General features: G+C 44.7%; 10 protein-coding genes and 5 long non-coding RNA genes across 20 annotated transcripts in view; 8 read left to right on the top strand and 7 right to left on the bottom strand.

Annotated features, from left to right (window-relative positions):
- Positions 1 to 16189, top strand: part of GPI (glucose-6-phosphate isomerase) — a 21603-nt gene extending 5414 nt beyond the window's left edge. The window contains exons 4-18 of the mRNA XM_021536705.3: positions 2076 to 2195; positions 3938 to 4021; positions 4107 to 4253; positions 5968 to 6039; positions 7058 to 7102; positions 7811 to 7864; positions 8781 to 8841; positions 10324 to 10367; positions 10592 to 10744; positions 11045 to 11174; positions 11549 to 11625; positions 12897 to 13025; positions 13452 to 13527; positions 13610 to 13676; positions 15117 to 16189. Of these exons, the coding sequence (XP_021392380.1) occupies positions 2076 to 2195; positions 3938 to 4021; positions 4107 to 4253; positions 5968 to 6039; positions 7058 to 7102; positions 7811 to 7864; positions 8781 to 8841; positions 10324 to 10367; positions 10592 to 10744; positions 11045 to 11174; positions 11549 to 11625; positions 12897 to 13025; positions 13452 to 13527; positions 13610 to 13676; positions 15117 to 15240 (1383 nt within the window). The 3' untranslated portion in view covers positions 15241 to 16189. The remainder of the gene's footprint in view (positions 1 to 2075; positions 2196 to 3937; positions 4022 to 4106; positions 4254 to 5967; positions 6040 to 7057; positions 7103 to 7810; positions 7865 to 8780; positions 8842 to 10323; positions 10368 to 10591; positions 10745 to 11044; positions 11175 to 11548; positions 11626 to 12896; positions 13026 to 13451; positions 13528 to 13609; positions 13677 to 15116) is intronic.
- A 7-nt stretch (positions 16190 to 16196) lies between these two features.
- On the top strand, positions 16197 to 19633 carry LOC146766370 (uncharacterized). Its single transcript, XR_014957808.1, has 2 exons — positions 16197 to 18551; positions 19106 to 19633. It is a non-coding gene; the product is annotated as an uncharacterized LOC146766370 (long non-coding RNA).
- Positions 19634 to 41759: 22126 nt separating this feature from the next.
- LOC146766369 (uncharacterized) lies at positions 41760 to 79538 on the top strand. Of its 5 annotated transcripts, none has more exons than XR_014957804.1 (5): positions 41760 to 58427; positions 61208 to 61382; positions 65741 to 65923; positions 69014 to 75860; positions 77364 to 79538. It is a non-coding gene; the product is annotated as an uncharacterized LOC146766369 (long non-coding RNA). The 5 variants fall into 5 exon arrangements; XR_014957806.1 differs by having other exon boundaries at positions 41760 to 61382; positions 77364 to 77508; positions 79149 to 79538; XR_014957803.1 differs by having other exon boundaries at positions 41761 to 61382; positions 69014 to 75190; positions 75790 to 75860.
- WTIP (WT1 interacting protein) lies at positions 69770 to 155261 on the bottom strand. Its single transcript, XM_021536706.4, has 8 exons — positions 153429 to 155261; positions 124961 to 125062; positions 94612 to 94679; positions 82041 to 82103; positions 79533 to 79663; positions 78414 to 78465; positions 76660 to 76728; positions 69770 to 73870 (listed from the first exon to the last, which is right to left on the bottom strand). The coding sequence occupies exons 1-8, from the start codon at positions 154876 to 154878 to the stop codon at positions 73718 to 73720; spliced, it is 2088 nt and encodes a 695-aa protein (XP_021392381.3). The 5' UTR covers positions 154879 to 155261; the 3' UTR covers positions 69770 to 73717.
- A 393-nt stretch (positions 155262 to 155654) lies between these two features.
- Positions 155655 to 162018, top strand: LOC146766368 (uncharacterized). The gene is made up of 2 exons (XR_014957807.1): positions 155655 to 158949; positions 159995 to 162018. It is a non-coding gene; the product is annotated as an uncharacterized LOC146766368 (long non-coding RNA).
- A 1535-nt stretch (positions 162019 to 163553) lies between these two features.
- Positions 163554 to 180816, bottom strand: UBA2 (ubiquitin like modifier activating enzyme 2). Of its 2 annotated transcripts, XM_021536707.4 has the most exons (17): positions 180648 to 180816; positions 177134 to 177217; positions 176794 to 176864; positions 175611 to 175675; positions 175124 to 175224; positions 174857 to 174978; positions 174126 to 174193; positions 171752 to 171873; positions 170883 to 170982; positions 170190 to 170350; positions 169184 to 169277; positions 168980 to 169092; positions 168375 to 168530; positions 167705 to 167801; positions 167036 to 167141; positions 166125 to 166261; positions 163554 to 164868 (listed from the first exon to the last, which is right to left on the bottom strand). In XM_021536707.4, exons 1-17 carry the CDS (start codon positions 180789 to 180791, stop codon positions 164585 to 164587), a joined length of 2025 nt encoding a protein of 674 aa, XP_021392382.1. In that variant the 5' UTR covers positions 180792 to 180816; the 3' UTR covers positions 163554 to 164584. The 2 variants fall into 2 exon arrangements, with proteins under 2 accessions (XP_021392382.1, XP_085445548.1); XM_085589422.1 differs by lacking the exon at positions 176794 to 176864.
- A 1337-nt stretch (positions 180817 to 182153) lies between these two features.
- On the bottom strand, positions 182154 to 187751 carry PDCD2L (programmed cell death 2 like). The gene is made up of 7 exons (XM_085589420.1): positions 187640 to 187751; positions 187387 to 187550; positions 187203 to 187272; positions 185801 to 186186; positions 184691 to 184804; positions 182802 to 182950; positions 182154 to 182310 (listed from the first exon to the last, which is right to left on the bottom strand). The coding sequence occupies exons 1-7, from the start codon at positions 187748 to 187750 to the stop codon at positions 182180 to 182182; spliced, it is 1125 nt and encodes a 374-aa protein (XP_085445546.1). The 5' UTR covers position 187751; the 3' UTR covers positions 182154 to 182179.
- A 1170-nt stretch (positions 187752 to 188921) lies between these two features.
- LOC144247052 (fatty acyl-CoA hydrolase precursor, medium chain-like) lies at positions 188922 to 205517 on the bottom strand. Its single transcript, XM_077786257.2, has 14 exons — positions 205263 to 205517; positions 203242 to 203434; positions 202453 to 202597; positions 201872 to 202005; positions 201384 to 201537; positions 200584 to 200685; positions 199680 to 199784; positions 199498 to 199551; positions 198866 to 199006; positions 198697 to 198783; positions 190995 to 191142; positions 190676 to 190807; positions 190281 to 190353; positions 188922 to 189860 (listed from the first exon to the last, which is right to left on the bottom strand). Exons 1-14 carry the CDS (start codon positions 205333 to 205335, stop codon positions 189686 to 189688), a joined length of 1716 nt encoding a protein of 571 aa, XP_077642383.2. The 5' UTR covers positions 205336 to 205517; the 3' UTR covers positions 188922 to 189685.
- Positions 205518 to 210526: 5009 nt separating this feature from the next.
- Positions 210527 to 221135, bottom strand: LOC110473813 (fatty acyl-CoA hydrolase precursor, medium chain). Its single transcript, XM_077786256.2, has 14 exons — positions 220967 to 221135; positions 219326 to 219518; positions 216978 to 217122; positions 216357 to 216490; positions 215869 to 216022; positions 214876 to 214977; positions 213973 to 214077; positions 213791 to 213844; positions 213175 to 213315; positions 213006 to 213092; positions 211888 to 212035; positions 211569 to 211700; positions 211174 to 211246; positions 210527 to 210753 (listed from the first exon to the last, which is right to left on the bottom strand). Exons 1-14 carry the CDS (start codon positions 221037 to 221039, stop codon positions 210579 to 210581), a joined length of 1716 nt encoding a protein of 571 aa, XP_077642382.2. The 5' UTR covers positions 221040 to 221135; the 3' UTR covers positions 210527 to 210578.
- Positions 221136 to 226229: 5094 nt separating this feature from the next.
- Positions 226230 to 236465, bottom strand: LOC146766366 (fatty acyl-CoA hydrolase precursor, medium chain-like). Its single transcript, XM_085589418.1, has 14 exons — positions 236297 to 236465; positions 234567 to 234759; positions 232685 to 232829; positions 232064 to 232197; positions 231576 to 231729; positions 230584 to 230685; positions 229671 to 229775; positions 229489 to 229542; positions 228873 to 229013; positions 228704 to 228790; positions 227586 to 227733; positions 227266 to 227397; positions 226877 to 226949; positions 226230 to 226456 (listed from the first exon to the last, which is right to left on the bottom strand). Exons 1-14 carry the CDS (start codon positions 236367 to 236369, stop codon positions 226282 to 226284), a joined length of 1716 nt encoding a protein of 571 aa, XP_085445544.1. The 5' UTR covers positions 236370 to 236465; the 3' UTR covers positions 226230 to 226281.
- Positions 228000 to 231731, top strand: LOC146766367 (uncharacterized). Its single transcript, XR_014957801.1, has 2 exons — positions 228000 to 228133; positions 231508 to 231731. It is a non-coding gene; the product is annotated as an uncharacterized LOC146766367 (long non-coding RNA).
- On the top strand, positions 232091 to 242075 carry LOC146766365 (uncharacterized). The gene is made up of 3 exons (XR_014957800.1): positions 232091 to 232231; positions 232553 to 232628; positions 241960 to 242075. It is a non-coding gene; the product is annotated as an uncharacterized LOC146766365 (long non-coding RNA).
- On the bottom strand, positions 241566 to 251454 carry CES2 (carboxylesterase 2). Its single transcript, XM_021548757.3, has 13 exons — positions 251118 to 251454; positions 250387 to 250591; positions 249926 to 250064; positions 249528 to 249661; positions 248927 to 249080; positions 248569 to 248670; positions 247531 to 247629; positions 246912 to 247052; positions 245633 to 245713; positions 244668 to 244815; positions 243900 to 244049; positions 242176 to 242248; positions 241566 to 242029 (listed from the first exon to the last, which is right to left on the bottom strand). Exons 1-13 carry the CDS (start codon positions 251194 to 251196, stop codon positions 241840 to 241842), a joined length of 1695 nt encoding a protein of 564 aa, XP_021404432.3. The 5' UTR covers positions 251197 to 251454; the 3' UTR covers positions 241566 to 241839.
- A 1242-nt stretch (positions 251455 to 252696) lies between these two features.
- Positions 252697 to 255016, top strand: CIAO2B (cytosolic iron-sulfur assembly component 2B). Its single transcript, XM_085589421.1, has 5 exons — positions 252697 to 252859; positions 252938 to 253017; positions 253709 to 253834; positions 254292 to 254337; positions 254797 to 255016. Exons 1-5 carry the CDS (start codon positions 252727 to 252729, stop codon positions 254892 to 254894), a joined length of 483 nt encoding a protein of 160 aa, XP_085445547.1. The 5' UTR covers positions 252697 to 252726; the 3' UTR covers positions 254895 to 255016.
- A 15637-nt stretch (positions 255017 to 270653) lies between these two features.
- RRAD (RRAD, Ras related glycolysis inhibitor and calcium channel regulator) lies at positions 270654 to 274903 on the top strand. Its single transcript, XM_021548756.3, has 5 exons — positions 270654 to 270841; positions 271188 to 271525; positions 271657 to 271730; positions 272309 to 272513; positions 274033 to 274903. The coding sequence occupies exons 2-5, from the start codon at positions 271192 to 271194 to the stop codon at positions 274308 to 274310; spliced, it is 891 nt and encodes a 296-aa protein (XP_021404431.1). The 5' UTR covers positions 270654 to 270841; positions 271188 to 271191; the 3' UTR covers positions 274311 to 274903.
- Positions 274904 to 284365: the final 9462 nt, after the last annotated feature.

Genomic DNA, 284365 nt, shown 5'->3' with positions numbered 1-284365 from the left:
TAGAGTGGGTTTAATTAGTCTGCGTTAAAAATTAAGGCTACTTAGTATGTTTGAAGAAAATTCAGAGAAACTAGTATTTCCTTTCACTTGGCTATTGACTGATTTAGCTATTGCACAAGCTGTTTGCTTAAACTAACTAAGCAGTTGGACATTGTATTGTTTGTAAATGATTCATGTTTATGAAAAGGCATAGACAGAAACAAATAGTTTCCCTGGAGAAGTGGTTCCTGTTCCTTCTGTATTAATGCCTTCAATTCACAGATGTTGCTACTGGGAAATTAAAGCAGGGAAAGAGCGTGAGGAGTCTTTAAATTTTTCTGGAGGGTTGCTTTGTCTGATACTGCTTTTCACTAGCCTCATGTAACACAAATTATTACAGGGTTAGCCCATCTCTGACTGTATATTATGGTGTTGTTGTTCATTGTGTGTTGAGAGCAGGTGTAGCAATTGAAGTCTCAGAAGGGTGCAGTTTTCACAGAAAGCATCTAAACACAATATCAAACTCTGATGTGTTGCATTTCTGCTGCTAGCTCACTCTTCCTACTGTCTTGATACCACTTCATGTATCTTGCAAGTCTTTGCCTAATTTTTCTCTTTGTATAGAATGTAAAATCAGGTTGGTTTGGCGCTGGATAGGGAGCATCTGGACAATGTGAAATTTGCAGATGTTAAGCAGGATGCTGTCAAACAGCATGAATAAACCTAAAGCAGTAAGACATGGGGGAGCTTCTTGATGGCAGGAACTGACTTGTCCACTACTCTTGAGCTGCTATAGCACATTCTTTGGATATTTGTCTGAAGTGTTGTAGATTTGTCTGTATTTGATGCTGTGGGCATTGGCTGCATGGTGTGTGCTTATGTGGATAGTGCACCCATGTGTGTCACTGCCAGGTGTTTGTCCCAGACGAGTTAAAACTTGGAGCTTGATATGGTGCAAAGAGCATTACATGGTAACTCATCTGACCACTCATCATGGGGACAGTCTTTATAGCCTGCATGGTGTTTAGAGAATACTTCTGCTTAACCACAGAGATCAGGTCAGCTATGCCTCCTCTTGATTAGACAAAGCATCCTTCAAGCCTGATAGCGAGCAGTACTTACCAAATACCATTCGATGGCTGAGTGCTGCAAAAAAATTCTCTGTTAACCCCAGATTTGAGTGGGTATACTTTAATTAGCAAGTGGAAGAAGCTTTTTGTATTCCAAGTCAGTAACCACAAACTCAATGATTTTTGAATTAGCTTTTGGTGTTTAAATCGTAACTTGGCAGTTCATATTGTTTGTGTTGTCTTTGTCTCACAGTGCCTCTCATTGTGGAACAATGAGGTAGAGCAGACTAATTTTTTAATTTGTTCATTAGTATTGACTAATTCCATCATTCTGGATTAAAACTGTTAAGCTCTTAAACAGCCGAACCACAGGGCAGATTTTGGTTGTTTGACTTATGTGCAGCTGTGGGGAAGTAACATAAATTGTGTGTGCCAAGAGATTTTTTTCTTATAGCACAACTACTATGTATATCTGGTGTGCAAGTGTTCAGGCAGCATTTAATTGTGGACAGTGGATAGAGGGATGTGGCTATTGTATCCTTTGTTGTCAAATGTTTAAATTATTTCTCTTCTTAAATTGAGTATTCAGGATAATTGAGAAGATGTCTGAGACAATAACTTCAGCTGCTTGTTCGAATTGATATTTTTTTTTTTTAGTATTGTCATCAATAAGAAACAATTTCATTCTTGGATACCTAAAGCATGCCAAAATAAAGATCATTGGGTCATGAATATTGTTGAATTCTGAACCTCAATCTCTAAATGCTTTTAAAGGGATTCTGAACCTTTTTCCCAAGTAAACTATTAGTTTGCATGTTGTGCTGTTCTAAGCCCCCTCCACTGAGTGGGTGAAGTGAGAGGGTGATTGAGGTGTATGCACACACACTGAAAATCCTGCTCTACTGATCCCAGTTAATCTAAAGGATTTCTAAATCTTGATGACTGTACTGCCTTCTGGATGAGGATCTGAGGCCCTGGGGTGTAACTTGGAAAGAGCCTCATCTTGATTTTTTCCCTTTGTTTCAGAACCGAGCTGTGCTTCACATTGCTCTGAGAAATCGCTCCAATGTGCCAATCCTTGTGGATGGGAAGGATGTTGTTCCAGAAGTAAACAAAGTGTTGGACAAAATGAAGCACTTCTGTCAGGTATAGTACCACCACAGCTTATTTTTATGTATTTGTTTTATACCCAGCCAGGTTCTTAGATGCAGATTGTGAAATGTTGATTGTAGATTGGTTCACGTGAATTGTGTCCTTGTTTGAGGTTTACAATAATTCTGGCTTAAGGATAGTGTTGGAGCTGGTTTTATTGATTTGCTTTTCTCTCCCTATTTCCAGTTTTTCTTTAATGGGCTGCATGGATTTTGTTCTTTCAGCAGTAGTCTGTGTACTTTGGAAGTCTTGTAAATCATTAAGTACCATTCAAATATTATTGCTTGCTAATTTTTCAACTAATTGGCTGCACCAGGTAGAAACTGCTTCTTAACATTTGTGTAAAATCAGGAGAGAAGTAGAAGTTCTCAACTCAATTGCAATTTGATTATGCTCTACTTGCATAGTTTCTTAAGGACCTTCTGGTTTTAGGTCAAATTACTTTGATTCTATTCTGTTTGCAGAATACCCACCTGGGTAGTTTTAATGCATTTTAAACAAGGCTGTGAGGACCTGGACCTACTTGGTTTCTGTTGTCTTAACTAGGTGGTAGTGTCCTGTTTCACTGCCAACTTGTACTTCTAACCTATACAGAATGAGCTTGCATTCTGTTCTGTTCTTAATGATAAATGCTAAAATCACAATAGCTGACACCAGTTGGTGTGAATTTGGTACTTTCTTCATATGCTGTGAAAATTTAATTGCTGTGGACTTTCTGTGGTGTGTGGCACTGTAGAATTTCTATCTGATTGAGGTTTTGGTAGTGCAAAAGAAGAATTTTCACTGGTGCCATAGTCTTGTTCGCTCTATGGTTTCAATTATCAGAACCTGTGACTATCACTTCAATGCAGATGTATCTGCTCTGCAAAATAAAAAATCATGTTAAGCAGTTTCTTTGAAAATATTAACAAAGATGCTGTTTTCAGTTGTCTTAGCAGATGGGATTTTAAGACTGGCAATATCATCTATGGGGTATAGGAATACTATTACTAAAAATGGATTTTCTGTTTAGAAAAATGAAAAGTTTAGATATTTGTAGCAAAGGAGAACAAGTATCAGCATAACTAAGTGCTATGTAGAAAAATTGCTTTAGAATTGGGGAATGTACTTAGAAGTATGCATGATACCAGCAAGATTGCTTTTGTGATTGGAACAGATTGAATGTATAGGTGGTAGATGATAAACAAAATTCAATGTAGAGTTTTAGTTAATGATTGTAATTTTGTTTTGGAGTTTTCAGTGATGCTTAAAGAACAGGAACAGAGCAGGAACTTGCACCATGTGCTGTTAAGGTGCAGCCCAGAAATAAATCCTAATGCAAAGCATACTTGCAAGAGAAAAGCTTTTAGAATGTTTGGTTTGCCAATAAATCTCTTATATCTGTGGCTTTATTAATACTGTCTTCCAGTTTAGTTTGTGAAACTCTAACTAAAGGCACTTGAAGAACAACTTCAGGTTCAAGTATTTGGAGTTTTAACTTCATTAAGTGTTCGATGTTGCAGTGTGTTTTTTACTTCTGTCGTAGACATAATCAAGTGTCTGGCTAAGAAGGTAGCTCTGAGTGTAGGCCTTAAGGTCCAGAGGGTTGAAAGCTGTCTTTGGCAGCTTTTTACAACAATACCTGAAAACAAAGCCTGTTTCCTAGTCCTGGGTTAGCATCAGTAGCTTTAGTGCAAGTATAAAATGGTAATTGTGTCTTCTGTTTTGTTGTTTGTATTTTTTTTTTTTTGCCACAGAGGGTCCGTAGTGGTGAATGGAAAGGCTACACTGGAAAGGCAATCACTGATGTGGTCAATATTGGGATTGGTGGCTCTGACTTGGTAAGCCCCTGGCTTCTACACACCCTGCCCATCTTGGTGTACATGCTTACAGTGAGGATAAAATCTAATTATGGCTTCTATCCAGGGCCCTCTGATGGTAACCGAAGCCCTGAAACCGTATTCCAAGGGAGGCCCTCGTGTCTGGTTTGTATCCAACATTGATGGTACTCATATAGCCAAAACCCTGGCTGAACTCAAACCAGACACTACTCTCTTCATCATTGCATCAAAGGTATGTCTGATACAAGCACTGCCTTGGCTTGCTCCTCCGATAAAGAGTTCAGTCAGAAGAGAGGGCTGTCCACAGAATATCTAGATCAGGGACTTCCAGTGTGGATTATTTCCAAACAGTCCTGTTGTGATCCTTTCTAAACTTGCAATACAAGGTTGTGTTGCTGCTGAAGTACTTGGGGATCTCTAAGTCAAATGCTGAGCATTACTTAACCTAAATAAGATACATGAACAATTTCATGTTGTCTGGGGTTTATTTCTCAGTCAATGCAAGTTTTAGCTTTATTCACAAAAGTTTGTTTTCCTTTACTTCTCTGTAGATGGAATGTAGGATCTGATGTAGTTATTTCTTTGAAATTCTGGATATTATTTCATTCCTAAAGTACTTTCGATCCTTTAAGTACAGTGTACTTGTTAAATGTTCTTGTTTTTTGCATTAATTAATTGCATTAATTGCATTTAAGAATCTCCATTTTACAGGGTAGTCACAATACCTTTACCTAAATAACTTAAATGCTGAGTTCCTTGAGCACTATAAATGCTAAGCTGATTTGCTTAAAGAGGTAAAGATAGTTTGCTGGTACTTCAGACTACAGACTGAACAGCTGCCTTTAAGTCTTGCCTTGCTAAGAGCTTACTCTGTAAGCAATAATTGCCAGCAGCCCTCTCCCTCTGAGGAATGCTTCTGTCTGAGCAGAGGAAAGAGGTGGAGACAATCTTCATAGTTACATAACTTGGGTTGCCTTTGTAAAGCACAGTAGAACCTTTCTGCTGTTGGAGACAATCTTCAACAAATGAACGTGTGTGCAGTGCTGGCTGTGCTCTGCATGGTGCTCATTATCTTATCTTGGCACTGCTGCAGCTGAGCAACAGCTTATGGGGCAATAAGGAAACTGCACAAAGTAATACTAATGGTCACTTGGAATAATTGAGTCCAGGGATCACGGTTCAAAGGCTTAGAAAACTGCCAAATTGAAAAAGTAACACTTGAGTTTGTTTGCCAGACTGTAGTTAGTTAATTGGATATATTTGGAAGAGGATGAATGGCATTTTTTATTTCTATAACAGGCTTATGTTTCATAATGGAGTATTTCTGGAGATGGATGAGAGTAGGATGAATCTAGTGTTCACCCTTAAAGCTAAATTTTAATGGCTGAGTAAATTGGAATGGTTGTGGATACTTGCAAAACTGCATGACTGAACTTCTGTGCACACTTCATAAAGCAGCAAAATGTTTTCATCTAATCAGCAAAAGAAAAATTATGACAAGAGTATTGGTAGAAATGAGTGCTCTTCCATGAAAAAGTATGAATTAAAGAACAACAGGATAGTACAGCTGGGTTATCCTGTTTAGATGTTCAATTAGTTTGTTTTTAGTTGAACAGTAAAACTTTAATTTTTTAGTAAAAGACTAAAGTAGAAGACTTTAGTCTCAAGGTTTTGCCAGTTTGGGGAATGGGAAGGCAGGAGATGGGGAATAATTATTCTAATTTCAGATACATACTAGTTTAAAACTAGATGGGTAAATCTAGTAATATTAGTGTTTACTGGATTCATAAGATTGCCTTTTTTCTGTAATCTGGCAGCAGCTGTGTATTATGAACATCTAGAATCCCTCTGCTCTGATTATCTGAACATGTGATGCTTTAGTAATCTGAAGTTGTTTCCATGTTAAGAACATTGTTTTACTTATTTGCTTGTTTTCCACTGTGCAGACTTTTACCACACAGGAAACCATCACCAATGCAGAAACAGCCAAAGAGTGGTTCCTGCGTGCTGCTAATGATGTAAGTCTGAGATGTGTAGCTTAAGTAACAGAATGCAGCAGTTTTTGTTGTGCAATTTCTTCCTGGTCATTCTGGGTGCTTTGGAGCAGAGCCAGTAATACCCCAAACATAAGCTTAGCGAACGATGTACTTAGATCATTTCAGTACTTTGGTAATGACAGACTGATTGGACAAAACAAAGTGATAACCCGTTAGTTTTTCATTATAAATGCTTCTCATTAATTGTTCCTCCAAATCTTGCCTGTTAAGTAATAGAGTGTAGTGTTTGCCTTAGAGCTAGCCAATAATTTGGTAAAACTACTAGTGATGAAAAAACAAGATTAGAGTGTGTGTGGCACTACCTTTTAAATTATCGCCAAATCTTTAAAAACCAGAAATGAAGCTGTAGTTGGAACAATACACTAACATTTTTATGGCAGATGGCTATGCTATGAATAGAAACCTTGTATTTGGCTCATTCTCTCCTATTTTGAACTCTTAAAGGAAAAAAGCAGATACTGCATGTTCAGGTAATTAAGATGGTCTGTAACTTGTTCCAGTCAGGGTAGCTGTACTTAGTTTGAAAGCTGGGCTTTGAAATTCCTCTGTACATTACTGTTCAGCCAACTCATCTTTATCAGAACACCTTCTGAAAGACTGAAGTCTGACTCTGGAGCTTGATATTTATCAGTAATTCCAGTTGTCTTGGTTTTTTGCCCTGGCTGGAAGGGCGGTGGGTGTACATCGAGCTCTGTCTGCTCCAGAGCCATGGTGGTGGTGTCCAGGCCAGTAACACACTGAGGGAGAGGCTGTGCCCTCTCTGCAGGGAATGTGGCCAGAGGGCTTGATGGGAATATCATCAGTGTTCTCTTTGGGTAGGCTGCCAAATCCCACACTGAATGTGAATAAGATTATTTCAAATTAATAATAACTGATGATAGTTAACAGTGTTTTGTTTGAATGGTAGCAGATCAGCTTTATAACTAGAAATGAAAATAGTTAACATTCTAGATCTAACTGTGTGTTTATTTTTATTAAGCCTTCAGCTGTGGCCAAGCATTTTGTTGCCTTGTCTACCAATGCTGTAAGTATAGTCAATCTAGTTAATTTTTCCTATGTACCTTACCTTAAAATCTAGCAAGGAAGCCTATCCTTTAAGATGCTTGAATACCAAATTTTAGCATTCCTCTTGAACGAAAGCCTTTTTTTCCTACTCAGAGTGACTTAAACACTTCTAGAGTATTGAGCTATACTAAGACTGGACTTTGATTATAGATGTGTGCTTCTTCTGCTAGAGCTTTAACTTTGAAATCAAGAGCTCTTGTGCTTGAAATGACTTGTTATTAATGAGTGTTATCTCTAATTGCCTAAGTTGTGTGTTAATGCAGTTGCATAAGCAAATGTTATTCTGAACTCCAGGTAAGAGCTTAAATGGAGCAGGCAATTTGAAAAATGCTTATGATGAGCACATGTGATGTGGTGCTTCATGCAAAAGTATGAAGTAGAGAGACTAGCAGTAACTAGAAGAACCCTGCAGTCATTGACAGAGTGTTAGGGATTGACATTATGGTTCTGGTAAATGTAAACTGAATGTCAGTCCACCTTTAACTATATTGATAGTTACTTCTGGAAATGAAAATGCAATTTTTGTGATGGATGCTATGCATTTTAAAAATAGATGTAGTTGTAGGATTGTTTGTTTAATTGATATCAAACTTGTATTTGCTTGCTTGATGTAAAGCTTTTTATGACTGTTGGTTTTACTGATGGTGTTTTTTCATGCTTATTTTAGCCTAAAGTTAAAGACTTTGGAATTGACCCAGAGAACATGTTTGAGTTTTGGGATGTAAGTAAATGTGTGACATTGTGGTAGATGTCAACTGCTAGCTTTTTCTGAAGCAAGTAAGAGGATTCCAACTAGATGTCTTGAAACTGCAAAAGCAATTTCTAAAGCAGCAACTCCTAAATTATAGGAGTTGTACTCACTGCACTGGAATAACTGAAAACCCCTAACTAAAGGCAAATTGAGAACTCCTGCCCATTCTGTTAAAATCTTCCAGTCAAAGGTCTGAAGAGGAGTCTTCCATTTTCTTGTCCGTCTAATCAGCTGTTGAGTAACAGGAGATAGTCTTGGCTTATTGCTCTATGCAAGTAGTTATTATAAGCTGTGACATTTGCCTGTTGGTGTCTATAGTATATAACCTAGGCCTGGTAAAGGTCAGACATCAGAAATGGGAGCCTGATTGGAGATTTTGTAGCAGATGCATATTTTAAGTATACTGCCCTTAATCTTGGTCCTTATATTTAATTAGAAACAGGTTGATATTTCTCATTGACTAATTGCCTGACAAATGAGCTGCTGTTCAGAAGTTATTTGGAATGTTACCTTTCCTAAGTGTCAGAATTTTGCTGAAGCAGGCTTTCCCTGTAGAGAAGTGATATTATGAAAGCAGCTATACAAGCTACAAATTCAGGATTTGGAAGTTAACTGGAATCAAGCTATTTACTTAACAGATGTTATAAAAATTGGACAAGTAGGATAACTTCAGACTCTCCAAAAAGGTTTTCATTACGGTGCACTTTAAAGTGCAGGTTCCCTTGACTATGCCAAATATACATTTTTACAAATATACATCTTGCTGGTGAACTATCACCAGAAAGAGTATCGATTTTGCTGGGAACAGTTTAAACACATGCTGTTCTCTAATAGTTTGAATGTAAAAGCCTTGTACTTCTCTATCTCGACCATCTCTTGTTTGCAGTGGGTTGGTGGTCGCTACTCCCTGTGGTCTGCCATTGGTCTCTCCATTGCCCTGCATATTGGTAGGTATTCCTGTGATGTCACCATGCCAAGAATTGCTCTGTTTTCTTCAAGAATGTTAACTATGGAGTCCACTATTAACAATAGTGGATTGTGAATCAGATTTGGGGCAAATACTATTTATCTGCCTACTCTGAGTGGTTGGATGTGGGTGCTAAAAACTATCTGGGATGTAATGGAAATGCTGGCATTTCAGTACTGCAAATACAGTTTTGGAAATTACCCCATACTTGGGGACAAATAATCAAATTGCATTGCTTTAGTCATGTAGCTGAAAGTTCCTGATTTATGTAAAGCTGTTTCAGTGTTGAAAATCAGACCTTGCATATAACATTGTTAAACTTGAAGTAGGGTATTTAGTATCTGTAAGTATACACACGCTGACACCAAAGTTCTGTTTCTGGCTCTGCGTATGAGCTCTGTTTAGCATTGTTAACTGTCTATCTGCTGTTAATTCCTATTGTTCCCAGTACTTTATCTAGGCTATAGGGCCTGATTACATTTTTTCCCTCATCACTGCTTTCATATGTTTAAAGTCTGAAACTATCATGTCATTTATTTTTCTAGGCAAAAGCTAGAATTCCCTTAGACTGGGGTTAGAAGAATAGCATTGGGTTTAGTGTTTTTTGGAATTATGAATAGGTGTTTTCATGTGTAGAAAAACCTATTGTAAGAGCAAAATAAACAAGTCAGGCATTTATTCCTTCATCTGCAATAAACTGTTCATTGCTGCTGTTAGACAGATTTGGTGCTGACTGCTGAGATGCCAGCCTAACTCCACTTCTTCCTCTTAGGCCCCTCAATTCCCACAGCTGGCCATAGGTAGAACTGCTGCTTTGAGTCCAAACACTTTGCCTCCCAGTTGCTATGTATGAATCAGGATTTCTACTTTTTCAAGAAAGACTAGCCTTAGTGAAGCTCTTCATTTGGGAAAGTGAATGGAGGTTTAAATACCCTAACTACAAAGCAAATAAAGCTCAGGTGAATTAAGAGAGAAAAGGGAGGGGAGGGGGTAGCCTTTTTCTTTGAGAATATCTTATTAGATTTGTTTCTCATTACACCAGTGCAGAAATCCCTCCTGTGCTAGCCTTGCCCTATTTTTTTGTAGATGTTTCCCACTAGCTGTGATTAAATGTTCAAACTTGCTAGAAACTTTGTGGCCTCAAAAGTAAGTTCTGTATTAAAGGCCTCTGTTTTCCTTCTAGCTGCCATTCTGCCCAAATGGGGATTTTAGGCAAAAGTTTTTGACTTGCTTACATTTCATGAAGTTGGACTTGCTCTGAAGTCTGGGCTTTAAGCATAAGTGAATGTCTGGCTTATGGGATGCATAATACAGGAGAAGTCTAAATGCAGCTTTAAACTTGATTAGTAGTTGGGAACCTTGCTGCATACAAGGACTCAAAACTGTTTCACAGTTGTCTCTATAAGAAAAATCAGGTTGGATTTGCAATAGTAAATACAAACTGACTTCTTTCCATTGTTAGGTTTTGACAACTTTGAGAGTCTGCTTGCAGGAGCCCACTGGATGGTGAGTTGGGATGCCCTTTTCAGATTTGTTGCTCTTTAAGAGTGGTTAGTAAGGAAATGGAAGGCAGGTTGATTTCTAAAGTTCAGTTCCCCACATCCTCCTCAATGATGTTAAAATGACAGTTTGTAGGAAGCTCACACTGGGTGAATAATAAAAACAATGCAGGAGTTGGGAGGGATAGCAGTTGCTTTGTCAGAAGTGTAACTTTCCTTTCTGTCATGCAGGACAATCACTTCCACACTGCCCCCCTGGAGAAGAACGTGCCCGTTCTGCTGGCCATGCTGGGGGTGTGGTACATCAACTGCTACGGCTGTGAGACCCACGCCCTGCTGCCCTATGACCAGTACATGCACCGCTTCGCTGCCTACTTCCAGCAGGTAGGGCTCGGTGCAGCACGGCTTCCAGCCAAGTGCAGATAAGATTCTGCCCTGGTTCAGCATCCTGGATGCACGTGTGAGATAAAACTGCAGTCACTTAATGCATGTTGTCAATTGCCTCAAGAGACTAGTGCCAAGATTGATATCAGCTTATTTCATCACATCTGTTATCTTGATATCCATAAATTAATCAGCTGTATCCCCTATGCTTAGAAAAATTTCTAAAAACAAGCACTATTTATTGTAGTTGAAGCATATATGGAAACTGATTCTGAGTCATCCTGCCCTTGCCTTTTTTAGGGTGATATGGAGTCTAATGGCAAATACATTACCAAGAAAGGTTCTCGTGTGGACTACAGCACTGGCCCTATTGTGTGGGGAGAGCCTGGCACCAATGGGCAGCATGCTTTCTACCAGCTCATTCACCAAGGTAAACAAACCTGGTTAAATACCTTGTTCTGGATTAAGGTCTGAATGGCTACAGAGCTGCAGGAGTCTGCAGAGTTTGCACCTGTATAGAGGTCGGACTCCTATCTAACCTAGCATCACGGTGCTATGGGGTTTTAAATTAGTAGCTTATGAAGGCTAGAAGATGCAGGTTTTAGCTACAATATTAACTACAATAAGGAGGTCAAACAAAGCTGAAACTACCAAGCTGTATTGTTAGTTCCCCTTGTTCTAAATAATAATGCTCTCCTATAAGGCTTGTAGACTGAATTTGCCAGCAATTCTAAAAATGGGGTGAGAAGTGAAAGTTTTCTAAGACTTACCTGATGCAGAGTTATTTACCTGGGTTTTTTAAAGGAACTCGCATGATTCCCTGTGACTTCTTGATCCCTGTGCAGACCCAGCACCCCATCAGAAATGGCTTACATCACAAGGTAAGCTCTTTGTCAAGGCACCATATTTCATGTGGCTCAAGGCACTGAAGCTTACTTGGTATTGTAGTATGTGACATTTCTAAGTGCTCCTTTGAAACTATACACAAAAGTTCTGTCAACATTCACAACAGATTAAAAAATATCTGGATTATAATTGCAAGTTATGTGTAATGCAGTAGTATGTTCATTCTTGAAGCAGTTGCAGTGACAGCTCTTGAGGCAGCTGGTGGTGTTTCCTGTGGGCCTACTGAAACTAGAAAGAGTTGAGCAATTAAGTATTTAAAATTCCTTGAAGAATTTTAAGGACTATAATTCTTGGAGAGTAGGAAGAAACAAATTCTCAGACCTGATATGGCACCATCTCTGAGGGAGGCTTTCAATAATTGAATTCTAGAACAAAATTTGGTGAATGTAATGCTATGGCTGGGGTGATGACCTTCTACACAGGTGTTTATAACCTGTTTTTAGTTAATCATATGATTTTCAATGAACTAAGATTTTTCTTAACTTCCAGGAGTGGAAACATGTTCAGGTTACCTATTTACTGCATACTTCACTAAAAGTATCTTTAGTCACTGAATTTCACTCTTGTCATGATTTCAGATTACAAGTGCTATTTAAATTGTGTAATAGTAATCTCTTGTCAAGTAAGACCAAATACAGGTGAAAATTTAAAGTATGACTTCACAAAAGAGGGCGAAAAAAGGTTTCATTTGACTGTAAAAAACTTACTATGTCTTCAGGTAGGACAAAATCACAGATAAATTTGCAGGCTAACATTAGATAGGGAGCAATAAGTTAGAACCTTGCACTGCATTGATAGGGATTGGTATATGGTAAACTGTGGGGATTGTCCTGCATACAGATCAGCAAATATATCTTAGCTGGTTACCTCTGACTAATCTTTGCACCTAGCTTTCCATGAGATGGTGTAGAATGAGATAAAATCATTGATTATACTGGGTGAAAGGGCTGTGTGAAGTCCTGGCTCCTCTGGTGCCATTGCAAGCAGCCAGCTTCAGCAGGAGCAGGATTCTGCAGAACTGTCCTGTTTGTCTTTGCATACATGTACTTTAGTACATGCAGTAATAGTAACTACATCCCCTGGCACTCTCAGGTAAGAGGCAATAGCTAAAACTGATACAGATTTTACTGCCACAGTGCTAAAACTGACTTTTAGGACTAGACTAGGTCTTGGTATGGGTTCAAGCACCAGGTACCAGTATTCTAGCTATGCAAAATGATAACTTGTGTTTATTTCTGTGTGCTAGATCCTTTTGGCCAACTTCCTTGCTCAGACTGAGGCCTTGATGAAAGGGAAGACTGCTGATGAGGCTCGCAAGGAGCTGCAGGCAGCCGGGCTGAGTGGAGAGGCTCTGGAGAAGCTCCTTCCCCACAAGGTGCCCGGGGGCTGCTGTGGCTGTGAGGGCTGTGCTGGGGGCGGCAGGGCAGCTGGATGGGCTGGCACCATGGGACCTTGGCAGGGCACTTGGAACAGGCTGCGAGCAGCACTTGGGCTCTGAAGCCTTGGAGGCATTCCAGGAAGCATGGGCTATCTCAGCACTGCCCTGGGCTAGTGACTTTTGGGTTACTCCTCATAGCCCGCAGTAGCCAGCAATGGTGCTTGGAGACACATTTCCACTGTGTTTGTAAAAAAACATAGGAATGGTATGATTTTGTGGTTGAAGGCCTTTAAAGCTTTCTGGACTTAGTATTTGCTTCTAATACAAATAGTCCAGTGTGGACAATAAGGAAGATAAAACCTGGAAGTTTCTGATGTGTGTTTTACAACATACTAGGTGATAAAATAACTCTTGTTTTGAAAGGTCTTTGAGGGAAATCGACCGACCAATTCCATCATGTTTACAAAACTCAACCCCTTCACCCTGGGAGCCATCATTGGTGAGTAAATACATTTCTCATCTATGAATTCTACTGAAGACTTTGTGATCAAGATTATTGATAAATCTCTTTCTGCTTATAGCCATGTATGAGCACAAGATATTTGTTCAAGGAGTTGTCTGGGACATTAACAGTTATGACCAGTGGGGGTAAGTTTCTTAGTTTGTTTCTTGTATACTTCTTGACAGATTCTTGAATCTATCATGAGTTGGAAAAAAGACAATCAAAAGGGTTTTATGCTTGGAGCGCATGGTTATGGGATAGTTATAAATGAAAACAGATTTTCTGGGGATAGGTTACCATGCTATAATGCATAATGATTTGTAGATAACAATTTTGGCTAAGGACCTCTGTTGAATGTAGAAAAACACTGTGAATGTAAAAAAGATGCAGTAGTGAGGAAAACACTCAAGCAGGCTGAACACATGGTCTGAGAATTAGGAAGGAAAATGTTTTACCTATAGCATGGAAAAAATAATTATTTTACCTCTAGATTAGTAGGTAGTTTGAGTGGTATCTGATGAGCAAAAGGTTGATTACCTTAATTTTCCTGTGCTGGAGAGACAACATTCCTGGCAGAAGTCTGTGTATGCAGAAGCCTTTGGTTTCATGCAGTCTGCATCTGTGACTTAGGGCTGTGTGGAGCTCCATGTGTGCAACAGCAGCTTGGAGGAGTCTGTTGCTGTGTCACTTAAAAATTTAGTCAGGAGCTAATCAGGTTCCTTCATCTGTAGCAATATGACCTGTGAACATACTGTATGTTGGCTTAGGTAGAGGGATTGGGAAATTCAGATGCAGCCTGCCTATGCCATAGGGGTTGTTCGGAAGAGCACACTTGCTCTGCAGGTGTAGAATATCAGTTTACACTAAGCTGCCTTTGTCTTTGTATGCATTCTTTGGTGCTGTGCTACCACAGCATGTTCTATAACCAAATACTGCAGCAGAACCTGAAAATGGGAGACTGTCTAGTACAAGCTGGTGCCTGCTATAAACTCTGAAATCAGGAGTGCAGTAGGAGTAAGTACAGCTTTTACTGCCACACATGAAATTCCAGAATGGCATCCAAAACTGGAATGTGGGGATGCTGTAGAACCAGCCTTGTTTCTTGCAACTGTTGGAATATCCTTGGTTCTTAGACAGTGGGCTGAAACTCGTGGGTGGGTGCTGGAGGTGCTTCCAGGCTGTAGCTCAGCTGGTCATTTTTGGGTGACACAGATCAGTGTTCTGAGCTTTGTGTTCAACAGTGAACAGGAGCCAGCTGAGTGCATTCTGCACTGGGGCAGACTGCTTTACACTAGTGAATACCGAGGTGAAAAGACTCTGCTTGACTTTGAAAACAAACTGTTCACTTAGAGATCCTGTAATCTGAGCTGTCTGTTCAGCTAAGGAGCAATGAGAACTCTACTTTTTCATGAATGGCACTGAATTGAATACTTCAGTGGTAATTCTGAGGGGTGAAACATCATAGTGTTCAGTGGGAAGTGGCTTTTTAGTGGCTTCTATTTTTAATATCAATGGCTTATAGAAATACTGTAAGTTGTTAGTACTAATATTGCTTTTTCTTTCTTTTCCTGCTTTTATAAATGCAGAGTTGAGCTTGGAAAACAACTTGCCAAGAAAATTGAGCCTGAACTGGAGTCAGATGCTCCAGTGACATCTCATGATAGTTCAACAAATGGGCTCATCAATTTCATCAAAAAACACAGAGCGTGAAATGAAATACTTAGAGGACATCGACAATCTCACCACCAAGTACCCAAATCTGTTGTAGATGTGCTTTTTTTTTTTAGCCACTTTTAACAAAATAGCACTTTACAGATGTAGCTCTCTTCACTTGTTGCAGTTAATCTTGTTGTGTCAAGTGTTAAAAATGAAACTAGTTTTGTGAAACCCTGAGATTGTATAGTTGCTTTCTATTTCTGTGGCTGTTAATCTGTAAAGTGCAGCTGATATATTCCTCAGTTCTTATCCCTCAACTTCCTTAAAGATGGTCACCTACTGGTACTAGAAAATAAAAGGTATGGTGGATGAGTAAAACTTCTTCACTCAATTTTTGAAATGCAGCCCTAGTTACATTTGCCTCACTCACTGTGTAAGGTCCTCTGAAGGCAAGTAAGCAGACTTCTGTCTTTTTGGACTGGTTCTACTGTAAGCTGGAAACTAGAATGTGTTTAAAGAATCAGACCTACAGCTGTAGGTTGTTCGGTTACATTTCATCCCTTTTGAGCAAAATACAGACTTTTTGTTTTCCCCAGCGCTACTGTGAAAATGCAAGTTTACTGATGTTAGATTTCCTGTTTTGTGTAAGCTTCATGGACAGCTATCCAAAAAGGAAGAAAGTTCCTGAAAAGACAGTGACATCTTAACTTTTCCAAACAGTTTTCCAGAGTTTGTGAAGCAAAAGCTTGGGATCACTTGGAGAAGAAATGTTTTTGGTGTTCTCCAGGGGCAATTTCTCACTGTTTTAATCAGCATCACTGTCTGACAACAAAATGAAAGAAATAGAGAAACCTGTTGTCAATAAGTTGTTTATCCTCTTTTCTTCTCTACCACTGTTAACCTCCTTTGCTAGCAAACTGGCATGCTCTGGCTATTGTTCTGTAACACCTTTAATAAAGGTAAGACACAAGCATTAAAAGGAAACGTTGGTTCTCGTACCCCAGTGCTGAGTACACTGTGTGAGCTTGGGACCCCTTGGTGCCCATCTTGCCCACCGGCAGGGCTGCGTGCTGCGGGCTGAGCCTCCCCGCTGCGGCACCTCCGTGGTGCTTCACCCTGCCGCCAGGGCCGAGGCTGGGACCGATGGAGCCGTGTTTCCATCTGAAGCATGGTCGTGGAGAGAGAACCCGCTAGAGGGAAGCAGGCTGTTGTCAGCGGTTCTTCACGCTGCGCCGTGCCGTGCTCGGGTGGGCGCCCCGCGCTCCCCTCTCCCATCCCGCGCTCCGTGAGGGCTGGCCGCGCGCGGGGCTGCGGGCAAACGCCGCAGGAACGCCGGACAGAGGCTTTAAAAAGAGCCGGTTTTCCCTGCGCTGCCTGGGGAGGCCACAAATAGTCTGCAAGGGAGGGTCTGTGGCTGCGTCTTGAAAAACTAGTTGGTATAAAACCCACATATGGTTCAGGAGCCTGCTGGCAGTGACAGGAGCTTTTTGTGGCCTTTGGGTCTTTGCTGTTCCCTCAGAGGGACTCTGCACTGCTTTCTGACCTGTGCCCTGACACATGTCCCTGACACGCAGCCGCCTTGTGACTCGGTTTCCTGGTTTAAATCCTGCCATTTAATACCAAGCCACTGCATTTCTGAAAGAACAGAAGAGATTTCTGCACGAATTGTGCACTGGTAATGAGAAATTCCAACACATTCAAGTATATCTGGGAAACTGTAACAAGCATGGCTGAGGTCTGATAAAACTGTGTTGTCACAGACAAGCGAGAATGAAAGGTAACGATGTACCCGAAATAAGCAGAAGGTTGTCATGCCTCTAAAATGGCACACTGTCCCTAATCCTCAATGCTTTTACCTACATTACTTACAAAACCTGCTCCTCATGAAAGCCTGTGAGGAAATACTGTGTGCAGATGCTTCAGTCAGCGTAAGTTAAGTTGATGTTATAGTTTATGCTTGCAATGCTTATTTGACTATCTAATCATAATAGCATCTCAATGTCAAAATTCATCTATGTATTTTAGGAGTTCTTGAGAAAGTAATTACTGTATTCATGGGAAAAATCTAATACTTAATGAAAATTGTGCTCAATTCATATTGTATTCCCACTGGACATATACTTAAACCCACACAATCTATATTAACAGAGGCATATGTTTGTATAGCAGTTGATATAAAAAGATTATCTCAAAAAAGCTATGCCTGTGAAGGCCTCTTCAAGTCCTGTTTAAAGAGGATTTGGCAGGAATAATCAATGAGTGATCCCTTTTGCCCAAGTCAGATCAGTGATCTGATCTGCTGGGACTGTTCTAATTTCCAAACTATCTGCTATATGTGGAGTTCCTGCAGACATCATGAGCTTAGGCTGAAACCTTAAAGGAGGATAAGATAAATAAAATTCCAAATTTTATTTATCTTATATATACTGTTCCCAAACTGTACCAAGAATTTCAGTTGAACCTATTGCTGTTATGGAGGAATAAAAAGCATTTACAGATCTGCAGTGATAGTGTTGCAGTGCTCAGGTCATTAGTCTGTATGGAAGAGAAGATACCTTGCCTCATTTGTTCTTTATCTTTACCTGTTTCAGGTATAATATTTATGTTTAGATGCTCTTGAAATTATTCTGCTTTGGCAATTCCAGCTGTTATTTTTTTGTTTGGTTTCCAGAGAGAAAAGCAACTTGGATTATTAATGAAAATTCAGCAGAGCTTGCTTTTGGCTTCTAGCTCAGTCAAACTTTAATGCTAGTAACTGAATTGCTCTACCCTCTCTGAAAGAAAACTTCAAGTTTTTGTTAGTTTTGTGGCATAGGGACTGTAAAAATAAATCAGATGAAAAGTAGTCCTAAAGCTAAAGGTTTCCAGAGGCCTGGTAATGTCCAGTTAATTTTTTATGTCTTTGTTTTTTTTGTGTTCCTTCTTAGATGGTTTTTTCTGAGAGAAGAAAATTAGAAAATCCTGATGTTCTGTTAAAACAAGATTTTCCAAACCTGCTGCATGTACTTGAAATTTCAAAAAGTATACTTACAAAATAACCTGTATTCAAGTTGTTATAGTCAGACCCTGGTTTTTACTTGATGGTGATTTCACAAGTAGACACACTTCCAGGATTTCTTGAAACTATTTTTTGAGATTTATGTGGTCTTTCCTCTAAGGAAATACTTTGAGCCCAGACCTGTGGACCAATAAGTGCTATGTGGAAAGGGCACTCGTGGCTGTCAGTGCTGAACGGGGCTGTCCCTGGCTAGGGGGAATGGCTAACCCTCGCTGAAGCTGGAAGCTGGCTGCATGCAGGATGCAGCTGAGGGAAGAGCTGCATGCCCAGGAGTTGGCCTGCGACCCTGCATCTGGAACACTCCCAAGTGCGTGGTAATTCCTAGAAAGGCCGAGCTCTGCCTTTTGTCAGTAGCAACAGCCACAAGAGACAAGATCCGCTAGAAAGATCTCTCACACAGGATGAAAGCAGAGTGTGTTGTTTGTTGTTCTGAGTACTAGTGAACTGTGAAAAATGTTAAATCTGAAGTAGCAGGTTTTTGTTGAATATTTGTGTGTGCTTTGGACTTACAAAAAACACCAGTTTTGCCATTCTAAGTCAGTAAAGTGGGTGACCAATGAGTCTGACAAGTTCAGACCTTGACTGACTTTTCATAAAATTGTCAATTTACAGTTATGTTTATGTGGAAACTGCTGGATTAACTGAAGGGCTTTGCTGTGCTTGCAGAGCTGCTCATTTTAGAACTGCTTCTCCAGGCTTTTCAAGACATGCAAAACCTTTTTTTTATCTATCTTGACAAATCTATTCAGTTTTGTTATGGTCTTGATACTTTATCTAATAGGGCTTTTTTGGGTTGATTTTTTTGTTTGTTTTTGTTTGGTTTGTTTTTCTTCTTTCTTTATTTTCCAAAATCCATTATAGGCATCAACACAACAACAAAAGAGCAGTTGGCATAGCTCTGTGGCTGGGTAGTCTGTGCTTTAGCACCAATGTTTCCTGAGCTACTTAAGAAAATCAGTATTCCAAGAACCAGTACAGGGCATCAGGACAGAACAAGAGGGGCCAACACTTTACTCCCTTGCAACAGGACATGAAGAAATGGCCTCCAATTTACCAGGAAGAATTTCTTCATGGAAAGAATTATCAAGTATTGGAACAGAGTGCCCAGAGAAGTTATGAAATCACTGTCCCTGGAAGTGTTCAAAAAACACGTAGATGTACATGGACGTGGTGTAGTGGTGGACCTGGCAGTGGTAGGTTAATAGTTTGGCTTGATGATCTTAAAGGTCTTTTCTAATCTTAATGATTCTCTGATCATCTAGAGCCTCACTGGAGTTCTCAATAAATAATTATCAGTGTTGATCTTCAATGGACTTTTAAACATGAGTTACTTAATTTTGAGCTGAGCGAGTGTGCTGGTTTTGCAATAAATTGACTTTTGATGAAGTGGGAAAAAACCAACCATGGAAGTGATAATAGTCTGTTGCCTAAGTCATGTTCAGTTCTCGGCTCATACACCTGCCACGTGTAATCAGAGTGGATTTTAGGATGACAAGGAAGTGAAATTAAAATGAGTACAGGGACTTTGCCCACTCTAACCTTAGAGCTATGAGCATGGTCTAAGGACTACTGGCCAAGGTCCATATGTTCAGCTTGGATTAGATCCTGCTTTTACATTTCCACTGGATTGAGATTTTACTGGGGAGACTTACTTAGAATTCATACCTGGGATTTCATGGACCTGTGAAAATGCCTCATTGACGTCAGTAGACAGTGGTCTGTGCCTTGGATTATTAACTGCAGTCATGAGGAGTTTGGGGTGACCTGGATTATGTGGCAAAGCTATTTTGGGCTATATCAACCTGGTTACAGATCTACCTCCCTACAGCATAAGAGTTAAAAGCAGGAATCTGCAGTAAGAGACAAATGCACATCAAAGAACTTATAGCATAATCTATAGGGTCTTTCTATTCTGGCCTCATAACTCCTCAGAGGTAAGCAGTATTCAATAATAAAAAGCACCAACTTTTTTTCAGATGTGTGCTTTTGGAGGTAAATTAAAGTTGTAGAAGGTGAATGATGCTATAACTGATGTAAAAGAGATCCTCTAGTAGTGCTCTTCCTTGCTGAAAGCATTTTGCTGTTAAATAAATTTAAGATGGAACAAAAATAATATGGTGGTGTCCTTATTTCTTTTATTAAGAAAAAAGCATACATAGATAATTAAAATAGACATATGGGTTTTACATATATAAAAATACATTAAATGTCTTTTCCCTTTTAAAGCCTCAGATCTTCCTTCTGGGAGACACTGACATTCCCTTCATATTGGGTGGATTTACTGTGAGGAAAGCTGGAGAAAACTTAAAAGTGTCCGGTTTTATTTAAAACCTTGGTGGTCTTTAACGGCTGCCCCACAGTTCCAGCCTGGTACAAACTTAAACAGAGCTCTTTGTTGCTCTTGAATGTGACATAATCCTTTCATCTGGCATGCTGAATGAAGTATGCACATGGCTTTTTTGCTACCCCTGCTGGGCTGCCTTGTTACACCTTCAGAGCAAACTACCCCCAGTAAAAAAGCTTGGGCTCTGTCATCCACCCTAATGCCAATAAACAACAGATAACTCTGGCATCTTTTGGCTTTAAAATGCTGCCCCTCATTAAACTTGTGTGTTGAGGAAGGAAGCGGCTCCCCACATCATTGTTTCTTGTAGATACAGAGTACATTTTTTTGTTGTTTGCATGTTTGCTAATTTGAAGCTCTTTGAAGAATCCTACAGGGAGATCAAAGACAAAAGATTAGAACGTTTTTAATAAAGTGAAGAAGGATCAGGTTAGATCAAAGGGACAAGCTGACAGGAAATAAGTAGGTGCCGTTGTTGGCTGACACTTGCATGCTGTAGGGTGATTTCTGTGTTAATGTGAGGTCAGAAGGAGGATTGCTTTACATCTTATTGTCTCCAGACTTTGCTGACTGGGTGTGTCTTTGTACTTCACTTTAATCTCAAAAATTAAAACCCATAAAGTCACAGTTTGGCTCAGCCACATGATTTTTCTAGTTATTTAACTTTGATTTTGAAATAAAAATAAAATTTGGAATGCACCAGCAGGGTATGGAGGTAATTAATTGGTCTGCAAGGGCATTCAGCTACAGGAATATTCGTTATCAGAGGCACTGGGCCTCAATCACCCCCACTGTCATTCTGCTGACTTTAAGGGAATTAAGTCTTCCCCCACTGTTGCAAGAGGAAATGTATTTTCTTTACATACACACCAAAGCCTTGCATGCTCATAGGTTGTACTGCTGTAGATAAACCAGTAATAAATTAATATAGGCCCTTCAGTTTATGATGCAGTTGCATTAGTACAGAGCTGCCAATTGGGCAGAGTTTATTTCTCTGAGAGATTGAAGTTGCAGCATTAATTGGAATGGGCTCACTGGCCTCCTCATGAACTTCTGTGTTTAGGCTATGGTGGATGCAGGGTTGGCTTTGGCAGCCTGGTATCTGTACATCAGAAGTAAGGTGCCTCACAGAATACCATTTCTTTTAATAGTAAGTCACCTTTCTTCCTGATGTAGCTAGGAGCTGATTTGAGGACAAGCAGATTTCTTTACTATGTGATCCATGGGTGATTCTGTAGTTCCACAAAGCTTGATCTCCCCATGTCTCTGCACAGGTGAAGAAAATAAGTGCTCAAGAGGTTTCTGTGTCTTTGTGGTCATGAAACCTCCTCTGAAAGGATGTTTCCAGGCAAAGCTGCAGTACTGGGGCCACCAAAGCGATCTGTTGTTCCACAAAGGCTGGAAGCACTGGTTTTCTGTCCCGCTCAACTACATGTGCAGTTGCTCCTGCAGCTCTGAGGGTTCTGCTGCCCCAGTGCAGAGGGCAACACCTGTGGTTAGGTACCCTGTTGGGCATGGTGCAAGCAATAACTGCCTGTTTCCAGTCCAGTCATGTTAAATCAAATTAACAGGGTTTGGTATGGCCTTAACAGAAAGAGCTGTGCTCAGCCCCTTGTTTAGGGACTATGAGACAGATAATAATCATACTTGATTAGAGAAATGTATTTTTATTGTATTCTGTTATTTTTGTCTTGCAGTTGTTTATGTAAATTGAGAATCATTTACTAAAAAAAAGGAAAGTATTCTGTAAAAAAAGTTACCCAAACTTTTTGGAGAAAAGTAAAACCAATGGGAAAATATATCTGTTCACAAACTGAAGAACGTTTGTGAATCTCAAAGGGATGTAAGAAAGAGCACTGGGGTTGACTGATGTACACCAGTTGGAAAAAGGGTTCCTTTGCTCTGCCTGTGCTGTGACTGAGCAGAGCTGTTCTCTCCTGGGGCACAGGGCTCGAAGCCAGAACTCCACATGCTGCTTCACACACTCCTCACTGAGGGATGCAGTGGGGAGCGATGGAAAGCCACGCGTGAGACTTTGGAAGTGCTGCTGTTCTGGATCCAGTCAGGATCACTTCACAGTGCAGTCTGTGAAGATTCAGTTTCAGGACACACAATGACCCTGGGGGTGCAGTGCCATTAAGCCAACAGTAGAGAATGACATGGGAAGGAAATCACATGGTTTGCTGTTGTCTCATTTGTTTGTGTTCCATGGAGTTTACTGTGCTGCCCGGCTCTTAGCTTTTGTGTTCGGTAGAATCTAATTAACATTGTTTTTAAGTCCAAAATGTGTAGCATTCAGACAGAAAAAAGGCTCCTCAAATAGCCCAAGTTCTTCTGTGTGCCCCTTGTAACAGCCATGTCCATCTACCTCTGCACTCTCTGCACCTGACCTCTCACCTTAGTCCCTGGTGAGTCTCTTGCTAGACTTGGCTTTGGTGGGAAATATGCCCTGATATGCTTCTTTAAGCTTTTGGATTTAGAAGTGGCAGTTCATTCTTTTTTGAGATTTATCTGTCCAGTTAAAACACTGGAATTTTGCCTAATTTTAGGCACTGCATGAAGCACTTCTTTTGCAATAAAATACAGTCATAGGAAAAAGACTGATTGCAAAAAGGAGTAGTACTTGAGTAGCAGAAAGCTAGGGATCTTTGGACTCTCAGTAGTGGACAGAAATGTCTAAATCCCACTGAAGTTGTGAGGGATTCTAATGAATCCATCTGAACATAGGCTTCTGGATTATAGAAGTGCAAGAAAAATAGGCTGTCTCCAAATAAGAATAATCTGGAGTTGTAAATTGATTCTGTTAAATTTGTGCAATCTTAATATGTACAACACCATAAACCTACAGGCATTGCAGGAGACTGATAGGATTGGCATGTAGCAGAAATTCAAGGTACTCAAAGCAGTCTAACAGTATGAAAGGAAATGGAAGAAAAAGAGAGTCTCTTTTAATAGACTTTGGAGAATGAAAATTAACAATCCAAGAAGAGGTGCAAAGCAGGGAATAAGGATGTTAGCAAAGTGTTATGGCAACAGAAAATTCAGTGATGAAATGCAGAATTCCCCGAGGGAATCATAAATCAGCTTTAGTCTACAAAGTATGTTGGTTCCTAAATCAGCAGGAGTCTGGTACCTAAATAGCTTTGCTGTCCAGTCCCAGATGCTTTACTTTGGACTTTTGTCTTCACTTTAGGTTTTGTGTGGTTTTAAATTTAACAAGGCACTCATTCCTTTTGAACCAAAGCATGTTAATAGTGTCCTTAATATATTTATAAAGCAAGGACTCTTGAAGGGTAGCTTGGTTTCTTTCAGAGTTCAGAAATGCTAAGTGTTTTAATAAAGTAGAAAGCACTAAGAAAAGGTTGAAAAATGACAGGGAATGTCAAGCTGAGGGTGAATTATTTTGGAAGATTTGATTTATCCCATACTTGAATATTTAATGTGTCTTTTTGTGGTTCCTTGGATGTGTGGCTGCAGTGGCAGGTACTCAGAACAAATAAGTATTATCCAGACACAAGCACGGCAGTTAACTCGTTGCTGAATACATGAGCCAAGGGCGATGTGAGGTTCTCCCGTGTGGATGCCGGAGAGCAGCCCGTGTCCACTAGGTGGTAATGCTGGGTGCGGAATGGGCTCCCTCCTGCTCCGGGCCTGCCGCGCTCCCTGCTGCTGCAGGGGAATTTCCAACAGCAATTTAATGCGACCTCGGATGCGAGAATCTACTGCCTTTTCAAACAAAGTAGGGCTTGGAGCTGGAGCTGGTGGCAGTGCCCCAAAGCGTTGTATAGGTGTGCCTCATGCAGTGGTACACAGCTGTAATTTCTCTAGGCAAGTTTTGGGATGGTTTCTAACGTCATTGACCATTAACTCTACAATAGCTGTGTTCAGCACCTGTTATCTTTATTTTAAAAGTCTTCCTCACAGTAAAGTATAGTCATTGGTCTAAATAATACACAGAACTGAAGGAACAGCTGGATGACAAAGTGCTGTCACTGCTGTCAGTGTGAAGAAAAATTTACTTGAAGTGATTTGTGCGGGGGAAAACAACACTGAGAGATGTTTAAAATTAACTCAGTACATAAATCTGTATGCTGAAGCCTTTGTTTAATAGTAGATCTTGGTGTCCTGGACTTCCACAATGTCAGGTTAGAAATTAACCCAAACTGAAAAGAGAATCTGGGGAAGGAAGAGTGTGATTATTTGATCTAGAATTTGGAGAAAATTATTTAAGGAAAATTTCCTTGGGTCTCTTGACTGTAGAAATCAGCTACATTTCTATTTTTTTTTCCTGAAGACAGAGTTACCAGAAGCAAAATACTTTGTGGATCCAACATGAGGCCTTTCAAGATTAACAGCATAATTACTCCTTCTTGCAAAGTCTAGGGATGCCTACTGGAAAACTCCTGCTTCAGTCTTGAAATAGCACAGAGCAGTTTCATCTTACATTTCACTGGTAAGTCTGTGAAACAAGCCTGTGTGTAGTAGGACCATAGATAGAGATGGGCTCTGCCACAGTTCTGCTGTGAAGGTCTGTCTCTGGAGGGGCTGCAAACTTACACTGGAGTAAGAAAGCAAAAATTCTGGGATGTTTTTAACAGAATTTCAGACAATTCTGAAAAAGGTGTTTGAGAATATCACCCTAGAAAAATTCTAATTCTGAACTCTGTATAAATCTTTAAAAATGCAAAAGAAAATGGAGCTTTCAGCTGACAAGTGTTAAGGTTCAGTACTGTATTCCAGGACTTGTGGTCCGGGCTTTGCTCTGGCAGTTCTCTGTGTTGTGTGAGACGGACAGAGGATGAGGAAGACATTGGGCACATTTACTGGAAGCGGGGAGGCAGCCTCCAGCCCCGATGGCGGGGAGGTGTGGGTGGCCTTGCGGCAGAGCCCGGAGTTTGTGGGCAGGGCTGCCGGAGAAGGGCCTGGCTGCCGGGGCTGCCGCGGACGGGCAGCGGGGCTGAGCCCCGGGCGCTGCCACGGGCTCGCTCTGCCGGGCAGCCCGAGCAGCCCCTCCGCACACCGCACCGGGGCTGTGAGAGCTCTGGAAGGCTGACACGCTGCCAGGGCATGAGCAAAATTGCAAGCCAGAGGTGGAGAGAACCACTGTGCCATTGCATTTTGGGGGAATTGGCTGTACTTTATTTTTTCCTCTGCAGTCTGAGCTCAGTCTGGAGTCAAGCTGTGAGATTGCTGCTTTCATCATCATGCCTTTTCTTTCTCAAGCAGGTGTTTATCTCCCTTCAAGTGTCGATATAGTTCAAAGTACACTTAAACCCCAGTATTAACTCTAGACTCAAAACAGACAGTAATGTCCCTGGTATAAATGAAAGCTTACAAGAACAATAGATGTTACTGCTTTAATGCTGCCAATAGAGATTACTCATATCCTTTTTGAAGCAAATTTTGTATTTCTGCAGTCCACTTTGTTTTCCCAATTAGATTTCTTGTCAGGCTGTGCCGTGTAACAATCTAATTTTGCTAAGCCGGTCATTGTAGAAAGAAACCAACATGGACAACACAGAAACTTGGTTTTCATGTTCTCGATCCTGCAATCTCACCCCTAGAGATAGCACTTTCTTTTGGTATAGAGCCCGCTAATTTAAATGCATTTCTTTGTGCACATAATTACTTGATTGAGCAAATCAGTGCCCTGGTCAAGAACTGTACTTGCCAGCATTCACTTGGAGTAGGAAATATGTCTGTCAGACTCTGTTAGGTCTACAACATACCTTGCTCTGCCCAACTGTATTTTGACTCTAAGCAAAATATAGTTCAACACTCTGTGGGAGATTTTTTTCCTTTAAAAAAAAAATCCAGATACATGCTTTTTTTTTTTTTTTTTTTTTTTTTTTACTTATCTGTATTTAAGTTTTTTACTACCTTTGTATTTGATGTAATTGTCATTTGCTGTTTTAATACCTTATTTTGTGTGACTGGAGAAAAAACTATTTCCTTAGCAATTCAGAATTTTATTTTGGCACTATTAAGCTTCTCCCTCAAAAGTAAAATATTAACATTAGGTGGAATGAGGCACATCACCTAGTATGTTAATTATGGAGACATACGAGCATTAATTTTATTAAAGATCTTGAGACTGATCCAGGATTATAGAAGACAAATCGTATTTTTTGCTTACATTTTGTTATTTAAAAATGTGTAATGTGGATGGGATTTGAAAAATAGGTACAACAGTCTCAATTTTGTAAAGAATATGTACCCTCCTTGTATACAACTGTGACAAAATCTAGGATTTATCTCTAGGATAAGCTTGCTGAAATATTTGACTCGTTCTCTCCAGAAAATGTTAATTGAAACCTTAATCTTTTCAACTTGGAAAAAATGATTGGTGTTTTCATACTTTTAAAAAAATCAGCAAGACAATTCTTACCTAAAGCTGTGTTTTTAAGACTTTGGATCTATTATTTGTTACTGGTAACAGAAAAGACATAGAAGAATATTCAAAACACAGTAAAGCCCCAAAGTTATAGTGAAGGTATTTGCTTGGAAAGACTGGAAATATTGAAGCAAGTAGTGCATATCCTACAAATGAGCAGGCATTTCTCTTCATTGTACACCTGCATTATTATTGGCATTAAATCCTCTGGGATCAACAGGCCAAAAATCCTTCTGAGGAGATGTGCAGGGCACAAAGCTGACTTTGGCCTCTGCCATTGGGAAACTCTGCCTGCCCTGGCCTGTGCCAGTGCTGCTGATGCAGGGGGCACACCGAGGACGTGCTCGTGTCTCTGAGGTGTCCCTGACTTGCTGTCCTACAGCTGATGGCCCAGGCTGGCCATGGTTCTATATAGGAGTCACTTTCTGCCACACAGTGAGAATGAAGAAGCACAAATTTGGAGAAATGTTAGGGGTTTAGGAGATATTTTCTCAGCACGCTCATTTTTTTTGCTTTTCCTAAGTTTTGGCTGTTATTGATTAGAGAGTCTGTGGTCACTGAGGAGCAGAAACTCCAAAACCAGCAGCAACCTGTGGCAGGTCTCACCTGGAAGAAAGGAGCCGTTCCAAAGGATGGTGTCTCATCCCAAGTAGTTGCTTGCAAGCTCCGTTTTGGGATTTTTGAGGGATGACAGAGAACTTCTTTAAGACTACAGGTGTTATAACCTCTGGCTTCTGAGGGAAAACCACTGCCCTTTACTGGGAAGTCCTGGGCCGTATTTGCCTGTCTTGACAGGATATAATAATACCAACACTTACACTTTTTACATTGAAAGGTAGAGCACTCTCTGTGTTTACTGTGGAACAAAGGATTTGTTACTTTTTTCCACCCCTAATTAATTGATAGATAAATCATATATCCTCTTGTACTCCGTATTTCCTGTCCTTTGTAAAATGTTGCCTTTGTAGGTACATGTAATGTTTGTCCTGCCTGCAGAAGACAGATGAGAGAGGAGAGAAGTGACCATGAGACACAGAATGCTTTAGACAGTTGCTCTGTATAGTTGCATTAATATGAAGGGAGAGATCATCTTGGCACGTGCTGATTTGTTTTTAAATAGTAGTAGATGTTTCTTAAAAGGAAATGGGCATGTGATGTTCAATTGGAACTGGACTAAAGCAAACACATGCTTTGTCCTTTGACAAGCTTCCAGATCATTAAGATAAATTACCCAGCTCCCTGTATGGTTAGATGGTTATAGATCCAACCTCATTAGTTTAAAGCTGGCTTGGGTATCTGTACAACATGGCTGTTACTTCTGTGCTGCTGTGCAGACTTACTCTAAATTCTTCATCTGAAGTCCATTAAAGTCAAAGCAGCTCTTTCTGTTGGTTGAATAAGATTTGCATCAGGCTGAAAACATGTCAAAAGTGCAGTTCAGAAAATAGAGAGCCTGGCAACATGGTCTAGGCCTGGCATGTTTATGGGGATGCAGAGCTGTGGGGAGGGGGCCAGGAATGCAGGCACAGGATGGCATGGAAGGGGGACAGCAGGCTCAGGGGCCAGTCAAGGGGTCTTGTGTGTAATGGAAAAGCACAGCAAGGGGATGGGGAGAAGTTAGAGTACCAGAGAGATGAGGGAAGACTTCTGAGTTTTGCCAGTGATGGGAGGAGGCTTGGATTTTGTCTGGTGATATCCAGAGCAGCACCTGGTGGAAAAGGGCTCAGCCAGCACCTCTGGGAGCAGTGGGTGAGCAAAGGCAGGGCTGGTAGCTGCCATGGATGGCACAGAGGGGCAGCCAAGGGAGGGAGCAGCTTGGGAGAGCAGGCAGCACAACCAATCTAGTGGTAAATATTCAAGTCTTCTTTTCCCACTGCATGAAGTGATTTGCTGCAGCCGACACTCTCTTTAAAGAAATCCATCCTGACAGCAGTGGGGGAGCAGCAGGTGAGCCCCAGGGCTGGAACAGACAGTTGCTCCTCAGACTGGTGGAGACATGACCACGCTAAGGAGTGATACTCTTCTGAAAAAAAAAAAAAAAAACTGAAAAAGCATAGCATGCATATTTTAGGGCAGGATGGAATGTTTGCTCAATTAACTAGTCAAAACAGGATTTCTTTGTGTTCCTCACAGCACTGCAAAGGGAACTCCCTTCATGAGAATTAAGTTCTTTGCCTGTATCTTTATTACCCAACATGTACCGTCTTCAGGAGTTTCATGATTGTTAGCTGATCACACTCCCTGTTGTGGATTAAAAAAGCTGTTTTGTCCTGACCTGACTGAATACAGAATCAATAGGGTCAAAATTAGACAGCTTGCTCAAAACCTGAAGGATTTACAATCACAGTGAATGTCACAATACTATTCTGCTCCTGTAAGCAAGACCATAAGATCAGCAGAAAGCATTTTCATCAAGCCTTGACCGCTGCCACCATGTGCTTGGGGATTTTTTTTAATTCCAGAATTTTTTTAATTCTAGAATTTTTAAAAATTTAGAACACCCACTTCACACTCATCTACCAACTGCAGGTTGCAAAACACACCCTGTAACAAACTTCAAACTGTTAATCTTGTATAAAAGATCAAAAGCAGTGAACTGCTATGTCCCAGTAAAAGAGGCCTGGAGTGAGAGTTTCATTCTGGTCATAGGTTCTTACATTAACATGAAACTTGTTAAGTGACATTCCCAGATTAACTGGAAAGCAAACTATGCACTACAGTATACAAGAAGACAAAACAATTATTGTCCTGTCCCTTAACAATATGATCAAATGTAAAAGTTTTCCCTAACCCCGTGCATCAAAGGTGCATAATACCATAAAGATCATGAATATCCTCACTCTATAAAATGTCTGGGGCTTCAGGGAAAAGGTATCAATTTTCCCTCTTCCACCACAAGTCCTAAAAAGTTGTATATAAAAGGGAGAAATATATGCAATTTCCTAGCTTATTTTGGACAACAGGAATACAGCACAGATATGGCACAAAACCCACAATCTCCTTAACATTAAAAGACCACATTTAAATCAGACAAGACTAAACTAAGCAGAACTATCTCCCTCAGCCTCACACCTGCTCTCCTGTACTGGGACTTGACATTGCCTCATAACTCTGAATCTTCTATCTTTTTTTTTTAGCTCCTGCTTGAATTAAGTTTATCAGAAACATGGGATTTTTTTCAAGGTTTATACCAACAGAATATGCAGCAGGAATATGTCATCTCTACTTTAGCCAGGGTTCTTATTTTGTGACCTGAGGATTGGGTCATTTTGGCCATAGTGTTTCATGGGGTGCTGCTTCCCCTGCAAACCACCCCAGCAAGGAGGGAGTTGTGTCCTGCAGTTTTCAGGCCAAAGGCATGGACTTACATCTGACTCCTTACAGTGCACACAGCCACTCTATCAAGCAACTGGTTTGTCATTGAGCCCTGATCTTATTACTATTTGCCATTCTCAAATGGATGTGTCATCTGTGGATTTAATATCCAAACAGTTTGAATTTTTTTCCAGTTTATAGGTAATGATGCTAAAAAGGCTACTGTCAAGAACCATACCTGTGTGATGCCCTTAAAAATCCAGCTAATTAATGAGTCTCCATTGACCATTGTGTTTGTGGAGCCATTGCTGAAATGGTTAAAAGGACTGAAAAAGCCAAGTTGGTTGCGGTGGTAGTTGCTGCTGCAGCTGCACCATTACTACTTCCTGCTTATTCCCAGCTGTGTTACCAACTGTTTCTTTTTGAGGTACGTTCTACCCTCATTCAAGCTGTATGATGAGAGGGAGACCTATTCTGTGTGAGGCTGACTCATCTTGATGGCCTCTCAACTGGGCTAAGGCCGAGAGAACCAGTTTAGTGCGTGTGCTGTACCTGCCCTGGCCCTGTGAGACACAGCCACCTCGGCTTGGTGCTGGGACAGCTTGGATCAGCTCTTTCACTGCTGATTCCTGAGCACTGGTGAGGGACCTCCGTTGTCCTTTGGCTTGGGATCTTCTCAGGGTCCATAACAGGCCTGGGCAGTGTTTTCCCCAGCCGGGTGGCTCAGCCTGTGTTGTCAGTGAATATCAGCACATGGCTGGACATGAACCTCCTCAGTGTCCAGGGAAGAGCTGAGGAGTGATGATTGCACAGCGATTTGCATCTGCTTGTTGATCCCCTTAAATGCACAAGAGACTTCAAGAGAATAAACACTGCTTTCCTCCAGAGAGGTGTGTGCCACAAAGTGCAGCTCTAGGCTGCATAACTGAGGCGACTTACTCTGAACAGTTCACTGACTTCTGTAGAGAAGAGCAGCATCAGGTACATGGTCAAGGCTGGGAAGCCCTAGAGACCTTGGCTTTTAGGGGCTGTGGTCTCACCAGACTGAGTTATTTCTCTCCTGCAGCCTTAAAATGATTAAATGATAAATAATTTAATTCCTTTATACTGAGTTTTGTCCTTGTGTTTCCATATGCTGAAAGTAGACATAAAAAAACTGATGGAATATTGCCATATCTAAAACTGGATATATTAATTTCTCTGTTAGCCATCTATTGTAGGCTGTACTATTCAGAGCTGATGTTTCAACCTCATTCCTGCTGTCCTATAAGGAGCAGGGTACCTAGGACACAGGAGACTGACCTAGAATGGGTGCTGAGGCTGAAGGCTGAGCTCTAATTTACATACATGCTACAGTCCTCAGATCTGTGGCTGTAAACATTTTTATATATGGTTATTTGTAGTTCTGCCACATCTCTAAAACATCTTAAGCAACTGCTGATCAGAGCCAAGGCCAGTTTGTAACCATATGAAACTGTGAGTCTGAGTGGTGGCTGCTGCCCAACGAGGTGGCAGCATTGTTGCTGCAGTTGCTGTACATTGGTAAAGAAACGGAAACTTTTTTGGTGTCATTTTTTTCTGCAAAACCCAGAAAGTACAGAGCAGTTCAGTGACTGGCTTGAGATGGGCAGACCCCCTTTCTTGTCTTGATTTTTTGGTGGTGGGGTTTTTTCCCAATAATGCAGCTTTTCACTTTACATTGAGGAAGACATGGGCTGCATTTGCTAAGAGTAGTTGAATAAAATGTAGCGTAAAGTATGATAATAACTGATAAGCAGACTAGCAGACAAATATTGTTGGTCCTTCTTTCTACTAAACATGTCACAATGAAAACAGAAATGTAACCTGGGACAGGCTTCTTTCATTTAAAAGTGAGTGAAATCCCTAAAGGCCATTAGCTATAACATGGGAAATATGTAAGCCTAATACACCTGTTCTTTAATCTACAAAAATGCCATTCTAATAGTACTACCTTGAAGACATAAAGTAACCCCTTATTATGGTTTTTTGTTGGGTTCCTTTCCAATTTTTAGATATAATTTCACTAAGGGAATCAGTAACTCAAAGCTGGATACTTCACAGTTCCTCTATATAAAAGTATTTCTTTGTTTTGGTAGAACCCTTTGTACTAACCTTGAGTTTGAAGATTTTTTTTTTCACTTGTTTTAATATATTTTAGGTTTTTTTCTGGTTTGCATTCCTTCTGATGCTGCCCTGACTACCTTTACAAACATCTGAACAGTTACTCTGTTTTCAGATACAAAGAACAATAGCACCTCAAGCACAGTGAAAATACCAAATATTGATCTGTCCCTTGAATGCCAGAAAAGCTCAGCAGGAGGCATACAAAATATTTCAGAAAAATGATAGCTTATCACCTGCAGACCTGGAGATTGCTGTCTATTATTACAAAGACTTGCTGGGGGGCTCGAGTGACCTCGAGCCTTCAGCTATTTGTGTCTCTTTCAAGGCAAAGAGAAAAAATCTCAACCCTCTCCACAATGTTTGCATTCACCTCATTTCCTGTGTCTTTCACCTAAGTTATGGAGGTGCCCTGAAACACATCAGCCACAGTGATGCAGCACTATCAAAATTTCTCAACCGTGGTGAGATCTCGTGCATGAACTGCTTTCAGAGTGAAGATCTGGCTGCCTTGTTTACACCCTTGCAATATCCCTATCACTTAATCAAGTGGGGTGGTTTTTTGGAGATGTGACTCTTGCTATATATATGTTTAAAATCAAGCTGCACCTTAATGCTAATTGCACTGTGTGCTCTGATGTGGTGATTATTTCCCTGTTAAAAACGTGCTTGTGTTAACCTGGGGATACCAGAAATGTTAATGCTGCTTTTCCAGTCAAATTTATCCCTGTGGGGGCAGTGGGGTTTTCTGTTTGTTCCTCCTGGCCTGTTGGGTGGCAGTGGCCAAACACTGCTTCTGAGAGGCACTCACGAGCCATCACAGGTTGCTCCGGGAGCTAGAAGAGTCACTGTAATCTCCAGAGTCATCCATTTTGGAGAAACAGAGACTATGTCTAGTTTGGCCTTCACTTTTTCTTTTGGACAGATCCTGTGTAATCCTAGCAGCCCATTTCCCCAGTTCTTGGTGTTCCCTTGGTGTTTCCCAGAGGGACAGTGGGTTCTGGGCTACTGGTCTTTCATCAGAGAATGGACAGTGTGATGTTTGAGTGAACAATTGTTGGTGAACCACTAAGGAGAATTTGAACCCTAAGCTTGTGGTGGAAAGTGGAAGAAAAAGTGATTTGTGAACAGTGAACCTGCTGTAGGATGAACTGTGCTTGAGAGCACCCACTCCACACAGCCCCTTAGGACCGTGCTGCAGGACTCCAGTCAGAGGTTCAGTGTCCCTGTGTGCTGTGGGAACAGGTGGAACAGCATGGAGATGGCAGTACCACCCTTTGGTGTCACACAGCTTTTCTGCCTGCCTTCATTCTTCTTTTATTGTGGTCATGAGATAGTAGTGATAGTGTCCTTTATAGTGTCCTAACTCTGGGTGATAACTGTTGTGACAACTCCACAGACATTGAATTCAGCTAGAAGAGCTAACCAAAGTTTTGTATGGATACACAGTGATGTGCAGTTGGTGTGTGTGCCTGATTAGGAGATGCAGTAGGAGCTGCTACCTTCCATTTATAGCTGTAAATTAAAGTGTGTCTGTCTCTGATTCCACTCATGGGAGAGGTGCTGACACTCTTAGGTCTTCCTTATTTTCTGGAAAGAAAGAGGGTCAAAGGCAGTATTTGGGATGGGGTACATTCAGCTCTTGGCTTGGTAGGGAAGCATGCCTGGTGAGTGGAGGGAGAAACAAGAGCTGAGCATAGTTGAATTGTGTTTCCTTATGTGAAACCTTGTGTTGGTACTTTTAACCTTGTGAAGGTTAAAAGTACCAACACAGAAGGGAGGTTTGACTGAGTAAAATGATTAATCCCGTGTATGGCATAAATCCATATAAAATTACTACTTTTTAAAAATTTCAGTTAAAATATTGGGGTATTGGGTCTGTTATCTGTAGTAAATCTGTAGTAAATCTCCTGCAATCTAGTTGGTTTTTTATGCTCTACTGCCAGGTATGCTCTAACTACTTTCACAGTCAAGGTGGTACCTCTGTTCTCTTGCCTTAAGCACAAAATCAGGTACCTTGTGGTTCTTTTAAAATGTCACATCAGTTACTGTCACAACACGGGCTTCTTCATGTCCTTTTGGTTTAGCTTGCTCAGTCATTTCAGCACCCTCATTGTGTACACCTGTAATGTTCTCAGGACTTTGCTAACATTTCACTCAAATTGTTAGTCTGAATTAGCCACCCATGTCAAACATGGGGTCATATGCACCCCTAGTGCAACCCACAAATAATCAATGGAACACTAAAGCTGAGTTTATTCCATTATGGTCAGAGTCCCTCACTGAGAAAAGATTTTTTGAAAACTGTGGAGATAAAACCCAAACAAACCAATTCTGGGGGCTTCAGAATTCTTTTTCTCTCTCTCTCTTTTTGTGATCCAAAACCTATATGTTCTCCTATGGTTACTAACACCTGAGATAAGTCAATTCAACTCTTTTTATATCTTATAGCCTGTTTTCCTCTCCCATATAAAAATGGTCAGTCCTTGCAGAAATTGTTGTGAGAATTAAAATTTAGGTTTTTTCCTTATGTTTTTCAACAGAGGGAGCTCTAAAGAAGCTTATCTTTCCACTGAAAGAGTAAACAGACTGCATCTTCAAAAATGCTTGAGGAAACAGCAACTCCAACCTGCATGCCTTTCATGATCATGTTTCAAGGCCAGCCTTGAATTCTCTAACAAGGGAGCGTTTTCATTGATTGCTGTATGGAGGCTGGTCTGTAGCTTTTTCTTGCTTGATGAGAGTCACTCTGGAGGACTCATCTTACAGATCTTCTCCTCTGGGGACCTCGGGGCACTGCTCCTGCTGCCCCGGGGAGCGAGGTGGTCCTTGTTAAAGAGATTTCCAGCGAGCAGGGAATTCACGCTGGCTGCCTTCCCAGGGGTGAGTGCTGGACTCGCAGCTCTAATGGAAAGGTGAATTCACACACACTAGTTGGAAATCACACCCTGGGAGGCTGGCAGGGCCCAGGGGACCTGTCCCAGTGCCCTTGGTGATGGTGATGCTCAGGTGCTCTGTGTGCAAGAGCAGACCCATGGGGTGGTTATGGAGCCAGCTGGAATGTGGGGTCACTGCCAGTGGGGCTTTGAATGCCTCATGCAGCCATGTGCTCTCCTGAGCACAAAACACACACCAAAGGGCCTTCAGACTTTAAAGATAAAAATGAGCCAGGCTAGTACTGAGTGAATAAGTGTCTGTGTAGAGACTGGGGCTGGTTTTATCAAAGCCATCTGTTGACAATATATACTTAATATCTGGCAGGGACCTACGGAGTTTTTAAGCTGTATTTGTATATACAGTACCTGGAAACACAAGGCCAAATTCTTCCAAAAATCATTTTGATTTACACTTTTGGGAGGAAAAAGGCACACCATTGTAAAAAACAGGGTTTTTACTGTTACAATGCAGATATACATTTGGCTATGTTATTAATGCATTCGCAAAGGGTTCCTTTTACCAAACATACAGCAAAATAAATCTGAGAAAAATGACAAAAGCCATCCAGCCTTGCTGCATCTTCAACTTTTAGCAGTAGCAGGGTGTAGTTTATGGACTCGTATAACTTTGTTCTCATAAGATCATCTTTGCTCTTGTCCTTGAACCAAAGCTTTTTATTAACAATCACATATTCATTGTCTTTCAGAGATTGTTGTACTAAAATGAAATTACTCTGTTTCTAAAAAATGAAAACCTAAAACACCACTGCTCCTTCCCCAGCTGAAAAATACTCTTTAAAGTATAACAAGTTGCAGCAATCTGTGCATTCTGCTGACATACTAGAAATTATGTTCATACCAGAAATCTTTCTCAGTAGTAAAATGGCAAAGACTAAATACTAAATTTTTGTTCTTGTAAGTCTTCATCTCTGGGTTAGTGTGATGCTTATTTTCTGGTTTTCTTTAGTCAGTCATCTTGTGACATGTCTAACATAGATGGTAGATGTTTGTCAGCTGGGAGGTGACCGTATATCAACAGAAAGGATTTCAGATGTGACCAGTTTAGCCTTCTGGTTTTGCTCTGTACAATTCTGTAGCATTTTAAAATACAGTCTGCTTTGTATATTGAATCATATGATTAAGGAATGCAATCTCCTATACTATTCCACTGAATTGGAGTTCTCCCCCCCTCAATGGTGACTGTAGAAGGTTTTCTTGTTCTCTTCAAGTCAGGCCCTATGCAAGCAAAGGTCAGGCTGCAGACATAACTGTACGAACAAAAACACTTGCTAGTAGAGGTTGTTTTGCTTGTAAACTGATACAAGGTAGGTTGGTTTAAAGGCAGACAAACAGTATTTTTTTACTCAGGGTAGACTGCATGTATTCTTAGATGTTTTGTTCACCGTACATGCAAACTGCAGGAATAAGGCTTCTTTTGGAAGGAGGTATTTCATGAGTTCCTGCTTCGAAGTTTCAGGAGTGTGTGTACTTGTGCAGCAGCAGCTCTGGAGCTTTGCTGAACCTGACCCCTCACCGGGCGGAAACGGCAGGCAGGCTCTCTGTGATCCTTATCTGGCTGCCTGTAATTATGAAAGCTTAGTGTGAGAGAAAACTTGTATCACCAGTGCTGGAACTCTGTGGAAATTGTCTTAAGTAATTCAATACATTTTGTCCTTAAAATCTTGGTGGGCTCTGTAGTTCTCATGCACAATCAAACCCCCCCACATTGCTACTGAAAGAGAGCCTCTAGTTAAACAACATAAAATGTGCATTCCAAGTGGGGCAATGTCTGTGACCAGCATGAACAGTTCAGAAAAGAGCAAGTCCTGGCCCAGAAAGCTTCATCCAGGCAGGAGGAGGAAATGTCAATGAGAGAAGTGGGTTCAGGGCAGAAGGGGCAGCACAGTCTTTCGTGCCACTCTCATCCTCTGCACTGCTTGCAGGAAAACTCTAACTGCAAAATGTACTGATGGGGGAACTTACAAGAGACCCCAGTTTGTCCTGAGGAAAGGCTGCACCAGGAGAGGTTTTTTGACTGCCAGATAGTAAGTTGTTGACTGTGGACATGACATCCACTCCACATTTTTAATTCAGTCCTTTATTGTGCTCAACTGAGTTTCAGTTTAATAATACAGAACTGTTAAGGAAAGAACAGCAGTACAAAACCTTTAAAGAGGGAATAATTTGAAATAGGTCTAGAGATGTCAGTCTGATTATGAAAACTGGTCACTGTTGTGAAGCAGTGTACTCCTTATACAGTCATTTGTATAATTTATAGTAACTGTGCAGTTCCCACAGCACTCTTTCAGACAATATTTTTAAAAACACATAATAATAAATTCCACTTAGCAAGAAATCTCTTCTTTTAACTTTTAAAACTATTTCTTTTCAAGACCACAACAATGTAGAGCTTTACAGAAATGTCAGGTTTGAGCAAAGTCCATGTTCTTTGAACAAAAAAAATCATTCAATACTAGAAAGTAGAAGAAGGCAAAAATATCTTCCAAGTAGCATGTTTCAAATTTCAATTTGTTGCCAAAGGCAAATGGAGATATGAGGCTGGTGCCTGTGCCCTGGTTCTGGCTGGTTTGCATCACCTGAGAGCTGCCTTGCTCTCTCACAGCTGTGTTCAGCCAGTTCCAGCCTGGAGGAGACACCTCCCTCTGCCGAGTTGGCCTGACCCAGGAATAAACCCTGGCTTGTTCTCCACATTGCTTTCCTTCTAGAAGATGTTTGAGAGTATGGTTATGCTATTTATAAAAATCAAGCATGTAACCAGCAGCTTTCTCAGATACTGACATGTATTTGTGGAGCACAGGCCCTTGTAAATGGCAATTATACAGGAGAATTAAACTGAACTTTCACTAGTGTAAAAAAATGTAGGTTTTTGGGGTTGGGTTTTTTTGTTGTTTGTTTGCTTGGGTTTTTTTTTAAGTGAGGCTGATAGTAAGACTGTGTCTTTCCTATTTAAATATTAATGCTGTCTTTATTTTTTTTTAAATGCTAGTAGCTAATCCTATTTATATTTTCCCATTATGCTCCTGAACACTTGAATATCAGTGGGCCAAACTCTTTCACGTTCATATTTGTTGCACCAGTCACATTGCTTTGAAAAAATCAGCCAGTTGGTATGTAATACAAATGCAAAAGCTAGCCTGCTTAAAAATTGGAGAAGCAGAGTTCATTTGAGGAGCACAGTTGAGGTGATGATGGGAACAGAAGAGAAGGATGGGAGGGCTGTGGGACTCTGGGCTCCAGGAGGTACATTTCAGGTGTTGAGCGTGGCAGGGTCAGCAGCTTCTTCTTTTCCCATCCCTTGGCTGGGATCAAGGCCAGATCTGATATGGGGCAGCTGTGTAACTGTGGCTCAGGCTGGTGTGAAAAAAACTGTGAGAAGGATTCTTGGGGCCTCTCTCCCTTTAGGAGTCTCACTTAATCTCAGCTCCTTGCCTGAGCTAGACTATGTGTGTGTCTGTACCTGGCTGTGTGCCTGGCTGACCCTGACCTTGGCTTGGCTTCCTGGCCTGATCTTGGCCCTGCCTCAGCACTGCAGACTTGTCTGGTGAGTGCAGGACTGTGGCTGACCCCAGGTAATTCCACTGGACCTGCTCTGCCTGCTCAGAGGCTGTGGGACTGTGCTGCTCGTTTGGGAGCTCCCTGCCTTTTTTGCTTTGCCCCTGCCCCCCCTATTGCCTCCCTGGCCAGAGGCCTTGCTGCTCCCAGGTATGTGTTGAGGATTTTTGTACCCCACTTTGTCGAGAAAAAATTGCTGTCCAGTTGGTCTGAGTGTCTGCAAGAATTAATGTGTTTGGGAGCATGGACTTCTAGAAACATGCGAGTGGAATTATTCTGATGTGGTATTGATTTGGTCATGAAAGAAATAAATTGTACTGATCTGTGTTCACAAATGGTGCTTTTTGTCAGAAGGGTAAGTAGTGTGTGTTTTGGTGATGTTAAAAAATAAAAAACAAGGCACCTAATTATTAGTTACACTGTAAATTCTAGAGACAAGAGGCTTGATCTGTCTTACTATCTAAGAGAAGGAAACTATATCAGATACTACAATTTTTGTCAATTTAGGGGGTTGAAAATTCAGAGCTGAAAAGGGACATGGTAAATATTTCTACTGTGGGTTTCCTAGCTGAGAAATTTTACACCTCTTAGGTTGCTTTCTATGATGCCCAGAGCTGAGCTGGTGTTGCCTGTACCCATGGGAGGCCCGAACCAGGTTCATATGTGCAAAGTAACTAATTTTAAGAAGAAAATATTAAGATGGTAATGAGAATTTTGTGTATGTTCAGAAAGAATTTGTTAAATCTTGGGGAATAACATTTTGCTTCCTGCCCCCTAAAATAAAACTCATGACCGGATAGCAGGTAATTAATTCTTTCATAAGAAGGAATTCTGCAATGAAAGGGTACTTTGATGGTAAAAACCCTCACACTTTGGGACAAAGCTCTTTCTCTGGCTCACTGCTTGTGGTAGCTTTATTGGCAGAGTAGGGCAGAGGAAGAACAAATTCCCTGCTGCGTGCCAGGCTGAAGCCTGGCAGAGCTGCTCTGTGCTGCCCTTCCTGGAGGGCTGCCCAGAGGGACAGGGGCAGAGTTCTCCTCCTCCACAGTCTGGGGCAGGGTCCCAGCTCCCACCTCATTTACCAGTTGAGCCTTTCTTGAGGCAAATGCTGCTCCTGCTCTGAGTTTGCCATTCCCCCTTCCCAGCTGGCCCAGAGCCACTCTTGCCCACCTGCCCTCCCCTGTTGGAGACCCTTTCTCCAAGACTGCTCCAGTGCTCTGTGATGACTCCTCTGCTCTCTCCCTGCAGCTCTGAGGGTTTGGGTCTGGGATTAAACTAGGGAGGACTTTGAGAACCTCTCAGGTGCTGCTGTGCCACACCACTGGTTGTGGCCACAGGGCCAGCCTGGGTGCAGCCTCACCCTGCAGCAACTAGGCCTTTCCTGAGGAACCCTTCTTCTTCTGGGGATGGGAAGCAGCCATCATAAAGGGACAGCTACAGGAGCTAAGGAAGTAGCTACAGTATGCATAACAATGAAAAATAATGGATCGACTGTATTGGTTGCTCTTAATTTTCAGCTTTGACAGGTCACTATTAAAGGACCAGACATGTTTTAGAAATGGTGGGTGTAAACATTACTTCATCTCTTTGCTATGAATACTTGGTGGAGCTCTGCTCCCTCTTCTTTTTATTTTTTCTTCTTCCTTAAGAAAAGAGGAATGTTTTCTCTTTGTGAATAGGTATAAAGTATTAGCTTGTGCCAAGATGCCTGGTATTTGGCCTCCTCACATGCTTGCAGGACATGGGCTGCATGTAAATCAGGACAAGTGTAGAGGGTTGGGACAATGGATATTGGGGAGTAATTGAAAGATTAAAAAGAAACCTCAGACATTGCAGGGAGGGAAAAATTATGCCAAAAGTAAAAGGAAGGAATAAGGGTAAAACTTTGGAGAACATTCCTTTTTTTGAGGGACAAACCTAGTCATGCAGCTTTTCTTTGTTTCTTGACGTTTATGTACTTCTAGTATAACAGGAGTATTGCAATAGAGTTTCTTGGCAAGAACTAGGTTAAAATAAAAATCTACAGTGCTACTGTACCCTTGTTCAATTCTGTGCAGGCAGAATGACAATGGAGAGAAAAAGGTAATGACACCCAAAATGTTTTCTGTTCTTCTCTATGAATCTCCTCTTATCTGTGCAAATTATTGTTTGAAACCCAGAGAACTATTTTCTAAATAGTTCAGACTTGAGGTCAGTTTGCAGCTTCACATTAAGCATCAAAAATGAACAAAATCTTTATTTTCTTGCAGCTTACTTCAGCAAACAGGGGTTCCTGTTTGCCTACTGCCCTGTGATGCACTGGTTCCATGAGCTGCAGCAGTGCTGGTTCCGTGAGCTGCAGCAGTGCTTGTTCTGTGAGCTGCAGCAGTGCTGGTTCTGTGAGCTGCAGCAGTGCTGGTTCAGTGAGCTGCAGCAGTGCTGGTTCTGTGAGCTGCAGCAGTGCTGGTTCAGTGAGCTGCAGCAGTGCTGGTTCTGTGAGCGGGCTGCAGCAGTGCTGGTTCTGTGAGCTGCAGCAGTGCTGGTTCAGTGAGCTGCAGCAGTGCTGGTTCTGTGAGCTGCAGCAGTGCTGGTTCAGTGAGCTGCAGCAGTGCTGGTTCTGTGAGCGGGCTGCAGCAGTGCTGGTTCTGTGAGCTGCAGCAGTGCTAGTTCACTGAGCTGCAGCAGTGCTGGTTCCGTGAGCTGCAGCAGTGCTGGTTCCGTGAGCTGCAGCAGTGCTGGTTCTGTGAGCTGCAGCAGTGCTGGTTCCGTGAGCTGCAGCAGTGCTAGTTCACTGAGCTGCAGCAGTGCTGGTTCCGTGAGCTGCAGCAGTGCTGGTTCTGTGAGCTGCAGCAGTGCTGGTTCCGTGAGCTGCAGCAGTGCTGGTTCTGTGAGCTGCAGCAGTGCTGCCTGCCAGGGCAGCGGGAGCTGGGCCATTCTCCTCTCCTGGGCCAGGACCAGGAGGCAGGAGCAGGTCAGGAGCAGGTCAGGAGCAGGCCCCTCCCTCACTGCTGCGGAGCAGAGTAGTTCAGGTTTTGCTCTGGAGTAACTTCTATCTACAAGGGTGCTGGGTTGCTCTCCACTGATGTTAAGAGACCTTTGTCCACCTCTGACACTACAAATGTACTTTGAAATAAATTTAGGTGGTTTATAATTTCCTAAATAGAAACACCTTTTCAGAATCGTGAATTCTGTAATAATTTCTTAATAGAATTCCTCCCCCCACCCCTCACGAATGAGCATTAGTGAAACTTTGCAGAAGAATAAATAATCTTCAGGAGAATATAACTTCAGAAACACAAATTATTGTTTGGAATACCTCAATCTAAAAGATCTCTCCCTGTTATTGAACACCCTATTACTTCTTAGAAGGAATGCATTAAAATGTCATATCAGGTTCTGTCACAACTCAATAAAATTCACTGCTGTTTAAAATAAAAATTAGTACTAATATAAATAAATAAATATATTCCCAAGTTTATCTGAACAAGACAATGTTTGCATTTTATTTTGCATAAAAATTCTTGTACTTCTAAAACTGCAGGAGTTTTTTCCAGAGTAACTGCATGCCTACCTTGGAACCTGAAAGAAATAATTATTTATTTAAACTACTGTAATGTAATAGGTGTAGTTCTGTACGACTCACACTATTGCATTAGGTTTTTTCTGTAACACAGAAATCCCAAATTTTCATCCAAAACATTGGTAGGAACCTGGAAAATAATTTTTTTTCATTTCATACAGAAAACAACCATCAAGATTTTATTTACAAAAGAGAAACTAGAGTTTTGTGTAGCTACATTAATAAAGTACAATAAAAACATTTTAAAAAGAAAATCCTGCCTCATATGTAGGCTTAGAGAGGACTCTGGGAAGAACTTATAATCTTACAATACTTGAAGGGGACTTACAAGAAAGATGGAAACAGACATTTAGGAGGATCTGTAGTGAGTGGACATGGAGTAATTGTTTTAAACTAAAATAGGGTCACTCCAGCCTAGCTACAGGGCACAAATGTTTCATGGGGAAGGTGCTGAAACAGCAGAACAGGTTGCCTGGGGACAGGGTGGATGCCCCATCCCTGGAACCATTTAAGGTCAAGCTGGACAGGGCTCTGAAATGCCTGAACTTATTGAAGATGTTCCTGCTCATTGAAGGAGGTTTGGACTTGATGGCCTTTAATGGTCCCTTCCAAACCATTCACTGATTCTAATAATAATTTTTGCAATTTCGGATGAGTTTCCCAAAAGATCTACACCCTTATTTTGTTTTTCATATATGACTATTTGGTTGAAGAAGGAATCAGCCTTTTGGGGATAGAAAATGAGGGCTGGCTGGTGTCCAGGTGTCACTGAGATATTTTACTTATTTTAAAAACTCAGTCACTAATGGGATGCAGACCAGGACACACATTCATGCTCATGAAGATTTATGAGGCTGCTTCTGTTCCCCTCTTATTTCATTAACCCTGCTGGGGGCCAGTCACACGGGTGAGTCAGGTGAGACAGGGGCTGAGCATTTGGGCAATATCCATTCCTCCCAAGGGTAGGAAGGTGGATGAGGAGAGGAACAAGGCATTTTCAGGAAGTGTTTCACTAGCATGGTCCAGTTCAGAGCAGCTGCCTGAGCCTCACATGTACTGACACATTGGCTGCCCACCCTGCGCAGGAAAGCACCACCAGATTGACATCTGTTGGTGGGAATGTCCTAGAAATATTTTTTTCAGAGGTCTGCTACTCTGACAGAGATCTATGATTTTTCAGGAGATGACTCAGAAGAGCCCAGCTTGGTTTTGGAGGGCTGACACAGCGTCAGGAAGCGGAGTCACGGCTCGCTGCCTGGATGGAATTCTTTGAAGATATTGCTTCTCAGGAGATGTGAGGGACAAACTATAAAGACACAACCTGATCTTGCCAAAGTGTGTCTGAAAATGGTGTTGTGCTTGATCTGTGTGTCGAGTCTATGCCCTTTGTAAATGCCTCTTTTGAAGCGGTCTGTGTAACCCTGCATTTACAGAGTACAGCCACCATCAGTTTGTGAGCATCTGATGAAATCAGATGAAATCTCACAACAATTACTTAAATGGTGAGCCAAGAGCAAGTTTTTTTTCAGATTAATAGTGACAAATACTGCCAGGAAACTTGGCCTGATAGCAGAGTAGCAGAGTAAATAGTAAATAGTCATTTGAAAACTTCACACAGTAGAAATAATTTAAATTCCTTTTCATATTTATATCAACAGTGAAGGAATTCAAGGACAAGAATGAGAGATAAAAATACTGTTTGGAAGAATGGGTGGCCCATTGCATATCTGAGCAAACAGATCAGCTTCAGGTTGTTTTCAGGTTGAACTGGAACTGGAGAAGGCTGTAACCTTCCTCCTCCATGGAATCTGTCAGCAACTGCTACATGGGGCTTCACATTCTGCAAATCCAAAGGGGGTCAGGCCCCAGGGGCAGCACCAGCCATGTGTGCTGTCCTCGTTAGAGTCAGGCAGACCTGAGTGATTTTATCTGGGATCTTGAGGTGATTATTTTCATATCAAGTTCCAGCCTTACTGTCACTGAACGCTGAAGGACAACCCACTGAGTCCAGGAGGAGGCAATATCCCACCTCTGATCCCAGAAGACTTGGTTCTGATTTCTCAGCTTCCAGATTCTCAGAGAATCTGGACCAAGTGGCAGTGCCTGGTGCACAGTAGGTCCTTTGCTGTTTACCAGGAAAAGAGGAAATGGGAGCCCCAGTAGTCCTTTATGCCAATTCTGGGATCTTTGTGAATATGGTATTTACTGTCAAGATCATGCAGTTTTAGTTAGATGGCAAATCTGGGGAACAGCAGCATGGAGAACAGCCTGTGGCATTAAGATGTCCTTGTGTCTGTGAAGGAATGAGCTACAGGGAGCCACCTGAGGGTTCAGGACCTCGGGAGCTCTAGAGGAAGCAATGGAGACTGCTGGCAGATGAACAAACCAAAATATGTGTTTTCTCCAGAAAAATGTGGAAACCTCTAGGATATGATAATGGGAAAGGGGAAAGAGTTAAATTAATGAAACTTGCCTTATCAACACATGTCAGAAGAAAGAAAAAAATGGTGGAGAAAACGAGGATAGGGATCTAAATTTCAGGTTTTTACCTGCTAATTCCATTTACACAGACCAGATAACTCCTTTACAACTGTGAGTTTGATAAGGTCTAACACAGGTGTTTTGTTGGGGCTTTTTTTTAGATTTCCATGGCATTAATAAGGTTTTCCCTAAGGAAATCATGCCAGAGACAGGATTTTTGACATTACATTATCAGTCCCCTTATAACATCTGAATTTTGGGCCCACTTCTAACCAAATTTGGTTGCTCTTAAAAATTATATGAAAATAGCTGCGGAGAAGGGAGAAAGAACTTTAACTTTTTCTGAAGAAAAAACTGTATTCATTAGAGAATCCTCTGAGGACTTCAATTTGAAACATAAAATCTATGAGAAATAGTATTTTATTTTGCTGCTCAAATAAGTATTTGTCTTAACATCTTAACAAGATCTTTTAAAAGTTATATTTGAAGAGAGCTCTCTTTCCTCTCATTTTGAGGCTATTAATCCCTTGTGCTGCAAATGTTTATGTGCAAGACTAGTCTTGGCAGATCATTAGGCTTTAAAGCTATTCCCCATTAAGCCCGTGTATAAATACTTGCAATATCAGGTCTTCGCTAAAACTAAATAAATGCTAGAAAGAGGTTTTTACTGTGGCTGGAATGAAATTTCTTCAGTGATGGTGCACCATGCCCTACAAGTTTTGGGGATTTTAATGAAAGGAAAAATGGTAATGTTCAGTCTGCTCACCATACAGAGGTCTGAAGGTATATGCTTTGTAAGGAGGCTTGCTGACCCTCTGCTTCAGCATAATATAGCTGGGAAAAACAAACTCTGGATAAATTAGATAAAGAAATTTGATTTTATGAATTATGGTGGTAGAAAAAATGCCTGCAAAGTGCAATTCTGTTTACATAGTTTAAAAAAATTGATAAATGTTCTATGGCTATTTACACAAGGGAATGGAAACTGAATCAAATGTTTAAAAAACCCCAAAAACAACATAGTTTCTCTTGATTATTTAGAAAATATGAAAAAATACCACACTGATGTCAGACTGGTACTGTTTTTCAAGATTTAAAATTAGCATTGAACAGTCTGTTCTGGGAGCCCATGGTTTTGGTACATTTTTTTTCCACCGCAGTCAGCCTGGATTGACTCGTGCTGCTCTCTGTGCTTCGAGTACTGTGGCTGCTCAGTCAGGAATGCAAAACTACAATGAACAATAAGGAGGAGGAATTATTAGGATTGTTTACAAATTTCGATTTGCATGAGGGAGTGGAGATGTTGACAGTTATACTTTGAGAATCAAGCTACCGCAGCTGGATAAACATGTACTGGATATCTCAAGGCCTTGCTTTCTCCCACTCCTATGGCAGAGAATGAACCAAATGCAAGCCCAAGCTAATCTGAAAAATAATAGAATAGCTTTCAACAAAAACTATTTATCTATGAGGTCAAAAAACCTCAGCCTAGTTACACTCCTAGAGAGGCTCAACTTGACAACATGGTCATACTATCTCAGGGGCTGGGAGCTGTAGTGTTACAGACCACCCAGAATTACTGCTCCCACAAGGCAATGATAATGGTGCTATGATTTCACTTCCTACAGACCTGATCTAACACTTAATAGCTTGGGTAGCCATGGGGAACCTGCTGCATTTCTGTGTTTCATGGATCACTTTTCCTGGGTACCTTTTAGGCACTGATAAAACTGTGTTTATAGATTGGAAAAGTAAAGAAGGGTTGTAAAAAAATAAATGAATAAGCAAATTGGTATTGGCGTGCAGAGCTTCAGCAAAGGTAGCTGTGATAAATGGACACATTTTACCTTCTTAGTCTTCGGTGTGTTTGACACACCAGAATTCTGTCAAATTCTTTACAGAAGTAGAATAGCTGATGGTTTTTATAGTTAAAATGTAACAGTGTATTCTCTGGAATGAAAATGTGAATGAAGCCCAAATGCAAAGGGCTCTCAGTTTTCTGAATCTGTAGACAAACTTCCTTGGGCCTTTGGATGCATCAGCAATGTAAGTATGAGTGCAGGAAATAAGCACTTGTGAAAGCTGTTCTGACCTTACATTGAGAAAAGTTTGTAGAAAAAAATTCCCATAAATCTATTCCAACTGCTGAATGATCTTAGAGCAGATTAACCATTCCCTATGTAGCTCTGTTTGAAAGAAAACAGCAAAACAAACTCAAACACAACCCCCAAACAAACTTGAGAATGTGTTTGTGGAGGTTAGGTTTCTATTCTTGCTTCCTCTGAAGTCAAAAGAAATTCTGCCATAGGTTTGAATGGGAGAAAATTTGGCTTAAGAAAGGAGCAGTTTTCATGGGAAAATATTTGTACACATGGAGATCTGTTTGTGTAAGTGCTGATTTACATATTCAAGTGCCCGTTTGCATAAAGTTTATTTGGGTCCAGCTGTTCATAACCACTGCAAGGTGCATGTAAGGCTCCATTTCTCTCTGACTATTTGAAAAAGTCTGTTACCATCCAGCTGGAGCTGCAAAGTAACATGATTTCTTTTGTCTTTTTCTTTTTGCCTTCTGAGCTGTCTCACATCCCAAATCTAGTAAGATAGCTATGAATTATGGGAACTATCACATTGATTTCCAGGTAAATCTTTCATATCTACAAATAGCTTTTTGTAATAGTCATGCAGGCATGAGTAATGTCACCTAGTAGGCTGAGATGAATCTTTTTATATCATGTTCCACTCTGGGTAATTAATAGCACATACTTTATCAACATGCTTTCTCTTTTTGTGGATTCTTGTGTTGGGTTTTGGGTATTTAGATGGTTATGGTTGATGTTTGTGGTTTTTTTAGTGCATTAGGATGTAGTGACTCACATCTGTATGTTTGTGGTGGGTTTTGAGAGAGTGTTTTGTTTGTTTCATTGGACACATTTTCAATTCTGAATACTGAAGTCACGTCTAGCACCAAATGGGAATGGTGCCATCATTGTCTTCCCAAGAAGCTCCCAGATTTGTGACTGTAATTCTACTTTCTGAATTGTAATTTAGCATGAGCACAAACACTGCCATAAATATCAGATTGAACTGAATTCCCAGTGGGTCCCCCATGGCCACACCTGGTGTTGGGATCCCCAGTGTGTGAGCACTTCCTTTAAAATCTGCTTTCCAGTGATGATTAGCTCTGCTGTTGGGGAATGTGCACATGGAGGAGGAAGAGGAGGAAGGAGCTGCTCTGATGTTTCCCTCCCAGCTCCTTCAAGTGACTTTGATGCCAAGTAGTCTCAGAATTCAAAGCCCTTCATAATCCTCAGTGGTTATAAAGATGAATACTGGATATCATACAGTTTTTATTTTGAGCTAATATCTTAGAAAAAGGGAATGTTAGCTGCAGATTATTAGTAATGCTTCTGTATGGCTAGAAATGTTTAATTTCTACAAGATACTAGGAACTAAAGCTGACTTTCCAGAGTCTGTGATCTACTTTGAATGCTGCAGCTCTTGTTTACTATTTTGATATATATATATATATAAACCTTGTAATGGATAGAGATTTTGTGTGATTTTCTTTTCTGAATATATCATATTAGTCATAGATTTATTTGGGATTGTTTTTTCCCCTCCTTGTTTTGTAAACCACAGAGAAATGTCCCACTCCTTGTGTTGTTAATTCCTTGAGCAGCATGCCAGAAGAATGTGGTGTCATAGAAACATCTCTTCCCATCTGAGCCGATGGGTTCCATGGCCAGGAGTGGGTGGGTTTGCTGTGCTGTTCTCAGCAGCCTGACTCATGTAGCCCAGGAACAGGGCTCCTCTGCTGCACTGATTTGGCAGCATGTGGCTCTCTATGTCTATACAAATTGGAATAAATTTGTGGTGTCCTTCCACAGATGGATGGTTTGGGCTGTGATGCACTCCTTGGTCTGACTGTCAGACAGAACTGTGAAGTCTTTCCCTGTTTCTTTTTCCAGATGAAGAAGTTTTAGTGTTGAAGAAAGATGCAGATACTTGGTTTGGTTTGAAAATGGGCCCCAGTGCTTCTGTTTGAGACAGCACAGGATGGGATAAGTGGCATCTACCCCCCAGTACCAGACTGGGCACCATCTCCACTTTCTGTTCATTGTCACCTCCCCATCTCAGCCGAGTCCTGGGTGAAATGTCCTGCTCTGCTCTCCTGGGCACAGCTGCTGGCTGGAGATATCCAAAACATCCCCCATTTCCCATGAGCCGTGCAGTTTGGGAATGCCCAATGCAGCTGAATCCAGCAAACCACGTGTATGTCATTCTCTGTGTGTTGTGTTCTCTGTTTTGATGGGTTGCGTGGAAAGCCTTAAGAGGTTTGTGTGTTTTCTAGACATCTGGTATTGTCCTGGATGTGGATATTCTCTTCTAAGGGGAGAGACTGAGCTGCCCATGCCCTAAAACACCAAGGAAATGTCCCTGTCTGAGATCTCAGTAATCTGAATGCAGTTTTTGCTCAGAGAGTGCAGTGCTAGTGCTGCATGTCCTGAGATCTGAAAGAAACCCCCTAAAGCCTGTATTGGAAAGGCTATTAAAAATACTTCAAGATGTGAGAGGAATTAAATAATTATTGGGGAAAAAATCCCATTTTGTTATCTCTGGATCAGCCTAGGTTTTATCACCTTTCCCCCCCCTGATTTTAGAATGGGGCACAACTGGCAGAAAAGGCAGTTGTTCCATGGGAAACATCCATTTTGAACTTACAAAAAGATGTTTATTTGTGATCCTAGGAAAATCTTTGATAAATTCAGTCAATTTCTGGGAAAGATTGCTGTATTCTTATTGCACTGACTGAGGGCTACATTTGATGTGTTCAAAGGTTCTCTATTGCTTTCTAGAAAGCTCCAAGTCTGTTTTTTGACTTAGGAGATACTGAGGTGGATTTTCATGGGTAAAGTTCACTGCTGAGAGGAGAATGCTGTGTGTGCCTTGAACACCAGCAAGGAATCAGCTGTGTCTTTCCCCCTTGCCAGTGCAGGTTCCCAGCCCCCCTGGAACAGCAGCTCATTTGCCTCACATCCCAAGGCTGTACAAACACAATGTGTTCAAGTTTTGTCTTTGCTTATGTGTTTGGTTGCTTTTTTGTAATGGGAATGATAGAGCCCCTTCATTACAATTACCTGCCCCTGATGTTGATTTCTCATTTTTCAAAGCAGTGGTTATAAAGAGGGAGATGAATCTTATCCCTGTGGCAGCAGAAGCTGATGAGCTTTGAAGGGGCAGAGGGACTCTGCAGCCACTGCAAACAGTGCAGTGCTGGGCAAGAAGCCCTGGTGTGTGACAGCACATGGCAATGCAGCAGACACGTGTGGTGACCTCTGCTTTTTCAGAAGCATCACTTTGTGTCCAGGGAAAGAAATGTGCTGCCCTGCTCAAGTATTCAAAGATAATAAGGTCCTAACCGTAAGTCCTCAGGGGATATTGTACTTCTACCAGACACCCAAACATGGACAATGGCCTTTTTTAATATACTGGAAGATGACTTTCAATTTAAATTATATCTTGGAAATTAAATTAAGCCACTGCCTAACTGTAACTACATAAAGGACTTCTTTAAAGAAAAGAAATAGATGCATCTACTCCTGTGAAATATTTTATCATTTTTCCCTCTGAAAACCAGTTTTTGCCTTGGGAAGGAGAGCTATTTTTATCTTCAGAAATCTGCTATTTATCTTGTAATCATAAGAGATGCAAGCATGGATCTCAGTTGACTTTCAAGTCACATGAAAGTGTCCAAAATATTTGCAGTGAAATTTTCCACTAGGAAACAGCTTTCAAATTTTCATCTAATGATGGAAAACAATCTGTCTTGCCAAAACTTTCCCTACATGTCTAACAGGATTTTAGTTTAAAAAGTCTATTTCCTACTTAATAGCAGAACAGCTGTACTTGGAATGCAAGGTGTTTTCAGATTTTGCTGTATGGGAAACATTGTATTCAAACACTTCTGCAGTAAATGTAACTGTTATGCTTATCTGTCGGTCAAATGTAATATTATTTCTCTACTAATATTTGTCTGTTCGTGGTTTCATGATTTCTTCTTGGTTATACCAATACCTGAGAAATGGCCACATAAACGTGAAATTTGAAATTTAGTTGTGATGCAAGATAATAATATCATTTTTGAAAGCATGTGTGTATGTGTGTGTTTATCAGTTTTTTAAACACAGTGGGATTTTTTTTCTCCTAAATAAAACTATAAATTGTACTAAATACCTGGTGGGTCTGTGTCAGGCACTCTCCCTCATGCAAGGAATACCTTCGCAAGGAATTCACTGATCCAAAAGTCACCGTTAGTTAATTTTAACATACATGGAAAGAGTCTCTTCCTAACTTTAAAACTAAGATTTTTGCCCTAGTTTTGCTTGTACATGTGGATTTTATCTAGTGATTCTCTGTAACCAGCAACCAAGAAATTCGCTGGTCTCCTAAGTATTGTAAATACTCTCTCTGTGCTTTTGTATCCAAGACAATAACTTTTCACACAGCACAGTTCAAAGTGATGTGACCACAGGGAATAAGGAGAGGAGAAAAATGCTAAGATTAGAGATTGTCAGACTATTTGGGTCTGAAGAAAATGTAATCAAAATGCATCACTTTACTGGAGCATCTCTGGAACCAGGAGTGCAGGAGAAAATATTGGGAGAAGACGGATTGCTTGCACTTGGGAAAACAAGTGCCTGCTATGTCTGAGATAAAGCAAATTTTCAGTCCAGGTCTCTACAATATGGCAAGAGAAATCTTGAATTTGGGGATCCTACATGCTGGTGAAATCCCCAGCATGTTGTCTTGTGTTTTTGATAGCCATTTCTGTTCATTGAGAGGAACTGTGCCAAAACATCCATGTTTTGTTCCTTATGCAGTGTGGTTCTAACGAAAAAAGAAAAACAAGTGCAAGATACAGATCTTTCTGTATCTTTCTTTCCTCTTGTCGTTGATCTATTCCAGTTAGGATTGAGTCAAGCTACTCATAAAGTCTGGAGTGATTTGTCTTTTGAGTGTGATTTCTGTGGGAGTTAACAGTGCCCAGCTGTTCTTTGAGACCTTCTGGAGTCACCTTGGTCATCCCTCTCTGTACCAGTGCACTTCTCTGCTGCAAGCCTTGTGTTCCCCACAGTCTCCACCACTGGAATGTTAAGAAAGAGACCTTGTTTTGCTCTGCTGTTGTTTTTAGGAAATGAGTGAGATTAGAATTACTGACCAGACTGGTTTCCAAAAGAGGGAATCTGAAGCCATGAAAGGAGCTAGAATTGAGGCAAGAAAACCAGTAAGGAAAATAGATGTGAAATCATAGCACCAAATTTTGTACTGCAAAAAATTTAGTAATATTTGTCAAATGTATCTTGCTGAATGTTGTCAGCTATCCTTAACTGAGCAAAAAATGGTGTGGGATCATAAAAAGAGTGTAACTAATCAGAACTAAAACCTGCTGCATCTGAGCTCAGAAGTTCTTGTCCCAGACACACTCTTTTTTATTTGGTTCACTGACATGAATGACTTGTCATGCTGTTAAGCTGTACCTCCCTTGGAATTGGAGTAAATGCACATGTCACCCAGCCAGTTTCAAGTCTTCATTAAGGTTTTAAGTGGGGTAACATTATTTTTTTCTGGTGTTGAAGAGCCAGCTTACAGGTTATTGTGGTGTCATTTGACTTGAGCAAGACACGATTCTGAATTCTCCATTTAGGAATGGAGCAGAAGGGATGTGCTACTGTCTAAGGCCAGCAGCCCTGTGGAAGCTCAGCTCAAGGCTTTGTCTGATGCAGAAACTTAATGAGAATCCCACTTCTAACATTTGGTGATAATATTATAACTGTATTGATTTATACCAGAAATCTTTCCTTCTTAAGTATCAGCTGTGTGATTCTCACACGTGGTTTGTGAGGGTCTTTGCTAGTGGGGAAGAAATCTCGGACTTGGTTATCCTCACACCAAATTTGCTTGCTGAAGTGCAGTCCTTATGTCCACCCGAATGCTTCCCTTTTAATCTCATCATTGTTCTTAAGGAGAGAATAAATGTCCAGTGCAAAATATCCTCTTGGCTGTCTCACAAGCACTAGTGGGGATACTGCCATGGAAAGCATAGTCCCTGGTTGGAATTCTGCCAGGAAAGCCACAAAGACCTTGTGTTGTAGTTCAATTCATTCAGAAACCCTCCTTCACTTACATTACTTAAGTAGAAGTTCTTTGTGGGACAGAGTTGGATTTGCCTAAGTAGTAAATATTATAATCTGCCTATCTAGAGTTGTATTTTCTCCCTTTCTGCAGACATCTGTTTCTAAATCTTATCTGATGTCTATCACCATAGAGTCAATCAGCATACAGATATCAACAAATTATTTCTGTCCCTGTCCCCACTCCTCAGGCAGTGCATGAGGGAGCTGCTCCCTGTTTAGCTGATAGGAACCCATCCTGCCTCCCTTCCAAACTTTATGATAGCAGACTTGGAAACAACTTTGCACCTTGAGCCCTATTCTTTTTTGATATCTCAGCACTAGAAATTTGTTCTGCACAGAACTGGGAGGAGGCTCAAGTTTCAAAATGCAGCTTCATCTTTGTTGTCATTTTGTTGAGTCTTCAGCACTGAGGTTTGGTGTTGGCTCGCTTGTAACCATAAAAATTCTGCAGAGAATTCTTTTCAGTATGTGTGCAGGCCTGGGCAAAATGTTCTGCAACATTATGAGAGGTTTTAACTAAGAGAAGGAGTTCTTGGTGTTCTTCATATAAAACTTTATAGCTGTTCTTAAGAATGAAGCTATTTCATCTATTTAATTCCTTTCAGAATACTCACTTGATATGTGTATTTGTGGAGCTGCAGTGCTTTCTTGGTCCTGTGTATAAATACTGCCCACCCCTTCTCCTTCCCAGTGTATGTGATCACAGTTGCAAGCTGTTGTTCAGCTCCTTAGGAGGAATGCCAGTGAAACTGGCATTCAAATGATGCAGTTCTCTGCTGCTAATAGCTCTTACCTGGGTTTTGCTTTGTTCCTGAGAGGTACATGCTTAGTGTTACCTGGGTATGTCCCAGACCAACAGCTTTATTGCTGCCTGGATTCCATCAAGTCTCTGTTTTCACAGTAGGAAACCAGGAGGACTAGATCCTGCAAGAATATATTCATATAGTTGAAAGTAGCAGCCAGTCTTCTGCTCAGAAATTATTTACCTACTGTCAAATACTTGCCAAGGGATGCTTTGATCCATGAACGGGATATCCTTGTGACCTTTGTGAAACTCCTCTTTATAACAATGGGGTTTTTTTAAGCTTGATAAAAACATCTGAATTAATTTCAGTTTCTAGAGTGAGACTTCAGAAGATTGAGCATAGAGAAACAAATAAAAAACAGTATGGGAGGGGTATGTGTGTATTTGGAAATTACTGATTGTACCTTTCCATTTTTTCTCTAGGATTTTCCACTCAGTCACGGGGAATTGATTTTTCTTGTGATGAGACACAGCAGTGATTCCTGCACAGGAACCCATGATGTGCACATATGGTCTGTGCCTGCACCCCTAGATACAATCAGAGATGTGGGAGACCTTTCCCCAGAGGATTCTGCTGGATTGCCAGAAATGTCCCATTTCCAAAAAGTCACAATACAAGATTTTGCTGTTTTGGCAATATTATCACATTGCTGTACTAGAAGCAAAGCAAGCAAACACAGATGCATAGCTCCGTGAAGGTTTGTGTATGGCCAGAGAAGCTCTTTGGGATGGAAAGAGGTTCAGCACTGCTGACCTTGCTGGTGAGGCCAGCTGTGGCACTCCGTGGTTGCCCACAGGAGGGACAACCTGCAAGGATCCGAAAGGAAGGGAAGAGAAGGACTGGGACAGGGGTGGGCCCTGTAAATGAGCCATGGTGACATTTGCCAGCAGGGAACTTGGACAAGGCCAGGCATGCAGGCAGAAGTGCTGCCAGCTCCTCTGGCTCTCAGGGCTGGGCGCCCTGGTGTGTTACTGCCACAGGCAGCTCACAGGGCTGAGCTCCTCCTGGGAGCAGCCAGCGTGCTGGGAGAGGTGCAACAAGCTTCCTTCACACCACTCCTGGGTCAGGTTATCTTGGTCCCTCTCTCCTGCACAGGGGAATCTGTGTTACTGCAAGGCTGGTTTGGCTGGAGTGTGCATGACAAAGTGGTAGCAAAGTAACTGGAAAACAAAGGAGGCAGGTACCTGAGCACTAATTCTTGAAACTCTTAAAGCCTCACTTAGAGTCTGATTTAGCAACTAAAATCTTTTTACATGCAACTGACTTCTTGGGCCTGCACTCTGTATAGTCATGGGCTATACTTTCAGGTATTTAGCTGTAGATATATAAGCCCCCATGTAAATACCTGGATTCCTTTTTCCATCCTTGTATCATTTCAGAGCTTATGGCTATGGCAAAAAAATGAATGTGGAAGAAGGGAGCATTTGTTAAATTTTATTTATTCATTTATTTCTCCTCATGAGACCTATTAAACACTCATAACCATGGAAACTTTATTAGTAATTGGGAAGGGATGGGAGAAGAGGCCTTCTGATCAGTTTTTTGCCTCCAAGATGGCAAAAAAGTACCCTAAAAACTGCAAGAGTAATCCAGGAGTAGGAGGTTTACTATTTCCCCCTTGTATGCTGCCAGTGCTGCTCTGGAGATTCTAAAAGCCCCCAGTGGCTTGAAAGGTAGGTATGACATTGAGCAGGGAGTTGCTGATGGGAGGCTCTGCCAGGCCCATGGAAGTGAGAGAACGTTCTGGGGCAGCTGCTGGGTGTCACTGCTGTCACACTGTGGTTCAGCTGGAGGCAGGAGCACGGCAGGGACGATGCTGCCGGTCCTGCAGGGAGCCTCACCTTCCTCTGGTGAAGAAGGAGAATTGGACAAATACAAAGGGAATCCTTAATAAGGCATAAATTCAGGTCTCTGCTTGTTTCACCTGTTTCAGATGTGGCAAGTTATAAATGGCAAACTCCAAACCTCCTGAGCACCATAGCCCTGTGAGCTCTCTGCTGCTCAGGAGGTGGCTGTCAGGACTTGGTGCTTGGAAATGGTGATTGTTCTGCTGCCTATAGCATGATTCATAGGCTTAAAGCTAAGCTGGTACTTTAGGACTCTACTTGATATCCTTTGTTGAAGAAAGAGGATTCTGGGGGAAACCCAAAATATTCTGCTGTCTTGAGATGTCACTGTCTTTCAGCAATAAGGCATCATTTAAGACATCTTTGATAACTTAATTCTCTGTTTCATAGATATTATACAAAAGCAAAGAGCAAGAAAACATATGGCTTTCTCATTGCCCGAAGATTAACAGGTTTTTTGGAAAAACAGGGCATAAAAGAGGGGTTGCTGTTGTTACAGTCATGCCAAAGGGTTTTGCTGTAATTATATATATAAATGAAGATTTGAGAGGAATTTTACTCTTTGGATTAGCATTGCTGTTTCTTATTTTTCAGTACATTGTAGACTTAATCATGAAACAGAATAACTAATAGACTGTCTGACTCTTAATTACATGTGAAGAGCAGAGTTGAAGGAACTTTTGTGGGTTTGGCCAAAAGGAACATTTTCCTTTAATGTTCAGCATTAAAAATGACACTTCAGGGAATTTTTTCATTTTTGCTGGTTTGAAAAATAAGGCAAGCTGAAAAAAGAGTCTCAAGCAAGTCAACAAAAAATAAAGTGACCATGGATTAAATTAATATTTTCATATGGTACAGGAAAACTAACCTTTTAAAAACCATTTTTAAAAAAACATCTCTCCCATTCAAGGCAGAGCTGGATTCATTGTGGTTATATTTTATTATACAACCTTGTCTAGGAAATTGAGATCTGGGAGGATTTGCAAATGGGTTTCCATTGAAAGAAGTATTCCACATGCATTAGAAAACACCATGCTTGCTCCGGGAGAGCACTTGCAGGTGTCTCTCCCTGCAAACCAGCAAGAGCACTGGTGCTGACACTTTCATTTACACACCCTGTGATCTAATATTTCTTTGATGTCCTTCTGATCCTTTCTCTTGAGGAACTGAACGAAGTGAAACCATTACTGTAAACACAGAAGACATTCAGTGATGTTCCAAAGAGCACATTTTTGGCAGCAGCAAGCTTTTCCAGACAGCTGCCTGGGAATTTACAAATCTGTCACATCTGAATCCATTTTGTAAGTGCTTCTTGAGGCTGCACCTGCCTCCCAGAGATGGGGGAAAGGGAGAGGCTGTAGATATGTTATCCATTTGCTGATGCTTCATTAGAGCTGAAAGGGAACAGCCACGTGTTGTGGGCTGATTACAACACCTTGGGTGGCAAAAGCCGTGTGGTTTGTGAGGGAGCACTCAGTGGCACAGTTCTGCTCTCTGGTGTGTCTTCCCCAGCCCGGACTACAGGCACGGGGGTTTTCTTCTGAGTGAAATGTAACTTTCTCCGACTTATTCCTTCCGAGGAGGGAGAACAGACAGTCAAGTAGTGGAGATGAGTCACGGAGTGGAAGAAGGATTCCTGGCGCTGCTATTTGTCCTGCACTGGAGCTGCTGCTGGAATAAAGAGGGCAGCAGCGAGTCACGATCGGGTGGCATCGCAAGGGAGGGACTGAGCGTGCAGGTGACACACATTTGCTGGTCAGATATGGGTGACAGTTACTCTTAACTGCAAAATTATCCAAGTGTTTGTCTATAAAACATGAAAGCTGTTTTATTATTAGGATTTGTAGATTGTTGTGCTGTTATGTTCAGGTATAGAAAGTGAATTTAAAGCTTCCTAGTGTACTTTCAAAGTGAATTGATTATTGCTCCAGCTCAGCAGCTGTGGAAATGAATGGAAGTTCTTTTAAGAACAAGACAGACTCCTTGGTTTGTTCCTATCGTTTCTGTCTGCAGGGCAGTTTCATTCCTGATGCTTGCTGGGTGATGTGACTGTCACAGGAAGACTGCAGCTCATTCGGTTTTAATGTTTCTCCTGTCCCAGTACAACCAGTTTGATGTGAGCAGCAACTCACTGGTGGAACTGAATGCTCTGAAATGGCAGAGAGGATCAAAAGGCTCATTTCTTGGTACCAGCTTTTGGTCAGCCAGAAAAACAAAACCAGACTGGTGGAGATTTTTGGATGCAGATGCTTTATAGCCCCTTTGGCTTCAGTCAGACCTACCAGAGAGACATGGATCTGTGAGGAATCAACTACTCATGTTCTTCTCTCTTCTGCACTTTGGGAGGGATCTCCCAACCCACTGCATCCCTATGGACTTTATTTAAAAAACACAGGGACATAGGTGCTTACATAGATACAAACACAAATGTATTCTCTAAAACATAAATGCTTTCTAATTATTTTTGAAAGCATTATCTCAAGGCTGGTAGTAACTTGAAGGTAGAGCATTTACTATTTTTTACTAATTCCTGTTTTTAAACACCTGTTTCTAGTGGGATTAGAATAGAGAAAGCCCAGAAAGACTTTAAGGTAAGTCCTGAACAGTTCCAAATGTAATTTATGATGTAACCTTATAGAGTCTAATGTCGCTTTACAGCTACAGAAGGCATCTGTACAAATGCAAGGCATTTCTTTACTAACAAAGAAACAGTTATTTGCAAATAACTATTGGGTTTTATTAGCTCTTCTCCCTTTTTCATGGCATGAACATTTTGCTAAAATAGTTTAAGGCAGGCTAAAGTTTTGCCACAAGTATTTGTGATACTCTGTACAGTGCAATCTATCTCCACAGTAATGCCTAACAAAACACTTTGTTCCCTCTCCTGCTTGTTCCTGCTCATTCCTGTGCAAATCTCCTGATAAAAGCCTGGGTTTATCCGGGAAGGTACCAATATATAGATCTTTCACACCTAGCTAAATAATTTTTCAGATGGCAGCTTTAAAAGCCTCTGGGCTTATCAGTGGAAAAAGTGCTTGGAAACAGAGATTTAATACTGAAATTAGTTCTATCAGCACCAGCACTCTTTTTTTTTCTATTTTTTTTCTTTTTTTTTTTTTTGGCTGGGACATGTTCTCACAGAACTTCTAGCTGGATTATTTGTGTTAAACTTCCTGACTGAATTCCAAGCAAGTCATCTTTCCCCACAAAGCTGACCTTTAGTATGAGGCCAGTATAATTTTAATTTGTTTCAAGTTCCCTTATAAACAAGAGAAGAAGAATCCATATCACTCTACAACCTGGTTAGCTGGTTGTGTGGCAGAATATTTTCAAATTCTAAGGTGAAAAGCCCCCAGTAAAGTTGGGTATTTCAAACTGGCATTCAAATGGCATGCATCCAGAGTGGGGTTAGCTCTACCATCTTCCAGGCAACTAGTCTAGAAGCTATGGAAAAACACAGGCTTCACAGAAAGGTTTAACCAACTAACCCGATTTTGATCAGGATATGCCCTAGTGGCTGGGCATATTCCAGATTTCTGCTGCCTGTTTCTGGCTTTGGTGAGGCAGACATGATGACTGGGGCTGCAGTTTGCTGGCTATATCAGGGGCCAGTGCTGCCCCAGTCTCCTGCTGGCACGAGCATCTGTTTCCCCATGCAGTGAACAGTACCCAGGTAATGGATCTGGCTGAATGCAAAACCTTTTCCCCAGTCTTCTTCTCTTTGCTGGAAGAGTTTTAACCCAGATTGGCTCCCTGATCTGTTCCACTGCATAGCTGCGCGACTGCCTGTGCCACCCCACCCGAGCAGGTGATTGTAGAACAAGTGACTTGGAAGGAGCATGCTGTGCTTCCATTTTATAGCCATGATCAGCTATGAGGACAGGGAGCCTTGGTCCTATCATGGCAAGGAATTGCTGTGGAATTTTGTCTGAAGAAAATCTTGGTAGTTCCCTGATAGGAAGAGTACAGAATGTTTGGTGAGACCGAGTTGGGAGAGCCAGCAGTGGGGTGGGCAGCTTGGGCCCCCTTGAGAATAAGCAGATCTGCTTGCTACTTATCCTAACCCAGAGTACTGAGGAGATGTGCCACAGATAACAGAGCCACAGTCGTGTCATTTGTGGGATGTCTTTCCTTGTCTCTGTTGAAATAAAAGCATGTTTCCTGTGTGCAGCTTATCAGCCATTTTGTTCTCAGACTTGCTGCTGTCCATAACTGGAAGTGCAATCATGACTTTTGCAGAGATTTGGCTTTTGTTCCTCCTCGCCGGACACTTGGTCTCAACTGCACTTGTGGGACAGCAGAGGACAGTCCCAGATGTGGGGAAGGGATTTTTTTTCCAGCACTAGGTGGCTATATGGCATTCTGCAGAGTCCTGTACACAAGTATTTTAAAAGCTGGGAAGTGAGCCATTCTCAAATGGAAAGGCTTCTGTGTTTTCACACCTCTACTTCAGTATCATTTTTTGAAAGTTAAGAAATCAAGGAATGAAGGCATTTGAATTGTATAAGCTTGTCACTGGCTGCAGACTCTTATCTGTGTGGAGCTGAGGTAGGCATGCAGCCCACCACAGAAGTGATGCTGGTGACTGGGCTGTGACTGGTGCAGCTGTGTGGCATTGCTGCTTTTTGCTTATGAACATTAAAAGGAGAGCCTGCATGTGTATCTGGTCCAGATCTCTCCAAATGCTCCTGCTCCTTGGAGGCCACATGGTGCTTCCCATGGGACACAAGGATGGTCAGGAGCGGGGTGTCCACCTTGCCAGGGGACACAGGGCAGGGGTCTGTCCCCAACCTCTGGTATCCTCAAGTGTCCTGAGGGGTGGGGAGTTGCACCAAGCTTTGCTTGTTGGACCAAGAGCTTTGAGAGCATTAAGTTGTCCCAACACCTGGCTGTGCCCCCAGGCTGAGTGGCTTTGCCAAGGCCAGCACATTCCCCAGGAGCTGTGCTCAGCTGCTGTTTTTTCATGAAACCCAGCCCTGAGAAGCAATTTGTCCAAATGAAAGACAGGCAGGTGTTTTCCTTTGGTACTGTCTTCTCTCCTTGCTCTTTTCTCTCCTTGCTCTTTTCTCTGCCATGCTCTGATCTCTGCACGTTTCCCTGCCCATGCCCTTCCCCTCTCATTAGCAAAGAACAAGAACTAGGTTTTGGCTTAAACAGGAATATAAAATCCCAGTGTAGTGATTTGTGGAATCCTACATGCATAAAGGCTGATGCAGCAGGGGTTTGACAATGCTCAGTGGTGCCTCTGGTTATTTCTTCGCAGTGAACAGCAGTGAAAAGCCTTTCACAACTGGAATCCTTTATGTGTTTGAGCGTCACCTTCTGAATATTTTATTGTGATTGAAGCTACAGTAATTTTCTTCTTTTCCAGAGCTCTCTGGGGTGAAATTTGTGCAACTCCACACCAAAAAATTGTGACAATAGAGAACATTTATTTTGCATTTCCATGGTGGCACATCCAGTGTGATGATACATATATTTAAGGAAAGAGGCCCAGATGAGGATTGAAGATCTTGGGATGTTCCAAGCTGCTGTAAATGCATAAGGTGAGACATCTAACGAATTAGCAGGTCTGCTGAAATTATTTATTAGGCCACTAAGTCTAGGGGCACAATAATACATTAAGTCTCCATTGTGCTGGGTACTGTATGTGGGTAGCAAAAGGCTGGTTTAGGCCCCCAGATGTTTTTTGTAACTCTGCTGAAATTCTTAAATGATGTCACTTTGCAGCCTTGTTTCATGCTTGTTTTCTCTGAATGGTTTTGAATGAAGATCCCCAGGACATAAGAGTAATGTGCAGGAGTATTTGTCCCCAGGATTTTGCACAGTTGATCAGACGTGAAAAGGAGACGCTGCAGTGACTCATCTGACCTTGTAGACCCAAGAGTGCCGACAGTGGTCTCTGCTAAGGTCCCCATCACAAGAATGCAAAGCATTCCAGAAGCTTTCGTCAACAATTCTAGATAGCAGCCAGCAATTTTCTCACCAATGTTACATAAAATGGACAGAGAAAGCAAAAGGCTAATTGAGTAAATTATTGCAAACTGCTTATGGAATCTCTTTAATTTATACCTAGCAATGTAAACCCACTGCAGGAGTGGTACTGCTAAGGATGGCTGTGATAGATTTTTTTTTTTCATTTTATATTATTCATTTTTAATAAGGGGAGCTTTCAGTTCTAGGTATAAAAATTCTTCCTATAGCAGAACTTGGTTTTATTATATATTTATTTATTATTATTTTTATTACATTAGGCCAAGATTTTGGAAATACTGAAAGATTTACTGGTGTTTACTTGTAAACTTGTAGAGTTGCAAGACTGTCTTCCTTGTAATTAAAAAGAGGGTTTTTTTCCCCTCAGAAACTTACTGTCCAAATTTAAGTGGGATAGATACAGGTTGTAGCCATAGCATGTTACCATCTCGAACTGGCAAAATTCCTTTAACCATAACAACAGATGAAGGTATTAGGGAGGGATTTAAAGGAGGACAATGAGGTAAAACCTTTGCAGTTCTTTCTAAATGCCAATCCTCTATAATCAGGAAGGGCTTTTTGGGAGCAAGCCCTTGAGCAGAAGCAGGCAGTGGGAGAGGGCACCCTGGAAGCTGGGCTGGGCCAGCACTGCTCACAGGGTGCTGGGAGCACCAGCCAGCCCTGGGGCAGAACCTCTGTGCTGCCTCACCCAGCCCCAAGCACTCACATACATCCAACTAATGCTTTGGAATATCCTTAGTGGAGAAGCTGGGATACTGTTTGGGGGTTTGATTTGCATTTGGTTTTTTTGTTTTGGTTTGGTTTTGGTTTTTTGTTTGGGTTTTTTTTTGTTTGTTTTTGTTTGTTTTGTTTTGGCTGTTTTTGTTTTTGTGGGTTTTTTTTTGGTGGTGGTGGTGCGGGGTTTTTAGTGGGCTTTTTGTTTGTTTGGTTGGTTGGTTTGGGGTTGTTTGGGTTTTTGTTTTGGGTGGAGGGAAGTCAGTTTGTTTCAGTGTCTAATTTTACATTGGAAGCAAGCTCCCTTGTTTGCCGTCTGAAGGCAGAGCTGAGCCTGATGTGTCTGGGGAGGGGAGGCAGCAGTGCTGGCCGGAAGTGGCCTGCCAGGACTGCTCTGGGATTTGTTTTCTTTTGATTATGGGAAAGTAACCCGAGATATTTCTGTGCATACACAGCATTCTTAATGACTGACAAATCTGTTGTCAAGTAGGTGCAAGGGGCAGATGCCATCTTGAAAGACTACACAAATAGGTTTGAATCAAACTTAAAAACCCAAACAAGTTTATTTTTAGTGACTTCCAGAAACTTCTACTATCAGAAAATGAAAAAAGAAAAAAATTGAGATACTACACAGCTAAACCTGGCCTTGCTGCAGCGGGGCTTAGTGGAGCTCACTGCAGTTCAGAGCAGGGGGGACACCCCAGGATGTCCCAGCCAACCACTGCTGATCTCCTCAGGCAGGAACACAGCAGAGCTGTGGGGTTCCTTACACGGCATGGGGGGCTCGATGAGTACCTGAGGTGGCCCTCAGCTTCCAGCCATTTCAGCACAGGAGGAGAGGAGCTGGAGGAGCCATTCTTGCCTTTCTAGTGCTCACTTTGGTAGCTGGCTCTGCTGGGCACATCAGGAAGCACTGGGGAGGACAGAGGATGTTCCTCAAGGGTATCTGCTCTGAAATAACTTTGGTATTTCTGCTGGAAGAGGCCCTCTGGTGACATTCCCATGTCCTTCAACATTGGTGCACTTGGCACCAAGAAGGAGGCTGAGCAATGACCAGCTGCTCTTCAGTCCAGCCCAGGGTCACCTCTGGCTCACCCATTTTTGTCCACCTTGACTTTAGTTCTACATGCTGCTTTCTTCTTCCACCTGAGACCCGACACAGCAAACCCCAGGAGGGCTCATCTTGCTGTGCTTGCAGACCCGTGCTTTGCTGGGGGTGGCTGTGGGGCAGCACCCAGAAGCACCTCCCACAGCAGCACCACAGCCTGGTCCCCATCTTTGGCCATGGCCTGGCCCAGAGGGCACTGCCTCTGCTGCCTGTCCTTGGGTGTGGATCTGCAGCTCAGACAGGGAGAATTTCCTCCTGGTAAAACAGCAGAGCTGGTACACTTCAGCTGGAGAGGGAGTAAGGAGTAAATACTGTCACACAGTGAGAGGAAATGTGCTTATGTACATGTAAGTGGTGTTATCTGCCCCTGAGGACTAATATAGGGAAGCATGTAAAATGCTCTATAACCCTTTGTCAGTGAATCTGATGTGACCAGCTTCCCTCTGAAAGGAGAACTTTGTACACAACAAAGCCCTTCAGCCCACTTACACCTCCACATGTGGATTTTTAGTTGTATATATTGAGTACAGTATTTGCAGCGAGTTCATATGTGTGGGATTGGAGCTTTTCTGAGGTGGGAGGTGCTGTAAGGACAAAGAAAACCTCTGCTCTCTTCATGAGCAAGGGACACCATGCAGCAATAGTAAACTGCTGAGATTTTGGACAAAACACACAGACACTGCTCATGTACCACATCAGGAGAGCTCTGCTGCTCCTCACAACCAGGGGCAGCTGGCACAGCACACCCAGCCGGGCTGGCCTCGTGTCTCGGGCAGTGTTTCACTGCTGAGCCCTGCAGCAACCTCTGACAGTGCTGCTCTTTGGGGCTGCACGTTCAGACACAAGGCTGCAGCTGAAGATCCAGCCCAAGGAAAGCAGCAGCCTTCGGTACCTCCTCCTTTGTTCTCCCTGACTGTGCCTGCTAAGCCTGCAAGCAAATTCCTGCTGCAGGAGATCCTTGGACCCGGGTGCCAGTAAAGCCATAAAACTTTTGGGAAAAGTGATATGGAAACTACTGACTTCAGTGCAGCAGCTGCCTAACTTCACACTATCTTTTGGCTCATCAGCAAAGGAAAATATTTCACCTTTGAAGATATCGTGATTAATGCAGAAAAAATCAGCTAAATTATACCCTGAAATCCATCATGCTTTATCAAAGCATTGTCTGGTGGCTGCCAGAGCCATTGGTTTAGCAGATTTTCTTCTGTATATTGCAGAATAAAATCAGAATTATAGAATGTAAGGGGTTGGAATAGACCTTAAAGATCATCAAGTCCCAACCCCCCGCCATGTGCAGGGACATGTCCCACTACATCAGGTTGCTCAAGGCCTTATCCAAGAAATATTAAAAGAAAACTTTGTCTTGCTCCACCTTCCTTCTTTTCTGATTGTTTGGATTGCACGTTTTTTAAGGACTTCTTCTTTTCAGGGGCATTCATGGACTCTTCTATACAGATATTTTTTATGAATTTTTCCCCATGCTGATGTGGCTTCTGGAAAATGATGGGTCAGTTATATATTAACTGGCAGTACATTTACTAATTTTAAAAATAGGGTTTTCTGGCTTTAAAAAATAAGTTTTTATCTAGAGATTTGAAAATGTGCTGTGAGTAGGTGAGCAGCTAGCAGCAAGGAGAGTAAGTAATGAAAAAAATGTTACAAATATTTTCTTTTAAATAGAGAATGAAATAACATTTATAGCCAAGTAAAGGCAGATCTAAATACAGTTGCATGTCTGTCACTTTTACCATTAACTGCAGTATATTGGGGTGATAAAAGAACAAGCCAAATAAACTGAAGCTGTAGCATTTATGGGTGAGGAATGTAAGTAGCAAATGAATTATTCCACAAAATAAGACATCACTAGAAGCAATAGAATGTGTCTAAAGTGACCATAATATTTGTTGGACCAAGACTTGCCATTTTTGCAGAAGGATTCTCGTGTGACAGCGACATTGTGCTGAGAGCCTCAGCCTTGTGCCCAGCTTCATCTTCTCCCTTGCTGGGAAATGCCCTGATAAGGAATGAAAAGGAAATGGTGCAGAAAGCTGTGATGTTTTTCTTCCCCCTATTCTTTTTCTGACATAGGAAGAAGTGAGAAAAAGGATGAACTCTCAGGTGAGCCAGGGAGAGCTGTGTGTGGAGGAGTAGCATCACCATCCTTTTGGGAGACAGGCAGCAATGCCTGATTCAGGACACCAGCCCCTTTCTTTGCCTCACCGAAGAAGCTCTGTGAGAAAAAATTTTGGGGAGCCATGTCCACTGATACAGGTAAGTGCAGTTAAACTTGTGTCTTGCAGGTACTGCAGATAACTCTTGTTATTCTCTCCTTGGCATTGCACTCTGCCATTTTAATTCTCTGCCCTACTCTGTTGTCTATCCATCCATAGTGTGAGAGCTTTGAAAACTTCAGATCCAGACACTGAGGTGAGACCAGAGACCTCCAATACCTGACCCTCACAGAGCAGAAGTTATCACTGCTTCATTTCCCTCCGACATGCTTGTTGCATTTGACTCACAAAGTTTTCAGCTGCAAACCTGACATGGTAAAAGCCACATCTTGATGCAGGGATTTCCTGTCCTGCCCCGACGCCCTCGAGGACTGTCGGGCAGCAGGACCCAGCGCAGTGCCAGGGTCAGCAGTGCCAGCCCTGCTGGCACCGTTTGGGAACTGTGCATGTCACCGTTCCCCTGCTGGAGGCACTCAGGGTGTCTCTCTGGCTTTCATTTGCCTCGCTAGAGCAGCCAGTAATTAACTGATCAGTTTGCTTTAACATTCCTGCAATAGTTTAAAAGTGCCAAATTTTTAATGAACATGGGTTTTTTGGATAGTCCACTTAACCGCTTGAATTACTGTGACTAACCAAAGCAGACCTTGTTCTCCAAGGCAATGGCTTCCCAGACATGTACATACAAATGAGGGGGTTTGAGGATTTCTTTTTTCAGCTGTGATGCAAACCTTCAAGAATTTGAGAATGTGTTGCTGGATAGATACTTTATCACTTCTGGCAAACCAGATCTCATGGTTTCTTACTACTTGTAGTTTTTCAGTTTGTCCTTTTATGCTCTTCGTGTGAGCACAGTGATTTATGCTCTTTAATGTCTTCAGATGGCACAGGGATGGTGCAGGTACTGCAGACAGGAGATTGTTCTTAAACAACATGGGAACTTGGGTTTATTGTCTCAAAATGTAAAGAGATGCTGGGAATTGTATCAAGCTCTATTATAGGATCTCAAATGAATTTTGAACAGGAAAAAAAATATTTTTTTGTCTTCTGGAGTTTTATCAGAAGTTGTAGTGAACCCCATAGCTTTTAAAATATATAAATCAGCTGCTGATGAGTCCAGTAGTGGTGGCTGAGGAGTGACCTGCAATTTATTCTGGAAACCAATGCCCTCTGTTTAGAGGGTGACATTTTCATGTTCAACTTAGACACCCAGTGAAGACTGATGTCTCCTACTCCATGTCTGGTAGCTCTGACTCACTATTTCCAGATGTTGCTTAGTAGTTCCTCCTTCAAATTTTCTTATTTGCAGGTTGCCCCAAGAATGAGGCTGGTTGCACCAACTGGGATCATAGTTTTAGCAAATTCAGCTAAATCAAATGATGACATCAAGTTGGGTGGGAGTGTTGACCTACTGGAGAGTAGGGATCAGGACAGGCTGGATGGACAGGCTGAGGCCATCAGTGTGAGGGCCAACAAGGTAAAATGCTGGGTCCTGTCCTTGGGTGACAGTCACCCCCTGCAGAGCAACAGGCTGTGGCAGAGGGACAGAGGCAAAGGGCCTGGGGGTGCTGGTGACAGTGGCTGAACATGAGCCCAGGAGCATCCAGGGGGTATCAGGACCAGGGCAGTGACTGTCACCCTGTACTTGGCACTGCTGAGACCACACCCTGAGTGCTGTGTTCAGCTGTGGGGCCCTAACTACAGGAAAGACCTGGAAGGGAAAGGAACAGAGCTGGGGAAGGAGCTGGAGCACCAGGAGTGGCTGAGGGAGCTGGGAAGGGGCTCAGCCTGGAGAAAAGGAGGCTCAGGGGGGAATCTTCTGGCTCTGCCAACTCCTGCCAGGAGGGGACAGCCGGGGGGTTGGTCTCTGCTCCCAGGGAACAGGGACAGGACAAGAGGAAATGGCCTCAATTGTGCCAAATGAGGCTTAGGTAGGATAATGGGGAAAATGTCTTCACAGAACAGGATGTCAAGCACTGGCATAACTATCCCTGGATGTGTATAAAAAATGAGTGGATGTGGCATTGGGGGACATGGGTTAGTGGTGACTTATGGCTGTGTTAACGGTTGGACTGAATGATCTTGGAGGTCTTTTCCAACCTAAACAATTCTTTGAATTGGCTTTGTGTGTGTGTATTGATGGTGAGGTGTTGCACCAAATGACACCTTGTCCAGCCTCATTTATTCTGAGTCTATGAGCTGAGGGGACTGAAGACAGCCACACCAGCCTAGTTCACATATTCCTAACAGTTTCCACAACTAGCCACATGTCTCTGGCTCAGTCCTGGGATGACCTGGCAGAATCCTGGCTCTGTGCAGCAGCTGCAAGAGGAGGGCTGCAGCCCTGGAGGTGGCTGGTAAGGTGGAAGAGTAGGGCTGGCAAAGCCCTCCCAAATTATCTGCACACCAGGTTTAGCAGCCATGGGATTCAAGGGTGTCAGAACCCACAGGCTGTGGGCTGACTGCCATGCCAGGGCCCCAGCACAGTGCAGCCTTTGGTGGTGCTCCCCAGGAGCCAGGGCTTGACTCACATCCACCCTGCCATGAACCAATGTTCATTTTTCCAGTATGTGCTTTCTGCATGGGGGCCCACATGGAACAGTTAAGATTTTTAAGTACTCTGTTCTTTTCAGTCTGTTGATTATGAGTTGGTGTCAATTCTTGCTGCATTAAGATGTCCTAGATTTTTATTAAGTACATTTGTGTCACCCATGTAGTAAGGCCCTGCTAAAATGCTTTGGGTTGGCTAGTCTTTGTGCCTTTTTTTTTTTTTCTTCAAGGAGGGCATGGATTGCTCATTTTGAATGAATTTTTGAAAATAATGAGTGAGAAAATAGCATGTATGTGAAGGCCCTGCAGAAGTATGGTACATCTGTTTCAAAGCACCAAAGTGCAGACTGTGTCCCTAAAACAATTGTGGCATCTGTAACTCTTTCCATTCTGACTGCGCAGAAGAAAAATTTGCCAAAATAGCCATAGTGGGAAAACCCCCAGGAAGTTTCTTTTCCAGCTGTGAAGTCATTTGGGCTTTGCCAAGGCAGGGTGGCAGAGCTGCAGAGGCCCCTCTGATGGGAGGGTGGCTGCACACCCAAAGAGCAGCCTGTGAGTGTTTGATGTCTGCCCCTCACTGCAGGGAAGAACATTCACCAGGAAAGCAGACTGCCCAGCCTGATGGAAACGAAGGACACTGACCATGAGGAAACAAGGAAGGGAATGGCTGTTGTCCTCTCTCCCCTGGCCAGCTGGAGACAAGAGACCAGTGCACCTTCTGCCCACCAACAGACACAGCTGCTGCTGAGGACCACGGGGTGAGGAAGGTAAATTTGACCAAGCCTCCCATCTATGCCATGAAACTGGAGACAGGAACATGGCTAAAAGCTTCAGAAAAGCAAAATAGATAAACATGCATCTCTTTGATCCTATCAGAGCTCTGGCCACAGTTTCTGGATTACTGTCACTAAGCAAGAATATAGAGAAAATTCCCCGAACCAAGGCCTAAGTGCTTCAAGCTAAGTTCATAGCCCAGGCAAATATTTCTCTTGTAGAACACTCCAAAAAATAATGAGGGTTTTGAAAAGGAAGTGTTCCTCAATACTGACTGTCCGACATCTGAACTAGCCAGACTGGTTAAAGCTTAATTAAAAAGTGCCAGAGTGACTAAATTCTTTTCTAAGTGCAGCTGCAGAACGTTAGCTGTGGGCATATTTTAGACCTTAATTAATAACACTTGCACTGGAGGACCAAAATCTTTCATGAATGCAGATGCAATCAATTAATATCAGTTAGGCATTTCTGTAGGCAATACAAGGGTTCCTGAAAATTGTTTTAATGCCTACCTAGATTAAATAAAAATAAAATACTTACATGCAACAGGCTACAAAACCAGAGATAACTACAAAATGTCTTTATTGAAAAAAGCAGATTATAGCATCTAAGGTTAAATGAAACTTCTGACTTTAATATTAAATAACTTAAGATGATAGCAAGTAGCTTCTTCTTTAGATAAATAAATCTACATTTCCCAATCTTTTTTCTTTAACAATCAAGGGAATCAAACACTGAAACACAAAACCACAAGTAATTCTAAAGACTAAAAGACAGAAGCACATTGAAAGGTTTTACAAGGATATATATACAAAAATAGTTAACTAATGTATATTTTCAGCATGTAAACTAGTTACATGATATACAAACTGGGAATTCATATATTTCCTACAAAATAAAAATCAACGTTGGTCCAAGTTCTTGGAAGAAAACTATATTCTTTTAAAGAAAATGAAAATATTTCTCAAATGAAAACTTAATTTAAGTCAAATTATATACTCTAGTTACGGCATTTGTTACAGGATGAATCACAAACTTTTAAACTTTTCTTGAAACACAAGAAAGCAGCTTTTGTTTCCTTTAGAGCTTTGGTTTACTTTACTACTCTGGAATTTCTGGTCTTAAAGAGTTCCTCTAACCATGTTTTCCTTTTGAAGCTCCACCTTACAAAATATATACACACACGTCCACACAAGGAAAAGGAAAGAAACCCAAACAAACCGTCTCTGTAAGCTCAATTCTCTGAGTGCATTCTTTTGTTTTCAAATGATTATTTTGGTCCTTTCTTTGGAACACGCCCTCCCGTGGACAGGGACCCTGCACCGCCCACAGCAGCTTCTGCTGGAGGGGTTGGGAACATTCCTCTCCTCCATGGGAAGGGAAGGCCTGATGCAAATGAGAACAGGTTGTTCTGATGTAACTTTATGGAAATGCTCTGAAAGTACTGTAACGGCTTCTGAAGAAAAACTGCACCGTAAGGTGAACTTAGGAAGTTCTCATCTGTGTTGAACTGATTTAACAAAAGAATATTCCGTAAGAAAATCATTAAAACAAGATTTCTCATTTACATAATTCCCCAGGCAGGAGGTAAAATGTGCAGAAACTGTCACTAGCACTAAGGAGTACAGCACATCATTATTTTAGGTTTGATTTTATTTTTCTCTTTGATTTGAAAAAACCCCAACCAAACCTGGCAAATCTCACTCAAGCCCCAGTTTTTATAGCAAATGCTGGAAAAGCAAAGCTGCACTTCCTAATACAGTAATGGAATGCATCTGTCTATAGAAAATACTAGAACAACAGCTGCTGCTTTCTGGTTTTAAACAAATTGCTTATTCTATTTTAATGTATTACCTTTCAGAATTTTTACCATGATGACACTTAACAGATCAGAACTGCACAGAACTACAAGAGACTGAAAAATCAGCATGTCAAATGAAATTAAATATTATTCTGTTCTACAGGATGATAGGTTCAAAAAAAAAAACAAAAACCATGAAGAAGTGGTGTGGTATGTACATGTTTGAAAATGTGCTGGCCCTTGGAAAGTATTTTGGAAACTTAAACCTACCCCTGATGGAGGCAAAGTGTTCAGGAAGGTGCTGGCAGAGAACTGGGCTGAATGCCAACGTAAGTCACCTCCAACTCTGTCCACTGTCAGTGTGAAGGTTTTGCTACTCTACTGGTAGGGCAAAGCATTTTTCCAGTTCAGCAAGTAAGTGTTATTTGTTCCCAGGAAAAGACCCAAACCTTCTCTATGTATTTTAATGATATCTTCTTAATCTGGGTCCCTTAATATATATTGTAAAGACATGCAAGTGAAAATGCCTCAAAGCTAAATGTGGTACAAAGCACCCTCTCGCAATGGAAAAAGGATTCCATTGCAGCTGGTGCTAAAAGTTTATCCTGAAGCTCTGGCACCTTCCATGTTTGTAGTAGCTTGAAGGAATTGATCTAGTAATACAATCCAGTTTAAGACATTTTTTCCCCCTTTCTCCAACATTTGCCTGCACGTGTAGTTCCACTTCCTCCTGAGGCTGGGCTGCTGACTATGGACACGGAGGAGTGTCTGCAAATGCAGAGGTGCATGGGCACTCCTGGCCTCTCATTTGCAGGCCAGGCCTCTTGGACCACAGTGCAGAAATGGGGCACTGACTGCACTTTAGTTACTTCAAATCCTGGCATTTTCATTAAACATGTTAATTATAAACTGATATATATTAACTACAAAATTACTTTGCCCAGGAGCCTTCAGTAGGACAGGTTAATCTAGGCCAGTCTGGCAGAAGTTCAGAAAGCATCCCTTTTATTCCTTACTAACAGAAAAAATAGTTCTCAGGAATTTTTCCTGTTCCCCTTCCCCCCATCTTTCCTCATAAGGAAATTCCAGACTATCAGAAAGTTCTGTTAAGGGAGTTAATTATTCTACTTAGGAATTAGTGGCCATTGGATGCTCTTTGTGCTTTTCAAGAGCACCACAAATGGCTTTCAAAAAGTCAATGGAGCATAAGAAACTAAACTGCAATGGTGTTGCCAAATAAGTCATTCCATCATGCTGAATTTAACACGGGATCATTTCCGAATGGATCAGGCAGATTCTCAAGTGCTGAGAACTGGCATGGAAATGTCCCAATTTACACATGCCAAGAATCCAGTCTGGTATTTCTACTTCCCCTGGAGCTGAAGAATTTTATTTTATTGTAATGTTGAATACAGGTTGAAGACAGCAATGATAAATTGCAGCTTCAGGAAAGCTGGGTCAATTCTCACGAGAATGCAAGGATTTTTTTTGACATACAGATGTGTGATTTGCATGTAAAACATCAGCACATGGTAGAAAAAACACCAGAAAAAAAGATTCATCTAACTTCCTATATGGAAGACATATATTTCTCCCCAGAGGTCTGAGGGTACTGTAAAATCTTATGCAAAACATGAAAGTGTGTACATTCTATGTGCAGCTAACACTTGTAAACACTGATGTTTCATAGTCTGACTCTCTAAATTACTATTCCTGCCATACTGCACTTTGCTTTCCAATGAAGACAATCACCATAATCAGTTGAAAAGTATTCTCAAAAAGAACACAAAGCTGAAAAGGTAATACCAAACCACTGTGCCTCTCTTTAATAATGTCTCAACATACAATCATGAAGCAGTTGGTAACAAATGAAGTCTTGGATAAAACAAGCAGTATAAAGACAAGTGTACCTTTGCATAGAACCCTATTGAACAAAAAACAGGTTTGAAAGATTAATTCTTTAGTAAGTGCCAAATGGTCCAGTTGATAGGAATGCATTTTGAAGCCATGGCTACACAAACCAGCAATTACAGAGGGCTGCAACTGCTGACCCTGCATGTGCCAATCTTTTGGATACAATCCTCTGTACTGTGGGTTTTACAGCAGATGCTTGCCATATTTCTTGAACAAGCTAAATAATTAGTCTTTGGATGACTGTGGGATCCTGTAGGATGGAGAGCATGCCTGACACTTCTTCACAGAACACCCTTCTATAACCTTGCTGAAAATTGCCCTGGCTAAAACACCTGCTTGCTGCCTATTCCCTACTTCTGGAATCTAAGTATTCTCTAAGACCAGAATTCAACAAAACTAGCTAAAATGCTAGCATTTATCTTATCATGCTTGCTGCAATATGATAAGGTGCTAACTTTTGGAAAGTAATTCTACACTCCTTACTTGGGTGAAATCTCCACTGAAGGAAGAGAGTAGGGAGTGCAGAACAGCCCTTTGTACCATTGTTTTTAGAAATGCTGACATTTACAGCTACAGTTTAGTGTAATTGTTTGTTCAAGTAGACGGTGTCTCAGTGAAAATGTCTAGATAAAAGAATGCATATGTACAAGATCAGAAAAGAACCCCTCACCTCTGATTCAAAAATAAATAGCTGGTTTAGACGGTTATTACTGGAACCTCATCTTTAAAGGAACATGAAAGTAATTTTTAGATTTTTGTCTTCTCTTTCCAGTGGCTTATTGATCATGGAAATGTCTTTCAGAGTTCTGTGACATGCATGGGGTAGCTTGGAGGTGGATGTGATGGCAGTTTGATATTAAGGCGCCTGATGTGACAGCTGTGGCAGAGCAAGTGGCCCTCTAGGGGGTAACAACGATGGCCTTCCTCATCATTGAGCTGCAAGCCACAGTCCTAGAAGAAAGAGAGAAATCCCAGATCAGTGAGTGACTCAGGCAGGCCTCTCACAGCCCTGCTGCCCTGTCCTGCATGGCCCCAAGAGCTCCTCCCTGCCTCCAAAGCCAGCAGCCTCCACAGCTCCTGGGAGCTGCACCCTGACCATCGCACACTGACATTACTGAAATCCAACAGCCTGTAGTAGTGCCCAGCCCTTTTTTTCCACCACTCTTTCCCATTCTGGTCTCTTCTCCATCTAGTAAATGGTGATGAAAATCAAAAACCTAAAAGCAGGCCTGGGGCTGATCCTGACAAATACAACCTGGAAGAGGCTTGAACCGAGCAGGAGCTGATTCTGCAGCAAGGCAGCAAGCCAGATGTGGGGGAGCATAAGCAGAGACTGAAAAGTGGGAAGAGGTGACATATCTTACTTCTGGAGCAGGTCTACACTTTCTCTAATTTGGAATTAAAAAAAATTAAAGACTTCAAGGCCAGTGGTCCATCTTTAATGGAAATGCTGGTACCTCTCAAACTGACATGTAACTACAGAGAGAGACAGAGATAAACAGAAAAGCAGCTAACAGTGATCCTGCCTGCTGACTCTTATGTACACTGCAATAGAGACCATCTTGATTTCCAACTGCCATCACTGTAATTCTGAGGGCATTTAGAAATCATTGAAGTTTGGTACTCAGATTTAATGTTTAAAGTATGCTAAATATTTAGAAATTATTACTGTGATCAGTTCTGAGAAACCAGAGATTCTGAGTATTTATCTGTGCACTTAACAGAAAGAAAAAAAACCAAAACCAAACAGAAAAACCTGGATATATAGGTGGTTTTAGTACTGAAAACAAATGCAAAGCTTTTAACTAAACACAGAGTATAGTTTTTCAGCTTTCACAACTAAAGTTTAAATCCCCAAAGTTTACAATATTGAAATAAGACTGAAAATGGGTTTTAAAGTAAGCCTTAAAACTGAAATGTTAGAGAGGTCTTAATTAAAGTATCTGCCAAGGTAATTTCCTGTGTGTTGCTACATATTATAGAATGCCTTTTTAGCAATTTATACTATACAGATATAAAATTAGAATTTACCAATTTGATGCCCTACAGATGTGCCAAGTGTTCTTATCTTCTTCCCTCTCCAAAACTGAATTCCCTTTCTGCAAGGAGAAAGCCTGCCTTGTCAGTGGGTTGCAGTTTCAGAATGGGGCTCCAGTGATCTGCAAAAGGACTTGAACTCCTCCACAGAAGCCAAATGGTTGCACGTGAAAGAGGTGACACAGAAAAGCTGCAAAGTGTCCAATGTGACCACTGAGTGTGTGTGGCCACCAGGTGAGGGTGACAGCAGCAGCAGATGACAAGTGGCTGCCCAAGTCATGGCAGCCTTTGCTAAAATCTTCATGTGCCTACCTTGTGTACCTCAAAGTATTGGCACTCACTTTTCCAGCAGCATTTGAGGACAGCAGTGTGCAGAGAGCCTGCTTTGAGGGCTTCAGTCAGTAACCCACCCCTGCTGACACACAGCTAACTCCTGATTTCTGTACATAAGTGCACTCTGCCTTTCTGAGCAGATGTGGAGGCAGCTTGATTTGCCTCAAATGGGAAGGAGAATGGGGAAATGAATAATGAAACAGAAGGGAAAATAAACCCCCAGTGGGACATTCCAGCATAAAGTCAATAGCCTGAGAGCAGGGGAGGGAGCTGTCATTTTAGGTGAAGCCTGCACAAAGCAATAGCTGGGAGAAGGAGGAGGGAAGTTCAGCTCTCAAAAATACTGTGATTTCCTGTGCTGATTTCTCTTGAAAAATTAATAGAAATGGATGGAGTATCAGGTATCTGTTGAAAGGAGACAGCTGAGTGGATGGGGCCTTCCTTACATTTAAGTACATAACATTTCAAGATGCCTTGAATTTTGTTATTTTCTCTTTCAGACAGAAGATTCTTCATAAAACCTTCATGCCTGAAGGCAGCATTGCTGTATTGTTGCCCCTGGTGCTAACAGGTAAGATCTGTGTGGATATTTGTGTGCTGTGTCAGCAAAAGGGAAGTTTTTGGTTGATCCCAACTTAGTGAGTTTGTTCCCCTTCTCATGTTCCTGGATGCAGGACTAAGGATGAACTCAGGCCTCCCCTCTCAAGCAAGAGCACTAATTCCACAACTTGATCTGTGGCAACAGATGTTTAAATGTTCTGCACAATAAGAAACTACTCCCAAAAAGTGACAGAAAGTTAATGGTATCCTGGTCAATTTCCTATTAAAGAATCAATATTCATTCAGCATGGAGAAAACAGATCCCCTAGAAAGGCCTTCCAGTGAGATGCCTTCCCTGCACAGCCAATGTAAATTCAAGTCTCCTCAGATCAGAGCCCTACAGACTGTACCTAGAGATGAGGAAAAAGAGAACTGGCACCTACTGTTTGCTCACTCCCCATCCAGAAGTATTGAGAAAATTCAACCCAACAAACCAAGCCCAGCTTTGAAGCTGGGAAGTATATATTGGGAAAAAAAAACCCTCCTAAACTAATTTTGTACTAGCAATGACAGCACCACTTCTGGGCCAGGCAGCATTCACCTGGTTGTCTTCCTCCAGGAGCTGTGGGGCAGAGCCAGCTGTGCAAGAGCCAGCAAGTGCAGCCCGTGGGGAGAGTCAGGGTCCCCCCAGGGGCTGAGCAGGTCCCCCCAAGGCACAGCAGGTCCCCCCAGGGCACAGCAGGTCCCCCCAAGGCAGAACAGGTCCCCCCAAGGCAGAACAGGTCCCCCAGGGCAGACCCTGCCTGGGGTGGGCAGAGCCCAGGGCTCACCTCGCAGTGGTAGCACTCCACGTGGTAGTCCTTGTCCATCGACACCACCCGGATGGTCTCCTCGGAGCCCTGGGGGGAGCAGAGAGAAAGTGACAGTGGTGTCCAAGAAGGGTTTTTTCAGCCTTCACGCAGTGCCCAGCTGGTTGCTTTAGAAAGCTGTTTTCCTGGGGGAATCCCCTCTGCCCCCATGCAGAGTTCTGTGACCACTGAAGGTCTTGACCATGGAACATGGCACTACACCACTCCTTAGCTGTCTAGCACCAGTCTGGGTGTCTGGCACATCTAAGTTGCAGAGGTCATTTGGGAAGTGTAGTCAAAACTTCATCCTCAAGGAACAAATCAGTCTTGAAATAAGGAATCTTCTAAAGGCACCCAGAATCTGAACAAATTACCAGTCAAAAACCTGCTCACTGGGTAACTATTCCTTGTATACATCCTGCTCTGATTTCCAGGACTTGCATTCCTCTCAAACCATGCACATGTCACTGTATGTCCCCATGGGGACTGACATACCAGTCTGGCAGGTAATTATGTGCACAGGCTAAACCTCAGCATGAGGGTGGGTGCAGCAGAGTTGTGCAATTCCTGGCTGAGCCTCAGGCCCTGCAGAGCAGCCCATACCCTTCTTGTAACCTCACAGGCTCTTTTCTTGATCCACTCTGAAGACAGAGCTCATTAAATTGGTTGCTTTGCATTGTTTCCAGTTCCAGGTGTGGTTGGAGCACCAGATATGATGTGGACTATGTCTGAGAGAAGTTGTGGGCAAGTCAGCACTTGCACTGCCAGACTTGAACTAACCTAAGAAATCTCCCAGGGAAAGAATATGGAGTGTGTCCTGCTAGTTGTCAGGTGAGTCAGCACTATGACTGCCTTTTATTTCTTTTTCTTTCTTTCTTGAAAAGAAAAAAGAATTCTTTTTCAGACCCAAATTCAATGACACTTACATAGAGATTTTCTTCTCACAACCCATCAAGACAAGCAATTCTGGTTCAGCCTTTATAGGTTTTTTTGGTTATGTAAGACTTGGCCAATTAACAGAAATACTAATGACAAATGAGAGTAATGTGCAGAGTGATGGAGGTGGGCATATGAGAGGCTCTAGCATCAGGCTTCACTGGAGCACAGCAGCTCTCAGGAGAGAAGCTCTGATGCTGTAAACATGACCAGAGGAAAAGCAGGGAGATGCTGAGGCCTTTGCTTACAAATGAGCTGGTCAGTGACCTCAGCAAAGGCAACTCAGAGGGTCCTGCACCCACCAGAGCACCAGGGAGCCCACTCTGGGCTAATAACACTGTCAGCACAGGCTGAGCTTGCAGGCAGGTTTCACCTGGTTCCACTTCTGTTGTTGCCTTTACAACCCCTTTAAAAACTTTCAGTTTTTGCCACCTCAGGACAACAGACCATGTGGCCTTCTCACAGGGTCAGTAACCATCAGATGCCTTTTCAAGGGTTCTACTCCCTGAGTTGTTCTTGGAGCCCCAGTCAGTGTTTTCAATTAAAAGAGGTTTCTAACACATTAATGAAGACCTGGAAAGCACCCTAGAGATCTAAAGTACTGTGCTGTAGAAATAGTATGACTATTACAACCTCTATTACAAGTCTTGGGAGTGACTTTACTGCTGAACTGTGTTTAATTTAGTATCTAACATAGCAGAGATTCTGGGAGAGGAAGGAAAAGCCTTTAGTGTGTTTTCAGAAAGTGCCCAAATGCCAACAGCTGTTTTCCCTAGGAGTCGGTGCATGTTAACACCTACCTGTGCTGGGAGGATCGGCTGGTTACAGGAAGCACATTTTGGTGCAAAAACCCTAGAGTGCAAGAAGAAAGTGTTCCAATCACATTTAAAGCATCTTCAAAAAGTAGAAGCAAGAGAGTCATTCTAATCCTGCCTTGTTTTTAGTAAAATGGAGATCCACAGGATTTCAAACACCTCTAATTGTTTGATGATATTCAGTGAAAAGGAGATTTGGGAAAGGCTGATCTATCCCAGCTTTACTGTTTAGGTCTTCTTGACCTTGAGGCATAGTGAATCCACCCCTCTTCCTATATATGCCATTTTTTTTCCTTCATTTATTTATAAAACCATTCAAATTCTTCCAGAGCCTTGGTGCTTGACTACAAAGCAGCTCCTGACTTAGGGACTCCCATCTGACATCAGAAAGACATAACCATGTGTCCTAAACAGGAGAGGGGCTGATCATGGCCAGAATCTACCACAGGCTTATGGTTCACAGCTGCATTTTATGACAGTCACTGGGCCAAATGTGTCCTTGTAACACAGACAGACTGGCACCAACAGGGTTGAACCCAGGGTGATTTACTCCTGCTGCATAACTGAGTTATTGGTGAACTGGAGCTAAGAGCAGGATCCCATTGCCTTTGAGTGGAATCAGGAAAGAGTCCAAAAGCAATCTCTTAAACCTCTACCTTTTGTCAGGTAAGGCTCAAATTGTTCTAACAGTAACTGTTTATTATATGTCTTCTGTCTCAGTTAACAGAACTTACACCTGTGTCAAGCACTGCCAGAACCTCTGCTCTTGAAACAGCCAGCAGAACCTACCAACACTTGCAGAAGTGGTCTGGTATAATTAGTGTTGGTAGTCCTGAAAGAAGTAGAGAAACAGCCCCCAAGAAGCCCATCCATCCTCTGACACAAGTTTGATTTTCAGCCTCACTTGGCCACTGTGTGCCATACTGGGCCCATAAGGTACTACTTAACAAACCTGAAAACACTTTACAAATGCAACACATGAAAGAAGCAGTTGAGGGACACCTGAGCAAACAGGAGTGACCTTTTTCTCTATCACAAGGCTTGTAACTACCATGATTTAACTACTGTAATATTTCTGAGCATGCAGTGGATTTGTGTACTCACGTGTGGTAGTCTTTGACACAGTAAATATTGTTTTCCACATCTACAGTGAAGGGGACTCCATCCAAGCACTCGTTACACACCACACAGCGGAAGCAGCCAGGGTGGTAGGACTTTCCAAGGGCCTGTAAGATCTTATGAGGCAAACAATAAAATAAGTGGATGCATGATTACATGAGATAGTCTCTCCCCATAAACCACTGTGTCTCTCTCATTCTTAATAATGACAGTGAGAAAAGCACTTCAGGATGAAATTACCACTCTGTAGATCTGTCAGCAAGAAGCCTCTTAAAACAATCAACTTGCTCATTTTAGTGGGTTTCAATATGCTCCCAATGAAGAGCAAGAACTGACAATCAGGCTAAGCCCATCAGCTTTAGCTCTGCAGGGCCAGTACTGCCAATGAAAATTAAAAATGGCTTCACAGACCACTTCTGGGGAAATGTCAAATGCAAGTTACTGGGATACAGAGGTTACTTTACAAAACTTAACAGGCTGTGACAAACAGAATCCAAACTGGTCATTACTCAAAGAAGTTAAATAACAAAACAAGCAAATAAAGGGGTGCCTCTTTATTAACTAACAATCCTAATCTCCCAGAGTTACTGACTGGTTATCACTCAGTCATAGGGGCCCATTAGTTTCTGATAAAATTCCACCACTATCCATCTGTTTGGATACTGATCCATGCACCTGCCCAGGCTTTTCCCACATTGACCTTCCCTACTGCATTTTAAAGGTTTCGGGGAAAGGTCTGATGCAACCTTGGCTGCACTACTACAGAACAGATCCTCCACTCCTGATATCTTCATACATAACACTCAGTGTGGTACTGGGACATTGAGGAGGATGCTGCAAGCCCATTAATGAGCCCCTCGGAAGAGTGAGACACAATTATCACTTTCAGGCAGCTCTCAGTAGATAATAAGACCAATTCCATACATTTTGGGTGTTAAGAAGTATCTTTGGAAGGTGATTTCAAAATTGCAGCTGCTAGCACAGTGCTCAGCTTGGAGCTGCTGGGAAGTTTGACATGAAAAATCTACACAGACCAAGCTCCCATGGCCCTATAGGTGATTCTATGAATAAAGATCAAACCAAGAAGAAAGAAATACAGAAAAAAAAGGCCAATTTAATTTAATCTTTACCCCCTCTCTGATGAAGCCCTGTGGTTCAGTAGTGTCAGACTCTGTTTGACTGGTAAGGCCACTCTGAGCCAGAGCCAGCTGGTCCCTGTGCTGGCGTTGGTGCTGCTGCAGGAGCGTGCTGCGGTGCCAGCCTGGCACAGCTGTGCAGCCACAGGCCTGGGCACAGGGCAGCTCCTCAGCCAGCCCTGCAGAGCCCTGCAGAGCCCTGCAGAGCCCCAGCTCTGCCCCGGGCCAGCACGCGGCAGGGCCGGGCCGAGCTCCCAGGCACGCTGGAATTACCCACATTGGAGTGCTGAATTCCTGGAGCTCCCAGAGCTGTTTCCTTTTGTGAGAACACGCTGATGGGAGAGAAGCAGACAAGCACCTGCCAAGCTTCCAGCTACTGAGTTCCACCAGCAAGATATTATGGACTCTTGCCTGGGATTCTGCAATTAATGGCCAGCTCAAAATATGCACATCAGGATACCCCTCCCCCTTCCAGCATGACACAACTCTAGAAATTTGCTCTTGGGCTAAAACGAACAATATCCTTGTCCAACCAGTGGTGCCAGAATATGAGCCAGAATCCTCATTAGTGAAGTCCCTGTTCCAGCTCTGACTGAACCTCCATGTGTGCAACACACCAGCTACTTTTCTCGGACACACTGAGGTTCATGCACACTTTAAAGCAAGAGAAAAATAGATACACAACAGGGTCTGCCCTTCTTCGTTGTGCAAACCACTTCACTTGGTTTGGGAATTTCTGCTTAGGAAGAGCACACATAACTCTTCTTACTTTCACCCACTGAAATGATGCTAGCAGGATCTGGTCAACCCCAAAGCTCTTTGATTTTTTTTTTTTTTTTAATTACAAAAGTAGCTCTGACTACTGACTCCTTAAAAATCCCAGTGGCAATAATGCATTTTAAATTACATGGAGCAAGTAACAGGGGGTAAACAAAGCAAGTCACAGAGCAGGTGACAAACTCAGGACTATTGATATGTCCCTCTCTGCTCTATCCCAGATTCCACCCACATGACTGAGCTCTTGTTATCTACTGTCTTAGAGAGCACACCCACTGTGTTCCTTTACCATATTCTCATACGAAGCTGTGCTGTACTTTCTCCCTTAGTATTAAAATTCTACTTTATTTTAATTCACAAATGGCAGAATAACAGCCTTCCATGTTCTTAGGTAGCAAAGAAGCCCAACTTTCTGTACTTAAGAGAAGTAGCAGAGCATGAAGGTATTTTTATTTACTGCCTCAGTTTCAAAAACTGTGTTGACAGCAGTGAAGACACAATACCAGCCTGGGTAGGGAAAAGCAGATATCTCACAGTGCACTTCCCAAGTTACCCATCATTAGGAGTTTAGGTATCTTACCATTTCCATTATGAGGTGTCCACATACAAAGCACTTGTCTGCTGTTTGCTGAAAACCTGAATACTGTTAAAATGACAGAAAAGAAAGGATCATTAGTAGCCACTCCTCTAGCCATAGAAATACCTTTTAGATGAAGACTGTGCTATTTTCCAGCCTGTGCTGTGTATGACACAGGTTTGGGAGACAGTGACTCAGAAGCCTTTGCTCAGCTCTTGCAGCATGTTCAGAGATCAGTCTGGCCTTCTGATCCACTGCAATATTTCCACTGAGATTCTCCAGGTAACAGTATTATTGTAAGTTTGATTTATGGAAAGTTTGTGTTTGATATGCAGAAACTAGTTTGAGTTGACTCTTTTGGTGGTTTTTTTTAAATAACAGAGGACTCCTCTCCCAAATCCTGCTCAAATTAGCAATCTCAGACTTTGGACCTAGATTTCACTCAGTGCTATTTGCAAGCTAGAAAAATGAACCCAGACCCAAGAAGGATTTAGCTGCCTTGTGGATACCAAGCCTTCCAGCCAGGGAAGAATCCAGCAGTGGACTCACAGGAGCCTGGGCTCACTGCACAGTGTGGGCAGCAGTGAGGTACCTCAGAAGCATGGTCCAAGGCCCACGCTGCAGTGCCAAGGACACAGCTGTGGGGAGAGGCTTTGCCTGCCTGGGACCAAAGCTCTGTGTTCCCTGCCTGAGCAGTCCTGACCTTAACTTTGTGCTCCTGTCCCCAAAGCAGATCCTGTTTCTGATGCCAAGATCTGCTTTTTAGGCCTCTGTTTAGAGGTACAGAAAAACCATCCAGGTAGTCAGACTGACCTACCAAACCACAGCCTACAAACAAGAGACATCTTCCTGAGGAACTCCAGCCAAGTACGTTTGAAACTGGTGTTGGCAGGGGCTGAACTTTCCCCTCACCCTCTGCAGCCCCATCTCAGCTGAGAGCTGTGTCCCCCCTGCCAGGGAAGGGGTGCCCACCTACCTGGGGATGTTGCACAGTGATGCTCTTCTAGCAGAGCTCACCTGAAATGTGCTTTAGTTGCAGAACATAAAAGATGGGGAAGGAGAGGATGAATGCAAACCAGACTTCTCCCAGAACACAGGTTACTTGGCTCAGGCACCTAATGCATCCTCTGAGCCCAACAGAGTGTATATCTTGCTCCATTCCCCACTGGTTTAGTGGGGATTAACTGTCCCCCACCATGTCAAAAGCCTGTAGTTCCCTGCCTGGAGCTGCCATATGTTTTCTTTTTTATTAGAGTGAGGGGATTACATGCTATGTTGGATCAATAGGTAGGAGTCAAAATTATTGTTGCTATGCAGCAAAGTGATTATGTAGGAAAAGGTCTCATAGACACTTTGATGGGCGCAGAAGTCAGTAAATGATATAGCAGCTGTCACAGCCCAAAACTTACTGTGCCTTAAGAAACACAGCTCATGCAGTCTTAAGAAACTTTGAAACCTCCCTAGAAGAGATCAGGGTGTTGAGGAACAAATACAGGCAGTCCTAGCTGGCTATTTCTGCAGGATACTACTTTTATTTCCTTTTTTGTTTTTTTCTTACTGATGCAGAAAAAGGGTCTCACTGCTTGGGATGCTTCTTGGCTGCCCCATGGCTGAGTAACCCTCTGGCTAGACTGTTCCTAGGGCTGGGAACTCCAGGCTTACTGGAAACAGGTGGGCAGGTCCTAGTGACACAGACAGCGGAGGATTAACAACAGCACAAATCCAGCTAATTCTAAAATCCTGCTGGAATGAATTTACCAGTACCATCTGGCTGTCATTTGATAAGGAATGCAAAGGAGCATTCACCCAGCTATTGATTAAGAGGGGACCTTATTCCCCCGGAAAAGAATGGCATAGTGGTCAGATTAATGGCATTTATTGCTAATTAGATTGTCATAAAGTATACTGTTTGTAAGAAAGAAAGGCTTTGCTGACACAAAATCACTCTTTATATAAGTAACCCTATTAAATTAAAACCATGATTTGTTTTTAACAAGAGAATTGTTATTAGTCAAACACATCCAGAACTGGATTACCCCATTAAGAAGACACTGCAAAATGGCAGTAAGTCTAACAGCAGTGACAAAATATTTCCCAGGGTCAGAGAGCTGTCCTTTACCACTACACTCTTCTCTCTCCTGGTCACAGGGTCAGTCCCAGGTACACTGAAGGTCTGGTTCAGTGTGATCAGGGTTTTGGATCCAGGTCTGCTTGTATTTTAAATCTATTTGGGCTGGAAAAGAGTAACAGCCTCAGAGCCCAGCAGCACTGTTTTCTAGAGGATGGCAATGCTGTGGACACAGCTGCTAAAAGCAATAAATAACTTTCTTAACATTTCTGGAGCTTACTGTGAACTGCTTCTTTGCACTGTTTGATCCTAACTTGGAGTGTTCAAATAGAGCTACTGTACTAAGCTTTGAATTTTAGAAGCAGAATTTAAAAGTCTTAAAATACTAATTAAAATTGTCAACGTCTGTCTTTGAAGCACTCAATTATTAACAACCCTCACAGATCTTGTGTGTGCAATGGGAGAGGAGTTGTGACTTGCTCCAGACTGCAGACAAGGCAGAACAGCCTCTTTGCTGTCTCTCAGCACACCAAAATCCTCCTGGGGTGGCTCCCAGCATGGCTGGGAGGGAGAAGCTCTGGTGCCCCAGAGGTCACGAGCAGCTAACCGAGAGAGGAGAAGGTTTTGCTACACAGACTCGGAGCCCTTCTTATTACTGACAGAGTCAGAGGAGTAAAAAGAGCTTTTGAGCACAGTAGCCCCCATTCCCAATCTGGAGACATGAAAAACAGGCTGAGGTGAAGCAGTCAAGTGACACAGGCTGATAGGCAAGACGCTCATGGAGAAGCCAAATCTCACCTCTGGTTCCTGCTCCCGTGGTATTTCATAGGCACAGCTTCATTCAGGATCTAAGCAATGTGGAACTCAATTCTAGCCTTACTCTATAAGGGTTCCCTCTGTGCCAGGTTCTTAAAAAAAGTCTTTTATTGGCAGAGCAGTAAAGTGATGTAAATACAGACCAATCTCAGTCTGGATGGGAACAGTCAGAAGTAAGTCCATGGACACTCAATCCACAACAAATGGGAAGTGTAATTTTGAACTCTCCATAATATTCATTACAGATACTCCTTAAGCATACATAAAAACACTGAGAGAAGTTGTTATTAAAAGACCAGTTCTGAAATTCAAATCTGAAAATGAAGTGTTTCCCTTTACTCTCCCTTCTGTGACTCAGGAGTACAATGCTGGGTACGCCAGGATGCAATGAAAACAAAGTGCAAGTTGAAGAGCTGGCATATTATTTTTTCCTGATTTCTTAAGTCTGGTCTCAACTGTTTTCTCCCTTATTTACCTTGTCCTTGTCTTCTCTACCAGGATAATAAAATCTCATTTTATATGCACAAATCAAGACTTTGTAATTCAGCTCCTCAATGATACTTATATAAACTAAGTCTCTGGGAAGCTAAATAAACATTGAGAAATATGTTAATTACATTAGAATAGAAGGGTAAAAATAAAGTAGAAGACTTGGCTGGCTGAACTTTTCTTTTGTTTGCTGTCCAATATACTTTGATTACCAAACAGGGAAAAAAAAAAAAAAAGGAAAAAAAAATCCAATGATCCTGTTCAAGAGTCTTTGTTTTAATGTAAGAGGAAAACAAGACCCCTTCTGTCTTAGGCCTGATAGTATCTTCCTGTGATAATCTTGGGATTTATAACTCTTCTGCCTAATATTCAATATATCTGAAAGAAATTAGCAATGAATTTTGAGCATATAATGAACAATTATGCATGGAGGATAATCCCACCAAGTACTATGACAAACAATTTCTCCTGCCTGTTCTCAGTCCTGTAGCAAATCTTGGTTGTCTACCAGGGTCTTTTAAAGTTTGATGTTCCCATCATGGTTTTCAAAAGAAAAACATTCAGAAAATAGTATGCCTGAAAAAGGCTTCAGGACCCAAACTTTCTACCTTAGGCAATGTCAGGCCTTTGAAAAGACATGTCACTGCTCCTCCTTCACATGCCTGGCTGTGCCCAAGGAGGGGCTGCTGCTCTTCCCTGCTGTGATGCACTCAACGAAACAAAACCTTCCTCCTGGAAACAGACCCTGGAATCTCATTCAGGCCCCTTTGCTTCTTTGATGAGGATGTTCAAAACCTGCTGAAGGTTCGTGCAAGCAGAGCCAGTGGGTAACATTTCAGTGGGTGTGGCTGCTGCTGCCCCGGTAATGGTATGAAGCTGTAAAATCTCCAATTCACCGCTGCAGCACTGCACAGTCACCCAACACGGCTGCTCAGCCTTGAGACTCCTACTCTTTTAGGCTTTAAGAGCTTTTGAGCAGGATGATAAGGAGTTTTTGCCAAAATGCTTCAGGCATTTAATTCTGAAAACTAATTTCTGGATTGGGTGCTACGCTATAATGTATTCCAACCCCAGGCTGCCTGTAATCCCTCACAGATTCTCTGCTCCTTGGTTTCCCATTAGCAGAGCATCTGTCTTCTCACTGCTGTATTGTTTGCTCTCTGCATGGGACCCTTACTACATGAGACACAACAATGTAAGAAATTCATGGGATCGCATTAAGAGAGGGAACAAATATCAAATTTGGTTTCACACAGATGGGGTTTTGTTGTTGTTTTTTACACACATATTTAAATGCAGTGATTAAAATGAACTGGACAAAATAGGGTCTTCTTAGGCTCAAAGATAAAGGAGCCTCGTGGCAGGTGACAGGTTAACTAAAGGAATATAATCCAGAACTTTACTCTTGATCCTGCTGAAACCCTTTCATATATCCTGTTGCTTCACTGTGTCTTGCTGTCTCTGAGGAAACACTACACAGCAGTTTGCCTTCTTGCTTCTGTCTTTCCACTTTGTTATGTTTGAAGGACAAGGACGGGGCAGGGAGGGACTCCATGCTCTGCACAGAGGTAGCAGAGCTCTGGCCATGCACAGAATTCTGCCAGGAATTCCTCTGATCCTGAACTCTGCCAGTCAGGCATTTTACAGCCCTTGAAGAGACCAGCCATGTACCTACAGAGACCCTGGCTGAGCACTCACCAAGGCTACTTGCTGTGTGATTAATTAGGAGTCACTAATTATTTTCTTACCTATATCTTCCTTAATCAAACTCCTGTGGAAGTTTCAGTGATAATGATCAGGAAAAAAGGCTGAATCAACAACTTTAACTCTGCATCATATTACAGAGCCCAGCATTTACTGACTTGATTCACACTGTAAAGCACTTCACACTGCACAGGGCTGTGCTCTGCTGCAGGTTGTTTACTGTCACTGCTACCATCTACTGCATACACTGAAAGAAACTGTTTACACAAGAACCTATCTTCCTGGAACAAAAATTATCTGGATTTTATTCAAAACAGTTGTTGAGAGATTTCAATTCAGAACATAACAGCAGCTAATACCAATATTTACTACCAAAGTGGAAACATGTCACTTTCTTACATGGGTCTTTATCTAAACCCTCCCATAGAAAAAAATTAATGCTGTCTGCTTACAAGTGTTTGGCAGGAGTTAAGACATAATTAGAAAGAGCTCTAGTTCTTTTAAGTGTGCTTCAGTTATTGAAATTTACTTTCCAATGTAATATTAAGAAAAATGGATAGGCTGACTATTTGGATCACCATCTCAAGAGGAAATAGTGGAGTGATTATCTGGCATGAAACCAACTGGACGTGGTAACAGGCTCTTCCAACATTCCACCAGCAAATGTAATGTATGGGAGAGTTACAGAGGTAGCCAGTAGTGATACATCTCAGAAAAAAGCCTGTCTTTGCCTCTCCTTGTCTCCTTTGCCATGTCCCAGATTTAACAGTCTGCAACCCAGTTCAGCAGATGCTGAGCACCCTTTTAGTGAACACAGACTTACCCTGAAATTCCATCGCATTGTGTTTCTCTGTGTTATCACCTGGGCACAGGCACTGCCTGTGTATTGCTCTTTCATAAACCTGAGATATTTCAGGACTCCAGTTGTTTCCCCTTGTGGCCCCAGTGCTGCCCTGTGGTGAGTCCTGCACGTGGTGCTCGCAGCCTTCACCCTCAGCCTCTCTCATTTATGGACCCCAGCTTTAAAACTCTGTCCTCTGGGGTGAATCCCTGGGAGAAAACCCAGTTGCCCCTGAAGACAATGAGACTTCTGCCACCAGTTTCAATGGACTCATGACTTCTTGATCCAGGATACAGCACTCTGGAATTGTGTTGCAATAAGGGGCAAACCCAAATTGTCAGCTCTACAAACTCTTCAGGCTGATTCACATCCAAGTCCAGACTGCAGAGGCAGACTAATATTTCACCAATATCCCTAGTCAGTACAAAACTTGAATTTTAAGCCTATCTGCAATTTTGACCCAATGCTTCAATTCAGAATACCTCAATTAATCATCATTACTGTCAAACTAATTTATGAAATAAAGCCAGGACCACTGGCATACTACAAACTTAGGGAAAACTAAGGAAGAAAATTATTCAAATTTTTCTGGCAGGGAGGGGCTGGAGCAAGACATACACAAGCAGCAACACGACTGCACTCCCTTGTGCCCCTGTCAGGAACATGCTATGAACTGTCTGCCTTTGTTTTCAGTGGCAGCATCCAGGAGCACAGCAATGCTTGGCATTTGTGATGCCTTTGGAACCTTGTGTCCCAACCTAGAGCAACCAGCACCTTGAAAGCACTCACAGACTTCCTTATGCTTCTGTATATCAGGAATATTGCAGCAAATCCCTTTCTAAGCTTTGATTCCATCATTCTTGAAACAAATCAATAAACTCCCTTGTCTGTCCTCTGACTGGAATATGGCTTCTAACAGCAATTCTCCTCAATACAACATCGTCCCAGTTATCTAGAACTCCATGTGCTTTGTGAGTCCCATTACATAGGAAATGGACACAAGCTTCAACTTCAATCACTCACGTTTTCAACTGAGTTTCTTTTTTTCTAAGAGTCTCACTTAGCAGAAATGGGCTCTCTGACTAATGCACTAGTCCCAGGGCTCCCTCCCAAGGGGGATTTCCAAACATTTATAGTCACTGAGATGGAAAATCAAACCTCTGACTCCAGCTGACACCAGCTTCCATTACACTAAATAAAAACTATCTTCTGAGGGCCCCAACAAGTGGAACAGGCCATTTCCCACACTGCCAGGCTTGGAAAACAGCATGTGCACAAACTGAGAAGAAAAGCCTCATTAGTATTAATATTTACATTGCAGCCATACTCAGGGGCCCTGGCTGGGGTAAGAGTCTTGCTGTGTTTGGTGCTACAGGAGATGAAGGTGCAAGCCCTGCTCTGACGAGCTGCCCATCACTCAGCTGCTCCTGAGGTGAGATCCTGTCCCTTCCCCATGAAAGGCTGAGCATTTCCATTTCCCACCTGCCTCCTGCTCTTTCACACCCTGGTAACTTTTGCATTTCTGGTATCATTGTGACGTTCATGTCTGTGGATATGAGACAAGCCCCTCTATGTCCTCTGTAGCCAATTTCTGCATTGCAGAGCCCAGCAAAGAGAAGTGTCTCAGGTGGGGAGCAGTGGCTGCTGTAGGGGAGAAGGAGATCCAGAACCCCATCAGACTGGATGGAGGAGAAGGAAGGCTGGAGAGGGGCTGCAAGGGGCTCTGCTGGGGCCTTGGGCTGCTTGCCCTCCTCCTCCACAGCCCTCTCTGAGCACCCTCCCCGGGAGGGCAGGCAGAGGATACCCAAAGGCTCCTGCAGGTTTGCAATGCACTGAGTCTCCTTATGGCTGCCATGTGCAAAATGAAGCTTTTAGAGCCTTTCCCTTTGAGGATTTATGGCCAGAGCTCCTCCAGTCTTACTCACTGAAATGGATGAACAGCTCTAGATGAAACTTTCAACAACTAATGACAGCAAAGTCAGCCAGAGGCAAAAACCTAGCATGAAGAAGTTCAGCCTAAATTAATAAATTTGGCAAAGTTTTAAGACAGTGAGTGAAAGAGAAAATCTTAAAAGGGGAAGTTTCGGATGACCTTACTGCAATGCACTGCAGCCTGTGGTGTCTGTAATAGGTTATTTCCAGAGCATCTGAGCCTCTTCCAATAGTGCATTAAGCAATGTAACTAACATCTGTCACAAGGTTCATTTTCCCTCTCATCTCCTCCCTCGGGGGAAATTCTCTCATTTCTTAACCTCTGCTGGACCCCCACTCAATAATATTCATTACCTCAAGAGAAGAAGGGAAAGCCTATCAAAAAGAGAAAAAAAAAGAAAAGAGATAGATAGTTGATCTAAGATTCAGGCTGCTTTGGTGACATTTTTAAAGTGTTGTTTGCCAAGCAAAACAGCATTTAAAATTTTTTTCTTTACATGATATTTAAGAATAGAAAAAGAAAGACAAATTTAAATTATTTTTCCTTCACCCATGATTATGCAGCAATTTATCAACAAAATGAAAAAGGAACATCTGACTGGGATTATTTATTATACAGTAAGGCATTTATTTTTTGTTCACTTCACCAGGAACAGCGTCTCTGTTATGGCTAGTTAGCCATCTGTGTCCAAAGAGCTTTCAGGAAAGGATTAAACTGTCATTTGTTTTATTTCATTTCATGAAATAACAGCTCCTAACAGGGCTGGGGCAAGACTTGGATATTGCTGGACTTGTTACTTTAAGGTGGCATTTAAAGAATAACTGGATGTTCCCTAGAGCTAAAGCAAAGCAATGTAAAGTGTGGGGGGTTGTGTTTGTTCTTTTTGCTCCTCACACATGCAGTATCGTACTGGAAATGGCACAGATCAGGCAATCTCTTAGGCAGAAGTAGAATTATCCGTGTATTTATTTTTCTTAATCTGATTCATTCACTTCATTCAATTAGCCAATAAGGCTTTAAGCACTGAGAGACTGTGCAGCTAATCAGGGCTGGATGCAGGAGGCTGACAAGAATAACCCGGGAAGCAGAAGTATTCCACCTCCTCCAGGTGCAGGGGAATCCCAGCCACCCATTCCCAGCCCCACAGAAGGCAGCACTGTGGCATCCCTTGCCCACCTACAACTGCACAAGTGGGGCAAAAAACTTCTGGCACTTCTTCCCTGCAAAGAAAGAGTAGAATAAGCCACCTGGTGTGGAGACCCTGCCCTCAGTAAGAGCAAATGTGGGAAAACTGTTTGCCAGGAGGATGCACCCTGTGGCCCTCGCAGGGGCAGTGTGGGGTGTCCTGGGGTAGCCTCACAGTGCTCACCAGGAGCACCAGCATCAGCTCACCCACGACCTGTGCCCACAAATCAAAAGCATTTTTTCTAAGAAAGGGGCAAATTTGGAAAGTTTGATGCCAGCAGCTCCTCATGCCACACTTTTACATACTGATTTTTTTGGAAGCTCTCAGTAGCCAAAGCTCTCAGGCACTTGCTGTGCTTCAAGTGACAACTGTGCTCTCAAGAGCCACACATCTGAAAGGATCAGAGAATAGGTTTTTTTCAAGGTCTTAGCTTCAGGGAGCACACGTGACACTGCAGTGAATTCCACACAGCACCTGTGATTGAGTGGAAGAGCTGATCTGTCAGGAGTGAGTGGTAGTTAAGGAACCAGGTATCCCATCTGAGCCACTGGCTGCAGCTCTGGAGACTGCTCCAGCAGAAGCTGGTCTGGCACACCAAAATGTGGTACTGCAGGAGAAATAAAATACTGACATCTATAGGATGTTCAATATTTCTAGCAGCTACAATAGGGAGAACCCCATAAATAATATCTTCACTATCATTTTCTGCGTTCGTTCACATCAAGAGCCATTTTGGCTTTTCTGCCCATCACTGTTCAGGGGCTACTCATTGCAGCCCCAAAATCACTGTGTCCTGCCTGGCCTGGCCTGCAGGACATTCCCAGTGTGCCTCCAGGGATGACAGGGAAAAAGCACCTGCAGCAAATGAATGGGATAAACAGAGGCAGCAGTGGAGGTGGACAGAGCTCTGCAGGAATGGCAGCCTCCCTGGGAAGGGGACAGGCTCTCCTCCAGGTGCCACCACCTCTGTCCCCCACTGACAGGACAGCAGCTTCCCCTCTTTCAAGGGATACCCCTTGCAGGGAGGCACATGAGGGGCTCAGTCAGGCCACTGCTGCCTCAGTGACACTGTGAGCAAGGGAACACCGACCTCTCAGCCCGACCCTGGGAGTCCCTGGAAGGATCACCGGGCACACACAGCCCGTGCCCACCTGGCTGTCACCAGTGCCCCAGTGGGACAGCACTGCGCCTCCTGCCACACCTGCTGAAGCTGCTCTGCTTTCTAACCCTTGCCATGTTTGAAATAACCTGGGCACGGGCTGAGGGGCTGCAAGCCCACAGAGCTGTGACCCTGCTCCCAAGCCAACAGGAGCATCCAACTCTCCTGATCAATTCCCAGACAAACAAAAGCCAAGAAAGAGGAAGGACTCCCATGGCAAGCTGCGTTTTCTTAGCAGCAATACAATTATAATGCAGTTAGACTGTATCTGTTTACATTCCCAAACTGAAATAATCTTTTTCTTATCCCCTTGCCTTAACTTCCCTAACATTCCACCACCATGGTGTCAGCAGGGAACCCTCTGCACTGTAATGGAGCTGCACTAAAGAACGGGTCATGGTAGAGACCAAAATTAGCAGTTATACAGAAAAGGCGTTTCATTTTCTGATTTGGACTGGAAATGCCTCTTCTTAGAAAGGATTGGGTTTCTCAGTGTTCAAGAGGAAGACCTGGGAAGATGAAGTAGTTAAAATAATTTCCTCTTTAATGGCTATTTTGCACCCTGTTTCCTTTCAACTTTGAGAAAAGCTTTGTGCTTTCCCTGTTCGAAGAATGCGAAATAGGCAAGGTTGTTTGATTTCATTAGTGATACCATACAATTCCTAGGATTCTTGCTATGACGTTTGCTCAGGAGAGCTGAGAGAAGATGCAGTTACTTCCTGAGAAGCTGCAAGATTACCACAAGCAGCAATCATGTCAGAATTTGGTTTCTTCACAGACTTACACAGTGTCCCTTCATCTGCTTCTCCCCCATCCCTCTGCTGCTGGGAATCTGCTAAAACACACCTGTAGGAAGTCTGGGCTTTAAAATCTGTGCCTTAAATGTCCCAACAGTTCCCTAACTTGCAGAAAGTTTATTCCTATCAGGTCCTTAATCTCCCATTTTCCTGGGAAAATCTCTGCAAGTATCTTCCTTCAGAAACCCACTATAGAACATGCCTGAACTAAAGAGTCACCCCATGAAAACTGAATGTTCTCCAAAAGATTAAGATTTTTAGATTTAAAATTCTTGTGTTTAGGCTGAAATTACAAGCTAGTAACAACAATCATGTCATTAAATCTGGATGAAAGGTTTTGATCATGGGGAAAGTACATTCCAACACAGTTCAAATGAAAAATCTCAAAGGTTTGAGCCCCTCCCTCTCACACTCCATCTCTCTCCATCTCCCTGTGCATCTGCAGAAACACAGTAAAGAAAGAGCTGAAAAAAGCAAGGAAGAAAAAAGAATTTTCTCTCCAGAATGCAAGCAAAACAACAACAAATTATAACAAATGCTTATTTTCTGCACAGAACACATTCTGGTTTCTTTTCCAACAGGCTCCAGCTCACAGTAAAAGTGTAACACATGAAGGCAAATATAGCTTATTTTTTAGAAATTTCCATGATTTTTTATAGATTGCATTTGTGAGAAATGCATTTGTGCACTTTGAAGTGCCAGTAACAATTTTGTTGTGGGATATACTTCTAATAATTCCTTTGCAAACAGCATGATTATATATTCATTAGAAATGGAAAGTTGTTCTAGAAGACCCAAGCTTCTAAATTAATGGTATTTCAACAAATAAGGTGGCATAAATTCACCATACTGATTGTCCAATTCATCTTCCTCTAAGCTAAAATATATCATTGCTCTCTAATTGCAATTCTCAGCCATGCCATCCTTAATCTTAAATTTAAATGGTCTGCACTTACCAAATTATTTGTGGTGCACTGCACAATTCTCACCCTTAATTGCACGAATATTTTATTTTTGGAACAACACAGCTCAGCAACAGGCTTCATTTTTCCTTTCCTGACTTAGTCTCCATTAAAGTAAAGCATTTACAAAGGCCCTGTGAGCAGGGAGAGAACCTGAGTTGCCCCTCCATGGTCAGCAGCTCCCAGCTAATCACAAGTCAGCCCCAGAGCCCCGTGAGCAGAGCTGTGATTAAACTGTGCCTCAACAAAGCAACTTTGTGCACAGCCCCGACGTGCTCCCGGCACAAACGTCTCCCTCCTGTTATGATTGGTATTCCCCAGATGTTTGACTCCGAGCTCAGCCTTGGCAGGAAAGTCTCTGTGGCTGCAATTCAAGTCCCAGGCTTGAGCAGCTCCAGTGTTTATTCTCATAATTTACACTTTGTGATGGCTTATGGACAGTTACGTACTTGGTTTTACAGCCACCACTTCAAACCAAGGAGTCAGTGGCAAATGCTTCCCCATTCCACCACTGCCAGGAGGCCCTGCATCATCAACTGTCTCTCAAAACAACAAGCCAACATAAAAGAACAATTTGCTCTAGAAAGAATTAAAAAAAAAAGCCTGAAATCTTACTTACTAGGAAGTCTTCTTCACAGTACACCTTGCCATTGACATTGTAGAATGCTTTTCCTCGTAGTCTTCTCCCTGTTGAAACACAGGACCATCAGAATTTTGTTCTTCATCCCCAAGCCCAGTTGCTCAGCATGCAAAGTGAAAAGCACACCTCCTGTACCTGTCTGTGGGGTCTGTTCCTGGCCCCTCTCTTCCCTGGAGGGCCCATCCAGAGCCAGGGCTGAGGGTCAGGCTCTTGGCCCTATCTGGCCTTACCAAATCCAGTACCAGCTAAATGTTGGTACCTACTAAATGTTACCTTTAAGTGCAGGTTATGGAACCCAGCTGATAACAATTCCTGAAAAACTTGCAATCTAAGCTCAAAACTCACTTTGGGAAAAAGGCTCCTTTGCAAATTGAGACAATTTTCTTGGCAGGTAAAATCCCAGCAGGCTCACATCCACTGCAATCAACAGCAGCAGCATTTGTCTCCAAAGGAGAAAAATAAAGGATACTGCATATGGATGTTCCTACCCTCAGAAATATTAATAATCAACACCACAGCAGTTCCCTGCGACATTAAAGCAGTACAAGGCACACACGACAGAGTGAAGGGCAGTAAAATCACACAGAAAACAAGAGATTTTGTATTCAAGTTTTGACATTTGCCATTTCATTAGCCCGTGTGGAACTCACTGACAAAGCCTGTGATAGTCATTACTGATGGCTCCCTTTGGCTGACAAAGCCTGTGACAGTCATTAACTGATGGCTCCCTTTACAGTGGAGAAATGTACAGCAGACTCCAGAGAGTCCCAACAGAAAGGATTCAAACCAGGAATTCAAGAACTATCAAGCACAATCAGCTTGTAGATACAGCAGATCAGAGCAGTCTTACACCAGAGCTGCTCTGTTGAAAGCAGTGCTGCTTCACCAGTGTAAAACCAGAGAGGGAGAGGGGAAACCACACTCATCCCAACTCACCTCATTCCCACTCTGCCAGGTCCCACTGGCCAAAGCTCCCAGGTGTGTGGGAGCTCTCAGCAGCCCCTGATGGGCAGCAGCTGCCTTGGGCTGTGCCAGCAGCCACATCGGGCAGGGGAGAGGGCAAGAGGAATTCACAGACCACTGCCAGAGCTTCACTCCATGGAATCAGCCTGGATGTCTCCTGCAGCTCCACCAGGAACATCACCCATCTCTGTGGAGCATTTGACGCCCAGGGCCGGCAAGCTGAGCCAGCTTGGAGGGGCAGAGTGCTCTCCATGGTTTCCATAAACAATGTTGAGGAAAATATGATTAATTTTCAGTGCTTGAAAGTGCCTTTTACACATTGCCACTGTGATGTGATCCTGGGAAACAGTGTGTGGCACAAAGGAGTTGGGATCTGGGCTGATGCTTTTGGGAAATCACATGCTGCATGTGGTTGTCTGGTGGTTTTACTGTCGTGGCTGGGGGAAATGCTTCTTTTGTGTGCACATTCTTGGGCTGTCGATCTCACAGGCTGCTGTCTCCATACTGCTGGTAGGTGGAGTCAGCTCTTGTTTGTCTTTCCAGCTGCCCAGTGGCTCTAGAAGGGACCGAGACCCTGGGGACATGGGTAACATGCTCATCCCCTCTGAGAGTCTTAGGTAAATAAAACTGGGCCATCCCTGAACAAGGCACGGGGACAACAGACAGGGGACCTTGGGGCCTCTCTCAACTGTTGAAGGAGCAACCACATCTACATCTTCCCTCCTGCTTGTCAAAGCTGTTTGTAAACCTCTCTAGGGAAAGGTAAAGTACATGGGACGAAAGGAAAAAAGGAAAGAGGCCAGAATGACTTTGTAAAGGACATGTTGTCTCTGTCAGATCCAGGCTTGGCACACAACTTGTGTTTAGCTGGTAGAGATGAAGTGTCCACGCAGAACAGGGAGCTGCCTTGGATGTGCTGGTGCAGCTCAGCTGGGTGTTTGCTGCAGGGGAAGGAGCACTGCCCATGGGCCAGCACACACCACCGTGCTGAGGAAGCAGCAGAGCTCACCTGGGACAAATCCCAGAGCCAGCTGCTGGAGGATCTCTGCACGAGAGCAACGTGCCAGAGCAGAGGCACCAGCATCTCCCAGGGCACTGCAGGAGGGGCAGGAGTAGCTCCCACTCTAGCTCAGCCTGCTGAGGTTCATAGGAACGGCACAAATCCTGGTCCCGTTCTTTCCTTGGCACAGCATGGAGCCAGTGGGGTCAGCGCTTTCCTGGACTGGGATGGAGTGGGAAGCCTCTGAACCAAACCAACAAGGCAAAGCCAGTGTTCTGGAAGGCCTCTCAGACAGCTCAGGTGTCAGCTGCACCTGGCAGCTGCCTGCCCTGTGCCTGGCCCCATTGTGAATGTCCCCATCAGCCCTGCACTGGTGGCATCCCTGCCCTGCCAGCCCCCCTGCCCAGCACACAGAGCTGCTCTCCCTGCCCTACACCTGCCATCTCTGCACCACACTGCACTCCCAGCACGCCATCTTTCAAAACTGAGGGAAAATACCCCATTTTTCAGCTGAAAAAACCCCAAACATCTATTAGGGAACTGACCTGCCTAAACTCATAAAGTAGCCAAGCAGCTTGCTCACATGATAATGACTATTACTAAGAATGATTAATAAGATTGACAGGCCTTTTACCTTAGAAGAGTTTCATTCAGGGACTGTACAACAATTATCTTATAAACAAGAAACAGCAAGTTATCACTCAAACAACCATGAATACCTAGATTGACTTCTACATTCTGCATTTTAGAAATAAAGGCAAAAATGTACATTCCCCTGCCCTCCAGAAGGGCTGACTAAATGACAGCACTGAACATGGTCAAACACCACCCTTGGAGTGCCTGGGCATCATGTGCAGACTGCAACCAGGAGGGAAGTGCAGGCAGTTGCAGCCAGGGAGTCAGGAATCCCGAGGAGAGGCAGTGCTGGTGCCCCCAGCCCCGGGGCAGCAGGGTGGGTGGAACACCTCGATGCTGGGATGTTGGGATGCTGGGATGTTGGGATGCTGGGATGTTGGGATGCTGGGATGTTGGGATGCTGGGATGTTGGGATGCTGGGATGTTGGGATGCTGGGATGTTGGGATGCTGGGATGTTGGGATGCTGGGATGTTGGGATGCTGGGATTCTGGGATGCTGGGATGCTGGGATGTTGGGATGTTGGGATGCTGGGATTCTGGGATGCTGGGATGCTGGGATGTTGGGATGCTGGGATGTTGGGATGCTGGGATGTTGGGATGTTGGGATGTTGGGATGTTGGGATGCTGGGATGTTGGGATGTTGGGATGTTGGGATGCTGGGATGCTGGGATGCTGGGATGTTGGGATGCTGGGATGTTGGGATGTTGGGATGTTGGGATGCTGGGATGTTGGGATGTTGGGATGCTGGGATGTTGGGATGCTGGGATGTTGGGATGTTGGGATGCTGGGATGTTGGGATGCTGGGATGTTGGGATGCTGGGATGTTGGGATGCTGGGATGTTGGGATGCCTGCCCTGAGCTCCAGGTGCTGGACAAGGCGGCTTCAGCTCTCAAGGTCCTGGAGCAACTTGGGGACCTGCACAGCACCAGCCTGTCCTGTGTAGCTGTAATCTGTTACTGTCAATTAGGCAGAAATTACGAGTTAAACCCCTCTGATGTTCCTTTAGCCAGCTGAGCCGAGCACCTGGCCAGCCAGGGAAGGTAACATCACCCTGCCCACTGGCACACAGGCCCTGCTGCTTGGCTTTCCTTTGAATGACTGCGTCTAGCCAAGCCTGGTTACTATTTGCTTTCATAATATTGAAACAAAAAAAGTCAAGAGCTTCTGACAAAACCTGATGCAACTTGCTGACGGCTCATTACAATAACAATGAGCAGCCTGGCGGAGCTCAGGAGTGTGGGGTTTCACAAACCCCGCTCCTCCTGCTGGATTCCCACCTTGTGCCGCCCTGTCAGACCAGTTTGCAGCAGCAGAACAGGGAATGCACAGGGGGAGCCACCGGCTGTGGGCAGCTCCTGACACCAGCAGCAGCTTTGAAGGGAAGCCCCTTCTCCCCCGAGTGCTCTTCAGCACTGTTCTCCCAGAGGAAACAAAGCTGTGGCACTGCCAGTGACAAACAGGTAACTTCATTTCCTGACACCCCACCTTGCAGCAGGCTAAGGAGTTCCACCACCTCGGGTGGGAGGCAGAGACCTCACAAACACTCCAGCAAACAGTGCAAACATTCACCAGATAATCTAGCAGATAATCAAATGAAAGCTAGAAATTACTATATCCCAAGGAGTGATCACAACTGGTGATTGCAACCACCATGACAAACATCCGAAAGAATGCAGGTTTGTGGAACTCTTAAAAAAATTTAAAGCAGAACCGTCTCTAAGTGTTAAACAGTGGTTTGGACATTTAACCAGTTTATAAGTCTCTGTTATTTAAATGTATCAATTACTTCCTGCACAATTTTTATCTCCTACATGTCATAAACTAAAAGGAAGGAATGGGAGAGCTGCTCCGTTATCAAAGGAACAACTCAAAAGACAGCTTGCAAAAGGAAAAATGACCCCCAGTTGACACAGTCTGTCCACAAGTATTCTCCCCAGTCTCCACAAGGCTTTGCTGGGTGGTGAAAACACACCAGCCAGAAAGCCAAGACAGAGTAAAAGCTTTTTTCCAATGCTGTCTCAAATGCTGCTCCAGGACCCCATTGAACAAAATGTGAATGAGCCCAGGTTTTACAGTCTTGGGGACACGGCCCAAAAGAGCACTGAAGCGTCCTGACCCCTCCCCTCTAGCCAGGAAAATATCTTCTGAGCCCTCCCTGCTGAATATTTGCCTGTGGGGAGGTCAGCTTATCAATCACAGCCTTCAGTGGAAGATCTCCTGTCTGACACAGCACGGATGCAACCGGATCAGGGGCTGACACCCCCTCGCTGCTGTAAGACAGAGATAGGAATGTTTCACTGTCACAGCAGGGTTATTAGACCTAATTACTGTTTGCAGCATGCTTTGAAGTTGAAAAGTGCCAAGCATTATTATAATATTTTAAGTACTTTGATGATTGAAAACACACAACCCTTTGGTAATCATGATTTAGTAGCACTGTAGAGTAAGCAAGTTCATGTGAGAAGCCTGCATTGTCTCCATGCCTGACGCTACTCAAACACAAACAGCTCCCCTCTGACATCATGGGAATGCTGCAGCCCCAGCCCTGCCTCCCAGATAATGCCTGGTGCATCCCAGAGATCAGCAGCGTGCGGAAAAACCCACAGCAGAGCACCCCCTCACCACCAGCATCCCTCTCGTGGTATTCACAACAGTGATGTGCCTCTTTTAACTTCATGTGGGAAAGGCTCAGTGTTAGAGGGGACAAAGAGTGAAGTGACTAATAATGTCCTGTTATTTCTGATGTCACAGCTGTGTGGAATAAGGATAATATATTTTAGCCACAAAATGTAATTAAACCTTCCCATATGGAGTGCAATCCAAGAGTTCAGTTGTAGGTATCACTACTAAAGATGGGAAATTCGTTAAAGCAGAGCTAATTAACAGTCTGAACAGCCCAAGTTAACACTGTGGAATATCACTTCAGAGCCTGCCATTCCTGTTGGCTGGGGACAGGGCTGTGCAGCACAGAGGAGGTGCAGGCAGTGAGGGGTGCAGGCCACGGGCAGCTGCAGGACCAGGCAGGGTGGCTGTCCCTGCCCTGCACAGCACCAGGGCCCGGCCAGAGCCTCCAGCATGGCAATGACTGCTCCCTGCCTTGGCCCTGGCCAAGGGGCACCCAGGAGCTCCTGACTTGTCTCACAGCAGTAAGACAGATTCACAGCATCCTTCTTTAACAGCTCTTTCTGAAGGAAAAAAAAATTGCTTCTCTCCTTGAGATTCTTCCTCCTTCCTATTTAATGAACTGTCAGTGCTAAGGCTGATGGGGACACGCAGTGACATCTCTGCTCTGGGAGCTCTGGTCCATGACTTGCCCAGCTTCCTGAGTGTGGCAGCCCAAGCTCTTCATGCCTGGCTGACCAAAGAACTGTGCCTGTTTTAGTTAGCAATATTAAACATGGACCTAATTGCTTGTTAACTGCTTCAGACACCATCTCTGCAGTGACTGATGTGACACCAACACCAGGACTTGTCTCATCCCAGCACCTTGAGTGACAGTCTCCCAAAGCCTTCAGACTACAGTGTAAACACACACACACACACACACACACACACACACACACACACACACACACACAGGATTAATGCACAACATTTGCTCAAATATTTCCCAGCTGCCTTAATGGTGAAGGAAAATTCCAATGTATTGCCCAAAGCCCCATGCTAGTGGAACCAGACACAAGGAGGCTTGAGCTGAGCAAATGCTTCTGCCTGCCCACTGCCCACCTTGCCACACTCTTCATCACTGTTCAGTGAAATGTAAACTTTAACCAGGCCAAACCTGGCTTTTGTTTTGCAAAACTCCCTGGCTCTTGGTCTGGGGCTGCTTGGATTCTGAGCTGCTCTGTGGTGTACCCAGGGCTGCCCACACTCCCAAAGGCACTTTTCCAGCCCAGGGTCCTCCCAAAGGTCCTGCCCACAGCAGCACCACAATGGGAACCACTGCCCACCAACCTCTGGCACACGCTGCTGTGCTCTTGGCATGCAAGCAGGGACTGTCCCTCTCACCTGTGTGACACCACCTGAGGACTGAGGAACTGGGATACACAGAACTCAAAAGCTGAAGGGCAAGTGAAACCTCCAGAACCCAAACCAGCTCTCCACAAATCTCTAGGTTGGACAACTACTATTTATGAACAGTGGAAGCTAAATTTTAAGTCACCAGATGAGTCCAGGAGGTGAAACTTCAAGAGAAATACCAAGTTCTACAAAACTAATAAATAATTGAAAACATTAAGTAATAACAAGCCACCCCTGCTACCTCCTCTTCCCAGACACCTCTGGCTGAAACAGGAGCAGAATTTCACCCAGGAGAGTTGTTTTCTTTTAAGCAGTAAAGGAGGTTTGCCTGCCTAGGAATTGAAGATGTGCCAAAAGAAAACAAAAGCTTCTAATACTTTTTCTTTATTTGTTACCATTCCTCTACTCACGTGTGAGTTTGGGCCTGCAGTTCCCCATCCATCCCTCTGGCTTACACTGCCTCTCTGCACAGAGGTTTCTTTCCACAGGCTTTGTGCCACTCCACCCATTGCGAGCGGGCAAACTGAGGCTGCTTTAGCCTCTCAATTACTGTTAATTAAATTTTTCTCCTCGGTCTCCTACAGTGGACTCACACAAAGCCATGGAGCACAAGCTCTCCATGCCGGGGTCCTGTGATGAAGCTGCCACCACAGTCAGGGTGCCAGGAGGGGACTGAGCTCCAGCCCAGCCTCTGGGCTTGGAGAAATTTCCATCCCCCCACTGCCAAGGCCCCCTCCCCTCCTCACAATGCTCAGGCTTTGTGAAAGAAGGGGTGAATTTCTAGGGTTTTCAGGGGTTTTAAGATAGGGGAAGAAAACAATCAATGCCAAATTCCTTTGAATAGAAGATACTGCATGTTGGCAGAAGCCACTTTTCACAGACTCCAGTCGTTTGAAATCTGAAACACTAAAAAGTGGCTACTGTGGATGTGCTGTATTCTTTTCAAAGCAATCTGGCACACAGTTTTGCTCCCCTGTTCCAGGACCCAATCCTGCATTCCTTTCACGCTCAGACTCCCATTGACTTTAAGGAATGCAGGATTGGATCATAAATGTGTGCTTTACTCACACAATAGCTCCTCATGGTTACGATCTATTGAGAAAGGCACACTTTAAAAACCATTTGGAATTGCAGGCTCATCCACCAGGCCAGAATGCCTGTAAAGATCTCCCATTATTTGAGGAAAAATGCTCAGTGTCTGAACTGCACACACACACACTCTCACACGTTTTCCTGGTTTCAAGCTGCAGGCACAGCTTAGCTTGAGATGCATCAAAATATTTTGAGCACTGACCTGATAGCTCCTAAAGAAACTGCGTGTAATTTTAGGTTTAAAAAAAAAGCAAAACTCCAGGGAAAGAAAAAAAAAAAAGCCACCAAAGCAAACGTATAAGCAGCTGAATCTTAAGGTCGGTTTTTCAGAGAACTTTTGTAAAAGCCTCTAAAGACCTGCACTGGCTAAGACAAAACAGAGCCTTGCACTGCTATTTTTGAGGATGCTGTATATTGAGTTACAAGGCTATTACGATGCAAATCTCAAATGTACAAGCTTTTTACTCGGCCATAAACACAAAACAGTATACATTGTCCTTTCAGAAGAAAAGGTTTGCTGCTAAAATAGCAGAAGCCCTACGTAAATAACCAACATTCTTTCTGCCTGAGGTCACTGACTTGGCCTATTCAATTCCAGGCTAGTCTGGGATTTGACAATCTAAGCAGGGGAGAGGCCCTTTCCTTTTTTTCAAAAGAATGCTGGGATTTTATTTGAAATTTAAACTCTTGCAAACAAAAGGTGGCATCGTATGTTGGAGGCCTATGAAGGTGGAGTACAGGATGTGTATTGTTTTCTCCCTTTACATAGGTTCTTTCAGGAAGGAGTATTCAGAGTCTGTGAACAAATTCTAATAAAATATTATCATCAGGTAGGCAGACATAGCAAGATATGAACAAACACTTTAAAGAGATTAGGAGATTCGATTTCAAGTAATTTTGATGTGGAAAAAGCATAAAAATGATTTTAACTATAGTTTAAATTATAATTTTAAATAAATTATTTTCAAATTAATAATTGGAAACCATTCTCTAGTTTAAGTTCCTATACTAATTCATGTCTGTACACCAAAACTGAGCTTTTCAGTGCGAATTAACCATGGCTACAAAGTCAGCATTCATTCTGGCTCTCCATCTCCTCGCTCTGTGCCGGGGAGGCAGATGGTAGTTAACTATTTTTCCTCCCAGTTTCGGTGCCCAGCTCTTGCTCTCACAAAAGCACACTCTGGTGTAATGCAAGCACCATCTCCCTCCTGCGCTGTTCCCAGGCTCTGCGCTGTGCCACCTCTCCCGGAGGAGCAGCCCCTGCCCCGCCTGCACCTCTGGCTGCCGCAGGCTGCCCAGCTGTGCTGCAGCCCCGGCAAGCACAGCACTGCAGCGTTCTGACATGCCTGCAGCCCAAGGTGAAGTCCAGACTCTCCTCTGCAGCTTACCTCAACCTGACACCATGTCGAAGTGAAAAACTTCATTTTCTTCCCTGGGACTTCGGCCTGTAGCAGCCGTGGCACAAAGGGAACACCTCTGTACCTGGTGGGTGCTCCTCTGCTGCGTCCAACCCTGCATCCTGCACTGCACCCCGCTGCTGCATCCAACCCTGCATCCTGCCCTGCATCCCTCCTCTGCTGCATCCTGCACTGCACCCCGCTGCTGCATCCAACCCTGCATCCTGCCCTGCACCCCTCCTCTGCTGCATCCTGCACTGCACCCCTCCTCTGCTGCATCCTGCTCTGCACCCCTCTGCTGCATCCAACCCTGCATCCTGCACTGCACCCCTCCTCTGCTGCATCCTGCTCTGCACCCCTCTGCTGCGTCCAACCCTGCATCCTGCACTGCACCCCGCTGCTGCATCCAACCCTGCATCCTGCCCTGCACCCCTCCTCTGCTGCATCCTGCACTGCACCCCTCTGCTGCATCCAACCCTGCATCCTGCCCTGCACCCCTCCTCTGCTGCATCCTGCACTGCACCCCTCTGCTGCATCCAACCCTGCATCCTGCCCTGCACCCCTCCTCTGCTGCATCCTGCACTGCACCCCGCTGCTGCATCCAACCCTGCATCCTGCCCTGCACCCCTCCTCTGCTGCATCCTGCACTGCACCCCTCTGCTGCATCCAACCCTGCATCCTGCCCTGCATCCCTCCTGTGCTGCATCCTGCCCTGCACCCCTCCTCTGCTGCATCCTGCACTGCACCCCTCTGCTGCATCCAACCCTGCATCCTGCCCTGCATCCCTCCTGTGCTGCATCCTGCCCTGCACCCCTCCTCTGCTGCATCCTGCACTGCACCCCTCTGCTGCATCCAACCCTGCATCCTGCCCTGCACCCCTCCTCTGCTGCATCCTGCACTGCACCCCTCTGCTGCATCCTGCCCTGCATCCTGCCCTGCACCCCTCCTCTGCTGCATCCTGCCCTGCACCCCTCCTCTGCTGCATCCTGCACTGCACCCCTCCTCTGCTGCATCCTGCCCTGCACCCCTCCTCTGCTGCATCCTGCACTGCACCCCTCTGCTGCATCCAACCCTGCATCCTGCCCTGCATCCCTCCTCTGCTGCATCCTGCCCTGCATCCCTCCTCTGCTGCATCCTGCACTGCACCCCTCCTCTGCTGCATCCTGCACTGCATCCCTCCTCTGCTGCATCCTGCACTGCACTCCTCTGCTGCATCCAACCCCTGCATCCTGCACTGCACACCTCTGTGGGACTTGGCCCACACAGCCCCCAGCAGGTGCTGAGGACACGGAGGGCACATTTCTGAGGTGTGGAGGGCACATTTCTGAGCTATGCAGGGCACATTTCTGCCCCAACGTGGCTGCATGCCTCCAGCAGGATTATGCAGATAGATAGCTAATATCTTTTGTTACCTTGCTGGAAAACCCCACCTTTCTTGGCAGGGCATCCATAATCTCCTGTGCCATGTTTACTCTAGTGTGGAATTCTCTCTTCCTTTCTGTCTCCTCCTACTCTTCGGTCAGGTTATTTAACTGAAAGGTTGCTTAAAGCTGCAGGGACAAGAAGCTTTCTGACCTCTGGCACTCTGGCAAGGCATTCCTGTGCAGACTGTATTATAAACTTAGCAGATACTTTCAAGCTTCCATATAATTTGCTAAAGTTTAAATTGGCAGATGTTTCCTTTCTCTCCCACTTACGTATTTATTCTATCCTATACCACCCATCAATTTCAGGGTTAACACATAAATTATTTCCACAGAGCTCTAACAGAAGAACTTATGCTGAAAAAAGGTTTGCAAAAACATAAGCCAAGTATATATTTAAAATCAGAAATACAACTACCTTCATTGAACTAACAGCTACTTTGGGTCTATATATTAACATATGTGTTAAAATATCTTAACAAGCCAGCAATTGGCAACACAAGAAATGTAAAATAAAGCTCCAAGTGTTTAAACAAATTGTTTGAAAACAATTTAATGTTTTTTCCCCCCCTGCACAGGGCTTGGTTTACAAATACAAAAATCCCCCACCAAACCATGAGATGCCTCCCCAGCACTCAACAAGCTGGGAGGGCAGGGGGTATAGCTCTTCCCCCAAGGTAGCTTCCACTGTGGGAAGCTTTCACCATTCCATCATAGCCTCTTGTTCATTATCAGCAAAGAATTCCAAATTTCCAGCTGCTGCCTGTAAGCCAGGACTTAAAAGAGTACTTGTGTTATCACACTGTGCCAGGGTCCAAGTGCCAGCCCATTCCATGGCAGAGTAAATCCATCCCCAAGGTGCAGCCCACTCCAGCCCAAGCCCTCCAGGCAGGACACAGCCTCCAGGGGGTGGCTCTCATTCAGCCTCCAGCAAGAGCCACCAGGATGTCAGCAACAAGGATCCATCTATCCTGGCATCCTGGCTCCAGATCTGGCCAAAAGTGGAAGTTCACTGGGAAGGAGCACTGCAAACAGGGCTCACACAGCTGCAGTGTTCCCAAGAATAACCTCTGAGCCTCCAGCAGCCAGCACTTAAGGCCTTCCTGTACCACAGGTTGCATCATAACTATTATGTTTAATAGCCTCCCTGGACCAATTCTTCTCAAATTTGTCTAATTTCTCTATGAGATCATTTATATTTTTGGCCTCCATACTGTCCCACAATTTCACTGTGCATTGTATAAAATGTTCCCTTTTCTTGTTTTGAACCTCTGCTGATCTCAAGCTTCTGTAGCATCCTAAAAACACAGCAGCCTCTGCAGTCATCACCACCAGACTAAATAGCTCTGTAAGTCAAAGTCTGAAACTTCAGCTGCACCTGGGTATGAATGGGATGCAAACTGGTGTTTGTATCTAGCAGCATTCTAAGACTCCGCTCGGGTCTCCTTGCACAACACAGGTGTGGGGACACACAAATGGAGCAGAATACCTGAATCAAAGTTCACACTGTGTGATCTGCCTGAGGGAAACAGAAAAAACATCCTGAGTTCTGCACCGTCCCAAGTTCCTGAGCAGTCTTTGTGAGGGGTGAGCTGCTGAGAAACACAACAGGAGGCAATTCCTATGGAAATACATCCAAAAGAAGATGCTACTGTATTCCAATGAAACTAAAGGAAGAAAAGAAGGAAGAAGAAAAAATATGTTTGGTACTCAGTGTCATGTGGACATTCAGAGCAGGGCAGGAACCCACTGGAGGCTCCACCTGACAACCAGCAAACACTGGGTGAGGTTGTTGGACTGAGGGTACTGCAGACCCCTCACCATTGCTACCAGGTTCTTTCCTGCAAGTCATTATTCTCCATTCGAATTCAGCTTCAACTGAAAGTCCCAGCTTAGCCAGGCTCTGAAGCAGATGAAGAGAAATCTGAACAAGAGCTGGAAGAGCAGGCAGGTTGCTGAATGTCATCTTCGCATGGAGCAAGCTGCAGCGTCACCTCTCCTAGCATACAGAAAAGTTTACTGAACAAAAGGAGTGGACACAGCCCAGTCCTGTGGCAACATGCAGGAGAGCCTCAAGGGAGATGAGCAATTTCCCTAAACTCTCTCCTGCTGTTGTCTCACAACAAGAATGGATTTGCAGAGTTCGAGGTAGCACCGTGTGATTCAGCACCAGTGTGAGCAGCATCAAAGGGCAGCCCCTCCACAGCCAGCAGGGCTTGTGTTGAGTCATGTCCAGAGTGCTCAGCAGCCAGCACCAACGGCACCCCGTGCTGGTGAAATCAAGCTCACAGTGCACAATTCTCCTCCCCTTGAGATAAATCTTTGCAATAAAGTGAGATTGTCAAGAGCCACAGTGCCTAGAAATGACATCTCGAACAACAGCTGTAACCTTTTTCTTCATGGGACAATGGAAGAATGTGTCAGGGAGTGGTCCTCGGGTCCAGAAGCACAAAGAAAACTTAGAGAGGATAGTACACAGTGAAAAAAAAAAAGTTCAGAATGACAAAGTATTAAAGCATCTGCTAGTTTTGAAGGACATTCTTTGGGTTTAGATTATTTAGCTGTAAATTTGAAAGACCTGCACAGAGAACAACCCTCCTGTTGCCCACACTGGTGAACAATTACACTGATGTTAATAATGGAACAAAAACCTCACTAGGGCCTTAGATATGTGTTTTAGACAATATTCCAATATTCTTTGCTGTAAACAAAACACAACTAAAAATCATAGTACTCAATCACTGAAATGGCCTGGGGTTTGCTCAGCCAATTTGACAACTAATCAAAGATCAGCCCTCCTTGGCTTGCCCTTGATATTTTGTGCTGGACCACAGCTTCCTGCAACAGGTCACATTAGTACTAAAACCACAAGCAGCTCCCAAGCTGGAGGGCTGAATAGGTACAGCTCCTGATAGTACACTCACTTCTTTTGGCACTCAGGTACAATAAGGATATTGTTCCTTTAATGCTTAGCTTTCCTTTTAAGAAGTATGTGAGATTTCAGCCAATTCTCCACAACGATTAGGTCAGGATGAATGTACTTAACTCAGGATTCAGCTGGAAAGAGCCCAAGTAGATGCAATCAATTTTCTGCTAAATCCACTTCCTTCCTCTCTCTACCCAGCATGAGACATCAGCTCTCCACTACAGCCACTGGTGACTAAGGCACTGCAAACCTCTGCCTTCAGCCATGCTCCTATCAAAGCTGGTTACTCCTGATTTCCCCTGGTTTTTGGGTTTTGCATATCCTGTTCACTTGCCCAATATTTGGGTTAGGGGGAGAAGGCCCTAGAGGCAAATATGAAGACGCAGCTATACAGCAAACCACAAACATCAAAAGTTCCCGTGACCCCAAAGTTAATCACTTGCAACTGCACAGGATCAGCTACAGAACTGCACTGGGAACAGACTTTTCCCCTTTGTGCAAATTTTGAAACCTCTTTGAGGTTTTAATGTGCAGGTACTATATGGTCTGCCAGCTTCTGTGCTGCCATCTCTGCATGTGAACCAAATTATCTTCACCACCATCACCCAAACCCCAGAGGACTTGAGCGAGAGCAGCCACGGCCCCTGTCTGTGAGGCAGCCTCACGCAGCAGGGCCCGGAACAGCACACTGTAACAACAGAGATGATTTGCTACTTGAATCTAAACAGGGTAATAAAAAACAACATCCCTTCAAAAACAAGGCTTACAAAACATGATCTCTGGCTCTCACCTACATATTTTCTTAAGAGATTAAGTAGATGATTTCCAGCCTTATTTTCCCAAGTGCATATGTTCTGCTTTGTTAAATAACTCATGGAATCAGCAAAACAAGTTCTGGTGGCTGTGTGTTCTTCAGGCTTTCTTCCCTTAGTCCAAGGGACTTCCCCCAGTGCTCTTCTACCACTAAAAGATGTTTGCACATGCATTCCAATACACATACCTTTATATATTTAAAAATCATTTACATCCACACGTGAAGTATTTTCTTCCTGCACCCTAAAGGATCATCTTGTCTGGGGAGCCTGCACTCTGCTTGGGAGACTGCTGCTCTAGAGACCACTGCACTGTTAATACTGATTCAGCAAAAACTGTTTCCATGGGCCTGAATCTACATTGCTCTGGTTCCTAAGATCAGTAAGCCACTGACTCACTCAATAAAGTTATTTGCATTACTTTCAGGAAAAATTTTGCAGGCAATGCAGTTGGAAGAATGACAGTGCAGAGTACCCAGGCAGCCAGGGGAGTTGTGTGACTGAGGTCCTGTGACTATACCTAATTTAATGTCAGGACATAGCACATTTGTGTTTTAGAGCACACTGACAGACAACTGCTGAGATGTAACAGTGCGTAATCAAAAATGACTGCTAAAAGACTGCTTTTAAATATGCATTAAATTAGACACCTTTCACTCTGCACAGGCACAGCTAAAAGAGCTGGAAGGTAATGGTGGCTGTGTGCTGGGACAGAGTCACCACACCAGCAGAGCCAGCCCTGCTGGCTGGACTCAGAGACACTGCTGATGCTAAGTTCTTCTTACAGAAGATACTTTTAAAGTGTCTTTCCTCCAATTCCCTCCTGTTTCTTGCCTGGCTCATCATTCACTTTTACTACCACTACCCCAAACACAGTGCAAGTCCACAGGTGTTTGGTAAACAAATAGTTAATGCTGCAAGGTAGGACATTTCTTTTAGGTAAGAAAACCTAACCTTTTCTTTAGGTAAGAAAAAATCAGCCTGAGGGCTGGTGGAGAGGAGGAGAAAGCACCAAGCTTATGGGGGCATCCTGAGCAGGGAGCACTGCTGGAAGCTGTGGTGGTTGCCTGCCTGCCTGCCTGGCCCAGGCTGGGCTGCAGGAGCCAGGGGTGGCTGGGGCAGGGATGGGACACAGGGAGCAGCAGGGATGGATGGCAGGGCCAGGGCTGGGACACAGGGAGCAGCAGGGATGGATGGCAGGGCAGGGCCAGGGCTGAGCCACAGCTGAGAAACAGGAACAGCACATGAGGAATTGCACAGGGCCCCAAACAGGAACAGGAAGGAACACAGGGTTTGTGCACCCATAGAAGGAGCCTGTGGGGACAATAAGAACAGGACAGTGCCCAAAGCAGCGAGGGACCCCATCACCAAGCACCCAGCACTGCTGTGCCACTGGCCCCCCATGGCATGAACGGGTAGAGGAGAGAGAGGGTCTCTGTCAGACCTGAAAGCTGGTCCTCCAGGCCTGCCCCCAACACCACAAGGCAGAAAGCACTCATGGGGGATTTTGGGAATGGCTTTACAGGGCCCTAGTTACTTCAGAAGCAATGGAGCTTACCTTGGGGTGTTTTAAACTCCTTTGCAAAGGCCATGATGGATGACAGACTCCCAGGCACCCTCCTGCCCCAAAGTGCCTCTCCCAAACAGCACGAGGCGTCCAGAGCATTTGGAAAACCACTGGGCAGAAGATGCTTTGAGAGGAGCAACAGCTCCTGGCTCACAGGCTGCCAGGCCTCTCCAAGCATGTCACACACAAACACACTGAAGCTACATCTTCACCTGTCACTCAGCTTTGTGGGACACATGACAGAGACTGAAATGCTCTTTGCCACTTCAGTGTAAAGGATGGGTTATTCATTGCCCAGGAACAGCCCTTTTGTGGGTGAAATGCTGAAGCCCCTGAGCACCCACCACCCCAAAACAATGGTAGAATGTTACTCTAGACCATGACTACAGGACACAACCTGTTCTCAAGTCCCCAGTGTCTGTGAGAAAGGGAGTGAGAGGCCCAAGTGTCCAGCAAACACTCAAAGCCATTTCCAGAGGAACCTCAACACCATTCCCTCCTCACTCCTTGCATGCCCTGAGCCTGCAGGGATGTTTTGGACAAGTGAGAAACACAGAACCACACCTGAAGTTATTACACTCCTGCTCTCTCCACTTCTTGAAGAAAGGAATCCTCTTTAATATGAAGTCAGGAGAGCAGGCAAGCCCTCACAAGAGGGTGGGTCAGCAAGAAGGGGCTGTTCAGGGGACAACCCAGCACTGATTTCCAGCACAGCACCAGGAGCACAGCACACAGTCTCTGCTCCATCAGACACTGGGAACAGAGGGAGCCACTGATCCCTATAAAGGGAGGGGCACTGGATAAGGAGGGACTGGGTGCTGACTGCTGGTGAGGCCACGGCAGGCTCTGCTCCAGGTCTCCTTTCAGAAAGCATTCACTGCACCTAACTCAAGACTGTGGGATCACGTTTGCAAGTGTGGCAGTAGCCCATTTTTACTGTGTCAGCTCAGTGCAGGGCATCCACATGTAGGGTTCACGCTGGTAAAATAATAGAAATTTCAAAAAAACCCACATAAAATAATTCCTTACTGTTTCTGGGATGGTGCTCACAGTCAAAGCCATATGGCAAAATTACATGGTTTTTATACAGCTACAGGGAAGAGACTCACCTGGGACAAACCACAGGATTACTGTCAGTGTGATGGGAGCAAGCTCCTGCTGCCCAGCTCAGAGCTCACACTGCCCTCCATGAACTCAAGACTACCCCAACACTAACTGAAACTGGATTTGGCCATGAGTGATGATAAATCTAGAAAGTCCCAGAAGTTTTGGTCAAAGTCAGGATTTTCAGGAAATGAGATATTTATTGGAAGCAAGGGAGAAAAATAGCTTTCTGGCCAAGATTGAATTTACTGAGTTTCTTCCTGTTCTGTGTTTCAAGGGAGTGAGGCAGCAAGGGGTGGTTGGAAAAAAAGAGCTCTTCATTACCTGGGTTAAAATGAACTAAAATTTTCTGAGAAGTCCAAGGAGAGGAGGAAACATCCACTGCTGGTAAATAACTTTGACCTGCAGAAGTGAATTTACCAGAACCAAGCTGGTCAGTCTGGAACAGTAAGTTTATAAGCAGGCAAAGCATTCAGGTCATGTCAAATACCAGGGGTTACCAAAGCACTTTCCTTGGTGCCCAAGGCCAGCCCACTGCCACTATAATCGGCCAATCCTCCTGAGTCCTCTCATTTAAATGAGAAAAATTTATGGTTGTTTATGTAGGCTTCATGCCAAGCCTGTTTCTCTGATAAGCTTCTCTGGTGCATTTGTGTCTCACATCCGATTTAGAGCCCTCTGAATACTGGAGACAGCATTCCTTGGATACTGAAAATAAATTAAAAACACAACACTGGGCTTGGACAGAGGAATGGGAACACTTTTGACGTGGCCCAGGCACTACGGACTCTTGGGAGCAGTGCTGGGAAAGCAGGCTTTTTAAAATCTTGCATTAGTCCATTTATTTAATGATATATAATCCTCAAACTGGTCCCCCATAAACTGTAAATACGCATTATTTGAGCAAGTAATTAGTTTCAGTAGCATGCGGTAGCAGCTGTATGGTTTGGCTGCCAGACACTGCAAGTGTTTCCTCCAGCAAATGCATCTATTTGTGATATAACAATAATTACTGAAAGATTTACAAAGCTTCTCACTTCTGCAGTGCTTTGACCTCAGGATCTCCACATAATTTCAGCATGTTGAAAGCAGCACAGTATCACCCAGGTGAGGGAGGTGAGAAGGATTTCCACACGGGCCAAGCCAGACGGGTGAAGTGATCTGTCCAAGAGGACAAGGAAGCCTTTTCAAGTGGAGCAAAACCCTGTCTCTGCCTCACTGGGCTGATCCACCCCTTGGTGACCACCAGCCTACCAATCCTCCCAGCTAAGAATTTTTCCTCTGTCGTTTGCCAATATCCTCTGCCAGAAGAAAGCCTCAAACACAGAGTGCTGAAGCCTGCTGCAACTGCATATTTTATAAGTGTGAAGACAAACTTCAGCAAAACAAAACAAAACAAAACAAAAAACAATTCTTTGTTTTGTTTTGTACATGACAAGATTCTTATGGGAAAGAGCTTTTCTAGACCCACAAGAAGTCAAAGCATCCTTAAGGTGAAGAGTAGCAGAGGAAACCTTTGATCTGTAAAATGAACTTGCAAGGTAAAACCCAGGCTGCTTTCTGGTGAGAACTTTAATGTGTTTTCAGGCCATACAGACAACTCTCCCTGGAAAGAAGCAGGTAACAAGAATCAAGAATTAAGGATGAGATTGTAACCCAGCCTGGACAGCGGGTGTACCTGAGGAGCAAAGGCAGAGCTCTCCTGTCAGACAGCACGGGAAGTGAAGGCAACAGAAGCAGCAAATGCCAGATTTCCTGATCATGCTGTGTGCCCTGCTAAGAGCTCCAGTCCTTGTTAGGCTGGGCCTGCAGAGCTGGACTGAGAGCTGGCCTGGCAGGAGGGGAGAGGTCCTGTCCCTGCACTGCCACCAGGGAACGACAGCAACAAGTCCAAGACTAGAAACAGCAGGAAAACATGTAACAGGAATAAGAATAGAAAACTATTTTGAAGTTTGGAAAAGGAGGTTTGCTGGTGAGGAAGGGCAGACTGAAGTTTCCATGGCTGCAAAGTGGTATAATCCTGCCTCCTTGATATGGGGATGATGAGCAGTCCTTAGACACTGGGAATTCCAAGAAAAGCCAAAGATATGCATAACAAAACAGGAAATTACCAGGGTACAGCAAGATTTCAAATGGTGCCAGAGCAGTTCACTATTTTCTGGAGAAAAAGGTACTGACACGCAGTTAAGACCTTGACTAAAGTCATCCATTGTGCCTGTCTGAGATGGAAAACAAAAGATGTAAAATAGTAAGAAAGTTTGAATTACACATCAGAGCAAATGCAGGCAGAAAGAAGAAAAAGACAACACATGGGGAATGGAGAACTTCCCACATGGTGCCTCAGAGACAAAAACTGAATTTCAATCCTTCCAACACACCAGGAAAACAATCAGGCAATGGTGGCCCACAGACCACACTTTGGTCAGTCCAGAGCACCAATGGTGAAATCAACTCCAGGGCAAGGCAAAGGTGCAGAGTCATCCAAATGCCAGGAGAAGATCCAGGTGATACATGGCTTTAGGATGGGCTAACACACAGGAGCCTGGGTGTGTTTATACACATGGACAGGTTTTGTATGAGGATAAAATGTACTGAGACAGGCACCAGAAAAGAAACCACCAGTTGGTTGTGGGCAGAACGGATTGCCTAAGTGCTGAAGGACAAAACTGATTAACTGCATGTGTGGACATGGAATTGACTTTTTACTGAAGAACTGATGATGACCTGTATTACATAAGAAATTATTTCAGAGTTTAGTTTGAACATTTAGTTTTCAGATGAGTAAAAATGAAGGAAACCACTAAAGCATTTTTTGCACTTGACAATATACGTAGGGACAACATACAGGAGAAACAGTTCAACAGAACTACAGGAAACCAACCCTGTGTTTCTCCTTTAATTCATTCTTTTCTCCACTTTTTACTTCCACCTGTTTTTTGGTAACAATTAAAGATTACAGAACCTGGAAATGGCAAACAGAAACATCTGCTGACAATGTCAGTGACTTGCCTGTGCTCTGTTCTGGATTATCTGGATTTCTTCCCTTTTGAGAGATGAACTGGACAGCAGCCCAAGGGAATCTCTTTTTTGTAGAAACTGAGGTGTGTTCAAGAACATTCTAAATGGGTACAGGGGAAGGTAAGAAAGGAAAAAAAAAAACAAGTAGAAGGGAAGACTGAACACCCAAAAGATGCGGGTTTCAGAGAGGATCATTGAGACCTGCAGATAAAAGATGACAATAAGGAAATGGGGATATTTGACCAGATCTTATTACTCTAGACAACAGGTGACATTTCAGACCCACAAAACTATGCAAAGAAGTGATTAGGTTCTCTGGAGTTTTTACAGAAATAAAAAACAGAGAGAAAAACCTTGTTAATTGAGTGTATTTTTTGTACTCTGTGTGTTTTCCAGCCCTTGAAAGGATCACAGGTGCCATCAGTGAATGGTTCCACATTATGAGTACAAAAATGCTCTGGAAGGAATACATCTATGGTCAGTCAATGAACACAGAATAAAGTTTCCATCATGAGTTGCCAGGCAACCCACAGCCATTAAAAGCCATGTATTTCATCCTGGAGTAATTAATAGCAGAATGCAATTATAGCCTTTCAAGGAAACAAGGAGACAGAGACAAACCACCAGCCAACTATTGATCACATGTCCTCTGATCATCAGAAATAGAGAAGCATTTCCCAGTTCCCTGTCAGCCAGGTACTGATCCCACCACCTGTCCCTGAGGCTGAGCCTCCAACTCTATCACTGCTGCTAAAACAGCTCTCAGAGCAGACTGGCACTGTACCAAGAGACACACTCCCCCAACCAAAAAAGCTTTAAGCACAAGCATCTTTGATATCTGCGAGATCCCCATAGAAGTAAAGCAATTAGATGAACCACCCCTAAACAAAACAGGTTCTCTCCTAGAGCTGAACTAAATTTAAATTAGTTGCAGAATTGAAACCATCGAATGACATGGTATTTACAGCATAGTCTGTAGAAGGGACCCAGCAATGGACTGCTTTATTTCCAGCCTAGCACACAGATCAGTGCCCTGCTGGGCCAGAGCTATCCGGGACAACAGACAGCAATGCAGAGAAATACAAAATGCCTTCTAAAATGTAAAACTCAATGACATAAATTTTAAATAAAGGAGAGTTTCCTGTGTCTATCCCATCTCCCATTTCTGATGACCCTTTTCCATCCCACTGTTTTTGTTCTAAAAGCCTGGGATATTATCAGACTAACCATAGATCAAGATAAAACATTTTTCTAGCAATCAGTACCCAAAGGTACTTGGGCTCTTACATAGGCTGGTATCCAAATTTGACCTTTAATTAAAATTAAGATTACATTCCTTTGCTGAGACTCAGTCAAGGCTCAGAGTCTTGCACAGGGCACTCCAGTGGTGTGAAGCCAGCTGCCATCTCTGCCATGCAGTGCCCCTTTCTACAGCGAGCACCTTCCTTTCCTGAGCCCTGCATCGTCGCCCTGATTCTTAAGATTTTCTAAAGCCTTCTGAGTTTACATTCTGTTAGAAAATTTTCTCACACAACTTTCTGTAAGCAACCTATTGTTTTACATTCCTTCATAAGGGTAGAGAAACTTGATGTACTAGTAGTTTGTCCAATGTCTTTGGAAAAGTAGCACATTCACTCTCCAATCCACCGTCACCTTTAGAAAAGTATAAATGCTAAAGTCAAAAAATAAACACTATTTTTCACCTTGCAAATAGCAGTAACTCGCGTTGTACTTTCACGTGTCCTATAGCAACACTGCACTGGGGCTGGGCTGGGCTGGCTGCACACAGACTGGAACTGGCTTCATCCATCTGTGCTGCTGGGTGCGAGATGGGAAGATGGGGCTGAGCACAGGCTGTAACTCATCCCAGAGACGCAGGGTGACTCGGGCAGCGCTGTGCCCGGGATGGTCTCAGTGACACGTCTGCAGCGGCCGAGCCAGCGGCACAGACACCAAATCCCCCGCCAGCCAAGCTCGCGCCTCGCACAGCGCCCAGCTCTTCCCGGGAATCCCATCTGCAGGGACTGCCCCACGCACTGCGGGACCTGCTGCCAGCTCCAGCCACGGCCTGGAAACCACCAACAAACGGGCACAGGCTCCATTCCGCAGCCACGGCCGGAGCCCTGCACGAGCGAGGGCAGGTCTGAGCTGAGGGACTTCCCACAGCACAGCACCGAGCACCCTCAGCCTGGCCCTGAGCACTGAGCACCCTGAGCTTGGCCCTCAGCACCCTCAGCCTGGCCCTGAGCACCCTCAGCCTGGCCCTGAGCACCCTCAGCTTGGCCCCGAGCACCGACCACCCTGAGTTTGGCTCCTCAGCACCCTCAGCCTGGCCCTGAGCACCCTCAGCCTGGCCCTGAGCACCGAGCACCCTCAGCTTGGCCCTGAGCCCTGAGCACCCTCAGCTTGGCCCCTCAGCACCCTCAGCTTGGCCCTGAGCACTGAACACCCTCAGCTTGGCCCTGAGCACCCTGAGTTTGGCTCCTCAGCACCCTCAGCTTGGCCCTGAGCACCCTCAGCATTGCCCTGAGCACGGCTATCAGCCAGTCTCTCTGGCAGGACTGCAGAGCAGAAATCCCAGCGTCTCAGCCTGCTCCAGGAACAACATGTGGCCAGGAAATGGCCGGGAACAGCCCCCAAGGACTCAAACTGCCCAGCAGCCTGCCACTGCACAGCCCTCAGAGCAATGCCCACCAGCCCCTCTCCTCCAGCTTCTCTTGGGTTTCCTCAATGCCCAGAAGTGTTGCACAAAGTGGCTGCAGAAAGATGAACAGATACTGAAGCTGCAGCTAAGTCAGTGAAAAGTCAGCCATGAGGCACTAAGGGTGAGCCACTGACATAAACACACACATTTGTACCACTGTGATTACCAACTCTAACACTGGTGGACACACACTGTAGAGCTCACAGATTTGACACTGAATTTGTTTTATTTTATGGGAAAGTCACATTTACAGACAACTTAATTTGCAGCTACAAAGCAAATACTGGCAGTGTGCAATTTGGATGCAATGACTCATGTCAAACTTATAAATACACTGTGGGACTGAACAAATACGAATTGAAAATTAACCTTCCATTGGGAATTTGGGTATTTAAAAACCTCACCAACTGCTGTAAATATACACCAAAGGGACACAGCTTCCTTAAGATGTTCTGTGCCTTACTGCCACCAAGAGCAAACAAAGGTTCAACTTAGGGCAGCAAATATGCAGAAGACCAATTCCAGTGTCACAAGGAACTTCTCTGGGACATGAGCAACCTTCTATTAATAGACATCTACACCCAGTAGCACTGAGTGGCCTCAGACAGAAGTGAAAAGGCAGGTTGTGGTCATGAACTGACTCCCTTTTCCCATCAGCTGAGGGCACAGGCTGGTTCAGAAATGCTCTTCATACCCTCAGGGTAATAATAAAAGCACTCCCACTGTGATTGTCCCTTGGACCTTTGAAACCAGCAGCTCTGTCAGCCCTCCCTGGGATCCCCTCAGAGACCTGGATGAGCTTGTGAAGGCTGAAGAAAGGCTGCAGCACTGCCCATCATCACCTAAACACCTTTACCAGCTGACCCTCAAAACTGAAGTGCTGTCTGACCCCTGTGAGTGCTCTGGGCTGCCCACAGCCATCAGGTGAGAGCTGCATCCCTTTGGATGCTACAGTTTGCTTTAAGCTTCTGGTTCATCTTGTCATAATTTTCTGTGCCTTAAAACCAGCAGCAAAAGCTCCAACTAAAGATGAACGGCATGCTCAAGCATTTGCTTTCACAGAGGAGAGCAGAACATGTTCCTGGTTTTTCTGGTGAAATACATCTCAGCTTTGAGAGTAGAGCCTTCCAACCCTTAGCTCTGCAAAGCTCATTCCCTGAGCAAAGCTCATTCCCTCTCACCCTCTGAGTTACAAACAGCAAACTGATACTCCTCATTGTAAAGATTCATCTTACTGTAGTTTCTGCCATCATTGCCACTGGATTAAAATTTTCAGCCTGAAAAGACACTGTGGATGACATTATGATCTGCAAACTGAAGGCACCTGGGAAATTCTCTTCTTTAACGAATATCAACCAGTCCACTAATTCCTGCAACTGTTCACCTGCATGTAGATCACACACGCAGTCTGGCATTACAGCAATTATTCTTCAAGAAATCCTGTCATGCTCTGAAATACTATCAAGAGGAATTAGATGATGAGATGTTCAGGCAGTTATTTTTCAGCTCTTCTCTTCCATAAGCAAAATCTGCAACTCAACTCCTGCCAAAGCCAAGATTTCATACTTAACAGAAGGGACAGATTAAGTTGTTGCCTGAAATAATATCTGTTATTTAAAATTCAGCAAAGCAGTTACAATACAACTAATATACATAAATGCAATTACATACAACTAATATAGCATATTTAAATACATCTAAGTGCTTTGCTGAAACAAGGCTAAAAGATATTCTGTTGGTGTCAGGGCTTAGACAGAATCTACATTAAAAAACCATCCTAACAAGATCCAGTTGTTTCTTCTAAGAGATTGTGAATAAAGATCTACATTTAAATACTTGATCTCAGGAAATCAGATCACTTCTACCTTACCCGAAGAGAATTTTTTGACCTCTGAAAAAAAGCTATCTGAGGAGCATGGCTTTATGCAGAATGTTGTAGGAGTTCACAGAGATGTGGCAAAAATCTACTGACAGAGCAAAGATCTGAGATGCTGAGCTTGCTCAGTTATGAGAGCAAGGCTCAGGCATCCAGTGCCCATGGAACACATTTGAGAGGCAGAACACATAAAATGTGTTCAGTAAGTCATCTATTCTTCCTTTCCATTTTAATTCTAATCTCAGTTTACTGTGGAATCTCCTTTTTTGGGGAGATCCTGTAAAAGTCTGAATCAATATATTACTGGGAGTTTTTCCCAACGTTGCCAGAACCTCAGAAAACAATTGAGAGATTTACCATCTGAGACATTTTACCAAAATGTCTAGAGGGGACAGAAATCTCCTGTTTATTTACTGTGTACCTGAAACACTTTCTCATCTTTCCACATTCATGTCCTCAAAGAGGACACCACCCTCACTGCAGGAGACCCCTGTAACCCCCATTCCATCCTTACACCTCTATTGGAAAGGCTGGAGCCTCCACAGAGGTGCCCACAGCTGAGAGTCTGGTTTTGGGTTTCCTCTTAATTACAAGCAACACAACACCCCCAGCAATGATGTGATAAACCAATGGTGGTGAAGCCTCAGTTGTTAGCTTTTATATTTTTCAGATTCTGTACTGCTTTAGCCTGTAACTGTGAGCTTCATATTAGGGGATAGTAAACTCTGCACAGAGCAGGGAGACAAAACAATTCCTTCTCTAGCTGGGGACCAAGGATAGATGATCCCAATCTCAGGCCAAGAGAATAAACAATACGGGCTGAAGAGAGAAAATCAAGAAGGATGGGACTTCATGGGCTGGAGCTGTAATTGGACAATGAACTCCAATATGCAAAAAGTGAGAGACCCTGTGACCAGTCGTGCATTTTGTGACCATTTTGGGTTCACCAGGGGTGTAGCCCTGGCTGGGCTCTTGTGCTGCCCAGGGTGCATCCATTGAGGCCTTCTAAAAAATCCCTACTTTATTCTTGAGCTTCATCCAGCCTCTGTTCTGGTCAGCCTCTCAAGGCATCAGTCTGAGTGGGAAAGGAGCACTGGGAGCTCCTGGGAAGGCATAGGAGGGCTCCTGGCACACACTGCTGTCTTCAACCAGGACACCCTGACAGATGGCACCTGGCACTGAAACTGAAGATAAACTCAAAGAAGTGCCTAAGAAAGGGCTCTGACTCAGGCAGAATTTCCACTTCTCTGCACAACTGCACTTGTCTTTGCTGAGTTGAAAACACTCACTGCCAAGTGATGAAATGAGGCCTTGGAGGCCCCATCATTCATCATCACATTTCAGCCTGAGTGGTCTCCAAACCACAACTTTTCCCAAGGGTTTGAAATATTATTTTATTTATATTTTAATTGTAGCTGGTTAAGTATCAAGCTCTTATCTAAATCAGATATTTTCAGGTGCAGAAGTATTTTTTTTGGTTATTGCCTTTTATTTTCTACAACCATTTTATTGAAAGTAAAACTGAAAACTGCTGGAGGTGAGCTCAGATCATTCTTATTTGAGGGGAAAAAAGGCGATCTTGTGTTTTAATTCTCACATTTCTAATTTGCACTGGGGGCTGGCATGGCCAGGTTTTGGTGCTGGTGGCTCTGTGAGAAGCTGCCAGAAGCTTCCCCTGTGTCCAGCAGAGCCAATTCCAACCAGCTCCAGGACAGACCCACCCCTGGCCAAGGTTGGGCCCAGCACTGACAGTGGCAGCACCTCTGGGAACACTTGGGAAGGGGGAGGAAATCCCCCTGGAATTGCAGCTGGTGGGAGCAGGGAGGATTTGTGAGAGGAGCAGCTCTGCAAAGCCCCAGGGCAGGGCAGGAGGGGCAGGAGCTGCTCCAGGTGCTGGAGCTGAGGTTCCCCGAGCCCGGGGAGCAGCCCAGGGAGAGGCAGCTGAGCCCCCCAGCCCTGGGCTCCAGGATGGATCAGGGATCCTTTCCCCCCAGCCCTGGGCTCCAGGATGGATCAGGGATCCTTTCCCCCCAGCCCTGGGCTCCAGGATGGATCAGGGATCCTTTCCCCCCCAGCCCTGGGCTCCAGGATGGATCAGGGATCCTTTCCACCCCCCAGCCCTGGGCTCCAGGATGGATCAGGGATCCTTTCCCTCCAGCCCTGGGCTCCAGGATGGATCAGGGATCCTTTCCCCCCCAGCAGGCCTGGGCTCCAGGATGGATCAGGGATCCTTTTCCCCTGAGCTCTGGGCTCCAGGATGGATCAGGGATCCTTTCCCCCTGAGCTCTGGGCTCCAGGATGGATCAGGGATCCTTTTCCCCCCAGCCCCTGGAGGCCCCACACGGGAGCAGGGGGTGCCTGAAGGAGCTGTGACCCCAGGAACTCCAGCCTGGAGCAGCTCCTGGCAGGACCTGTGGCCCCGTGGAGAGAGGAGCCCAAGCTGGAACAGGTTTGCTGGCAGGAGCTGTGACCCCACAGGGGACCTGGGCTGTAGCAGCTCCTGAAGGACTGACTGCACCCATGGGAAGGACCAGGATGGAGCAGCTCCTGAAGGACTGACTGCACCCATGGGAAGGACCAGGATGGAGCAGCTCCTGAAGGACTGACTGCACCCATGGGAAGGACCAGGATGGAGCAGCTCAAGGAGCTCACTGTCTCCTGTGGGAAGGACCCCACACTGGAGCACTGGAAGATGTGGGGAGCCCTTCCCCTGAGGAGGAAGGAGCAGCAGAGACAACCTGGGGTGAGCTGAGCACAGCCCCCATTCCCCATCCCCCTGCACCACTTGGGGGAGAGGTGCAGAAAGCTGGGAGTAAAATGAAACCCAGGAAAAAAGAAGAGTGAGGAGAAGCTGTTTTAAGATTTAGTTTTTATTTGCCATTATCCTACTCTGATTTGGTTGTTAATAGATTTTTTGTTTTGCTGTGTCAGTAACTGGTGAGGGAGCTCTCCTGCCCTTATCCCTTATGCCTTTCCTTACTCCTTATCTCTCCTCTCCCCATCCAGCTGAGGAGGGCAGGGATAGAGTGGCTTTGGTGAGCACCTGGTGTCCAGCCAGGGCCAACCACCACATAAACACACACAGGAACTACAGCACAGACACTGGTTTAGGCAGAGAGAACCAATGGGCTTCTCTACTCTCCTGTCATAGGCTCAGAAGGAGCACCAGTGTGTGCTGTGACCCCTCATCTAACAAAGATCCTTAATGATCACCCAGTTACCGAAAGCTTGGCTCAACTTAAAACATTCTCCAAAGGGACGTTTGGTCTCAATTTGAAAACAATAAAGAATAGAGGATCTGCCACTTCTCTTGCAGTTAATCATCCTCATTGCAGAAAAACTGTCTTTGATTTCTATTTGAAGTGTGTAATTTCAGCCTCCAGGAAAGATTTCTCTTGTGTTTGTCTCTAGTACATATGAGACCACTTTCTAATGCTGTTTTATGGTTCATGTACTTACAAGCTCCAGACACGTGACCCTCACATAATTTCAGATACCCAAAATACACTGAGCTCTCATGATTAGCTTTTCTCCAGCCTTTAATCATCTATTTAAGTTCTTCTGGGCCCTCTCTGGTTACTCTCATCCATTTAAAGGTGGGCACCAAACCTACAGCTCAGGATTCTCACATGGGTCCCAGCAATGTCACAAAATGAACTCCCTGGTCACAAACTGCAGTCCTGTAAGAAGTCTCCATTTGGCTGCTTGCTCATGAGCTCCTGCAAAGCCTTTTCAGCACCATTGTCAAGGATGCAGCTCCCACAGACAGGATCTGCATGCCCTGGTCCCAGGGTCTGGCACTCTGGGTTTTCCATGGGTTGCGCAGCCCAGAATACAGTGAGAAATGAAAGAGTTAATGCAACACCCTCCTCCCAGCTGGCTCATGTTGATCCTGTTTCAGAGCTGAGCTGAGAGAAGAGCTCTGCTCTGGACTCAGCCTAGAGCTGAGCTTTGGTCAGGTGTTTCAGCTGCCCTGGGGCAGTGCAGCCCCAGCAGGACACAGCCCCTCTCCAGTGCCAAACGCTGTACCAGAGGCTGCAAGCAGAAGGAAACCCAAGCCCTTCCCACTGTGAACTGTCCTGGTGGGCTCTCCAGCCCACAGCAGCACAGTGAGAGGCTCAGAAGACAACCTAGAGCAGCTCCCTGTGCGTGGGGTGACTCACGGGAAGCTGCCTGAATCACCAAATTCCAGGGCACTGAAGGGTGGGGCAAACAAGGCTTCAAGTGGACATGTCTCAAGTTGCCCCATGGTAGATGAGCACTGGCCACACAAGTCTCCAGAACAGTCAGAAAAGCTTGTTATGTGTTTAAATAATTGAGTTGTGTTTCTGTTTTGATGTTAAAATACACTTTTTGTCCCTTACACATTTTTGTAGGGAACAGTGACCTGCATACAGAACCCCATGGTAGCAAACATGGAGCCTGAGTACTTGAAAACAAAACTTCTGCCCCAGAGAGGAAGCTGGAATTCACCCATGCAGTTAGGTTAGGTTAATGCTGTGGATAGACATTATCTGATATCCTGTTTTGTAATCCTTTGCTGAGCAGGATGCTGTTCACTTTGGGAGCCAGTAAAACAGCAAATTCACTGTCAGACCTGAGCAAATCCCTGAGGGTCTGAGATGAGTTCAACCCTGCAGTTGGTAACGGTCCAGAGTAATTTAGAAAAGTCCCTAAATTCTACATTCAGGTTGAAGGTTTCTTTAAACCAATATTTATCAGTACAAATCTCAGGAGAAAAGGCAACACCTCCTCTCAGAAGTGAACTTTACAATCTTCTTCTGATTATCAACTGATTTGGTTCTATGCCAGTAATATTTTACTCTTTTTCTAATCCTTAATTAATCCTTTTTGGAAACAATCTGTGTTCAGCACATTCTGCTCAGAATAAATCTTTTGCTGTGTATCTGTATCATAACAAGATCTTCAATATCCAGGCAAATATTTTCATATATAAGGAACCTCACTAGATGTGCACATAAAACAAGAAAAATCACCTGACTCCTGAAAATTGAGCTCTCATGCTTCCCTTGAGCTTGGTGGGAATTTGTGAGCTCTCAGCAGTTACAGACAAGACACTGAGGAGATCTCCAACTCAAGTTCACAATGCCTGATTTAAGGCACACTTCTGAAAATGCTGCCCTGAATTTTCCATTTCCCCTGGTAAAGTCAGGACTTCCCCAAATCACACACAAAAACATTTCTTTCAGATTAAAAGGAAAACCTAAAAAGGTCGTGAGAACAGCATGGAGGAAACACTGATTTATCATCTAGTTTTCCCCACAAAAATAAAATCCTGTAATTGCATAAGACATTTCAACACAGAGTTGCTATTTGTTCTCGTCATATTCAACCATAAGTGAACAATTTTTGAGTACTGTGCATACACAGAAATGACAAATACACGCCTGACTAGACTTGCATTTGCAAATAGAAAGTGACAAAAATATGGTTTTGGCCAAACAAATTTTACCTTTTTTTTTCCATAAAAATGATACATGCACATTACAGTTCCATAAACACAAGTGATTTAAAGCATATAGTGCTTCTAACAGCCAGGTTGAAGCCATTTTGTAAATGCAGCCCTTCGAACAACCAAACACTACTTTTCTGGGCTGCTGCTTAGGAAAACATCATTGAGCACTTACAGATGGCAAATAAAAAACAACTTTTGAAGCTGGAGCCTTGCGTGGGAATTGTGCCTGGGGAAGCAGGCAGGATGAGGTCTCAGCACACTGGCTGCTAAGGGAAGCCACAGAACAAGGGCATGGCAGATGTGACTTACCACAGGAGCAGCACGTGAAGCAGTTGGTATGATAGAGGTTGCCCATTGCTTGGCAAGCTTGGCTCGCTCCATACACACCTTTTCCACATTTTATACAAATACCTACAAAGCAGAAAGAGAATCAAAGTTAAAATCCTCCACAGCTCCTCAAAACAGCTCCAGGCCATTGATTCACAACACTCAGGATACCCCCACCATTGATACCCTAAATCAATGTGCTCCTCACCCTGAATAGATTCAAGTACCCAAGAGTGCAGCAGGCGGCTGCAGGGAAACAAATGCATGGAAATCAACCCAAAATTAAGGGGGGCCAAGCCTCTGCTGGTGTTTCAATGCAGGGAGACTGAGGCTGGCTACAGACACAAACCCAGAGGATGCAGGTGCAGCCAGAAAGGACAGAGAAATCCACACACTCTCTGCAAATGACTCTGCCAGCCCAAGAAATAATTGAGTGAGACCTTCACAACAAAGTGCTCCACCACATGACACTCAACAACCACTGATAAAACAACAACTCAGTCCGAGCCCAAAAGATTTCTCCTTGGCTCTCTCCACAAACACAACATCAAGCACGTTTGTCTGCAGTGAAAGCCACTGGGAAAATGGATCTGTCAATCACATCTAGGAATTGTTTAATTCCCCATGAACAGAAGATGTACAACCTGGCACCTTACACACCGAACAGCAAAGCCTCTGCCTTGCTGCTGGTCTCAGGGAGAAATTCAGGCTGGCAGGTGTGCTTCAGTGGGCTCAGAAATGCACCTTCAGGGCCCACGCCTGCTCCTGGGGATGCCAGGGGTGACTCCCATGGAGCCCTCAGGAAACCAAAGCACCAGGAGGCAGCAAGTCAGTGGTCAGCTCTACACATGGCAAACTCACAGGGAGGTCATGATTTCAGTAAGCTCTACAAAGGGGGTTTTTGGGGGATGGTTTGGTTTTGGGGAGTATTTAAACCTATTTCGTCAAAGTTTTGGGGTTTTTTTGGTTTTTATTTTTGAGAGTCTTTTGCCTGTGCATTTATTTCTACCTATGCGTAACCTCTCTAAATTCAAACCAAGGAAGGGAATTAATTCAAGGGTCACTTTGGTTTTGTATCCCTATGAAGAAGAATTTAAACTCGGGGGAATCCATGTCCTCCTGTCACACAATTGGGACTGCTGATTTTTAAGTTTCTCTGAGATGTCCACAGGTCTCTATTCAATCCTAGCAGGACAATCCACCAACACAAGGCTGGTGATATTTTTTAAATACTAAAGTACTACAGTAGAAAATAAAAATGAATTTTTTTTTGCAACTCTAAACAAACTGCTCTGTTCCTTGTGTTGTTTGAGGCTCTGTTTCCAGAAGTGCACACACAAGCTTGGCATTAATCATTGGCAGCAACAAAACTGTTAATACACCTAAGGACTCAGGAACTACAGAACTACAAAACCAGGCTTATATCTCCCAGAATTCTCCACTGCTGCGCACATTCTATGTAAGTACATGCAAAATAAAAAATGCAAGTTTTATGGGGGAACATCAACATATCATGAACAGGTGTCCCTCTCTTGTCTTGGGAGACATTTTTCCATGAGCTTCTACAGTGTGAGAGCTTCCACAGGCTGCAGTCCTTCAGGAGCTGCTCCAGCCTGGTCCTTCCCATGGGTGCAGTCAGTCCTTCAGGAGCTGCTCCAGCCTGGTCCTTCCCATGGGTGCAGTCAGTCCTTCAGGAGCTGCTCCAGCCCAGGTCCCCTGTGGGGTCACAGCTCCTGCCAGCAAACCTGTTCCAGCTTGGGCTCCTCTCTCCACGGGGCCACAGGTCCTGCCAGGAGCTGCTCCAGGCTGGAGTTCCTGGGGTCACAGCTCCTTCAGGCACCCCCTGCTCCCGTGTGGGGCCTCCAGGGGCTGGGGGGAAAAGGATCCCTGATCCATCCTGGAGCCCAGGGCTGGGGGGAAAGGATCCCTGATCCATCCTGGAGCCCAGGGCTGGGGGGGAAAGGATCCCTGATCCATCCTGGAGCCCAGGGCTGGGGGGGAAAGGATCCCTGATCCATCCTGGAGCCCAGGGCTGGGGGGAAAGGATCCCTGATCCATCCTGGAGCCCAGGGCTGGGGGGAAAGGATCCCTGATCCATCCTGGAGCCCAGGGCTGGGGGGAAAGGATCCCTGATCCATCCTGGAGCCCAGGGCTGGGGGGCTCAGCTGCCTCTCCCTGGGCTGCTCCCAGGCCCGGGGAACCTCAGCTCCAGCCCCTGGAGCAGCTCCTGCCCCTCCTGCCCTGCCCTGGGGCTTTGCAGAGCTGCTCCTCTCACAAATTCTCCCTGCTCCCACCAGCTGCAATTCCAGGGGGATTTCCTCCCCCTTCCCAAGTGTTCCCAGAGGTGCTGCCACTGTCAGTGCTGGGCCCAACCTTGGCCAGGGGTGGGTCTGTCCTGGAGCTGGTTGGAATTGGCTCTGCTGGACACAGGGAAGCTTCTGGCAGGTTCTCACAGAGCCACCAGCACCAAACCTGCCCATGCCAGCCCCCAGTGCAACACACCCTTTCTAAAACGGAACTGCTTCAGTTCAGAGCAGCATCAACACAGCCATCAGCATGAGCTGTGGACTGTGATCACATTAACTGGGATACTGGCAAGTTTTAAAAAAGTAGTCTGCCTGTACTACAAATTCCAGTACTGAAATGGAAAGACTGTTCTTTAAATCACAGGGTTTATTGATGTTTATACCTTTAACTCCCTCATTTCATGTCATGAAGGGAGATTAGCTTTTCACTCAGGTAGCTCAACATTCTGGCACAAAGTTGCTATTTGAGACTATTTGTCAAATCAAATTATAAATATCAAAACCCAATATATCCATTAGTATTTTTTAAAATCTTAAACCTGATCTCAGTTATTTGGGGAAGCAAAAACTGTAACTTTAACAGCTAAACCTAGTGAGACAAACTAACTGCCATCCAGATCCATCAGTTTATTGCAAACTTGTTAAGAAAATACCAGTCCTTGGGTGAGCTCAGCCATGATTCAAGAAATGGGAATGTCAGAACATTTGTTGCCTTATCCAAGGCTGCCAAGTCTATTCATTTATTTGTAACCAAATGTTATGGAAAACATTTTCTATTTGCCATGAGTTAAAAGTTAACTGATCAAAGATGGGTATTGATTACTGAACTATGTTTTCCCATCTATGCTTAAAGGCTTTCAAAGTAGAGCAGGAACCCACAGTCTGTAACTCTGGCAATTCTGTCTCTGGGCTCTTGTGCACAAATCTACTACCGTCCAAACTGCTTTGATTAATGCAAGTTATTACCTCATTTCTGTGACATTGCTACACTGAACCATCAGAAGCAAAAGAAGGATTTATTGTGGATGCTAAACTTGCAGTGGCCTCTCCAAGCAAGTGATCTGTTAGGAGCAGCTGTCAGTTTGTTAACTTGTTTTCTCCAAGAGAGTAGTCATTAACTCCAGGAAGGAATGACCACAGCGATGATTAGCATACTAAAAAAGTATATGTAAAATTCCAAAAGTGTATTTTGGAAAATATATATGCAGCTGCAGTGTGAGTTTAGTGTGAGCTCATAACTGCCTAGGAGAAGCCCTGATTACATGGCTGCTCAGGTCTGCTTTTCCACCAGTCACAGCCCAGACTGCACACTGCTGGCTTGTGAAGCCCTGACCTAACAGCTACATCACTTTTCCCTCCTTCCCCAGATCTAATTCCAAGGCTTGTTAAACCACCTATGAAGAATGTTCTGTAGCAGAGCAATCGTGTCTCGTTTCTGACACTTCCCTTGACATGACTTCAGAACAACTTCTGCCTTTATATAATTCCTTGCCCCTCCTGACAGCTCAATTCCGAGCAGTCAGCTGTACCCTAGATCTTTAACACATCAGCTGCTACATTTCTACCCAGGTCATCAGCTCTCCTACAGATCTGGTGTCTCTACCCAGAAAAATACATTACAAGATGTTGCATTTACTGAAAGCTGCCATGGAGGCTGGAGCACAGTGCCACAGAGGCCTTGGCTGGGGTGGAGATACGTTCACACCAAACAGAGCGTTTAACCAAACAGAGTGAGACTGAAGGAACACTCCCTGGAGCCCAGCAAAGGACCATCAACAGAAATGGTACAGGAAAGAGAAGGAGCTCCCAGAGACTCCCTGCTGGACTCCAGCCCATGGCCAGTGCTCCCCACATCTTTAACCAGTCCACTTGACTGAGCTTGAGCACATCAGTGAGAACATCACAAGCCAGGCAAGCCTCCAGTGCTGCATGGCAGCACAGCATCAGAGGCACAGCTCCTGGGGAGCTCACAGCAGCAGCAGCAGATCAGACAGGAACTTTCTGATGTGTTCAGTGACTTTGCTCCAGACCTGAGATCAAATGCAATGCGTTATAATTACAAAGGTATCGGGAACAATCTATTTTTCAGCCTGCTGGTACTTTTAAGAGCTCCCTGTGCTAGCACATGAAGTTCAGTTTGGGACCTGTACATCAGATCTGATAATGCTCTTTTGGCCGTGCCAGTACAGGCTGCTACTTTATACAGACTTCACCAGGCAGCCAGAATTAGGAAAAAAAAACCTGATAAATGCCACGCATATCAATGGCAGATATTTAACCACCTTCGGGCCAAGCTTTGGCCTCAGACACAGGTGGAATTCAGCCTGTGCCTGATTGCCATCCTTATGTAAAAAAAAAAAAAAGATTTAGCACGAAAGCAAGAAAAATGGTACCATGTGGCCCCTCAACTCCAGCAGGCAGCAGCTGTGTGGGCAGGGAGAATCCACAGACTGAGCACCATGGCCCAGGGATGAGCTGCAGCTTCACTGTCTTGCAGCCACACCATACCTCCAGGATAACTGCTACATGCTGCCTACAGTAGGAAACAACCAAGCCCTGTCATCAAGAGTTATGGTAAAGCTAAAATTAACAACAAACACGTGGCACAGATGACTCCTTCCCTGCCTCTGCAGTTCTGGGAAAAGGGTGGATGAACACCAAGCTGGGCCACTGCAAAATCCCCCTTTCTTCTCTCAGACAGGAAAACCATCTCTACACAAGCCCCACACAAGATTCTCCACACTTGCAGCCTATCCATGGCACAGGGGCAAGGAAATGGACACCCACTGCCATCAAGCAGGGAGAATAAACAAGGAGGGAAGCCTCAGCTCCAGACAAGAAGCCAAACTGCAGCAAGAGCTACAAGAGCAGAGGGCTGTGGAGGGGCTGTGTCAGACACCTGCAGGTGCTCCTGGCCAGGGGAGATGCTGTGATCTCACAGGTGCTGCTACTACCTGTAAAATGTGCCCTGCTAAGAAGCCAGGTACACAGCAGAGCCCCAGAGCTGCCCTGAGCCCAGGCAGCTGTGCCACTGCAGTACCTGCTGAGCTCCTGGGCACGTCCTGGGCTGCGGCACCTTGGATCCAAGAGGTGACTTCAGGGGAGAAAAATGCTCCTTTCCTTCTAACAACCACAGGAGGAGGGATCTTCCAACACCCACATCACCCCCAGGCAGGCACAGGGAGAAGACACGAGGCACCTGCATGGGGCAGAGCCAGGCAGAGCGAGGGAGGCAGCCCAGGGAACCTGCCCAGCCTCGCCACCATGGGCAGCTCTCACTGCAGGGCTTTCATCAGATACCTTGCAAATGCACCAGGGATTCAGTATCTAACATGAAATCTGGTGCATACAAGTTATAAATAAATACAACCTGGGCACTCTCAGCAGCAATGTCCTGTGCTAGCAATGATGGAGGGACTGCCTGGCTAAGCTACCAGCACTGCCTCTGCCCCAGGAAGAGCAGGAGACACCACAACTCGAATTAAGGTTGGAAATGACAGGCTAAGAAAAGTGAGAAATGCTCAAGTAAATGTTTTAGGTTCTCCTTCCAAGCCCCAGCCCATCCACACCTGGCACCCCAAACCCAGGAGCCATGAGGAGCTGACCCCATCCAGCAGCACAACCCCAACTCCAGCCTGGAAGTCCCCACGTGCTCCCTGCAGTGACTGTGCTGGAGTACACTACACTAGAGGAACACGGGTCACAACACCTAACAAAACTCACAGCTTAAGCAAAGCAAGGCAAGAAGGAGCCTGTGGACTGTGAAACTTCTTGTCACTGTTAAACCTTTTTGAGATTGCCCCCAACCTTACTTTCATCCTCAAGGAATAAATAATAAACTATTTAGGCCCTTGAGATATGCATCTGCTGATTTAAAATGATCTCCATCACTTCTGTGCCTGCCTGCTGCAGGAGGCTTCACTCAATTAGTATACAGGAGGGATGCATGTGCAGAAATTTACTCAGAAAAATCAAAATTTGAGATAATTTATGCTTGGTTACAAATGCAGTAAAGTTCACATTCGCTGGAAGTTCTGCAGAAACAAAGTTCTAGATTTTGCAAAAACTTTCATTACCTCCACTCTGCCTGTTGCTTAACAAGGCTTGCGAGGGACAAAGCTGCTGGGAGAGGTCATGGCCACAAAGGGACTGGGACCCGTTCCAGGAGTGACAGTGCTGCTCAGAGCCAAGCTGTACCTGCCTGAGAGATCAGCACTGCCAGCAGGCTCAGCCCGTTCCTGCTGGCTCTGAAAGCAGCCATCCATGCTGCCTGGTCTGCTCTGTGCTTAACCCTCCTGGCGTCTCACGTGCAGGGTGAGGTGATGGGCAAGTGGCCACAGAAACAATTCACAAATGCCAGCCTCCCTGACCCCCTGTTTCAGCAGCTCTGAGGCCAGGGCAGTGTGTGCTGGTGAATGGAAGCAGCCCAGGCCAGCACTGCACGGGGGACAGACCCTGGGAGCCACTGGCAGCCCCGAGGAGCAGCTGCTGCAGACTGGAAGGCTTTTGTTGCTGCTGAAGCAGAGCACCCTGCCACACAGAAAAAGCCCACAGCCAGCACAGCAAATGCTTATTGCTTCATACAGAATGTGAAATTACTGCTCTGAAGCATGAAATTACTGACACTATCTGCAGGGCTCAAGCCTGGTGCCTCTGCAGCTCTCACTGCAGGGCTTTCATCTGCTACCTGCCAGATACCTTGCAAATGTACCAGGGATTCAGTATCTAACATGAAAGCTGGTACATACAAGTTATAAATAAATACAACCTGGACACTCAGCAGCAACATCCTGTGCTAGCAATGATGGAGGGACTGCCTGGCTAAGCTACCAGCACTGCCTCTGCCCCAGGGAAGAGCAGGAGACACCACAACTTGAATTAAGGTTGGAAATGACAGGCTAAGAAAAGAAAAGTGCAACGGCACAAGGCTGAGCACAGCCCCATCTCTGCCCACTCCTGCTTGCTTGACAAATATTCATTCATTGCTCTGTCTTGATTCAGTACATGGCAGTTCCATGGTAATTCATATCTGGCATTTATAGAAAAATCTTCAGTGCCACTGAGGCACTGAAGCAGAAACAGAGGCATTCCCCTGGCTGTTCCATGGGCTGTGCAACTTTGGGTGGTTTGTCTGGGATTCAGAGCTCAGCTGACTGCTCCAGGCTCATGCTCACACTGACAACCACAGCACAAGGAGACTTGTTCATAACTTTAGCAACCAAAGTACTAAGCCAAATAAAGACAGAAAAAATTCCTGTTTCTAAAAGTACCTTGTGATGACTGAGATTGTCAAAGCAAGGAGACATACAGCTGGGGAGGTAAAGGAGGGCACCACTGAGCATGAATAACTTGGAGGGAAAGTCTGTAAATCAGACTTTCTTGTCCTGCTGCCCCTCCACTGCTGAACACCTGAGGTCTTGCTGTGGACATGAGCCCTCTTACAGGCCAAAGGGACCAGGCCAACAAGCCCCTTCAGCTCAAACCACACCTATTTTGCCTGGAGCACAGTGAGTGTAATCACATTTAGAATGCAGCTAGCTGAGGAGCATTGAATTTCCAGCAGTGTAGTAGCAATCAGAGGAGGACAGGCTATGGCCAAAAACTGGAGCTGGTCCAGCTGCTGGCAGAGGAGGACACAGCAGCACAGCCAGAGTCTCAGCGAGCCCAGCAGACACCCAGAGCACACATCCAGAGCCAGCAGAACTGAGCGATGCTCCTGCAGCTCCTGCTTGCAGTCCAGGCTCATCAAACACCAACATCCAAAGCTCCACAGTGCTCCTGGGCTAATTCCCTGTTAGGAAGCTGGTGAGAAGCACCAGGGGCATTCAGCCCAGCTCCACACTAAAACTGACAAGGAAGAGGGCAGGCCTTCACACTGTACATCCCATTATAATGGGCAACAGAAAAAGTGGCAGTTCACAGAGGGTGATAGAAGAGATGATCAAAAAGATTTTACTTGTTTTTTAATTATCATGGATACTGCAATTTATACCAGTTTCTGGTTAAACCAACTGGGGATCACCTGAGCTCTGGGCCGAGATGCTTGTCCATGCCATTACTTCAGACTTTGGCACAATGCAGGGCAGACTGTAGACATTTTATGTTTTATTTAAGCTTTTATTAAGTTTTATTTTCCAGTGACACGTTTACAGACATTGAGGCAGTTTTATTACAGCAAATAAACAAGAAACTTAATATTTAGAGCTCATATGGTCATTGTCTTTCCTTTCTGTAAAAGCACATTTATCTACATATTGCAGATTTTTTTCTATGTAAATGACAGTGTTCACAGAACAGAACCTGTCCGAAAACCTACTGCACCAGCTCTGATTTCCAGTTTTGATGTTCTTAGTTACCTTTAGTTTGTGTCTTGGCTCTTTTCTATATTAAATGTGAGTCACTGACCCCTCTGTGCTCTTCAGACAAAAAAACTTCTGAGATGACATGGAAAAGACAGAATCAATTTAAATACTTCAGCTTACAGAAATCTGTGCAAGCAGGTAAGAACAGTGATGCTGAAAGCATTCAGGATGCAGCCCAAGTCCCCTGAACTCCAGAGCACGTCAGAGCTGCAAACCTCAGCTGCACAGACGTCAGCCTGGATGGAGACTGCTCATTACATTCTCCTGACACTGCACGGGTGAGTCATCACTCTAATATATGGCAGAAGAAGGTCATATATTACAGCTGCCTTCCTCAACATATTTCAAATGGGTTCATGATTAAACAAGGAGACTAGTCTAAAAGTTTCCAGGTGCACTTGGGCTATTTTCTTAGATAACAGTCTATTTCCAGCACGAGCATGACAGCCTGGAAAAGGCACGGAATTACGTAACCACCTTTGGTACAAACTCAGCAGCTCCCAGCCCCACAGTGCCAGCACCCACCCCACAAACGTGCTGACACCTCTCCTCAGCTCACACCTGCCCCAGGGAGGTTCTTCAGAATTCCCAGAAGCATAAACAGGTTTGCTCAAACACAAACATGCATATAGGTAAGTACTATACCAAGGTAATATTTAGAAAGACTGAACTATTCACTTAAGAAAAGCTGGAAGTGACTTAAAAATCTGTCACCTCAGCCCTCTTTATCAGTTTTTTTCTCAGACATTTCAAGTCCAGTGACTCAAGGGTGCTTTGAGAACATCAAGAGGAGGACTGTACCTTCCTATAAGGTACAGGAACAACCATTTCAGAAAGTAATTTTCCATAGGATTCTCCCACCTTTAGTGCTGATGGGCCTGGCAAGCCTCAGCTTCCCCACCTTGGTGATGGTGAAAAGTTGTCTCCCCTGCAGCTGTAAGGCTGGGCCTAGGGAGGTGCTCAGTGAAAACAGCCACACTCCTCCACTCACACAGGAAGATGCTCAGACTGTAAGAAAAGCCTGTCATGATCTAGCAAGTTGAAAACCCTTGGGACAGCTGGCCAAATACAGCTTGAACAACATGTAAACAGGATATTCTAATTTTGCCTCCTCTACCTTTGGGAAACAGCAGCACTAAACGCTGTAGATGTGGGTTCATTTCCTGCCTGTGAATTCAACTGGGGAGGAAAAGTAAAAGTCAGAAAATCAACACACTGCCCATTTGTTCAGCTGCTCTCCAAGGCTGACCTAAGGTGGGCAAGTATTGTAAAATGCAGGCGAACCTAATGGGAAATAATCATGATGTCCCACTCCAGTTCAGAAGGCTGAATGATTTCTTTATTATACCTATGCTAAAATACATTAATATACTATATAAAGAAAGATACTAATACTACAAACCTACTTTTTCTAACTACCATCTCTAACTCCTAACTCGTGACCCTGTTCTCAAGAGTCCAGCCCCAGGTGGGTTGGATTGGCCATCAGGCTCAAACAATCCTCACCAGAATCCAACCAAGCAATCACCCCAGGTAAACAATTCTCCAAACACATTCCACATGGGAAAAACAAGGAGCAGAAATAGAAATTGTTTTCTCTTTCTTTCTCTCTGTGCACCACTATGAAAAAATCCTAAGAGAGAAAAAAAATGTGTTTACCACAGGCAAGGGGTTGTTCCCAGCTTTGGTCAGACTCCTGTCTGCAATGATTCCTGCAAGAGGGCAACTCTGGGCTTCCCACAGCCATGAGAGGCCCTGAGCTGCACTGTCCCTTCAGGGATTGGTCCCCCAGCAGCACCCAGAGCTGCAGGAGTGGCCACTGAACCTTCACTGACAGGGCAGCAGCACAGGAGGCCACGCTCCAACACCTGAATAAAGCCAGCTCTACCCCTCTTAGTACCACAGGAAAAGATGCCACACAGTGTGAAGAAGTACTGATAGTTAACTTCATCTTGGTGGGATCTCTGCTAGGCGAGGTATCTTCTGTCTGGACTGCTTTGGCTTTTTGCTGGATCAGGTATTGTCAGTCCTGGATCAGGTAACAGTCTGCTCTCCAGCAGCTGGAATGAACTCCAGGGTATGTGGTCTGTCTGGCTAATTCGATACAAATGTGAACACACACTTGATCCACATCCAAATAGTATCAATGAATGATCCAGAAATGCACAAATGTTACACTCAGGAGCATCCCTCTCCCCTGCTTTGACCTAGACTGTCATTTTGGCATGAAACAGGAGCAAAGTTGGTATAAAAGGGCAGAAATTGGGGAAAAAAAAAAAAAAAAAGAAAGAAATCCACAATGGTAGTTTTCTCTGATGAAAAAGGTGCGAAGTGGGTATGGGCACAACACCCAGGTAAGAAGCACATGTTAAATCTGCTTGTGCCCTCAGTTATGAGCTCTCCCGCAGCCAGTGCCAAACCAGCAGGCAGAGCTGGCAGACTGTGTCTAAAAGCACACTTCTTTTTACCTCCCACCTTTTCAGTTCCCACAGACAGACCAGTGCCACAAGTGCCTGGCTGCTCTGCAAAACCTGGGCACTGAGGGATAAAGTCCAAGACACTGATTTAGCTTGGAGAGCACCTGGCACTGAGGCAGCCCTCACCTACACCAGGGTTTGGGCATCACCTGCTCTGTTCACAGCCTGCCCACTGCACCTGCAGCCAAACCCTGCAGAGAAACCTGCAGCCCCTCAGCTGAAGTGCCAAGCTGCTGCTAGCAGAGAACTCGTGTCCTGCCAGAGCACTTGGCACTGAGATGCAAACAGGGAAACCCCCCAGCCCCAATGGCTCCTGTCAAAGAGCAATTTGCTTGAGGGGGAAAGGATTTCTCTTTGCCAATGATCCCTGTGCACAGCGCTGGCACCGAGTCTTGTCCTCACAAAGCAGCTGCCACCCAACCACACTCACAAGAGTCCCCAGAGCTGCCCTGGATGCCTTCTCCACGCTCACCATCCCCTGCCAAGAGGGACAGGCGTCCTCTCTTTAGGATGGGTTTGGGAAGATGGACTCTGCTTCTTATAAACTGGATGCCAGCCTCAAGACCAAGTGAGGAACAAGACACGAGATGCTCTTCTCTCCCACTCCTGACACCCCAGCACCCAAACATCTCTTATTTAGTAACTCATCAGCTCCACCACCCACAGTCATGAGACAGCAAAGGAGTTTGTGGCTAAATTTCTAGCAACTCTTAAAAAACACAACTAAAGCACAGTTGAAGAGCAAATCACGCTGGTATCATTGTTCTTTAAAAGTCTTTCTAGAACAACACCAAAAATCACCTCCTCAAGGACTGCATAACCAGGGAAAGAGTGAGCATACAGAAAATGGTAATTTTTCACTTTGTTAGTTACAGTAAACATCTCCAAATACATGAGATCTTATGAATTTCATCAGCCAAACCTCCCTTCTCCATTTTGAAAGGTTACATGAAGTGATGAAATGTTAGTTAATTTATGTGTTAGAGGACTGACTAAAAAATAACAGAAAGCTATAATCTTTTCATAATTATAAGTCAACACTTAACTGATATGAGAAGCTCTATTCATAGCCACTAAAAGGAGCATTCATTCCTCTTTGCATCATCCCTTTACCATTATGTCTTGATGCAATTTTCAACAGCAGGTGAAACTACTAAAAATTGGAAACATCATGAGAAATTTTCCTCTCTCTGGTTTTAATTAAAACACGCAGCAAAACAGAGAAGTGATGAAGAGAGGCAACCCTTCCTACCTCAGCTGCTGCCTGTCACCCACCCTTGGAGGGCCCAAGGCAATGCCAGTGCTCTCTTCCCTACTGCTAAAGCCCTGCTTCACGTTAGGATCACGACACAGCAATAAAGGACAATTCACATCTGATTAGGAAGTACGTGGCAGTTGTTTGGTGCCCTTTTAGGTTTCAGGGGATGCACCTGAGAAGTGGGCACTGGAGGGGCTGCCTTGGGGAGCCTGGGTGAGAGCTGAGCTTCTCACAGGCTCCCAGCACGCAGAGGGACCTTCCAGCCAGGCACTGGCCAGGAGCTGCCCGTCCCCCCAGGAGATCCACCCCGGAGCTGGCACACCCCATCCCCAGCCCTGCTTCAGACATCCATCCAAGTCTATCAAGCAGTCCTCCATGGTGGTACAACTCACAGCCTGGCTAGAGGGGTACTCTGTCCCATCTCCCCTGTCATTAATGAAGATGTCAAACACTACTGACTCCAGAACTGGCTCCAGCATGGACTTCTGAGGTGCTCCACTAGTGATTGGCTCCATCTCAGCCTCATCCTGCTGGTCACACCTGAGCTCAGCCACTTTTCAGTCCATCTCACAGCCTGTACTTCACCATCACCAGTTTGTGCAGAGGGATGCTGTAGCTGACAGCTTGAAAAGCTCTACTAAAGCTGAGATCAAGCGCCACTGCCTTCCTCTAATTCCCCAAGATTTTAATCACAGAAGGCCAATCCAGCACCCCTAGCCATGTTTTCCCTGGTCTTCTTTTCTCTCACGTATCTGCAGAAGCACATCTTGACTTCCCTGTCTTTCACCAGGGCCAGCTCCAGATGAGCCTTGTATCTCCTGATATTCCCTCAGGTCACCTGTCTCCCCTTCCACCCCTTACATATTACACATTTATTTTCCATTGCTTTTTTCAGAACCCCTTGCTCACCCATTCAGGCCTCTTGCCACTTCTGCATGTCAGGATGGACCATTCCTGAACCTGGAGACTGCAAGCCTTGAAAAGTCAGTCAATTTTCCTGACCCCTTTTCACTTCTCCCAACCTACTTTATCGCTCCTGCAAGCCACTAAAATGCAGAATTTATATGTGAAATATTTGAAGTCAGTTCAGTCTACAGAAATGCTCTCCCTTGCTGTAGGTGGCAGAGTCTGGAGTTCAGCTTCCAAGTAAATCTTGCCCTGTCTAAACTCACAGCAAAATGACATGGCTAAGTAAAGAGCTACCTGTGAATATTTACACATTAAATGCCTACTTAGAGATTTAACTCCCCACTGGATTCTCTTTGGAATTAAAAATAAGCATAAATGCATTTCTGAGTCTGACCTTTGATCAAAACATTTGAGATCCACGTGTAAATCACTCAGTTGGGATTTTTCCTTCTCATGTGTTAAATCACAGCAGCACAACCTAATGCAAACATTCCCTTAATTGCAAAAAAGCCCTTTTGGAATCTCTCCTTTCACTATATTCACCAAGAAATGGACTCCTCAATGCTTCCTTGAAAAAAAACCAACAAAGCAACTAACACAACCCACAAAACTTATCTTTTAAAACTAGCTAAAAGAATTAGTTTAGTTGTTGGAGGTTTTAAAATTTATTTCTGCCTTAAAAAAAATACTAGAGCCTTTGTTTGCAGATAAATGTGACCTCTTCTATAATTATATTCATGAAAATAAGGGCAGCTTTTACCAAATCAATGATGAAACTCTCTACTGTGCTTTCTCTGTAAGGTTAAGAGTGAAGTACAGAGTTGGTACTGAGCTGGTGCCTGCACATCCCCTGCTTCTCCCACTGGTGCCTTTGATAGATGAGGGATTTCATAATTCCTCCAGAGGAGCTAATTGTCCCTCTTAGAGAAGGAATCATTGTTGATCCTCAGCTAAAACAGACTGTGCCTCCCTCTAGTACCAGTCACAAAACATCTTCTCTGCTTGTCTCCCACCACTGCAGGAGACACATTCCTTCAAGCAAAGCAAAAAAACAAAAACCAACCCCTGAGAGCTCACTCAAAATGGTTGTTCCCCATTGGTTTTCAGCTGGTGGAGCCAGAGCTTTTATCCTGCAGGGAGGCAGTGACTCAGGCTGGCAGGAATGGCTGTGCAAGGAGGAACATGCATCCCTTTTCCTGTCCTCCCTGGCCCGGCAGCCACAGCAGTGTGCTCAGGGGCAGCTGCTGCTCCCTGTGTTCTGCAGGCCAGGCTGAGAGCCCAGCCAGCACCCAGCCCTTCACTGCTGACAGCAGGAGCACCCCAGCTCACACCTGAACACCTGCCTGTCCCCCAGGCTCCAAACTTTGTCCCCTGCACAACACTTGCCACCGCTTCTCCATGACCTGACCAAGGAGCTCTTTGAGAGAAGAACATCTGAATTGCTTTATTCCTGGTGTGGACTGTCACCTGCTCTGATCTCTGTACTCCAGCCTGCACAGAGCACACTTATCTCATCTCTTCCCTCCTTTGGGTGTTCAAGTTGTGCCCTGCCCTGGGCTGCAGGATGAGCACAAACATGCAGCTCTTGTCCCCAGCGGTCACACCTGACCTCGAGTCAGTCTTACTTAATTTAGACCCCGAGACAACACTTACTTAGTCAACTGCTTGGTGAGAAACTGCAAGCTGCATGGTCCAAAAAATTCAAAGAGCAATTGATTTGCAGGCTCATTAGACACTTCTGGACACTTTTTCTGGCTGGTAGCTATTTTTCTGGGGGAACAGTAGTGTTCCAGCATCCAGAAAACAATGCATGAAAACTGTGCCTGCACCAGCAGCACATCCAGCTCCCAGATCTTCCTTCAAAACAGGAATCAAAGTCCACTCTTTAGGGAGATGTTTTTACACATCATTGTCACCTGGCTGTGCAGCTCTTGTCTCTGAAGAAGGGCACACTCATTCATCTCACTGCATTACGGTTGCACTCCCAATCAAATTTACAACTTGTACAAGCAAAACTGAAGTCATGACCTAACATTCCCTCACAGTGGCCCTATAGTTTGGTTCCCTGATCAAAATGAAAATGGCTCAAATTAAAAACAAAGTGAGTTTATACCACTTGCAGCTCAGCCCTGGTGCTGGCAGTTCTGGACCAACAGACATTGCCTTGAAAAGGCAAAAGCCCAGAAAACACTTAGGGGGATGCAAATACACAGACATAAGCCTCATAATAAAAGTGAAATAATGTATTTTCTCAGAAACTTAAGCAAATATTACCATGTATTTGCCAGAAATCTCAGCAGCCTCTCTTTTTTTTTTAATCAAAGTTTTCTCTTGCCTTGTCCACATTGCATGGGAATAGGGAATATTAAGTTAGAATTTGCCCAAATGCACACTGGTGAGCACCCAGTTGCAGTAAGCACTCCCAGAGAAACTCACCCTCTGAAGAGATGTTCCTCCCCACTCAGTGCACGTCTCTTCCTCTCTGCTTTTAAATATCACAGCCAAGTTCACAGCAACCTTGGGGACCCCAGAGCAGCCAAGTCCTTGAAGAAGCCCACACAGACCTTGCACTTGGATGTTGAGAGGGAAGAGGAGTCAAAGCAGGGACGCCCCCACCAAAGAGAAGAAGAGAGGAGCTCTGACCATGGGGATCAGCCAGTGCACATCACCCTTAGCCAAGGACGTGGGCTGAGAGCTGGAGGAAGTGACACCTGGAGCAGGGCTGGAAACTCCCCAGGCAGGCACTGACCCAGCTGGGAACAGAAGAGCTCTAAGTCAATGCTCACTATTCAAGGGGTACTTTGTCAGAAAAACAAAACAAAGTCCTTTCCCCCAGTCTTGAAATGCACTTTTTCTCTAACCTTATAATAATTTAACACCAGGTTTCCCAATTCTGCCAGTCCAACCAAGCAAAACACCCAGTAATTTCAAAGGAAGTTGTGCCACAAAGGAGTCCAGGATTTGTCCTTCAGCTCAGGAGCATGGGGGGTTTTGTTTTGTGGGTTCATTTACTCCCCTCTGGTGAGTTACAAAAGTAAATCAGCTAGACAAAGTGAGATGTGGTGTCCAGCCAGAGCCAGGCCCCCACATGGGCTTGAGCTGCTCCCTGCTCCTGCCTGTCATCCCTCCTGGTCCCTCCTGCCACCCCCAGGGGAAGTCAGACACAGCCCCTGGAGGTGGGAAGCAGGGTGAGAAGCAGGGAAAAGCAGAGCTTCACACACTTGGCACACCAGGAAGCTGATTTGCAAGTCTGCACTTGGCACAACTTCAGAGGATTTTCTTTGGGGCGGGCTCTGTGGATCACCTCTTTCTGGGCTGCTTCTTCAGTGGCCTGGATTCCTCCCAGGTGGGAAAAGAGGGGCTGGGAAAGCCTTTTCCCAAAAGAGTCACTTTGCTCCTACACAGCATGCAAGGCTGCCCCAGCCTAACCCAAGCCATCCCTTCTCTTTATACATTTTCTTAATAGGTCAGGGAGGTTTCTTGGGTTTGCTTTTTTGAAAGGTGTGGTCTGGCACTCCAGTCATTCTGCCCCATGTGGAATTGCCCCATTGCTCTCAGGCAATGTGGGATTTGGTGAGTGAATTGCCACATTTGCATTCTGCCAGAAACTCCTGCAAGGGGCAAACCTCGTCCATGCTGGGCTCAAAGCCCCAGGCCCAAACATGTTGGAGCCCTGGCTACTGAGAATTTTAGACTTTCTGTGCTGACAGACACTGACCCCCAGGAGAACACTGCATTTGACCTGAGGCTGTGGAGAAGGCTTCCAAAATTGAGTAACAGAACTAAGATTACAGGTGTGTAGTTTAAAACCAAGTGTGTAACATTATATGGTAAAAAAATATGAGTTTAAGGTTTTAGAATATAGTAATATATAAAACAAAGTGCCATGGATTTGAGTTCTTCTCTCTCTCTGAACTGGGCAGGGACCAGCTGCAGGTGTTGCTGCTGTGGCTGCCCCACTCTCCACGAACTGGCTCCCAGCACTGTCACTCACCACCCTCACACAGGAGTCTCCCTCAAAACAAACACATGGAAAGACTGGGAGATCCTCTTTCTAGGCAAAGCAAAACAAGCTTTTTTCTAATTGTTTGTGAAACAGCATCTGAGTCTAGCACCTAATGACTGCCAAGATTTCATAAAAAGTCATTAAGTAAGAACAAGCTAGACCTTTTATTTTGGTGTAAAAGAAAAGAAAAAGGCAACCAAATGAATGAAATGGGAAGAGTCCTCAGAGTCCCAGCACCTCATTCAGCACAGGCAGCACCAGGGTGATCCCCAGAACAGCCTGCAGCTCATGTGCATCACCCTGTCCGTGCCTGGAGCTGAGCTGCACCTCCTCTCCAGCCTTAGCTCTGGATTCCTTTAAGGACCCCTGCTCTGGGCAGATTACAAGAAAAGCAGAGGATGCACAACTCTCATCTGCACACAGCCTCCATCCCCACCCTGAGAGCGGGGCAATCTGGGAGCCCTGTGCCCAGAAGTGACTTTGTACGAGCTGAAAGAGGCCAGCAGGACACAGAGCATCAGAGCCCTGTCCCACAGCACCCACTCCACCTGCTCACAGCCACCAGTTTCTGCAAGTTGCCATACAAGTATTTATCTGTCAAAACACCAGCTCCCCAGGCAAACAGCACATGGCTGCTTCAGCCCCAGCACAAAGCAGTGACCATTCCCTGCTGGGCATGGCCTGGGAGGTGCAGGGGCTGCTGGACAAGCCAGGCAGAGAACCATGGCCAGGAAAAAGCACTGGTGTGAATTTACTCGTTCCCTGATCTCTGTGGTGTAATGAAAACAACTCCAGATGACTCCCAGCTGCCAGAAACAAGTCAGTCATGCCACCCATGACTTCAACAGGACTGTCATTCATGAGGCAGCACTGGATTCATCTGATGTGCTCCATCTTCTAAATAGAACTGCAAGAATTCTAAATACCTTGCATGAATTTTATTTTGAGATGTCTTGAGGATTTCACCCCTCTGAGCTGATCCACAGAGGTCTGCACCCAAATCAGGGGGCATTTCCAGCAGAGCAAGTGCATAATCTGCTCTGCACCACTGCAGCTTTGCAGGGCTGCACTGCCAAGTCCAGCTCTGCTCTAGCCAGGAACAGGTACAACAAGCCAAGAGACTTCGCAAGACAAGCAGCTACTGACATACACTTCAAAAAAATTACATGCTTATTTCTGAAACCAGCCCCAAATATGGACTCTAACACACTTGATTGGTGCGCAGGTCTGTTTTCTATTGACTGTTTAGATTTGGGAAACATGGCTTTGATTAAAAATGGGCAACCCATCAACTGCAGGGAATTTTCACATAACTGCCTGGCAAAAACAAAACAAAACAAAAAAATAGAGCTGCACTAGTTACTGCCATTCATCAAAACTTCTGCCTTGCTTCCTGAGGAATTCCCAGTTTGCCCTATCTACTCCTGAGAATGCACCTACATCTGGGATGCTCCAGGTTAACAGCAACTCCCACAACACAGAGAAACACAGAGTCCAAGATTTTACCAATTGCAGCTCTTTCCACTGCCTACTTTACAGTTGCCTTGCCTTAGCTGAGACTGCACTCCAGTATCTTTTGGTTCTTCCCTTTTTCTTTTAACAAAGCCAAAAATCAACATTCCCTTTGAACCAGCAGAGTTATGGAGAGATGGGAAGTCACAGGTGAGACCATCCACAGACAGTGGGGCTGATCTGGCTGCCCCAATTTCATGTTGGTGACAAGAACAGGCAGAGAGCAGCACGTGGCCAGGTTAACTCACTTTTGTGAGCAGGGGAAACCACAGGTAAGTGACAAAGTTTATTCACTGTCCCCTTGCTCAGAACCACTCCATTAGTGATTATTTTCCTGTCATTCAGTATCTGACCCAAACAAATGTATTTAGCAGGAATTTCACACCAGCAAATACAGAAAACCAAGATCCTGCTCTAACTCTAACCCTACTGAAAGGAATGTCATATCCACAGGGGCAAGAAACCAGAAGAGCCACAGCAGCAGAGCCTGCAGCTGGCTCAGTCCAGCCAAGCCCACGTTTGATTTATCACAGTCACTACCACACTTCTCCCACCTGGTCAGAAATCCCTTCCTACCAAAGGTTTCCAATCCACACGTGCTGCAGTTCTGCCCTTGCCAGAGACACACACACAAAAAGGTGCTTCAAATTACCAGCATTAAGGTTTGGGACATGCATGAACTGTGCTTCACCAGCACCAGACCCAACCACGGAGCCCATCCAGCTCTGCCCTACCTGGTGCCCCCCTGGGGCAGTGCCAGCACAGAGGGAAACTGAGGAAGTGCAGCAGGACCGCCCAGCCCAGCCCAGGAGCTGCACCCCTGCACGCCTGGGGAGGGCTGCAGCACAGGGAAAGGTTTGTGCCATGACCACCAGAGCAAAAGGGTATTTCCCATGCCTGGGAGAGGCCACAGGCTCTCCACAGACCACAGGAAATATGATCCAAGCCAGCTGGAACATCTAAACATGTACAACTGTCAAACTGCATTTAGGAATGGCTTTTTGTTTCTCTTTATTTTAACTTTGAAATTTTCTAATTTTTTCAAGTGACCACTTTAAAGGAAGAAAACATCTTATTTTCTATTTCCAGGAGTTCTGAGGTGTCAGCAGCGAAACAGTTCACCAATTAAATAAATGTTTGGATGGCTGGGAAACAATGAAAGTCCCTAGAGTACTTCCACAATAGTCATCTACTTTTCCAAAAAACGATAAATACATTCTGAACAGAAATGAGCTTTCTTCAGCCAAATTCTTAAAAGAATAATATTACACGAGACACAATCTTTTGTTACCTATTAAATGCCTGCTGGTCATCCATTTGATCCACTCCCTATTTCATGACAACCTCTGATATTGACACTCTACCATTGCACACTGCCTTCCCTGCAGTTCTCCCCACACCCCCAAACACACACATTAACCTCACAGACACCAAATGCACTTCACTGCTGCTGCCTGCTATTACAATTAAGGCTGGAGATCATCTTTTGGGAGAGATCAATAAGTATTTGTGCTGTTATTCCAACCCAATCACATCCCTCTTTCCAAGTCACTTGATTTCCCATCCCTGGCACCCGAGGAACTCAATTCTCTGCTCAAAAACCCATCAGGGGTCCCTGAACCCACCTGCACAAGGGCATCACCGGGGCCCCGGGGCAGCTCAGCCCTGGTGGGCAGCACCAGCCCAAGGTGCTTTTTCACCAGGCCAGGCAGAGGTGCCACTGGAGCCCCTTCCCCAGCAGCAGAGGGTGGGGCAGTGGCCCTTGTGCCCCAGCCCAGCCCCACAGAACAGGGGCTCAAACTCAACTGCCCACTGATTTCCATGCAAAACCTGCCAATAAGAATTTCTCCAGCTCGAATTTGGAAATAGGTGTCGCTGCAATAAATGCTGACCCCCCAGCCCAGCCCCTGTGCAAGCCCTCCACGCTGTGTGCCCAGTTCTCAGCTGGGCATTCACGAGTGTTTGTGCTCTGGGTGCAGGGCTTGTTCCTGCATCAGCCACTGGCCTTGGCTTAAAAGTTTGCTGGAACCATAAATGTGACTTTGGAGATTTAGTGAAAGCTGCTCCAGAAAACAAGGAATGAAGTTTCACACAAAGAGAAATACTCCAGCTGGAAGATATACATGACTTGCTTGGCTGCTTTTTTGTGCTCAGTCTCAGCACAGTAACAAGCAAGGCTCTGCTGACAGGGAGCTAGAACAACCCAGTGAGGTTAATAAAGAAGAGATAACACATACCACAGAATGGAACTATCTGCTCCAGTGTAAAAAAAAAAAAAAAAGCAGAAAACCCACACCGGCACATTGAAAAATCACATAAAAATCCAGCCAAACACCACATTTACTGATTGATCATTAGCACATTTGCTAATTTTGTTCAGAGTTGAAGGCTAATAAGCCAGCAGGAATCCTGCTGCCAGCCTCAGGAGCTGTCACACCCCTGGAGCAGCTCCAAGCAATGCCACATCACAACCCCAGGTACGATGGTCCTGTCAGGACTTGAACCTTTCAGGCAGCTGAACACAGCCCTCCAAAGGGAGCCTTTCCAAGCTCACAATAAAACTTACACACATCATGCACATTCCTGCATCCCATCCCTCTGCCTGCTTCAGTTTGGGTTTACTTCACACATCCCCATCCCTGTCACAGAGGAGGCACTTTGTCCAGGATGGGCACAAAGATCAACCACTACATCACACTCTAAGACACTCAGTTTCTCCAGCCACAGAACATGAAATTATTTAACAATCATATTAACTATTTAACAATTATATTAACAATCAACCAGACTCTGCCAATGTGCTGTGAAGTGAGATATTTGGGACATATGATGTAGGTAGAAGGCCAAGTGTAGAGCTTATTAAATGTCTGTATAAATGTTTAGATCTTAGTAAAACTACTTGGCTTATCACTGTTAGTTTACTTTCTTTCCATTGCTGAACAATCCTAACAGATATCTGAAAATTACTTTGCCAAGTTTGGGGCATTTTTTAATAATAATTTTAGCATTTAAAAAAATCACTTTAGAATTAGGCAAATTCTCTTCCTTCGAGAGTGTTTTCTAAGCACCCAATATCTACACAGCTAAGAGCCACTTACATCCTAATTTATTAACTGTGGATATTAAGGATTTCAACCTAGGCCTGCTGCCATGAAGCCATCAGTGGTAGCACACAAACGTGTACCATTTACACATTTCAGATGTAAAAATTATACAACTTCAAGGATGTTTTCCACTGGAAAAAAGTCAACTTCAATCAAACTATAAAAACAGCTACTTTGACAGTTACTTGCTCCTTCACAGCAGGGTAGCATTTCTATTCTGCAAACTACAGGGTCCACTGAACCCATTAAAGTCACTGAACTGGGATTTCCTCCCAGTTCACCACCGTGTATGAACCTCCAGTGAGTGACTGGACCTCGAACGGGACATTCACACCCAAAAATCTTTGTGGAAGATCCAGCACAGAGGCGAGGGAAACAACTGCCAATGCAAGTTCAACTCTGCTACAGAGCCATTTTTAACTTCCAGTCTTGCTCAGGATGTCTCCCTGACCCACCTGAGAGAGCAGAACTGATTGGGTTGGGTTTTTTTTGGGATGAGAGGGTAGGCAAAGGGGGAAGAGTATGTTTAAAAAACCTGCTACTTCTGGGATTTATTCTTGAGGAAAGCACCATGGCCTTGGCCTGGAGGTTGTGACAGCCCTAAAAGCTGGGCAGAAGCAATGAACTGCTCAGTGTTTCTCACAGCATTGCCACTCCAAACCCAGCTGCAGCACAGGCTCCCCTCAGCCCCACAAAGATTCCCTCCCCTGGCTCACTGCTGCACAGCCTGGCCCCAAAACCTGCTGGGCACTCACAGGAACATCCCTAAACCCTGGGGCAGCACAGGAGCTCACAAACCTGTACCAGCACAGCACTGCTCCTGCCCACACCCACCCCTGTCCTACAGACTCAAACCTCACCTTGGTACCCCTAATCAAGCACATGGCAGTTCTTTGGAAGAAGGTTTTTCTCCTTTTCCTTTTACACACAGTGCTTGTATTTTTAACAGAGTAAAAGCATGTGCAATAAAAAGAAACAAAAAAATCCCATTTGCTATGAAACAACATCCCATCCACAGTCAAGCGTCCTGCAACTGAAGATAAGAAAATGTTTGTCCCCGTTCATAACACAGTCTTCTATCCAAATTACAGCCATCCAAATTCCCATTTCATGTTAAATGTACATGTTACATGTATCTAGTACCTAGTAGAACAAAACCACACACACACAACTCTCCCCTGCTGTTATTACATCAATTCCCAACTTCAAGGAGAGTCATAAGGATGCACATGGCTAGCAGGGACTGCAAAAAGCCATCTCAGGAGCATCCCTCATAGCACATTTCATGCAACAGACAAAATTCCCTTTTGCCAGCTCTGCAGACTTGTGTTATCCCATGCTTTTTCCATGTTAATTCCTTCTACTTTCTGTCCCCCCACCTTCCTTCTCCGCATTCCCTCTGGCTGATGTTCCAGCTACAGACTCTCACTGCTACCATGATTTCCTTGCCTCATTCAGGGGTCAGGCTCCTGGCCACGAGGATGCTGCTACTGCACAGGTACCCAGCAGCTCCCACACAGCTCCTCCTGCACCCTCCCCTGTGAACACACGCCTCCCTCGCCTGACCCCCTTTGAGGCTTTCTTGCTCTTTGGCCAGAAAAGCCTGACACTCTCAAATTCGTTTCAGCAATGTATTTTCCAGCTCTAACAGGGAGATTTGTTTGAACACTTCAGGGACCCCGCCATGTGAGTTTATTTCTATTTAAGTGTTTGCCTGTCAAAGGCAATTTTTTCCCAGGCAGCCTCAACTGCAAATGCTGAAGGACATCAGCTGCTTACGAACACTGAATGAATTTCTAAGCCCAAAAAAAGAGAAATATAAAGTAATTACCAGACAATAAACCTTTGCTTATCCCTCCAAATGATATGATGTATCAATCATTACTTTGATGGAAACAGGAAACAATATTTCACAAAGAAACCTTCAGAAGTTCTTAAGACTGAATTCCATAGCAAATCTCTCAAGTGTTCTGCTCACCAATTGTAAGCTTATCTAAATTTCATTCAAATTTTCAAATTTCATTTATATGCAATACAGCTTTTAGAGACTTAACACTGTTACCTGTTACCTTGATCTCACTTGCATAAACACCCTTTCATCACATCAACCTGCACACACAGAAGAAGCACAAACATACAACTCTGAATTCATGAGCATATTGCAAGGCTCAAATCCAGATTTACATGGATGACTATGCATATAAAGAGCAGAGGGCCTAGATGGGTCTAGAGATTTATTTCCTCCCTTCACCCAGTCTTCCCTTCCCTCACCCACCAAGCCAAAGGCTTTTCAACACCATGTTATCAGCACTGTTTCTTGGTGGTGCTCCAAAAAACATGTGCTGGTACTGCTGGATGGTTTTCTGGAAAGAGAGAGCTCTCAAAAGTCAAGGCTACTCACCAGGGCTCTGCCAAACTGAGGACTGCATTATTAACAGAATCCAGGCTTTGTGTCCCACCCTGAGACACCCCTGGCAAACCTCCTCCAAGAGCCCTGGCTTTTCCTGCAGGATGAGGACAAAGCTGCCCGTGGAAGGCAGGGAAGGTGGCAGCTCTGGGACAGGATCACTTGTTCTGGCTGGGGAGCACCACACCTGGTCTGAACTCTGTTCTGCATCTCAGCTGGGGGGTGAGCAGGCAGCAGGGCTGGGGAGGGCTCTGGATGTGCAGAGATGGGGAGAAGCACATTCACATTCTGCACAAGGGGAGCTGAAGGACAAGGCAGAGCTACAGACTTGCTTGTTTCTCTGGACTTTGCACAGGCAGGCACCTCCTGCAGCTTCAGGAGAGGACAAGGTGACCATTAAGTCCCTTCTTGTGCTGGATCCCACCACCGAGGCCAAGGTGAGCAGAACCCTTGCTGGGGGATGTTGCAGCACAGCAGGGGCTGCCAGCAGTGTGTGACTGCTGCCTGCTCCCCTGCACCCCCTCCTGCACTGCTGACAACACACCAGCAGGAGCTCTGCTGCAGAAACACCAGCCAGATCAGCCCAAGTGCTCAGCATGCACCTTTCCCTGCCTGGCAGGGGACAAGCCACAGGTTTACGGTCAATCCCACAAGGATGCACGACTTGGATGGGTGTGCCAAAATACAACTTTAACCTTAACACTTTCTTCCAACACCTAGACATCACACTGAAGTATTCTGCAAAGAAAACTGATTTTAAGACAGTGCCTGAGCTCATGACTTTCCAACACCCACCAATGTCCTGCTGACGCCTCGGGATGAACATCCCATTTAAAAAACAACCCTGTAACAACTTTTACCTCATCTCATATGAATGTTCAGCTCAAAAGAGTTATGAAAATGAGTGAAAGTACTTTTTTATTACCTCATTTTTCAGCATCTGCCACTAAATCTAGCACGTTCACTAAACTGACCTACCTTGACAGGGGGTTTCAGAGGGTTGAGGAGGAAGAGGCTTGGACAGGGAATGCACAGGAAGCAGCTACAAGGGAACAAAGTCTCACAGCTTTACCCAGTTCAGCTGCTGCCAAAGGAAGGGTCTCGGATTCCTGGATCCCTGTCTGCACCCTCTGTCTTGGAGCAACTCACCAATCCAGCCCCAAACAACCTTCCCTCTTTTCCTTCCTTCTCTGCAGGCTTTGTTTCACTCAGATCAGGGAGTGCAGGTGGCTGCAAGGTGCTGGAGAGAGTACATGGAAGTAGAATGGTGCTGTCCTTCACCTGTGCAGCTGGGCAGATGCAGAGCCTTTCTTCTGGCACCACTGGCATCTTTACTCAGATTAAACCAAGGGTAGGAGGGCATCTTCCTTCTCTCTCCATATGCACTGCAGCCTGGGAGGGGAGGGGAGGATGGAGAAGCTGGAGCAGTAAAGCAAAGTTCTAGCACAGCAAAGCTGCCAGCACAGCACTGTCAGGACCTGCAGAGCAGCACAGGCAGACAGCTGGGAGTGCACCAGACCTGAGGGCTTGCACCCTGCCTGGCTTGGCTCCCCCAGAGCCTCTCTGGAGATCACACCCTGCACTTCTCCCCCATCTCGTATTTATTTGTCCCAGACTACAAATCCCTCCTGAAGCAGAGCAGGGAGGTGTGGGAGAGCAGCCAGGGCCTGCCAGCAGCAGCACCCTTGGGAGAGCACTCACACAAACTGACCCACAGCCAGCATGGAGGCAGGGTAGAGCTGCTCCTCCTCCAGGCAGAGCTGGCTAGTCCCTGGACCTCAGTTTCAAAATAGCACACTGCTCAATTTTTCTTTTTTACTGGGGTGTGGGGGGCAGGCAACAGCAACATGAGGACAGAACACAGAGCACAGTAAATACCTGGTGTCCTCATACCAGCATTTACTCATTAGACAATTGAGCTCATCTAATTAAGAAGCAGTAAAGCATCTCCTCTGTTCCCTCCACCTTGCTGGACCTGTTGGCTCAACACTTCTGCTCTTCACAGGCACCAAGGAGCACCCACCACTGCCTCTGGAGTGTGCCATTCACCAGTGCTATGCAAACAGCTCACAGCTGCAGCATGTACAAACTGCCATGAAAATCAAGGCACTTTCCTTGCTTCCCTTTATTAACTTAAGACACTCTCAGGCAAGTCAAACTAAAACCAGACTTCTCCCTATTCTGTTCTCACTCTCCTTCACTCTGACCCAACAGCCTCTGGTCAGCCCTGCCAGTCTCTCATGCACTGGCTCAGCCAAAACTCAGCATTCACCAACATGGATCATCTGAACCAAAAAGGTGGGATCAAATCCACCAGGATTTATCAAAACTTCAACAACTCCGAGAACTTTATCTTTCAAAGCACCCCAGTTTTATGGATTTCATCTGCTTCCAGCCACATCAGTGGTCCTCAGTGCTGCCACAGCAGGAGCCTCCAGAGCAGCCCAGGCACAGGCTGACTGCTCATCCTGCACTGGGTGCATTCCCGAGGCTGGGAGCACACATGCAAGCAGGGCATCTGCAACTGCCAAACTCTGACAAACATGAGACTCTATCCCCAACACAGATCCCCCACATTTGCTCCTGAGCCCCTGATTGCACTCCCAGCTTTCCCAGGCCACAGGAAACACCTCCCAGAAGCTCAGGACAGGTAACTCGTTCTCACTCTTACGTTTTATTCCTCAGTCTCTCACTGCAGACCGTGGAAATGTTGAAGGCAACATTTCCTGCAGTTCATGTGTTACAAAAGGCTCACCCAGCTTTCTGCACAGCTTCCGAAGGGAACCAGAACTGCCCTCAGCTGCTGAGGAGCATCGTGCCAGGTGCCAACACTGCAAAAGATCCAGCGGGTGATCCATCAGCTTCCTTATCAGCCCCGGACGGATGAAGGAAGGCACTAAGCACTGCATTCAGCCTCCTTTGTCTGGGCACAAAAGCTCGGAGAAACTCTGCCACCGCAGTTTACAGGAAGGTTTTCTCGGTAGAGAGGCTGCTGCTCACTTAGCTACCTGCACTGACGGCGCAGGTCTCTCTCCCAGACAATGGAGGCAGCCCTGCAGCTCCTGCCCTGCAGAGCTCCCAGCGCTGCGCAGAAGTGCCTGGGTCAGCGAGCGGGGTGACACGGCTCCATCCCCAGCAACGCACACAGAGCACGGACAGAGCCATTCCCTCCAAGGGCTCGGATGGGCCGGCCCATCCGCACCCCCTCACCTTCCCCTGCTCCAGCAGGGAGCGATCCAGCGGCTCCCGGGGCCGCCCGGTCCCGCAGCTGCCGCTCACCTGCAGGACAGCCAGGGCAGTATTTGCACACTCCGGGATCAGCTTTTCACAGGTGTTTTTAGCCTTCACCATCCAGTACACAGCAAGACAGGCAGGGGAGCCTAATCCTAACTACTGTGGCTATAAAACACGTGCACTCATTTGCATTTCAAGAATATCCACATTTCAAGAAGCTCCTTTTCTTCCATTAAAAAAGCAACAAAAATTCAGGAGGTGACCAACAGACCGACTTAACCTCAGCAAGGGCCAAGGGCTCCCCTCCTCCAAACTCCCCTGTGGTCCTAGGGATGTCCCTGCGAGGCCTCGCGGGTCAGGAACAATGCTGGGCTCCCACAGGTACTCTGAACTAGCACAAAGATTTCATCGAAAGAGGCACTAAGAACTGCCCCACCAGCCACGCTCATCATCTACAAAAGTTACCACAGACTGAGGGCAGGATCGCAAACACCACATCCTCTGGGATGTTGGAAGTTAGCAGAGAAGCTTCAGCAGCCCGTGAGGAAGAGAGTCACTGTAAGCCCCGAGTGCACAAGCGGCTCTCGTCACACTTCAGACAAGTCTCCCAAACCGCACGTGGAAAGGGAAGAATCACACATCCCGGCAAACGGCGTTAGGAAGAGACGAGATAGAGTTCACATACCGGGAGTGAACTACGGTGCAGGCGCTTCGGCACCAGACAGGGACTGTGGCCATGTGAGACTTCAGCAGGCGCCTGGTCCAGAGCAGTCCCGGGCAGCGCACGCCCGGCCTTCTCCACGGCCGAGCCGCCCGACTCGGCAGGCCCCGCACACCGCCGCCCTCCAGCCGCCCGCTCCCCCCGCCCCACTCACCGAAGTACTCCTTCTTCATGTGCATCTCCAGCTCCTTCTCCAGCTCCAGCGTCAGCGCCTCCAGCCGCCTCTCCGCCTGGCTGGGGCCGCTCTCCCGGCACGGCGTCACCTGGTAGGGGAGCTTGAATTTGGGAGCCGAAGCGGAGCCTTTGCTCGGGCTGTAGGCGTAGGGGGGCGGCGGCTCGGGGGCGCCGGCCGGGTGCTGCTGGTCGTGCCGCGGCGGGGACTGGGCATGGATGCGGTGGTACACATCCCCCAGCTCGGGCACGACGCCGTCCTCCTGCAGGCCGGGCCCCAGCAGGGACGAGCGGGGCGACGGCAGCTGCAGCTCGGGATAGGCGCTCATGGAGCCCCGGGAGCTCCGCGAGCTCTGGCTGGAGATGCTGGAGCGGGGGCTCACCACGGCGGGGCCGGCCGAGCCGCGGCCCTCGGGGCCGCACAGGCTGGAGCGGGGGCTGGCCAGGGCGAGCCCGGTGCCGCCCGCCCCCTCGGGCTCGGCGCTGCCCGGCGGGCCGTACCTGGAGTCCGAGTAGCTGGAGCGGGGGCTGGCGGTGCAGGAGTACTGGCTGGCGGTGCTGGAGCGGGGGCTGGCGTGGCGCTGGTCGTAGCCCATGCTGATGCCGCTGGTGCGGTTGCTGCTGGGCTTGCTGCCGCCGCCGTCGTAGCCGGTGAGGCTGGCGCGGGGGCTGGAGTGTTTGCTGGTGTCGCTGGCCGTGCTGGCGTAGCTGGAGCGGGGGCTGAGGGCGGCTCCGTCGTACTGCACCAGGCTGGCGCGGGGGCTGCCGTACTTGTCCTGCCCGGGCACCACCAGGCTGGAGCGGGGGCTGGAGAACTTCTCGTAGGGCAGCGCGACCGCGCCGCCCAGGCTGGAGCGCGGGCTGGAGAACTTGCCGTGCTCGGCGGCGGGGCCCGGCGAGGAGGCGGCCAGGCTGGCCCGCGGGCTGGCGGCGCCGAACTTGCCGTCCGGGCCGCCGGGCGCCCGCCCGCCGCCCTTGGCCACGTAGCCGGCCTCGTAGGCGCTGCCCGCGGCGTAGCGGTAGCCCTCGGCCGAGTAGCGCTTGCCCTTGTCGGCGAAGCCGCTGTAGCAGGGCAGCGCCACCTCGGAGCGGGTGCACAGCCCCTCCTCGCAGCACGGCGGGCCCGCGCCCGGCGGCGGCTCGGCGGCGGCGCGGCCGTTGGCGCGGAGCGGGGCGGCTTTGCCGCAGGGGGCGGCGGCGGGGAAGCCTTCGGCGGGCGGCGGCGGCGCGGCGGTGCCGTTCATCTTCCGGCCCCGCTGCTCCGCCGTCATGTGGGTGGCGATGACCCGCTTGGTCTCCTCCAGGTCGGGGTGCAGCATCAGGTCCCGGCGGCCGCCCCGGCCGTACGGACCCTCCGGGCTGGGCTCGTACAGAGACAGGTCCTCCATGAACTTGGTGGCCTTCAGTGCCATGTCCTCCTCGTACTTCTCCATGCTCTGCCGGAGCCCGGCGGCGCGGGGCGGGGAAGGGCGGTGAACTCTCCGCGAAAGCGCAGCCCGGAGCGGAGAGAGGACTAAAAAGAAAAAAAATTAGAAAAAAAAAAAAAAAGAAAAAAAAAATCTAAAAAGAAAAAAAAAAGTTTCCCAAATCCAGCAACACAAAAAGCACCCCAAAAGAAAGCCCCTTCCCGCGGTCCTGGTGGGGCAGCGGCGGGACGCGGCTCCTCGTCCGGAGAGCGGCGGGCGGTGGCCGGGCTCGGGGCGGTCACCCGGGCGGCATCCCGCGCCGCGGCGCTGGGCTCGGTGCGGCCGGGCTGCCCGGCGGAGCGCGGCCGGCGCAGACGAGGCGCCCCTGTGTCACTTTCCAGCCTTAAATAAGTTGCTCGGTCCAGTCAATGGCGCGCTGCGCGGAGGAATTTGCGCTCGGCGGGTCCCTGCCCCCGCCGCCCCCGGCGGCCGCCCCGCGGCGGGGCCGCGGCCCGCCCGCACCCCCGGGCGGGGGCGAAGGCGGCGGCCGGCCCGGAGGGGCTCTGCGGCGCGGCGAGCGCGGCGCGGGGCGCGGCGAGGCAGGGACTCCTTTGTGTGGGGCAGGAATGCGAGGAAGGAGACTGGGCGCTGCGTCCCGCTGGAATGTAGCTAATGCCGGAGCCAAACAATGATTTTCCCCGAGTCAGTCAGGGAGAGGGCGGCCGCGGCGCTGCTCGGCGGCGGGGTCGGCAGCTCCCTCCTCGGCTGGGGCCGGCCGAGCCCGGCCCGGGGCTGGCGGCGGGGCTGTCACCGCGCCGGGGTCCCCACGCGGGGCTCGGCAGCCGCGGGAGCCGCGCACGGAGCGCCCGGGCGGGAGCGCTCGGGGTCCCGGCCCGGGGGGCTGCGCTGCCCGCGCCCCTCGCTGCAACTTTCCGGCAGCACCCGCGGCCTCGTCCTGCGTGGGGAAGGGGCGGCTCTGCCCCGCCTGCGGCCGGGGCTGCACCACACAAGCACCGGCAGCCCCGCACCTGTGCGGAGCTCCCAGCGCTGGCGAGGCGCCTCCGCTGAAAGGACTTGTGTTTGTAGCATGGCAGCTGAGGGTTGTTGCCAGTTATTTAAAAAAAAAAAAAAAAAAAAAAAAAAGCAGCCCTAAGACATATGATAAACATATTGTGGCCTAAAGCAATCTGTGAACTGACTGGAGTGTAAAAAAGCAGCTACTGTGTGTATGTGACTGCAAGACCTTCGTCTGTTGATTGCTGATGAACACCCTGGCGCCGCTTGCTATTTACATCTGTGTGCTCACGGGAAAGAGTGTCAGAAAACAACCCCTCAAAACGGCAACTGAATGAGACCTCCGATACTCAACAGTGGCCTAGAGGTTTGGGGGGTTTTTGTTGTTGATTTTGGGGTTTTTTTTGTAACTGAGCTGCAGCTCCCTGACAATCGTTTGTGTTGATGGCAGAAATGCTGACAAAGACCTAACAGGTATCTGATGGGTGTCCTTATACTGCTGGGTGCTGAGCACCCTGCAAGGAGAGAAATATGGCTCAGGTCTGAGCTGTAGGCACTGCTGTGCCAAGAACATTTTATTCTGTTATCAGACCTAATTAAACATTAAAAGCAACTGTGTACTCAAAAAGGTCCCCAGCAGTGGAGGGCAATTGATTTGCAATAGGTTTTCTTGTGTGTGCACGGGTGGCAGGAAAAAAAATCCAACAAGCCACGTAAATGTGCAGAGAAAGACCTGAAAAACAAATCTGTTAGGCATGACAGAGGCAGTCCATGTCCATGTGAACATAGATAAGCAAACACCCCTCTTGGGAATCAAGTGCTCTTTTCCGTGATCACATCTTTCATTACACTTTTTGCCCATCTCCTAAGCAAGCTGCTACCACGTGTGGTACCAGTGGAACAAGTTACATGTCACCCGTAGCCTGCAGGTGTGTGCTGGTGGAAGGTGCCTCTGCAGCAGGGTGTCCTGGTGTGGTTCCTTGCTGCTCCCGCAGGGACCAGCAGCAAACACCACCCAGGGAATGTGCCCCAGCTGTGGGGGGATCACAGCAGCAGCTCAGGTCCCTGTCCCATTCAAGCCATGGACCCTGGTAAAGTTGTCAGCACAGACAAAAACAGTGCTGTCACTGTGCAATGTGGACCATCCCTTCCAAGAACAGAGAGCTTCCTCACACAGGGCACACAGAGACCACCTTTAACTTGAGGCTTCATCTGCTCCACCTGGGATGAAGTTTGTTTGTGGCAGTGAGCATCTCATGACCTGCTGCCCTCAAGTATACTGCTGCAGAGCTCCTTCCTTCATTCCTGGGGCCTGTACGAGGCTGTTCTCTCCTGTTCTTAGTTAACTCCTGTTAACTAAGTGGTTAAGCACCACTTAGTGCCAGATTCCATAAGGTTGTCTTCCTGAGAAACTGGGAGAGTGGCTCATGGACAGCTTGGAAGGTTGGTCTGTCAGAGCACATGTCAAGAAAACATACTCTGTTTTAAGGACATCTTGTTTTGTTTTGGGGGGCTTTTTGTTTGTTTGTTTGTTTTTTTGTTTTGTTGTTTTTTTTTTTTTTGGTTGTTGTTTTGTTTTTCATTTGGGATTTTTTTGTTTGTTTTGTTGGTTATTTAGCCTTCCAACATTCAATAGCTTTATTATTAATCTGACAGAGTGGGTAGGACGTGCTGGGAAGCCCTTGCCCATGTGCTCATGTGAGGAAGCATTTTGGGCAGGTATCCTTACAGCAGGAACTGCAGAGCTGAAGCTGCAGCTTACAGCAACACAGTGTCCTCCTGTAGCTCTGTTCTTCTGAGCCACAAATCTGCCCTTGCTCTGCCTTTTGAGGCCACTCAGTTCTGTGCTGCTTCTGCTGCCAGCTGGTTTCTGCACTAAGTCTACTGGCACTTGAGTCATGAAAGCATGGACTTTGTTGGGTATGAACTTAAGGGAAAAACATACTGGGGAGTCTAAGGAAACAGCCCTTTTTAGTAAGCAATGTGGATCAAATGGTAAAATCACTTACTTTTACTGTTAGAAAGCTTGTACTTGGTAAGTAACATCCTAGTACTGTGTTCCCAGCTCAGCCCTGCTGCAGGGACAATGCTTCTGGCCCTCTCTCCACCAGGGCGTTGTTCTTCTGTCACACACATGAAGAAGCTCACATTTATCTGCAGTACAGCCCCAGGTATGGGCCATACAGGTGGAATAAATGTGCTTGCAGTGGTACATAGCACACACAGTGCTGTTGCATCGCTCACAGAGGACCATCTGTACCAGGCTGTGCAAACAAAGACTGGAGTTAAAGCTGCTGTTGCTGTACTGAGTCTTATCATTCTCTTCACTGTTAGATACATGAAAATCTAAAATACTGGGTGGTTACAGCTTGACAATCCTGATGTGGTTTTCTCCCTACCTAATTTTCAAAATACTTGCTTAATTATAGCAACCAGCAGTACTGCAAAAAGACTGATGCTTCTGCAACAGAGAGCACAAGAGCTACGGGAGTGTCATTAAAGCTGAACTTCATTTCATGGTTTGGTGTGGTTATCCTTATGCCTGAATTTAAGTTATCTCAGAAAATCAGACATTAAGGAAAGCCAGCTGTTTCTGTTAATTAAACTCCATTGTCTAAGACTTAAAGGGAGCAAACCAGCCAGGTGGAGTTATTGATCTGTGAATATCAGCTGGCCTGGCCTCCCAGGCAGAGCTCTCCTGATCCTTGTAATCGCCAGCGCCTACACGGGAGCACCACCCGAGGCAGCAGGCAGGGAGACCTGCTGCTCTGCTGCCCTTTGCTTCCCCGAGCTGCAAACAGTTTATTACCAACAAGGCAGGGAAGCTGTCAGTGTAAGAACTCCCTGTGGAAACTTTAGCTCGGGTGAAGACAATGGCAAAAATCCCACAACTTGTGTTGTGGTGTGTGTGTGTTATATCAGACCTGACACAATGCAGGAGGGAGTTCTTTGTCTCACTTCATCAGCTGAACAAGCTTCAGATTTGCCTACTGAACTGGATGCTGCCTGCTTTTTTGCAATTTATTTCATTTCTTTGTCTCCAGCATTAAGAAATCAATGAAATTATACCTTGAAATCCACAAGGTAACTGTTTTCCACTTTTAAAATTGATCAGTTTCTTGGTAAGGAACATAAATAATTATTCTTTTATCTCTGGTCTGTTTTAAGCCTGGTGAAAAAAAAAGACCAAACGTGAACAAACACAAAACCCCAAAAACGTTGTGAAATTAATTTAGAAAAGAATTTGAAGTGTTTATATTTTGGGATGGGCAACTGAAGCTTTGATTTGCTTTGAAGTGGTAGCTGTATTGGATTTATCTTGCTTTGTTTTGCATGTTTGGATCCCGTTTGTTAATTTGTGTTGTCATACTTTTAAGTATAAGCCAACATTTCAGAATAGGAAGTTTGGATATTAATATGTATTTTTGACTTGGGTGATTTGTTTGAAAATCACTCTATTCTGACCTGTATTTTAAAATGATCATTTGCAGTTGATCGCAGCTTCTAAAAATTGCAGTTCTAGAGTGCGTTTTAGGGCACCATCTTCTGGCAGACAGCACACAGTGTATTTGAACGGCTGCCCTCCCTAGGCACAACTATTTAAAATATTTCTGACTAACACCACTCCGCAGGCTTACAGGTCATTTCTCATTCTAAATCTGCAATAAAACACTATTTAACATTTTTTACATTCTTCTTATTCACTGCAACTGCAGCTATTCACTGTGCTGCACAAACATAACTTGGGACAGACCCTGTAAAATTCCAGTCACAACAGGCGCTTTGTGAACGTGCTGGGGTAGACAGACAACATCTGTCCAAGCACTTATGATTAATGCACCATATATGTATCTTATTTCTTTTATAGCTTCATCTTCCACTTCTCTTACATATTTCAGATAATCACACTTCTGTACAGCACGGTTTATGGGCTCATGCTTTGGAGGCTGCACAGGGCACTGGCCATAATTCCTTGCACTCACAGGACACAGTCACTGTATATTCCAATGCCATCAGTTAGAAACCACGACATTTGCATAAATCCATCATTTACTTGGCCAGCTCAGTTAGCAGTGCACCCGCTGAGTACTTTTAAGGAGGTCTGAAGTTATATAGCTTCTGATTTCAGAGACTTGGAGGAGCTACACTTTCTCTTGATATGATAAAAATAAAGTCCTGATTACAGCACTGCAAACCTTCATCCAGCAAAGGAACCAGAGAGCATTAGTGCACTGAATAAAGGACAGAAACACTGTATGAGGGTCAGGCTGCCAGACATGCAGCCCCCTCTGCTCTGGTGGTGAGAAGTATCAGCCTGACTGTATGTGCCTCTTCATACCCATTAAAGAAATGAAGCAGGCTACGAGCACTGACCTCCTGACCTGGCAACACAACACACTTCAGCTGCGATGAGAAGGATCATTTCAGAAGGAAGAGGCCATTGGTTTGTTTAGAACACCAGTTACATTTACATTTTGTTGTATTTTAGAGGTATTATAGAGGTATCAGTCGTTAACTGAAAATGATAAACAAATGTGCAAGGATAAAGCTGCTCCGTAAGTGTAACTAACAAAGTCTGGTCTCTGCATTCTGCATCCTCTGCACTCTCCAGCTTGTAGCTCCTCTCCAAATCCCCAGTGATGCTGCAGTCCAGTGAGCCCTGTGTCCCACAGAGCTCTGGCCCTGCACTTCTCAGCAGTAAAGGTGTCAGTCCCACATCTCCAAAGCCAAAGTGCTGCCACAGAACTTTCTGGGGGTCTGTCCCTTCTCCAGCATTGCAGGGTTGAAATTGCTTAACCTTTGCAGGTTTCTTCAAGTGCTGCTGAAGAGGACTGAGAGCAATTCTGTATCTTCTCTTGAAATTGTTCTGCGAACTTCTAACTTTTTTTGATGAGACTGAAGGAGTCTGCCAATGGGAGAGAGCAAGATAACATGTATCTAAACAGCAATTATCTCCTTTCAATGTAATAGATACCAAGCTATATCTACAAGTACATGTAATTACTTCATCCTGTTCTCCCTTAAAAGCATCAAGGCTTCCAAAAAAAAAACATTGCCCCTCCCTCATGTACATTTTTCTGCAGGTATAAGCTGCCTGTAGTCATTCTGCTCAGGCACCAGCCCAGAAACAATCTCAGGCAAGCAAAAACCAGATACCTGACAAATGTACAATTTGCTGTATTATCCTGAGCCTAGTTCCTGCTTTCTTACACATTCTGTATTTTAGATGCACAAAATGGAGGGGTTTTTGTCCTTTTAGCTGTGAAGAAAATAAGTATGTCTACCACAGAAACAGAACACCAAATCTATTTCCCTTAATTCTGTGTTTATTCAGTTTTCTAACCCAAATTTTAAATTTTGGGGCAGTAGAAGTAGAGCTTGAAGCAGATATCAGTGGTATCTACAGACTGAATACAAGCTGATTTTATCTTCTGAAATCTAATAAATGGTTAGTAAGAGGTCTTTGTTGTAAAGGTCAGAACTTGAAATGGCACATCAATCTGCTCCCAGCTGTCAGAGGCGAGAGACGAGGAAAGTATGCACCTCTCTCTGTGCTTCAGCTATGGAGTGATTTCATAAAGGAAAGCTAAAATGTCACAGAAACACCACAAACACTAAATGGTCACCTACAAGTTGCAGTGGTTCTTTAGCAAAGGGCTAGCACAGGGCTGTCTGTCACCAGGGCCCCAGAGTTCTTTCTCCTGAATAGTTATCACTTGCCTCATAAAGGTGATTCAATGCTTTGGGAATTCCTTCACCCTCCATCAGAACAGCTTAATGAATCTCTGGTTAACTGTTGTCAATCATTAATGGTCAATATTCCTTTCCATGCTGTGCTGCAGAAAAGGCATATTAAATTAAAAGCATGCAGACACTAGGTACATTCTGTAATAGTCTGTATTTTCTTATCCACACATGGCACTCTATTTGCTAAGTAAATTAAAAATGCAAACATCAATAAATGTCTCTATAAAAGCAGACAGAAAAGCTTATCTGCATTAGAGAATTTTGCGTGAGGATAAACAAACAATTTGAGAACCCTGTGTGACAGCAGAGACAATATATATCACTGAAAATAGCCATTTGTAGACTGATTTAATGAGCTGGGCTCCAAAATTGTTAGTGAAGACAGAGCCTACATTAGGTTGCTGAACCAAAGAACTGGAAAGAATTTCTCCTCCATTTTAACATTTAGATCTTGTGCCTTGCATCTAAACTTCCTTCCATATGACCATTCCTGCTATTAGGAGTTGAACAAATTGTAATTTGAAAAGTTGAGGGTTTTTTAATTACTTGAAAACTTAAACACTTTTCAATTTATATTTTTCTCTAAAGAGCAAAGGAAAGTTTAAGTTGGAAAATTCTCCATTAATACAATGTTGGTGACTAGCAGCCAATTAAGGACACTCATACTCCACCAGTTCTGAAAAGCAGCTTTTCATCTCGCACAGCAGCAGTTTGCATTTAGTGGCTTGTTCTGTATTGCCAAACTTCCAAAGAACTGACCAGAGCAGCCAAGAGCTGTCCCACGTTCTGTGAGAGCAGCCTGTGGAAAGGAAATACATAAAAATCCTTCACTTCAAAGTACGTGACAGGAGGGCTCCAGGAGCAGTCTTGCATCACCCAGGCACGGGCAGCACAATTGCACCTTCCAAATACATCACCAGGTCACGGCTTGTGCAGCTCACTCTGCCCCTTCATGCTGCAAACCAAATGGGGACACAAGGTTAAGAACAATAAACAAGTAATAACTTGAGGAGCAGCCAGGGAGGCAGAACAGAACACCCCCTGCTTTTTTCACCCTTGAATCTGTCGGTGACATTTCAGTCCAGCTCGTACTCCACTCAACTTCCACCTCCACTCTCAACTTCACTAAAACTAATGCAGTAAGCTACCACGATTATAACCTCTACTGGTGTTTTAAAAAAAGTTAGAAATTGAAATAAAGCAGTAATTTTATTTTTAATAAAGCTTAAACCCAAAATATGTCAGCCTTAATTTTTGGAAGATGTCATTAGACATTAAATTCTATTGCTTCAGCTGTTTATGGCAGGAAGTTTTCCACTGAAGCACTGCAGTCCTTTCTCTGATACCTTATTTACATCTTTACCTCAGTCTTCACTCCTGCCAGCCAAGCAGCAACTAACTCAAAGCCTCAAAAAAACCACTGCATATGACTATTACTGCCTAAAAGAAGAAATAAAATATTGCCCCACAGAAGCTGTTTTGCACAGCATTGGCAATTTTAACATAATGAGCTGGACTTTGTTTTGTTAACAGTCTCCTGTAAAATTCACATTTGCTTTACAACTTAGTCAGTCTGCAAACTGTAACAGACTACATCATGCTGCTCAACTGCTGTGCTCTGTAAGGCTCACTGCACACTCACCTATGACTGGGAGCAGTTTTGGGTCCTTGGCACAAAAGTAGATTATTTTGGTATAGCGATAGAAATGGCCAATTAATGCATTCTGAAAACCAACAGTGACAGTTTTGAGAGTTGCCAACACAACTACAGTAGGATTTAAGACACTGATTCTAAACATTACACTTTTGTCTCACACACAAAGTGTGATATGTAAAACTCAGAGCTTTCTTCCTTCTGAAGGCATGAGGTGGTGAAAGTGTGTGTGGTGGTGCAACTGCTGCAGCTGAATCGCACAATAACTGATTGTCCAAGAAAAAAAAACATTCACAAAAGTTTTATTAAAAAAATTCCCCTTTCACCTCAAACAAGTGAAGCTTAAGTTCTGTACTACTAGGTTATGTTTAGAAAAATGGAAATAATACAGTAATTTTTGAAGGCTATACATTGTAAAATCCCGTAAGTCAGCATAATTCTGGACTGTGCAAGCAAATATAGCAAGTATTTCAGATGTTATTTATTTGGTCCATCAGATGTACAGTATAGTAGTAGTATCTTGAGTTTACAAAACATCAAATATAAATAACCTGAAACTGTAACAATACACAAAAATTTGCTTCTTACATTGACATATCAGGCAGTACGAGCTGAAAAACTGGAGTAAATTAACAGTTTTACAGTAATGTACATAGTGCCAGCTGATGTTTCAGAACACTGTTAGAATGTGGCACTCATTTGCTTTGTTGGATTTTCTTTTTTGCTTGTTCAGGGTGTGAAAAATGTTTAGGACTAGGCAAAAAATGTTATTCTTCAAGCATCTGTGATTTTGTGAATGCTGGAGGTGGAGCAGCCACACTTGCAACATGGCCTCAGAAAGGGATAAGCAAATATGCAGGCAGGCCACTGCTGGGAAACTTCAAAGGTAATGACTGAAAAATAAAAAATGTAGTTGCCCAAAATGTGGGCCCTTTCACTAAGCAAAAGTAGGATTTTTTTGTCCTGTTGGATGATACCTAAATGGTATTTACACAAAAATACCATGCTGTTTTCACAACTGTTTAGGTAAATACTTATCTGTAGGTATTCATAGACTATGTTTCCACTACATTTAATATATGGAATACGGAGAAAACTTTCTGAGTCTATTGATACAAGAGATTTATCATCAAGAGAAACAGACAAAAATTATTTAAGCCAGCGATTTGATATCCACTTTCAACCAAGGCCTTAGAGTTAGTCTAGTTCTGGACATTTTTCACATCCCACCACAGTTTGCTGTTACAGTATGACCTTATGTAAATCACGTTGTCAAGGGGCCTTTGGCGGCTCCCCCAAATGCTCTTCATCTTGCTCTTAGCACACGCTCTTCGCCCCGATGCACTCGCAGCCTTTCTCTTCAAGTTTCCTCTTGTGGCTCCTGCTCTCCTCCTCCCCGAGGCTGCTGGCAGCCCCCTCATCCTCAGACTCCACGATCATGAGGTCGTCCTGCTCCTGCTCGGCGCGCGATCTCTTGGCCCCCACGCACTCACAGCCCTTCTCCAGCTTCCTCTTGCGGCTCCTGCTCTCCACATCCTCAGCGTTGCTGGAAGTACCTTCGTCCTCAGAGTCAACAATCACCACGTCTTCCTGCTCTGGAGCTGCAAAAGAGGTGTTTGGGACTGAAATGGATCCTGCAATGGATCCATTCTACTCTCAAACCAGTTTCCCTACATAAAAATTGGAGCATTCTTTATCCACGTTCTTTGCCATGCAACTGCAAGAGTGTCACCATTGAGTCAGAGATGACATGGATAAATGAGTGTATGCACACTCCATGCATTCTCAGAAGCTTAATAATAATTTTATTAGGAACTCATTCCTTTTTATATTCTAGCTCACTATAGGTGGACCTGATTGGTCCTTTAATCAAATCATCATTGGTTAATTAAGAAACCACCCTTTTGGTAAACATCCTTATGGGAAAACAGCTTGTTGAAAAACACCTGCGGATTTACAATTCTTTCTCTCCAGCTCCCTCAGACCAATTAATGGGGAAGCTTATCTAGCTTTCTCTCTCTCTGACCAGACTGCCACAGCCACACAAGAGTATCTTAAATGTCCCTGAAATTACTATAAAATATGGTTTTCACACTGGTATTGCTTCTTCACTACAGGTGTGGAAAATACTGCAATAAGCCAAAAATATGCAAAATGCGTTAGTTAGCAGGACTTTTTTATGCATGTACAAAGCAGAAGAATTGCTGCTGTTTGCAGCAGTTGTTGGGAAAAGAAGTTTTGCACACACCAAGCTCTAGAGCAGCCTTTTCTTTCCCTACTGCACTCAGCAGAACTCCAGGAGAGGCCACATTCCAGGAGAGAGAAGTCTCAAAGAGAGGGAGAAGGGGAAGGGTGAGGAGACTTACAGAGCTAAAGGATAACAATGGATAGATAGTATGACAAAGCAGAGAACCAAATGTGAACTTTCAAGACATCTAGTGGATTTTGTTTGGTTTTAAACTCAAATTCACTGTAAAAACTTATTATGTGAAATTATGCAATTTTTAATACAATTCAGAGGAAATTTTAGCAATACTCTTAAAATTTAGTTTTCCCTCAAACAGGAGGGAAGGGACTACATACTTTGTGTCTCAAATCTGTGCACATATCTTACAGGCAAAGGAACACCAGGTAAATAACAGTTTTAAAGTGTATGTACTATAAACTTCTGTGCTTTTTGTGCTCTTTGTAAAAATTGTAAATATGCATTTTTCTATTTAGTATTAGTTACATACAGAGGCAACTTAAATGCCTTTTACTGTGTATTGGCCAAGTTATATCACCCAGCTGAAGACCACTTTAACAGGACTGCATGAGAGAAAGACTGTTCTGTTTAATATTGATTACTGCTGATTACCTGTTGATGTTGATGGTTGTGCTCCATCATCACTACCATTGCTAATGTTCCTGGATGTTGGTTCTGATGGTTTAGGGCCAATTCTTTCAGGGGTATCACCAACAACTTCAAATTCTACATCTTTTTCTAGGTCTTCACTGCAGAAAAATACACATGCTCTTTTAAACAGCCAGAAAATAAAATCCTGTCTTTTACACAAAAATCCCCATTCAAGTATTAGAGCACCCTGCAACTGTGACAAAATGAGAAAACATACTGAAAAAGAGGAAAGTCCTGTTCAGTCTTCTTTTATAATTTATGCCTTGTCTATTCCTAAACTCTATTCCAGCCAGTGCTATGAACTCCAAATGCTTAGGAACCAGAAAAACCATTGCCTGAGCTTACCTTTCTTCCTTAGAGCACAGCCCTGCTTGCACTGAACATGCAGTGTGAGTTTCTATGTATGTCTATTACTTACCCAGGGTTAAATACACACCCCAACAAGTTCAGAGGGACTTCTGAACACAGGTAGTCAAGCAGAGGATCTATTATCCTAGCAGGCTTGGTTTTTTTGGCCTTTCTAAATTTTAGGGGTTTTTTAAAATGCCAATTTCTTGCTTGTTCATTGCCCCAAACATTAATTTGTTTTTGCAATGTATTCTTACATTGTGTAACAACAAATTACTGAAATAAACCTCTTTCACTTATTGTTGTAAAAAACAAAACCCCATCAAAACAAGATTACAACAAAAAAGACACAAAAGAAAAACCCTTAATTTAATAAAAAAATAACCATTCCTCTTTTGCCTCTGTATTTCCCCTCAGCAGCTTAATCTTTGAACTTCATTCAGGTATTTAAATTGTGAGTGAAAAATTCCCTGTGGAACCACTCTATGTATATACACAAAACATCTTCATTTGAGAATACTTACCTATGAAGCACATTGATTAACAGAGTATAGTCCTGGAGGAAATCATCTGCTTGTAGTTGAGTGCCGTTTCGAATTCCAAAGTCTGATAATTTCCTGTGGTTATTTGCTACAAAAACAGTAAAAACCTGCAGTGTATAAAGCTATTTATAGAAAGATCTTTACATCTGAATAGATATGGAGTACTCCAGAACTTTTATGTAGGAACATAAGATTAATACATATTAGCTATATATAAATTAAAAGCTGGTATTTAAGCCTATTAGGAGTTAAAGCGACTTATGATGTTTGATTTATTTACTCCTCATGCCATCACGTTCAAGCACTTCACAATTACTGTGTTTGGGAACATTTTGGAGATGCTTTCTGGCATCATGAACAGAGCACTGTCTACAAGCCAGCATATGCAGGGGGCTTGCAGGCAGCATCTATTCCTGAAAGGAATCCTGACAGCAGCTGAGCAGTGCTTTGTGCAGGAAAGCTGAGCTGCACATGCAGCTTGCACACAATACCCCTGGCTATCCTCACGCCACTCAAAACACTTGCACACCCAGTCCTCTTCAAATACTAGTCCACAGGGTGAGCACTGCCACATCTGCTATACACCTACTCTGTAGAGTCTCTTCCAAGGGTTTGTGTACTCTTATCCCAAACCCTCAGGAGCACACATACCTTCTGTTTCACCTTCTTCTGAAGAGATCAGGATAGTTCCCTTTCCATCCTCTATTTGTACATCTGGTGCTACCATAGCAAATTTTTCTTTCAGTATCTGAAAATACAAATATATTAAAATATATTCAATCTCTGACTTAAAAAGATTTATTAAAAAAAGAACCCTGAATTATGTTGATTTTATTATTCTGGCTCATTTTCAGGCATCTACTGAAAGCCTATACTTTTTTGTTCACTTCCATAAACAAAATTATTATATTTTTGAGGTCTAATACTTACAGATTCATATAAGCTAGAAACATTTTTAGAATACTTCATAAAATGACAGAATTACAAATAAATTTTGACCACAACTGTAATGTAGCTACTGAACTTTCAACTTAAATGCAAATTTTGGTTTTTTGCTCTTAGATATGAAGAGGCTTTAAACCCACCAAAATTTATAAAATGCAAACATTCTTTCACAAGACATACAACACACATGAGCAAGAAGCATATTGGCTAATCAGCTCCTCTTGTAGCTGAGAGAAATGTAGAGTAAATATAAACAGGAGATTCTAGGTCAAAATATACTGTATATATTGTATAATATACTACAGCAAATACCTAATTTTAATAATTTGCAATATTAGATTCAAAATGAAAGCTGTACATGTAGCTCAAGATTTACCTTATCCTGGAGTGTCAACACAGTAACTTTGTGTGTGTTAAGTTTCACAGTCACTTCTGGCTTACTTGCACATACATAACAATTGGGATTTGGTGGATCCAAAGCACAAGGAACCAATAGCTTCTTCCTGGGATTTGGCTGCTTGTTCAGAAAAATCTTGAAGACAGACAAGAGGAAATCAGGTTATTCTGTAGTTACCAGCATGTCTAAAGCCTGTTTTCCTGCAGATTTCTTGTCCTGGTCTGACAGGCTGTCCTGTTTCCTAATCCTCTCTGCTGAGCAGGAGTCTCACACGACCAGTGCAGCCCGTGCTGACTGAGCAGCTCCTGCCAAAAGCTCTAACACCAAACAACCACACTGCAAGGGATGGCAGCCTGGCTCTCTCTCACATCCAGCAGCAAATTTTTATTAACTCACAGGAATTTATTGATCCTTAAGACCTGCACTTCTCTTTTCATTGTGACTGAAAGTTCCCAGCATGTTCAGAATCTACTGAAGTAAAAACTGAGGGACAGTAAAACTACACAACAGTGAAAAAATGTTAAATATAACTTTTGAACACATAATAAATAGCAAGACAGCAAAAGTATTTTATATCCACTTACCGTTCTACACTGATCTATTTTCCCCGATAATATCTTCAAACCCTCCAGCACTATCAGTCCAGCAATCACTGCATTGGTAGTAGCTATAGCTGGGATAATATTTCCTGCCATTGCTGCAAAACAAACCAGTATGCAGATTTTTAACAGCAGATGAAAACAAGAAGATTGAAATTTAAATAAAACAGTGCTACATTTTATCCTTACACTTGATATCAAATCTGCTCTTCATATTCATTCCAAAAACATGCATCCTGAGGTTTGCAGCAGCAGTAACGAAATCCATGGCAGAAGGGTCATCCTAAAAATAAGTTAATACAAAAAGCATTTAAAAATCAGATTACTCATTGGAAAGAGTTTGCAATACATGGTTCCTAAAACCTTAAAAAACAGAATTAAAAAAAAAAAAAATCTGTACCAAATTCCATTTCAAAGTCAATATGCTTCCTCTTTCAGATGATGTACTCAGAGCAGTAGCACTTTAAATACTAACTACAGTTTCTAAACATGTGTTTTAGTAGCAAATTAGTCTATCTATACTAATAAAATGCCTTGTAAGTTATAAAGATGTTTAAATCCTAAGTCTTACAATGTTTCAAACATTTTCAACATTGAAATTTAAATCTCAATCAGTTTCAAACACTGGTTGTTTCAGAGAGAAGTATTTGCACTATTGGTCGTAGTAATATCTCATTATTTAACCTCCATCCCCCCATTTACAGAATACTTTTTCTTATACCAAATGACAACTGACTGGAAGTGATACTGTGTGTGGGGATAAAATAAAAAATTCCTGTTTTCTTCAACAGAACTTGTACTGCACACCCATCACCAGCTGATTGCTCATAACCTCAGTAAAACCCCAGCTACTGACACCTGGCTAAGAGCATGTTTTGGAGACAGAAAAAAAGGGAAAAATGAAGTTGCATTATTTAAATATTTTCAAAAGTCAAAACACGACAAATACTTGTGAGTTTGTGCTTTTATCAGCTGGAGAATTCGGTGAATTAAGTTATTCATATCACAGCAGGTAATCCTTACCCTCAGTGAGTTACACAATAGTGGTTTAAAGAATATATTTGTTTACATATGGAAACTGTTTCCATAAGGTGACAGATAGTTTTGTTCTAAGAAGTATCATTTTGGAAGGAATGTGAATGAGCCCAACTAATAATTGTATTACATGTGTAGAGTTTATAAATGGCAAACTAACCTTATCCCATATAAGTGCTTCTCCATCAGCCTTCTCAGCCAGGTGAAGACTCAGGGTTTTAACACTCTTTGAAAACAGGTCTGCATAGCTCCTGACATTGAGAACCTGCTGATCTTTCAGCACTGCAGAGCTTTCATTCTGCTGGTCAGGAATGTTTTGCTCTTTGGGGAAAAAGAAAAAAAAATAAGATCAGGAATATTTGTAAGGTCCACAGAAGTTCTCTTGAATAACTTTCCAATTTCAGCAGAATTCAGTATTTTCTAAATTGAAGAACGATATTCTTAACCAACTACAGTAGCCCAAACATTTTATAACAAATCTGCTTTTAAAACTGCAACTATAGCTATGATATTATAAACATGCACAAATTAGAGTGAACATAAATTTTCAATCAAAAAACTTTCAGAGATAGATCTTATAAGTGCTTACAGTAAGGTGTCCTAGAATAAACTGACATAATTTTGTTAAACGTGTATTTTCTACAGCCAATACTGAGCATCTAAAACAACAACTGCAAAACAGTCTTAGAGAAAGTGTTGTCTATATAGAGAAAAATTTGAAATCTTCAGGAAGGATAAAGAATTAATATGTTGATTATCAGATCTCAACTGTGGCAATAAAAAAATGCACAGAGATGCATTAATAAACAGCATGTATTAATTACAAATGTACAGTAGGAGGAGGGACAATTACCTTGCTTTTGTACCTCAGCCCAGTCCAGTGGCACTGGGGGCTTTCTTTTCCTCCACAGCTTATCCATTGTCAGCAGATATCTAATGTCATCTTTGAAAAGCTAGGAAATATGGAAAAAAACCCCACTAAATTAAAGGGGGGGGAATAAAAGACACTGAAAAAATCAGCATTACATTGATGAGGTTTTGATTTTCTCATTGACAATGTTTTCAACTACATAAAAACAGATTCTACAATCTTATTCCCTACTCTCTAACATTCATTGCATAGAGCAGATATAGCTCTGATTAATCTGGGGAGGAGTAAAGTGAAAAATCAAGCTCTAACAGTGGTTTACCTGTCTACTGAAGCCACCCCTACAGTTCTTTGTATGACCTCTGAGACAGGTGAATGAACATGCCAATGAATTTCCAAAGAAAAGTTATTACCACCTATAAACATTACATTCAAGCTCATTTCCTCTATTTATCCACTTTCAGTAACTATTTAGAACAAAAACTCCTAAATCTGTTTTTTCTTATGCCAGAGCCTGATAATGCACAGATGACTGACAGCTTTTAGATCCTCAGATTGGTTCTGATTATGCCCAGTGCAATTCCAGGGGTCAAACAGCCCCTTTCCCATTAAAAGTAATCGCAACGGAATTTTGTCTGCACAGAGTGGCCAGGCTGCTGCAGCCATCTCTACAGATGCAGAGGGAATCCTTAAAACAAGCAAATGTTGCAAGAGACCAACACAACAGCAAAACTGGTGGATGTCACAACACAAAATTGATGGCTAGCATTACATGTCAAAGCTCAGGTTTGATTTAACTTTGCAGCACCTCATACATTTCAAATAATAACATTTATTCGGGGTAAAGAAGATACCTTAGTAAAAAGTTTAACTGGATCATAGCCAGTGGATTTAGCCCACTCCTTAGTTGAAACACGTTTAATCTCACCATCTTCATTGGATGCTAGTGCTCTGGCTTCTGCTTCTGCTGGCTCCCCTATTAACAAAGTGGTAACCAATATTTAAAATTTTAAAAAAAAAAAAAAAAAAAAAAAAAAAAGAATCCCATCCAAATATTACCCCTAGAGTCAATTACCAAAATTATGCATGGAGCATAACATGGCTTTACTGCACTCAACAAAAGCTGAATTAGGCACAGTGTGCTTGTTCCTCTTTGCTTCTGAAAATGCAACTCACAGATTTAACTTGGTATCACCCAACTCCTTTACTAGCAGAAAAAATGAACAATTGTTTTCCACTGATTTTCTCCACATAATGTTGCTACTTCAGAAATGTCTTACCACTCCCTTTTAGCAGTCTCTTTTCGGGCTAAAGAGTCTTAGTTTGGTTGGGATTTCAAAACAATCAATAACAACAAAAAAAATCGGTTTCCTAGCTCTGGTTCTTTTTAAACAAAAAAAATTCTCTATAAAGATGCTAATAATTTTCTTCTTTCTCAGTCACATCCAAAAATTGCTATCAAGATTTCTAATAATCAGGTTGGTGTTTTTACAGAACAATCTATTTCTCAACTAACTGAGTAAAATCAACTCAGAGAGCATCACTTTATGCGTAAATTTGGAATGTTTCCGCCCTTTCACCAATGCATCATTTGCATTATTTCATATTAACCTGCCTCATCTATCATTGCCCAGTCATTCTGTTCTGTGAAGCTTTCTACTACTTTTTGCAGTTATTCCTCATCTTTTTTACTGAGTAACTTTGCCTAATCATCTGTGCTGAACAGGAGATGTGTACTGTTCTGAGACTCCTCTAATCACCATTTATCTTTATCATTCAAGTAGTTTATCCACTTCAGGATCTTCAGCCTTTTTTGTCCCCTTGGCTGCTTATGCCCCTCAGGTACCACTCAACAGTTTTTGGATCTGTCCCCTGGACATTCAAAACAGCCTAAACCAGACACACTCTGCACAGGCTTGCTGATTCCTTCCACAGACCCATGCTGGGCATGACTTCCCTTATAAATGCTGCATTAACTCTTCCCTGGATGTCCTGGTTTGGGCTGGGAGAGAATTCCTTTTCTTTCTAATAGGTGGCCTGGTGCTGTGTTTTGGATTCTGTATGAGAACAATGTTGGTAACACACTGATGTTTCAGCTGCTGCCAATACTCCAAGTTAAGGACTTTTCAGTTTCCCATGCTCTGCCAGTGAGCAGGAGCACAAGGAGCTGGGAGGGAGCAGAGCCAGGACAGCTGACCTGAACTGGTCACAGGGATATTCCAGACCTCAGAACATCCTACTCAGCACATAAACTGGGGGAGTTGGCTGGGAGGGGCTGATCTCTGCCTGGGGACTGGCTGAGCATCCACTGGCCATTGGGCAGTCAGCAACTGTGTCACTTGTTTGTCTGGAGTTTTATTCCCCCTCTCTTTATTCCAGTTATGATCAATAGTATTACATATGTGTTTCCATTATTAGCTGTTCTTATCCCAGGCTGTGAGGCTCCCTTTTTGTGTGGTTCTCCCTGCTCTGGGCGGGGCAGTGAGCGAGGGCTGTGCAGTACTGAGCTGCCAGATGGGTGCCAGACATTGCCACCCCCATGTGACCACAGCACCCTGACCGTGGGCAGTCTGTCACTGCAGACACCAGCTCAGCACTCCTGTAACTGCCCTGCTGTAGTTACTTAAGTAAGTAGCATTGCATTTGCTACCTGTCAACTACCAGCAGCCATTGTTCGAAGTGACTTTATTGCCACTCTTTAAGACTCACCCATTTCATTCTGCACTTCCTGTAGGAACAACCTGTCCAGTGATCACTATCTGATGTTGAAAGAATCTGAAGAGTCGAAGGATCCTCTAAGCTCCCCCTCCCAAGTCCAATCATCTCTCAAAGGATCCAAAAGAAGCAACCAACAATGATGCTCACTCACCTCATAGTAACTACCATTACTGTCCTTACAAAAAATACTGAATAACTATAAAAATAAAACTCAAAATGGACATATTGCCTATGTAGATTAATGCTGAAGTGTTGCAGGCTAAAAGAGCTCACACACAATTTCTGAAGCTCCTTGCAAACCCTCAGCTAGGAGTGGAATGCAGAGTGACTACAAATATCACTCAGTACTCTGTTCAAAATAAAAGCCTCCCAGAGGCCAGAAGCAGAATCTTCTTTAAAGAAAATTGAACGGAACTCTCTAACCTTACGAAATGTACAGAAAGGAGTTGTAATCCCCGAAACAGAACATTTCAGTAATAGGGGTAAGCCACCGGCTTATATCACACTCACAGGCAGCTTCAGGATCAGCTCTGTCAGGTGAGACTTCTTGATCAGCATCTTCTTCTCCAAACAACTGGCTATATAACAATTAAGAACAACATTATTAGAATTTCAGCATATGTGGTTAAAGACACATATATTTTCTAATGGTTATATATTCATTTTATGATTCTTGCTTTCAGAGAGACTGCCACTTCATACATTGCTTTTTAAAACGCTGGGATTCATCACACGTGGACTTAACGTGGACAACATAAAATGCCCAATACAAAAATTAATTCAGCAACACAGTTTTCTGTATAACTCACTCAGTAGCTCACCCAATATTCAGCCTAATATTTACACTGCAGTACTAAATGCCTTTTTAGAACCTCTGGGATTAGCCATGATTCCAACAAACTTGTTAAAACATGTATTAAACTGAAATATGTGTTTATTTCATACAATGATGAAGAATAAAGCAACCTCAACCTACACTGCTGTGCCAAACTACTCTGCCGGATTTTTTGTGCTATTAGAGCAGGGCCTAAATACTACTGAACCTTCCATTTTTATAACCACCCCAGAACCCAGGTCAAGGAACTGGAGGTTTTCACCATAATCCATCTAAATCAATTTAAAATTAATTTAAAATCCATAATAATAAATTTTTTAAGTGTGTCAATTTTATTTCTTTCTCTGCATGTTTAGAAACCAAAAGAATGAACCATAGTACCCGTTTCTTTAAAGAAATCACTTACTTGAACAAATACTTGGCCCACACAATGCAATGGATAGGCTCCGAGGGCGTATTTCGGATTGTGCAGCCTGGGAAAGTTTTCTGAGTTGGTTTAGGCTGACATTCATAACATTCTGTCACTCCCTGGTGAAAAATGAAGCATTTACTTGTCACTCTGAGAAGGCTACTGATCATTTGGGCTATTAACAGATGAACTGTAACTCTATCTCCAAACACCCACTCCCTGTTGTTTAAAATAGCCAATGACAAGAGTAACACACCACCTAACCTTTTTGATAACAGTTACTTGTCCAAGGTAGCCTGCAGTTCCACTCTCTATAAGAGGAATATCAGCAGCCAGACACATCCTGTTCACATGGTTACGGGCAGCTGCAAATCAAGAGGGTTTTAAAGAAAAAATTTGAATAGTTAAGAAACAAGAAATTCTCCTTCTCCAAATTCTAACTAGCATCCTATGCACTTAAGCCCAGTTTCCCATTCTCACAAGATACATGGACGTTAATAAACACAGCAAACTCAGCTGACTAAAGCTACATCGTACCCACAGTACCCACAGTACCCATGAAGCAGCAATTAGCAGTGCACATTTCCTTTCAGAACACCTGCAGAAGCACTAACCCCCCTGCAAGTTTCTAGCAAAGCACACGAGGCTTAGTCCAACTGCAAGATGGGTTAGGAGGATACTTGTTATTCAAACAACACTGCAGCAAGGAACAAGCAATATCTGCAATATAAAAACAGAGTGGAAACTTCACCTCTGTTATCCAGAGCATTCATAACCAACGTAAACTGGCGGAAGAACTCTACGTTATAGTCAGGGCTATGGAAAACAAAAACAACATTTCAAATGGCACATCCAAGCTGTTGGTTATTACTGCACAACAGAAACTCTACACATGCAACCAATGTTCGGGTGATAAATGACACATCTTATCAATTTAGCTACCCTTTAACTGCCCCATTTGTCTTCTGCCCACTTTAAAGCTGGGTGAAAGCATGAATTTTATGCTGCTGGAAGGAAGCTACTGCAATTAGTACTAATTTGACCAATGAAACGGGCAGACAAGGGAAAGTGATTAAACTGCTCTGACCTAATGAGTAAATTGGCTGAGCTGTGGTAACTGACCTTAAAAACCATCAGCTGTAGCTAAAACATGCACACTGTAATTACCACAGCTCATCAGACTGTGCATAATTCATTGTGCTGTGATAGCTCCATTGGTTTGACTGTGTGGCCATACCCTGAGGAGCCAACACATGGGACTTAAATCCTGACACTTCACTTATCTTTATGTTGCATTTTTCTGACTTAGAAGAAGGTGGAGAAGAAGAGAGGGAAAAGAGGAAACAGGATTAACAGTTTCAGGAGGAGGATGCAGAGAGTCAGTGTTTCACTGGCTACTAGCAACATCAGAGTTCAAAGCTCTATGGTACAGAATATTCATTTTTTTAAAAACTGGGGCAAATATAAATTAAAACACGGGGAACTGCTAATGGAACCCTACATAATCTTGTATTCTACTCATTGGTTGAGGATCATAAAGACTAAATTTCAACAGCTTGGGGCGTATAGAAATGACACTTATCTACACACACACAAAAGACTTAATTTTTTAAATCATAGACTCAAGAGTCACGTGTCTCTTAATTTAATTATTGCTCAAGACATCAGGACGTCCTTACAGAGTAGAAAGTCATATGGCAAATGTTGCCAATAAAATGAAAAACAGACACAAACAAATGACTACAGCTTACTACCAGAGCTTAAAACCCATGCAAAAGCCACACTCCCACTCAAGTGTGTGGTAGTTCATATTTACAGCTACTTCTCCTTACTGAGGAAGCTTTGTAAAATACCTTAAAGCACACCATTATAGCATTTAAATAACACAGTACTTGCAAATCAAACATGGAATTAGAGCTTAAAACCAAACATACTTCATGATGCTATCATGGTAAGCTATAATATTAGCTTCTGGACAAAACTGTAACACGCTTTCCTTGGCAACCTAGAAACAAAACAAAAAAAAAAGAAAACAAAAAAAACACTTATTATTTCTTCCTTCCTTCTAAAAGACAGACTTGATACCAGCTGTGTATCGAATAAGTTGACTACCTTAAGAGATTTAAATACTTTAATAATGAAATGCTGTGGATAGCCATGATCAGCCAACCAACACTTACCTCCTCCCAGCAGCAAATAAAATGTGACATGTTTCTAGCAATATCCGTAAAATAATACTGAGCAATGAGGCTTGAGCTCTGACTTTTTCCTCACCTGTGATTTTGGTCTTCCAACATGTTTCTTCTGAAACAGAAACTGTCTGTTGAGATTGCTGACATCAATAGTATCCAAATCAATCTATAAACACACAAGAGAGGCATTTCATTTTCACAGGAAAAAAAAAGGAACAAAAACCATTAACACATTTTGAAGAAAAGACAGCTGGCCAAAATGCAGAAACTTTACAGACCCCTTCTCAGATCTTTCAGGTCTCACATCAGACCTACAGCAACTGAAGAGGCACAAGTGGTCACCTAATTTTCTTCAGGAATCCACACGTTATCAATGATTGCTGACAGGGGACCATGACAAAAGTGCAGGGCTACATGAGAACAAACTTTCTGCAGAGAGCCCCTGCTGAAAATGCACCCCCACAGCAGTGAGCAGAAAGTCAATAGAAATGCTCTTGCTTGCACAGGATGAAGATTTTAGCAGCAGTTCCTGAGGAGCTCAGCACAAGCTCAGGTGGGAAAATGCAGAAATCCATCGAGGCAGGTCCAGCCAGCCTCTCCCTGCACCGCCCACCTTGAGCCCTGGCTCCTGCTTCCCCCAGGCCCAGGAAAGGCTGCCCCAAACCAACTGGTCCTTCCACGTTACAGAGCACAGCTTTAAGCACCTGAACCAGTAAATCAAGAGCTGCACAGCCATCTTACACACACACTGCAGGGCAAAAGCTTTTACTGCCTTTTACTGCCCAGGACTAACTGCCTAAGTGCACATTAACAAATTATGAAGTCTGCTGATAAAAATAGAAAACCAATCACACAATCAAAATGTTTAAAAACATACAGCACAGAGCACAATGGATTCCATGACTGCAATTCCCCTAACAGCTGTTTCTATTTATTATTATATACACAGGAACAGCCTAAATTCCAGTATCTTTAGCCCCCACAAGGATTAAGAAGATTTAACTAGAATTTTGACATTTATTCCTAACTTTGTTATCACTACTTTTTGTGCAATTTCTTTCTTTGATCAACAACTCTTCTCAGAAGTCTTCTCCTGTCTTTAACATTTTAAGGAGGAGAGTGAGAATTTTTCTGAGCTATTTCAGAGATATATGAGATATTTCTCCCAAATTCCCACAGGTAATTCTGACATACTCAGCACAGTAACACCTTCAGCTACCCAGAGAGCACTCTCAGACTGCCTGTGCAGTGTGAAGTTTAAATGTGATGTACTCAGGGTGTTGTCACATGCTTCTGACTTTATTAATCAAACCTGAATTATGAAAAAATCATGGTACACACTCAGTGAACATCCTCTGTGTGAAAGATCCAAACCCCAGGATTTAATCTGCCTCTTTTCTGAAGGGAATATTTTCAATTGAAGGACTAAGTTTTAACATACTAAAAACTGCAATAGCTACAGAGTTTTATTTAAACAGTTAATAAAAATACCTTTGGATATGGAGCAAACAAAAGATACAACATTTTGAAAATATATTATAGAGTTGTTAAATATTCCTACCACTGTATCACAGTAAATACACATGGCCTTGTCTCTTGTAATAAGAATAGTATTTGCATAATTCACATTTCTACCTCTGTTGCTTCCTCAAAAGATACACGGAAAGCTTGCTCAGTTCAAAGCCAGAAAGCCCAAGAACTTCAAGGGAAAACAATAAAGTGCAAAACTCTGTTAAAAACTTCACTACCTAGAAAGCTTTGAATATTTCAATTTGAGAGGAAGACAAGCAACATCAGCTCCTGCTGAGAACAAGAACTACAGCATTAAAGGGAGCAAAGAGAGTTCTCCAGAGAGAAAACCTGAGACCACTAGACCTCAACAGAAACTTCAGTCTACCTAAGAATGATGGTTATTTAACAGCTCACTTATAAGACAACTACAATGTTCCCATTTTGGTAACCTGGAAGAAAAGGCATCATAACTTAACAACATTTACTCATGCTCTTAATTCAGACTTGGATCCTGAAAAAACATAATTCTGTTCTTCATTCATCGGGCAAGGGTATGCCTTTCAACACTAAAGTCATATGAGTTAGCTGTCTAGTACTCAGAACTACTGATTTTATTTTAGTATTATTTTTTAAAAATCACAACTTATTTATAAAAAGTATTGTCAGATGTTCAAGTTTGTTAATATTTAATAACCCAGGAAAACTCAATAATATCACAAATGTTGACAAAATCAATTTACTCTATTAACAGCAAATTCCCTCTTTGTGTAACAAGTCTTCTTTTGCTCTCACCTTGTCTTGTACCCACCTGTTCCCTATATTATCAAAACATTATGTCTTGCATAAAACACTGTCATATGAAGACAGACCCAACATGTATTTAAATCAATGGAGTTCCCCCAAGTCAGCCTGGAAAGGCAATACCAACCCTAAACTATAACAAGGGAAACAACAAGCACACCCCGATGAGATTTATGTCTAATGACCAACTGGAAAATCAGGAGCTTAAACTCTGCTAAAACGGACTGCAGGAGTACATAACTGACACAGCAGAGCAGCGAGGGAAAAGAGAGGAACAGTGCAGAAAATGCACTGCAGTTATTTATTTCTCTGCAGTTATTTATTTCCCTGGTGCAATGTTCAACTGGATAGCTCTCAAACCAAAAGGAAAAATTGGAATTAAACACATTCTACAAGTTTAAAAAGCATTCCAATAGGAAAGCCCAAGCTGTAAGAATAACGAAATGTTTTCTTCTAGAAGCTGGTATGGTTTTAGATACGAGCTGCTCTGCTCAACAAGTCTTGGCGGCAAACCCCAACTCCTCACAACCTGTCACTCAAAACTCTCCGATGTGACTCCTGGGCACGCCAGTAAAAAGGTACTGAAGGAAACAGACCTATGCTCTAGCTGGATTTAAAACCATATGCTCTTCTTAAACAATAGGAAGCCAATAAAGGTCTGGACACCAGGCAATCATAGTTCCACCAACAGTATTTTTCTCCATCTCTTTTTCGTTACTACCCTCTAACATCTGCCCTTCCCGTAGCATCCACAGATTAATATCTGGAAGCAAAAGTGAAAGCAGGAGCCCGCGGGAAGCGCCAGCACCGAGAGGTTCCCAGCCCGGGATGGGAAAGCCCAGTTCAACTCTCCGGGGGCTTCTCGCTGTGATTCACCACCGGCCACCACCCCCGGCACCGCCAAAGGCGGCACTGGGCAAAACCGAAGACTTTCAAGCCATGGCCGGGCAGCGAGCACGGCGCAGCGCGGCAATGCGGGGCTCCAGCCGCGGGCTGGCGGAGATGGACGGCGCTGCCAGGCGGGCAGGACCCGGCGGGAAGGAGGAGCTCCGCGCCCGGCGGGAGCGGGGCTGAGCGGGCGGCGATGGCGCGCAGGCCGCGGCCCCTTTGTGGCGCCCCGGCCCCGCGGCGGCTTTGGCGGCCGGGGCGCTGTGAAGCCGCGCACCCGCCGCGGCGGCGGAGCGGCCCCGCCGGCACCGCGGCCCCGCCGCGCGGCGCCCGCGCTCGGCCTCCCCCCGCCCGCCCCGGAGCGCCCCGGCCCCCTTCCCGCCATGGACCCGCACCACGTAAATGCTGCTGAAGCCGGTGAGCACCAGGTTCTTGAGCAGCTCGCAGCCGATGCCGCCGGCCCCCACCACCAGGACCCGCGCCTGGGACACGGCCTGGGCCAGCTCGGGGCGCAGCGGCCCCGACAGCGCCGCCGCCATGACGGACACGGCGGCGGCTCCGCGCGCCTCCTCACGGGCCCGCCGCGGCAGCGCGCCGCCCGCGCGCGCAGCGCCCCCTGCCGCCCCGGAGGGCCGCGCGCTGCCCGGGCCCGCCGCGGCGGGGCGGGGCCGGAGAGCCGCGGGTTCGAGCCCCGCTGCCGCCGGAGAGCGCCCGCGCTCCTGGTGCCGCAGGAGATTCATAGTGGTTGGGCTGATTTTTAACACATTTATAGTTCAAATATACATATTTATTGATATGTTTAAGATTTTAAAAGTATATTATTATAAAGAGAGCTCAAGTAGGATTTGGACAATGCTCCCAAGCACACGTTGGTATTTGTGGGGTGTCCTGAGCAAGGCCAAGACTTGAAGATCCTGATGGGTCCCCTCCAACTCCGTATATATATTTAATAAATATATTAAAATATATTTCAATATATTTATTATATATTTTTATTTTTTATATTTATTTTTATGAATTCACCTAAGTGAACTAACTTGCCTCCAGAAGTTGACATGGTGAGCTACAATTCCTTAAAAACACAGTTTTGCCAGCATTCCATCACTCATGTGTCATTTCCTCTCCTGCCCATCTCCCTTATTTTAAATCCATACTTTTAGTGCATTAATTTATGTTGCAGCATTAAACCTGTACAGAATGCTCTAAGGCAACTCAAATTACTTTTCCTCAATCAGTGAAGATACTGCAGTTCAGCCTAAGCCAACAGGGAAGGCACAGAATGCAAATTGGTTTAACTAAAGCTGCACAATCCCCCTGCACCAAGGCAGGTGGCTGAGCCCGCCCCAGTTCTGTACCTGTGAGAACACAAGGGTTAACTCACCCCTGCATTCTCCCCACACAAACCCATGGCACTGCCACAGCTCATTCTACCACACAAATGGAACCTTTCCTTCACTGGAAAAACACAGAAAAGCTTCATGTTGGAAGGCTGAAGGGCCTTCAGCCACTCCCCTCCTGATTTTCAATCCATGGACAAATCAAACCAGAATTGCTTTTTAAAATCAGGCTGGCATTTAGTTCTCCACAGCTAAGAATTTCTAAAAACTGGGATCTATGTGGCTGATGGATACTAATAGTACACAGAAAAGGTTTTCTCCTTTATTTCTTTCCCAAATGCCAAGAGTAACTAGAGCTGTGAAACAATCTCTACATTTTGATTTCCATGTGTAACTGAAGTATGCAAATTTTGCCACCACATTCTAGAGGCTTGCTAATATCTTTCAATCAGTTATTCTTGGAAATAAGCACAATGACATCAAATTTAATTTTTTACCACATCTGAGGAAATTTCTATTATGTAATTATACACTTCTAGTAAAAGAAACCAAAACACCCCAGACTTTTGATCTATGCAGAGAAATACAATTTATTTAAATAATCTCTGATCTGGGTCTTCTTGTACAAAAATAAATTCTTCAAGAGGAGTTTGATGATTTGTCGGCCAACAGCTTCTCTCACACGTGTAAACTATAGCAGTTCCAAATTCCACTGACAGATCTAAAAACAAAGCAACACAGGTACATAAGGGTATGAAAAGTGACATAATCACGGGCTAGTGCTTACGACTAGACTTCAGTCTTTGCACAGATTAATTCAGTCTCCTATGTAAGCATCATTTTCTAATGTTAAACATTTTAAAGGCAGCCAAATCAGAATTTTCAAAGGGATTTTTAAGTGTCTGCAATCTTATTTCACAGCATTTATTATCTTTCAAGGCCTCCTTTAAGAGGCAATAAAGACAAATACAGCTATGGAATTATCCCTACTGCAGTAATCAAAGTTCAGTAGTAAACAACTCAAAGCTGTAACCAGAGAGTCTCCATGAAGAAGAGTTCTCTCTTTGGTCACTGAAATCTGTAATGGAGACAGCAGATTCTTTGAATTGCGGTTAAGCACGCATTGGTAGCTGAAAGCAACTCAAATTGCAGTTCATTGCATTTTCCCAAAAAGGAGACTGTTAGAAATATTGATTCAACCAAGCCAAGCACCTGAGTCACTCTGGAGCATGCTGACCAGTGTGGGCATCAGCTGGAACTCAAACACTCTGCTGCTTCCACAGGTACTGCAGGCTGGAATAGCCTGGTCCAGGTTGGCTGGAGGACACGTGATGAATAAAGGCTGGCCACCCCAAGAGTATCTGAGAGAAGACATGAAGGAAAAAATGATCATTTTTAAAATATCTAAATTTGATAGGAAATCTTATGTGTCAGCAACAGTGTTCAGGAGTTGCTGAGATCTCTGAACCTGCTTCAAGTAAAAAACATGGTTGTGAGTCAGAAGCTTCAAAGGAGTCATGAACCAAAAAATAAAGACATGGAGGGGGAAATACTTGGTACGTTAACACTTGGAAAATCTTAAGGAAAGAGCTGGATTTAGAGAAGACAAATGCTTTGAATGGACACCTCCAAAATATGCTGTACTAGAATAATTTCATTAAGTAAACTACACTTTCCTAGAAAATGCAATCCTGAACAGTGGCAATAAAAGATAAAATTCAACAAGATTTAGCACCAAATTGGTCTCAAAATCACTGTAGTCGTAGCTCAGAAGTGATGGTTAATTTGTAAGAGCTATCAGAGCTTCACAGCTAGCACGAAACAAAGACCAAGGATGGTTTCCACTGAATGCCAAACAGGAGATTCTGTGCTCTGCAGGCAAGGGAAATGGGAGTGTAAGAGCACACCCCAGGGAGGGCAAAGGGAGGCTAGGGAGGACAGCCCAGGGAGCACCAAAGCTGATGTTTCAGAGGAGCAGCAAATTCAAAGAGCACAATACTGCAAAGTTGTGGCAAACACATTTCTCCCACTCTCAGGATTTTTCATAGAGGTGCACAGAGAGAAATGAAATAGAAAACAATTTCTATTTCTGCTCCTTGTTTTTCCTATGTGGAATGTGTTTGGAGAATTGTTTACCTGGAGTGAGTGCTTGATTGGATTCTGGTGAGGATTGTTTGAGCCTGATGGCAAATTCAACCCACCTGGGGCTGGACTCTCAGAGGGGGTCACGAGTTGTGTTGGGGTTAGAGTCAGAGAAAGTAGTATGTAGTTTTAGTATCCTCCTTTTATATAGTATATTAATGTATTTTAGCATAGTTATAATAAAGAAATCATTCAGCCTTCTGAATTGAGTCAGATATCATCATTTCTTCCCATTGGGTTCGCCTGCATTTACAATACAAAGTGACAGAACCAGTGAAAAGCTGTCTGAAAATGCTACTTGCACTCTGCATTAGAAAATCTCCTGTATAATCTTTGACAATTAAAGTTTCTCATGTTTCTTTTCTGTCTAAGCAGCCACTCAGACTTTTAACTCCTCATTAAAAAGGGCCCAGTTAGTTCCACCTAGTACCTGAAAGTTGGTGAACAAAAGCCCTGTCACTACACTGAGACAACCACACAGGCAGCACTGGACTCCCTGGAACAGTTGGTGTGATCCATGAAAACCTGGATTTTCAGGTACTATGAATGACTTATGATCTACTCTTCGCTATACTCCCATCCAGAATTAACTCCTCTCTCAGGAAGAGCAGCTACTCTGAGGTTACACTTGCTTCTGCTCTAGGAAAAACAGCGTGAAGACTGCTGGGTGTTGAGGGGAGTCCACAATGAGCTGCAGCCCTGGGGCTTTAAAACAAGAAATTCCTTGCAGGACAGACATTAGAAATTCCAAAGAGATTGCAATATTTCAGAGGAGCAGATAGCTTGGAAATGTATCACAACAGCACACCACCGTGTTACACTTCTGTCTCTTGGAAACCTCTGCCTGGATTTCAGTGAGGCTTCGAAGACGTATTTCCAATTAAAGAATTTGTTTTGATGTACCAACCATCCCTGCCAATGATTTGTATCTCCCTGTTACAACCAGATTATCAGCATACCTTAGAATCTGTTCAGGACATACAGATACTCTTTTCAGGAATTTATGGAATGTGTAGTCCCAGTTTTTGACTTCACTCTTCTCATATTTTTCATTACCATCTTCACCTGCATAACTGTATGAAAACAAGAAACAAACTGTGCAGTAAAGTTTTAAACATGGGATAAATGTTTAAAATAATGGTTATTGTAAACTCAAATTATACTAAATACACTGGAAAAAGATATACAAGTTAAGAGAAAATTCCAGTTAGAGATTGCAAGTGAACATTTTGCTTCTAGTTCTTTGGTTTCTGGTGACTTACAGTTACCAACAGTGTTTTCAGCTATCACATGGGACTCAAATCCACCAGATGCCTCTTGTATTCCATCAAAAACCGTAATAACTTCTCTAACATTTTTGTGCTTTTATAATTATGATGTTGTCTTTTTCAATTTTGAACTGAGCATAAAGTTCTACAATTTCATAAAGGTCAACCAAAATCAACATTGCTGACAAGTCTTCTATGCAGATTCTGCAACTGACAGCAGCTTTAGCTAGAAACAAATTCAATGCTGTCCACAATCCAAGTACAAGTGGCTGAAAGTCCTCACTTTGACTTCCTAAGTTAAATATTTTACTAAGAAAATATTTTCAGTAACCACGCTCAACAACTGTTTTTCAGGCAACCTTTACTAAACCTTCAGGTGTCTTACCCTCACCCAGTTCTCTAGCCAAAATATCTAAAACATTAAACTCTTAAAAATGCAACTGAATTGTAAGAAAGCTTTAGCCCTGTAAAGAAAAAAGGGTAAAATGCCATGACATAAAGTCATGCCATTTGACACAGATCTTGTTTCAGAGATTAACCATCCATTGCACCACCTGGAGCCCATGAACACTGCTCAGTCCCTCAGAAATAGCTGAGCTAAAACCATCTCTGAGTAACTCCAGATTTGACAGCTCTGGGTGCACTGTCCTGTCCTTCCTGCACAGCACCCCAAGGGTTCCTAAAGGAGCTTCCAGACAACATCATTCAGGTTTAATGAGTGTCCCATTTAGATGCTGCAACAGCAGACAGGAAACGACACAATTCCTCCAGTTTCACCATGAAATCCAGACCTGTTCTCACCTTTCTGACATCATCTGCTCCAAATCAACACCCTCTCTCTGCTGATACTCCTTCAGTAGCTTATCTGCATGATCTGTATCAAGGAAACCCATGTAGTCTTCCTCATCCACCACATTCACGTAGAAGGGCTGGAACACAGGAGCTGAGCCAGCCACTGCCATCACCATGTCCTCACTGGCTGCAGGATGGGTGTCCTGGGCACCATGGGCAGGCTCTGACAGGTGGAGCTGCTGGAGCTGGGATGCACACTCCACCTCGCTGCTCACATCTTCCTTTAGGCCAAGCAGCTCAAGGGAAGCACATGCAGGAGCCTGTGCTCCATCACATGCTCCCCAGTCATCTGCATCTTCACACCAATCCTTTGCAGCAAAGTTCAATTCTTTTTTCTGAGAATCAAAAACAAAAAAACAAAAAAAACAGGGAGAAAACACTGCCAAGGTCTGCCAACATGACACACTTCAAATTCAGCTTCTCACAGATGGAAGAACTCAGACCTTAACCTAAAGCTCAGTGTTACTGCGCCTACTCTCCTCACCATGGTAGTTCCCAACACACCCACATTTACTTCCCACACCAGCAGTTATGGTAAAAACACCTCACATCTGGGCAAAAATTCATCAGCCCTTTGAGAGGCCCTTGTGCCTCCTGCTGCCATGGCCTGGCTGTGGCACAACCCCCTCCAGCTGCGGGGGCAGCTCCAGCTGAAGCAGCTTACTGGACCCAATGGCAATTCTGCATCCAAACGGCAGAGCACACAAGGAAATAAAAATAACACCACCATCATTTTACCAGGCCAAGATTCCACGTTACAAATGCACCAACTGAATAAACCCTCCCTGCCCACCTCCACTTGTTTGGTGCCACCCTACTCTTCCAACCTGCTTTAGCCAATAGGTTGTTTTTCCTCACAAGTACATTAATAATTATTGAGTCACATTAATTAAAAAGCTTGTGTTAAATTTAAAGAGATTAATTAAAAACAGAAGGCAAAGAAAACAGGTTAAAGATCCAAACCTAAACAGTATAGCCCAATGCACCTGAAGTTGACAAATAAAGTTTAGTCAGCTGAACTAACTAAAATATTAAGTATCAGTTTTGGCCATACAGCTGGAATGCAATATCCCCTTTAAAACCAGCCTGGCATAGATCACAAACAGTAGCTTACATACTATTTAACTGTCTTATAGTAAACAGTATAGTGCTGTGACAAAAACTCCGTGCTCACGACTTCTCCACACAACCACAGAACGTGACTGGAAACGTGCAGCTTCTGGAGGAAGGTCACGGTTATTTAAACAAGGAGATGCAGGGTGTGCAACTCATCCTGCTCAGCTGTGGCTCCGGGGCAGAGCATCCCTCCCTCACTCCCGGCCCAGCCCGGGCAGGCAGAGCGGAGCTGTACCTGTTGGACGCCGAGAGCTCGGGTTTGCTTATCCTGGGCCTGCGAGTAGTGGGAGCGCAGCACCTTCCAGCTTCCATGTGCCGGGCAAAGAGAAACACAGCGTGAGGGGACGGCTGGCCAGCGGCAGGAACAACAACAACAACAACAACAGCAATAGCAGCGGCGAGCGCTCGGCCCCGCTCACCTGCGGGCGGCTCCCCAGCAGCGCGGCGCGGCGCAGGCGAACACGTGGAGGGCGCGGTGCGCGGGGCCGCGCTCCAGCGGGCAGTACACCTGCACCAGCAGCAGCAGCGCCCGCCCGCACCGCGCGCACCGCGGCGGGCCCGCCCGCACGGCCGGCGCCCAGTCCTGCAACACCGACAGCCCCGCTCAGGCCCGGCCGGGGCCGCCCCGCGCCCCTGCCGGGCCCACCCAGCCCCGGCCCGCCCCGGCCCTACCGCGGTGCCGCCCAGCTTGTTGGTGGCCCACGCCGGGAGCGGCCCGGCCGGGCCCGGCCCCGCCATGGCGGCGTCGCGCAGCCCCAGCAGCACGGGCGGCCCGCCCGCCATGGCTCCGCCGCGCGCGTGCGCGCCCGAGCCGCCGCGCGCGCCCGCGGGCCGGGCGTTCCCCTCACGGCGGCACCGGGCCCGGCCCCGGACCTGCCCCGGCCCCGCTCCCGGCCCGGCCCCGGACCTGCCCCGGCTCCGCTCCCGGCCCCGCTCCCGGCCCGGCCCCGGACCTGCCCCGGCTCCGCTCCCGGCCCGGCCCGGCCCCGGACCTGCCCCGGCTCCGCTCCCGGCCCGGCCCCGGACCTGCCCCGGCCCCGGCTCCGCTCCCGGCCCCGGCTCCGCTCCCGGCCCCGCTCCCGGCCCGGCCCCGGACCTGCCCCGGCCCCGGACCTGCCCCGGCCCCGGACCTGCCCCGGCCCGGCCCCGGACCTGCCCCGGCGCCGCTCCCGGCCCGGCCGGGACCCGGCACCGATTCACCCGCACCTCTGCGCTGACGGCACCGGGCGGCAATTCCACGGAGCGAGCAGCACGACCGGCACAACTTTCCACCTTTTAGCAGACAAAGATACCACTATGCATTGGTTACAAGGTACGTGGTTCCCTTATTAATTCCTATTCTCTCTTCTATTGGTTAATGAGTCTCTTGCTTCTGCTAATTGCTGCCACGCTCTCTCTCCTCCTTTGGCTCGGTGCTTTCCTGGGTGCTGCTCCAGGAGTTGGTGCTCCTGACCTGCCCCTGAATTTCCCTTTACCCATTCAGAGCTGATTCCACAGAGTTCTTGAGTTCCCTTGATTTATTTTGTCCTTATCTGGGGGTTCTGCCAAATGTCCTCGTGGCCCCAGAATTCTGCATTCCTCGAGTATCAGTGGAAATGTTTCTCCCCGAGCTTTGTGAACCTCCCCAGGGGCTGAGGTCATTGCAACACGTCCGGCCCCAAACCTTAACAGGGCAGTTCTGCTGGCCAGGAGTTTGTGTTCCTACAGCTGGACATCACTCAGAGCTTGTTGGCTGCTCTGTTTCACAGATTAAATCTCCCTCCTTGTTGATCAGGTGTGCAGGTTACAAAGATTAAACAGCAAAGAGCATTCTATCTCAATTCAAATTTGCATATTTCCCACTTAGCAACAAGATGATGTGAGAAGCAGGACTGGCACAGAACAATCATACTTGGTGACCACCTTGGAAAGGCAATTATAATAATAAGGGACAACAAATAAACTTCAAAAAAAAATATATTAAGGCTTTTATTGACAGAATATGAAGAACAGAACAGCAGCTGTGTTTGCTGAACAGAATCAGCAAATATACTGCTAACAATTTCTTCAACTGTAGGTGCAGCTGGGAATCTGACCCAAGGGACCATGAATACTAAAGCCATGAAATAAAATGAACATATAATGAGTAAAAGAAAATTAATATAATGGAAGTATCTGCTGTTTAAATGTAGCCTATTCAATGTGGCCATGGTGTTATTCCTTTCCCAGCTCTTTGACAGTGTCCCAGTCTTTATATTTGGGGTTTGAAATCCAGAGATGGACAGAACACTTCCTCTCCCCAGTCAGAAATGAATTTGTTATCATGTGTGCCTAATGAGAGACCTTCCTTCTACCCAGGACTTGTACTTATGGCTTTGCATTCCCAAAGACACGGCATTTCTTCTGTCCTGTTAGGATAATGATTTTTGTCAATGTACAAGGACAGCCACATTGATTCAACAAACACACCACTAATGGACATAAAGGCTGTGTCAGACCAAAACAAGGGAAGGGGTAAGAAATGTGTGACAGAAGTGGCAGTATGGTTGCTGCAATGAGCTGTTACTAATTGCCACAACTGGTGTTCTTCACAAGTTGTGGAAAATGCACAAAAGGGGGTGGCCAGGTAGCACAGATGACACTGCTTGAGATCCACAGGTGTGCAAAAAAAAAAAAAACAACTCAAGTTTGTTTGACTTTCCCTTGGGTTTTAAAAGCAAACTGTACCCTCCACAGCTCTTATAAATCTGTGTGTTTTTCCCTTCTAGTCTGGCTTTGTTTCATGAGCTGTTGCCAAAACTGCATTCTGTGTTCTTTCAGTTTCTCTGCTGCCTTTTGCTTCAGGTCTATTCCCAGGTATTTTTCCTCCAGGTCATACAGCGGCCAATGGACCAAGCCCTCTCCGTTGGGATTTCTGGAAATAATAGAAGGAAATGTTAGCTCTCTCTTTGCCAATCCATTGCTCTCTGACTGCTCAGCTTCAGAGCATTTCAGAAAACCAACAGATGAGCCCAGATGATGTGATTCTGGTACCTGAATAAATGGACAGTATTTTATGAAAATGCTCATCAGTGGAACAGCAAAAGTCTAAGAGCTGCCATTAATTTGAGATCTAAACCTCCACTGTAGATGGAGTAACTGCTCTTAGATTTTTTTATTTCCTTGTGTCTGCAGGTTCTTCTAAAAGACCATTAAGAAGAGAAATTGCTTCAATATTTAACTTAAATTCTGCCAAATTTCCAGGAACCACCATATAAGTAGTGCTTCAGGCAGGTAAGTATGTTCTGGGCAGCACAGACGAAACTTGAGCTGCAACCAGCATTGTGATTCTCACCCGTTTTTAGCAAAGTTGGTCCAGTATCTCATAACAGTTCTGCTCAGTTTATTTTCTTCTTTTGTAGCCCCTCCTGCAAAGGGAGAGATGAAACAGCCACATTAGAAAGTAAATAATTTGTATCAGCTATATCAATTGCAACACTTCTCCTGGTTGCCCTGAGCTGTTGGGAGTTTTTCCTGGAAGAGACCTGCAGATAAAATGAAAAGTACCTACTAGTGAAGACAGAAAATGTTGATGATCGTTATAAAGCTAACGGTATATAAGTTATACTTACATAAATATATTGTTTATAATGCTTCAAAGAGAGAAATTCTGTTCTAAAGCCCTGCAGTGATTGAAGTGAGTAATAATGAGGTTCTAAAAGGAATAAGGAGTAAGCATGGGTGCATCACCTGCTAAGAATGGCTTTCCAAAGACAAAGGCAATCTCAGCTCCGTGATCTGCTTTTACAAACTCTGGTACCACACCTTCCACTGAACTCGGTCGATGTTGGAATTCATAGAAGTAGACTGGGTTGCCAGCATCTAGAGGATACAGAAAAGTGCTGCTTTGAGAGCTGAAAATACCTGCTCCAGAGATGATAAACTTCCATGAAAAACTGTTTTGGTTGAATGAAAACACTGCCGGTTCTCTGGATAGTGAAAAGTGCTGCACACTGGCCAAACCAGCCCCAGATAGAGTTCTACAGCTGTTCTGAAGCTGCTGGCTTACCTCTGTGGTATCTGGCCACTTCCACAGCTGAGATGACAAAGTAGACATCTCCCATTGCATCCAGGAGGCCATCTCGGACCTGAGCAGGGCTTTCTGCATGCCCCATGTACTCCCTGTACACTCTGTCAACAACTTCAGATGTAAGGCCCTGAAACAGCAAGAAAAAGTACTTGTAAGGATGATGAGCATTATAAGGAGGAACAGCAGTGAGTGAGTGTGGCACCTGCACATCCCTGGCAAATCCTCAGCAACAGCTTTCAGAGAAAACCCTCAGCTGTGCCAGAGTGTGGCTTGGAGCTCAGGATTGCAGTTACACAGCTATGGGTACAGGTGATCTCAGGGAAAAGAGGGATGCAAGATCAAAGGATCAACCACCTTCAGAAAAACAGCAGTCAGTGATGCTGATTGTTCTCTCTACTGTGGAAACACCTTCATAACAGCACAGAAATCCTGCTGGATTCCATAAACTCCATTGATTGTTGTAGATGACCATAATTTCTCCCATTCAGAACAAGCCTGGGCTCTGCATTTATGTCCTGGGTTGTAAAATAAGCTTGTGTTCTATTTGCCATCTGTTGAAGGCAAACCTGTCGGACAGGTTTTGTTATCTCTCTCAAAGACAATGATTTGCCCCGTAGAGGCAATGGTTTGTTTATACACTATTGACTGACTCACTGCCGAGCTGGTAAATGTAAAACCATCCCATTGTGAGGGGTCCCACCCAGAGGGGGAAGCCAAGCACTCTATTATTGTATAAAAGGGGTAGCTTTTTGGGGAGAGAAGCAGCTCGCTCCCTCTTCGCGGGATTGCCAGAGAAGCAGCTCTCTTCGGCGGCACTCGCAGCGAAGCAGCCGGCGCGCGCTGAGGCGACGGCAGCGGAGCTCAGAGGCAACCCCGGCGCAGAGGAAGACCGGCCCCACTGCCACCAGATCTTCAGAGGAAAACTATACCCTTCTAAAGATCACCACTTCAGCTGCAATTCATCAGCCACTGCAAGGGAAGCAATTGTCCCAGAAGAACTGATACTGGCACCCCGACTCCTCAGGTTCTGGACTTTTTTCACTGGTTTTGTTTGTACCGATTGCATTTGCCTTTTTAAATTGTTGTCTAGTTTTCTCCTAGTAAAGAATTGTTACTCCCATTCCCATATCTTTGCCTGAGAGCCTTTTAATTTAAAGATCCTGGTAATTCAGAGGGAGGGGGGTTTGCCGTTCTCCATTGCACAGGAGGCTTTGCCCTCTTTCACAGACTCCTGTCTTGTCGAACCAAGACAGAATTTGGCGCCCAACGTGAGGCTCGAGGGCATTGAGAGGGAAAAAGGATTAACAGTTCTTAAGTAATTTGGTTTTTTGTTGTGTGTAAAAACATCTTCAGCATCACCATGTGGTCTAGTTTACCTTGGTTTGGGTGGCATGTGATCGTAGCTATACTTTTCCCATTTGCAGACCCTTATCTAAAAATGGGTCCTATAACTAAGGCTACGGTGTCTGTTATCAAGTTTGGCTTCTGGGTTAATTGGGTGAGGAATTCATGGATCTTTAATTTCCTCTGGAAGGCAGGTACATGGATTCATAGCTATCACACGTTAACTGTATGTTTTTGGGGTTACTTTAATAACGGTACCTACTGCGAGGAAATAGCACCTGGGCAAACTTTCTCTCAACCTTTTAACCATCTTTTTGGGTCTGCTCCACCAGTTCTCAAAGGGTTAAGATCCTTTATAAGTGCTAATGATACCATACAATGGGTGGTGTTGCTGATAGTCCTGTTATATTTAGCATTCAGAGATAAGGGAAGATTAACCTGGATAACTACCCTCACACCTACACCAGAGACTCGAGATGCTGCTGCTCCAGAGCCTGACCCTGCCCCACAGCCCACCTCAGAAATGAACCGCCCAGATTGGGTGAGGGTTCTGGTTAAGGAGATACAAGAGATGCTGAAGGAGTGCATTTCCCCAGCTGGTGAGAAACCGGCCCTTTGCCTTGAGGAGGGACAGTCTAATAGTACAGCTGTGGAACCCACTAATGTTACAACTGTCCAGGTTCCAGCTGAACCACAAAGGCAGTCACGGTCAGCAGCAGTTGCCCCAGTAGAAACAAGGAAGTCTAAGGTGAAAGCAGAGCACCCTGCAGATAGAGACAGGAATAGAGGAACCTCACAACCCACAGGGGAGCCAGAGATTGCTATCATCACCGAGTCCCTGACGTACGAAAGTCTTCGTAATCTGCATAAAGACATTGTGCGACGAGGGCGTGAGGCTTATGCTACCTGGCTACTCCGGGTTTGGGATCTTATGGGTACAGGCGTGCAGCTGGACGGTGGTGAGGAAAGGAATTTGGGACCCTTGACCCAGGACTCGGGTATAAATCAGGTTTTTGTAAGGGAACCAGGGTCCCTTTTTCTCTGGGAGCGGCTCTTAATGAGTGTCAGGGAGAGGTTTGTCCACAGAGAGAGAATGCAAGAGCACCATCATAGAATGCGCTGGAAGACCCTCGAGGAAGGGATCCAACAGCTGAGGGAAGTGGCAGTATTGGAGGTACTCTTTGGGAGGGATGGACGACACAATAATGACCCTGACAAGGTCAGGTGTACAGGACAAATGCTGTGGAGTCTGGCAAATCTTGGGCCATCTCAATACACCACCTTCATTGCAACAATCAATGCTGACGCCCACCGGGAGACAGTGGGTTCTGTTGCCAACAAACTTAGGAATTATGAGAGTATGATTAATGGCCCAATGCAGGCTCATATCTCAGCCGTGATTAAGGAGTTTAAAGAGGAGATGAGGGAGGAGATAAGGAAGGTTAATACAGCACCCGTGAGAGTCACAGGCCCCAGAATCAGCGCCCAACAATCCCCAGCTAGAGAGAGAGGGTACACCCCAAGGGCTAATCTGTGGTTCTTCCTGCGTGACCATGGGGAAGACATGGGGAGGTGGGATGGGAAACACACTTCTGTCCTGGCAGCACGGGTCCGTCAACTTAAGGAGGGAAACTCTAACCGGGGGAGTTCCACCAAAGTGAAGGTAGCCTCAACCTCCCGTGACCAAGCTTGTGGGTACGATCTGTCAGACCCCCTTGAAGGGACCTCTAGTATGTATGCCCAGGAAAGGAATGATAACCAGTGTTAGAGGGGCCCTGTCTCTAGCCAGGGAGAGGCACGGGAAAACCGGATCTTCTGGACAGTGTGGATCCGATGGCCTGGCACATCAGAGCCACAAAAATATGATGCTTTAGTTGATACTGGTGCACAGTGTACTCTGATACCATCGGGACATGTGGGGGCAGAGCCTGTTTCCATTGCTGGTGTGACAGGGGGATCACAACAATTGACTGTGGTGGAAGCTGAGGTGAGCCTGACTGGGAAGGAGTGGAAGAAACATCCTATAGTGACTGGCCCAGATGCTCTGTGTATCCTAGGCATAGACTTCCTCCGGAACGGATATTACAAAGACCCAAAGGGACTCAGGTGGGCTTTTGGAATAGCCGCTGTAGAGGCAGAAGACATTAAGCAATTGAACACCTTGCCTGGACTGTCAGAAAACCCCTCTGCAGTAGGACTCCTAAGGGTGGAAGAACAACGTGTGCCAATTGCGACCTCGACAGTGCACCGCCGGCAGTATCGGACGGATCGAGATGCCGTGATCCCCATCCACAAAATGATTCGGGAGCTGGAGAGCCAAGGGCTGGTCAGCAAAACCCACTCACCCTTCAACAGCCCCATCTGGCCTGTGCGCAAATCTGACAAAGAATGGAGATTGACTGCGGACTATCGTGGCTTAAATGAAGTGACTCCACCGCTGAGCGCTGCTGTGCCGGACATGCTGGAACTCCAGTACGAGCTGGAGTCCAAGGCAGCAAAGTGGTATGCCACCATTGATATTGCTAATGCGTTTTTCTCCATTCCTCTGGCTGCAGAATGCAGGCCTCAGTTCGCTTTCACCTGGAGGGGCGTGCAGTACACCTGGAACCGACTGCCCCAGGGGTGGAAACACAGCCCCACCATCTGCCATGGACTGATCCAGACTGCACTAGAAAAGGGTGAGGCTCCAGAACACCTGCAATACATTGATGACATCATTGTGTGGGGGAGCACAGCGGCAGAAGTGTTTGAGAAAGGTGAGAGGATCATCCAGATACTACTAGAAGCTGGCTTCGCCATCAAGAGGAGCAAAGTCAAGGGACCTGCCCGAGAGATCCAGTTCCTGGGAGTGAAATGGCAAGATGGACGGCGCCAGATTCCCACTGAGGTCATCAACAAGATCACAGCTATGTCCCCACCAACCAGCAAAAACGAAACACAAGCTTTCCTGGGTGCCATAGGTTTCTGGAGAATGCACATTCCTGAGTATAGCCAGATTGTGAGCCCTCTTTATCTGGTTACCCGAAAGAAGAATGATTTCCACTGGGGCCCTGAGCAGCAACAAGCCTTCACCCAGATCAAGCAGGAGATCGCTCATGCTGTAGCCCTTGGCCCAGTCAGAACGGGACCAGAGGTCAAGAATGTGCTCTACTCTGCAGCCGGGAACCATGGGTTGTCCTGGAGCCTTTGGCAGAAAGTCCCTGGGGAGACTCGAGGCCGACCACTGGGATTCTGGAGCCGAAGTTACAGAGGGTCTGAAGCCAACTACACTCCCATAGAGAAGGAAATCTTGGCTGCCTTTGAAGGAGTTCAAGCCGCCTCGGAGGTTATTGGCACAGAAACACAACTCCTCCTGGCACCCCGACTACCGGTGCTGGGGTGGATGTTTAAAGGAAAGGTTCCTACTACCCACCATGCCACTGACGCCACATGGAGCAAATGGATTGCCCTCATCACTCAACGCGCCCGTATTGGAAACCTGGATCGCCCTGGGATTTTGGAGATAATTACGAACTGGCAGAAGGTGAGAACTTTGGTCTCACTGATGATGAGGAGCAGGTACAAGTGGCAAGGGCTGAAGAAGCTCCACCATACAACCAACTACCAGCAGAAGAGACCTGCTACGCTCTTTTCACTGACGGTTCCTGTCGCATCGTAGGGATGAACCGGAAGTGGAAAGCAGCCGTATGGAGCCCCACACGCCAAGTTGCACAAGCTACCGAAGGAGAAGGTGGATCAAGCCAACTCGCTGAACTCAAGGCCGTTCAGCTGGCTCTGGACATTGCTGAAAGGGAGAAGTGGCCAAAGCTCTACCTTTATACTGATTCGTGGATGGTAGCCAATGCTCTGTGGGGCTGGCTGGGAAGGTGGAGGAAGGCCAACTGGCAATGTAGAGGAAAGCCAATCTGGGCTGCTGATATATGGAAAGACATTGCCTCTCGGGTGGAAAAGCTGACGGTGAAAGTCCGTCATGTAGATGCCCATGTCCCCAAAAGTCGGGCTAATGAGGAGCACCGAAACAACGAGCAGGTAGATCAGGCAGCAAAAATAGAGGTGTCAAAGATAGACTTAGATTGGCACCATAAGGGGGAGTTGTTCCTGGCTCGATGGGCTCATGATGCCTCAGGTCATCAGGGCAGAGATGCCACCTACAAGTGGGCACGAGACCGAGGGGTGGATCTAACCATGGACAGTGTTTCCCAGGTTATCCATGACTGTGAGACGTGTGCTGCCATCAAACAGGCCAAGAGAGTGAAGCCCCTATGGTATGGTGGGCGGTGGTCCAAGTACAAGTATGGGGAGGCCTGGCAGATTGACTATATCACACTGCCCCAGACACGCCAAGGCAAGCGCTACGTGCTGACCATGGTGGAAGCCACCACTGGATGGCTGGAGACTTTCCCTGTACCTCATGCCACTGCCCGGAACACCATCTTAGGCTTGGAAAAGCAAGTCCTGTGGAGACACGGCACCCCTGAGAGAATTGAGTCTGACAACGGCACCCATTTCAAGAACAGCCTTATCAACACCTGGGCCAGAGAACATGATATCGAATGGATATATCATATTCCCTATCATGCTCCAGCTGCCGGCAAAGTTGAACGGTGCAACGGACTCCTTAAGACTGCCCTGAAGGCACTTGGTGGGGGAACATTTAGAAACTGGGAAATTAACCTGGCAAAAGCAACCTGGATGGTCAACACCCGAGGGTTTGTCAATCGAGCTGGCCCTGCCCAGTCAGAACCCTTACACGCAGTAGATGGAGATAAGGTCCCTGTAGTACATATGAAAGGTATTTTAGGGAAAACTGTTTGGATTAATCCCACCTCAGGCAAAGACCAACCCATTCGTGGGATTGTCTTTGCTCAAGGACCTGGTTACACTTGGTGGGTAATGCAGAAAGATGGGGAGACCCGCTGTGTACCACAGGAAAACTTGGTCTTAAGTGAGAACTGGGTGTAAGATTTCATGGTGTGCAGATGGAAATAGAATAAGGGGTGGATAATGTCCTGGGTTGTAAAATAAGCTTGTGTTCTATTTGCCATCTGTTGAAGGCAAACCTGTCGGACAGGTTTTGTTATCTCTCTCAGAGACCATGGTTTGCCCCGTAGAGGCAATGGTTTGTTTATACACTATTGACTGACTCACTGCCGAGCTGGTAAATGTAAAACCATCCCATTGTGAGGGGTCCCACCCAGAGGGGGAAGCCAAGCACTCTATTATTGTATAAAAGGGGTAGCTTTTTGGGGAGAGAAGCAGATCGCTCCCTCTTCGCGGGATTGCCAGAGAAGCAGCTCTCTTCGGCGGCACTCGCAGCGAAACAGCCGGCGCCCGCTGAGGCGACGGCAGCGGAGCTCAGAGGCAACCCCGGCGCAGAGGAAGACCGGCCCCACTGCCACCAGATCTTCAGAGGAAAACTATACCCTTCTAAAGATCACCACTTCAGCTGCAATTCATCAGCCACTGCAAGGGAAGCAATTGTCCCAGAAGAACTGATACTGGCACCCCGACTCCTCAGGTTCTGGACTTTTTTCACTGGTTTTGTTTGTACCGATTGCATTTGCCTTTTTAAATTGTTGTCTAGTTTTCTCCTAGTAAAGAATTGTTACTCCCATTCCCATATCTTTGCCTGAGAGCCTTTTAATTTAAAGATCCTGGTAATTCAGAAGGAGGGGGGTTTGCCGTTCTCCATTGCACAGGAGGCTTTGCCCTCTTTCACAGACTCCTGTCTTGTCGAACCAAGACAATTTCCAAGGTCATGGTGGAGGTTGGTGTCATTGAATGATCCTTGCAAGTACTGGCCCTGCTTCTAGATCCTTAATTCTTACCTCTTAATCTGTGTTTCTCTAGCTAGCAGTTTCAGGAGAGCACAAAGGCACCACAAAGCCAAGAGATTTATAAATTACAGGGAAGCAAAACCTCAAGAAACCTGAACAAAGGTGTCAGTGCTCCCCAAACCTCTCGGGCTTTTCTTTCCAGAGCCCAACTGCTGCTTTAGGAGGTCGTGTCCCATAGGTCTCCTGCCATACCTGCTGGTACTCTGCACATCTTGCACAACCTGAGGGTATCTAAAATGTCCCAGGTGACCTGTGTTTAGGTACTCCTGGATTGCCACTGAACTCTTTTTTAAGAAGAGGGGCGTTTAGGCTGGAAACGTAGAGAGTATTTCCAGTCACTAGAGGTAACAGGAATGCAGCACATCTGTGCCCATGTATGCCCCAATTCAGGGAGCTGTCCAGCACAATGGCATTTCCCTGTGAAATGAGTTCTTCCAGGGGTAATAACAGCCAGAGCAGAGAAGCAGCAGCACTGGGTTATTCTGAAACTGGTCTCTTACCTTATTGAGTACTGCTAAGTTGCTCTGTAAAATTTGACGTGCAACATCTTTATCCAGACCATCCGCAAAAGGAGGATATTTCATCATCTGTGTGATACAGAGAATCATACTTATATAAAACAGCCTCTATTTACAAAATGATGTTTAAATAACACTATAATTCTCTTACCATAGGAATTGCCCATCCGAATTCACAGTTATTTACTCCTATTATGTATGGGACCTCATTCATTGATTTTTCAGATAGTAATTCCTTGGGACTTTTTGGAAAAAATACACCATCTACACATGAATTGATGAAAAAGAAATCCTGAACAAAAAGGGAATAAAGAAAAAGAAAGATTCATTAAAACATTCATTTTGCTTCTTGATGTTCAGGTTTTTACTGTAGTTCCAAACTGAAGCCAAATATAAATAGAACAAATATAAATATAAATAATATCCAAGCCATTTTAAATGTGTTTTCTGACTGATTTTCTGCACAAGGCAGGAGGTTCTGTGAATATTAACATTATATTTCTATTGTTTGTGAAGCAGAAGTCATTATGTTGAATTTACATATTTTCTTAGTTCAATATGGGCATGGATGTGTGGAACAGTGAGGAAAAACCACTTCTGTATTGAAATTTCAAAGGAACATAAGCATTATGATAAGAACTTTTAAGTAGGACATAATATATGATTTGATTTTCAGTTCTCCAGAATCATCTGTGCCATTTTCTTTTCCTTGCCCTGGCAGAGCACAATAGCAAACCACAGGTGATTCCAAGTGCATGCAGAATAGAAGGTCAGGACAGGAACCTGTTTGCAATTTTCAGGCGAGGTGTCCTTGCAGACCTGCAATGCTGTCATGTCCTGAAAAATCAAGAAAAGTCACATTTTACATGCACTTCAGGTTTGAATATTAAAGCTCACAAAGAGTATTCTCTGTTATGCAAAAGTCTGAGGTGTCATTGAAATGCACAAAGTATCATTTCACCTACCATTTTCAGTGTTATCTGTAGTAGTTCTTCTTCTGTTTTTCCTCTCAAGCATTCAACCATTGCAGCTGAACTGGACTTTTCACAGCCAGAGGCAGCAGCAATTTTCTGCAAGCAGTGAGAACAAACATTTTTGAACACATTTGCTGTGTCTGGCTCTATGAGACAGCGAGTCCAGCAAAGCTCCTGCACAAAGGTTGCTGGAGCCTGGCTTGCTCCAGGTCCAGAGGGAGGGCACTGGAAGCCCTCACAATCCTTCAGACCATGAGCTGGGCATAAGGGGAAAACCTCTTCCTTCAAGTTTTTTGATACAGAAATATTCTAAGACAATTCTGGTAAATAACAGGCTGGGCTGAGGAGACTGGGTGACATGAAGGAGGTAGAGAATAAACCATCTGCAGGGGAACAGAGAGCACATTCTGCCATTCTTGGTGATGTCTTTGTCTGCAGCAAGAGTTGTAATTAGAGAGAGCTGTCTCTTATTTCAGGTCCCAGTTTCTGGAAATTGTTCCTTGTAGTTGAAGAGAAAAGAAAAGAGTAGAAGCTTGTAGTTCTCAAATTAAAAAAAAAAATGAATAAAGACTTGTTTATCGACAGACTACAGGCATCAAACGGGAGGGGAAGAGTATTCACAATCTGATACAATTTCCCAGCCAAAAGGTGTAAATGGACTCTTCTTGAAGACACTGCATATGAGATTTTTCATTTACATTTCATTCTTTTCTCTTTCTGGCTATCTGGCTGTTTGAATAGCAACACATCCTTAAACATGTACTGTTAGAAATACTGTCTTTAGTGACTGCTTTGACTCTCAAGAAAGAAACCATGTTTCTATATTTTGGACTGAACAGTTTAAGATACACAGAACTACATGGGAAAAGTAATTAAAATTACCACAAATACACACTTGTGCATCCTCATTTGGCTGGTCAGTGAACAAGCCACGGGCTGCAGTGCCACTCTCTGAAATGGCCTTGTGGAACAAGCCCTTGGCCAGGGGAGATAAGACCTGTGAAAAAGCAAGAACAAACATGTCAAACACTGTTTTCCAGCCAGGGATTTTAGATTTCAGTATCAGCAGTGGCCATTTGGAGTATTTTGAAAGTCCATGTGGTAAGAGTGTCTTTGTGTAACCTCTGACCATAGTCCAGCTGTGCAAAGTGCTTTGCAGCGCTCGCAGGGACCAGGAGTTCAGCGCCTTTCCCCTCCCACTGCACTTTGCTTCCAAAGGTTCCTGGCACCACCCTGCAAGGCAGGTACAGAGGGAATGTGCCCAAGGCAGGCTGCTCTGCTGCAGAGGGGCAGGAAAGAGCTTCTGGCGAGAGGAAACAGGGATTTGTCTGCAAACAGAAAATGGGCACGAGCTCACAACTCCTTGTAAAGGACTTTTCTCAATGAGGTTAAACTTTGAGGGTTTTTTACATTGAAAAAGAACAACCCAAACCAAGCAGAATTCAATTCAGCAGATAAGGAATAACATGCTGTTACTTAACTACAACCTTAGAGTATGAAAATTACACATTTTTATCATTCAAAATCTGTATTGTTTTGCTGTACTGCTGCCTCATTGTTGTCTCAAATACCCAGGTGATGTGTCACTGTAACACCATCCCTTTTCTCTCACTGACTTCTCATGCAGATACTGCAAATGGATGGAGGGGTTTTTATCCTCTAAGTAATTCAAGTTCCATACTACTGTGAACTTACAAGAGCAGAAACACTGATTCCTCCTGCAGATTCTCCAAAGATGGTGACAGATCCTGGATCTCCTCCAAAATGCATGATATTTTCCTGAATCCACCGAAGAGCTGCTACTTGGTCTAAATATCCCCAGTTACCTCGGGCATGCTCATCACCAGTGCTGCAGGGACAGAACAGCTTTGTTCAAATGCTCAGTGCAGACAAAGAGGCAGAAAGAAACACAATCTGTGGTGTGAGCAATCATCTGCCATTCTCTACACAGAACCTCCCTACACAACTGACAGATGAATGGCTTGGGAAGCCCTGAGACTGGAGCAGCAGCCCCACAAGAACAGATCTGGAAGCTGCCTTGGGACTGGAAATTGTCCCCAACGCTTGCAGGTGCAGTTCAGAAATGTTTCTTTGCATAAACAAGTCTTCTGCACTCCTCTTTACAAAGGCTTTGCACACATCCTTTTGGAAATCACTTTGGCAAAACAGATCAACCAACTTACCTAAAATATCCAGCAATACCTAGTCTGTACTGAATTGTTACAACCACCACATTGTCAAAGGCTGCCATTGCTGAGCCATCATAGGATGAAGCTGCTCCAAAAACTAATCCACCCCCATGGATCCATACTAAGACCTGGGAAGAGAAAAACAGGATCAAGCCAGCACAGGTAAGAGCCCCCAGTGATAAACGCTAATTATAGCCCAAGATATAATATTTTGTGTTATTTCAATCCTGATTCTTTCAGAATATATTTCAGATATTGCAGAAATCTTTCAAATCTAAGGCCTGCTGGTCTACAAAGTGGCATTGATTTTGTTAAGTGCCTACACTGTGTCAGTGCCCTGTGTCTTTGGACAGATCATTTAGATTAAATCAAGTGCTGCTTAGTTAGAATGACAATACAATTTTACTTGTAAAACAAGATTTTGTGTCTCTTTTCAATTTCAGCTAATATTTGCTGGGGTCAAGCATGGAAGTTGATCATCACTACAAAAGTGCCCCTGCACGTCTGCTCATGGCACAGGTTGAGTGTTGGCTATCAGAAAATTTTGCTCAAGGTGTTGTAAGATTTTTGCTTACAGGCAGCTTCTCCTGTTTTCCTGTAGAAACGGGTGTGTACACATTTAGGTACAGGCAATCCTCAGACACTCGCAGAGGAACTTTCTCTTTTCTGTTGGTAATCATATCTGAAAAATACTGTCCTTGTACTTGGTCCTGTAGACACCTGAATAAATGAAAAAGAAACAAGCAAGAGAATTCACTAGAACCATAAAGCTGTGAAGTTTTTTGTACTTCCACAACAAAGTGCTAATCAGAAACTGATTGAGATTGGTATGTGAACACATTTCTAGATTGGTATTTGAAATATATATGAAAAGATAAACTAATCATTTCACATCTCTAGACATTTGGCTTAATCACAGAACAAGGGCAGTAGGACAAGGGGAATGAGACATTTACAAGATAGGTTAGGATTACTGTGCATTTCTTATGTGCCCTTTTAAGCACTTGATTCAGCATTTTCCCCCTAATGTTGTATTCCAACATTTCCTCAGCTTCTTTCTGCCTCTGCTCCAGAGGTTTAACTGCAGGCCAAGTGCTGCCAAGCCAGAGCACTGTCTGCAATGGGCTGCTCCAGCTTACTTCAAAAGTGACTTTCTTTCACACTGATGCCTGTGAAAGAGCATCTTTTGGTAAAGAGCAGCTCACAGAGTGTCTTTAGAAATGCATCCACTGGAACAGCTGCAGGTGCAACGAGAGGGCACCAAGGAATTTGTCTTTGTGGATGGCCCTGTGTGCACGTCAGTGTCAGGGAAGTGCACAGAGTATAACATCTACAAAGGTTCAGTGGTTTGATCATTGCCTTACATTGGTGGGTAGGAAGTGGCATCTCTGACACCTTCCCAAGGCTCGGGTGGCTGGGGTTCAGAAAACCTCAGGGATCCAAGCGGAGGCTTAGCAAAAGGAAGTCCCAAAAAGACATTTACAGTCCTCTCAGCTGTGTCCACTGTGAATGGGTAGCCTCGGACTCTCCCATATTTGGTCTCCGCTTCTGGTTCTTCTGTGGGACAGCAGCACAAAATCACATCATTGCTCTGTTTGAAAGTAATTGCTAGATTTGCTACTTAAATATACACCTTTTGTTCCCCTAAAAAAGTACTTTTTATACGTAAAGCTTCAACAAACTCTCATCAGATTTAACAGTACGCTATTCTAATCTGCTATTTTATTTTACTAATTTCATTACTAGTGTTTACTCATTTAAATTTTAGATTTACTAATTTATTCTAACACATTTTTATTATACCTTTATTAAATCATTGTAGCTGACATTATTTCAGCCTTCGTTTTGATTGGTCTGTATGTACAATCTCCTTCAGGTATGTAATTTGCACTGTCTTACCAAACACAATTTAGTGGTTGCATATAGATTTTAATGTTTTGTTTTGCGCTGGGTTGTTACGTAAAAACCCAATAAGGTTGCTCTCATTAAGAAAAGACAATAATCAGAGAAAATCTATTCCAGACCCTTGATAAAGCTTCTAACATAGCTGAAATAGTCTGGCACAAACAATTCCTGTGAACATTTAATCAAGAATCATTTTAAGATCTGTGTGAAAATTCAAACATCAAATTAGAGACATGCTACTGTGGCTGTTTGGCCTCAGCGGGCAAGGTTTTGGGACAGGGATTTGATTTTGCTATTTGCAAAGAAGGCAAGTAAGACAAATGACTGAAAGCAGATTAAAAACTGAAATGAAATTACTGCTACTGCAGCTCAGTTTGTGTGCCCTGCTCAGCTCAGGGTTTGTGCCCATCTCTGCCCAGGATTTATGCCCAACTCTCCCCAGGGATGGTGCCCAGCTCAGCCCAGGTTTTATGTTCAGCTCTGCCAAGAGATTGTGCCCAGCTCTCCTCAGGGTTTTTGTCCATCTCTGCCCAAAGGTTGTGCCTAGGTGTCCCCAGGGTTTGAGCCCTTCCCTGCCCAGGGTTTGTGTCGACCCCTGCCCAGGTTTGTGCCCATCCCTGCCCAGGGTCTGTGCCCATCCCTGCCCAGGTCTGTGCCCATTCCTGCCCAGGGTCTGTGCCCATCCCTGCCTAGGGTCTGTGCCCATCCCTGCCCAGGGTCTGTGCCCATCCCTGCCCAGGTTTGTGCCCATCCCTGCCCAGGGTCTGTGTCCATCCCTGCCCAGGTTTGCGTCCATCACTCCCCAGGGTCTGTGCCCATCCCTGCCCAGGGTCTGTGTCCATCACTCCCCAGGGTCTGTGCCCATCCCTGCCTAGGGTCTGTGCCCATCCCTGCCCAGGTTTGTGCCCATCCCTGCCCAGGGTCTGTGCCCATCCCTGCCCAGGTTTGTGCCCATCCCTGCCCAGGGTCTGTGCCCATCCCTGCCCAGGGTCTGTGCCCATCACTCCCCAGGGTCTGTGCCCATCCCTGCCCAGGGTCTGTGCCCATCCCTGCCCAGGTTTGTGCCCATCCCTGCCCAGGGTCTGTGCCCATCCCTGCCCAGGTTTGTGTCCATCCCTGCCCAGGTCTGTGCCCATCCCTGCCCAGGTTTGTGCCCATCCCTGCCCAGGTTTGTGCCCATCATTCCCCAGGGTCTGTGCCCATCCCTGCCCAGGTCTGTGCCCATCCCTGCCCAGGTTTGTGCCCATCCCTGCCCAGGGTCTGTGCCCATCCCTGCCCAGGTCTGTGCCCATCCCTGCCCAGGGTCTGTGCCCATCCCTGCCCAGGGTGTCTGCCCATCCCTGCCCAGGTCTGTGCCCATCCCTGCCCAGGTCTGTGCCCATCCCTGCCCAGGTTTGAGCCCTGCTCCCGGCTGGCTCCGGGAGGCAGCTGCAGGAGCCCCTCGCCCTCCATGCCCGGGGGCAGTAGCCCCGGTGTTTACCTGCGGCCACCAGCGCCGTGCCCCCGAGGAAGAGGACGCAGGCCAGCAGCGCCGTGTCCCTCGCAGCTGCCATGGTGCCGCTGGCACCGAGCCCGCAGGCCGGGCCTTTATAGGCTCGCCCTGGGCCACCCTACCCAAGGCGCACACGGGCGAGGCGAGGGCGTGCCCGGCCGCGAGCCGGGCCGGGAGCGGCGCGCTCGGCCGGCGGCGGGGAGCGCTCCTGCCCCGCGGGGTCCCGCTGCGCCCGCCGCTCCTTCCCAACGCCGCTCCCGCGCTCCCGGGCACAGCGGGCTCCGAATGCTCCGCAAGCCCCTCGCCTTCCCGGAGCGCTGGCCTGTGCTGCAGCACCTCCGGCTGCCGCCCCAGGGGACGGTTTGCTCACCCTGCACACGCCTGCAAGGCGCCTCGGCTCCACCTTCTTACGCTTGCTTCACTTGCTGTTAGGTCTCCGGGTGACGAGCACACTAGAGCCAAGGCCAAACCGATACCCCTGAAAAGTGTACTTTTACCGAAGGAAGATTGAGCGATTTGTATTCTCAGGAAAGCCTATTCTCTGACAAAATAACCAATACTAGAAAAATCCCATCTCTTCCTGCAGGGTGCAGGAGACACCTGACACTCAGTTCTGTGTGCTCAGGGTCGGTTGGAATAGTGTTGAAATACAGTAACAACAATGAGACGAATGAATCAGCTTATGTAAAGTGGGAGCAATATTAAGTGAGTGGTAATTTGCGTGGTAACTCTACATCTAAAGCCTCTGGAAAATCCAGAGGATTTATGTCAATACATTTCACATCCATAATTGAAGGATGACATGAAAAGGAGAGAACAGATGAGCTGAGTAGAGATTTTCTGCTCACATTAGCTAGGAGGTTGTGTTTGTTTTATGCAAGCATTAGGCTCTGCCTTTTTCTTTTTTTTCCCCCTTGACTCAGTAGCTCTTGCCCCAGAAAGGCAGTTGTGTAATTTCAGGTCATGGGACTTCTCAGTTGTCAGAAACAGCATTTCAAAGAATCAGAGGATATGATGACAGAACGGTTTGGGTTGGAAGAAACCTCAAAGTTCTACTCATGCCACCTCAGCCATGGGCAGGGACACCTTCCTGTCCAAGCTGGCCTTGGGCACTGCCAGGGATGGGGCAGCCACAGCTGCTCTGGGCAGCTTGTGCCAGACCTCAGCACCCCCAGAGGGAGGAATTTCTTCTGTCTGTGTGATTTAAAGCCACCTTAGTTGGCTTGGAGCCATTCCCCCTAGTCCTGTTGCTACATGTCCTTGGCAAATGCCCCTGTCCATTTTTCTTGTAGGCTGCCCTGGGCTACTGCAAGGAGCTCTAAGGTGTGCCCAGAGCCTTCTCCTGACCTGGCTGAACAACCCAGTTCTCTCAGCCTGTCTCCACAGGAGAGGTGCTCCATTTCTCCAGATCCATTCCTGCTCACACCTCTCTTTACAGCTCAGTGGCTTACAAGACCCACAGTCTTTCAATTAGTTTAGCACATCTGTTATGCTCCTGTTAAGCCTGAGTGCTGTGGCTGTGCTTGAGCGCTTTCCTCCAAATGCTCCTCGTGTACCTTACTCCAAATCTTCCCCCGTGTGGTGCACAGGTGTGATTTACAGCCCCTGCAGAGAAGCCCCAGTCACCTTTAACCTGGCTGCTCCCAGAGCCAACTGGTGTCAGGCCCTGCAGGTGAGCCCAAGCAGTGCTGGCTGTGTGTGCAGCCTGGGCTGTGGTTGTGGTGGCTCCTGAGCTCTGCCCCAGTGCCCTGCACGCCCTGCCAGGCTGTGCTGGGGTGCAGCTCCAGAGGCTGAGGGCACGGCCAGGGCTCACTGGGCTCTGGCAGATGGGGAAAACTGTGAGTCTGAGCTGCTGAGAAAACAATGAGCCCTAGAAACTCACATTAAATTATGATGAATACACTGGAAAAAGATATACAAGTTAAGAGAAAATTCCTGTTAGAGCTTGCAAGTGAATATTTTGTGTCTAGTTCTTTGGTTTCTGATGACTTACAATTACCAACAGTGTTTTCAACTATCACGTGGGACTCGAATCCACCAGATGCCTGCTGTATTCCATCAAAACCCATAAGACGTTCTTAACATTTTTGTGCTTTTATAATTATGATGTTGTCTTTTTCAATTCTGAATTGAGCATAGTTAAAGTTCTACAATTTTCTAAAGGTCAACCAAAATCAACACTGCTGACAAGTCTCCTATGCAGATTCTGCAACTGACAGCAGCTTTAGCTAGAAACAAATTCAATGCTGTCCACAATCCAGGCACAAGTGGCTGAAAGTCCTCACGATGACCTCCTAAGTTAAAGAAAAAATACTTAAACTAAGAAAATATTTTCAGTAACCACGCTCAACAACTGTTTTTCAGGCAACCTTTACTAAACCTTCAGGTGTCTTACCCTCACCCAGTTCTCTAGCCAAAATATCTAAAACATTAAACTCTTAAAAATGCAACTGAATTGTAAGAAAGCTTTAGCCCTGTAAAGAAAAAAGGGTAAAATGCCATGACATAAAGTCATGCCATTTGACACAGATCTTGTTTCAGAGATTAACCATCCATTGCACCACCTGGAGCCCATGAACACTGCTCAGTCCCTCAGAAATAGCTGAGCTAAAACCATCTCTGAGTAACTCCAGATTTGACAGCTCTGGGTGCACTGTCCTGTCCTTCCTGCACAGCACCCCAAGGGTTCCTAAAGGAGCTTCCAGACAACATCATTCAGGTTTAATGAGTGTCCCATTTAGACTCTCAGTCAGCAGACAGGAAACGACACAATTCCTCCAGTTTCACCATGAAATCCAGACCTGTTCTCACCTTTCTGACATCATCTGCTCCAAATCAACACCCTCTCTCTGCTGATACTCCTTCAGTAGCTTATCTGCATGATCTGTATCAAGGAAACCCATGTAGTCTTCCTCATCCACCACATTCACGTAGAAGGGCTGGAACACAGGGGCTGAACCAGCCACTGCCATCACCATGTCCTCACTGGCTGCAGGATGGGTGTCCTGGGCACCTGGGCCATCCATGTCCTCACTGGCTGCAGGATGGGTGTCCTGGGCACCATGGGCAGGCTCTGACAGGTGGATCTCTATTACACTGGAATTTATGTGCTCCGTGGGGTTGGTGGTCAGAGACAGGGATGACACACAGACACACAGACAGGCAGGCAGACAGGCTGACACATGCACACCCGGGCTTCATGTGATAAACTGTGAGCTTTATTGTTGAGTCCCTTCTTATATAGGCAGTTCGAAACTCCTGGGTCTAGACAGCTCATTGGCCTGAGCCTCCCACAGCCCAGCTCCTGACCAGTGAGATGCCTGCAGCGCTAAGTGGAACGTGATAAGTGAAGGTCCCTGTCTGTCAGCCCAGGACTCCAGTACCACAGAGCTGCTGGAGCTGGGATGCACACTCCACCTTGCTGCTCACAGCTTCCTTTAGGCCAAGCAGCTCAAGGGAAGCACATGGAGCTTTGTGAACCTCCCCAGGGGCTGAGGTCATTGCAACACGTCCAGCCCCAAACCTTAACAGGGCAGTTCTGCTGGCCAGGAGTTTGTGTTTCTGGAGCTGGACATCACTCAGAGCTTGTTGGCTGCTCTGTTTCACAGATTAAATCTCCCTCCTTCTTGATCAGGTGTGCAGGTTACAAAGATCAAACAGCACAGAACATGCTATCTCAATTCAAATTTGCATATTTCCCACTTAGCAACAAGATGATGTGACAAGCAGGACTGGCACAGAACAAACATACTTGGTGACCACCTTGGAAAGGCAATTATAGTAATAAGGGACAATAGAAATAAACTTCAAAAAAAAGATTAAGGCTTTTATTGACAGAATGTGAAGAACAGAACAGCAGCTGTGTTTGCTGAACAGAATCAGCAAATATAGTGCTAACAATTTCTTCAACTGTAGGTGCAGCTGGGAATCTGACCCAAGGGACCATGAATACTAAAGCCATGAAATAAAATGAATATATAATGAGTAAAAGAAAATTAATATAATGGAAGTATCTGCTGTTTAAATGTAGCCTATTCAATGTGGCCATGGTGTTATTCCTTTCCCAGCTCTTTGACAGTGTCCCAGTCTTTATATTTGGGGTTTTGTCCTGGGTTGTAAGATAAGCTTGTATTCTATTTGCCATCTGTTGAAGGTTGGGCAGGTTTGTTATCTTTTCCAAGAACAATGGTTTGCTCCGAAGAGGTAATGGTTTGTTAATGGGCCATTGACTGATTCAATGCAGGGCTGGTAACGTAACACCATCCCATTGTGAGATGTTCCACCCAGAGGGGGAAGCCAAGCACTCTTTTATTGGATAAAAGGGTAGCTTTTGGGGGACAGAGCAGCTCTCTCTTTGCGGGATTCCCAGAGAAGCAGCTCCTTCAGCAGGACTCCCAGGAGAAGCGGCCGGAGCGCAGTGAGGCGGCGGCGGAGCTCGGAGGCGGCCCCGGCGCAGAGGAAGACCGGCCCAACTGCCACCAGATCTTCAGAGAAAACTCTACCCTTCAAAAGATCACCACTGCAGCTGCAATTCATCAGCCACTGCAAGAGAAGCAGCTATCATTCCCACCGGACTGCTACCAACACCCCGACTCCTCAGGTTGTGGACTTTATCACTAGTTTTGTTTGTACCGATTGCATTTGCCTTTTTAAATTGTTATCTAGTTTTCTCCTAGTAAAGAATTGTTAGTCCCATTCCCATATCATTGCCTGAGAGCCTTTTAATTTAAAAATCCTAGTAATTCGGAAAGAGGGGGTTTACCTTCTCCATTGCACAGGAGGCTTTAGCCCTCCTTCACAGACTCCTGTCTTGTCGAACCAAGACAGGTTTGAAATCCAGAGATGGACAGAACACTTCCTCTCCCCAGTCAGAAATGAATTTGTTATCATGTGTGCCTAATGAGAGACCTTCCTTCTACCCAGGACTTGTACTTATGGCTTTGCATTCCCAAAGACACGGCATTTCTTCTGTCCTGTTAGGATAATGATTTTTGTCAATGTACAAGGACAGACACATTGATTCAACAAACACACCACTAATAGACATAAAGGCTGTGTCAGACCAAAACAAGGGAAGGGGTAAGAAATGTGTGACAGAAGTGGCAGTATGGTTGCTGCAATGAGCTGTTACTAATTGCCACAACTGGTGTTCTTCACAAGTTGTGGAAAATGCACAAAAGGGGGTGGCCAGGTAGCGCAGATGACACTGCTTGAGATCCACAGGTGTGCAAAAAAAAAAAAAACAACTCAAGTTTGTTTGACTTTCCCTTGGGTTTTAAAAGCAAACTGTACCCTCCACAGCTCTTATAAATCTGTGTGTTTTTCCCTTCCAGTCTGGCTTTGTTTCATGAGCTGTTGCCAAAACTGCATTCTGTGTTCTTTCAGTTTCTCTGCTGCCTTTTGCTCCAGGTCTATTCCCAGGTATTTTTCCTCCAGGTCATACAGGGGCCAATGGACCAAGCCCTCTCCGTTGGGATTTCTGGAAATAATAGAAGGAAATGTTAGCTCTCTCTTTGCCAATCCATTGCTCTCTGACTGCTCAGCTTCAGAGCATTTCAGAAAACCAACAGATGAGCCCAGACGATGTGATTCTGGTACCTGAATAAATGGACAGTATTTTATGAAAATGCTCATCAGTGGAACAGCAAAAGTCTAAGAGCTGCCATTAATTTGAGATCTAAACCTCCACTGCAGATGGAGTAACTGCTCTTAGATTTTTTTATTTCCTCGTGTCTGCAGGTTCTTCTAAAAGACCATTAAGAAGAGAAATTGCTTCAATATTTAACTTAAATTCTGCCAAATTTCCAGGAACCACCATATAAGTAGTGCTTCAGGCAGGTAAGTATGTTCTGGGCAGCACAGACGAAACTTGAGCTGCAACCAGCATTGTGATTCTCACCCGTTTTTAGCAAAGTTGGTCCAGTATCTCATAACAGTTCTGCTCAGTTTATTTTCTTCTTTTGTAGCCCCTCCTGCAAAGGGAGAGATGAAACAGCCACATTAGAAAGTAAATAATTTGTATCAGCTATATCAATTGCAACACTTCTCCTGGTTGCCCTGAGCTGTTGGGAGTTTTTCCTGGAAGAGACCTGCAGATAAAATGAGAAGTACCTACTAGTGAAGACAGAAAATGTTGATGATCGTTATAAAGCTAATGGTATATAAGTTATACTTACATAAATATATTGTTTATAATGCTTCAAAGAGAGAAATTCTGTTCTAAAGCCCTGCAGTGATTGAAGCGAGTAATAATGAGGTTCTAAAAGGAATAAGGAGTAAGCATGGGTGCATCACCTGCTAAGAATGGCTTTCCAAAGACAAAGGCAATCTCAGCTCCGTGATCTGCTTTTACAAACTCTGGTACCACACCTTCCACTGAACTCGGTCGATGTTGGAATTCATAGAAGTAGACTGGGTTGCCAGCATCTAGAGGATACAGAAAAGTGCTGCTTTGAGAGCTGAAAATACCTGCTCCAGAGATGATAAACTTCCATGAAAAACTGTTTTGGTTGAATGAAAACACTGCCGGTTCTCTGGATAGTGAAAAGTGCTGCACACGGGCCAAACCAGCCCCAGATAGAGTTCTACAGCTGTTCTGAAGCTGCTGGCTTACCTCTGTGGTATCTGGCCACTTCCACAGCTGAGATGACAAAGTAGACATCTCCCATTGCATCCAGGAGGCCATCTCGGACCTGAGCAGGGCTTTCTGCATGCCCCATGTACTCCCTGTACACTCTGTCAACAACTTCAGATGTAAGGCCCTGAAACAGCAAGAAAAAGTACTTGTAAGGATGATGAGTATTATAAGGAGGAACAGCAGTGAGTGAGTGTGGCACCTGCACATCCCTGGCAAATCCTCAGCAACAGCTTTCAGAGAAAACCCTCAGCTGTGCCAGAGTGTGGCTTGGAGCTCAGGATTGCAGTTACACAGCTATGGGTACAGGTGATCTCAGGGAAAAGAGGGATGCAAGATCAAAGGATCAACCACCTTCAGAAAAACAGCAGTCAGTGATGCTGATTGTTCTCTCTACTGTGGAAACACCTTCATAACAGCACAGAAATCCTGCTGGATTCCATAAACTCCATTGATTGTTGTAGATGACCATAATTTCTCCCATTCAGAACAAGCCTGGGCTCTGCATTTCCACGGTCATGGTGGAGGTTGGTGTCATTGAATGATCCTTGCAAGTACTGGCCCTGCTTCTAGATCCTTAATTCTTACCTCTTAATCTGTGTTTCTCTAGCTAGCAGTTTCAGGAGAGCACAAAGGCACCACAAAGCCAAGAGATTTATAAATTACAGGGAAGCAAAACCTCAAGAAACCTGAACAAAGGTGTCAGTGCTCCCCAAACCTCTCGGGCTTTTCTTTCCAGAGCCCAACTGCTGCTTTAGGAGGTCGTGTCCTATAGGTCTCCTGCCATACCTGCTGGTACTCTGCACATCTTGCACAACCTGAGGGTATCTAAAATGTCCCAGGTGACCTGTGTTTAGGTACTCCTGGATTGCCACTGAACTCCTTTTTAAGAAGAGGGGCGTTTAGGCTGGAAACGTAGAGAGTATTTCCAGTCACTAGAGGTAACAGGAATGCAGCACATCTGTGCCCATGTATGCCCCAATTCAGGGAGCTGTCCAGCACAATGGCATTTCCCTGTGAAATGAGTTCTTCCAGGGGTAATAACAGCCAGAGCAGAGAAGCAGCAGCACTGGGTTATTCTGAAACTGGTCTCTTACCTTATTGAATACTGCTAAGTTGCTCTGTAAAATTTGACGTGCAACATCTTTATCCAGACCATCCGCAAAAGGAGGATATTTCATTGCCTGTATGACACAGACAATCATACTTATATAAAACAGCCACTATTTAAAAAATGATGTTTAAATAACACTATAATTCTCTTACCATAGGAATTGCCCATCCGAATTCACAGTTATTTACTCCTATTATGTATGGGACCTCATTCATTGATTTTTCAGATAGTAATTCCTTGGGACTTTTTGGAAAAAATACACCATCTACACATGAATTGATGAAAAAGAAATCCTGAACAAAAAGGGAATAAAGAAAAAGAAAGCTTCATTAAAACATTAATTTTGCTTCTTAAAGATGTTCAGATTTTACTGCAGTTCCAAACTGAAGCCAAATATAAATAGAACAAATAATATTATCCAAGCCATTTTAAATGTGTTTTCTGACTGATTTTCTGCACTAGGCAGGAGGGTCTGTGAAGATATTTATATTGTTTGTGAAGCAGAAGTCATTATGTTGAATTTACATATTTTCTTAGTTCAATATGGGCATGGATGTGTGGAACAGTGGGGAAAAACCACTTCTGTATTGAAATTTCAAAGGAACATAAGCATTATGATAAGAACTTTTAAGTAGGACATAATATATGATTTGATTTTCAGTTCTCCAGAATCATCTGTGCCATTTTCTTTTCCTTGCCCTGGCAGAGCACAATAGCAAACCACAGGTGATTCCAAGTGCATGCAGAATAGAAGGTCAGGACAGGAACCTGTTTACAATTTTCAGGCGAGGTGTCCTTGCAGACCTGCAATGCTGTCATGTCCTGAAAAATCAAGAAAAGTCACATTTTACATGCACTTCAGGTTTGAATATTAAAGCTCACAAAGAGTATTCTCTGTTATGCAAAAGTCTGAGGTGTCATTGAAATGCACAAAGTATCATTTCACCTACCATTTTCAGTGCTATCTGTAGTAATTCTTCTTCTGTTTTTCCTCTCAAGCATTCAACCATTGCAGCTGAACTGGACTTTTCACAGCCAGAGGCAGCAGCAATTTTCTGCAAGCAGTGAGAACAAACATTTTTGAACACATTTGCTGTGTCTGGCTCTATGAGACAGCGAGTCCAGCAAAGCTCCTGCACAAAGGTTGCTGGAGCCTGGCTTGCTCCAGGTCCAGAGGGAGGGCACTGGAAGCTCTCACAGTCCTTCAGACCATGAGCTGGGCATAAGGGGAAAACCTCTTCCTTCAATTTTTTTGATACAGAAATATTCTAAGACAATTCTGGTAAATAACAGGCTGGGCTGAGGAGACTGGGTGACATGAAGGAGGTAGAGAATAAACCATCTGCAGGGGAACAGAGAGCACATTCTGCCATTCTTGGTGATGTCTTTGTCTGCAGCAAGAGTTGTCATTAGAGAGAGCTGTCTCTTATTTCAGGTCCCAGTTTCTGGAAATTGTTCCTTGTAGTTGAAGAGAAAAGAAAAGAGTAGAAGCCTGTAGTTCTCAAATTTTAAAAAAATGAATAAAGACTTGTTTATCGACAGACTACAGGCATCAAACGGGAGGGGAAGAGTATTCACAATCTGATACAATTTCCCAGCCAAAAGGTGTAAATGGACTCTTCTTGAAGACACTACATGAGATTTTTCATTTACATTTCATTCTTTTCTCTTTCTGGCTATCTGGCTGTTTGAATAGCAACACATCCTTAAACATGTACTCTTTGCACACTGTTTGTCTTTAGTGACTGCTTTGATTCACAAGAAAGAAACCATGTTTCTGTACTTTTGACTGAACAATTTACGATACACAGAACTACCTGGGAAAAGTAATTAAAATTACCACAAATACACACTTGTGCATCCTCATTTGGCTGGTCAGTGAACAAGCCCAGGGTTACAGTGCCACTCTCTGAAATGGCCTTGTGGAACAAGCCCTTGGCCAGGGGAGATAAGACCTGTGAAAAAGCAAGAACAAGCATGTCAAGCACTGTTTTCTAGCCAGGGATTTTAGATTTCAGTATCCGCAGTGGCCATTTGGAGCATTTTGAAAGCCCATGTGGTAAGAGTGTTTTTGTGTAACCTCTGACCATAGTCCAGCTGTGCAAAGTGCTTTGCAGCGCTCCCAGGGACCAGGAGTTCAGCGCCTTTCCCCTCCCACTGCACTTTGCTTCCAAAGGTTCCTGGCACCACCCTGCAAAGCAGGTACAGAGGGAATGTGCCCAAGGCAGTCTGCTCTGCTGCAGAGGGGCAGGAAAGTGTTTCTGGCCAGAGGAAACAGGGATTTGTCTGCCATGTACAATGAAGCCTGGCTGCACTGTGACATCTGTACCAAAGTGGGAGGGACGGGACAAGGGGAGCATCACAGCCAGTGTGCTCTGTGCTGGAGTAAAGATGTTACACCAGCACTGGGTCACAAACTGCAGGGCTGCATCAGCTACCAGGAGTATTCACCTCCATCACTTTGCACAAGTGGCTGTCAAAGCAAACAGAAAATGGGCACGAGCTCACAACTCCTTGTAAAGGACTTTTCTCAATGAGGTTAGACTTTGAGGGTTTTTTACATTGAAAAAGAACAACCCAAACCAAGCAGAATTCAATTCAGCAGATAAAGGATAACATGCTGTTACTTAACTACAACCTTAGAGTATGAAAATTACACATTTTTATCATTCAAAATCTGTATTGTTTTGCTGTACTGCTGCCTCATTGTTGTCTCAAATACCCAGGTGATGTGTCACTGTAACACCATCCCTTTTCTCTCACTGACTTCTCATGCAGATACTGCAAATGGATGGAGGGGTTTTTATCCTCTAAGTAATCCAAGTTCCATACTACTCTGAACTTACAAGAGCAGAAACACTGATTCCTCCTGCAGATTCTCCAAAGATGGTGACAGATCCTGGATCTCCTCCAAAATGCATGATATTTTCCTGAATCCACCGAAGAGCTGCTACTTGGTCTAAATATCCCCAGTTACCACGGGCATGCTCATCACCAGTGCTGCATGGACAGAACAGCTTTGTTCAAATGCTCAGTGCAGACAAAGAGGCAGAAAGAAACACAATCTGTGGTGTGAGCAATCATCTGCCATTCTCTACACAGAACCTCCCTACACAACTGACAGATGAATGGCTCGGGAAGCCCTGAGACTGGAGCAGCAGCCCCACAAGAACAGATCTGGAAGCTGCCTTGGGACTGGAAATTGTCCCCAACGTTTGCAGGTGCAGTTCAGAAATGTTTCTTTGCATAAGCAATTCTTCTGCACTCCTCTTTACAAAGGCTTTGCACACATCCTTTTGGAAATCACTTTGGCAAAACAGATCAACCAACTTACCTAAAATATCCAGCAATACCTAGTCTGTACTGAATTGTTACAACCACCACATTGTCAAAGGCTGCCATTGCTGAGCCATCATAGGATGAAGCTGCTCCAACAACTAATCCACCCCCATGGATCCATACTAAGACCTGGGAAGAGAAAAACAGGATCAAGCCAGCACAGGTAAGAGCCCCCAGTGATAAACGCTAATTATAGCCCAAGATATAATATTTTGTGTTATTTCAATCCTGATTCTTTCAGAATATATTTCAGATATTACAGAAATCTTTCAGATATTACAGATATTTCAGAAATCTTTCAGATATTACAGAAATCTAAGGCCTGCAGGTCTACATAGTGGCACTTATTTTGTTAAGTGCCTACACTGTGTCAGTGCCCTGTGTCTTTGGACAGATCATTTAGATTAAATCAAGTGCTGCTTAGTTAGAATGACAATACAATTTTACTTGTAAAACAAGATTTTGTGTCTCTTTTCAATTTCAGCTAATATTTGCTGGGGTCAAGCATGGAAGTTGATCATCACTACAAAAGTGCCCCTGCACGTCTGCTCATGGCACAGGTTGAGTGTTGGCTATCAGATAATTTTGCTCAAGGTGTTGTAAGATTTTTGCTTACAGGCAGCTTCTCCTGTTTTCCTGTAGAAACGGGTGTGTACACATTTAGGTACAGGCAATCCTCAGACACTCGCAGAGGAACTTTCTCTTTTCTGTTGGTAATCATATCTGAAATATTCTGTCCTTGTACTTGGTCCTGTAGACACCTAAATAAATGGAAAGTAATAAGCAAGAGAATTCACTAAAACCAGAAAGTTGTGAAGAGAAGTTTTTTGTACTTCCACAGCAAAGTGCCAACCAGAAACTGATCTCTAGCACACTTCTAGATTGGTCACAACTGCAAACATAGTATTTTTTTGCTTTTAATATATTTTTTTTCTTTGACTAGTCATTAATGAGATCTGTAAAAATAAAGCCACTGCAGTACACAGTGACATGTAGATACACTTTAGCATGTTTCAAAATATCACAGAATTATATCAGGAAATACATATGGTGTGGTGGCTTGCATGGGAGGCATTCACGGAAGTGCTGCAGAGCTTCTAGCCTCTGCAAATCTGTACACGTTTCTGTGATGGACACATGTTGAAGTCGAAGGAAATGCAGGAACTTCCTCGTTCTGCTCCGGTGGGCACACAGGTGCCGGGGCCGAGCCCTGGTCGGGCACCCTTTCCTGGGGCGCCCGCTCCATCGGGGCCGGCCAGGGCAGGGGAGCCCGCGGGGCCGAGGCCGGGCCGGGCCACGGCTGCCATTTCGTGCTGCCAGCCCGGAGGCCGAGTCCGCCGGCCCCCAGGAGCAGCCCTGGCCGGGCCAGCTCAGCCAGGATTCTACCCCTGCTGAGGTTCAGCCACAACCCCTGCAGAGGGGGAGGAGAAGCCATCAGCCCCCCCAGACACGGCTTTGGCTGCAAGGTCCCGAGCCCGGCCGGGCCAGTGACCATCAGCAGGCCCGGGCGAGACGTTAACTTGTTCAGTGCTTCCATCCTCCCGCAAGTGAGAGAAAATAACAAAAGGCAATGTAGAGGAGCAACATGAAGACACAGAAGTCAGTGAAGAAGTCCCAGATGGGAGGGATGAGGCGATACCTTGATTCTGGGGCTGAAATCCTCTTGTAAAGCTATGTAGAAAAGACTTTTTCCCTATAACGCATGAAGGTATGGGGAGTTGAAATTGTCCCAATTATAGATATTGAGCAAAGGCCTCCATGCTAAGTAAACAGATGTTAAAGTAGCTGTGATCCTGTGAGAAGTTTGAACAGAGAAGGAGAGAAGAGTGATGAAAATCCCGTGCCCCCAGGAAGAAGAGGATTTCTGAGCTAGATAATGAGAACCTTTGCCTTTGAATAGCTCAATTTAAAACAGTACTCCATAAGTTGACATGGTCCATGACCACAGCTGTGGGAAAAGCTAGTGGAAAATGGAAAGGATTTCATGATTGCAGATTTCCATGGATGGCTGCTATTCATGAAGAGCGCCACGAGAGAACTGTTTTCTTGTGGAGGACACTCCATAACTTTAACAAGAGGAACTACTCTCTGTAAGTGAATTAAAGAAAAGACTATTCTAGAGGTGGTAAAATTAAATTTAAGGTTTTGTTTCTTTACATTGTCATTGGGAAAGAAAAGGTTTTGGAGAGAGGAAAGGGATCCTGAAAATTTTGTTCTGATTCTTATTACCCTTCCTTTTCGTAACTGTTAATAAGTTTTTCTTTATATTATTTTAATGTTTTGAGCCTGCTTTGCCTTCCCCCTGGTCCTAGCTCACAGCAGAAAATGCGTGAGTGCATTTTAGTGAGTGCACTGATGATTGGCCAGCACTGAACCCACTAAACTCGCTGGGGCATCGGCTGGAAAATCTCAAACTGGTGAACCAAAACTACTACAATATGGCTATAAATTGATTCAATGAAAATGTAAATTATTAATTTCACATCTCCAATAGCTTTTTACGTTGCAATGGTAGATATTAGGCTTGAGTCACACAACAAGGGCAGTAGGACAAGGGGAGCGAGACATTTACAAGATAGGTTAGGATTGCTGTGCATTTCTTATGTGCCCTTTTAAGCACTCGATTCAGCATTTTCCTCCTAATGTTGTATTCCAACATTTCCTCAGCTTCTTTCTGCCTCTGCTCCAGAGGTTTAACTGCAGGCCAAGTGCTCCCAAGCCAGAGCAGTCTCTGCAAAGGGCTGCTCCAGCTCAGTTCATCACTGATGCCTGTGAAAGAGCATCTTTTGGTAAAGAGCAGCTCACAGAGTGTCTTTAGAAATGCATCCACTGGAACAGCTGCAGGTGCAACGAGAGGGCACCAAGGAATTTGTCTTTGTGGATGGCCCTGTGTGCACGTCAGTGTCAGGGAAGTGCACAGAGTATAACATCTACAAAGGTTCAGTGGTTTGATCATTGCCTTACATTGGTGGGTAGGAAGTGGCATCTCTGACACCTTCCCAAGGCTCGGGTGGCTGGGGTTCAGAAAACCTCAGGGATCCAAGCGGAGGCTTAGCAAAAGGAAGTCCCAAAAAGACATTTACAGTCCTCTCAGCTGTGTCCACTGTGAATGGGTAGCCTCGCACTCTCCCATATTTGGTCTCCGCTTCTGGTTCTTCTGTGGGACAGCAGCACAAAATCACATCATTGCTCTGTTTGAAAGTAATTGCTAGATTTGCTACTTAAATATACACCTTTTGTTCCCCTAAACAAGTACTTTTTATACGTAAAGCTTCAACAAACTCTCATCAGATTTAACAGTACGCTATTCTAATCTGCTATTTTATTTTACTAATTTCATTACTAGTGTTTACTCATTTAAATTTTAGATTTACTAATTTATTCTAACACACTTTTATTATACCTTTATTAAATCATTGTAGCTGACATTATTTCAGCCTTCGTTTTGATTGGTCTGTATGTACAATCTCCTTCAGATATGTAATTTGCACTGTCTTACCACACACACTTTAGTGGTTGCATATAGATTTTAATGTTTTGTTTTGCACTGGGTTGTTACGTAAAAACCCAATAAGGTTGCTCTCATTAAGAAAAGACAATAATCAGAGAAAATCTATTCCAGACCCTTGAAAAAGCTTCTAACATAGCTGAAATAGTCTGGCACAAACAATTCCTGTGAACATTTAATCAAGAATCATTTTAAGATCTGTGTGAAAATTCAAACATCAAATTAGAGACATGCTACTGTGGCTGTTTGGCCTCAGCGGGCAAGGTTTTGGGACAGGGATTTGATTTTGCTATTTGCAAAGAAGGCAAGTAAGACAAATGACTGAAAGCAGATTAAAAACTGAAATGAAATTACTGCTACTGCAGCTCAGTTTGTGTGCCCTGCTCAACTCAGGGTTTGTGCCCATCTCTGCCCAGGATTTATGCCCAACTCTCCCCAGGGATGGTGCCCAGCTCAGCCCAGTTTTTATGTTCAGCTCTGCCAAGAGATTGTGCCCAGCTTTCCTCAGGGTTTTTGTCCATCTCTGCCCAAATGTTGTGCCTAGGTGTCCCCAGGGTTTGAGCCCTTCCCTGCCCAGGGTCTGTGCCCATCCCTGCCCAGGGTCTGTGCCCATCCCTGCCTAGGGTCTGTGCCCATCCATGCCCAGGGTCTGTGCCCATCACTCCCCAGGGTCTGTGTCCATCACTCCCCAGGGTCTGTGCCCATCCCTGCCTAGGGTCTGTGCCCATCCCTGCCCAGGTTTGTGCCCATCCCTGCCCAGGGTCTGTGCCCATCCCTGCCCAGGTTTGTGCCCATCCCTGCCCAGGGTCTGTGCCCATCACTCCCCAGGGTCTGTGCCCATCCCTGCCCAGGGTCTGTGTCCATCCCTGCCCAGGGTCTGTGCCCATCACTCCCCAGGGTCTGTGCCCATCCCTGCCCAGGTCTGTGCCCATCCATGCCCAGGGTCTCTGCCCATCCCTGCCCAGGTTTGTGCCCATCCCTGCCCAGGTCTGTGCCCATCCCTGCCCAGGTTTGAGCCCTGCTCCCGGCTGGCTCCGGGAGGCAGCTGCAGGAGCCCCTCGCCCTCCATGCCCGGGGGCAGTAGCCCCGGTGTTTACCTGCGGCCACCAGCGCCGTGCCCCCGAGGAAGAGGACGCAGGCCAGCAGCGCCGTGTCCCTCGCAGCTGCCATGGTGCCGCTGGCACCGAGCCCGCAGGCCGGGCCTTTATAGGCTCGCCCTGGGCCACCCTACCCAAGGCGCACACGGGCGAGGCGAGGGCGTGCCCGGCCGCGAGCCAGGCCGGGAGCGGCGCGCTCGGCCGGCGGCGGGGAGCGCTCCTGCCCCGCGGGGTCCCGCTGCGCCCGCCGCTCCTTCCCAACGCCGCTCCCGCGCTCCCGGGCACAGCGGGCTCCGAATGCTCCGCAAGCCCCTCGCCTTCCCGGAGCGCTGGCCTGTGCTGCAGCACCTCCGGCTGCCGCCCCAGGGGACGGTTTGCTCACCCTGCACACGCCTGCAAGGCGCCTCGGCTCCACCTTCTTACGCTTGCTTCACTTGCTGTTAGGTCTCCGGGTGACGAGCACAATAGAGCCAAGGCCAAACCGATACCCCTGAAAAGTGTACTTTTACCGAAGGAAGATTGAGCGATTTGTATTCTCAGGAAAGCCTATTCTCTGACAAAATAACCAATACTAGAAAAATCCCAGCTCTTCCTGCAGGGTGCAGGAGACACCTGACACTCAGTTCTGTGTGCTCAGGGTCGGTTGGAATAGTGTTGAAATACAGTAACAACAATGAGACGAATTAATCAGCTTACGTAAAGTGGGAGCAATATTAAGTGAGTGGTAATTTGCGTGGTAACTCTACATCTAAAGCCTCTGGAAAATCCAGAGGATTTATGTCAATACATTTCACATCCATAATTGAAGGATGACATGAAAAGGAGAGAACAGATGAGCTGAGTAGAGATTTTCTGCTCACATTAGCTAGGAGGTTGTGTTTGTTTTATGCAAGCATTAGGCTCTGCCTTTTTCTTTTTTTTCCCCCTTGACTCAGTAGCTCTTGCCCCAGAAAGGCAGTTGTGTAATTTCAGGTCATGGGACTTCTCAGTTGTCAGAAACAGCATTTCAAAGAATCAGAGGATATGATGACAGAACGGTTTGGGTTGGAAGAAACCTCAAAGTTCTACTCATGCCACCTCTGCCATGGGCAGGGACACTTTCCTGTCCAAGCTGGCCTTGGGCACTGCCAGGGATGGGGCAGCCACAGCTGCTCTGGGCAGCTTGTGCCAGACCTCAGCACCCCCAGAGGGAGGAATTTCTTCTGTCTGTGTGATTTAAAGCCACCTTAGTTGGCTTGGAGCCATTCCCCCTTGTCCTGTTGCTACATGTCCTTGGCAAATGCCCCTGTCCATTTTTCTTGTAGGCTGCCCTGGGCTACTGCAAGGGGCTCTAAGGTGTGCCCAGAGCCTTCTCCTGACCTGGCTGAACAACCCAGTTCTCTCAGCCTGTCTCCACAGGAGAGGTGCTCCATTTCTCCAGATCCATTCCTGCTCACACCTCTCTTTACAGCTCAGTGGCTTACAAGACCCACAGTCTTTCAATTAGTTTAGCACATCTGTTATGCTCCTGTTAAGCCTGAGTGCTGTGGCTGTGCTTGAGCGCTTTCCTCCAAATGCTCCTCGTGTACCTTACTCCAAATCTTCCCCCGTGTGGTGCACAGGTGTGATTTACAGCCCCTGCAGAGAAGCCCCAGTCACCTTTAACCTGGCTGCTCCCAGAGCCAACTGGTGTCAGGCCCTGCAGGTGAGCCCAAGCAGTGCTGGCTGTGTGTGCAGCCTGGGCTGTGGTTGTGGTGGCTCCTGAGCTCGGCCCCAGTGCCCTGCACGCCCTGCCAGGCTGTGCTGGGGTGCAGCTCCAGAGGCTGAGGGCACGGCCAGGGCTCAGTGGGCTCTGGCAGATGGGGAAAACTGTGAGTCTGAGCTGCTGAGAAAACAATGAGCCCTAGAAACTCACATTAAATTATGATGAATACACTGGAAAAAGATATACAAGTTAAGAGAAAATTCCTGTTAGAGCTTGCAAGTGAACATTTTGTGTCTAGTTCTTTGGTTTCTGATGAGTTACAATTACCAACAGTGTTTTCAACTATCACGTGGGACTCAAATCCACCAGATGCCTGCTGTATTCCATCAAAACCCATAAGACGTTCTTAACATTTTTGTGCTTTTATAATTATGATGTTGTCTTTTTCAATTCTGAATTGAGCATAGTTAAAGTTCTACAATTTTCTAAAGGTCAACCAAAATCAACACTGCTGACAAGTCTCCTATGCAGATTCTGCAACTGACAGCAGCTTTAGCTAGAAACAAATTCAATGCTGTCCACAATCCAGGCACAAGTGGCTGAAAGTCCTCACGATGACCTCCTAAGTTAAAGAAAAAATACTTAAACTAAGAAAATATTTTCAGTAACCACGCTCAACAACTGTTTTTCAGGCAACCTTTACTAAACCTTCAGGTGTCTTACCCTCACCCAGTTCTCTAGCCAAAATATCTAAAACATTAAACTCTTAAAAATGCAACTGAATTGTAAGAAAGCTTTAGCCCTGTAAAGAAAAAAGGGTAAAATGCCATGACATAAAGTCATGCCATTTGACACAGATCTTGTTTCAGAGATTAACCATCCATTGCACCACCTGGAGCCCATGAACACTGCTCAGTCCCTCAGAAATAGCTGAGCTAAAACCATCTCTGAGTAACTCCAGATTTGACAGCTCTGGGTGCACTGTCCTGTCCTTCCTGCACAGCACCCCAAGGGTTCCTAAAGGAGCTTCCAGACAACATCATTCAGGTTTAATGAGTGTCCCATTTAGACTCTCAGTCAGCAGACAGGAAACGACACAATTCCTCCAGTTTCACCATGAAATCCAGACCTGTTCTCACCTTTCTGACATCATCTGCTCCAAATCAACACCCTCTCTCTGCTGATACTCCTTCAGTAGCTTATCTGCATGATCTGTATCAAGGAAACCCATGTAGTCTTCCTCATCCACCACATTCACGTAGAAGGGCTGGAACACAGGAGCTGAGCCAGCCACTGCCATCACCATGTCCTCACTGGCTGCAGGATGGGTGTCCTGGGCACCTGGGCCATCCATGTCCTCACTGGCTGCAGGATGGGTGTCCTGGGCACCATGGGCAGGCTCTGACAGGTGGATCTCTATTACACTGGAATTTACGTGCTCCGTGGGGTTGGTGGTCAGAGACAGGGATGACACACAGACACACAGACAGGCAGGCAGACAGGCTGACACATGCACACCCGGGCTTCATGTGATCAACTGTGAGCTTTATTGTTGAGACCCTTCTTATATAGGCAGTTCGAAACTCCTGGGTCTAGACAGCTCATTGGCCTTAGCCTCCCACAGCCCAGCTCCTGACCAGTGAGATGCCTGCAGCGCTAAGTGGAACTTGATAAGTGAAGGTCCCTGTCTGTCAGCCCAGGACTCCAGTGCCACAGAGCTGCTGGAGCTGGGATGCACCTTGCTGCTCACAGCTTCCTTTAGGCCAAGCAGCTCAAGGGAAGCACATGGAGCTTTGTGAACCTCCCCAGGGGCTGAGGTCATTGCAACACGTCCGGCCCCAAACCTTAACAGGGCAGTTCTGCTGGCCAGGAGTTTGTGTTTCTGGAGCTGGACATCACTCAGAGCTTGTTGGCTGCTCTGTTTCGCAGATTAAATCTCCCTCCTTCTTGATCAGGTGTGCAGGTTACAAAGATCAAACAGCAAAGAGCATTCTATCTCAATTCAAATTTGCATATTTCCCACTTAGCAACAAGATGATGTGAGAAGCAGGACTGGCACAGAACAAACATACTTGGTGACCACCTTGGAAAGGCAATTATAGTAATAAGGGACAATAGAAATAAACTTCAAAAAAAAGATTAAGGCTTTTATTGACAGAATGTGAAGAACAGAACAGCAGCTGTGTTTGCTGAACAGAATCAGTAAATATACTGCTAACAATTTCTTCAACTGTAGGTGCAGCTGGGAATCTGACCCAAGTGACCATGAATACTAAAGCCATGAAATAAAATTAATATATAATGAGTAAAAGAAAATTAATATAATGGAAGTATCTGCTGTTTAAATGTAGCCTATTCAATGTGGCCATGGTGTTATTCCTTTCCCAGCTCTTTGACAGTGTCCCAGTCTTTATATTTGGGGTTTTGTCCTGGGTTGTAAGATAAGCTTGTATTCTATTTGCCATCTGTTGAAGGTTGGGCAGGTTTGTTATCTCTTCCAAGAACAATGGTTTGCTCCGAAGAGAGGTAATCGTTTGTTAATGGGCCATTGACTGATTCAATGCAGGGCTGGTAACGTAACACCATCCCATTGTGAGATGTTCCACCCAGAGGGGGAAGCCAAGCACTCTTTTATTGGATAAAAGGGGTACCTTTTGGGGGACAGAGCAGCTCTCTCTTTGCGGGATTCCCAGAGAAGCAGCTCCTTCAGCAGGACTCCCAGAGAAGTGGCCGGAGCGCGGTGAGGCGGCGGCGACGGAGCTCGGAGGCGGCCCCAGCGCAGAGGAAGACCAGCCCAACTGCCACCAGATCTTCAGAGAAAATTATACCCTTCTAAAGATCACCACTGCAGCTGCAATTCATCAGCCACTGCAAGAGGAGCAGCTATCATTCCCACCGGACTGCTTCCAACACCCCGACTCCTCAGGTTGTGGACATTATCACTAGTTTTGTTTGTACCGATTGCATTTGCCTTTTTAAATTGTTATCTAGTTTTCTCCTAGTAAAGAATTGTTAGTCCCATTCCCATATCTTTGCCTGAGAGCCTTTTAATTTAAAAATCCTAGTAATTCGGAGGGAGGGGGTTTACCTTCTCCATTGCACAGGAGGCTTTAGCCCTCCTTCACAGACTCCTGTCTTGTCGAACCAAGACAGGTTTGAAATCCAGAGATGGACAGAACACTTCCTCTCCCCAGTCAGAAACGACTTTGTTATCACGTGTGCCTAATGAGAGACCTTCCTTCTACCCAGGACTTGTACTTATGGCTTTGCATTCCCAAAGACACGGCATTTCTTCTGTCCTGTTAGGATAATGATTTTTGTCAATGTACAAGGACAGCCACATTGATTCAACAAACACACCACTAATGGACATAAAGGCTGTGTCAGACCAAAACAAGGGAAGGGGTAAGAAATGTGTGACAGAAGTGGCAGTATGGTTGCTGCAATGAGCTGTTACTAATTGCCACAACTGGTGTTCTTCACAAGTTGTGGAAAATGCACAAAAGGGGGTGGCCAGGTAGCGCAGATGACACTGCTTGAGATCCACAGGTGTGCAAAAAAAAAAAAAAACAACTCAAGTTTGTTTGACTTTCCCTTGGGTTTTAAAAGCAAACTGTACCCTCCACAGCTCTTATAAATCTGTGTGTTTTTCCCTTCCAGTCTGGCTTTGTTTCATGAGCTGTTGCCAAAACTGCATTCTGTGTTCTTTCAGTTTCTCTGCTGCCTTTTGCTCCAGGTCTATTCCCAGGTATTTTTCCTCCAGGTCATACAGCGGCCAATGGACCAAGCCCTCTCCGTTGGGATTTCTGGAAATAATAGAAGGAAATGTTAGCTCTCTCTTTGCCAATCCATTGCTCTCTGACTGCTCAGCTTCAGAGCATTTCAGAAAACCAACAGATGAGCCCAGACGATGTGATTCTGGTACCTGAATAAATGGACAGTATTTTATGAAAATGCTCATCAGTGGAACAGCAAAAGTCTAAGAGCTGCCATTAATTTGAGATCTAAACCTCCACTGTAGATGGAGTAACTGCTCTTAGATTTTTTTATTTCCTTGTGTCTGCAGGTTCTTCTAAAAGACCATTAAGAAGAGAAATTGCTTCAATATTTAACTTAAATTCTGCCAAATTTCCAGGAACCACCATATAAGTAGTGCTTCAGGCAGGTAAGTATGTTCTGGGCAGCACAGACGAAACTTGAGCTGCAACCAGCATTGTGATTCTCACCCGTTTTTAGCAAAGTTGGTCCAGTATCTCATAACAGTTCTGCTCAGTTTATTTTCTTCTTTTGTAGCCCCTCCTGCAAAGGGAGAGATGAAACAGCCACATTAGAAAGTAAATAATTTGTATCAGCTATATCAATTGCAACACTTCTCCTGGTTGCCCTGAGCTGTTGGGAGTTTTTCCTGGAAGAGACCTGCAGATAAAATGAAAAGTACCTACTAGTGAAGACAGAAAATGTTGATGATCGTTATAAAACTTATGGTATATAAGTTATATAAATATATTGTTTATAATGCTTCAAAGAGAGAAATTCTGTTCTAAAGCCCTGCAGTGATTGAAGTGAGTAATAATGAGGTTCTAAAAGGAATAAGGAGTAAGCATGGGTGCATCACCTGCTAAGAATGGCTTTCCAAAGACAAAGGCAATCTCAGCTCCGTGATCAGCTTTTACAAACTCTGGTACCACACCTTCCACTGAACTCGGTCGATGTTGGAATTCATAGAAGTAGACTGGGTTGCCAGCATCTAGAGGATACAGAAAAGTGCTGCTTTGAGAGCTGAAAATACCTGCTCCAGAGATGATAAACTTCCATGAAAAAACTGTTTTGGTTAAATTAAAACACTGCCGGTTCTCTGGATAGTGAAAAGTGCTGCACACGGGCCAAACCAGCCCCAGATAGAGTTCTACAGCTGTTCTGAAGCTGCTGGCTTACCTCTGTGGTATCTGGCCACTTCCACAGCTGAGATGACAAAGTAGACATCTCCCATTGCATCCAGGAGGCCATCTCGGACCTGAGCAGGGCTTTCTGCATGCCCCATGTACTCCCTGTACACTCTGTCAACAACTTCAGATGTAAGGCCCTGAAACAGCAAGAAAAAGTACTTGTAAGGATGATGAGCATTATAAGGAGGAACAGCAGTGAGTGAGTGTGGCACCTGCACATCCCTGGCAAATCCTCAGCAACAGCTTTCAGAGAAAACCCTCAGCTGTGCCAGAGTGTGGCTTGGAGCTCAGGATTGCAGTTACACAGCTATGGGTACAGGTGATCTCAGGGAAAAGAGGGATGCAAGATCAAAGGATCAACCACCTTCAGATAAACAGCAGTCAGTGATGCTGATTGTTCTCTCTACTGTGGAAACACCTTCATAACAGCACAGAAATCCTGCTGGATTCCATAAACTCCATTGATTGTTGTAGATGACCATAATTTCTCCCATTCAGAACAAGCCTGGGCTCTGCATTTCCAAGGTCATGGTGGAGGTTGGTGTCATTGAATGATCCTTGCAAGTACTGGCCCTGCTTCTAGATCCTTAATTCTTACCTCTTAATCTGTGTTTCTCTAGCTAGCAGTTTCAGGAGAGCACAAAGGCACCACAAAGCCAAGAGATTTATAAATTACAGAGAAGCAAAACCTCAAGAAACCTGAACAAAGGTGTCAGTGCTCCCCAAACCTCTCGGGCTTTTCTTTCCAGAGCCCAACTGCTGCTTTAGGAGGTCGTGTCCCATAGGTCTCCTGCCATACCTGCTGGTACTCTGCACATCTTGCACAACCTGAGGGTATCTAAAATGTCCCAGGTGACCTGTGTTTAGGTACTCCTGGATTGCCACTGAACTCCTTTTTAAGAAGAGGGGCGTTTAGGCTGGAAATGTAGAGAGTATTTCCAGTCACTAGAGGTAACAGGAATGCAGCACATCTGTGCCCATGTATGCCCCAATTCAGGGAGCTGTCCAGCACAATGGCATTTCCCTGTGAAATGAGTTCTTCCAGGGGTAATAACAGCCAGAGCAGAGAAGCAGCAGCACTGGGTTATTCTGAAACTGGTCTCTTACCTTATTGAGTACTGCTAAGTTGCTCTGTAAAATTTGACGTGCAACATCTTTATCCAGACCATCCGCAAAAGGAGGATATTTCATTGCCTGTATGACACAGACAATCATACTTATATAAAACAGCCACTATTTAAAAAATGATGTTTAAATAACACTATAATTCTCTTACCATAGGAATTGCCCATCCGAATTCACAGTTATTTACTCCTATTATGTATGGGACCTCATTCATTGATTTTTCAGATAGTAATTCCTTGGGACTTTTTGGAAAAAATACACCATCTACACATGAATTGATGAAAAAGAAATCCTGAACAAAAAGGGAATAAAGAAAAAGAAAGCTTCATTAAAACATTAATTTTGCTTCTTAAAGATGTTCAGATTTTACTGCAGTTCCAAACTGAAGCCAAATATAAATAGAACAAATAATATTATCCAAGCCATTTTAAATGTGTTTTCTGACTGATTTTCTGCACTAGGCAGGAGGGTCTGTGAAGATATTTATATTGTTTGTGAAGCAGAAGTCATTATGTTGAATTTACATATTTTCTTAGTTCAATATGGGCATGGATGTGTGGAACAGTGGGGAAAAACCACTTCTGTATTGAAATTTCAAAGGAACATAAGCATTATGATAAGAACTTTTAAGTTGGACATAATATATGATTTGATTTTCAGTTCTCCAGAATCATCTGTGCCATTTTCTTTTCCTTGCCCTGGCAGAGCACAATAGCAAACCACAGGTGATTCCAAGTGCATGCAGAATAGAAGGTCAGGACAGGAACCTGTTTACAATTTTCAGGCGAGGTGTCCTTGCAGACCTGCAATGCTGTCATGTCCTGAAAAATCAAGAAAAGTCACATTTTACATGCACTTCAGGTTTGAATATTAAAGCTCACAAAGAGTATTCTCTGTTATGCAAAAGTCTGAGGTGTCATTGAAATGCACAAAGTATCATTTCACCTACCATTTTCAGTGCTATCTGTAGTAATTCTTCTTCTGTTTTTCCTCTCAAGCATTCAACCATTGCAGCTGAACTGGACTTTTCACAGCCAGAGGCAGCAGCAATTTTCTGCAAGCAGTGAGAACAAACATTTTTGAACACATTTGCTGTGTCTGGCTCTATGAGACAGCGAGTCCAGCAAAGCTCCTGCACAAAGGTTGCTGGAGCCTGGCTTGCTCCAGGTCCAGAGGGAGGGCACTGGAAGCTCTCACAGTCCTTCAGACCATGAGCTGGGCATAAGGGGAAAACCTCTTCCTTCAAGTTTTTTTGATACAGAAATATTCTAAGACAATTCTGGTAAATAACAGGCTGGGCTGAGGAGACTGGGTGACATGAAGGAGGTAGAGAATAAACCATCTGCAGGGGAACAGAGAGCACATTCTGCCACTCTTGGTGATGACTTATTGTCTGCAGCAAGAGTTGTCATTAGAGAGAGCTGTCTCTTTTATTTCAGGTCCCAGTTTCTGGAAATTGTTCCTTGTAGTTGAAGAGAAAAGAAAAGAGTAGAAGCCTGTAGTTCTCAAATTTTAAAAAAATTAATAAAGACTTGTTTATTGGCAGACTACAGGTATCAAATGGGAGGGGAAGAGAAGAGTATTCACAATCTGATACAATTTCCCAGCCAAAAGGTGTAAATGGACTCTTCTTGAAGACACTACATGAGATTTTTCATTTACATTTCATTCTTTTCTCTTTCTGGCTATCTGGCTGTTTGAATAGCAACACATCCTTAAACATGTACTCTTTGCACACTGTTTGTCTTTAGTGACTGCTTTGATTCACAAGAAAGAAACCATGTTTCTGTACTTTTGACTGAACAATTTACGATACACAGAACTACCTGGGAAAAGTAATTAAAATTACCACAAATACACACTTGTGCATCCTCATTTGGCTGGTCAGTGAACAAGCCCAGGGTTACAGTGCCACTCTCTGAAATGGCCTTGTGGAACAAGCCCTTGGCCAGGGGAGATAAGACCTGTGAAAAAGCAAGAACAAGCATGTCAAGCACTGTTTTCTAGCCAGGGATTTTAGATTTCAGTATCCGCAGTGGCCATTTGGAGCATTTTGAAAGCCCATGTGGTAAGAGTGTCTTTGTGTAACCTCTGACCATAGTCCAGCTGTGCAAAGTGCTTTGCAGCGCTCGCAGGGACCAGGAGTTCAGCGCCTTTCTCCTCCCACTGCACTTTGCTTCCAAAGGTTCCTGGCACCACCCTGCAAAGCAGGTACAGAGGGAATGTGCCCAAGGCAGTCTGCTCTGCTGCAGAGGGGCAGGAAAGTGTTTCTGGCCAGAGGAAACAGGGATTTGTCTGCCATGTACAATGAAGCCTGGCTGCACTGTGACATCTGTACCAAAGTGGGAGGGACGGGACAAGGGAGCATCACAGCCAGTGTGCTCTGTGCTGGAGTAAAGATGTTACACCAGCACTGGGTCACAAACTGCAGGGCTGCATCAGCTACCAGGAGTATTCACCTCCATCACTTTGCACAAGTGGCTGTCAAAGCAAACAGAAAATGGGCACGAGCCCACAACTCCTCATAAAGGACTTTTCTCAATGAGGTTAGACTTAGAGGGTTTTTTACATTGAAAAAGAACAACCCAAACCAAGCAGAATTCAATTCAGCAGATAAGGAATAACATGCTGTTACTTAACTACAACCTTAGAGTATGAAAATTACACATTTTTATCATTCAAAATCTGTATTGTTTTGCTGTACTGCTGCCTCATTGTTGTCTCAAATACCCAGGTGATGTGTCACTGTAACACCATCCCTTTTCTCTCACTGACTTCTCATGCAGATACTGCAAATGGATGGAGGGGTTTTTATCCTCTAAGTAATTCAAGTTCCATACTACTGTGAACTTACAAGAGCAGAAACACTGATTCCTCCTGCAGATTCTCCAAAGATGGTGACAGATCCTGGATCTCCTCCAAAATGCATGATATTTTCCTGAATCCACCGAAGAGCTGCTACTTGGTCTAAATATCCCCAGTTACCACGGGCATGCTCATCACCAGTGCTGCAGGGACAGAACAGCTTTGTTCAAATGCTCAGTGCAGACAAAGAGGCAGAAAGAAACACAATCTGTGGTGTGAGCAATCATCTGCCATTCTCTACACAGAACCTCCCTACACAACTGACAGATGAATGGCTCAGGAAGCCCTGAGACTGGAGCAGCAGCCCCACAAGAACAGATCTGGAAGCTGCCTTGGGACTGGAAATTGTCCCCAACGCTTGCAGGTGCAGTTCAGAAATGTTTCTTTGCATAAGCAATTCTTCTGCACTCCTCTTTACAAAGGCTTTGCACACATCCTTTTGGAAATCACTTTGGCAAAACAGATCAACCAACTTACCTAAAATATCCAGCAATACCTAGTCTGTACTGAATTGTTACAACCACCACATTGTCAAAGGCTGCCATTGCTGAGCCATCATAGGATGAAGCTGCTCCAACAACTAATCCACCCCCATGGATCCATACTAAGACCTGGGAAGAGAAAAACAGGATCAAGCCAGCACAGGTAAGAGCCCCCAGTGATAAACGCTAATTATAGCCCAAGATATAATATTTTGTGTTATTTCAATCCTGATTCTTTCAGAATATATTTCAGATATTACAGAAATCTTTCAGATATTACAGATATTTCAGAAATCTTTCAGATATTACAGAAATCTAAGGCCTGCAGGTCTACATAGTGGCACTGATTTTGTTAAGTGCCTACACTGTGTCAGTGCCCTGTGTCTTTGGACAGATCATTTAGATTAAATCAAGTGCTGCTTAGTTAGAATGACAATACAATTTTACTTGTAAAACAAGATTTTGTGTCTCTTTTCAATTTCAGCTAATATTTGCTGGGGTCAAGCATGGAAGTTGATCATCACTACAAAAGTGCCCCTGCACGTCTGCTCATGGCACAGGTTGAGTGTTGGCTATCAGAAAATTTTGCTCAAGGTGTTGTAAGATTTTTGCTTACAGGCAGCTTCTCCTGTTTTCCTGTAGAAACGGGTGTGTACACATTTAGGTACAGGCAATCCTCAGACACTCGCAGAGGAACTTTCTCTTTTCTGTTGGTAATCATATCTGAAATATTCTGTCCTTGTACTTGGTCCTGTAGACACCTAAATAAATGGAAAGTAATAAGCAAGAGAATTCACTAAAACCAGAAAGTTGTGAAGAGAAGTTTTTTGTACTTCCACAGCAAAGTGCCAACCAGAAACTGATCTCTAGCACACTTCTAGATTGGTCACAACTGCAAACATAGTATTTTTTTGCTTTTAATATATTTTTTTTCTTTGACTAGTCATTAATGAGATCTGTAAAAATAAAGCCACTGCAGTACACAGTGACATGTAGATACACTTTAGCATGTTTCAAAATATCACAGAATTATATCAGGAAATACATATGGTGTGGTGGCTTGCATGGGAGGCATTCACGGAAGTGCTGCAGAGCTTCTAGCCTCTGCAAATCTGTACACGTTTCTGTGATGGACACATGTTGAAGTCGAAGGAAATGCAGGAACTTCCTCGTTCTGCTCCGGTGGGCACACAGGTGCCGGGGCCGAGCCCTGGTCGGGCACCCTTTCCTGGGGCGCCCGCTCCATCGGGGCCGGCCAGGGCAGGGGAGCCCGCGGGGCCGAGGCCGGGCCGGGCCACGGCTGCCATTTCGTGCTGCCAGCCCGGAGGCCGAGTCCGCCGGCCCCCAGGAGCAGCCCTGGCCGGGCCAGCTCAGCCAGGATTCTACCCCTGCTGAGGTTCAGCCACAACCCCTGCAGAGGGGGAGGAGAAGCCATCAGCCCCCCCAGACACGGCTTTGGCTACAAGGTCCCGAGCCCGGCCGGGCCAGTGACCATCAGCAGGCCCGGGCGAGACGTTAACTTGTTCAGTGCTTCCATCCTCCCGCAAGTGAGAGAAAATAACAAAAGGCAATGTAGAGGAGCAACATGAAGACACAGAAGTCAGTGAAGAAGTCCCAGATGGGAGGGATGAGGCGATACCTTGATTCTGGGGCTGAAATCCTCTTGTAAAGCTATGTAGAAAAGACTTTTTCCCTATAACGCATGAAGGTATGGGGAGTTGAAATTGCCCCAATTATAGATATTGAGCAAAGGCCTCCATGCTAAGTAAACAGATGTTAAAGTAGCTGTGATCCTGTGAGAAGTTTGAACAGAGAAGGAGAGAAGAGTGATGAAAATCCCGTGCCCCCAGGAAGAATAGGATTTCTGAGCTAGATAATGAGAACCTTTGCCTTTGAATAGCTCAATTTAAAACAGTACTCCATAAGTTGACATGGCCCATGACCACAGCTGTGGGAAAAGCTAGTGGAAAATGGAAAGGATTTCATGATTGCAGATTTCCATGGATGGCTGCTATTCATGAAGAGCGCCACGAGAGAACTGTTTTCTTGTGGAGAACACTCCATAACATTAACAAGAGGAACTACTCTCTGTAAGTGAATTAAAGAAAAGACTATTCTAGAGGTGGTAAAATTAAATTTAAGGTTTTGTTTCTTTACATTGTCATTGGGAAAGAAAAGGTTCTGGAGAGAGGAAAGGGATCCTGAAAATTTTGTTCTGATTCTTATTACTCTTCATTTTCGTAACTGTTAATAAGTTTTTCTTTATATTATTTTAATGTTTTGAGCCTGCTTTGACTTCCCCCTGGTCCTAGCTCACAGCAGAAAATGCGTGAGCTCACAGAGTGTCTTTAGAAATGCATCCACTGGAACAGCTGCAGGTGCAACGAGAGGGCACCAAGGAATTTGTCTTTGTGGATGGCCCTGTGTGCACGTCAGTGTCAGGGAAGTGCACAGAGTATAACATCTACAAAGGTTCAGTGGTTTGATCATTGCCTTACATTGGTGGGTAGGAAGTGGCATCTCTGACACCTTCCCAAGGCTCAGGTGGCTGGGGTTCAGAAAACCTCAGGGATCCAAGCGGAGGCTTAGCAAAAGGAAGTCCCAAAAAGACATTTACAGTCCTCTCAGCTGTGTCCACTGTGAATGGGTAGCCTCGCACTCTCCCATATTTGGTCTCCGCTTCTGGTTCTTCTGTGGGACAGCAGCACAAAATCACATCATTGCTCTGTTTGAAAGTAATTGCTAGATTTGCTACTTAAATATACACCTTTTGTTCCCCTAAAAAAGTACTTTTTATACGTAAAGCTTCAACAAACTCTCATCAGATTTAACAGTACGCTATTCTAATCTGCTATTTTATTTTACTAATTTCATTACTAGTGTTTACTCATTTAAATTTTAGATTTACTAATTTATTCTAACACATTTTTATTATACCTTTATTAAATCATTGTAGCTGACATTATTTCAGCCTTCGTTTTGATTGGTCTGTATGTACAATCTCCTTCAGGTATGTAATTTGCACTGTCTTACCACACACACTTTAGTGGTTGCATATAGATTTTAATGTTTTGTTTTGCGCTGGGTTGTTACGTAAAAACCCAATAAGGTTGCTCTCATTAAGAAAAGACAATAATCAGAGAAAATATATTCCAGACCCCTGATAAAGCTTCTAACATAGCTGAAATAGTCTGGCACAAACAATTCCTGTGAACATTTAATCAAGAATCATTTTAAGATCTGTGTGAAAATTCAAACATCAAATTAGAGACATGCTACTGTGGCTGTTTGGCCTCAGCGGGCAAGGTTTTGGGACAGGGATTTGATTTTGCTATTTGCAAAGCAGGCAAGTAAGACAAATGACTGAAAGCAGATTAAAAACTGAAATGAAATTACTGCTACTGCAGCTCAGTTTGTGTGCCCTGCTCAGCTCAGGGTTTGTGCCCATCTCTGCCCAGGATTTATGCCCAACTCTCCCCAGGGATGGTGCCCAGCTCAGCCCAGGTTTTATGTTCAGCTCTGCCAAGAGATTGTGCCCAGCTGTCCTCAGGGTTTTTGTTCATCTCTGCCCAAAGGTTGTGCCTAGGTGTCCCCAGGGTTTGAGCCCTTCCCTGCCCAGGGTCTGTGCCCATCCCTGCCCAGGGTCTGTGTCCATCCCTGCCCAGGTTTGTGCCCATCCCTGCCCAGGTCTGTGCCCATCCCTGCCCAGGGTCTGTGTCCATCCCTGCCCAGGTCTGTGCCCATCCCTGCCCAGGGTCTGTGCCCATCCCTGCCCAGGGTCTGTGCCCATCACTCCCCAGGGTCTGTGCCCATCCCTGCCCAGGGTCTGTGTCCATCCCTGCCCAGGTCTGTGCCCATCCTTGCCCAGGTTTATGCCCATCCCTTCCCAGGTCTGTGCCCATCCCTGCCCAGGGTCTGTGCCCATCACTCCCCAGGGTCTGTGCCCATCCCTGCCTAGGGTTTGTGCCCATCCCTGCCCAGGTCTGTGTCCATCCCTGCCCAGGGTCTGTGTCCATCCCTGCCCAGGGTCTGTGCCCATCCCTGCCCAGGGTCTGTGTCCATCCCTGCCCAGGGTCTGTGTCCATCCCTGCCCAGGGTCTGTGCCCATCCCTGCCCAGGTTTGTGCCCATCCCTGCCCAGGTTTGAGCCCTGCTCCCGGCTGGCTCCGGGAGGCAGCTGCAGGAGCCCCTCGCCCTCCATGCCCGGGGGCAGTAGCCCCGGTGTTTACCTGCGGCCACCAGCGCCGTGCCCCCGAGGAAGAGGACGCAGGCCAGCAGCGCCGTGTCCCTCGCAGCTGCCATGGTGCCGCTGGCACCGAGCCCGCAGGCCGGGCCTTTATAGGCTCGCCCTGGGCCACCCTACCCAAGGCGCACACGGGCGAGGCGAGGGCGTGCCCGGCCGCGAGCCAGGCCGGGAGCGGCGCGCTCGGCCGGCGGCGGGGAGCGCTCCTGCCCCGCGGGGTCCCGCTGCGCCCGCCGCTCCTTCCCAACGCCGCTCCCGCGCTCCCGGGCACAGCGGGCTCCGAATGCTCCGCAAGCCCCTCGCCTTCCCGGAGCGCTGGCCTGTGCTGCAGCACCTCCGGCTGCCGCCCCAGGGGACGGTTTGCTCACCCTGCACACGCCTGCAAGGCGCCTCGGCTCCACCTTCTTACGCTTGCTTCACTTGCTGTTAGGTCTCCGGGTGACGAGCACACTAGAGCCAAGGCCAAACCGATACCCCTGAAAAGTGTACTTTTACCGAAGGAAGATTGAGCGATTTGTATTCTCCGGAAAGCCTATTCTCTGACAAAATAACCAATACTAGAAAAATCCCAGCTCTTCCTGCAGGGTGCAGGAGACACCTGACACTCAGTTCTGTGTGCTCAGGGTCGGTTGGAATAGTGTTGAAATACAGTAACAACAATGAGACGAATGAATCAGCTTATGTAAAGTGGGAGCAATATTAAGTGAGTGGTAATTTGCGTGGTAACTCTACATCTAAAGCCTCTGGAAAATCCAGAGGATTTATGTCAATACATTTCACATCCATAATTGAAGGATGACATGAAAAGGAGAGAACAGATGAGCTGAGTAGAGATTTTCTGCTCACATTAGCTAGGAGGTTGTGTTTGTTTTATGCAAGCATTAGGCTCTGCCTTTTTCTTTTTTTCCCCCTTGACTCAGTAGCTCTTGCCCCAGAAAGGCGGTTGTGCAATTTCAGGTCATGGGACTTCTCAGTTGTCAGAAACAGCATTTCAAAGAATCAGAGGATATGATGACAGAACGGTTTGGGTTGGAAGAAACCTCAAAGTTCTACTCATGCCACCTCTGCCATGGGCAGGGACACCTTCCTGTCCAAGCTGGCCTTGGGCACTGCCAGGGATGAGGCAGCCACAGCTGCTCTGGGCAGCTTGTGCCAGACCTCAGCACCCCCAGAGGGAGGAATTTCTTCTGTCTGTGTGATTTAAAGCCACCTTAGTTGGCTTGAAGCCATTCCCCCTTGTCCTGTTGCTACATGTCCTTGGCAAATGCCCCTGTCCATTTTTCTTGTAGGCTGCCCTGGGCTACTGCAAGGGGCTCTAAGGTGTGCCCAGAGCCTTCTCCTGACCTGGCTGAACAACCCAGTTCTCTCAGCCTGTCTCCACAGGAGAGGTGCTCCATTTCTCCAGATCCATTCCTGCTCACACCTCTCTTTACAGCTCAGTGGCTTACAAGACCCACAGTCTTTCAATTAGTTTAGCACATCTGTTATGCTCCTGTTAAGCCTGAGTGCTGTGGCTGTGCTTGAGCGCTTTCCTCCAAATGCTCCTCGTGTACCTTACTCCAAATCTTCCCCCGTGTGGTGCACAGGTGTGATTTACAGCCCCTGCAGAGAAGCCCCAGTCACCTTTAACCTGGCTGCTCCCAGAGCCAACTGGTGTCAGGCCCTGCAGGTGAGCCCAAGCAGTGCTGGCTGTGTGTGCAGCCTGGGCTGTGGTTGTGGTGGCTCCTGAGCTCTGCCCCAGTGCCCTGCACGCCCTGCCAGGCTGTGCTGGAGTGCAGCTCCAGAGGCTGAGGGCACAGCCAGGGCTCACTGGGCTCTGGCAGATGGGGAAGAAAACAATGAGGACAAAAGCTTTGCTGCAGAATAACAATGAATTGTGGCACTATAGGTGTTCCCTGTCAGACCTTCTGTTTTAATTCTCTAAGAGTGACACTAAAGGTCAATAAAACAGGTCTAGGAGTATTTTGTACTGTTTGAATATACAGTCTTTACAGTAATTATAAATGTGTGCATTGTCTATTGCAATTAATGGCACAGGAGCCTGGTGTACCAGTGATGGAGCTGAGAATAAGTTATCTTTTACCTCTATCTGTGTGATGAAGATTTCTGAGACACCTCAGAAGCACTGCACAGGACTAAAATGTACTCTTGTTTGCCTGCTTGGGTGCTGCTGTGCGGTCTCCTCTTACCTGGCACTGTTCTAGTTCCTAGCAAGGAAAAACTGTTTCCATGCAAGGTGTGGCTCAGCTCTCACACTGGGAGCATCTCATGCCTCATCTCACTCATGACCCACAAGCTGCAAAGCCAAATATCCTGGATAGAAGTACAGTAGAATACAGCACCTGCTGCTCTCTCCTTTTGTTGTAACAAACTTGATTTCCAAAACCAGTTTATCTTCTATGACCTGATCTTTGCTGATTTTACTAGACTGCATATTTTCCCATTTACTTTCCTTTTATTTCCCCCCTTCACTGCTATTTTAATTTCCAAGCTTTTCTCTTCAATCTCTGTTCTACTCACTACTTCTCTCTCAAGTATCCACTCTGCAAAAAATCTGAGTCCATATCCCATCCACAGGCCTAGAGAAGCAGCCGTTTTTAAAGCAGTATGTGTGCAGACCAGTTTCTGCAAACTCTGCCAATCCTACTTTTTTTGTAAGATAACAAAAAAATGGGACTTTAGATCCCTACAGGCTTGTGTGGAGATACTTTGGTGGCTCTGCAAGCATGGCCTATATGCTTTGCAAATGTGGAGACTCTTACCCCAGTGTAGTGGTTTTGGTTTGTTAATTTTAGATTTTTTTATTTTTGAGATTTCTTAACTAATGTGTTGATGAGTGTGGTTAATTACTAAGGTACTTACTTCTTGCTGTGAGATAGGATTAAGAGAAAGGTAAAGCAGATTTAAAACTTTAAAAGGGTATAAAGAAAATTTTATTAAAAGTTACTAAAGAAAAAAAATACTAAGAATCAAAACAAACTTTTTAGAATACTTCTCCTCCCCTCACAACTTTTTCTTTTTTACTGACAATGTAAAGAAACGAAACTTAAGATTTCTAGTTAGTTTGCTACATTTAAAATAGATTTTCTTTAGTTTACTAAGGGAGAGAAGTCTCTCTTTTTAAAGTTATGGAGACTTCTCCACAAGAGGAGAAAACAGTTCTCTTATGGCTCTTAATTTTGCCACACCTGGAGAACCCTGACATTGTGAAGTCTTCCCTATTTTTACAAGTCTTTTTACAGGTTGTTTATGGGCTATGTTGACTTATGGGGTATTGTTTTAAAGATGCACTGTTTCAAAGTTCTTATTATCTATTTCTAAAATCATCTTTATCCCTGGGAACAGGGATCTTCTTTTCTTGGAAGTACAGGACTACTTTTTTTTTTTCTCTGTTCATATTTCTCATGGGATTACAGTTACTTTAACATCTGCTTATCTTAGCATGGAGGTTTTTGCTTGATATTAACTTGAACAATTTCATCTCCCTATAGTTTCATGTGTTGTAGAAAAAAAGAGTTTTTTCCTCTATGGCTTACAAGAGGATTTCAGCCTTAAGATCAAAGCATCTTCTCCTTTCTCTTATCTGAGACTTAACTTTTTCTTCACTGACTTCAATGTCTTTATGTTGTTCTTTTATATGTTTGTATCTTGTTCCTTTCTTTCACTTGAGGGAAGATTAAACCACTAAAAGAATTAACATTACACTTAAAACTTACTAATAGTCACCTAACCCACCAGTAGCTTGCAGTAGAAGCTGCAGCTGGGCTGTGTCAAGATTCGCTTCATAGTTAGTCTTTAGTTTTCTCTGTGTTCCATTCCAGCTGCACTCTACACAAGCTGCAGAGATCTCTAGTCTCAGGCACGCTAAAGAGAGAGACTTAACAGCAAAATCTTAGCAGCTGTGGCCAGCCCTGCTCCAGCTAGGGCTCCCAGCCTCTCCTCCCACCTTCCTAGCTAATAGCTACTAAAATCCAACCCAACCAAAACAGGACCAATAAAAAAGAAACCGACAAACAGCCCCAAAAAAAGAAAAAGAACCCAGCCCACAACAGAACCAACTAGCCTGGCGCAGCCGAGACAAAGGCTGGGGCTGAGGCTGCCACTCCCTCACCATCTAGGAAAAACAAAATGTTCTTGGGGTTTTTTATCTTTTATTTTTGTGTGCTTCACAAAAACATGTCCGGATCCTCAGTAATTTAAAAAACTGTCAGTTACTCAAAAAGTTTTATATTACTTCTCTAAATTTTCTTCCCATTCTAAATCACAACACTCAGTGACAGACTTGTGTCACAAAAGGACAGTACTACACACCTGAGGAATATGATTCTTGAATCCTGTCTGGTATTAAAGAGATTTTGCAGCTTGCCCTCAATCAGTGAATAATGCATAAGTTAAGGGTCAATGAAAAAATCCTGCCACAAGATGACCTTTGCCTCTTTGTACTGTAATAAACTGCTACCAGTCCAGATTTCAATAGCTGAAAAAAATAGACAAATATCACAGCTCCTGAGTTTGGCCTGGCAACAGAACTACCCACTCTACTCCTTCCAGTAAAGTAATCTGGAAAGAGGGGATGGGTAGCTAGTTGCATTTAGGACATTACTAACCATGAAGAATTTCAAATTCTTCCAGAGATACAGAGGGGAGCTGAAGGGAGGGGGAACTGATGTTCATGGCCCTATAGGATCTGTGAAGCTACAGCACTGCTGCGAGGCACCAGTGTGACCAGAAATGGCTGGGATAGCTGGAGCAGCCTAAGAGCCAGGTACAGGAGACAAAGACATGGCAGAGAAGTGATGGACAACTCTGCCATGAAGAGCCCAAGCCTTGTTCTTGGCAGCCCGAGCACCAAGGTGAGGGCCCTGGGACACACCCAGTGCTGGCAGTGAGCTGTGAGCCAGTGCAAACAGGAACAGTGGCACTGACTGGCGACACAGGGGACAGCCTGGAGCACAGAGAGAAGCACTGGGAAAAAGGCAGAAATATTAATCCTTGTAGGGGATGTACAACTAAATACAAAAGCAGAGACTTATGGGTACTGGAGAATTTTTCTCCCTCTTCTAACATTTGGGAGGAGTCTTAATTCCAGTCCTACTATTACAGATTAGGTACCATCCTGTCTCAGTTGTAAAACCAACTGACAAAACAGAACATTCTGTAGTTTCACCTTCTTTCCACAGAGGACATTTCTGTATCTACACCACACCAAAGTTTTTGTGCTTCCAACAAACTTGACATCAAGAGAGTCTTACAAATTGGGTCTTCATTGATTTCACTTTATTAAAACAACGTGGTTGCTACATTCTCTCTTCAGTCATAGGGGATTGCCAGAAGAACCTGAGTATTGTGGAAATTTGGCAGCTGTATTTGACAAGTCAGGATTAACTGGAATTATTACAGTGAGTAATTGCAGGTATGACAACAATGAAGAAAAGGTGAGGGAAATGCAATTTTATCCTCAAATATACTTCAATTAATTTTTAAAATATCCTAATAGCTTGCATATTATGTGCATGTTTAGACTGTAAACTATAACTCTAATTTAAACTTCTTGTTTTGTGTGCTTTTGTTATTTGCCTTTTCAAGGATTACTTTTTCCCAGAATTCTACCTTCTTTTCTTTCAACTTTCTGTCTTTCTTTTGTTGTAGACTTATCTGCAAGTATTCTTCATTTAGGTTGTAAGATGGCCACTCAACCAGACCCTCTCCATTAGGATTTCTGTAAGCAAGAGGAAAGAAGAGAGTGCCCTTTTCAGTCACAGGGGAATTCAATCATACAAGTTAAGACTGAATCAATAAACCAGCCAATTCCCCATGGAGTCAGTGAAAAGCAGCAATATCTGTCATGAATTTCATGATTCGTACCCATTTCGAGCAAAGTTAGCCCAGTACTTCATTAGAGTTCTGCTGAGGGTCTTCTCTTCCTCTGTAACTTCACCTGAAAGACAAAATACAGAATAGTTCCTCTGTGTGGCAGAAATCAAGACATTGCTGCTACAGCAGCAGCATTTGCGTGTGTGAATATGCTGTAACAGTTTGGCAATTGCAACAGAAACACCCCACTGGCCAACATCACTAATACAGCAAGCATCAGGGGATTTCAGCACTCCTCAGCAACCACTTGCATCACTACCCTCCTGTAGAAATCAGGGAATTTGGGAACAAGGAAATAAGGTGATGTGCCTGTAACCTTCCAGGAAATCAGAGCAGAATAAAAAAAAAAACCCATGTGTTCTGCATCCCAGTACAACTCCAGGAATGGGCCAGATGGCTGTGTTTCTTGGATCCCATTCTAGTTTTGTGGGACTGGAATTCTCCCTATTATTCAGAGCACTCAATTTCTCAGCATTTCAAGAGTATTTCTTTAAATACAGTTACACATAAGCTCACTGTATCACTAGGTGAGAATTATTTCAGTTCCTGTGTGTTTTTAATTATAAATGCATCTCAAGCCCTTGATAAATTCAGGAAAAACAGAAAAGAGCAGTTCAGTGTTTCCTAGTGTCAAAGGTATGTAAATAAAAAAAAATGGCAAAAGAAAAAGGCTCTGGTAACAGATTAACAAAGGGCTTTGCAACATAGCTGGACAGCTCCAAAGAAGTAAAAGAAAATACTTTCACTTATGTAGGCCTTGACCAGACTATGAACTACTGTGCAAATCACAAAAATAAAAGCAGAAAAAAAACCCAGTGAATTCACTTAAAATAAGCAGAATTTTTGTGTCTCTGTCAAAATAAGAACTGTTCCTAATCTGTCCCACAGGAAAGAAAATACTTCATGCTGAGTATTACTGTCTTAGGCACATATAAGTAAAAGATATTGCTGGATTAATAATGTTCCTTAGGAAGTGGCATCATGTTTCTTAACTGTTCAGTGATTGGCGGATTCATTGGGAATATAACAATGTGGGATTCTGCCAGAAGGAATTTCTAGAATCCCATGGAAATTTTGGGAGTACACCCTTAATCCTCCCTCAGTTGACTGGTTCCATTTGAATAAATGCTCAAGCATTAATTGAACTGTGAGACAAAACAGACATAACCATGAGATCTTCACACAGAAAATGAAACCATGGAATTCCAAGCCTTGCTCTGAACACAGCTGGAATCACTTGCTGCAAAAGAAGCCAAGTCCCCCATTCTCTGGAGCCTGACAGCCCGTGGGATTTCCTGAAAGGAGGAGACACTGGCCTAAACTCCTCAGGCAAAGTAGAGATCCTGGATTTCCTCTTCCCAAGCACTCTGGAAGTTTAATTGACCTTTCCTTCAATTTCATTTTCAGCCAAAGCCATTTGGCAAATTCATGCACAGTGCTGGGATAATGACAGTGAATTTTCTAGCAAATAGCCTATTTGCTGAATTGCTGACAAGATGTGGTACTGACTGTGCTTCAGACCAAGCAAACTGTAAAGGAGAGAAGATGGAGAAGATGGTTAAATGCATAAAACCAATTATGCCAGGAGAAAGGGTTATGGCTTGGTCTCGCTGCCAATATATGCACCTTAATCTGATGAAAATTAATAAAACAGTGAACGGAAAAATGCCAGGGTTACAGGACTCATTCATAAGTGAATGGTGGCTGTTCCTTACTGCGGAGCTGGATGTCCCCAGCCAGAAAAGGCCCCCCAAAGACAAAACCAACTTCATCCCCGTGGTCAGCCTTCACATAGTCGGGTTTGCTACCCCGGTACGCACTGGCCCGGTGCTGGAACTCAAAGAAGTAGGTAGGAGCTCCAGACTCTGCAAGACATAACATACAGGGAGTTACAGAAGAGATACAGAAACTGCAGCTGTCATCAGCTGTTCAAAACACTACTTTAAAAAAATAAGCTTTTTACTGGGCACATTTCTAGTGTAATTGTTACATTCAAATATGTACTTTTACTTTTAATGTAAAATTAAGAACTTGGCACTTGCACAGAAAAAAATTGGAAGATCCACCCTAAGATAATGTACAGAAAACAAAATATCAAATTATTTCCACTTTTGAGTATCATGGCATGGCTTGCCTACACCTGCACACCAGAAAATGTACAGACCACAGAGCTGCTGATTTCCCAAATAGCCATGGGCCAAAGGACAAAGGTTGCTTTGATATGTTTTAATTTTCAAGCCTGTATATTTCAGTTAGTAAATATTTACCTGTGTTATCATGCTCTGCTCTCAATATATTGTGATTATGAGCACCCTTTCACAGAGATAAGGGACTGTACACAACCCTGCAGACCTGTGTCATTCCTCATGTTCCCAGTGGGAGTCTCAAGAAGGGTTGCCTACATATGAAGGATTTGTGTCTGCATCATTTGATCCAGCCTGCAGTAGGAGGTTTGAGTGTCCCACTGCTGTTGATCAGCTTACCCCTGTGATAATTCAGTGCTTTAATGGCTGGCATGACAATTGCCATGTCCCCCAGCAGGTCCACGAATGCATCTCGTAGCTCTGCAGGGTCCTCTGTGTCTCCCAGATATTCATCTAAGATCATGGGCAGAAAATCTGAGGGTACATCCTAAGAGACAAGAAACAAACAGACAAACAATCACTGTCTCAATTAGTAGCTAAAATTGCCATCTTAAACTTCAGAGATTCTGCAAAGGCACAATTGTCCAGGACAGCAGCCATGTTGATGGGAAACAAAATCTATTCATGCTTTTTGTAGGCAAAAAATATCAAACAAACCAACCACCTCAGGTGAAATTTGCCCCAGATTTATTTGGGTTAAAACTCTACAGCAATAAGTGTAGATCCAGCAGTTTCTCCTGACAGTATCTTCAGCTTCTGTTTTAGTCAGGAGAAGAGAGATGGGAATCACAAAAGTAAATTCTCAGTTCTTGAAAGATTTATGGACCATTAGACAAGAGGACAAAACCAATGGGATCTCCAAACACAGTGTAAATTTTCAAAGTTAGAATTTGCTGGTTGAAAGATGGACCTCAAAGCTAGGAGTGCAAAATAACTACTTTAAAAGCTACATTTAATGTAAACATACTGAAAAATACACCTTGAAACTCTCTAAGCAGGAGATTATCCATGAGATACCTTAACATTAGGGAAGCTATTGCAGTAATCTCACAAATATGCAAGATAAAAGTATTGTTTGAGGTCTAGAATGAAAAAGGTATTTTCCCAAATCCCAGGCCCGATTCAATCCTATTTCTGTGTAATTTCATACACCCTGGTCCTGTCAACTTTGCTGGGATTATCCCCAAGCCTACCATGACCTCAGCCCTCAGTACAATATGACTCGAGCAGTGAGACCCAAATCTGTTCCATACATGAAAAAAGAAAATTCACTTCTCAAATTAGATTTGTGCAGCAGTACTTACAATCATTGGTAGAAAAACCTCTACAGTTGAGGCAATTGATTTTCTATCTCCTATTTCCCTCAAACTTTTCATTTTTGATGTCTGTACAGAGGAAAAAAAAAAAAACAAACAATGTTATTAGCATACCTTTCAGTGTCTCCATTATTTTAAACACTGAAACTACATTATTCCATTAATTCTTACTACTGGTGTTCATTTTTAAAGCATCATATCATATGCAAAAGTGCAGCACAATGCAGCAGCTGTCTTGAAAACTCGTATTTATTGCAGTAAATGTTGTCTTGGTGAAGGTTTCTACAAAAACCACTCCTAATACATAGTTTATCCTTAAATCAACATTAAGAAACTTGTAAGACTAGAAAACATGAGAGCAGAGTTGAAGCGAAAAGCTGCTTCTGTCTCACAGGATTATTTTCATTCTGTTGGGGGAGATCTTAAGTCACTGGCAGTCTGTCTCTAGTCCAGTTTTCTGAGACCTTTGAAATAAGGATAAAGCAGTGTTCTTCCTTGTTTTAATGCTCTTTTACAGCATGACATAAAATTCTTCTGTCTGCAAAATAAATTCAAACAGATTTCACTTTGCATTGTTCTTCTGGGACTTACTACCAGAGACAGTTGCTTCATAGATTCAGAACAAATGCTTGGTACTACACAAAGGAACCTGAATATTTAGGAAATAAAAGAAAGGGACAATAAAGGAGAGGACAAATCTATCTCCTGCAGTTTTTGTGCTCTGAGAGCATTTGCTCATGTTTTAGAGTTGCCCATTGAGTTCTTATGAGAAAGGAGAATGGGCTGGACACCTGCATTGTCCCCTCACTCTGCCCCAGATGAGATTTTCAAATGAAAGCTCTTTCTGCAGGGTGGTAATGATAGCAAGGGGAAGCTGGTCTAGGTGATCAGTGGCACATTTTTAAGCACACTGTGTATCAACCCTGACTACTGAGCCTTGTGGGAGAAAGGATTGGCTTTATTTGACTTTCAGTAATAAGTCCTTTATTGTTGCATTCTTTTTCCTCTCTCTGCCTGGATGAGGGATTAAAATTGTAGGATAAGAAAACATTGTACAAAATTGATGTTCCAACTGATGTGTCCATGCAGTTTAAGCTGCAGGATGAAGCCTCTCACCCTCTTGTGATCCAGTGGTTCTGGGTCACTGCAGAGCCAGGATGTAAGCAATATTTACCTTGTATGTATTTCCAACAATGCAAAGACTTGTCCTATCACTTAACACAAACATTAGAAACACATTAAAAATAAAGAATAGACATTAAATTACAGATCTAATATTCCAGCCAAATTCATTGTTGGTGACTCCTATCATGAATGGGACTGCATTGAATTCTTTTCCAACCAGTATCTCTTCAGGTGGCTTATGAAGAAACACTCCATCCAAAACTAAGGGTAGAAATGAGATTTCCTGAAGGAAGAGGAAAAAAAAAAGAAAGATCAAATCAGTAGTTAATAGTAATTCCAATTTTGCCTTCAAATCATGTATGATGTCCACATTAAATGTCCTAATTGCAAAAAAAGTGCTTTAAGAAATTCAGGTATCTACGGCCACTGTAACATAAATTTAGTTTGGCACAGGAGTATAAAATGCAGGCCTGGCTGGGTCAAGATGTAGAGGAATGTAATGGATTCCTCATCCTGTGCTGTTCTGACATTAAAACACAGGGATGCTCAGACCTTGCTCACAACGTCACAGGCGCTGTGACACTGCCAAACTTCCAGAAAGAACTGATGTGTGAAATTACTTCAACATTTAGGGAGTATTTTAACAAAAGATAAGAAAAATCAACTTTGGAACAGACCATCAATGAACTCTGATCAGAGGCCGAGCTGAAGTTTTGCAAGTGAGCCATTAAAAAGTTCTGTTGCCATGAAGCCTCACCTACCTTGCTCTTAAGGACTATGTGCTCTGCTTCCTGCTGCCTCAAGCAGTTCAGCAGGGAGAGGGAACTGCTTGTCTCACACTTGAAGATACTGGCAATTTTCTGAAAATTATCAACAAAGTCAAGCACTGTTATAAAATCATTATACATGCTGCTATATAATGATTTATACAGCATTATACAGTATGTATACAGCACTATAAGTATAATATACAGCACTATATACTGTATATTATACAGTTTGTTAGTAGCAGATTTAAGTGAGCTTGATAGATCTTTGAGTATTTTATTTTACTAGAAATGCTACAGTTTGATCACAAAGTGAAATCATTCCGGTGTACTTCTCTTTCTTGTTGTATTTCCATTCACTGTCTTTTCAAACTTTTCTGTAGAGATAATACAAGCTTGTAGAATAAACCAGATAAGGAAAGAAAACTCAGAAACATTTACATTATTACTATCTGGCATGACAGGAAAAGATATTAAAAGGAACTTATAGAAAGTGATTTTATTTTAAGTTTGGGTTTTGTTTTTTGGTTTGTTTGTTGTTTTTTTTTTATATTTAATTAATTTACTTCACATAAAGGCCCTCCTTAAAGGGCTGTAGATTAATAAAAAACTGAATTCTTCTTCTTGTTAAGCTTTCCATAATAAATGCCACCGTTACTGTGTAGAGTACAGTGGATATAAAAATGAACATTTGCCTAGCTTGGCATTTGTGTGACTGAAAATGCCTTTGTCAGCCCACAACTGTTAGAATCATACAGTTGTCCAATCTATTTCTAACACCAACCAGTCCAAAATTAAACAGGTGTGCTGCAACAATAAACTGGATCAACTTTCTTGCACAGTATACAATGACATTTTCCCCTTTTCTTTTTTAAACAAATTATCACATAGAAGTATCCCTTAGATATCCTTATATATCCTTTATACTTCAGTATCCTTTAGATATCCTGGATAGATATTTAGTATTCCTCTACCCATAGGAAAAGCCTATTTTAGGCTATAAAGACTTTAAATGCAAAACAATGAGCTTACCTCAAGATCTGTTGAAAGATGTAAATTTTTACTGGGGGGAATTAGAATTCCACTCTCTGATATTGCTTTATGAAAGAGACCCTTAGATAAAGGAGATAACACCTGCCAAGAAGGGAAGAACAAAAAGTATTTATTCTACATTAATATCCTTACCTTACAACTTAATGCTAGCTATAGTCTATTAACTCATGGATTCAGTTGGGAATTATACATCTTGGGATTTATACATCTTTATTTCCTATATCTCCAGATTTAGCCCAATGCGCTGTTAAATTTACGGTCAAAAACCAGATTAAACATGAAATGTTACATTAATTAAGCTTTCAAAGACTTTTATTTTTATCTACTATATACCTACATGTGCAAAAACAGAGCAAGCTCCTGCAGATATCCCGAAGAGAGTGACAGATGCTGGGTCTCCACCGAAGTGCTCGATATTTCCTTGGACCCACCGAAGAGCAGCGACCTGATCCAGGTACGCCCAGTTCCCGCGGGCGTGCTCGTCACCAGTGCTGACAGGAAAGCAGCAGAGCCACTCCTCAGCAGCAGTGACAGTGACAGTGGCACAGCAGAGGCCACCCCAGCAATCTGTGTTTGCTGCAAAGGGACCTCCAGCCCCCCACGCTCACACCTCAGCCCCTGCCCACCCCGGCTCAGGCAGATCCCTGGCCTGTGCTCCACCCGAGGCTTTGCTTTACACAGCAGAGCATGGAAGCAAAGGCCAGAACAAACATCCTGCCCAGCATCAAATAAGCAGGCTGCAATCACATGGCCATGCAGGTGGAATGCACAGACATTTCTTGGTGTTCTGAAGTCCTGATGTCAGTGAATTTTGTACATTTAAACCACTCTAACAGTGGGAAGCTGATATAAAAGTTCAGCACATTTAGCAAACAGAACTACCCGTGCTTTAAACGTGACAGCAAGTACTTTGTAAAAAGTGAAATAAGTGTTCTTACTTAAAGTACCCAAGGAGTCCCAGTCTGTACTGAATTAATACCACCACAACATTCTCGTAGGCTGACAGTGCAGAGCCATCATACCGAGCAGCACCACCAAATATAAAATTGCCTCCATGGATCCACACCATTACCTTGGAAACAATAGGGTGAGACACACCTTAACGCGCTGGTTTGCAGATTTCACTTGAAAAAGGAAAACAACGTCAGATAATTAGGAACACCAAATCACTGAAGCACGATGGCTGCTGAATTTCAGACTGGTGATCTTGGAATTTTACATGCTAATATTATTTCTGCTTGTGCAGCATCACATTTTCAAAAGCAATAAACTCTCTTAAGAGCAATCATTACTTGCAAGCTTTATAAATCACAAGTTTGTTCAATGGTTTACATACAGGTAACTTGTCCTTCTTGCTTGAGCCAGCGGGGCTGTAAACACTGAGATACAAACAGTCCTCAGAAGTTTGGAATGCAAGGTGCTTTTCTTTAAAGTTTTTTTCAGCTATTTTCAACAGGGACAGATCTTGAGGACAGCTTCACCAAGGGAAGAAAAAAAAAAAAACAACACAATTATTTGTACTAAACCTACAATAGCATCAAAGTAACAACAGTAGAGAAAACACATTTCTTTTGGTCCCAGCTGAATCCCCACAGGGTGCTTGAATTTTGTGTTACCTATAATCACTGAGAGGTACAGCCTGTAAAAGCACATCTCCACACCTGTACTAGAAATACTCCAGTACTGGCAGTGTATCCACCACCAAGTACCAACAACTCAGCAGAAGCAGCCTCTGCACCCCAATAAACACAACTCTGCAGCACGGGCAGCTTCTGGCTACAAAAGAACTGCTCTCACAGCGGTGGGTAAGAAGTTGCATCTCTCACACCACTCCAGGGTTCAGGCGGTTCAGGTGGAGAAAACCTCAAGGATCCAAGAGGGGCTTTTGCAAAAGGAATTCCAAGGAAAACATTTACAAGCTTGTCTGTGCCCTTCACGCTTGTCTGTGTTCCTTTGAGCCGTCCAAGTGCAATAGTCACCTCTGGCTCAGCACCACTCTGTCCTAAGTAACACAATAGATAAAAAAATAATGAATTAAATTGCATCTTCATAATTATCTCACAGACTATCCCATTAAGTATTTTTAACTGACTGTTTAATTTAGAACATTTCAGTTTATTCCTTTCAATTTTGTTCAGTTTTCATTTTGCTTTGGTGCAGTGAGAGACACCCCCTGCCAAACCCTCCTGCCATTTATACCTGGAGCCATGTAGGGCAGGATATTGTCACTATACAAGAACAAATTTCAGAGCAAACAGCAAAACCATTGGCATTTGCTAAATCTATCATTCAACAAGATCTTAAAAATATTTTGTTTAGAGAATTCACAAATGTTGCTGCTTTCTACTTTTTAAAAAAGACAGAAAACTTAATTTTCATTTTATCATCTCAAAACCAGTAATTTTTGCATCATGAAGGCATTTTTGCAGATTGGTAACCAAGGCACAAGAGATTTACCGCCTTCGTAAAAACCATCGGGAGCTGGTGCAGCGGTTTCCCCGGCAGCTGCAGCAAGTCGCGGGGCTCACCTTCTGTCCCGCACACGAGGAACAAGGCTGCGCTACAAAACAAGGCGCAAAGCCGCGCGATCGGGCTCGCAGGAGACATTTTCAGCCCCCGTGGGGCTCCCGGGGACTCTCTCCTGCGGAACAGGAGGGGACAAAGGTCCCAGCGAGGGCACTCGGGGCACGGAACCTGCAGGGAACGCCCCGAGAGGGGCGAAGGCAAACGGGAGTGCCGGACCCGGGGGCGGCACAGCCCTGACTGATGATCGGCACGGCCCCCCCATCACCCGCACAGCCCCTGATCGATCACCCTCACAGCCCCGATCACCGGCGCGGCCCCGACCGCCGCCCCGCGCTCCCCGGTGCCGGCGGTGCCCAGCGCCGCCCGGCAGGCGCCACGGAGCGGCAATCGCAGCTCATTCACCGGCTGTCCGTGCTGGCGGCGGAGAAACAGGGCGAGTCTGAACGCACTCCACAGCTTAAATACTATGAAGTTCTTTAAAACCCTCTTAAAACAACAAAAGTATCACCAAAACACCACGACAAGCAAAACAAAGCAACAAAACCCCTAATCCGCCCTCCGCGCCCCAGCAACCGGGAGGAGAGATTGCAAATAACTAAAAAGTAACAAAAGAAAAATAAGCAAACCAAATCAAAATAGTTAAGACTTGCTTTAATCCCCTTTTAGAGGGGTGTATGAAGCCAAAGCATGTCATTACTACACTCTGCCACTTCAGTTTAAATTTGCGTGGGGTTCTTTTGTTTGACTTTTCAAAGCAGAGAACATTTCAACAAGTCGCATGGGAGCATCCTTGGCGGCGCCAGGCCCAGCCCGGAGCTGGGCGGACACTGAAGTGTGTCTGTGTGTCTGTGTGTGCGTGTGCATGTGTGTGTGTGTGTCTGTGTGTGCGTGTGTATGTGTGCATGTGTGTGTGCGTGTGTCTGTGTGTGTGTGCATGTGTGTGTCTCTGTGTCTGTGTCTGTATGTGTCTGTGTGTCTGTGTGTGTGTGTCTCTGTGTCTGTGTCTGTGTGTGCGTGTGTATGTGTGCATGTGTGCATGTGTGTGTGTGTGTCTGTGTGTGCGTGTGTATGTGTGCATGTGTGTGTGCGTGTGTCTGTGTGTGTGTGCATGTGTGTGTCTCTGTGTCTGTGTCTGTATGTGTCTGTGTGTCTGTGTGTGTGTGTCTCTGTGTCTGTGTCTGTGTGTGCGTGTGTATGTGTGCATGTGTGTGTGTGTGTGTGTGTGTCTGTGTCTGTGTGTGCGTGTCTGTGTGTGCGTGTATGTGCGTGTGTGTGTCTCTGTGTCTGTGTGCGTCTGTGTATCTCCAGCGGCGGACACCGCGCCGCCGACTCCATTGGCTTCCAGCCCGGCGCTCGGTCCGGTCGGAGCTCCGGGGACGCCGGGCAGCCCCGCCCCGCTCCCGGGACGCCCGGCAGCCCCGCCCCGCTGCCGGGACGCCCGGCAGCCCCGCCCCGCTCCCGGGGACGCCCGGCAGCCCCGCCCGGCCCGGGACGCCCGGCAGCCCCGCCCCGCTCCCGGGACGCCCGGCAGCCCCGCCCCGCTGCCGGCCCCGCGGGGCGGAGCCCATCGCGCTCCGGGCCGGTTCCGGTGCGGGCGGTTCCGCTGCCGCCATGGTGGGCCCGGGCGCGGCGCCGCTGGAGAACGCGAACCCGCTCGTCTACCGCCGCTCCGGGGAGCGCCCCGTCACCGCCCGCGAGGAGGACGACGAGCTGCCCGACGCCATCGACGACCGGGAGATCTTCGATATCCTGCGGGAGCGGCGGGCAGGGCCGGGCGGGCGGGCGGGCCGGGGCGGGCAGCGCCGCTTTCCTTAACCCGCACATCTCATCCGCTCCATCAATGACCCCGAGCACCCGCTCACCCTGGAGGAGCTCAACGTCGTCGAGGAAGCGCGAGTGAAAGTGAGATCCCGCCGGGATGTGCTGCCTCAGCCGTCCGATATGATATGATATATGATATATGATATGATATCATATCATATCATATCATATTACAATATATATACTGTAATATTATAATATAATATACTATTATATTATAATACCATATATATGCTATAATATTATATTATAAATATTATATTATCATATGATACAATATATATAATATAATATCATATACATACTATAATATATATTAGATATTGTATTATAGTATATTATATATTATATATTATAATTATATATTATAATATATAATATAATATAATATAATATAAATTATATTATATTATATTATATTATATTATATTATATTATATTATATTATATTATATTATTGTATTATATTCTATTATTATATAATAAGATATAATATAATATTTGAATATATAATAAATTAACAATATAATATTTAAATGTAGAATATTTAAATGTATTTACAATAGTTATAATTCTAATGATCACATTACAATATAATATTTTAATATATTTAATATATTGAACATAGTACTTGTCAATTAATAATTTCTAACATTCAAATAGACTTCTCGTGTTTTATAGTATTGAACTATATTTACGGTAGCACGTAAAGGTAGCACTGACGGTGCCCGAGCGGGGCTCGGGGCTGTGGTGCCAGCCGCTGTGCCCGCAGGTGAACGATGCTGAGAGCACGGTGTCGGTGGAGTTCACGCCCACCATCCCCCACTGCAGCATGGCCACCCTCATCGGCCTCTCCATCAAGGTCAAGCTGCTCCGCTCTCTGCCCGACAGGTTCAAGGTGAGCAGTCAAAGCAAAAGAGAGGGGTTGTGTTTGGAAAAAAAGTTTTAAAAGGTAAAAAAAAAAAAAAAAGCTAAGCAGCTTGCAGTGAAAAATAACTAGAGGTTTTTTCATTTTTGGTGTGAGGGGTGCTGCAGGAAGCAGAGAGGGCAGTGGGTGAAATACCAGCGTGCAGTTCTGGGGGTTGTCACGGGCCAGGGGCAATCACTGCAGGCAGTGCTCTGCAGCACAGCAGGAGGGGAGCTCTCACCCTTGTCTGAAGCAGGTTTAACCATGTGCAAATGCAGAATGCTCTGCAATTGTACACTTCTGTTTTATTCTGTTATATAGAATAATTGATAGTGGCAAGAATGTCCTTTCTCTCTTCTTTTTGTTACTATTTCATTTGTATTAGTTTGAACTTAATGTTCCGATGCTTTGTCGAACTCATCCCGTTTCTTTCATGCTGCTGTTTCAGCTGGATGTTCATATAACGCCAGGAACACATGCCTCTGAGCACGCAGGTAAGACTTTTAGTCCTCTCTCGTGTGGCCTTCATATTTGTTTTAATCTTGAAAATTAGTGAGGAGAGAGATTCCCACAGCTGCAGAGCAGCTGCTCAGTGCCTGGGACTTTCTGTGCGTCAGATTCTGGGGGATGTTCCACAACAGAACATGGAGTGCTGCAGTGTTCTGTGCACATCTCCTCAGGCAGCCTGTGCTCTCAGACATCACTGCTGATTTGCCTGAGCACTGGGAACAGGGGAGGAAACGGGGATTTTTTGTGTCACGCCCGTGGAGCAGCTCCTGCTGCTGAATCCCAGGCAGCTCCTGCACAGCTGCTGTGCCAGAGAGGCTCCGTGCTGAGACAGCAGCTGGGTGCCCTGGGCATCCCCAGCCCTGCAGCTGGGATGGTGGGGCTCGGCGTGAGCACAGCGAGTCCCAGTGTCCTGACTGGTTTCTCGTGGGCTTTTTCCTGCACAGTTAATAAACAGCTCGCTGATAAGGAACGTGTGGCAGCTGCTTTGGAAAACTCTCACCTGCTGGAAGTGGTGAATCAGTGTTTGTCTGCTCGGTCATAATTGCCTGGTGAGGAAATCATTGGTGTTCTGATCTACTTAACTAATTTTGTATATATGCGGTGATGTTACAAATTATATAAAACTGTGAGCAAAATAAAATCACTTAAATTCTCTTGAGGAAATGCTTCTTTGCTCTTTTAAAAAATACTGTGTGGGGAGTTAGCTTACAGACAGCTACAAAAATATAATAAAAATTGGCTTTTTAATTGTATTGAGTAATTGCATAGGTACAGTTTTCCATTAACCATTTTTTTCAACCTGTTTTTAACTGGTTTCTCACTATTAAAAATAAGTTATAAACTGCATCTTAGAAGTGGATTTTGCACACTGCATTTCACAAGTACACCAAGATAACTTTTAGGTAAAATCTTTACATTCCTGTGACAGTTTCGGACTGTTAATACAGTTTCACTTTCAGACATCACAGGTTGTACAAGCTGGTGTGCAGAGTTGGAGGACATTTAGCAGTAAGTGTCCACACTTCCAAATCACGTCTGATTTTAATTATCTTACCTTAGATTAGCCAAATGTGGAGGGCTCTTTAGACCTGTGTAAAACATGATTTATTTTTAATTACTGCTTCATTGTGGTAGGAAATACAGTATCTTTGAAGAGGTGTTATTTGTGCACCTGCAATACAGGAGTCATTACCAGTTCTCAGTATGAGCAGCCCAGCAGGCTCTGCTGAAAGATTGTCCTGGCAGTGTTTGACAAGTTTTGCTCTAAGTGCTTTGAGATTTAATGCTAAAACTCAACTTATTCTTCTGGTTCCTATTTGGGAACTGCGCCATTCATTAAACTGTTGTCTTTGGTAGACCTTGACAATAGAAAAACTCATTAAAAATTAATCTGAATTTTTGTAAAGGATGTCTCTAGTCCTGGACCACATGGAAAAATAACAACCTGTTGAGAAATCCTGCTGGGTGTTTTGGTACATGCATCCATTGCGATGTTGCCTTCTTTGCCATCAGTTATCTGGAAAATAAGAAATACACTTTCTAAAAATATAGGTTGTGCTCACCAGTTTGATGGCAGTGCTTTGCACTCCAGGAGTATTTTCCCTGGGAGGGTCTCAGATGCTGTTTGAAAAGGGTGAAGCTGATGGACATTGTGTGAAGCTCAGCCTGGCAGTCCAGTTGAGTGCTCCAAGTGTGACATCCAAAGTCACACAGCAAAGCAGGAGAGGAACAAAGCCAGACCTTCCCAGTCCAGAGCTGAGCTTCCCTGTCTGCACAGGGCTGCAGAAAGCCAACTCTGCAGCAGCCTCAGCCTGCTCGTTTGGCTCAGCAGCCTTTGAATGGGCTGGGATGTATGAATGAAACTGCAAATAAAGACAGTATTTATGTAATATTAATATTGGGCAAGGAACAGAACAACCCAGCTTTGCTCTGCCTCTTATTGAGTCACTGAACTGATTAGTTCTGACATTGCCAGCATTTGCACCACAGATGAAACTCCAGCCATGGTAATGCATGCTGGCAGCTCCCAGGCACCACGCTTGGGTGGTTTGATTTTGTTTTCTGGTTTTTGGTGGCTTTTTACAAAGAAAATAAATTTTTCCCCCAGATTTTGGGGGGAGAAAGAAATGCAAGTATGTGCCAGGGGGAATACAGGAGGATGACTAAGCTGACAACAGATTGCTTCAACCTGCACTCCAAACAGAGAAGGGATCAGTACATGGTGCTTTGCTGAAGCTCTCTGCTTGGCTTTCATCACTTCATAATACTAGTGCTAAATAATTTATTGGAATGTTGGCACTTGCCTTATGAAACACACTGTGCACAGCAGTCCCGGGGATGCACTTTGGACCATTTGCCTTCTCAGAGAAGCAATAGAATGTGTTTGATGGTTTGCATTTACCGTTAATCATTGAGGGATGATTTTCAAAGCAGAGGTCTGACTTCTGCTGTTTAGGGATGGAGAATCTGATTAGTTTAGATCTGGTGTGTTTAAGTGATGTGGATGTTGTATTTATCATAGAACAAACCACAGTGGCTTTGCTGAAGGCCCAGGCCCTCCTATCCAGGCTCCTTCAGCTCTGTACTTGCTGATAATGTACCACCAGTTCTGGTGGAAACCTTCCATCCTGCTCTTGAAGATCATTAGCTGGTTCCTATTGCATGGAGACAAAGTGGGAGAAGAAAACACTAATTTGTTAGAAATATTTATTTTCAAATGTTTATTAGGCCAAAATGCCACCCCTAAATTTAGCCTCTGGAATGCTTTGTAATAGGACACCTTCCATGAGAAACTATGACCCTTTGGAGCAGCTGTGTTGAATCCAAACAGCCTCATTCAAGTCCAGGAAAAATGCCCGGAGCAGACATCTGCTTTGCATTCCTGAGTTCTGGGCAGAGTCTTCCAGGGGCAGCTGGATGGCATTCCCCACTCCCAGTGCTGCCAGGGCAGCTGGATGGCATTGCCCATTGCCAGGGTGCTGCCAGGGCAGCTGTCTGTGCTGTCCCTGCTCTGGGGAGTGTTTGAGCCACAGACTGAGGCAGCCCCTCTGCTGCCACCGTGTCCCTGTGCTGTGCCAGGGTCTGAACCTGCTGCAGCCCCTGTGTCCCCAGGCTCAGCAGTGGCAGGGAAGCAGCTCAGCAGCTTTGTCCAAAGATGCAGCTGAACTGTCCATGGAAGAGCTTCACCCTTGCATGGCATTGTTTCTTTTGGCCCTGGGTGGAGCAGTGTGTGCCACACACTGGAAATGTTAATTAATAAAAGCTATTTCAGTATTCTGGCCATGCTCAAGAGTGATGTATCTATGTCAATAGAGGGCTTTGATTAAGATCTTCCTCTGGAGCTTTGATTTATAAATTCTGTGTTTTACAATTTTTTTATGGCTGTTAAAAGCATTTCTCTTTGGCCTGTCAAGCAGAGATCTGGACCACTTTCCCTTCCTGTACCAAATGGGCTATTTGGCATAAATACAGACTGAAGAAGTGGCAGTCAGTGTTCTTCCATAGGCAAAAGTTTGTAGTAAAATCTCTCTGATATTACTAAGTAACAGTAAAGAGAACCAAAGTGGGGAAAGTTGAGGTGTGTTTGAGTTTGCTGGTCTCACAGCCATTTGCCAGCAACATTTAATAGCACAGAAAATTTTCATTTCACAAAATGCTAAATATACAGGGCATTTTTACAAAATGTACAAATAGCAGAGAGCCCTCATTTTGTCCAACACACTTCAGTATCTGCAGAAGACATTCTGTCATCCTCTGAGACCTTTTTACCTATCTCTTATTATCAATTCACACATTTATTATTTTATGTCCTACCTCTAAAGAGCTTTTGCATCCTACTGCACACAAGTTATTTCCATTCCTTAGCTTCTCTTTTGTGGATCTAGGGAACAGCCCTGTCTGCAGTGATGAAGACATCCTGATTCTTAGGATGGATGAAACCCTGCTCTCCCAGTTTAATTCTACCACTGCTCAGGGTCTCTCACCAGCTGTCTCATCAGTCTGCTGCCTTGCAGCACCTCACTGCAGCACTCACAGCCTTCATTCAGCAAGGTTCTTGAGCAGGAGCTGGGACAGACTCTGCTTCCTGCTGTGGCTCAGCTTCCAGAGCAGGACAGGAGGGAGAGAACAGGCCAGAGGTTAATTCCCACTAAATCTGTGGAAAAAATACGACCTGGGAATGAGGAGCAGCTGCTGGCAGGGACCTTTGGGAAGAGAGAGAGGAGTGGCAGGGATGTGCCCCACCTCCCTGTGCTGACGCTGCGCTCACAGCGGGCTGTGTCCTGGTGGCAGGGAAGATGTGAGCTCCACCACCCCGTGCTGAGCAGCTCCCTCTGCTCTCCTCCTTCCCTGCAGGCTGCCTGCCCGGAGGGAGGCTCCCAGGGCGCAGCCCAGCCTGGCACCCTGTCTTGGTTTGCAAAGACAGCAGTCTGTGAAGGAAGGCAGGAGCCTCCTGTGAAATGGAAAAGGTAAACCTCTTCCCTCCCAATTACCACAGTTTTGAAAAAGGCTCTCAGGCAAAGATATGGGAATGGGAATAACAGTTCTTTACTAGGAAAAAAAGTAAATAAAAATAATTTAAAAAATGTAATTAGTACAAACAAAACTAGTGATAGAGTCAGAAACCTGACACCCTGAGGAGTCAGGGTGTTGGTGATAGTCCAGTTAAATGGTGGCTGCTCCTCCTGGAGTGGCAGATGAAATGCTGCTGAAGCAGTGATTCTGTAGAAGGGTGGGGTTTTCTCTGAAGGTCTGGTGATGGAGTGGTGGGCCTGGTCTTCCTCTGGGGATCCAGGGGGGAAGAGAACTGCTCCTCTGGGAATCCAGCGAATTGCTGATTTTATGCAGGTAGGAATGCTTGGCTCCTCCCTCTGGGTGGAGCATCTCACCATGGGATGATGGAACTTTACCAGTCATGCAGTGAGTCATTCAATGGTCCATTAACAGAAGAGATCTCCCCAGAGGGAGACATTGTTCTTGGAAGAGATAAGAAAAATGCCCCACCTCCAACAGATGGCAATAGAATACATGCTTGTGTTACAAGCCAGGACACAGCCATACCCTGCCTGGCTGGGCTGTGGCACATCCCGGGTGCCCTGTGCTGCTGCAGGGCATTGGTGCCCCACCGGGGTGGGCCACACAGCAGGAGGGTCAGGACAGCCACTAGCCCCACAAACCCCGTGCTTTAGGTGACAAAGACCCCACTGGCCAGCTCTAAGTGCAGTGGCCAAAGGGTTTGGGCACAGCTGTGTCCCTGCTGAGCTGAGCAGAGCCTGAGTGGCTGGAGAGGCATCACTGCCAAACCCCTCTGGAGCTGACCCGCCCTCTCATTTTGGTGTAATTTGGAGATGATTGTTTGTCATAGGACTTTTTTCCCCTAATCTACTCAAATTAGCTCCTTCTGGGTTCTGGTCAGATGTGCCACACGTGGCTTTGACTGAAATAATCTCAGGAGGTAGGAGCTTGCTTAACCCTTCAAGCTTGGTTTCCCCACTTTGCTAATGGGAGAGCTGGCACATACTCTGCCCAAGGATTATGAAGGTATCTAAGCAGCAAAATACTTCTTATTTCCCTTGCAAAGTGACAAATAAATCATCCACATAATCTGAAATCTCGCAGAGAAAAACAATCAATGCCAAGAGATTCCATTATTTTTCCCTAACAGTTCTAATACAACAAAACTAGTTTTTATTATTGAAAATCAGAAAACTGTTTCACTAACACTACAGCCAACTTAAAAAAAAATAACAAAAACAAAAAAAACCCCAATTGCTTTTTAGGCAGAAAGAAAATAATTAGGACTGAGTCACATAAATTGTTTCTCTTCAAATTTGTACTGACTTATTTTCAGAACAACACATTTATGCACTGGGTCTTTTGAAACATAAGTCAGTGTTATAAAGAGTCTGTCAAATTCTTTATAATGCTTCTTATTAATGCAAAATTGACTAGGAGCCTGAAACAGGAGCTGTTGCTTAAAAAATTTCTTCCCCTTCCCACTTAGCATTTTAGGTCTGATCTTGAAAACTTAAGACCTTTAACTGAGGTCTTACTCTGGATTATATTTTTAGCATAGAAGTGATGAAGTTTTACCACATTTATCTTTGTTTGTAAGGACAATATTGGACCATTCCTAGTAAAACAAGAGAGTGAATTTATTTTTTCAAGCAAAAAGTAAGCATCGTATCAACTTGAATTTCAGTCGTATCTGCCTTCCTTTAAGTGTGTGTGTCATTTGGGTGCACACAGTTCAGTTCTTCTGTAGTTTAAGCACTCGGCTGCACACCTCTGTGTGCAGTTAGCAAGTCACACAATTAACTGGTTTTCTGCATTTTATGGCTGAATAAATAAACACTGCAGCCTAGATGCAAATTCTGTACACATCAGGTAATGCATCATATTACATTAGTCCTTGCAATATATTCTACTAATCCTTAAAACTGCAGGAATTTTGCTGGGAGCATCATGAAGCCGGTGCACCTTCCTCTGACTGGAGGCTTCAGCCTCTTAATCCTGTTGGAGTATTTCTTTCCCTGGCTACAAATGAGTTGTGTTTTCTCTGCCGGCTGGCGTGGCTCCCTGGGCAATCCCTGCTTCCACAGGATGGGCGAGACTCAAACCGCGCCTCGGTCCAGCTGGGAAGAATGAAAGGCAGCCCGCGGAGCAGGCTCTGGAATACATAAATCAAACAAGATGCCAAGGAGAGGAGAGCTGCCAAGCTGTGATGTGGTGGTCCTGACCTGTCATGGTCAGCAGCAGTCAGGTCTGGATCGGGAAAAGCGCTCGCCACAGGAGCCCGGGCTGGCAGCGCCGGCACAGCTCGGGACGCTCCGGGTGGGATTTGTTCTGGCTGGGATCTGCCCGGTGGGATCTGCCCGGTGGGATTTGACCGGGTGGGATTTGTCCTGGCTGGGATTTGCCCGGTGGGATCTGCCCGCAGCTCTCCGGGCTGGGATCTGCCCGCTGGGATCTGCCCGGTGGGATCTGCCCGCTGGGATCTGCCCACTGGGATCTGCCCGCTGGGATCTGCCCGCTGGGATCTGCCCGCAGCTCTCCGGGCTGGGATCTGCCCGCTGGGATCTGCCCGGTGGGATCTGCCCGCTGGGATCTGCCCGCTGGGATCTGCCCGCAGCTCTCCGGGCTGGGATCTGCCCGCTGGGATCTGCCCGGTGGGATCTGCCCGCTGGGATCTGCCCGCTGGGATCTGCCCGGTGGGATCTGCCCGCTGGGATCTGCCCGCAGCTCTCCGGGCTGGGATCTGCCCGCTGGGATCTGCCCGGTGGGATCTGCCCGCTGGGATCTGCCCGCTGGGATCTGCCCGGTGGGATCTGCCCGCTGGGATCTGCCCGCGGCTCTCGGGCCGCCCGGCCGGGCCGGCCCCGCTCGGCAGCGCCGCGGGCTCCGTGGGACAGCTCGGACAGATCGAGCAGAGCCGGCCCGCGGGGAGCGGGGAACGCGGGGAATGGGGACGGGAAATGGGGACGGGGAATGGGGACGGGGAATGGGGACGGGTCCCCGGCAGGTGGAGCTGCGCTGTCGGCCGGGAGCCGCAGGTTCGGCCGCGGGAGCGGCTCTGCCGGGCACGGCCAGCCCCGGGGCACAGACACTGCCCGGGCACCTCTGCCGGCGCCTTTGGCCGGGCTCATCACCCTCATCCGGGATCCAAGGCATCATCCTGCTGGGTCAGATCGGATTTTCCGCTTGCACTTGACCAAATCCCTTCAAGAGCAAAAAATCAGTGTATGCTATCCACAGCAGCTCTTTTCCTGCATATAGTGATGGACTGTTCTTACAACAGGATGTCTTTTCCATTCATAAAACCTCTCTCTCTCCTTTTTTTTTTTTTTTTTTTTTTTTAAGCTGACATAGTTTCAGCTGAACTGAGACACAATTTATTTCAGCTGACATGGTAATTATTGAGGCATTCCATTTTAATCTGGGTGATGGTTAGTGAAATCCACCATAAAATCGTTTGTGGCTTTAGTCTTTGTAGAAAAACCTCACAAATACGTAATAAATATGGAGAAATAAACAGAAACAGTATAGATTGCATTGTTATTTTCTATCACAGCTAATCAAGGGAAGCCTATACATCAACATGACTTGATGGTGCCACGATGACAGACTCATTTCTCCAATGAACCATTTTCTTCTTATATGGCAAAAAAGCACTGCATCTGTATGAGATCATACAGAAAAATCCTCCTTCCTGTAAAAAACTATATTCTTTTTTGTTGCCTAGCTACGTGCTGCTGTTACCTTAGAAGGCTGTAGATTCATGTGAATGATTCTGGTGGAGCTGTTGTGCTTGAACAGAGGAGTGATGCAAATTTATAACCCTTGTAAAGATATGAAAGAAAGGGCTGAGTGTGAAAGAAAGGCTTTGCAGCAAAGCAATTTACTGTGTATGTCATATTCTTTTATGACATTAATTGTTGAATAAAGACCATTTCACCCCACGGCCGGGGTACATGAGCAGGCAGAGACTGACTGACACACACTTGATGTTTTTAACATGAGAGTCTGATGCCAAGGAAACCTTTGCCTGGTTCACGTTAATTACTGCTGTGAGTAAATGCAGAGGAGGGAAAAGAATGTTGAGACCTGATTCTGATCTCATTTCCAAAACTGTGACATGGAAAAATGCCATGAAAAGCAACCAATGTGATGAATTTCGTTAGCAACAGAGAATGGGATTATCCAAGTCTTTCCTTGAATATAAGCAGCTTTGATGACTTGGGAAATTAAGAGCCTAAAGCCCAAAGGTTTTCATGGTAATGTGCCTGTCAAAAAACCCTCTGACTGGAAAATCTTCGTGCATGAGACGTGCAGGGGTTGGGAGCTGAGCAATCACTGCCTATCACTTTCCCACTTTCTCACTGACTGGCAGCTCAGGATGCCCGAGTGAGCTGAGCTGAGCTGAAAGCCTCACTGAGGACTCCAGGATGCTGCTATTCCCTAAATGTGGGGGTTTGCCTCTGGGAAGATGAACAGGGAAATAAAGTTATTTCTTACCTGCTTCATTGTGACTGGTTTGGGTGTAGGATGTCGTTGATACACATCATGATTTTGCAGTTTTGTTTCTAGGACTGACAGACTTCTAGCACTGGAGATTTGATTCAGATTTATCTAGTTAGGGCTGGCTTCCAAATTAAGATCTGCATTTGCTTTCACAAGATAACATTTTTCAAGTCTACTGCCTATAAGCCCCTTTATATAAGAAACAGACTTCATACCATTCTCTTACCTCAGTCTAGGCTTGTGCTTGCTCTCTGTATTTAATCATGAGCCTAAACACTGACCAGTTAATATTTTTTTGAGAGAGAGTGGTGGATAATGAAGCATATTTTGATTATAATAATGACATAATTTCTCAAGAATAGAATCAGAAAGAAATTCGGCAATTTAAAATGGAAAAAAAATTAAAAGAGAATTCTTTTAATTCTAGTATAACTCTACAAATAGAATTTAGAAGGTTTTTACCAGAATGTCATGTACAGCAGCAGAGGTAAAGCAGGAAATGTGACATTCAAAAGAAGTAGAGGTTCCTTTTACTGCTAGGATGCAAATATGGAATTTGCCAAACTCAGCACATTCCAACTGGACAAATTCTGAGTTTTTCCTGGAAGAGATGATAATATCTCTCACATCCAAATTCCCACACACTTTACATGGGTGATTCCACCCACCACAGGAAAAGACATCATAAATTCTGCACTGGCTTATAAAGAAGTACAAAGCTTTTCCAATTCAAATTCCTAAGTCTTTCCTGTGACTGTGAGTTTTTGTCCCTACTTCAAGGTTTCATTTCTTGAAATGTAAAGAAAACGGGGTTTCCCCTCAAAGGAGACAAGAGCAAGCTTTGTCCCCCAAAGCAGATGGGCAGCTCTGCTTGATTCTGCCCCCACAGGTCCCCACCAGGAGCTCACGTAATGTACAGTGATTCTCAGCCTTGCAAATGCACCTTTGGACACAGAACTGAAGGCACCTGTGTAAAAAAAGATACATTAAATATTCCCTGCCCCTTTTTCCTTACCTGGCACACAGAAGAGGGCAGCACGGCTGAAGTTTCACTCGATATTGCCATAAAAACTCTAAGTTGTGTTTCTGCCCTGTGTCCTTTCTCAGCAGGGCATCCTTGCACCTCTGATTGCTGGAAGCCTCCTGGGTGTTTCCCCTGAGGTTCACAGGGCTGCTCCTCTTATGGACTTTCAGTCCAGGGAGACTTTTCTTTCTCCACCTGTCATTTTAATGGAAATATCTACATTATGACAACTCTATCCAGATTTTCAGAGCTGCTAACTGGCAACTTTTGAAGACTCTGTCCTGCAGGTGTATGGACAAATGTGTTCTGTGGGTTAGCAAGGGTGACTTTAGGCTGCTTGCTAGCTATTAAATGCTTAGCACCTTAATAAAATCAAAGTAGGTCTGCAAAAATATTAGTGCTCAACTGACAGTGTAGGCAGATGCTAAGAATTCTTGGGATTGACAAAGAAAGCAGAAAGCCTCATTATCTACAGTGAAAGTCCACAAGAACATATAGTTTAAATAATCCATGTTTCTAATCTGTACTTGCTGTCCCCTAATGTCCAAAATGATGCATTAGTTAAGACAGAGAAGGGCAAGCAGGGATTCATGTTTATACATGGAGTGAGGAAGTCCAGGTTCCTAAGCCACAAGAGAAAACTACTGCAGAAAGCCATAAAACCACAGCATGTGTAAAGGAGACACGAGGGAAATCTTATTTTCTGCTTCACCATACAGTAAATGGGGGTGGTACAGGGTATTGAAAATCTACATGTGTTAAAAAACAATTAGAAAAAAAATGTAGAAAAATCCTACATCAAGAGCCTTTGGTGGTTGTGTGTATGTGTGGAGTTTTAATTGGGTTTATCATGTTCTTATTGTCCATTCTTCTTTAGATATCTCCTACAGACAGTTGCTGGAAACTGGCTGTAAGTTGAGTCTGACCCAGATGGCTCCTGTAATTTGTTATTGTAAATAGACTCATTCCTCTTGCCGGGAGCTATTGCTGGCCAACAGTAAATCTTCCTTTCTCAGTTGCTTCCTTAGCACTATGTAATTCTCAGTAGGACAGACAGCCACTTTGCCCACTCCCTAAACCAACTGTCTGTAAATTCAGAATCATTTTCATGGTCTCTGAATTCCAGGTATTTCTCATGGAGGGGCTCTGAAATCCCCACCAAGGAGAATACATCATGCAGGAATTGTAAGGGGATATTTAGCATTACAGTCACGGAGGGATGATGTATGTCACACACACTGGCTATGACAGGTTGAATTCTGAAAAAGAGGAATTAGGGGTGATTGAAGAAAACAATTATGGAAATGTCTTAGGTCATGTTCTGCTTTTACTCTGCACTTGAAATGCAATAGGGGCAAGCAGCTGACCACATCCAGTACGTGCTGTGAGCCAGGGGGGTCCCAGGCTCTGCCTCCAGCAGCCGGGGCAGCAGGAGCTGAGAAGGAAACCTGAAAAACGGAAATAACTGGGGGTCTGAAGTTAAATGAAGGCAGAATGCTTTCCCCAGGTATACCCCAACATATGTTAGCAGTTTACTAGCAGAATGTGGGAAGGAAGCGGAGAAACTCCATGGGCACAGTGAAATTGGAGCTGCCCCTTGTGCAACTCCTTTTTTCCGGGGCTGTGATTCACCTGGTTCCACTGGTCACCAGCTTATCCAGTACTGGAAGTTTTGTAGCTTATTCAAAGCAGTGAGAAAGTCAGAGCAGCTGAAAGATGAACCACGTTTCCAGTTACTCTTGTCCCAGGTTTTTTTTGCACTCATTTGCAAGAGTTTAAGAAAGACAGGCCTTTGCTTTACATTATGAGCCGTGGACTTAAAATGTGCCTATTTTATCATTCTCTACCTGAAAATGCAAACAGTTCTGCATTCTTTTGTGGTGATCTTTAGAATTTCTGGTCTGGAGGTGAGAGGAAGCACAGCAACCATGAAAGGCTTATTAGTTTTGTAGCTATAGCAATGGATTTAGTCGGGCTTCTGCTTGCATTTCCCCCTTGGCACTCTGCGTGAGCTTTCTAAGCTGTATAGATTTCTATTGACTCCAAAGCTCATATTTCCAAAATTATTGTTTCAGCCCCAATTCATGGCTACCACTACTCGATCAAATATATTACCTGCCATTAAATCCAAGAGTAATTATGAGGGAAAGCTTGGCCCCTGGCTGAAAGGTTGTGCTGCCTTCCCTTGGCAGCATCCCGAGGCAGGGTCAGCGTGGATGTGACATTTGTCACTTCCCACAGAGGAGTTTGTGCAGGGCTGAAAGCTCCACCTCTGCTGGTTATTGTACAGCTCAAACAGCCCCTTGCTTTTACCCCATACATTAACTGCAAGACAATGGAATATAAATAAGCCTCACGTGGAAAGGTCTGATACAGACTGAACCAGTTAGCCCAGGGCTGTTCAGCTCACACTAATCTGTGATTTTAAGGGTGATGGTGAGGAAAACTTGATACCATATTTGCACTATATCCTACTTTTTGTAGGATAAGGAAAAAAAAAAGGTTTTTCGTTTCCCTGTACCTCTAGCTCTCTTGCTTAGGTTAAAACCCAACATATTTTATGCTGCTGCCTCTGTCTCTTCTCCCAGTGGCCTGTGTGTCAGTTCTGTCATAAAAAATAATAATAAATGCTGCTATTTCTTTCTCAGTCCAGGTATTTGGCAGGTAGCCAGGCTCAGGCTTCTGCAGGAGTAATGCTTCATGTAATCTGGCAACAACAGACACTTGTGGGTATCTCTGCCATTTCCATAGAAATAACTTCACCCACATAATGGCTGATTAATTAGACTTGAGCAGTGCAGATTAAGTTGAAAAGTAAGGAGGAGAGAAACCCACAACTTCAGTGTAGAGCCACACCGAGAACAATGCTGACCCCCAAACCTCACTGCTGCTAATCCAGCCTTCGGAATGTTCAAAATATTCCTATTATTCCTAATCAGTTGTGAAAAAAATCAGATGTAAGACAGCAGCAACCCCAAAAACTGGAATTCAGTAATAATATTAATTTGGTGTAAAAAATATAAATGCTCTTTATAATACAGCATTTGACCTTGAACAAACACTGATGAGGAAGAATCACATAAAGTACATTCAACCTCCAAATATTTCTTTTTTAACTTGAAAATTCAAAGGGGAGGGTGTTAGGTGTTAGGTTTTACATGTTTGGTTTAGTTAAGTTTTGTTTAGTTTAACTTAGTTTATCAGTGCACCCCCTGCAAAGTTGTGCTTGTCATTAAGACCATGAAATGCCCCCTGCAGCTAATACAGAATAAAGGAACTCCTTTGGTTTTGTTACCCCAGGAAGACATAACTGGAAAAACAGGATCAAACTGCATGTTTTGCATTTTCCAGGTGATGAAATGTACTCAGGCCGAGAGAGCGCACTAGAAATGAACACTGGCACTTCTCAAAAGCTTGAGGAACAGTGAGAGGGAAAAGAAACAGAGAAAGAATAGAACAGGAAAGAGATAACAGAAAAAAAGAAACTGGGTATACTACAACAGTGAAATACAGAAAAAAGCACCTTGAGCGGAAAGTCTGTGAAATGAGGAAAATTAAAATAATGCAAAGATGAAAAGACAAAAATTGTAATATCCTTTTCAGAGAAAAGTAGAAGCTAGAACAATAGAAATTAAGGGTAGAAAAGAACAAGTAATGGAAATATTTTTAAATAGAAATAAGTTCTAGTTCATCTGTTAGAAGCAGGGTGGCACAAAAGCAGAAATGGAGAGCAGGTGAGAAGGAGATGATCTTAAAGCCCTTCAAAGAAACTGCAAGATCACCATTTGAAGCCTGTGAACTCATATGCATCCCACTGAAATCAGTGCCACAGTAATGTGTACATGAAAATACAATAATTACAATAATTACCAGCAAAGAGGAAAAATACAGCAATAATTACCAGCAAACTGAACTACCTGCTATGTGAAGAGACATGTTGTTTCTCAAGTGATTAACCTGAATTATCAGATAATTCCTCCCAGCTTCACAGAACCTCTGGCCCTATTAAGATCAAAGGAGGTGACCCAGCTGGTGATCCCTGTGATGCCCCAGGCAGAGGGGAGCAGGAACAGCCTTGGCACCGTGCTGCTCATCCCTCCAGGAACCAGCACAGTCCAAAGCCATCTCACTTTCCAGTAAAGGACACTCCAAGAGCCAGATCCTGTGACCATGGTGGTATTCTATAGCCCAAGTTAATTCATTACTTGTACCCGGGTGCTGGCAAAATAGTCCAGTGTTTGTCATGGAATCCTGAATTTTCTGTATGATTTCCACTGGGTATAATTTTCTTTTCAGTCCCTTTTCCTGCTGAAACACTGTTTTCTCAAAGTTTTTATTCATGACTTTCACATCTACCTTTCCTGATAGTTTTCCTGCAAGTGGTCTATCTCACATTTACATAATGAAAATACTCATAATTCTCATCAGCAAAAGGCTTGGAATAAAATGCAACTTCTTTAAGTTGTGTCAATGAAGTCCCTATTTTTAGTGTGTTTCCAATCCAATAGTGCTCTATGTGGCACAGAAGTGGCACTGTCTCTTTGGTTCTGTTGCTTCTCGGATTTCTCTTTTTTCACACAGAAAATAATTTTAAATACCCCCACTCCCTATGTCACTTTCTAAAGTGTGACCCTGATACAGTAAAGGTATGCAACATAGTCTGGAGCAAAAGACATAAAAACTCCCTGAGAATAGTTTCAGGTGACAATTTTAGGCAGAAACTCCCCAAGTTTTAAGGAAGTCAGGTGAAGACCAGCCATATTCTAGAAGTATATTTACATAATTAATTGTCTAGAAATCTAGAATGATCAAGGCCACTTGGCAGATTCCAGTTTGTCCAACCAAAGTAACCACAGGGTAGTTCCAATGCTACCCATAATTAATTTAACATATGGTTCCAAACGCTAGCCAGAGGTTTCTAACCCAGTTCAGTTAGCTGAAGCATGCACGTTTTGCCACCAGACTCTGTCTATTTGAACTGACAAGGCTATTTTGGTTGCTGTTTTGTGAGACAGGCAGGGACAACTTGCTGCAAGCACTTGATGATCTTTAACTACACATTAACACTCCCAAATGCAGTTTATCATTGCGAAGCGGCCAAAACCACCCCAAAAGTGTAGACTGGAGAATTATAATTGGCTCCTGAAAATAACAGGATATTCACCCACTAAGCCAAATCGCACAGTTTTCTTTCCCTTACTTTGTTCCCTACATCTTTATCTTCGTTTCCATCACCTCCCTCCCTCTTGCCTTCTTTAACCTTGTTTCTGCCGCTGATTTGGAAAGCCTAGAAGTGACACGCATTTGATGGCAGCCGTCGCTGTCCAGAGTCACCGGGATTTTCCCGCTCCGCTGGGGCTGTAATCTTTCGGGAGCAGAGGCCGGGGCTATTTTGGCCGCACAATGTCTGACATGTTTCGGTTGCTAGGTGAACCACAAACTGTATACACGGCGCCGGGTGAGCCATGCGGGAGACGAGTATAGTTATCTGCTGAGTCCTTTCTTCACCCGATCACATGCGCATGACTGTGCCACTCATGAGATAAGACTTTCACTGTCTCGCTTTGCTGCTCAGGTGAAAGCGAGAGGAGAATTTGACCTTTATGTCGCCGCTGGCCTCTCGGGCCGCTCACCCCGCCCGCGGGGCCGCGGCACGGCCGCGTGTGCGTGTGAGCCGCGCACGGGCGCTGCTCCCGAGCGCCGGGAGAGCCGGCCTGGGGATGCAGGGTGCGGCTGTTCCCCCTAACACTGCTGTACACGCCAGGGGTACGCCCCAGCTCCCGCCCGTGACAGAGCCGAGGGAGGCTCCCTGTGCGCTCCGTGCGCTCTCGCACGGGCTGGGAAGGGAAACGAGGGACACGCACAGCAAATGCTGCGGGCATTGCACGGGGGGCAGCGGGAGGGGGGCGCCGGGCGGCGGGGCAGGGCAGGGCCGGGCCGGGCAGGGCAGGGCAGGGCCGGGCAGGGCAGGGCAGGGCAGGGCAGGGCCGGGCAGGGCAGGGCCGGGCAGGGCAGGGCCGGGCGGTGGGGCAGCCCCACGGTTTGCACAGCCGCGCTCCGGGGCCGGCGCTCGCTTCCCCCCGCGCTCGCTGCCGGCAGAGCCGCACCGACGGGCGGGACCCCCGCGCTGGCAGCGGAGCGGAGCAGATCGTGCCTGCCCCCACCCCCGGGGGCTCCCGCCTCCTCCCGGGCTCCCCGCGCCGCCGCCGCCCCCGCGCAGCGCGGCGGAGCCCGCGGGGACGGCGGCGCTGCCGAGGATGCGCTGGCGGAGCGCCCGCCGAGCGTCACGGCGGGGAGGGCCCCGCGCCTCCGCCGGGACATAAAGAGCGGCGCGGAGCGCGGTGGCGGCAGCAGAGCTCGGGGAGCTCCCGCGGCGGCCACCGGGAATCCCTCACTGATCCCTCAGCGCGCCCTCACCGCGCCCTCGCTCCGCGCAGCGCCCCGAGGTAAGTGTGGCTGCGGGGCCGGGGCTGTGCGGGGCTGGGGCTGCGAGGAGCCAGAGCTGTGCGGGACTGGGGCTGTGCGGGGCTGGGGCTGTGCGGGGCTGGGGCTGTGAGGAGCTGGGGCTCGGGCTATGCGGGGCTGGGGCTGCGAGGAGCCAGAGCTGTGCGGGACTGGGGCCGGGGCTATGCGGGGCCGGGGCTGTGCGGGGCTGGGGCTGTGCGGGGCTGAGGCTGCGAGGAGCCAAGCTGTGCGGGGCCGGGGCTGTGCGGGGCCGGGGCTGTGCGGGGCAGGGGCGCTGGCGGCCCCGCTGTGCCGCAGCCCGGGCTGACAGGCGTGCCCTGCCCGCAGCCCGATGACTCTGAACCGCGGGGACAAGCGGCGCGGCAGCACGCCGTTCGCGGCGCAGCAGCACCTGCACCGCCGCAGCATGCCCGTGGACGAGCGCGACCTGCGGCCGCTGCCGCCCGACGAGCTGTCGGGCTTGGTGCGCTGCACCTCGTACAGCCCCGGGGGCGAGCACCGCCAGAGCTGGGCCTCCGACTCCTCCGACTCCGTCACCTCCTCGGGCAGCGACTCGGACGGCAGCCTCTACAAGGTGATCCTGCTGGGCGAGCACGGCGTCGGCAAGACCAGCCTGGCGCGCATCTTCGGCGGCGTGGAGGACTGCGCGGACGCGGAGGAGGCCGGTGAGGGCACAGCGAGCGCGGAGGTGCCGGGGACACCCGGCTCGGAGCATCCCCTATTGCGACCGGCAGGGATGGAGGAGGAGAATTTCTTTTGCTGAACTTTTTTTAAAATTTTATTTAATTCTCCGTAGGAAATACATACGACAGATCAATTATAGTTGATGGAGAAGAAGCATCTCTCGTGGTGTTTGATATATGGGAGCAGGTACTTAAAGCTCTTTCCTCATGCTTTTGCTTTATGGCTTGGTCTGTAGTACTCTTAAGAAAAAAAAAGTAGAAATGGAGCAACTATGCCTTTTTGTTCAATCAGATAAGTGACATTAAAAATCAGAATTCATACTGGTTTTTGTTCTCTCTGCAATTAATTTCTTGTAGCTAGGCAGGCAGTTTAAAACCCTGAATAGAGCTGAGTGAGACTCTCTTAAGGCTTTGAATAACCGCTATCTTACATGAGCAGCCCATGGAATTGCTGTAAAATTAGAGGTTGTCAATCTGATCAGTGCAGATCTGATATTACTTCTAGAAACAAGAGAAATTTCTTTTGTTTTGTATTTTAAATAACAAAATATTTGGAATTTTTAGGAGATTGGCTTACTTTTACCTATTATAATAAAGTCAAAAGTAAAGTTAATTATTAGAGCATAAAGGTAAATTATTATTATTGCTTATTTTTTATAATAAAGCTAAGAAGATAATCTTTAAGGCACTTAGAGTAATAAATCACCACTCAGTGTTGGATAGATTTTTCAGCACAATAAATCCATTTCTTGTCTGTTGTTTCAGGATGACAGCCAATGGCTCCAGAATCACTGCATGAAAATGGGAGATGCCTATATTATTGTCTACTCAGTGACAGACAAAGTTAGTTTTGAAAAGGCTTCTGAGCTAAGAATCCAGCTGAGAAGAGCAAGGCAGACAGAGGATATTCCTATTATCCTTGTGGGAAATAAAAGTGACCTGGTCAGGTCCCGGGAGGTCTCCGTTGATGGTAAGAGACACTGAATTTTACAAGTGCTGTCTAAAGTAGTAGCAAAGGCTATGCAGGCTCATGGCCAATAGGAATGGTCTGGTTTGATGTAGAAAAATGTGAGATTTGAGGATTGCTGGGGAAATGGAGCCAGCTGGCTGGGGCTGAAGGGCTGGGTACCACCGGAAACACTGGAGATGGGTGTGGGGCAAGATGTGTGGCTGCAGAGCTCTGAGCTGCAGTGGGAGAGAAAAATGCACCCGAGCTGCACCTTCAGCACAGGACTACTGAAGGCAGGCTTCAATTGTGTGGTATGTGTGCAGCAGCACCTGCCAAGCCTGGGCTGTGACAGTCTGAGCTGTGCTCTTTAGGAGACACAGTGCCATGTCACAGAGCCAGGCAGCCTCAGGGCAGGGGATCCCACACAGCCTGTGCAGCCCTTTCTGCTGGAGGTGACTCCATCACGTTTGAGCTGAGCTGGTGGGACCAGGCTCATACAACTCAAAAGTCTTTTTGTGTTCTTCAGCTGTGATCAGTGAGAATCCTCTCATCCAGCTCCAGCTGGCATTTGGGTACTTAGAGCACAGAAACCACTGCCAACACTACAGTCTCAATTCTGCTTATTTAAACATTTTGTGAGGCTTTTTCTTTGGCTGGGTTTTGTTTTGGGGTAGGTTTTTTTGTTTTCCACTGGAAAGAATACTCTGAAACATTGGTGCCTTGATGATGAACCATCTCTCCCTATCTGGTTTGCCATGCTCCCAGTCAATTGACTGGAGTTCACAGACGATTATTTTTTCAGGCTGAGGCAGGGTATGGTTGACTGTTCTAGTTCTGACATCTGTACTTTCTTCAGGTTTACAACTCTGCCATTATTTACCACAGCTGGCTGTGGAAATCTGTGCTGCAGCAATGTTCCAGGGTTAAGTGCTTATGCCCAGAACACAGAACATTTATTTCAAATTCAGCCCTGGTCAGATTCAGTGGTGCACAACGTTGTGACCTCTACTGATGTGTTCAATGACTTGACCTTGTGGCCTGTATCAGCTCTACTTCTACTGGTGTGGAAAACTCACTTGTTACAGCAAGGCAGAGGTGCAGAATTGCACAACAGCTTCCAAATAAACCCCATTTTTTTCTGTACATCACTGTAGGGGGCATTTACCCAAAGTCAGTTTAATGTGAAACCAGGACTCTCTCACTGTTCCATATCAGACTGCAAGCATGCTTCCAAGGGCCTCTCCTACATCAGCTTTAGCCCTTAAACAGCACAGGCACAGTCTGCCTGAAGGACTATTGCTGGCATGTGTTCAATTCCATTGATCGAATGAGATTTCTGACCACAGCACAACAAGACCAAGGAGAGTAAGGGGGCAAAACCATGAAGAGCAAATTTGAGTTTTCCTGTTTTGCAGTAAAAGCTCTTTCATGGCATTGAAGGCACTTCCCTTACTTAGAGCCAATTCCTGTTTTGCTTTTCCGACGGTGTGTGCGAAGAGAAAACGCCTCCCCTGATCTTCCTTTGTGTCTTTCCGTGCAGAGGGCCGGGCCTGTGCCGTGGTGTTCGACTGCAAGTTCATCGAGACCTCAGCCGCGCTGCACCACAACGTGCAGGACCTGTTCGAGGGCATCGTGCGGCAGATCCGCCTGCGCAAGGACAGCAAGGAGGACAACGCCCGCAGGATGGCCAACGCCAAGCGGAGGGAGAGCATCAGCAAGAAGGCCAAGCGGTTCCTGGGCAGAATTGTGGCCAAGAACAACAAGAAGATGGCTTTCAAAGCAAAATCCAAATCTTGCCATGACCTGTCGGTGCTATAGGAGCCCTCAGCGAGGGCAGGCACGCAGGATGAACGAGCCCCTGGCTGCCCGGCAGCGTGTGGATGCTCCTCGTGGTGGAAACAGCCGTGGCTTTTCCACTGAGACTCTCCTTAATGCCTTAAGGTGCTCAAGCAAGTCTGGAAGTTACACTACAGTGCTTCATTGATAAATGGTTTAAGTTTCAGTGTGTGCAAGTAAATGAACTAACTTGAAATATGAGGCTTGACATGCCCACTGTGTACATATGTTCTATATCTTCTTGTCTTGTGGATACCAGAGATGCAAAGATAAGAAAGGATAACTATCACCATAGACTTGTCTCATTTGCAGAGCAAAACTTAAACTTGTACGCAGGCTCGTACACTCTTTTTAAGTATAAAGCAAGCAATGATAAATCTTTTTAAACTTAAATGTGGGGAGGGTGGAGTAGAACCACAGTAGAATGGGAGAAATCAAAGTATATATATATTTAAATACAGAACGGATATGATTTTATTAAGTTAATTTGCACTTCCATTAACTGTTATTCAATTAATTGGTTACTTGTTTACATGCAGATTTTATAATAAAATATTATTTCCTCTTATAATAAACTGTGCTTTTCTCGTAGTGTGGTTAAAGAATGAGAGAACAGTATTTTTATACTGACCTTTTTCCACTGTACAAAATGTTACACATAGACTGAAGATTTCACATGTGATAGAGTTCTGGAACAAGATGAATTGGGAAAATCCTTTGTCCTTTTCTTTAATAGAGGGTTTCTTTAAGAAGTAAACACTGCTTTTACGAACACTACTTCTACAGCTCTTCTTGGGAAGGGAGCCCCTGACCTTTCATATTATTGTTCATCCTCAACCTGGTTCTCATCAGCTCTAGCAGGAGCAGGGCTTTGTATACTGCCTTAGTGAGATTGATGTGCTGTGTTTGTATTGATCAATTGAGCCCGGGAATGTTTGAAGTCCTCTCCTGGCTTGAAGGTCTTGTGTTACAGCCAATAAGCAAATGCAGGAGGTTGTTTTTTTCCTTTTTTGGCAGCAGTATAATTGTCCAATCTACTCCCTCTCCTGTAGATAGCTTCCAGTGGTTTCAAGAAGTTCAAAGCAGGTTGGCAAGGGTATATGAAGGAGTTGTAGGATTCAGTTGTGTACAGTGGCCTTCAGTGCTGCTTTTGTGGCAATTTAGTGTGTTATAACTGGTGTTTTTCCATGATTTTTCCATATTTGCTATTAATGAAGTTAAAACCAAACACACTGCAGTACAATAACTGGGACTTACGGCATTTTATTTATAAATTCTGCTTCATAGGATGCATTCTCTTAAAAATAATCCATAAACTCTGTTCTCAAAACCCATATAACACACATTCCTCTGCCTCTTTCCACTGTCCCTGCCTGAGTTCAGTTCATTAGAGATTGTTCCAGCTGCCTGGGAGCCCAGCTTGTCCATGGCTTTAGAGGGCTGAGCTTTCCCAAAGCTCTGGGAGGCTTCCTCAGGTCTCATAGCTTGGGTTTCCAGAGGTGGGGCAAACAACTCTCCATGGAGTTATCCCAGTGCTCAGGCACTCCTCAGGGAGCAGTGCAGGAATTCCCATGGGGAATGCAAGAATTAGCAAATTAGCAGCTCCTGCTGTGCTGCTGGCGAGCCTGGCTGGTTACATGCCCAGTTTAGCTTGTGTTGCTGCTAACAGGTTGCACTTCTTGTGAAAAGAAGTGTTGCCTTTGTGTTCTGAGTGGTCTAAAGTGAATGATTCTGTCCTGCAGTCAAAGCTAACATTTGCCTGAGCAGACACTTTAATTTGATTTGGCTTTATTTTTCCACTAGCCTTGCTTCCTGGCAAGCTATTTTCTGTTACATATCTATAATTATCTATTATATTTCTATTATTATCCATTTGGGACATCTGAACACTGTCAGATTATGGCACCAGGTATCTCTGGGGGCTTTTAATGTCAGCACCAAAGTAATTGCTCTAATCCTGACAATTCTACAGCCAGAGTACCCAAAATTTGGCACATCCCTATGGGCCAAGTTAATGACAAAGCTGCATTGTGTTGGCAAAGCCTGGGTCTTCTGCTTGCCCTTTGCTTTCACAGTGACCAGGAAAGGACTGAGCTGCCTTATTGATTTATGGGATGAAATCCTGTCCATAATAAATCCAGGAATGGGATGCACACCCGGAGTGTAAGACTGGGTGTTTCACAAAGGGACAATGATGTGTTGCATCACTGCAGCTGCAAAACCTCTGCAAGGCTGTGGTTACCAGCTGTGATTTTGCACACTGACATATAAATCAGATGGTTTTTACTGTTCACGAACTCAAAGGTCAGTTTAGGCCAATTCTTAAGCCTAAGGCATTTCTGAGGAGCTCTAGCACATTCCTAGTGGCTCATTTAAACTGTAGAAGAGAATTAGTATTTTGGATGTATGTCATATAGGGCACTGTGAGACAATAAACTGTGAGTCACTCTAAAGAAACATAGGCTAGTCTAGAACATCTTCTCTCAGTTAATATTGTACAATAAAACTTATTCAAATCCTCATTGTACTAAGTTTTTTCATTCATTTGTTTGTACAGGTATTAGCATAATTCAGCCATGGCTTTTAAGAAGGGGAAGGTTTGTTGTTATTGCAGCTCTGACAATTATCTGCTCTAGACCAAGATCATATTCTATGCTGTAGAAGTATTATCATGAGTACTATTTTGCAGAGATTTTGAAGCTCCTGGAAGATATTTTTCCCAGGAAAACAAAATTATTGGATGCAATTTAGTGGAATTTCCAGCCAGACTTTTTGGAAGTACATATGCAGCACTAGATAAAAACCAGTAACAGGCTAAGATATGTCCCTAAAAATCAAATTTCTTCAAAAGGTTATCTGTATTCTCAAGCATTTGAAAGTCATCTATAAGTTTTTATAATTTGAGATGTTTTCCTGGTATGGTTACTCAGACTCTTGTCATTAATGGGCGAATGTGTCATGTGAAAAATAGTGAGTCCCAGACACCAATGTTTTCTCTAATTATTACCCAAATAGAACAGAATATAAGAAGTAATGTGTGAGTTTTCTCATTTTTTGCCAATGCACATCATTTTTAATTTGGTGAGACAGTTCACACAGTCATTTAATCTTTACTGCTTTCTCTGCTGCTGCCAGCTGAAGTTCCTACTACTGCTAATTGTGGTGGTGGATTCTGTGTTGGCACAAATCCATCTGGAGCAGCCAGTTATTAACAACTACAGTGCAAGGACACTGCCTTTTATGTGTGACACACGTGCTAGGAAAACAAATCAAACCCTCTGTGGTTGCTGTGCTAAACTAGACTCTGTACATTCTTCACCATATGAAAAATGTGAAAAATAGCATTCTTCCACCTGCCAAAACCATGAAGCATAAAATCATGTCACATAAATATAGACAAAATGTTATCTGCTGGGGAAGACTTGGCCAAAAATGAAGTTTTACTCAGAAGCATTTTCTCAAAATAGGAGTAGAAAAAGCAGAGCATGATCTACATAGTAACATTGCATAACATCAGCATTCCTCACTGAGAAGGAAAATACAGTGAGTTGACAGTGATTAAGAATGCAGCATATGACAGAAAACTGGTGAGATGTAGCCCAAAAAAAGTGAGTTAATACTTACTTATATCATGCTGAAATTTACTTCAGGGCTCTTTAATTTTATTGAAAGACAATACAGGTTTAATTTCAAGTGCATCCCACAGACCTGAATGGATCTGCAGTTGCAATCAAAGGTGATGTCTGTGCATTCCAGGAGGTTCCTTTCAGACCTCTGGCCTGTAATGGGCACCTTGACTCCCTCTGTGCACAAGGGAGCACCTGAACACCAATGCTGGTGAAGATATGAATCCCTAAAACTTGAAATAGTGAATTGCATCCACTGTCCTTGTGCTCTATGCCATGGATGTTGAACAGAGCAGTGAAAGAGAGAACAACTCCCAGTTGAATGTCTGCAAATGATGTTTCTGTAGCCACTGTTCAGAATTCAGGAGGGAGTTTTGTTTAACTTAAAAATGTACTAAGGCTTCCTGCACTAGAGGGTGGGAAGCAACCACTTCACCAACAAAATAGTATCAGTTAATACCACAGAAATGTTCTGGCCACTGGTTAAAATGGCAGTTGTATGTCTTGAAGACTTTCCTCTTTCTTGCTGACTTCTCCTCCTCCCCTTTTTTCCTATTTATAAACATGCTGCTGAATTAATCATTAGAAACCAATTTAGGAGCCTACAGATGATTTTTTTTTTCCCTAGTAATTCCCATATTTATCACAAGAAATAAAGAAAATATTAATCTGAATAACAATTTAGGGGTCAGAGACAGGGATAAATAGAATTTGTTTGAAAATATTAATTTGTCCACTCTCCTAAAAAAGCCTCACTAAGTTCTTACATAGGGTTGGAAAAAGGAAAGGATTTGGACCACAAGTGCTCCCGATCAGAACAGTTTGGTAAGACCCAGGAAAATCTCCTCAGCTTGTTCCTGGCAGTAAGACCCATTTCCATCAGCCTCACTTTGTTAGCATAAATTATTATGATGATGTTAGGCTTGCAGCCCCACTGAAGGCTGTGACCCTTTCTTTGGGAATGACAGTTTTCAGCTCAGGAGATGCCTTGGCATAGGGACAGTAATTTTTGCCATGTCTAAATTGGATTATTGTAATGCCTCGTGCCTAACAAAGAGTGGGAAATGCAGCCCTGCAAAAGGAGCTGGCAAAAGGAGCAGAGCACTCCCACACTCCCCCGGTGAAGTGGTGGCCTCAGAAAGGTGGGAATGCCATTGCCCCAAGGCAGAGGGGCCCCATGTCGTTGCCTGTCTCCTGGCTGGCTGCAAAGCTTGTTGGACAACCAAAGAGTCAGCAGCAGGGTGAATTTGGAGTGCTCCACGGGAGCAAACTCTCTATTCCAGTTTGGAATTTGGAGTGCTCCACGGGAGCAAACTCTCCATTCCAGTTTGGAATTGGGAGTACTCCAGAGGAGCAAACTCTCCATTCCAGGTTGGAATTTGGAGTGCTCCAGAGGAGCAAACTCTCCATTCCAATTTGGAATTTGGAGTGCTCCAGAGGAGCAAACTCTCCATTCCAGTTTGGAATTAGGAGCGTTCCATGGGAGCAAACTCTCCATTCCAGTTTGGAATTAGGAGCATTCCACGGGAGCAAACTCTCCATTCCAGTTTGGAATTGGGAGTACTCTAGAGGAGCAAACTCTCCATTCCAGTTTGGAATTGGGAGTACTCTAGAGGAGCAAACTCTCCATTCCAGTTTGGAATTAGGAGCGTTCCACGGGAGCAAACTCTGCATTTCTGGGGGCAGGGACTCAGGGAGCTCCTTGCAGGCGTTGGGGCCACCAGAGCTGAGGGATCTGGCACTGCCTGCAGCTCCTGCCCTGCTCATCCCTCCTGCAGGCCAGGGGTGCCTGGCTGGACTCTCACACACAGGCAGCTTTAAATCCATTATTTTCTCCCAGGCCTGCCCCTGGAATTCAGAGGGGAGAGTCCAGCACTGTCCCTCAATGAAAACAAGAGTGGAGCTGTGGGTATCAGCCAGGTGCTGGATGACTTTCTCACCGATTTTTCAGCTTTGGTGTCTCAGCTGTGGGGCACTTTGTTCCATGCATCCCATGGCAGCTGCAGCTTTATCTCTGCCACCCTGGCACTGCTCTGCTGCTGCCTGACTTCCTGGGAGTCAGCAGCTGCAACACCAACCTGGGCCCCAGCTCATGCTGTACAGAATATTGTCTGGGGAAAAAATGGCACATTTTGCTGCGCTTAAGTCCCTGATTAAGACAGCATAGCTAATTAAATTACTTTCCTCCTGAATGTCAGGGCTGTGGTTGTATTTGCAAGGCAAAGGGAATGGAAGATTTCCAGCTAATCTGTGTATGGAGAAAAGAAAGAAAAACTTATGGAATCCAATAGTCACCTCTCATTTTTACCCTCCAGCCATTTTTTTTCCAATGGAAATAGCTTTGGCTATTGAATATTGTTCTTCTGCCCTCTCACTACTCATGAATTGTTGGATCTCTATCCTTCCTGCCCAGTCCCATATAGAAAATCTTCTTAGAAGTCTAACACATGAAATCTCAGGGAAAACAAATAAAGTGAAAGATATGAGCAATTGCAAAGTTTGCATTATTTTGAAAGGCACTAATAAAAGCATTTTATTCAACAAATCAACATTTCTGTGCAGGGTTTATAACTCACAGTCTACAGCATTTTGGTAGCTTATTAAAGTAAAAAAAAGTTTATGTTATAGAAAACACAGAACTATTAGTCTTCATCAATAATAAATGTTTCTGTGTTTTTCTTGATACTCTACAGCAGACCTAAGTCTGTAGTAGACTGCACAGAAGTAGAGAAAATGGAAACTACAGGACCAGGCTGTTCCAATCTACATTTTTGTCATTAACAATAACAAGCTTTCACTTGTGCAAATAATGACCCTAAACTCATATGTATGATAAATACACAACAAATGCATCTATATGTGGTCATTACTGCTGAACTGCTTTCCTTCCTTTTTTCTTCTTAGGTAGTAATCTAAAAAAATATAACAATGGAGGTCTAAGTTATAGCACAAAAATAAAGAAGCATGAAAACAAGGCAGCAGACAGCAGTGAGTGAGCAAATGATGCCTCCTGCACATCTGTCTCATTTTCAGTGTCAGGTTTTCAGACCCTACATTCTCCACAACATTTATCCAAAGGCTGAACTGGCCAAGTACCAGAGCAAAACTCTTGAACAGCCAAGTCCACAAGCACAAAGATTTAGGCTGCAAATAAACATCACTGTACTTCCTACCTTCCCAGGGATTTCATTAGCAGAATGTCCAGCTCTGTTTAGAAAGGTTTTGAGGGTTCTAGAAAACTGTACATAATATTTTAAAATATATTTGCATTATAAAAAAAAAAAAAAAAAAAAAAATATATATATATATATATATATATATATAAAGTGATATATATACAGTTATATATATAAAAAACTGTTTTTAACAAACAGTTTTATACTCAGCCTTCCGAAAATTAGTAGTAAATTAAATTATTATTTAAATTTTACAGATCTTGGCTTGGCTAGTAACTGGTTCATTTTTCTCTACTGAGTAAATAATTAATGAACAAATCTTTATTATTTCAGTCCCAAAGTAATGCTTTAAACTTCAAGGGTAAGATGGACTAAGTACTATTGCATTTTAACCACAGAAATTGTGAGTTGGTGGACTTTCTCTTTTTTTGCTGGCTTGGATTGGACCCCTTTACCTCCAGTGTGAGTGAGGACATCTCCAGACTTTGAAGTGAGCTCTGCAGTCAAATGTTTTTCCTGCCTTTCTGCTTTTTCATTTCTTTTTGAATGACTACTGCTAATACAGTATTCATCTGAGGAGTCCGATGTAGAGCAGATGTCCAGTCCAAAAGAACAAACCACAGACAAATTTTGACAGGAGTTTGAGTGCTGTAAAAGCAAATTAGTATTCTGAGTGGTAACTTCAGGTCATCCTTTGTTGCAGATAACTCTTCCCTCAATCCTTGGCTGGAGAAAGACTTTGAGTACTCTCACTAATAAATGTATAGTCATTACAGAAAACATGTCAGTATTTTGCAGCTTTGTTTTCATTTAAGAGCTTGTAAGCATTCAAGTAGTCTAAATTTTCAATTTTGTGCTGAGCAGGGTAAGTTTGGTGGCAAGCTTCAAAAATGAAGTATTTCTGTAAAATAACATTTATTTGACATGGAGTTTTCTGGGATTTTTAATTTGGGTGTCACGGTCAGACTGGCCCCGTGCTGGCACCACTGGAGACACACAAGAGGCAGAGCAGGAAGGGGAGCACTGAGGTGAGCTCTGTGATTTTGCACGCCAGGGCAGAGCTGCAGGGTTTGTGGTGCTGGAGCTGGATGGATGGAGGGGACACACAGGAATCCTGCAGGTCCAGGTGCTTTGGGCACCTGGCTCACCCCTGCTGCCAGCTGCTCCCTGCCGAGCTCCACAGCCTGATCCAGGGCTTCTGGGGCTGGGGCAGGATAGGGAAGCAATACAAGCACCACTTGCACTAATTCCTGGTCTCTGAGCTGCCCCAAGAACAGCACAAGGATTGCTGACTTCATCAAGGAGCTGTGCCTGAAGAAGACCAAGTGAAAAGTCCCCAAAGTGCTCTAAGAGGAGTCTGCTGTTCCATGCCATGGTGGGAAAGTTCCTGCATCTCAAAGCATCACCTCCATCCCTCCTACTCTCCTCTCCCTCTTTCCCCCAAGAAAGCTATTTTTTATTCAGATTGTAAAGCTTTGTTTCCAAACAGCAGGATGGAGGTTTAATTAAAACTCCACCTGGTACTAACATAATCCAGCAAAATCCATCCGTTTCAGGAAATAAATCCTTGATGAGGTTGGTTGACCCAGGAGATGAAGTTCAGGCAGTTTTCTGCACCCTTCCTTGAATCATGCTCTATTTCTGTGAGAAAAACTGCCCAAACCATTCAAATCTCTGAAACATTTTACATGACATTGGAAATGCTTATTAAGGTCACTTGGTGAATATGGACAAAAAACACTGAGTGCATTTCAATTTATCATTTCCACAAGGATGAGCAGTAAGAACATCCCGGGCTGAAATTCCCAATACTCCTGTCCCTGCCTGGGTGGCAGAGAAGGCACAGCACCAGTGTTAGATGAACACACAGCTCTGTAATTCCTTATTCAGCCCAGTATTATTTATGCAAATAATGTTATTAGGATCACAGGACAGACCCTGCTCTTTCCTGGGGAGTCAGCAGATTCCAGCCCTGCTTTTGGAAACACCAGCGCTTGTGTCCTGTCAGCAGAGTGCATTACATCTGTAAAACTGAATTAATATTTCAGAGGCTGTCAGTTTAGAGTTGTGTACTGCTACACTATGGAAAAAAACAAAAATAGAACTTGGTACTGGGAGAGGGTCTTCATCACCTAGTGAAAATGAGAGGTACATTTGCCTTTCATAAACAAAATAATTGCAGGGCAATTTCTGTGAGACACAACCACACTGGGACAAAGACATGAGCAAGCAGAGCTCTCCAAACTGATCAGAACCAAAGCCAAACAATTCCTCCACTGGTGAGGAACATTCTGAGCCTTAAAGGTGAATGCTCTGGTTTTTCTCTTTTCTTTCAGACACAATTCTTTCTTTCAATTCAGACCCATTGCAAGGGCATCTTGGAGAATGGACGGTTCTGGATCCAGCTGCTGTAGCTTCCAGAATTGTTGCCTGATGGGATTCTTCCAGTCCTCTAATGCAAAGAGAGAATCTATGGGGGGCTGTCCTGAGGCTGGGAATAAGAGAAAAGCTGAATGTCCCCAAGAACTGAGCAGGAGGACAATGGTTTCCTGCTGAGCCTTGCAGGCAATGTGTTAAACACCACCCCAGTGCAGACACCGAGCTTTCCCTTAGACCTGACTGTAGCTGCATTTCCTCTCAGCAAAGATTCAGTACCTTGAAAAAACACAAATGGAAAAAATGCTTCTATTTTCAAGGGTGTTTTGGACAAAATGGCAAACTGTGCAGAGAAAGAATTTGAAACCTGTACCTCATGTTATGTGTCTTGTAAAGGAATGTTTTGACAGATGGATGCATTCAGACAGAGAAATTAGGAAAATTAATGTTTCCTGATTATTTTTGTTTCCAACATCTCAAATATTTGAATGACTAAAAGCAAAAGTATGTTTCTATGTCTGGGAGGCAATTAACAACAACAAAACTGTGGACAGGTCTTTCATTCTATTTTGATTAAAAATAGAGCAGAGGTCAGACAAACACTTCCCCCACACTACCTGCTGCAGAAGAGCTTTGCTGAATTCAGAGGAACAATTTTAATTTAAAAAAATTGAACATCTGCTGGGGTTTTAGGGGAGCTGACCTACCCCAGCTCTCTCCCCCACCTCTTTGCCAGCAGGAGCATTCCCTGCTCCCCACACCCCTGGGCACAGAGCAAAAGCAGGGCTGAAGCAGGACCTGGGTGCTCCTCACCGGAGAGGTGCCATCCTGAATTGTGAACAGCATCTCAGAGATCCTC

The sequence above is a fragment of the Lonchura striata genome, chromosome 11 (assembly GCF_050655825.1).
Source record: "Lonchura striata isolate lonStrDom1 chromosome 11, ASM5065582v1, whole genome shotgun sequence".
Classification (NCBI taxonomy): domain Eukaryota; kingdom Metazoa; phylum Chordata; class Aves; order Passeriformes; family Estrildidae; genus Lonchura; species Lonchura striata.
Note: the sequence above shows the minus strand (reverse complement) of the source record. Positions and strands in the feature narration are given on the sequence as shown.

Excerpts from the sequence above, each read along its gene's own strand:
- PDCD2L (XM_085589420.1), bottom strand. The coding sequence starts at position 187,750 with ATGGCGGGCGGGCCGCCCGTGCTGCTGGGGCTGCGCGACGCCGCCATG. Across the intron at positions 187,273-187,386 it reads TGCTGGGGAGCCGCCCGCAG|CTGGAAGGTGCTGCGCTCCC; the intron begins GTGAGCGGGGCC and ends GGCACATGGAAG. Across the intron at positions 186,187-187,202 it reads GAGCTCTCGGCGTCCAACAG|AAAAAAGAATTGAACTTTGC; the intron begins GTACAGCTCCGC and ends TTTGATTCTCAG.
- LOC110473813 (XM_077786256.2), bottom strand. The coding sequence starts at position 221,039 with ATGGCAGCTGCGAGGGACACGGCGCTGCTGGCCTGCGTCCTCTTCCTC. Across the intron at positions 213,316-213,790 it reads CGCCTGAAAATTGTAAACAG|GATTTCTTTTTCATCAATTC; the intron begins GTTCCTGTCCTG and ends CTTTTTGTTCAG. Across the intron at positions 211,701-211,887 it reads AGTGGCCAGATACCACAGAG|ATGCTGGCAACCCAGTCTAC; the intron begins GTAAGCCAGCAG and ends TGTATCCTCTAG.
- LOC144247052 (XM_077786257.2), bottom strand. The coding sequence starts at position 205,335 with ATGGCAGCTGCGAGGGACACGGCGCTGCTGGCCTGCGTCCTCTTCCTC. Across the intron at positions 202,598-203,241 it reads GCCACTTCCTACCCACCAAT|GTGTCTACAGGACCAAGTAC; the intron begins GTAAGGCAATGA and ends TCATTTATTCAG. Across the intron at positions 198,784-198,865 it reads TCGGATGGGCAATTCCTATG|ATGATGAAATATCCTCCTTT; the intron begins GTAAGAGAATTA and ends TGTATCACACAG.
- RRAD (XM_021548756.3), top strand. The coding sequence starts at position 271,192 with ATGACTCTGAACCGCGGGGACAAGCGGCGCGGCAGCACGCCGTTCGCG. Across the intron at positions 271,526-271,656 it reads CGCGGACGCGGAGGAGGCCG|GAAATACATACGACAGATCA; the intron begins GTGAGGGCACAG and ends AATTCTCCGTAG. Across the intron at positions 271,731-272,308 it reads TGTTTGATATATGGGAGCAG|GATGACAGCCAATGGCTCCA; the intron begins GTACTTAAAGCT and ends CTGTTGTTTCAG.
- CES2 (XM_021548757.3), bottom strand. The coding sequence starts at position 251,196 with ATGTCTCCTGCGAGCCCGATCGCGCGGCTTTGCGCCTTGTTTTGTAGC. Across the intron at positions 250,065-250,386 it reads GCAACTTCTTACCCACCGCT|CTGTCCTCAAGATCTGTCCC; the intron begins GTGAGAGCAGTT and ends CCCTTGGTGAAG. Across the intron at positions 247,630-248,568 it reads ATCTTTCAACAGATCTTGAG|AAAATTGCCAGTATCTTCAA; the intron begins GTAAGCTCATTG and ends GATAATTTTCAG.
- LOC146766366 (XM_085589418.1), bottom strand. The coding sequence starts at position 236,369 with ATGGCAGCTGCGAGGGACACGGCGCTGCTGGCCTGCGTCCTCTTCCTC. Across the intron at positions 234,760-236,296 it reads CACGGCGCTGGTGGCCGCAG|AAGAACCAGAAGCGGAGACC; the intron begins GTAAACACCGGG and ends GCTGTCCCACAG. Across the intron at positions 230,686-231,575 it reads GAATCAGTGTTTCTGCTCTT|GTCTTATCTCCCCTGGCCAA; the intron begins GTAAGTTCACAG and ends GCTTTTTCACAG.
- CIAO2B (XM_085589421.1), top strand. The coding sequence starts at position 252,727 with ATGGTGGGCCCGGGCGCGGCGCCGCTGGAGAACGCGAACCCGCTCGTC. Across the intron at positions 253,018-253,708 it reads TCGAGGAAGCGCGAGTGAAA|GTGAACGATGCTGAGAGCAC; the intron begins GTGAGATCCCGC and ends CTGTGCCCGCAG. Across the intron at positions 253,835-254,291 it reads CTCTGCCCGACAGGTTCAAG|CTGGATGTTCATATAACGCC; the intron begins GTGAGCAGTCAA and ends CTGCTGTTTCAG.
- WTIP (XM_021536706.4), bottom strand. The coding sequence starts at position 154,878 with ATGGAGAAGTACGAGGAGGACATGGCACTGAAGGCCACCAAGTTCATG. Across the intron at positions 94,680-124,960 it reads CTTCACGTGCTGCTCCTGTG|GGAGAAGACTACGAGGAAAA; the intron begins GTAAGTCACATC and ends GTGTTTCAACAG. Across the intron at positions 78,466-79,532 it reads TGTGTCAAAGACTACCACAC|GGTTTTTGCACCAAAATGTG; the intron begins GTGAGTACACAA and ends CTTGCACTCTAG.
- UBA2 (XM_021536707.4), bottom strand. The coding sequence starts at position 180,791 with ATGGCGGCGGCGCTGTCGGGGCCGCTGCGCCCCGAGCTGGCCCAGGCC. Across the intron at positions 174,194-174,856 it reads TGGGCCAAGTATTTGTTCAA|CCAGTTGTTTGGAGAAGAAG; the intron begins GTAAGTGATTTC and ends ATTGTTATATAG. Across the intron at positions 168,531-168,979 it reads AAATAGATCAGTGTAGAACG|ATTTTTCTGAACAAGCAGCC; the intron begins GTAAGTGGATAT and ends TCTGTCTTCAAG.